Raw genomic sequence first — 288,358 nt, forward strand, 5'->3', positions numbered from 1 at the left:
TGGCGAGCTATAACACACTTCCTTCGAAAATTTTGGGTTTACTAAATTCAGTTCCCGTCGCCGTTGCATCACAGATCGTACCAGATGCGCGACGTGGATGCGCGTTCGTAGACATTAAACGTCACAATATATATAGATATAGACACTAATCGTCGCCGCAATCTGTATATCTAAGACAAGCCTTCAATACTTCAAAAGCTACTTGAGATTATTTTTAATGATCACTCTTCCACGCTCAGAATATATCCGTGCCATTGGGTAAACAACACATGATTATAATTTGGTAATTGAAATAAATTTGCTGGGATGTTTTTCCTGTTCTTTTTCAAAATAAAGAAATACACGAAGCGCGCTGCGTTTCCAGGCTGTTTATTTCTGAAATTCTGATTAATTAAATTTAATTCAGTTGTTATAAAGCGGATTTCCCACCGCGCTGAACATTTTCCAATGGCTTGTCTAGATTATTAAAAAAATAAAGTAACAGTCTTCTTTTTGTGGTTTCCAGGTTAATTACTATTCTTGAGAAAAGCTGCTCTTAACGTTGAATATTCCTGAGGGCTTGCTTTTGTTGGACTGATTGAATAGACGCGCTGGAAATTGCGAAAATGAATCAATTTTGTTAATTATTGAATTTGGTTAGTAAGTAATTTATTTTCAACATTTTGAGAAACTATGCACAGTAAAAATTAAGTAACTGTTTACATCCGTGCGTTATCCGTCCGTACTATCCCTGACTCATTGTCTGATACCGCATAGTAATTCAACCCAATTCAAGATATAGAGACAAAAACACATGCGATTAAAGATTGAACAAATTTATAATTATAACGTTAGAAATAGATTTTAAAAATCAGATGCGAAGAATTATTAAAAGTATTCAAAGAGTTCGCATTAGCCATACTTTTTAAACTCAAAATTCAATTTCAGATGTTGAACTATTTTTCAAATTTATTTTTCTAATCGCAGTAGTACTATCAAAAGATTTTTAAAAATCACGATAAGTTGAGAGTACCTACACAGCATAAGACAAACCTTACTTCAATATTGTTACGGTTGGCACAGTGCCGCCGTCAGTTCTACCAATTCTTTTCCCTTGACATATTGATCTTTTTAGCCTCGTTCGGTACGATACTATTTTCTTTTGTTGGTGCTCAAATAAAAAATTCCCGTGTTTTTATTAGCTTAAAGTACGCTCATAGTAGTAGTAGTAACTCATAGTAGTAACTAAACTCCGCAAAAAAATATTACATTATGATTTTTTTTTATAAATATAGGTAAAAAGGAAGAGTGCAAGGTACTACTTGGAGAATGAATGATATTATTCGTTGATGAAAATACTTCAACCTTAATAGATGACAAAATTAGGGAAAGGCTTTTCTTACACTTTTTGCAATTTTCCAGGCTGATGCAATACTTTTTTACGAAGTGTAGTTATGAAATGAAAATTGTTTTACCACCTGTTCGAATCAATGGAATAACCACAATGCAAATTTACTTGTACATTCTAATTTTACAGTTTTACTTCAAGTCCTTTCAATATTCTTACTACGGGTTTTGCATTGGAATATACTAGACGCAATTTTTTATTGAGGAAAACGGCAAAAAAAATTTAAACAGCCGAAATCATTTGTCAAAATTGTTGGAAATAAAATCATAGTTTTGATATTTGAATTGAAAAACAGGAAAAAAAACGAAAAATGTCCGAAAAAGAGTGATCATAATTAATTCAGGTTGGTTTAAACATTCTAAAAGTCAAAGATCTATCCGTACGTTCACGTGATAGGTATCCCCTGAATGTTTCCTCTTCCGAATTCTGGGAACTAATCTCAAAGGAGGAAAAAAAGGTAATAGGCGCCGAAGGGACGACTTATTGCAATGTCAGAAACGAGCCCTTTAGGGCTAGTACGACCATGGACAAGGGCGGCTAGACATAAAAACAGTATGAATGTCGTAACGCAAACAAAATCATCTTAAGAGAAGACACAAACAACGCCCATGCAGCAACAATTTCCATTACTGAAAAAAAAATTAACTTATGTCAGATCCATACATGAAGATTGGTAATATCACACTACGAGACCAGAAGGGCATAAACAAAGTGACTGGAATGAGGAAGAGTGGCGTTGCCCGATCACTTGAAAAGACACAAATCAAGCATGAGGAGATGCGAAGCCATTAGAAATGTCCTGTCAAAGAAGTCAAGCGTCCTAATTTTCTCAAAAATTCCTGTGTCCAATTTTTCAAAAATATAGTCTTTACAAACATTACACCAGAAGTGTTCATCAAAGTTTTGTCTGCTTAACTTGTTTAAACAATACACATAACTAATTTAGATATTGTCTATAACTTTTCACCCATTTAACCAAGTTTACAAGGTTACCTACGTTTTATCAGCAAAACTGAAATTAAACTGTAATAGGAATGAAAATAGTTCGTAAGTTGCGTTGTTGTACAAAATTTTTCACCTAAATGTAGGATTTTAGCAAGAACTAGCTATACAGAACTAGACTACAGTGAAGGAGAAAATGCTAGGTTTAGAAGGTGTGCACAATACAAGTAGATCAGCCAACTGTGTAAGTTACATTGACGGTTTCCACGAAGATGGTTCTATGAGTGAACTTTGCACAATTTTGCACATGGGATATGCAAATTTTCTGTCGCACTGTACAAATATGTATTTTTGCGTAAACACCCAATCATCAACCTCCTACAATTCCTTAATAAAACTATTATCAATACAAATAAATCTATGCCGTATTTTGCTTTACCATAAGCACTTCACATTGCAAATGTTCAAAGAATAATACTTATCACCAAACAATATTTTCACTAAATGTGTATCTCGCATATCGCAAAGAATTATAAACAACAAACAGTTCAAAGAGAGCATTGGTGGGGAATTCCATCTGCTAAGGTCATCCGGTTCGGGCTACCATAATGATAAAATCCTATAATGAGTTTATGTTAAACCCGTCGACGAGCAACAAATATCGCGACCATCAAGGGAACCTATAACATGTGAAGTGGTACTTTTTAGGTATCGGGTCATTGTGGTGATTTTAGATTTTAGATATTTATTTTTCCGATTTGAGAGACCAAAGCCCGCTGTAGGTGAGTAATCTCTTGTAAAAGGAAGAATGTCTATGTATTCATATGCTCGACAGTTCATCAAAACACACTACAAGACGTCACAATGCATATTTAATTACCTCCTTTATTTCAGATATGCATCACTCACGTAATTTATTTTCCATTCTCATTTTTATACACCTATCGACATTAATGGTATTGGCGAACAGTTCTGCCATATATTTCCCCTCGTCAGAATATGATTCTAATCCAGTTTTGGAATCCGCTTCGGTAGCTCAGGTTTGCGTGATAGATGATGATGATAAACCTACACTCACATTTCCAGAGAATTTCCCCAAATAATTTAGCGGTACTTCGAGGTACCACAATATATGAGAAATTCGTGGATGATCTTATTTCTCAAGCAGTGGCCAAATTAACAGTGGAAATCAATCGATTGCTAATTTCTCACGCCAAAGGTGATGAAAATGTCTTATTTTCACCAATAAGCATCACAGGTCCGTGAGTATAAAATTGTGGTTCTTGTTACTACATAAATGCTTTATTAGGTGTCCTCGCTTTGGTAATGTTAGGATCCAATGGAGAGACCTTCAAACAGATAACCCAATTATGGGGCCTCCATGTGGGGATTCCAGACATCGACAAGAAGTCGCAAATAGTTCACGAGCAGCTTGCTAGGATGTTTTATAAATTGAACCAAACCACAGGCTTTGAAGTCGGAGATGAAGTCAAAGTGGCTTCGGCTCTTTTTATTCAAGATGGATATCCTGTCAGTAGACATTAATCGATCAAATATGAGAGTAATGGAAAATCAATTTCTTGCAGATTCGACCCATTTATCGCTTTACAGCGGAAGATCTGTATCAAAGCAGTATAGTGAACGTGGATTTTGAGGCAAATCCTAAAGAAGCTCAAAATTTGATTAACAATTGGGTATCAGCTAAGACAAATCAGAAGATTAAACACATTTTGAACGATGCTCCTCCTAGTGAGACTCGGGTCATCATGGCCAGCGCTCTGTACTTCAAAGCTGAATGGGAGCAACACTTCTTTGAAGGGTTAACTAAAAGGTAGATTTCTTTATATTTGATTAATTGGCGTCCTGTGCCCTCCGATTCCCAGTCAGTCATGGTGATTTCTTTAATGGTACCGTCAATAATTTGTAAATTGGATGGTACCATATTAAAATAAAAATTGCATACATGTACTTCTCAGTGTGGTGCTTCTTTCGAAGTTGGTCTTTCTCTTCATTATGCTGACAAGCATGTCGCTCACGCTGTTTCAGTTCTCTTCCGACCTTAGCATTAAATCCGATGCGTTTTCGATTGTGATCTCTTCGTCGTATCTTTCCCCACGCTTCTTTCTATTGCAAAGTTCTCGCAATAGAAGGTAGTATGACGGGCATCGTCCTTTTACTCACAATACCAGTAGGCGTGAATTGCGTTCTTTTTTATTTTAAAATGTCATGCTCCGTCATCGCCTACGTGAGGAAGTAGTTCGTGTCCCCCATCACCCACTTTTCAATTTAGCTACTTTCTTGATGAAAGCCTTTATCCAGTTCTCTTTGCGGTAACTAGAATTAACCTTTTTTTAAGAGAATTAAAAAATTTGTCATACAGATATGTGAACTTCACTCAAATGCAATATCATAGTATCTTGTTGCTTTCCTCCAGGTTAACCGATCTCCTTCTCTCTTCCCCGATATCACTGTTAGGTACTTCTTCAGAAATTCTATTTCGATCTTTATTTCCGATTTCTTCCGGTTTCAACATTTGCTTTTAAGATATCTTTGACCGTTTTTGAGATTACTTTCCATTCTTTTTTGCCTCTTGTTAGTAATATTCCGACATTTCCTTTTCTGATGTTTCTCCCGCATTTGATATTTCGGCCTTGTCTTTTCTTCAGGAATTGATTGCTTTTAAACATGCAATGCTTCAAAGTGTCGATATTTCTACAGAACAGTTATCTTCAGTCTGCTTGCCGATTTTTTTCAGGTACGTGCCGACCACACGGTGTTCAGTCATCGCTTGGGTGAGATGATGGTCTATTTCACCTTGTTTTGCTTGCACCCTCCACTTACCATCTGAGACAAACCACTTCGTCTGTCTTGTATAATCTTACCATCGCAGTTGCCATTTGTGCAAAGTATTGTTTCATAATTGAGTTTTCCACTCTCTGTAGTCTTCGAAACTAGAATTAACCTGAACGAACCCAAAATGACCAGAACTTACAATTTACCTCAACGTAACTCGTATCCTTCGTTGTATCTTTACTGTTATATAAAATAAATACATATTACAGACGTCCCTTTTTTGTAAACGGGAAAAATTCCAAAGCCACAATCGAAGTGGATATGATGTCCAACGGTGGCGATTTCCCCTACTACAAAGACCATGAATTAGGCTGTGAAGTTTTAGGAATGCCCTACAAGGGCAACAGAAGTACCATGTACGTGGTGATGCCATTTGATTCTAGTATCGCCAACCTCAACCAATTTGAAGCTAAAATCACTGTCGCAGACCTAAATCGTTTGGTTAATAGGACTAAACTTACTGGCGCAGTAATTCTCTTTCCAAAGATGAAAATTGATTCGACCATAGATTTGAAGAGGACATTACAGTTATTGGGCGTCACGTATGGCAATTTTAAATAAGAATTTAAATTGGCAGTGATGGATGTTATTGTAGTTCCTTGTTTGATCCCAATCAGGCCAATCTGGCCCTCCTGTCGCAGGGATTTATTCCCCAACGGGCAAGCTATTCGACAGCAATTCCCATTAATGTAACAAGCAGATACAAAACTGATCAGCCAGCTGCAAACTTAACAGAACATATAGAAGTTTCTACTCTAGGGAGCCGAATTAGGGTTTCTGAGAATATTGATAATATTCGGCAGCAGATAAATGAACAATCTACTGACAATAGATATCAGAATCCTGGATTGTATGCCAGCCAGGTTATTCATAAGGTTGATTCGTAAAAATACTTCTATGTGCGGTACTGAAATGTTTTTCTTAATAGGTATTCATGGATATAACAGAAAAAGGCACAGAAGCAGCTGCCGCAACCTCAGTGAGTTTGACCAGAGTCGGAAGCCGAGTTACATTCCGAGTCGATGTGCCCTTTTTCTTCTTTATTCGACATGACGAGACTAATACGATCCTATTTTGGGGATCTGTAGTTAATCCGACTCCTTCCTATAATATAATTTAGTGTAATTTCCAAGTGTAAAATAAAAGACAAAGCGAATTACGTTTACATTACACACCTCTTGAACATGCCTCAGAATATATAGATAGGACAATTGGTTATTTTTACGGTGTGCGATTTTATACGATATAGTACAAATGAGAGGAAAAGATAAACGAGATGCGGAAATGTAAAATTTTCGAATGCATCTTATATTTACGAAACTAACTATAATTTAATCTATGAATCTTTTCGTTCATTACATATGTACATGTTTTGCAGATCTTCTCGATTTTAAGATATTTGCTTGTCCCATTTATTTAGAATCGCCCAGTATACCCTGGGATTATGCACAATGCATAAAACTTTTAAACTAATCGAAGTGGACTTTTGGAAAACTTTCGTCAAGTATTCCATTTAACTTTTTTCATTAGATCGTGCTGTTATTTACTTTTAACATGCCTTAAAATAGGTAGGATAGACGGTTATTCTTAAAGGGCGCGCTTTTATAGAATGTAGACAAAAATCTGTGAAGACAACTAAGATGCGAAAATGCAGTTTTCTAATGCATCTTGTATCTATGAAACTAACTATAGTTGAATTCATGGATCTTTGTGTTCACGTCATCAACACGCTGCCACAAATATCAATTCCCCAATTATCACCTCAATTATGAACAATACATTTTGAAGAAGTATTGGGTTTAACTTCCTCGAGAGAAGAAGAATAACGAGAATAAATAATGTAATTTATGAAAAAAAATGTAAATAAAGCCCCACGCTTTGCTTTTAAATTGATTATCTTTGTAGTCTACCAGAGGATAACAAAAAATGTCTGAACTTTGTAAAGTCGGTTCACTAGAAAGGGCCACCCATTATAAATAATCATGATTGCAGTGAATTTATAATATTATTACTAGCCTCTGAAAATACCTTTTTTCTGTTTTTCTTCTCAATGTTAACCATATCTAAATTCTTTAAACGCGTCGAAGAAAATTAAATTTTATTATGGCATGTTTCATATCCATTTTCAGGTATCTCCGACAGCTTGCTTATCTTCGTTTTTATCTCGAACTATTGAAATAATTTCAAGGACACTGTTGAGGTTCCTTTGATAAACGAAACCACGAAAACAACAATTTGGTTTACGAAAGTGGACTGTATTAATTTTCACTTATCTAAATAATGACAAAGTATTGGTCTAAGTATAAAGTGGGAGTTTGCTTAGCTGAGAAGATTACGAACTATGTTTACGGTCACATGTCTAGAGCGAGCACTGGTCAAAGAGAGCAAATTTACTACACTCATCCCTTAAGTACTTAACTTGAGGAGTTCCAACCAAGGGCGCACCGCTACCAGGAGCTGTTATTGGCTATGGTCGCGCCTGATGTCATAAATTGCCGCCATCGGGTGAATACCTATACAAGTCGCTTTCATTGAAATATTGCAGATCCGCCGAATTGCAGATCGCGGTAATGATCCAATTTAGAAAGCTTCCTTTGACGAGTAGTGCATTTCCCAGCCCTAAAGAGCCCTTCGATATTGTCTGATGGGTACGGTTGTCTGACACACAGATGGAATCCTCTAAATAAGTGTATAAATAATACATGGGCGTAACTTAAGGGATGAAAGTACAAAATAAATTAGCTAAGCAAATTACACCAAAAACAATAACCTATAGTCCTTAACAGACACAATGACAAAAAATGCCGAAGGAAATTACTCTTGTGGGCGTTCACACAATTGCTCTTTTTGAGTTTTTTTGTTGTTTTATTTGATTTTCATGAGCATTCATTATAATGTATTATATTAAACTCGAAACAACACCAATCAACAGGTAGATCAAAATTTAACCTAAAAAAAACATCTCATGCAATTGAATTCAGAATGAGAATGAAGCTCGGATTCCAATTTAAAAAATCTAGGACCGCATTAGAAAAAATTAAGATGATGATAGTTGCAGAACAATGAACAGAGAATTTTAAATCTGAAGGTAATACACTGGAGAAGGGAAAAAGACGCAATAATGAAAGGGCAATTATTTTGAAATGTCAGTAATTTTTTAAAAATCAGGAAAAAATGTTTGTTCGTGTGGAACTATTTTTACATTTATCCGACTTTGTGGCCGCTCATGAGATTAACATTAACGAGAACGACGAAAATATGCCGAAATAAGGTTTACGCATGTTGAAATAGTGGCTTTAAAATCCCCTAATTTTCATAACATTAAGGACAGCCCTGTTATCTGGGTAGACAATTTAAGAATTTTGAATTGAGGAATTAAAATCTACATTAGGTAGCTTTAAAATAAGATATCACTTGATCCGTTTCCATTTAAAATGAACGAGATTACTAGACAATGGGTATCCAAAACAAATGAGTATGTTTCATTTTCAAATGGCCATTTCCAAATTTTGAAATGCAATAATTGTGTCTACTTCTAGACACTCAGGCAATCAGATTTTTCAAATGTTGTAAGCATAACGTGTCCTTCGAAATGGACATGCCAATTTGGTGAACAATATTCGTAATGGATAATTTGGTGTTATTAAACACTGCGTAGGCGTATTGAAATGTTTTAATTCAATTATCAGTACCTCCATATACTCATAAACTACTACTACTAACATAAGGAATAACAAACATTCAGCCAATTTCATTAAGTCGATTAAAAAGGCCTACAATCAATATTACATTAATTAGGAGTAGTAAACACCGCACTCGGGACAATTCAGTTATCAAGCAGCTATACTGTGTCCATTCCCAGTGTGTAAAGTATGAAAAATTTGTTTGTAAAAGATTACGAAGGGGATCGCATAATATTCTTATGTCCCATAATAAAGTATCTACGATTCGTCGGAGTGGTACCCAACTATAATTTCGAACAGGAAAAAGTGGAACATCAATGGGCATTTTCCATTACATCATTAGCAATATTCATGGGAATTGCTTACGCCTCGTTCATAGTTTGGAAAATACAAATAAATGGAAACACTATGGCAGATGTAAAGGTAATAATACATATAGGAGAAATTTCATTCATCGGTTACAGTATAATTCAATCTTGGTGGAGCCAGAAGACATGGGAAGCGTTTTTCAAATCTCTACAGAAATTCGATAAAATCATGGATAAAAATCCCAGGAAATGTTGGTTCATCTTCAACAGACACTTCATATTAATAAGCTTATCTTTCCTATTGTTTGCCGAATACATTGTGGATTATTACATTAGCACCAATTACATATCACCAGAAGAGTACCTAATTTACCTTCCAGTTTTCATATACTTCTACCAAGTAACACTAAATGTTTTCTTAGCTGGTTCCATAGCTTTATATTTTAAACACTCATTGCATAATATCAGCCTACAGCTTGCAACAAGCCTTTACACAACTGAGTGCAAAAAGAGTATCATTCAATGCAAGAAAGCTTATTTGGAATTAGTCAGAGGTGGATATTTATTTAATGTTTTATTCGGAACGCGGATTCTCATCATGATATTAATATCCCTTCTGCAAAGTCTCATCACTTTCTATTCTTTGTACACAAATAAAAGCCTCCGGTTGCAGGACATGTACATGTACGGATCGACCTTCTATTTTATTGGTCTGGTTTTGGTAAGTTCATTGAAATTTCAATACTCAATACAATTTCAAATTCAATTTGTTCGAAGTCCATTACGTACGAGAAAAATATTGCATTTACGGTTCTAATTTCTAGCTCAGCCAATATATTTTGACGTACTGCTGCGATTTAGTTGAAAGGAAAACAGAAGATCTTCTGGAGACATGTTATACTCTTCAACAAGCTTTCAAATCATCATCATCGGAACACAAGGAGTTGGAACTTCTCGTCAATAAGATTATGCACAAGAATCTCAAATTTACAGCTGCACACTATTTCGATTTGAACAGAGGCACTATGTTCGACCTATTTTGGAATATTACTACCTACTTTATCGCTTTAGTACAGCTTGATAACGATCATTCAAAAGTAATATAAGATATTGAGAAATTAAAAAGCTATTTTTTCACCATCTGAAGTCACAACTTTTCCTAAGAAATACTTCTTCCATCAATTTTCTTATCAGTCTTTTGGTAAATGTACAGTTAGTATAAAATTCTTTGTGAGTGATAATAATCAAGATATCAAAAATATATCTGTTTCAGTATGTCAGTGAATCAGCACTATTCCCATTCAACCAAATTATTTAAACATCTACCATATTAAATATTAAATCGGGATAAATTAATTAGTTCTAACTCGGAATCTTATCTAAAAGTTGTCCGAATGGTTTCATTCCGGTCTAGGAGCCAGAAAACCCAGAACTAGCATGTTTATGCTTTGTATATATTCCATGACTCATGTACTGGATATTGCCTAAATGAATCCAGGACTTCAGGGCTCATTTTCAATAATTTAATGAAAAATTTACCCGATTTACTGAACAAGTAAATATGGGAACTAAATATACGTGTATCTTAGAGCATATTCTTAAAACATATATAGCATATACAGGGAATCCCACGTTTTATGATTAGGACTTTAGGAATAATTAGAAGAGAGTGTTTTAAGGTGAATTGCTCTTATTGGTTGTTAACGTTTTCAAAAATATAATCACTTCATTTTTCTACTTCTGTCCTTTCAAAGGATCTGAAAAAGTGTGTATTTTATATTGAATGAATTATATAAAAAATAAGCGACATTATAGAGTTTTCACTCGTACTGGATTTTCTAAATTATTTCTTAATATACATAACTAGACAGAAAAATAATGAAGTAGCATTATTCTTTGATATCGATTGAAGTTTTGCCATTGCAATTCAGGACGCCCCATAAAAATATATTCCACTGCAATATAACACATATACATATATATACATGTATATACCAATATAAAAAAATAGTATGAACTATTAATAATATATTCCAGAATGATTATCTTTATTAATACCTACTTAATTAGGCTGAGTTTTAAAGAAAATTTTGTTAATCAAATAAAGAGATTGATACTATTAACATGGAAATACTAAAAAAAATCATGAACAATAAAACATTGCATTATTACGATATAGACAATAACGCAAGTTGAAACTTTAGATATAGATTCAAACAGTTTTACGAATAATTATTACGAAATTCTAAAAAATATATATGATCTGATTAAACACTTAGAAATCTAGATACAAAAATTCACAGTCGCCTGTGGCAGGCACGTGCCACTAGAATACTACTATAAGAAGTTAGAATTTATGGACCTATCAAAAGACATTTCATCCGGGCTAATTCTGACATTTTCTACCGAACATCGCGGCTGTGTGCCATTGGTGCCGGTACTGCTCACATCTGGAGAATCAAATGGACTGGATTCATGACTATCTGTAACCAATTAAAGTGATTTATTTAATTATATAGCTTTAAATGATAAACTACACTACCAGCTGCATTTTGAATTCCTAAGATAGGCAAACCCAATATGAACCTAATATTGTCTGTCAAGTGATCAGCCTCTTTGATCTGATAAAATATGCCTTCTGCTTTGTTCAACATCACTGACATGTCTAGATTGCCGTTTAATTCGTTTATGTGCTGCAAAACATGTGTTTCTGTTAGATATATGATTTGGATATTTAGATATGACATTGGATAACAAAGATCTCAAACATTCGATATATGTACAGAAGCGGACAAAAGTGGAGCAACAAACATATTTTTGAAAATATTCAAGGTTTGTTACGACTTATTCATAAGTTAGTAATATCAACATTATGTTAGGATATCTAGAAATAACGCTTCAAAAAATTATAAGTTTATTCCTGAATTCAAGGCATTTAACAACAAAAACGAATAAATGTGGCGGACAACAGTAGAGCAACATATGAAATTTTCAATGATTATGAAAATTTTAACTAATTCTTAGTAGCATTGCCATTGTTTTTAATAACTTCAATGCATCTATTCCTCATAGACTTTATTAATTTATTGATAGTTTCTTCTGAAATGGAATTCCATGCAGTTGAAATGGCGGTGAATAATTCTGCAGAGTTTCTAAATTTTTGTGGATTCTCTGTCCTTATCTTACGGTCTACTATCTCCCATAAGTTCTCTATTAGATTAAGGTCGGGACTTTGGGTAGGCCACTGCATTACATTTACCCGTTGCTCTTTCAAATATTTTTTTATTATTTTCGCAGTATTCTTTGAGTCATTGTCATGTTGAAAAATCCATGACAATGACAAGTTTTCCTCTGCAAACGGAAGCATACGATCCGTTAATATCTCCAGATATTTAAACCGGTCCATAATGCCCTCTATTTTTATCAATGGTCCCATTCCAAACCCGGAAAATGATTCCCACACTAATATGTTATCCCCACCAAATTTAATTGTCTCTGTAGTGTACTTTGGCTTGTACCTTTCATTTGGAGGACGTCTGACATATCGAATTCCATCCGAGGAATACAAATTAAATTTACTCTCGTCGGAGAATAGCACACTTTTCCATTTTTCGAAACTCCAGGTAAGATGGTCATTTGCAAAACAGAGCCGGGCCATCCTGTTCTTAGAAATGAAGGGCTTTTTAGCGGGTCTGCGGGCATTCAAACTTTTTTCTTGTATCTTTGAATCGATCTTACAGAAACACCAAAGTCACTACATTCCTGTGCAATATCACCTGCTGTGTTATATGGATTCCCTTTCGAAATGTTCACAATTTTATTGTCTTGAATTCTTGTTGCCTTTCGAGGACGACCTGTTTTTGGAGAACTCACTACACTTTTGTTAATTTTGTAGGCACTCAATACTCTACACATTATAGAGCGATTAAGATTTAATTCTCTAGCAATATCACTCTGGGACATTCTAGATTCAAACTTGAAAACAATTGATTGTTTCAGTTGTACTGAGAGAGATTTACCACGAGGCATATTTGCTGGTTTTCACCAATAATACTAAACACAATAACTCAAAAGTGTTTGATAAAAAAAGACGTCAGAAAGAATTTTCATATATTGTTGCTCTACTTTTGTCCGTCACATTTATTCGTTTTTGTTGTTAAATGCTTTGAATTCAGGAATAAACTGATAATTTTTTTGCAGCGTTATTTCTAGATATCCTAATATAATTTTGATATTACTAATTTATGAATAAGTCGTAACAAACCTATATATATACATATATAGATAGAAATATTTTCAAGAATATGTTTGTTGCTCCACTTCTCCCGCTACTCCATATTGTGTACCCTTTATCTGAACTTCATAAGATTTTGTATCACTTGCTGTTTGTTATTATTTTAGTTGTTTTAATTGGGAACCATATCAAATACAACTCACTTTCAGAATTTCAGTAAATCCGTAACCGTTTTCAATCATAGCATGTCGTTCATGTTCCAAAATGGCAACGGCTACCAATAAATGAAAATTTTGACAAGGGTAACCCGTCCACAAAACTTCCCAGAACCTGAAATTATGCATTTTTTAAATTACACAAACAATTTTTTTCACGTAGACATTATACAACGTACCTAAGAACTTCATCATTACTAAGCTCGCGCTTAAACCAAACCAACAACCATCGAAAACAGAAAAACATATTGGCGCAGTCGTGACTTTCCAAGTAACTTGCCAAGCCCGGATCCACAAAACTCAGCAATGTGAACAAATTTCCGAGCTGCTCCTTCATTCCAGCTTGGTCTATATCAAAATTTGAAATCTGAAAGAAAATTATTACTTATATATAATATAATTAGTTCCTATTGCAGGTTCAAAATTGCTTACTTAAAAATCCTAATATGTAGAAAATAAAATAAAAATATAAAATTACCAATTTTTTCATAAATCCCACAAAACACCAGAACGATTCATATTCGGTTTCAAGTAACATTAGAATCGGTGATAAAAGATCGCTCATGCCTTGAACATATCCCAAATCAAAGTTGTACATTACATAAGTCATTAGAATATCATTTAAAGTTTGGAGGTTAAAATTGTTGTCTCCAGCGTAGAAATCTAAATTCCTGTCTGTCCTAAAAATACCAAAAACAGGAAAGTTTAAGAAATGAAAAGTCTGGCAGCCCAGTACCTATTGACATCCTTTTCAATGAGGCTTTTTCTTTGAGCAAAATCTGAAAAATTATCCTCCTGAGTTTTTGTAAAGGACTTCCACTGCAACTTCATGACATAATATTCATCACTTCTATTACCAACAAGCTTTTGTCTGTCAGTAGCAGTACTATTCCAGGGATAATAGTCGAGGAGGAATTTCCAGGCTTCTCTTCGAATTGATGGGCTTATGCCCTAAAATACAATACATCGCCGTTATAAATTCGTTCAAAAATTACTGACCCGTTAGTATTGTTGGTTAAATATACACAATCTATTAATACATGTGTTTTGAGGTTCTATTATTTCAACTTCTCAAAGCTGATTGAAACTGTCTTAAGATATATCAGCTAGCTGTGATTTACTAAATGAAAGAATATGAGCAACAAAAGACAAAAGTGACATACCCCCCTGAATATCATAACTTTTAATGACTCTACATCCTCCAACTGCCCCTCATAATTAAACTGAGCATTCCACTGTTCCTCTGTAACAGGTCTACAACGCGGAAAGTCTTTTCTCTTGGGCAACTGCGGGAGTTTCTGAACCACTTCATAATCGCCCCCCGATTGGGTAATTGATTCATCAATTTCTGATAATGACCGATTTAAATCATCTTGTGGTAGCAAGTCTGCATCTCCCAGATCCACACTTCGATATACATAATTGGTAACCTTTGAAAAGGCTTCCATACTGCCTTCATAAGGATGTTCTTTGATGTTTTTAAACATGGTCCACAAAGACGAATCATTTTTCAAATCTAAAGCGGCGAATGTTTTAGTAAGCTCTTGATATTCAGGACTATTAGCATCGTAGACAACAAAGAGATGTTTGTCTCTTCTAGAGGGACCTAACTTTAAAAATGACTTTAGTACTCCAACCAAGTATTCACAGTTTCCATGCTGAAAGAGAAAGCTACACATGACCTCTGACGCGCCATCAAAAAACGTTAGAAGACGGCTATTGTTGGCTATTCTAAAACTGAATTTAAACATACAAATGGATTAAAATTAGATGAAATACAAACTATAGAGTTTACATACCTTTTGATGTCATCAAAACCAATTTTCAAATTCTTTAGACGATTATAGTAGTCTGGAGGCAAGTTTCCGCTCAGTGTTCTTACTCGCTTTTGGACTGTGTTTACTACAGCCCATTCTTGATCTTGTACATCAGAATCTACAGTAACATCATTTGGTTTCCATTCCAAGAAACGTTTTTTCGTTGTGCTACCTAAAAATGAAGTATTGCACTTGTAATGTAATTTTTATATGACTAGTCTATTTTTGAGTGATTACAATACCTGTTTTGAAAATAGTAATGATAATTTTTCAATTGCTAAGGCTAACAAATCAGGAAGTAATTTACTTACCATTCAATTGAATGGTAAGCAAAATGTGGGGTTAGTTACATATTTTTAAGGTGTTTTACTAATACAGAACTATTAATGATTACACAAATCAAATATGTTATTTCATATGCCAAGTAATTCCTACATTACAATTTTGATTACTTTTACCTTCATTCTCAATGCTTTCCCAAACATAAAGTGTGCCGATAGTGTTGATAAATGACATGTAAGTGGATGGGGCTTGTTTTAATAGAATTCCATCTTGGCTTAAAACATCTTGATAATCTTCAAATTCGTCATCCATGACTATCTTTATTCTATTATTCCTAAATATAAATTACTAAATTGGCAATTTGTTGGTCCTTGATTTATGGTTTTGAGGTTGCTGGAGCCTCAAATATATGAAGCCGTAGAAAGATCATAAGCTGGGCATACATCTAGGGAAAGTACGAAAACTTACCGATAGATATATTACAAGTTTATTTAATTAAATGTAAATTGTAAAATAGATACAAATAATTGTTTATTTTATTGTTGTGTTATTTATAATATGTAAATAACCACATCACATGTAAAACTGCCAGGTTTGACATTGAATATGTCGGGGTTATGTGTGCGTGCGTTTACCGATCGAGGTGTCGGTAACAGTGTAGTGTGCACCTGGAGTGAACGGGTTCATTTTGCGTTATAATTTCCGGGGGACACGCAAGAAGGATCAGTATTCAACCCGACAGTAAAACTGACCCAGTAGATTAAATACGCGCTTTTCCTACTAAACCACTTTATTTTACATAGAGTTAAGGTTTGCACTAATTATCACAATTTGGTATCACTAATATTCAGGATGATATTGTGGTACTTTACCTCGAGAGAGTTCAGGGCAGAAAGAAAGCTTTGTAGGGGATTGTTTTCCCTTTTAAAGGCTAATAATCCTTTCTGTTCGTCCGGTATTGTCACCCATTAAGTGAGATTTTCCTGACAGTGTTACTTACCGGTGAATGTTCTCGAGATGGAAGGTCTCTCGAGTGGTGCACCACAGATGGTTTATTTATCAGTTAAACAATAGGCTTTTTTAGAAACGATGCCATCTAATCGAATTGATTGAACATTAGCAGTTCATAAGAATGAACAATTTTCTACACGTAAAATATGTAAAGTATTAAATATTTCATCCACTACTGCATTAAACACCATTATTAGGATTTTGAATGACGTAATATATAAATTATTTTCTAAAAACATTGAGTGACGGGTTAATAATGTGTCCTGGTTGTCTACGTGGGGTTTTCAGATCGGCTGTCTAGGAGTGGCTAGGGCGATCAAAACACACGACACAGGATCGTTCACTTATTTTATAACGAAAATAAATATATTGAAATAATAAAGATAACTGACTAAATCAATCAGAATAGTAAGCGTTCAGCAGCGACGTGTATAGCACGAAGGTCGGATCAAGAGTCTGAGGAAGAAGAGAGCTTCCACAGGGCTGTTGCTCCTTTTAAAGGCAACCAACCCTTTCTACACTTCCGGGTACTGTCACCTATCCAGTGTCGCTCGAGTGAGTGTCACTCGTCGGTGCATGTTCCCGGAATCCATAGCTGTAGAGTAAGTAATCCATTACAGTGCTGCTGTCTCCGCCACAAATGTGTCGGGTTTATAGGTGTTTGCGTTTACCGATGGGGATTCGGAGTAACGCGGCGTGTTGTTGGTGCTAACGGGGTGATCTATTCTTCCGTTACAAGTTGAACACGCTGAAGGGACCAGTACTCTAACCCGGCAAAGGTACTAGTCATAGATACAAAATACGCGCTGATACTGCTCGACTATCTTTATTTTTCGCTATTTCCGCCCCTGCTATTCGTCAACTGTCACTCCTGTGAGTGTCACTTGTCGGTGCAGGTTCTCGGTGTGAACTACTCTCGAGTGTATAATGCGCCACAAATGATACATGGTTCATTATTTACTTAATGTATAATAATATATTTCTCAACCTTGGTGGGATATATTATCTACAAATGTTATATATTTTTTAATATTGTGGCGGAAACTTAAAATATCTAATTTTGAAAGTTATAAATTACTATTTAGACGAGAGTTCTTAAGGTAATATAGCCGATTATTGTTTATCCACCTTTTTGCTCTTCGTTTTCAGCTCATCTCGAATTAAGTCAAGGCAGAAATCAGCAATGTTAACGAGAACGTTGGACTTTCAGTAAAATATTTTAGCAGCACTATCTACCGTGTTCTATCCATCAAAACATCTCGTATTCGTATCATATTATATTTTTCTAATTTTTTGTAAGACATTAGGAGAAATAAGATTAAACTCAAAATCATGTTTCCTCAACACAACGAATTTTTATTATTTAAAAATCATGAATATTATTTACTATAAATAAATAAATAAATGTGTTAAGTGCTGTTTGCTTAAATAATAAATTCCTTAAGTTCTTTGTTTCACATAATTTTTAATTCCCTGTTCAACTACATGCATAGTCACTCCATTTCTCACCAGAATTGAAACCACACCTACCTGGTTAAGATCGCGTATATTGCGGCTTTCATCGTCAAAGAACAGCATTTCATCATATTCTCTTTTTGAATGCTTTTTAATGCTAAGGTATTAAAGTGCTTTTATTCAACAAGTTAAAGGAATCTGGCAAATACTAACTTGTTAAAATGTGTGACTTTGCACCCTGGAAAAATTTCCTTATATTTAATATATTTATTCCATCCAAAAAGATCAAGAAGCTGATTTGCTGCTTTAATTTCTGACGTTCTCGAAGCTATGCCTATCTCGTAGCCCAGTTCTGTTAATTTTCTTAAAACTTCAGGAACTTCTAAATAGTACTTCACTGCAGCACCATAAGTGTCCACAACACTGCCATTCTGTCTAAAGTTAATTTTACCACATATTTAGATAAAGCCATAGATATTTTAAGGCAATGTATTCCATAGTTTTTTTTTCAAATGAGCCATAGCTAAAATTACCTGAGAGGTGCAGTCTTTATTAATGATGTGCATTATTAAAGCTAGTGCAAATTAAGTTTTTCAACAGACATTATTTATGGGTTTGTGACAAGAATATTTAATACAATTTATGTTTTCTTTCTTTTTATCAGGATCAAGGAGCAGATACCTTTATAACATGGTTTTAAGTTTCAATGGAGTTTTTATTAAACATTGTTATCACACACACTATCCGTAATATCTGCTATAACTACCTTCCTGGTCCTTTGAAAAAAAACAGGGAAATAGATTGTATTGAACATCCCATGACTCATTGAAAACAAATATCCTGTATTTGTATAATATGAAAAATATTGAAATTGAACTCACTTTTTAAATGGAGGTGAAACATGTGTATCTATCCAAAAGGGCCAAAGTGTGTAATCTAGATAAGAGAACTATTATTAGCTTATTAGTTTTGATCTGATTCTTTCTTGTAAAATTGTGATTTAATATGAAAGTAAAAGGTTCACTTTGAGTTTAAATAATCTTTTACTTGTGGAAATGTTATTCTTTCATATGCCATTGCTATAAGTAACTGGCATTAATCAGGTTTCTAAATAACAATATGAGTTAAAAATCTGAAAATAGTCAAATTCGTTGTTCATTTATCTACATGTAATATTTCATCATAGGCAGGCACATCAATCATACATTAAACCTACCTAAATCAAAAACAATAACTTTCAATTTGTCCACTTTCATCTTACTAGTTTCTGCTACTATGAAAAGAAATAAAAATAATGCAAAATATTTCATAAATTACGTTGTTATATCTAAGATTTTTTTAAAATTTATTTTTAATTTTTCCTTAACTTATCATTATGAAATTTTTTTAGGTTAAAGACAATTTAACCTTGACCTCTTTACCTTCATTTAACTCATTGACGTTTGTCTCAGTAGACGTTTTCATATGGAACAAAAAATAATGGAATGGCACTTATTGCTTGTGCTGTGCAAAAAATGATGAGTGTAGTGAAAACACCCCAAACCCTTGAAGTTGACGTCTGATCTCAAATTCTAACGAAGCAAAATACAAGTCTTCAATCAATGATCCAAAAGCGGAGGATACAGCATTATTTTTCACAGTTATATGAGACCTTTTTTGGCAAATTAGACACTAATTCATACTCATACAATCCAGAGTAGTGACATTTCTATTTGTCAAATAGATCACTAACATTCTTCAGCACCCTTATATAGGATGCTAAAAGGTGCATTCAAAAGCACAAGACAAGTCCATTCCAAACAACGAACGTGGGCAGGTTCGGGCAAGATTCCCATTCGAACGGTAATGCACCAAGAGAATGGAAAGCATCCCTAGCAGTGTTTCACTGTCATCTATCATTATTAATGTTTTTGTTGGTTATTTTTATGAATTTTTTGTTGGGTTTATGCTTTTATTATTAATTATTTATATTAACAACAAATTCAAAATTCAAATGGTAAAAACTTGAATTTTGATTAGTTACCTCCGCTACTTTTTACATCATTTAAAATTTTTCTTAATTTGAACTTCTATTTTGCATTGTAGTGTCATAGGTACACATTTTTTAAGAACAATTTAATTTATTATTAATTGGTTAAAATTATTATAAAACATATTAATTGTTGAGTAAGCACAATTTTATGTGTTAATTATACTGTGAATGTGTCATACTTCCTACCTATTCAACTACTATTTAAGTAGGTAAGTGGCAAATATGCTTAGTATGGTAGCGGCTAGAAGAGAAAGTCTTAAAAGCACAATATGACAATTGCTGTAATTAGCCTCACTAAGTACTCTCTAAGAAAAGAAAGTTCAGCAACAGAGGAAGAAAGGGGATTCTCACATACACTGAATACAAATCATTATTGCCACAATTGCAAGTACAATTCTTGAGAGTCCAAATAATTAATGGGTAAGTAAACCAATGTATGTATGCATGTATTGGTACTATTTATATAAATAATATTTTTATGACCAGTAAAATTTATAATATAAAAGTAAAAAGTTTAAATGCTATGAAAGTTATGATTTCGGCAATAGTGACAATTAAACTTAGTTTATAGTCACATGATATGCAGAGCATTTTTTCACCATGCAATACATGGATGTAACACAAAAACTGTTCATGTTCTCATATTAAAATTTGAATCAGATTGGTTTCTATTCTATTAAAATTAAAGGTATGAAACTGAGCAAAATTTTAATTTAACAGAGAAGGTGCTTGCGCTCTTTTTTCCTTTTAATACACATTCAAACATAGGTCGAAAAAATGATTAGTAATTTTCTTTGCACTTATTATATTACCTCTAATATTGTAAACATTTTTTATACCTTCAAAGCAGATTGTTTATTTCTTCTTATTGGGAATGCCAATAGGGGTTGTTGGTACAGTGGAGTTACATTCTGTATTAAAACTAACCTAGAACAACAGTTGTCCTTTATTAAGGACACAGATGAAAACACCTTCATCAATATCCTGTTTTTTTTGTATCATTCAAACTGATGTATTAAGAGGGCTGTTGGTGATTTCTCAGAGTATTAATAAGACTTTTGAGGATTAATATTATATCATATTTGCAATTTTAATGAAATCTCTTAATCTTAATAATTCCTAAATGACCTTAATAAGGAGAATAGCAGGTTACCTTCACAACTTTAAAATTAGGACTTTGGGGATTTTTGAATATCTCATAATTTTGAGCTAATCTGAATTAACCTTAAGAAGGTATGACACTAGAATATTCCTTTCACGGCCGTATATGTATAGCTACATACAGCATTTTAAGATAATGTCTAGTTTGTAGTGCACCTCATTATTGGTTCATCATCTAAGTCTGGCTATAGGTATTGAGATTCGTACATAAACATTGAAATTTGTCCACCCTGTAAGGATCTACTTAAACGCCTGTTTCGTACAACGCACAACAAACAGCAAGAGTTACTGCACTTGACTAACAAACAAGTGTTTTTACGGCGCTAAGCTCGTATACTAGAATTTAAGCTTAAAAAAAAACATGAATAAATACTATTTTCCATTCGTAAAAAATTATTCATTAATAATCCCCATTAATGTATGATCTTTCGTTCAAGCGCGCTGTAATAGGTTTGATGTGGTCTGGCTGCAGTTGTAATTGTTTGTGTCTCGCCAATCACATTACTTATGCTTGACCGGTACCTGTTAACCCTGTATGTTACAAGCGCCACAAGCAAGAATTTTGAAGAAAATTCAACTTATGAAGATTTTAATTTTTGATATATTGTGAGCTTTACAACCTCACTTTCAATCAGCTAACAGAAAAATGTAACTAACAAATATATTAATGAGTAATTAATTATTTCAACTTCATTAACGCATGAGCAACGTGAAAAAGAGATTTGGTTATTAACCGCCTTCATTAATAGACTTGTTCATTAAATAATTATTATCAAGTACTTATCCAGCTTTCTCTGTCATCAGTTATGCTATAATGATCATGATATGGTGATAATAATGATTAATTCCTTTTACGATTTCGACAACCAAACAAGTAAAAGACGTCACTCAAACTGTTTTGAAATTTGAAGATTGTTTTTAAGTCGTACGTTCAACTGATGAAAATCAGCAAAAGTGAGTTAGAATGATCTCATCGTTTTGTAACTAAATTTGAGTTTGATATTCGCGTAGTCAGGATTATCCCACAATCAATCATTTTCGTTATGTTATGTTGCTGATTTGAATCACTTTCTATTATTTCAATTAAATATAGTCATTGTAGGCTTATAAACAGTTATTCCTAACGCTACGTTAAAAGTAATTCTATTAAAGGGTGTATCAAAAAATTCCTGGTCCAAAGCACTGAGGAGGAGGAAATATAACTTGTATTGTGTATCGTAACTTAAGCCACTATTCATAAATGACATGTATCAAACTCAAAGTTAAATTTAATGCAGGACTTAACTATGACACACGTGCCATACACAAAATTTGTTTCAAAATCCTCTTGGCCAGGATTTTTTTAGACACCTGTTGTTTCTATATCCGTTGGGAAATTTTCATGTTAGTATTATCAGCTATTAGGGAATTAATTGAAATACATCATTCACTAAGACATATATTCTGGGAATTATAACGGTGACAGTGGAAATCCTATTTGTTTCACAATTAATGTGAATACGTTGTCAATACACCTTGATTTTATTTACTTATAAAGGATACAAGTCCAATAGGGTCTATGTTCATAAAAAAACAATATGGAGTATGTGTCTTTTGGATGTGTGCCCCTCTTAATTTATAAATTGACATTTAAGTGACATTTAATCGAAAGTAACATACTTGCGCGAACGTATTGAATAAATCATTGGTAGGGTGACCACGCGTATGTTGATAATTTTTCGATTGAGATGTTGGACAAATTTTCTTTTTTTTGTAAATTGAGAACTACAGTCTCTGATTGATTTTTCTAGAAAAATAGGCAAATCTGTCAAATATATAAAAAACAAAGAAAACTGGGATATTTCATATGATTCTTTATGGAAATTTTTAGTTCTTATGGGAAATTCGGAAATTTTAGGTAAAATAATAAAGTGACTTTCAGAAATTCATCCAATTACTTCCACCTTGGGGAAAGACATATCACGCAGGTAGATGTGGAGCATCGTGGAATTTTGGCAAATTTCTAATTTGGCGCGTTTGTAAGATACAGGGTAAAACGTGATGACACGACAATAATTGGGCTTTAAAAATAAAAAATCAAAGTTAAGTAAGTCGGCTTGTATGAAGGTAATACGAAGTAATAAGTTTTCTTTTCTCCGGACTCTATGCAACCGTAACGGAAGCGAATTTCTTCCAACCCTTCGTGATCCACTATAGACGAACGTAAAGACGTGTAAGGCAATGTAATGGAACTTCGCGAAACAAACTCGGAAACACTTTCGGCAGATATTCATTGCACTAGTTATGACACACACACGTCTAATTATTTACAAAACTAAAAATGATCTTTGCATTAAAGCGACAATTCAATAGAAAGGATTGGTTTTGAAAGAGTACGAGTTATGAGAGAGAGATAAATTTCGGGAGCGTCGAATTATAAAAGTCTTACAAGTTTCCTGGTATCTTAAGTACTAAATCTGGGGGTCAGTACCCATAGACGTATCCCGGTTTAAGACAATTAACAGGGCAATCAATAGTTGCTAACTTTCTAACTCCTTGAACCATAATATTTAAAGAGAACGGTAACAATGATAATTTACGGGGGTATGGCAGCTGTACAGTTTTTGGTTAAACGTGGATGATTTAGATTTTTGTCCTGACAAGGAGAAAGGGGTGAAAGTTTCTTCATACAAGGCATCCCGGACATATTACTGAAATAGTGGAGTACATAGACGTAGCCTAAGGGTACATTACAGCAGCCTTGGCTTACGCCCCTTAGATCAACCCCTTGATTAACTGTTAAATACGGCGAAAGTAACTTAAGCGACATACTTTTTGATACTCCCGGGCTGTTTTCTATTCACATCTTCGAGTAAAGCAACTCTTAGGCTCTCAAGCGTTCCCTGCTTTGAATAAAAAATCGAAACTTTGAATTTTTTTTTTCATTCACTTATGCATAGTACTTAAAGGCATCAGGTACTTACACCTGCGACATCCAGTCCTGGGTCAAGTGGTGACTTGGCCATTTTTAGGAAAGTATATTTTTAAAAAGCGGTAAAATTCAAATTTCGTGCGCCACTACTCCAGTCCCCCTTGCTCCACCCGTTATGAAGGTAGCAGATTGCATATAATATCCCCACAATTTCTCTGTTTAACTTTCTGCTCCACTGTTAACTCTAAAAGAGGTCCTGAACTGACTACGCTGTATTTGCATGTGATATTAATGTGGACAGTAGCACAGTTGAGTCCTATTTTAGGATATACATTTAAATAAATAAATGTTATCGTAAAGGATGCTGAAAGCTCACTTTTCACCTCGCTTTTCACAGGATATATTCTATTACATCACAGAAACAAAAACATACTTAAATAATCTGTACCAAAATTATTTAGGGGTCACAGTGTCAGTTTATTTCAGTTTGGTAACTTGATTGATCTAGTTCGGTAAGGATTCTCTCTCATATTTTTCGACAAAATAGTAAGTTTTATTGTGTATTTTTAGTAAATTACTATACCGCAAGTTCTTGTTTTGAATAATATCTGTCATATCATTTAACAAATAACTCCTTTAGCAAAACAATGAAACTGAAAATCTTACAATTATCATGTCAATAAGTGTGAGTAAATAGCAATTACTTATTGATGGAAAGAGAACGTTTTCAGTATCTAATCTGCGCACTTCCTGCTAATCATTAGTTCATGCAATTTAACTAGGTACCCCGTTATTGTGAACCCATAATGTAACCGTTTCCAAGAGGTCTAAAAATACAATGAAGCCTTTAAGTTTTCCTCATTTTATTGCTATTTCTAAAAATACCCACATGAAAAGTGATTTCGTCGTTTATTTGTTGTACAGTGTGGGTATTGAATACAAGTCTTCGGATGCTATGCCGATTTCGCCTAGTAATGTTGTGTTTTTGGATTAATATTTTGTAGGTAATTATCAGTCTTTCATGCCTTGCGCAATTTGGAGTAAAAAATGTTGTTATTCCATTTAAAAGATAAAACAAATCATGTGGTCTCTATATCGCTCATATTAATTATTACTATGAATAAGCATTGTTGAAACAAATCATAAAATTGACCTACCATATATTGATTATTTATTGTGTTTGTTATTTCGGTTGGCTTTATACATTACATTTACGACCTATTCTACAATAAAATGTGTGAGTGATAAAAAAAAGTCTGTGATTGCAACTAAAATTTCTATTTTGTTACACGTGTAGTTCGAATTCTCCGTTTTACTGTTACTTTTCGTAACGTCGTAAGATTTCGGTACAGTTTTCTCATAATAACTCATTGACTATCGTGTATAAAAAGCAAACATAGAATAATTTACTACACGAAATTGATGTTTGGACAAGGTTCACTTATTAAATTCTAAATCAGTATAAAATTATACACATCGTTATCTCTTTTAAATAATTACATTTTTACATGTAGGATGAGATAATTATTATTAAATGAACGGTCTTCCAAAAATTGCCTACTTGTGATCGGTTGTGTATTGGTGTTTCTGTTATCGGTTATCAGAGTGTAACGTTTGTGGATTGTGACCAACTGAGCTTTTAAGGTGTAGAGTACGGGGTTGAGGTTCGAAGGTAATAAGAATCTATTTTCTGTTGCTAACTGAATGGATAGGCTGTGGTGCAAGATGTATTTAATCAAGTCGAGAGCAAGGTGACCGTCACAATAATCGCAGTCTAGAAGAATTGCTGTTATTATCATCTAATGGTATGTTTCTGGAAGTTATATATTCAAACGTTTTCTTAATGCATATTACACAAGGTATGTCAGTTTTAATCTGTGTTCTGCTTTGGCATGGAAAAAAATCGCAATATAGGATGACTTTGTTAAAAAGCATTTCATAAACAACACTAGCAAAATTACAGGATATTAAGTTTCAGGATTTTTTTTCATAGCAGTCCTTCCAATTTTTAAAATATTTAGTTCATATATTTGAGGTACACGGGGTGAACCACTTCAAAAAAAGGCCGGCTGTGCCGCAGAAACAGATTATCGTACAGCATTGAAAATAAAAATTTTAATTAAAATAAACATTAGGAATTCAGTAAACATATTCACTTTTTAAAATAGTGATTAGAGCGAGTAACTAAAAGGAAAATATTTATAATTAAAAGTTTTTAAATTTCTCAATTTATCTATTGCAGCATCTAAATATCTTTAGTGAATTTTTCATATGATGATATTTTTTGTTGTTCCCTGCGGACCTATATTGACGCGGAATTTGAATTCATCGTTTAATTAGAAACTTTTTTATCTTTCAAGTTTTTTCTGAAATCGTTCTCAAGCCATTTGAGAAATTAACATGGAAATACGCCTAATTCTCTAGCACTCATTAACTTATATAGAACTTATACGAAAAAAGTGTCAAATAAATACACAAAACTTATCTATGTTTTAGTAAATATCTTCAAATCAGTTAGAGTTACGGAAAACATACGGGGTGTTTTTGAAAAGTCCTCATTTGGAGACCTCTGTTTCATTTATCAAATCAGATATTGAACAAGTAAAAACGACGGCCAACTAATTTTGTCACATAAAATTCAGTGACTTAATAACTTTTTTGCAACATGTGGTTTATCCACAAAAATTAAATATTATAATTTTTTAATCGCATTCCCTATACAGTATGTCCACAGATAGAGGGCCCAAGAGGACAAATGGACAAAAGATGTCGTTTTTCAACTAAAAATGATTCTTGATATAAGTCTGCTGCTTGAAAAAATACGATTTATGAAGATAGCTTTGAACTTTTTTATACAGGGTGCCCAAAAATTACGAACACATGAAATACTAGCAAGAGTAAACTACCTTTACTTCTCATTTTGGAACAAAATGGTAAATAAAAAACAGATTTCAAATCTTACCCAAAATTTGAATACACAATTTTAACTGAGTATTCCAAGTTTTATTTTTCTTTTAAAATTAAAACAATTTCTAATTTTACCTTTTTCACCTCATTTTACGTATTCACAACAAACATGACAACAAATGTCACAATATTAAATTTGAGAAATGCGTCGAATACGGGAGAGGCGTGTTTGAATAAGTAATATCTACTAACTTTTATTTTGAATTATTTCTAAACTATTTTGAAATAGCGGAATTTTGTATGTAAACTTTGGATAGGGTTTGAAATCTGTTTTTTATTTACCATTTTGCTCCAAAATGAGAAATAAAGCTAGTTTACTCTTGATAGTATTTCTTGGGTTCGTAGTTTTTGGACACCCTGTATAAAAAAGTTATTTTCGTACATCGTATTTTTTCGAGAAGCAGAGACTTATCAAGAATGACTTTTTGTCAAGAAACAACAATTTTTGACCATTTGTCCTCTTGGACCCTCTGTCTGTAGACATACTGTATGTTAGATGTTTTTCCGAAAAGAGAAACGAAAAAAATGTGATTTTGATATGTAATTGTCTTATTCTTGCTAAACTACACAAAAATCAACATTACAAATCGCATGGTTAATATTTTTTGCTTCCTGAAAATTTAGAAGATCAGGAAACAAAAAAATCTATATCGACTACTTAGAAAAGAACTGCGGATATCGAGGAATTACTGGCCTTCCACTAAAAGTGAAACCTTTTTAACCAGAAGGACACCGTGTAGTTCTGTTACTTTTTTTCAGTTCTTTTAGATTGTTACCTTGCAATGATGACGCCTTCTCTATCATTTTTAACTTTTATTTCAGAAAAATCGAATAAATTATTGCGTAAAAAGGATGTCTGTAAAAAACTCAGACACCGATGGAATTCACAACAAGAAAATGTTTGTTATTTGTGGATTTAGACGATTAATTCTTCATAGAAACTACTGTTTGCCTTGGAACTAAGATTCGAAATATCACATTTGCGATTATTATACCGAGAACATTAAACAAATTTATATACATATGTGTATAAATTAAGAACAAATAATTTAAAAAAATAAAATAAAAATAATATAAATAAAGAACAATTAAAAACCCAATTTTTGATGTTCCCTGTATAATAATCGCAAATATGCTATCAACGGGTAGTTTCAATACAAGCCACCGCTTTTATGAGGAATGACTTTTCCTTGTAAGTCATTAATAACAAGGTGTTTCCTCTAGTAAATTCTATCCCTGGACACACTGTAAATTTCTAATTTAATCTAAATACTTAATAAATTGAAAGAGGTGCAACGAAAAAGGGTAACAAATTCTAAAACTAATACTCTTTGTATCTGCTACTTAATATAGGTTTTTCAATTATTCTCCACTTACAAAGTTGCCGTATTTTATTATTTTCAATCACCTTTGAACAGGAGATAAAATTGAAAGCGCTTTACAGTTCATTTGCCCTGCATCAAAAAAGTTCAGATTGCGCCCGAGCCTGGTTTCATAATACTCTCGTAAATTAAACCGCAAAATTCACCTACTTTTATATATTTTGTGGCTGAAAGCATAAAATAGTAGATAAAAGTGTCGTCACGATAAGATACACAATATCTAATTTGGGATTTATGATGACTATAGCCTAATCTCTGTTCTGGTCTGCGAGTAGTAGAAGGTAGGAGGTAGCATCGAACCTTCAGAGGAATATACGCGCGACGTGTCCATGTGGATAAAGTCGTAGTTTAAATGATGTGTGTACACCTCTGTATCTTTCAAATTAAAGTTCAAGTTGGTGCCTAATTGAGAGTACAAAATTATTGTTTTAAGAAATTATCAAAGGAAGAGAAGGTAAGCGCATTTGACTTGTGTTTCAGATGAAAAATAATATTTAAACAGTTGTAATGTACCCTTAGGCTACGCCTATGTATTTTCACTATTTTAGTGATATGTCGGTGATGGCCATATGTTGGGAACCCATTATCTTCCAATAAGGGTTGCCCTTCATAAAAACTTTCACTCCTTTTCCTCGTCAAGACAAAAGTCTAAAATATCCACAATTTTGTCAAAATCTCACTATAGCTGCAACACTCCCGTAAATCATCGTTTCTCACCATTATCTTGACGTTACGGGTTAAGGATTTAGAAAGTTACCATCCGTGGATTATCTTGTTAATTGCCTAAAACCGGAGTACGCCTATGAGTACTGACCCCCAGATTTGGTACTTAAGATACCCCGAAGCTTGTAAAAGTACCATTATAATAATATAACTTGACGCTCTCGGAATTTTGTCGTCACTTCCCTCATTAACTCTTGGCTCTCTCTATTGAAATGTCAGTTTTATTCCGAGATCTTTAGTTTTGTAAACGATTAAGGGTTGTGTGTATCATAACGAACAGAATAAAAAATCTACCAGTGTTCCGAGTTTTGTTTCGCGAGTTCCATTACACAGCTAAGACACACTCCTATGTAAAAACTTTTAAAATAGTGCTAAAGATAAAACATTAGACTTCAGACCCAGAATTTCCAGAATTGTTTTTCCTCCATAACCAGGTTCCAGTTTGAAATCTAATCCCCGACATGCTTACATAGTATGTACTATCGGCCACAAAAGTGGTCGACCAGTTTCAAATCAAAATCGCTTGCGGTACTGTGGGTCGGATACCTTTTTTTGTCACACTTGACCTATATTACTTTTTGTTGGATCCCCCTTTTTGTGTATATACATCAATATTTTGCACAAAAACATGTATTGCTGGCCCAATTCATTGAGACAATTTTATTTTTTGGTATTTTCTCAGTTTATCATTAAGGCGCAATGGCTTCGAATCTGAGCAAAGACATTAAAAGTAATATAGTACTTTTATATGAACAAGGCCATATTTCCGAAATTAATCGTGAGTTGAATATTACGGTACGTAATCACATTTTTTTTTCAATTAAGGTAACTTTATCACTGGCTTAAATTTGGGGACGTTTTTTTTTATATTGTTACTTCTGACAAGAATTTCATCTTGAGTTGAGCGAAAGTCTGTGAGATGTCGGCTGTGTTATACAGAGTGTTTCAAATTCGATGTGCTATTATTGCTATCTCTTAAACGGGAAGAGTTACAGAGTCGGTTAAATTGGAAGAAATGTGCCAAATTTAATACTCTTCTAAGAACCGAAAACAATGTTGCCGAATGATTTTCTGAATTGTGAGTGTGAAAAAACTAAAATTAGGTCGAATTTAATTTTCTAAATGAATCGATAACTAAAGGTTTTTCATCAAAACGTTTGATACAAGAACTTCGTAGTTTTCTTATGTCTACAAACTAGTAAATTTCAAAATTTTAAATCTTCCTTAGCTTTTGAGATAATGAGACAACAACTTGAGTTTTCCAAATACGGACCTGTCCATGTTTTGGCGATTTTTAAAAGTTCTTAATAACCCCTTTACAACGATGTATCACAAGATAGATTTTTTTGTCTTAGTTTAAAAGAAGTAATTCTGCTTTTTTCTCTCAATAAGCTAGGCCGGTCTTGGAGTGCCAAGCAAAAAATGCAATTATTATGCCTCAAAAATTTATAATCGTATAGCTTGATTGATAATTAATTTGCCTGCATAACATTTTTGAGTCCCGGCGAACTGGCAAGTTTTGAAACAAGGGCGAATTCTATTGAGTACGTTTGGATGCTCGACAAAGTTACGCTTCCTTCTGTACTTTGTATCCTGTGGCAGAAATGCCTGTTATCAATTATGTTGATGACAACTGTAGGATACATCGCGTAAACATCGTGAGGGACTGGTATCACGAGCATCCAGATATAAATAATCTTCCCTGGTCTGCATATTCACCAGACCTAAACCCCATAGAAAATTTATGGAGCCTAATGGTTCAAAGGTGGCACAATAACAATCGAACGTGCTACCGAAGACTTGGTGGCATATTGCAACCAAATCTGGAATGCGGTTAGAGGTTCACTCTTCTGTCAAAACCCTGTGAATTTAATGGGCCGGAGGCTACAAAACGTCATCGACGCCAATGGGGGAGTAACCCGCTATTAGAATTGTTTATTTTTAATTTTGTTATTTATTTATATAAATTTTAATTTTATTTTCTCTCGATCGTACTGTATTTCCGAAAAAAATGTGTCTTGAAATTTTCCCTTTTAACGTACGCATTACAAAAAACGCCGTTTATGTCATCTTTTATCTAAAGAACTTTTGTGACATAGAAATCACTTGATTGTTAAGTGAGAGGTAGAAATCAGTCGGACTAGTTAATTTCTAATTCCCAGCAAAATATTATTGTTAATAAAAGTGTTGAAGTTTAGTAAGTTGTTCTACAATGTTTTGTAAATTGTTGGTCTTGTTTATAATTGAATTTAACATGTATTTTTTTAGTTTTCATCTTAAACAATTATATAGCCATATAAACTTTTGCAATTTACAAAATTCAATGTTAATATAGTGATGTTTTCATACAATTACTAATCGAATTGATTTATTTGAAATTAGCAGCGTGAAAATATCCTTGCAAACTTGATATTAGATGTAAAATTCTAAATTTATTCGCTCGATACAACGTTTTTATTGTGGATAATTTTTTGTGAACTGATAAGGCGCCTTCGCTCGGAATACGCGTCAAGCGATTTTGAACCTTAGCATGGTCGACCACTTTTGTAGCCGATAGTACATTTTTATCTGCTTTCAGTAGGCCATGATAAGATCGGAGTGAATTTTTGGATTATACAGTTGTTACTGACAATAAAATTCCAAATACATTAAGATTTAGGATTAATAAAGCAACGACACACCACTTCAATCATTACAAGTAGTCTTACCCTAAACACAGTGACAATACCCACCAAACATAACCTTGACTTTACATCTGTTTAAGTAACAAAACTCATGTGATCATGTTATATACTTTTTCCATATCACGGTATCTCATCCGATTGAACGATATTGAATCACTATTTTATTGGAAACTTTATCAAGATTATTACTACAAGTAGTATTAACCTTTCTAGAGATAATTTAGAGGTATGTTATGTAAAATCACTTGAAGTAGTCTTGTTTTAATAATAAACAATAACAAATCTTTGGACTAATGCAAGGGACAAACAGACAAACAGATTTCAATGGATTTTTATATTTTCAAAATTGAGAATTATCACCACATTCATCAGTTAAATGTGATAGTGTTTTCATCCTCTACTCAACGATTCAAATTTAAAAATAGACCATCTGCTGCGCTAAAATCGAAAGTTTTTGGCATAAGTTGTTTAGTAAATAGAGCTAAAAAAAATCTACAAATCTACATATTTAAGACTTGAAGAAGTCCATCTGGCCTATTAAACTTTAGAGGCATCTAACAAATTAGTTTTGAAAATTACCTACGTGTAAAGTTTTAGTTCAAAGGGAGTCGGTTGTGTATTAATAGTGATACAGCCATTCGTTTATTCTAAGGTGGTAAGTTTCCGTCTTCTCTTCCCTCTAAAATTCAGTCTGAGATGTGTTAGCTAAATGAGCCATGAAACCTTTAGCATTGAAAGGTACGGAATGTCTTTAACATACGTCTCGTTTTATCTAGTAGCATATTATTTTCACATTATTTTTTCTGCTACTATGTAAAAATAATAAATTTCATCACACACTATATTCCAATCCAAAGCATCGCTTTTATTTCTAAAGAGAAAATATCCCGTAACGCACTTTCGTTTCTGGAGGCGAAAGTGATGAAAATTTGATAGTGAGGCGTGAACGCAGCCCACGATTCATGGGAGTATTGTTGGTTATTTATTATTCAGAGTTTTGTAGATTCTATGTATATTTCTGCCTATAGTAAAATCATACCCCATCGATATTAACAATAATTAAATTGTTTAATGATTGAATTACTGTTTATAACGGGCATGATCGCAAAAAGTATTTTCTGTAATTTGAGAACATTACCAAACTCAGTTGCGCCTCGTTTTTCTAGTCTGTTTCTTGGGTGACAGAAACTGCCATTTTCAACATGCCCAGGAATACACCTGCGCGTTATGGTCAATAGGTATTTCGTAGATCATACCCGCTTTAAAGTAACATTGTTGATAACTCCTAAATCTTGAACGAATTACTATAAGGTGTTATATTGCAGTTATTATATACAGGGTATTTCAAATTCGACCCTCACCATTGGGATCTCGGAAACAATAGGAGATACGAAGAAGTTTAAATAGGGGCAAAGTTGCGTAATCTAGCGCTTGATCGAATACCATTTTCAAAATTTTAATTTTCCGAGTACTTCTGAAGATATCCGAGAAAAACTAAAAATTAGAGAATCCATTTTTATTTTTTTTAGTGTTATTTGATAAGGAAGATTAAATGCGTAAGCACATTTTCATTGCCACTTTTTCTCAGCTACACTATGACATATTCAGATTTGCCATCCAACGTTTCGTTTTTCGGCTACTATTATCAACTTTATTTTTTCTTATGAGCGCCATATTGGATTTTTCGACAGAAAAATAGTGCGTTTCATTCTGATTTCATTGATATAAAACTTCTTATAATTTACTTTTTTAAAAGCCGAAATATTTAAATAAAAAGAAATATTACATAGTTGGCCTTGACTCCATCAAAAGATTTTCTTTTGTTCGCGTTATATGACAGAACTCCTCAAACGAGATTAGAGCGTGCGCAGATTTCCAATAAAAATGAGCTTCAGAAATGAAGAGACACGATATATGTCAAGACTTTATTACAAATTTGATAGGAACAGTACGAAAACAGTTCAAATGTACTTTGAGTTATATCCGGAAAGACAACAACCGCATAAAACATTATTTAAAACTTTGGATGAACATTTCAAAAGCACCAAACTCACCAAACTGACCAAAAACCTAAAATGAAGTATGGAAACAGAATGGAAAAAGATTTTCAAAGGTATCAAACAGCTAAATGTTGATCCAAAGTTTTAAATAATGTTTTATGCGGTTGTTGTCTTTCCGGATATAACTCAAAGTACATTTGAGCTGTTTTCGTACTGTTCCTATCAAATTTGTAATAAAGTCTTAACATATCTCGTGTCTCTTCATTTCTGAAGCTCATTTTCATTGGAAATCTGCGCACGCTCTAATCTCGTTTGAGGAGTTCTGTCATATAACGCGAACAAAAGAAAATCTTTCGATGGAGTCAAGGCCAACTATGTAATATTTCTTTTTATTTAAATATTTCGACTTTTAAAAAAGCAAATTATAAGAAGTTTTATATCAATGAAATCAGAATGAAACGCACTATTTTTCTGTCGAAAAATCCAATATGGCGCCCATAAGAAAAAATAAAGTTGATAATGGTAGCCGAAAGACGAAACGTCGGATGGCAAATCTGAATATGTCATCGTGTAGCTGAGAAAAAGTGGCAATGAAAATATGCTTACGGATTTAATCTTCCTTATCAAATAACACTAAAACAAAATAAAAATAGATTTTCCAATTTTTAGTTTTTCTCGGATACCTTCGGAAGTACTCGGAAAATTAAAATTTTGAAAATGGTATTCGATCAAGCGCTAGATTATGCAACTTTGCCCCCATTAAAATTTTTTCGTATCTCCTCTAGTTTCCGAGATCCCAATGGTGAGGGTCGAATTTGAAATACCCTGTATATTTTAACCATTTAGTTCACCTACTTGTTTATTGACCTGTCATTTTATAGCTCTTACCGGAATCGACTTATAATACTACCATGAACCTTTGATGCTAAAAAAATATTCCACACAAATAATTGTGCTGATCATCACAAATATGACCTTTTGTAGTTACGTTACTCATTAGCGCAATTAGTAATGTTTACTTTAATCTAATTCCATAATTCGTTTTCTCGGCAGTCTCACCCTAAAATAATCTTTTTTTTTCCATGAATTGTCAACAATAATAGTTCATATACGTGTTATGTCAACGTTCATATCTTGTTAGACGCTGAATAAGATATTCGGCGTATCGATTGTATGCTTTATATTATTTTTCCCGATAACGAATCGGCTCTCCAAAAGGGTCAGAACTGATTCGGTATTCTTTGCGACCAGACACCTTGTATTTTTATGTCATTAAAATCTCGTTACCGAACCGTTAGTTTCAATTTTAAAAATTATCGAAAAATAAACTTACACTCAACATAACTCACGTATGCGTGTGCTTATCTCATTTGAAACTCACACCAAATGTGTAAAATGCAATTTTCACACGTTAACCAAGGAATGACAATATTGTCTCTTTCTAGATTTTTTCATCGTATATGTGAGCTTTCATAAAGAAAGCCATATGGGGTTACTTATCAACTTATTTAATGTAAATGCAAAAAACATGTTGTCCCATAATATTGTAACTTATCGTTGGACATGTGCGGAATGTCATAGGCACCTACTGGCGCCCCATTGTAAATTAGAAATGGACTAAACTTGTACTAGTCAAAATAGATCATTCGTGGTAAAGATAAAGGTCTGTTTATCATCTCGCCTAAAAACATATGGAGGTGCGAATAAGATGATTAAGGGATGTAAGCGTGGGAAGAATGTGGAAGGTATGGTGATAGGCTTTTTGGAAGAAAAGCAGATGCACCCGGGGTGACTCTCACGCATCAAAAAGGGATTCATTCGATTCCTGATTCTAGAGAAATAAAGAAGTACCGCCTAAACTTGTGTTTTTGTTTCTCTACGAGTTAGGGAATTTCTGACATATATTTAAACAATATTCAATTTAAATTCTGTGAAATTTTGCCACGTATCAAATTCTATGCTCACATTTAAAAAGAACTAGAGAATAAGGGTAAATGCACTCTCGCTGTCACAGATAACGTTACCTATACTAGTGAAAGAGCTGTAGTATAAGAACTCTAAAATGGAGATTTCCATTATAAGTACACGGTGTTAACTTTTCGCATTCATGTAATATTTACCTAATAGATCTACTTTCTATTACAGCAAAATGGAAGAAATGCAAAAACAAGATAAACCAAAACACGAAGACCGACCTAGGATAGTAATATCACAACCCAAACCTAAGAGGCGGCGAATGCGAGTCAGCGATCCAGACTTCACACCTCCAGACGGGGGGTGGGGGTGGTTAATTGTATTCGCTTGTGGCTTTAGTAATGTAGGTACCAATCCACCAATTTTTTACTATCAAAATCAATATTAATGAACTAAATTTCTAGCTCAGCACATTTCCAATGTTCCAACAATTCGGCTTGGTATTTAGGTCAAGATTTAAAGAACTCCAAATTTCAACAGCCCAAACCACTTCAGTTATAAACATGAATTCCGCATTTAATGCTGGAATGGGTATGTAAAAAAATAGTTAGGTAAAATTGCATGTGAATGAAAGAAGTATTTTAGGGCTGTTAAATGGGCCCCTTTTCAGAAAATTCACTTATAGGCAAATCGCGATGTTCGGATCGCTCTTGGTTGCGTCTTCTTTGTTTTTGTGCCAATTTTGCGATAGTTTTTGGCAGTATATGATCCTGTATTCAGCATTCTATGGTAAATTTCAATCCGCTTACTAGTGGTATGTTTGTTAATTTATTAATTTAAGGTTCTGGGATTGGAATAACGCAGTCTTCAAATGCTCTAGCTTTGAACACCTATTTCAAGGAAAAACGACGGATAGCTACGGGTTTTTCCTGGACTACTACTGGTTTGGGACCTATAGTTTGGCCTTATATTATAGTAGCCTTGAATTCCATATATGGAGTTGAGGGAACTTTGTTGATTTTTTCCGGATTTGCCCTACACGCTTTTGTATGTTCTCTCTTATTGCAACCTGTCCAATGGCACACTAAATTTAGGGTGAGTTGTTGATTATATTTATAAAATTTGCATTTCTACAGGGTGTTTCAAAACTGCACGACACTATTTCGGGTACGTATTATCTAGTACAAAATAAAGTAAAAAGTTCATATGAACATGGGTCCTATCTTGATCTAGGGCGGAGTTACAGGGTGTCAAAGTGTAAGAAAATATTAAGTTTTTTTAAAAATTGTGCTTGATCTACTGCAGATAGAGCTTTTAAATTTTACATGCGTACTAGGTAATGAGTGCTGCTTAACACAAAACTAAATTGCCTTCAACTACTATACAGGGTATTGCATAAAATCCTTTAAAAAAACATGCTAATACGCCACTGATGTATTCTAATCTTTTTCTTTAATTCTCCAATTTATTACCAAAATTTTATCTCTTAAGTTTTGGTCGAATTCTGTTAAGTTTCCTCACAAATTAATTATTTATTGAATTCAGTCACATTTTCAAACGTCGTCCTGAGGCTATACCAAATGCCCAAGATGCATGGATTCGTCGTGTTCAATGCCGTATTCAAAAAAACGGATGCCAGTTTGAACAGTTCCTTTAAATTCTGCCTCGTTTTAAATGTATTCTTTAAAATTACAATTTTGTGTATCAGTTTTTAATAAAAAAATCAAAATATTATGTATAGGCTTCTTGACGTCTGAAAAAGTGACTGAATTCAATAAATAATTAATTAATGAGGAAACTGAACAGAATTCGACCAAAACTCAAAAGATATCAAATTTAGGTAATAAATTGAAGAATTAAAGAAAAACATTAGAATACATCAGTGGCGTACTAGCAAGTTTTTCTAAAGGATTTTATGGAGCAAGATCTCAGAAAATGCAATCCCCTGAATAGTGGTTGAAGGCAATTTAGTCTAGTGTTAAGCAGCACCCATTACCTAGTACGTATATAAAATTTAAAAGCTCTATCTACAGTAGGTTAAGCACAATAAAAACAAACTGAATATTTTCTTACACTTTGACACCCTGTAACTCCGCCACAGATCAAGATAGGACCCATGTTCATATGAACTTTTTACTTTATTTTACACTAAAGAATATGTACCTGAAATAATGCCATGCAATTATGAAACACCCTGTATAATACTTGTCTCGTACCAGGAATAAAAGAGTTTGCGAGCTAATTTGGTTATTCAGCTTTGTGCTTTTAGGATATGAACCCCGAATCAGCAGCGTTGCTAGAGAATGGCCAGACCCAGAGTAGGGCTAAGAGAAACTGGGATAAACTTAGAAGGAGCACTAGTCTGATTTCTAGTCAGTATTTACATAATGAAGATGATCCAGTTAATACAGGTTAGTGCGATTTCAGAGAGATTTAAAACCAAATCTTGCTTAAATTATCCTGTATAATCCTGCCTAATCTTGTGCTTTGTATTATTCTAGACTTACCTCAATATTATCTAAATATCTTGTGGTTGCTATTCAAAACTACTTTATACATGTAACTAAATAAAGCAGAAAACAGAAAATCTGCCGGATAATAATTATATTTTTTTCTTAGGTTATGAAATTTGCGATCCTGGTACTCCTATGATGACGAAATCTAATGATGGCTGGTATTCCAGGTCCAATATGGGTTCCAGGCAATCATTGACCTCGAATAAAAGTAAGAGTTCTAAACCAGGATCCAAGCCGATTTCATCCAAGCCTTCGGCCAGCAATTTAACGGAGTTTGGTAAGTTTATTTATTCATTACATATACTAGAGGGTGTCCCAAAATGTGTGTAACAAATTTTAACTGTTCTGTGTCAAGAAATATGCTAAAAAGTTGCTACAAAAAAGTCAGTAACCACCAATCAATAGCGTTCTCAATTAGCTGTAACGTTTTGCTTAGCATTCTATTTAAAATGTGGACAAATGATTCTTCAAACCAATAAAGTTCACCAAATAGTGACTTTTGTGGATATAAGAGCGGCGATTTTCTTCATTCCAAGTTCGATAATTTTGTTTATTCACATAGTCATTCGGCCAAAAATTAGCCTCATCCGTAACTATGGCAAGTTAGGTTAAATCATCATATTTCCACCTTAAGCATTTATAGTAGAACAGACCATTTAAGCACACTCTGTACTTACCTTCAAAAACCACCACGCCACTAAAGTTTTCACTACTATGCGTTTCTCTAAGACAGTGTTTTTTTGTATCAATTTCCACATTTTTCTTTTAGGTCGTGACAGAGCAAATTCGCAAGGAAAAAGGAAAATATCCCAAATTAATAAACCCACAATAGCCGAAGAAGTGGAACCTCACGATGAAAATCTAGAACCTACGCCCCCAAAAGAAAATAAAGTTCTTCACGAGGCTGTGAAAATATTGACTGAATTAGAAGAAACCAAAAAACGTGAACGGGAGATATCACATGAACCGCTAGCGATTAGACACAATAACGTAGAACCCAAAAAGCTTAGCATATGGAAAAAGATATCGATATTCTTCGATTTCGAATTATTCAAAGACCCGATTTATTTGAACTTGATGTTGGGTATCACCGTAGCCAACTTTGCCGAACTTAACTTTTCAATTCTGACTCCAATGGTGCTGCAGGAGTTCCAGTTCAGTGAATATCAAACGGCAACGTTTATGTCTCTGCTGGGGGGCACAGACTTAGTTGTGAGGTTCTTCATACCGTTTATAGCAGACAAGCTTGGCTGGGATAATAAAACCTTCTTTTTGATTGGTGTACTGATGATGGCTTCTGGTCGAGTAAGTAAGTATAGTATTGAGTAGTTTTGACAAAAATTTAATTTACTACGTTATTTTGTTAACGTTGTTTGACTAATAACTTCATGAGATTGGTTTTCCTAGGAAACCCATACCGTAATATGGTGACCGCTCTAAAACGCGTTTTGTGTTTTTCAGCTTTTTATAGTTAGTTTTATTTATTTTGTATACAGGGTGTTCCAGAATGATGGTCAAATCTTTTAACATGGTATTCTACCAGCCATTTTAGAGGGGGATTTTCGTATAAAATTTTTCAATTTGGGTCCTTCCTGTCCAGATATTCGAGTTTCAAAATGGCGGAAAATAATCGATTTCTCTTTTTTCTTAAAAATGGTAACACTTAGAAATTTCAATTTTGGTACACATTATCAGCTAGTTGAACTCTATTTTTTGGTAGTGTTTGTTCTGTGATTCACTTTTTTATAGGGCTGAAATCAGCAACTCCTAATTTTATTTCTTTCAGAATTTTTTTCTGCAATAGCCGATTTCGATAAAACTTTTTTTTAATACTATACATAATTTTAAAACTTTTTTTACTCTTATCATTTTTGCATATAACCAACAGTTGGCGTAAAAAAAATAAAAATCGTTTTTCTTACCCTATTAGGCATCTTCTCTACTTATGCCAAGAATGTGCCGGTAACTATTTTGAACGTTTAATGTAAATTTTATTATTATCTAGGGAATTAGATACAGTGATTTCAATTTGTTCATATTGCTAATAATCGATTAAATTATTTATTTCTCAATTTTTGCTCTTAATTCCTGGTTAGTTAAATATCGGTTTCATCTCTTAGACCTAAACTTAAGAAAAATAAGAGAGGCGCAATTTGGACGATTTTGTTGACAACACCAACACTCTACATAACAATCGCCTGCTGCATTTATCAGTAACTAGTGACGAAAAGATGCCTAATACGGTAAGAAAAATGATTTTTATTTTTTTTTTACACCAACTATTGGTTATATGCAAAAATGATAAGAGTAAAAAAAGTTTTAAAATTATGTATAGTATTTAAAAAAAAAGTTTTATCGAAATCGGTTATTGCAGAAAAAAATCTGAAAGAAATAAAATTAGGAGTTGCAGATTCCAGCCCTATAGAAATGTGAATCACAGACCAAAACACTACCAAAAAATAGAGTTCAACTAGCTGATAATGTGTACCAAAATTGAAATTTCTAAGTGTTACCATTTTTAAGAAAAAAGAGAAATCGATTATTTTCCGCCATTTTGAAACTCGAATATCTCTACAAGAACCCAAATTGAAAAATTTCATACGAAGATCCCCCCCTAAAATGGCTGATAGAATACCATGTTAAAAGATTTGACCATCATTCCGGAAGACTCTGTATACGTTTTATAAGTTAATGCATGTCCAGTTTCTTTAGGTAGTAAAGATTTGCCATTAAACTAAATAATATGGAATTTTTCTTTTTCAGTCTTAGTGCACACTCAAACTTACATATGGGGCCTTGTAGTGGCAGTAATAATAGGAGCAGGAAAAGGACTGCGAACAATTTTTATAGCTTTGGTAATTCCATCCTACGTGCCTTTAGAGCGTCTGCCTGCGGCATCAGGATTGCAATTGGCTACCAGTGGACTTCTTTTTGTTATATTGGGACCTGTAGTCGGTATGTACATTTTCTTCTAATGTTAAAACATAAATTACGCTCATAATAGTTAAAATTCAATAGTGGTCTTGCATTGAATCTTGAGTAAATTTGGCGAGAAAATTTTTTGATATTGAATAACGCATGAACGACGTATATTAAAAAAAGAAAAAATTGAAATCTGAATTATCACATAAACAGTATAAAAAAACATTATCACTGAAAATTATACAAGACCCGTATTGTGCTTAGAGCATCTATTATCCTTGTAACTGTCTAACAGTTGTTATTTCCTATTCAGAACCTTTCAATTTAAACTAAATTTTCTTCTTTCACAGGTTGGATTCGAGACGCTGTCGACAATTATATGATCACACTGCACATACTTAATATTTGTACGTACGCGACTGCAGTTGCGTGGCTTATTGAAGGTTTTGTTACAAGAAAAAGAAAATCCCTGCAGACAAAAACGACCAAATCGTTTAAAATTGCCAAATGAAAAAGCCTCGTGAAGTGCTTAAGTATACACAATTAGATAAGTTTTAAGTAACTTAAAAGTGATATAGTTTTTATACAATGTTTTTGTTTTATTGTTCATCAAACATGGGATATTTTTTTGTATTTTGAGTTTTAATTACCCTGGACCACGTGCTGAATATGGTAATGAATTGGCATTCTAAATGGAAACACTGAAGCCTGAAAGCGATACAAAAATTTTACCTTTTCATTAGTAAGTAGCTAGATTCTATCCGGCTCTGCTTTAAATCGAATTATCGCTATATAAATGTACAGAGTTTCAGAGAATATTCCAATTAGGCTTAAGTCACTTTTAAGTTGTATGAATGAGTTATAAGAATTTTTCAAATTCATTTTTTATTGTGCGAACATAATTTTTTAAAACATAAATTTTTAACCAATCTTGAAGTATTACTAATTGTTAATTCATGCAACAAAATTATTTCAAAACGCATTTTTAAATACGAGTTTTTATACTACCGGGTAAACATTTTTATAATTGCTCCAATATTTGAATAAATCTCTGTCGTTTTAAAGATAAGAAGGGGAATCGGAGTAGAATTTTGTAACTGCACGAAAATTATACCAAAAACAATATTTACTTTATTTAATATAACTCCATTTTAAAAGCGACAATATGTAAAATAGACGTAACTCTACAAAATACAAATAAAAGACGTCTTACTTCGAATATAAATATGACTTGTCACCTTAGCTCGCTAAGCAAAGCCTTAAATATAAATTGTAGCAACAAAAAATAAAAAATTTAAAGAAGAACGTAACACAAAAATACACATTTCATAATACAATAATTGGATTACTTTTTATTCGGTTAGTTACGAACGAGACCAACTAAGATGCCACCCTCATACTCATATATCTTGCCAATTCATATTATTTTCGTGTATGTGTCTCTTTCCAATAAATTAATAGCACATAAGTTGGCCTTATCTGTAGGGATATATTTATGGATTACTTTCCATCCGCTTCTAGAACAAGACGATTTGGATGGTTCGTTATACAATACTAGGCACCTGCCTAACACGTAATACGAAGTAATTTTGCAATGAGTTTATTAATGAATAACACTGGCATAAAAACTAGCATATAAGAATTATTCCTTATAACCCCGCTCCAGACTTTTTTTGCTTTTCATTTCTTTACCTAAAACGTAAGAAAACGCGCCACACCCTCAACCCTATGCCATTCCACTGACTTCCAGGTGCGCGTCTTTACAGTATTATGCTCCTTCCAAATCTCACCATACAACCGTTGCTATACAATAAACTTCCTAAATATATAGTGCATTCTAAGAGAAAAATATAAATTTTTTAACTCTAGACAACGCTAATACGAAAACAGGAGCTAAGAATAGTCTGACTGTTGGGGGTCCAATCAGGTAAAGCGTAGGATTAGTGATGAAAGAAGTAGCTCAATTAAAAAACCTGAAATTCAACTTTTCTATTTACTTGATATTGCTGAGGTGTGACGAAGACTCACCTTAATCTTCGATTAACTTATTTTATGTTTTTTTCAGTGTGAAAAAGCTGCGTCGTTTCTGGTCCTCCTTCTGCGCGGAGGCTGGAAGCGTTTGGGAACGAGATGGCCCCGACGCTGTTGTATCTGCGTGCGCGTTGATGTGCGAGATCCACGTGTTCATTTCAGCGTCGTTTTGGGCTTGGAAAAGAAATTCTCCGCCATTTTCCAATCTAGAAAATTATAGATATATATAAATTAAGGCCGACACCACTTAATACATTACTTTATATAATTTCTAATTGGACACATTTAAATATATTTGTCCTCGACTATGGAGGGGTCTCAATGGTGACCCTCTATGAAATAATCGAATATAGTAAAAGAATTGAATTAATTCACGGCCAAACCGTCGGTACAAAAAAGATTTTATGCAATCTTCGTACAAAATTAAAAGCCATGCACGTCACGTATATGTGCAATAAGCAAAACTCTACTTGTCATAAAAAACAAAAAAAATGTCGGGTAATGTAATTACTTGAACTACTGACTATGAAAGCGAGAACCTGGAAATAAAACTTACTTCAACCTCCAAACATGCTTTTTCTTCTTATAGTCTGAGGCAACCGATGCGGTGGCCCCATGGAGTTGCAAGGCAGTTTCTCCTTTGAACCTTTGCTCAGGGGTAGTCTTAGCTGTCTTAGAGTCTTTGTAAAACGCTAATTGGCTTCCTCTAAGTACCAGATAAACCTGGGCAAATATTTTTTTTGTTATGAAAAAAGAGCAATAAAGAATTTCAATTCAGAAAGTACCTTGTCCCAGGATCTGTTAGTTGCCTTATTGGTGGTGCTCTCCCATTCGTGCTTCCTTACCAAACTGCCTTCAAAACCATCCTCATCTGGACTAGAACCTTCTACATAAATTATATTCATTAGCAACTAATCTGTTTATAAATCATATCAATTATTACTAATTTCGAACGTTTGTTTACACGGCTAGGACAATCACTGACAAAGACGCACAGATTAACAAGTATTACCCATCTAAGACAAGAACAAATGACCTTTTCTGTGGAAGTAATAAAACGAATTACCCAAACTACCTTGTCGAAAGGCCAAAACCCCCTCGTCATCACTGTGGGCACCCGAGTGAGTCTTGGGACTGCTTTTCTTCCATCTAAAACTGCGGAAGGGCGATTTGCTGCGAGACCTGTCTTTCCGTTTAGCTTTTTCGTCTGATCGGGACACTTAATCCAAACAAGCAAACAAACGGGTAAAGCCATAATACGAGACACAAAAGCAAATGAAATTTTAAAACAGAAGGAGCAATTGGCAAAAATAATTTAGATATAAAAAATTCTTTCTGTACGTTGATCACAAATTACGAATTCCGGTATTTACAAAGTATGTATTGAGTGCAGCAATTTGGCCACTAATGACTATCTGCGTCTATCTAACACTCTTATTACCCGTCGTAATAATAAAACACACATAGCATAAAAATGTCGACCATATTGCTGCAGAGTGCATTCGGGCAGGTGTCACAATACGCCAAAAATTAATTTTTTGCTATCAAATTTCAGTTTGCATAATTTACATATAAAACGAAGTTCTTTGGCGTTAACTTATCTACGAGAAAACAATTTGTTGACAGCAGTCATCAATTTAGAGATTTAAAGAATCTAAGTAAGTAATACTCTCAGGCTATAGTCCCTTTGCAAAATGCAAAATTTTAGTTAACAATAGATTTGTGCGAAAAAAATCAAAAATTTTCTGCCATATTTGAAGAACCCTATATCTTCAAAGAATTTTTCAGGATTTTCTGAAATATACGGTTTTTTAAATATAAACGTTCAGGAGGGTATCTAGAAGAGCTAATTAATTAAAGCAATTCTCTATGCTTCACTTAGAATTTTTAAATAAATCTTAATTTCTTGATTCTTTACTGAATATCGTAAAAAGTACGTAAGAAATTTTCATAGCAGTCATGAATGATTTTTGCCACTTACTCCCACCAATACATTTAATGGCTCAAATACTAAAAATTACATTGAAGCAATGGAAGATGTCAACATTATTAACTTAAAAAACTACCCAGAAATCCCCTTACAAGGATTCAAATTGGAATTACTTACGTGTGTGTGCCCTAGGACTGGGCTTAGGAGGTGAGGGCGTGCTCGCTATTGTTTGAGGGCGTGGCTGCACTCCATGCACTACAGAATAACATGCTCATGCGTTAGTTAAATACTGTCATGCACTAGGACGTAGAAAACTATTGTCAATTTAATAAAATAGGCATGTCAAAATGAAAATTATTTGGTTTGTTTATTCCATTGCTAATAATCTTATTGTGATAATGGTATGATAATGACTCTCGGATTATTCTATAAAAACTATAATGATGTTACTTATTCCACCATTTGTATTTAATTACAAATCACTGAATCACAGAAAATTTGACTTTCACATTTTTTACATATATTCAGGGGTCAGAACCTCAAACCTGGAGCGATTTCGTTTATTATTTATTTTCTGGTATTGAAATACACCTCAGATTTAAGAATTTTTCTTTGAGAGAAACGTTCTAATTTTTAGAGGAGAGGATCTAGACCCTAGACAAGTTCACAAAAAAGGAAAATCAATAGACGAACAATGAGCATTCTATAATCTACTGCCTGGCCTTCGCTAAGAATATTATAATTTTTTTGGAAAATTATAGTATAGTAGAAGTGTCGAAATACATAAGTCGCGTTTTTTCTTACATTTCACGAGCTGTATATCACGTATCTTTTCCCAACTATCCAATCCTGGGAACTAATACCTGCTCTTATTTTAATATTTCAATACAAATTATATACGAACTTTGATGTGTGAGTAAACAAAAGTGCGAAATAAAATGTCCAAAAAATGTTTATATTTTGAGGAAATTGATTTCAAAACTTCTGTGTATTTTCCTTTCAACCAGTAATTTTCACTTTTCGTTAAATACAAAATACATATCACCTCATTTGCATTTAAAATATATCTGCAAATAACATGAAGACGCACCTTATACCTATTACTACACGATTTAAAACTCAAATAATTATATCAACAAACGTATACATACAGTAACTTATTATTTACAGATTCTTGAAGCATTGCGAAGCAAAAGCGTAAAAACTGCATTCTACTTACCATTAAATGTGAATATTTAGTGATAAAACAATTATTAGAGTAGACGTATGCGTATCTATTTTTAGCAATCTTGAGGAATAAGAACAATTTATTAAATATTTTACTTATACAGGGTGAGTCAAAAAATGGGCCAACGTTAAACTGGAGATATCACATACCAAAATATTGTGATTAAGCTCAACAGGGTTTATACCAATGTCGCTGGTTTAAGAGATAGTACATCATGTTCAAAGTTTAAAATTTATTTTGAAATTTTTCAATAATTAAGAAAGTTTTGATAGTATAAATCTGAAAATTGGTAGTTTTATGTTTTTTGGTATGATAATTCCGAATTTTAAGTTTATTTTGATTTTACTTTTGGAGGGCGCTAGTTTCAGTGTTGTTTAAGTCATTTCAAACATACTTTTTTTTGTTGAGCCACAATTAAAACAAGACGACAATTTAAAAGAACGCTCGATTTTACAGAGAAAAGGTGCTCTTGTTTAGGTTGTCTAAATCTATCTGTTTTTAAGTTATTTGCATTTAATGGATTTTGCTATGAATTTTTTTCAGACGCCGATATTCCTGTTTTTTTCTAATTAGGCTTGTGTCAATATTTGTCAAATTTATGTCATTAAATTATGTGGTTTTTGTGCATGCGTGTTGATTGTTAATAGTGCAAAAGATTCTAGCTAATAATCAGAAAATGCCACTACATAATCATTTTGCTAACAATGAAATACGTGATATGATTTGTATTTATGCTCAGACAAATTTTAATGTACATGAGGCGATCCGAAAATATCTACAACTATACTCAAATAGAAGGCAAACTAATCATAAACTCTTTATAAATCTTTACAACCGTTTAGACGAAACTGAATTTTTTCGCCCACAAAGCAACCATGATATTTCGAAAACTATCACAGTGGATGAAGAAGGGGAAATTTTAATTCGTATTTCGGAAAATCCAGATTTGAGTACTCGTCTGTTAAATACTATAATGGCCCTAAGCCAATTATCCATTTGCAGAATTTTGAAGAAAGAAACGCTCCGTTCATATCATCATACTCCTGTTCAGCAGTTATTGTCCCAAGATTTACCAGCTCGCCTACAATTTGCTCAGTTTTTACACAATATGCAAACTGAAAACCCAGATTTCCTTAGTATGATTTTATTTACCGATGAGGCGACATTTACTAGACGGGGAGTTTTTAATTGAAGGAACTATTATTTGTGGGATTCTGAGAATCCATATGCTATAAAAGAAAGGGATTTTTAGCATGAGTTTAAAGTGAATGTTTGGTGTGATGTAATTTCTCATTTTTTTATTGAAATTGAATTGCCACACAATCTAACTGGACCTCGGTATCTAAACTTTCTTCAACATCTTTTAGATGAGCTCTTAGAAGATGTATTACTTGTATTAAGAGAAAACATGTGGTTTATGCACGACGGAGCGTCACTACATTTTGCCTTGCCAGTACGCCAATATTTATATGAACATTTTCCTCATCGGTGGATTGGCCGTGGAAGTGAATTTGTTTGACCACTGAGAAATCCAGACTTAAACCCTCTAGACTTCTCAATGTGGTTAAATTTGAAAGATTTGGTTTATCAGAAAGAAGTTAATTCTCTTTAGGAGTTACGGCAGAAAATACAAGAAGCCACGAATAAATTTAAAAATAATAGGGAAATTTTGTTTAACATTCAGAGAAATTTAAGAAAGTGCCTTTTAAAATATAATGAGGCAGGTGGTGAACACTTCCAACATTTGATTTGAAGTTTATCGTTATCATTATTACCAATAATTGTTATTGTTATTTATTGTTACTTTGATTACTTCTCCATACCTTTCCTTTTTTTAAGAATAAAAAAATCATAGCAAAATACATCGAACCTTTTAGATGCAAATGATTTAAAAACCGATAGATTTAGACAACCTAAACAAGAGTATCTTTTCTCTGTATAATTGAGCGTTCTTTTAAATTGTCGTCTTGTTTTAAATGTGACTCAACAGAAAAAAGTATGTTTGAAATTATTTAAACAATACTGCAAACTAGCGTCCTCTAGGAGCAAAGTCAAAATAAACTTAAAATTCGTAATTATCATACCAAAAAACATAAAATTACCAATTTTCAAATTTATGCTATCAAAACTTTCTTAATTATTGAAAAATTTCAAAATAAATTTTAACTTTGAACACGCTGTATCTCTTAAACCAGCGACATTGGTATAAGTCATGTTGAGCTCAATCACAATATTTTGTTGTGTAATATCCCTAGTTTAGCGTTGGCTCATTCTTTCTGACTCACCATGTATATGTACTAGATTATTTATTGAGATCCTTGAACACACCTTATTAGCAATGTGTTAAATTTCAGGTCAAAGTAAGGAAAAAAAAATTAAATTATAATTAAACGTGAAAACGAGAAAGTTAAAGCAAACTTAAAAATTGAAAATTAAAGTTATTGAGTAACTTCAAATTGAAAAAACAACAAAGGATGCTTTTGGGTAAAATTGAGCAGAATATGAATGACTATACAGGATATATTAGGAATAAGTGCATTCATTTAAATTAGTAAGAGATCTCGTTAAAGGCAACATTTTTTTAATGGATAATTTTTCTTGAAAACCACTTTTATATTTTCACGTTTTCCTTCTTAAAATTCATGATCCGCCAATGATTCTTGTTGCTGAATTTGAACTATTTTCCAACAAAAAGGGTCAGAGATTGAACTGCTGATTCGTGCACTTTCATCAACAAGTCAACTTTATTTTGTATTGCGGCCGGTTATTGTATACGTTCGGTGTTTCGACAAGTAAAGCAATTTAAATCTGTTAAAAATGTTTCATTTTTCAAATAATGAATACACTAATATGGTTTTCGTGAAAACTTCGGTGAAAACGCTGCCGTAATTCGCAAGATTTCTTTACAAAACTTCTTAAGTTGTAAAACTTTTAATGAACGCACTTTTGTGGACGTGATTTAACATATTTGGGAAATTCGATAAGTAAATCTTGTATTACGATTTAAAATATAAATTACCAATTACCGTAACACATTTCAGACGTTAAGACTTTAGTGTAAGTACAAAAACCTGCCGACCTTTTTTTGCAGTTATTTTTGGTATGTGTTTATCGTTCAGTCGAATAGGTCAGTGTCTGGTAGTGAATTTTCTTCAAAACTATTTAAAACTTTATCTTGATAGTGAGGAGTGATCGAAAGAAAAGTATTAAAAAAAATTGTTGGCCTTGACAAGTTCTACCAGCAGTTAAAATTATTGTACTTATTTTTGATAAGCCCTGTATACAGAGGACATTAATAGAGTACTAGTTATAATAAGTCCTAAGTTAATTGTTAAGATTAGAAAGATAAGAAAATGGGATTAATGTGTAAAAATAAAATCAGAAATCAGGAATAACAGAGCGTTGCGGCTCCGACTAGAAATACTACACCCAAGACTTGCAAATTTGGCAATATTATTAATCTGTGCCGTCTATGTGCAGGTTGAAGATCTATAACATAGTGCTAGAATAATGTTATTTGTTACTAGTATAAAGTATTGAAGCTGATAGATAATATGTAATAGATAATAAAAGGGTTTGGAGTTACATAAAGTAGTCCAGCTATACATTGTAAAGAATTACCTTCACCAGACGAAACAGCCTTTATAGAAGATCTCTGCACACCAGAAGCTGCTTGCGAGATAGTTAAAAACATCGTATTTACTTATTTTTTCTCACGTTAAATATTTTCATAAAAACAAATAGGTAGTAAAAATTGCTCTCACCCGGCCTTTCTTCGAAAGCAGCTGCACCTGCGTCTGGTCGATCTGTAGAGGCAGATTCTGGTTCCTTAGGTCTAGAAGCAGCTTCTAACGCAGCTCTTCGTTCAGCTTCTTCTCTTTCTCTACGAGCACTTTCCTCGGCTTCGGCAGCCTCACGACGTTTCATTTCGCGAATTTCAAACTACAAATCGGAGAAAGTTTTAGGACGTTCTTATGTATTTAAATGAAACTTATATAAACTGCCATCTAAGGCAAACAAATAATTTTTTTTTTAGTAACTCTGAATAGTTTTTTTTTAACTCGAAAACAAAACGAGATACAATAAACTATCAAGGGCTAAATAATTGAATTTTGATTAAAATTGCCAAAATCTACTGGAGGTTACTATTTTTGTATACAAATCCGACCCTGCGGGCACGCCTTTGAAATTTCTAATGAACTCTGATACTTGTAAAACACACATTATCATATTGTTATTACCCAGCTAAAACTTTCAATCAAATCAGCCGAAGCATTTTTTTCTTAATAGTGGAAAAACATTTTTTTTTCTTCAAAAATTCGACATCCTGCATTTCGTAAATGAAGTGATTTCGAATATATGTACAATACGTTTATAGGTACATTTTTTCTTATTTTGACTCGAGGAAAATTCTCTTAAATTTGCACTTATGTTCAGTAAATATCCTGTATACGAGGGTTAGGTGTAGCAGAACGAAGCCTAAGTCATGATTCAATAACTTGGCCTTTTCATTACTAAGACAGCAGTAATGGTATGTACCACTTAAAGGAAATATCCTGTATATCGCCAAAGCTAAGAAAGAAAGTTGAATGCGTCAAAGGTCAAGGTAATAGCGGGCTATTATCATTAACAGCAAGCTAATTTCTATAGAATATTAGTATTAGTCAGATTCTTTGTTTCTATGGAAACTAGCTTAATGTTAAAGTTAGCAATACTTTCATAATTTGGAACTAAATAATTCGTAACCAGAGAATAATCCTAATGAAAATTTTGTTCACCTAGTTCTTGACCTAGAATTTAAAACTTTGTACCAAATAAATCTAATTCTTCATGCAATCGTGCAAACAATCACAGGCAATGTTAATTACCTATTTATATTAATAATAATATAAGTTAGTGGAAACATGCCAATAAACCAATGTTAATCGGCTTGTACTTACCACTGAGGTATTAATATCGCCAAATTGTTTACCCCAAATCTCGTCAAAAACCATCTTATTACGATCACCTTCTTTTTCAGTTAGTAAAAGAAAATGAGAATGCATTTTAAGATAATCACTATTTTGATATAAATCATTATCCTGATTAGTGCCATGCAAAAAACTCTTTTGAAGATAATTCGCATTATTAAATTGATCTGGAAAGAATTTTTTGCAACCATCTAAAGTAAATCTCCTTCGACAATATTTTTTGGCACTGTAAAACTTATCCGAGCTTGAAATGATATTTCTTATGATATTTCGGTTAAGCTCTTTCGAATAATGACGGTTTTTGACGGGTTTGGGATTAGCAAAATTGGGGATATTGATGGCAAAGTCACAATGCGATAAAGAGAGAGTAGAAGTGAGCGAAATGGAATACCCAACGCCTGATTCTAGCTAAAAACAAACAACATGCATATCTAAATGGTTACTAAAACATTAATCGTAGGCACACAATTAACATATTAAACTCCGTTGATGAATCCATGAACATGTATTTCTGGAGGTTAAAAATGATCTCTACTAACGAAAAAATCGGCTGAGTAAGGCAACACGTTAGAACTTTCAATAATTTAAAGACATTGATCAGTTTGAAATTCACAACATTTACGGCTTTTATTTATTGGGATTTGATGAGTTCTCTACTGAGTACAAACTAAAAGTCCTTAGATTTTGTTATTGATTTACTACTTTATAGCAAGATTACTTTCTTTTACCAACGTCATTAGAAGTACGATTTTTCCTTGTTAGCCAGAGGTACAAAAATCCCCCGTATGAGGTAAGAAATCTAGATGTCAGAAATTTATTAATACTCAGTGTGGCACAATCACAAGAAATCGCTGTGATCCACGATTGATGAAAACATATCATTCATAATTTTCGCGATTTAGCTACCATTGGTAGCATCGATGTTCAGCGAAGTACTATCAAATTGGAAAACACTGTACCCTACTCAGATTTAAGAGCTCATGCCATGGTTTCAACCAAAACTCAAAAATAAAACTACAACCAACGTATACTAACACACACAAGGCATGAATAAAACAAATTCAAACACTTGCCGTGGTCAATCTCTCTAATGCACTAAATCTCTCCTCTTGAGCGGCTGCAGACTTCTCAAATGCTTCGTGTTTTTTGATCAAATTTTCTACGTCGTCAATGGTATGTCCTAATTCCGTACTCATCAAGTATGGCTCTTGGGCAATCAGCCATGCTTCAGCAACAGCTGCATCTCGGGCGAACTGGTATACTTCCAGGATTAGTTGCAGGTTTTCCCATCTAAATGAACATACTTATTTCAAGTGAATAAGATTTACAGTGTTTTTTTAAAATCAATTTGAAATTCATATTACTTTTTTTAATTAAAATTTAGAGTTTAGAATCAAGTTTTGTTCTTTTCTATCAAAGTTCCAGTGTGCACTTTTTATTAACTGTAGATATACAGGGTTTTTCCTAAACATAATGCACAATTTTAGGGGAAGCAACTATATTAACATTCCTTTCCTTGAAACTTCCTTCAAAGATATGTCCGCAAACAAAAAAATTTTCACGTGTTAGAAAGAGTACACTGCAACTTTAAAATAGTACAACGCAAAACGTGTTGCTAAATGAGGGTCTAAGTTATAAATGTTTTAAATTGAGTCAAAATAAAATGAACGCATTGTACAAACCTTTCATCCCACCGTTGCACTACTCCTTGCCTGTGATTATTCAAAGTAACCAGTTTGTCGGTGATTTCACCACTTGCATAATGGTTCCGGCTCAGCAGTTCCTTACCCAGGTTTATGCATGAAGTGAAGTTATCTTCTCTGGCATCAATCTCTGCTTTAAGGCTTTGATGGTTACTCATCAGCAATTCCACACCGCCAACATCACGAGGTTTCTCGCTAGTATTCATCTGTCGAACAACATCGTCCATCCATTGCATCAAAGTCCTGACCAGATTAAAGAATTTAAATAGATCTCCGGTGTCGGCTAATTTGCCCCTGCGTTGATCGCAAGCTAGCTGCAAATTGGCCCAAGCAGATACAACTTCCTGTTCTCTATTGGTGATCTCCTTGGCTCGATCACCGGCGTAACTAGCTTGCAACTTGGTAGATTCTTCTTGGATCTGCTGTACTTGACTTTGTAATGTCAACAAGTCTTGCAGGAAGTTTTGATGTTTGCGTTGTAATGCTGAAACTGAGCCGGCGTCGCGTCCCAATTCATCCGACATCGCCACCTGTTTCTCTATAATTCGGCTCAGAACGTCCTTACAGTCATGGAAGAACTTATGCAGTTCACGAGATGCTGCAAGCATTTGCGTGCGTGTATCTATTAATTCTAACAGATCCGTCCATGCTTCATTTAGGCCATCCTTCCATTCTGCTATTGTGGCTGAATCACTATGTCCAGCTGCGATGAGTGAATCCGCAATATCGTTAACAGCGGCAACTCTCTCACTACCAATCGTCTCCGTGTCATGAGCGAATTCCTTGAAACGTTCCCAAAGCAGAGTTACGTGGTCATAGTCTTGACCAAGTTCATGGGAAGAGGCCACGACCTCCCTATCCGCGATCCACTGTTCAAGATCACCGACGTCTCTGTTAAGAAGGAAGAGTTGCAAAGCTTCGTCCAATTTGGCGCGTCTTTCTTGGGCTAAATCTTTAAGACCTGCATACAATTTGTCAAGTTGGGATTGTTTTACGGTGACTTGCTCGGCTAATGGATGACCTTCCGCAGTTAATGCTTTTACAGTTTCGCCCAAACCTCTTATTGTATCAGCATAAGCCTCAACGGCGGCTTCGAGACTTTCGTGTTTCTTCATGAAATTTCTGGCGCTACTTTCATCCTTGCCCCGATCTTCCACCATCATGTACAATTCTTGTTCGCTCATCCAGCTCTCTGCTTCGTTAGCATCGAACAAATATTGCTGAGCCCTCTCATTTCTTTGAAGGTATTCCCTGCGTCTATCAATAGCATCTTTAAGCTCTTGCCATGCCTTATGCAGCTCGTTGATGAGTCTACTGAATTCAGTCGAGTCTTCATGGCCTTCGTCAATGAGTTTTTGACCGTTGTTGCACACAGTGTTAATGCGTGGCTCGTGATTATCTACTTCAGTTTGCAGGGACTGGTTTTTTTTTTGTAAGGTATTGACTTGGAAAAGATTATTACCGTACTCGGTGGAAGTGGCAAGAGGCATTTTTTCTGAGATCCAAAGTAGCTCGTCTTCAATGTCCCTTCTGAACTGCAAAGCTTCCTTCTTCTTCTCCAATATTATTTGCCTTTCAATAAGTGGTTGTTTAAGGAGTTGGAATCTTTCTTCCACCTTAGTCTTTTTGACTTTAATTTCGTTGATGTCTTTATCGGGAGCTGCCGTCTCTAAATGTTTGGTTTGTTTCTCTAATTCATCTACTTGTCTGGCTTTAACAGCCATTTGAGTTTCAATCATTTGCTGCTTCTGCATCAAAATATTGACAGAAGCCAAATCTGAGCCAGTGTCATCGCTTTCGATTTGTTTCTCGAGTTCGTTCATCCATGAGTCGATATCGTCGCAAGTTTGGTGAATGAGTACCTCGCGGTTAGCGTCAAACAGTCGTTCACCCTTTTCTTTGGTGGTTTGTTCCAAAACATCGAACTGATCCGTGAGTTCCTCAATCTTAGGTTTAATAATGTTAGCATACTCCGGTTTCTCTTTAGCCAGTTCTTCCCCTGCATGCTCCAAGTTATGCAATCGCTCCTTGTTTGCACCAATTTCAGCTTCAAAGGCTTGATGTCTAGTCCATTTAGAATGCACGGTCTTCGCAGACCGGTAAGTCTCGTCTTGGGCAGTAATGTGTTTCTCCTGGATCCACTCTCCTAATTCGTCGCAGTCTCTCAAGAACTGATGAAGTTCCAATTGATCTCGCAATCTCTCAAACAGAGCATGTGCCTTCTCCTTGTTGGCAAGACGACGCTCATCCAAATTATCAGCGCGTTTGCCAATCTTATCAGTGGCGAAATGCCCTTCGTCACAAAGCCTTCGCGAGAATTCCACAACAGTATTGATTTTATCGTCGTTGGCTTCCATAGTTGCCAAGAATGCCTCGTGGCGTTTGAGAAGGTTTTCAGCTTGCTCGAGGGTGGTTGGAGTTTCGTCTTTGCTGAGAGTGTGTTCTTGTTGGTTAAGAATGACTTCAGCTTGGCGGGCATCGCGTTCAAGCAACTGCAAGCTCAAAGACTGCGAAAGAAGATGCTGTCTGTTGTCCCACATTTGGTGAATTTCATCCCAGCCATCTTTCAATGCTTTTAGACGCTCCCTCAAGAACATGTACTGAGGATCGTCCTGTGTACTTGGGTCTGCGGTAATTTTCTCACCATAATCCATCATCTTGGTATAATCATCAGTGTAATTATCAATTTCTTCTCTAATAGCTTGATGTTGGGACAAAAGCTTTTCAGCTTCAGGTAATGAATTGGGAGTATCTTCTGAAGCAATATCAGTTTGAGTTTTTGTAAGCCAAGATTGGAAGTGATCCAAGTCCCTGAGGAACCTATGGAGATCACCAGCTTCTTCCAATTTAGCGTCCCTCTCTTTGAGCATCTGTGTTAACCTTTCCCAGATAACCTGAATTTGTACAATGCGCTCTCTAATGACAGCAGCTTCTTCAGGATGTTCATCCTCAATCTTTTCAGCCTCCTTCTGAAGGGAATTGAGTTTGGCCTGAATTGCAGCCAAATCTCTCTCCATTCCGGAGAGGCGTCGTTGCAACGTCATAATTCCAGTAAGATCCATTTCCAAACTATCAGTTTCCTGGAGAATTCTGACCTTATCTTCAATCCAGGTAGTTGTTTCACGGCATTCAATGTGGAAGGTTTGCACACCATGAGCGGAGCTAAGTTCGTCACGTTTAGCATCGGCCTTTTCGCGAAGTTCCGCCCATTTCTGATTAAGTTGATTTTGCCTGGCAGTGATTTGTTCCGAGTTAGGATGCTCTACGTGCAGCAGCTGCCTTGCCAGTTGATTGACCAAAGCAACTCTCGAAGCATTAGCGTTCATCTCTTTCTCAAATCCGTCATAACGGTGCTTCATGATCTCAACGTCCTCAATATCGCGAGCTGGAATCATAGTTTGCAACATACGATCTTTCTCGCTAATCCATTGTTCTACGCCATCGCTCTCCGAGAGTAATCTATACAGAGACAAAGCGTCAAGTAAGCGCTGTTTTCTAAGTTTAGCAAGCTCCAACAGCTCCTTGTAGCGGCTGTCGATAGAGGCCAGTCTTTGCGATACTTCGGGGGAGTTGGCCACATCAGGACCCAAGGCTTCGGCTTGTTGATGCAGACTGTCAATAATACTGACGTAATTCTTGAGCTCATCAGTGACGTCTTTATGTTTCTTAAGCAATGATTGGGCATTACCCTCGTCGCGACCTACGTCTTCACTGGAGACCAATCTTAATGTATCAAGCATCCAAATATCAACGTCATCAGCATCAGCAAACAATTGGTGATAGTCAACAGCCTCTTCAAGACGTTTTCTACGGTAAGCAGCTAAGTCAAGCAAATGCTTCCAGGCCTCTCTGATTTCAGTGAGCCTATCTTGTATTTCCTTAGCCCCAAAGTGGCCAGATTGAATCAGTTCTTCTCCTACACTAAGGGCCGCCTCTAGCTGAGGTTCGTGAGCGGAGAGTTCGTTTTCCAAAATTCTGTGTTTGCTAAGGAGTAGATTAACGGTAGTGAGATCATGTCCGATGTCTGAGGTAGAAACAATTTGCTCTTTCTCCTTAATCCAATTGTCCTCATCGGCCATATCCCAATAGAATTGCCACAGTTTTCTACTTTCTTCTAATCTAGCTCGCCGCTCTACTGCTAGCCTTACGAGTTGAGCGTAGGCCTCTTGCAGTTGCTGAACTCGCTCCAAAACGAGTTGAGGATCGCACGGTTTGTATCCCTCATCTCCTTCAACGTCAACGAATTTTTGGCTCTGACTAGCAACAGCTTTTACCCTTTCGCCGAGAATATTGATGTCGGCTTCCAGCAAATTATGTTTCTGAAGTAGGTCCTCTACTCCCATAAGATGTTTGCCCAAATCGTCAATCAACAATCGAGCTTTCAATTCCTCCATAGCATCTAAAATATGCAACATCTCTTGGAAGTTCTGTTGTAGCTGCAAAGAGAGGTCTAGTCTATTTCTACGAGCTCTAAGCAATTCCAAAAGATAATTCCATAGGCGTAGGACATTTTCTTTCCTTGCGTTGATTCTTTCCATGTCGTGGTAATTTTCGGCTTCCAATTCTGCTGCTACGGATACCACAGCTTGTACACGTTCTTCATAAGCAAAGATATCTGTCTCAATTGCCTCATGTTTCTTTGCAGCTGCTTCCACTGCTGCCAAATCTCTTCCGAAGTTATCTTGAGATACCAGACGTTGATTTTCGCTCAACCAGGTTTCTCTCATACTCGCCTTCCTATTAAATCTAGCGGCCAACTGCTCCAACTTCTCTTGTCTAATTAACTCTTCCCTTAAAGCTAATTCTCGTTCGTGTTCAGCTTTCTCTAACCTCTCCCAAGCTTTATTTATGTCCGAAATCATTTTTCCTTCTCTAGGAGTGTAAGGACGTTGATTGTTTGCCCTCATCTTCGATTGAAGAGTAAAGAGAAGGATTTCTAGATTACCTTTCTCAACAAATTTCGGGGGTTTTTCCACAGTTCTGTAATTACTGAACTGTCCAAGTTGCTGTTGTACACCTACTAAACTATTAGCAAACTCGCGTTCCCCAAGAGCTGAAATTGTGGCTTCGATCCAAGCTAGAAGGTCGCTAGTAAGGCTCTCGTACTCTTTGATCATCCTATCATTATCCATAGCAATACCCACTACCTTGCCAATACGTTTACCTTGCACAGTTTCCTGCTTCATTTTGCTGAAGTAGTGATAATAGGTGACAACATAGGTGATTATGGATTTTTCATCGGGTTGTTCAACGAAAACGTCTTCTGCGTCAAGCAATTTCGTAAGTCCAAGTTTGTCCTCGGCAACATTAAAGGAATTATTCAAGTTGTAAATCGGGTTAGACTTTGACAATTTTTCAAACTGAATCAAATCTGGCCGGTGTTTGTGGATTAGGGCATTAAAAGCCAGTCCATCTCTCCAAGAAGTAGTAAAGTTCCTCACATTTACATTATTGTAACCAGCAGTTTTCATTTGGCACCAAAGCAGCAAAGCATCTTTAGCCGATTTGGTTTCTTGGTTGTCCGTTTCTTCGATCGTAATATCCTGAATCTGGAAGCGCAGGATTATAGTCCATATGAGACCTAATGACAGTCTCGGGTTTCCATCCACGATATCATGTGAACCCATATTTTCTAGGTGAACCCTTTGCTCTTTGAGGAACTGCAGTGCTTTATCGACATTTTCAAGGCAGTGAATTCTCATTTTTCCTTTGGTGGGGCGCGGCAAACGCTCTCCGGATAAGACTTCTAACAATTTAATAAGATTTTTACCGTCCCTGAGGTCAGTGTAAAGGTCATGAACGCGTGAATTTACGCGTACTAAATGCGAATTTACCCATTTTTGGAAAGTTTTCTTTTGAACACTCTCCCTCTCATCTGAAAAAAACAAGAACGTCGGTTAAATTAAAAAAGATTCTTGAAGTCTGGGAAAAAAAACTGACATTAGTGCTAAGGTCTCACGAGAATCACATTTCGATATCTGTCAGAATTTTACATCACTAGTGTTAATAAAGCATTTTCTCATACAAGCGAGAATATAGGTTAATCGAGTTCACTAGGACCGACTTCACCTAAAGCTAGTTTTAGTTTATTCAGGTTTTTTTACAAGATATTGAACAATTTCTTATTATAACAAATATAGAATTTTGTGGAATTCTTTTGTCCATGTTTTTCTGGGACACCCAGTATGTAGGCTCCAATGAATACATTTCGAGTAAGTCATATGGGCCTATCTATCAGAGACACTTTAACAAGACCTAATTAAAATTCAGAGCACATGGCTATGCAGTGACGGCATTATTAATGTAATTCAACAAGTAATAATAAGTAGGCTGTCTTAATACGGAATATCCAAGTACAGGAAGTATATAAATGTGTCTCGTTGAGCGTAATGGGTATAATTATATCCTTAGCAATACATTGGCATTTAATTATTTATTTGTGGCAATTCGGCAGAAAGCGCTAGGAGCCTAGATAATGGTAGATTTTACATTAAATATCAGTTTTATTGAAAATAAATAAAGGCGATATTATGCTTTTGCTACATACTTATGTATTATAATATTATGTATTGATCTCGGCATTCACTTTAAACAACTAAGTAGAGATATCTATTTACCTCGAAGGTCGGAAACAAACTTATCAAAATATTGACAGTTGGTCTCGAAATGATTCAAGAAGATGCTGTCCATCTATTCCACTTTTACTCACTAAAGTTATATTTAAATGTCTAGAACACAATGAAAAAGTATTGTATGCTTTTCGTTTCAGGACTAACCAACAGGAAATGGTCTGGTTTTTGATAAATATTGCTTTACAACTGATAATGTTTTAATGTAGAGAGGGCAGAGCAAACAAATGTGCATGTTTGGTGAACTTTGCCAAGTAATTAATGTTTAATAAAGGTTGGGTAAAGGAATTTAAGGGTTCCTTGAAGATCAAGAAACTGATTAGTTTTGTAGTGAATAGTGCTTGCCTAAAATCTTATATAGGAAATATAATTAAAAATCAGGAAATTTTAAGAATTTGGTAGTTACAACAATAGGAAATAGTTATTTTTTAATTAAGTTTATAAAATACTACTTTGGGTAACAAGATCGGCAACAAAATGCGATTCAAACAAGAAAAACTATATCACAGACGAGCTGCCAACAGTATTTTTTTACAACTGAGGGTATAGAGTGTAATCATTTACTCGTTTGATCAAAATGTAGAAATTATATTTGTTTTAGTTTCAGTAGGTTACCTGTCGCCTTTACTACTATAATCAATAGTCGTCAATTAATTGACGGTCAAACTACGCCAGTTATTCCAGTCCAACAATTATTTGTTAATATTATCGCGTTATATTCTGAATAAGAAAATTTTTATCTTTTTCTGTGTTGATTTTTTTTGCTCGGTTATTTAATTTAAGTGTTACGAAGTCGGTTATATTGGGACAAGTTACGTAATAAAATGTAAAATTTGGCTACACTCCACTAATTCCAAAAATATCGGAAAGAAAATCTAATTCTTGTTATTTTTTACCTTATTGTGGAACCTCATGAGTGTGGAATTAATCGGCGTAACGCTTCCAATAGTGTTGCAGTTGCAGCATTTTTGGAACCAATGATTTTCAGTGACAATAACAATTACAGTCATTTTAATGCTCATGACAATCCATTATAAACCTAATTTTTACCCTGAATTTAGTCAGACATGGAACAGCTAATTTTTTCATTAGCAATTAGGTTAGAATTTGATTTTTTTTTATTGGTTCTGATAACGCAGTTAATTCATTGCCGTAAAAGAGGAACTGCTCAGAGAATTGAAACTAACATGAGATACAATACAAGATTTTTCTTCAAATAAGTTCAGACAAAAACACTGAACACACAAACAACGAATTTCAGAAACGTCAGCAAGGGCTGACAAAAAAATCAATTAAAATGCCACATTTTACTACTCAAGCAAAACTTATGACTTTGTCTTATAGCTTCGATCCCCTTCATTGGCAATAAAAGTTATTTATGTAGTAATATAAGTAATGTAAGATTTTGGATGAGTTGGATAGAATTTAATTATATACGTTACGTCTTACAAGCAACATTTTATGTCGGATTTGATGTTAATTTGCTACTAATTTAATTTTTAACTTAATATTAAAACACCTCCGAAATACTTTAATCGCCTAAAAGAAATGTATGTCCTTTAATGAAGACCAGTGTTAATTCCACAGAAAACACATGTTACCTGTTTTATTCTAATACGGCGATAAACTTACCTTCTATACTGTAATAGTACTATAATGGATCACTTTATGGCCACAAAACAATATCATAAAGAGTCCTTTATAATCAAATAACATAAATAAAGGGTGAACATTAAAAAAAAAACCTCATATATGAATAATTTCATTTATTATATATTATTAATATTAGATGTTTTACGGTAATAGTAAATGATTTAATCGACGGGGTGGCAAGATTTTTTTTTATCATCTCTGTCCGTCGACAGACCATTCAACAGTTATAGGCCTGGAAGATCAAAAACACTATCGAAAAAATTGCATCTTGGTTTTATAATTTGTTTAAATCACATTGAAAACCTACATTAAATAAATGCCTGAAAATCCATTATTTTATCAATAGGAAATTTTGCAAAATATCTCTGATTTTAATCGAATTTTCAATCAAAGAGCAAACCTTTCTCCCTGCGTAAAAATATCTTTCTCTTAACACCGCTTTTTGAGTTAATATAAACAATCTCCCCTAAAACATCAAATATTATCCACACAGTTCTAAAGCTAAATATTTAACCGATTTAAAACACACTTCAAGACAAAATGTTAAACCGTTTTTTAGGGGGCAAATGGATTTGAATTAGCTGACAGCAAATCGACACACTAAGTATACAAATAAAAAAAAACACCATTCAACTAAACAAACACTTTACCTGCAAGGGCTTTTATCCTGGACCGTTCGAACAGCCTGGAAGACGAGTTGCCTCCATCATATTCATAGTCCTCTTCAATCTGCTGCTGTATGGTGGGATCCCACCTCACTATGCTTATGTCTGTAGTCATGTTCGATCAATTTTACCAGCAAGGCTGGTCACCTGCAATTCCATTACAACACAATTAAATACACAAGGGCTGTACCTACTTGTACATAATGTAGAAATAACATAATTATTAGCAGATAGGTCAAAATCAGCTGCAAAAGGACTGAGGAAGACGCGCGACATCGAGGGGATTCCGTAACTGTAACTGTGTTACCCGTCCAGTGGTCTGTGTCACGATAATATTGACCCTTTAGGAAAATGTATGTCTTCGCTATGGGATAAGAACAGAATACCAGTTCATTTATTAAATAATCTATTGTTTTGTTATCTAATATTTCAATAATTATTTTACTAGATAAGATAGAGAATTTGCACAAAAGTCATACTTTGTTAGCAATAATTGTTGATCCAAATAAAGCAATTCGGAGTGCCTTTTTCGGTGTTTTCATAAGGCTCCTGGGGTAACGATGGAATCGATCGCGAGGAGCAGTCTCCTAGACGCCAGCAGTACGTGCCAGGCCTGAGGATTGCCAAATGATTGCGGACCTTTTTATACCGGGGGAGAAAAACTTTATTATGGGACATACTTGCTCATCAATAACTCATCGCCAAAATCGTATTCAGGTCATTATTTAAAGAGAATAAACAAAACAAACAATTTGCTACACCGGTGAAAGTGCTTGACTTTATGCATCACCTGGCAGGAGAAAAACGCCTTTGTACCGACAAATAGGAAGCAAAATAAATAGTGTAAATGCAGCCTCTGTAAAAGACTGCACCAAATGGTGAACAATCAATGAAAAGACCTTAAAAATTTCAGGACAAATTCATTAGAGATCCAACTCAAATGAGGAGACTTAGACTTAAAACTGTCAAAGCGTCGAAATTACGTTACTGTTTCAATATTTAAGCATCCCTAAACTAATTTCCTGAAGGAAATTGAACTGATACCTAAAAACTAGGACAGCAAATGAGGGTGCAGGAGAAAAAAATAAGCTCTCTAGAGGAAATCATTTAAACAAAACAACCACGCACTTAAAATAATCCAGAAGGAATTCGCACTTTAACGACAAGCCTATAGGCTGGCTCTCTGTTTAATGTCATTAAAAAGTATAAATAGCACTTGTAGGTTTAAATTTAACGCATGTCCGTAGAACGCAGGATGAGCTTAATAAAAAAAATTATATTGCCAACCAGAGAACGGCGATTTCTATGTATTTATTGTACAACTTCGTAACTGTGTTAGGAAAAAAGTAGATCACAGCACCACTCCCAGTTTAATCAAGTTTTATGAATTAATGGACACTCGAATGACCTCATCTTTTATTACTCATCAGAATGAATTAGATAGGTATTTACAGACTTTAGCTTATTCAAATAATTGTAATTAATTGCATCAAATTATATGGAGCATTATAAAATATCACATTATGTGAAGCATTATACAATCAGTATCCATTCAGTTACCTACTTCATTGTTGGTTTAAACACGTCGGGGCTATACGAGATAAAAGAACCTGAAATAATCTCTATACATGAAAAGCCTTAAGTCTACATTGAAGACCAATATTTGAGGAAAGATAAATAACCCTTGTTAGGTGTTAAAAATATACTTTGCATACACTATTACAAAATACAAACATCTATTATGAGAAGATCAATTATTAGTGTCTAAGTATGTAACAGGCTACTGCTCCATTCACAATGCTCAATTAACATGATCTTCCTCCAGCCCACTCAAATTTCTCTCCAATGTTAATTAACTGTATGACTTGACCTTTAGACAGGTTTTACAACTTTAAATTGCTTTGGAAACCCTGGAGTAAAATGAATTTAAATAACTTTCAGTTTTATATTGAAGTACAAAGTACGCTCTCAAGTATCTATATATATATATATATATAATACGTCTCAACTTAGCAAGATAAGGATGAAAGTTTTGCGATTGGATGGATTCACAGAACCACTTTATTGCATAATGTTATGGTTACGGTGCTTTAATGACTTGTAAGTTGCGGTTATCTGGAGGGTTATCTAAATAGATTCAATCTTATCTGAAATTCTAACAGAAAAGAGATTGTTGAAGCAATTGTCACCTCCCCATATTTTATTTATTCAGGCAATTTGTGACTATAGTTATAATCAAACCTTTTGTTTACCGTAAAGAATTTAGGTTTGGAGTTAGGAGGTACCCAAATACTGAATGAAAATGGAAATAAATATTATTTTAATTTGCACATACTAAACCATGTAAAAGAATGTCTGAAATACAAAAATTTGGTAACTCATTGAAAAGAATATCCTAAATCTCTAGCAAGAACCTGATGTTTCGCTTAATTTTAAGTAACGATATTATTCGTCCCATATGTCGGTATTCATTCTAGTATTCTCCAGGGATATTTGTCTTATTATTTACTTTCTGACAGGTCTTACATGGCGAAATTAAATAAAAAATAATAAGTTTAAATACAAAATAATAAAACAAGAGAATTACTGTACTTGTCAACATTGTGTTTATTCTCAGATTTTTTCGTGGACACGTCTCTTATTTTAAGCACTCAGTTTTAGCATTTACCCAGAAGTAGGTACAATGGATACGAAATAAGAAGTACATTATTAATAATAAATTCTGAAAAATAAAAAAATGTAATTTAATCCAAATTTTACCCAAACAGTGTAATAAGCCTCTTGTTACTTGTCAGATTTAAATCAAACTAGTCCAAAAGATAGATGTCAATACGAGGCTAAATTGTAATAATGCTAAGTTATAATAAAAAAAACGCCAATTCGTAGTAGGTATTTTCTGATCAAAACATATTGCTAAATTTGTTACAATCATTCACAATTGTGAAAACACCAAATTCCTAGAATGGTTTGAATGAAAAATAATAAAAAATTATATTATAAAGGGTGATTTTCAAAAAAACACCTCAAGTAATCTTTGAGATGTCAGAGGTATATATTGGACAATTTCATGTGTTATTGGTTTGTCAATCAGATTGATGGTAAACAGCAATGGGTTGATCAATGCCTTGCTTTTAAAATTAACTGACCCTGGAGGTACTAAAAACTTAATTTAATATTTAATAACAACTTAATTAGGAAGTTAGATAAACTTATTTTCTTACACCAAATTTGCCTTACAGGACGGTTTTAAAATTTTTATCTAAAAATAGAAAAAAATTAAAATAGATATAACTATTTGGCGAATAGTGCCTTACAGTTATGGTATTCTGACAATTCTGTGTATTTTCTTTATTGCCCTCAAGATCACAAAGTAATACATCAAGGTCATAAAGTCAAGTTACTCATATCAAAGGTGGTCTTCCAGGTCTTTGAATAATCCTTCTTAAATAGTCCAATGTAAAATAATAGGAAGCAATAAAAGTGGGTGTGGAGAAATCGATATTCCCCTTCATGTTTCTGTTAATAGTCCTAAATATTCCCTCAAAAATTATGAATTAAGATTACTTCTCAGAAGAAACCTAGTTGAGTGATATCTACTCAATAGTAATAGCTTTAGATAATTCAATATTTTCATTTTTTCCAATTTTTCCTTTCATTAATTAATTTGTGGTTAAAAAAAAATGACATGTATACACACTAGGGTAGAAAATATTTTTTGACTGTCTGGGGCAATAGTTAACCTCTGTGCTATGTATCTTGAGTCACTATCTTTTGCTTTGGACAGACAAGAAGACCTTTCCAGCTAGATGTATAATCTACTATTCCCAGTGATTTTAACGTCCATGTACATACATATCAAAAAGGAACAAAAGTAAGTAATACCTACAGATTCCAGGGTTGCTTAGGACCTGTGATAAAAATAAAAGTTACCCATGTGAAAGTATGAAAAATTGCATGCATATGCAAATACTGCCAAATTTCCAATATTAATAACTCTACAAGACTACAAGTCCTTTCCAACCTATTTATTATTAGATGATGCAAAAGATGTCAGGGTAATGTCAGGGTTAATGGAGCTTTTACTGGGAAACTTGGTGGGAGGTACAAGGTATCTATAGTCATTATTATACTTGGAGGTATCAGTAAGTACTTTTGTCACTCTACTGTTACCTATGCCAAAACATCGTTTGAAACCTACATCTAAATGTTGAATATTATGTTATGTTTGATATGATGCTAACTTTGTTTGCCAATGAATTTCACAATGTTTTTTCACATTCCTTCAATATTATTCAGCCCCTCAATAAGCCTAGTAAACAAATGATACAGGGAGGAGTTCACAGATATAACCATAGAATCCAAAGTCCTCGGTCTCCTCAGTTTTATAAGTTGTAATTAGGTATGTTTCAAAGTGTCACATGGCAAAAAAATTAAATATCCACTTAGCAAGGATAAACAGAACTAAATATTCTGCCTAAATTACTGAACCTGCTATTATTTACACCAATTACACTTTACTACATAAATGCATTATGAAGGACAACCAGTAGTGTATACATATAAAAAGAAATGATTCATTGCATAACATCATTAAGTAAATTACCCAATTTTTAAGTTGAACCCATAATGATAATAGTTAACAAATAATATGTGAATTAATTCTGTTCCCAGAAGAATGCCCTCCAAACGTGGAAAATTTAAAAATAGACATTGCGAATACTGGTTTCCTTGAAAATCGATTTTTAATAATTCTAGGCTCATGTGCGTTAATATTATTTAATTTTTGGTATTTTGGTGGGCGTTTTATGAGGAAAACAAAAATATAAATAATGAAGGAATTCGAAAGGAGAAACGATTTGTTATGGTCTTCGTTTGAGCCCATTGGACATGGTTGGTGCTCCAATTTCAACAAAGTTCACTGACATAGGGTCGAAAAAACTGTCACTTGTTTAAAAAACACTTGACGTTGGATGTCTATTGTTTTAACAGTTCCATCGTCTTCCTAACTAAATTGACTACCAAACTGCGAATAATTAATGGAATTCTGACAATTTCCAGAGTCCTGACGCAAATTAGCGATTTAAAACAAGGATTTTAGTCCAAATAAACTGTATTTTGTAATCAAACGGCTACACCTAAAAGCAGCCATTATTGCCTAGAGGAGGCGGTGTATTCGGCATTCGATTTGGGAGAAACTAATACTTACTTTGACGAATTATGGTCACACACACTTATCACTGACTTTTTAGCCTAATAATAACGAAAAATCTTTATTATTTTCACTTAAAATTGTTCGATTTTCATCAACCAACACTGCAAACGCCCTGCATGACAGCTAACATCGAGTACCACTGAACTGAAACGCGCATGCGGTACAGCGCCATCTTTTGGAGAACGGAATGTAACAAATAATTGACTATTCAACTTAATAGAGGAGCAAGTTCTCCTCGTCCATCAAACAAACCTTGGATGTTTAAAGTTATAGATGCCAAGTGTATAGATACTTGTATATGTATAATATACAGGATGTTAAGTTAGAAAACAATGTTTACAAATTGTATTTGGAAAAATTTTAATATTTTTTATTTTTTAATTTTTTTTCATAAAATAAACATTTGTTGCAATAAAAGTTTTTTAAAGCTTCTATGCAAATGTGATATATAAAAGTTACGTTCATTTCTGCGGCAACGTTTTATACAGAGTAGACTTATACGGAGGACGACATATAGATCATATAAAGATAAATATAAAGATTGTCCAGTTTTTTGCAGTAAGACTTCAGCTACGTTCCCTGTGAACAAAAATAATATCTTACTATTCCACCTGTATTAGAAAAACGCTTCGGTACCAAAATACAAGATGTAGAATTTTCCAATTTTTATTTTATTTTTTTCAAGGTTTTTTATCACGTAGAATTTTTTTATCAGACACCACTGACCATTTATTTTTCAAAATTTGAAATCAATGTTAAATTAGAAAATTTTTTGCCTCTGGCAGTGTTTCCGTATCTGGCACCGTTTTGCAGTTATTTACAGAAGCAGCAAGAGATATAAAATAAATTTTAAAAAAAAATTTCAACCTATAGGTCTCCAGAATAAGAATATTGCATGGAATTTTGAGTACATGTACGTCCTTGGTTACGCACCTCATCCCGTTGAATATATTCGGAATTAAAGGTCGCTTAACGAAATGGCCTATTCATCTCTCAGAGTCAATTCTCCAACTACACTCACTTTCACATGAAATGCACCACCCAGTAATAATAATAATTAAGTCTTGTAATTTTGGCAAAATAATGCTTCATAATAGAGTATCAAATGATCAGACTTTCAGTTAAAAAATACAACATTTGATAATGAAAAAATTAATAATGAGTGACATCGCCTCGTACGGCAATGCACTTCGCGGTGTACTTTGCAACAAATGATCAATATCTTCCTGGGGTATTTCATTCCATGATACCTCAAGATGATGTCGTAGGTCATCCACATTGTTTGGAGGCCTCGGTAAATTTCGAAGACGGCGACTCATCATATCCCAAAGATGTTCGATGGGCGATAGTTCCGGTGACCGTGCAGGCCAACGCAGTACTTCCAATTGTGCTTCTTCCAGGTATCTTCAAGTAATGTTCGCACTATGTGTTCTTGCATTATCCTGTTGGAAAATGCCATTTGGTAAAGGTTGCATGAAAGGTACTAATACTGGCCTCAGAACATTGTCAATGTAGCGACGTGTGTTTAAGGTGCCTGGAACGAACACAACAGAAGATCTTCGGCCAACACATATCGCACCCCAGACCATAACACTAGGTGTTAAAGCTGTGTGGCGCCTTTCAGAAAATTGCAAATTTCTTCTTTCACCTCGGTATCGTCTTACTCTTCTACGACCATCATTGATCCATAAACAAAATCGCGACTCGTCACTGAAGACGATATTGTTCCACTCTTGATTCCAATCAATTCATTCTTGACACCAGGCCAATCTGGAAGCTTGGTGTTGGGCAGTTAGTGGCAGTCGTAGATTTGGGCGGTATGAATGCAGGCCAAAAGACGAAATTCTTCTGTAAACTGTTGCCATCGACACCCGACGATTTAGAGCTCCCATCCAATCTACTGCAACAGACATTGTTGTTTGAAATCGATCACCAATGGCTATCCGTCTAAGAAGTCGATCTTCACATGCGTTGCTGCTACGAGGAGGATGTCCAGCTGGACGATGTCGCTGAACCCTTTCTTCAGACCACGAAGACCATATTCTCGCAATCGTGGTGTGGTTCCGATTCATTCTTCGGGCAATCTCACGAAAAGAAAGTCCACCCTCCTTCATGCCGATAATTCGCCCTCTATCAAAATCCGAAACTTGGGAAAAATTTCGACGCTGTCTCACTGGGGGCATTTTGAGATGTCTTGTTCACAGTTCAACAACAACATAAACTGATATTTCCATGTAAATATTATTTTATTTATTTCCAGTTGAATAAAAAATCTAATAGGTCGATGACAAAAAAACCACCAGCATTCTTTCTTTTTTACTGAAAGTCTGATCATTTGATATTCTATTATGAAGCATTATTTTGCCAAAATTACAAGACTTAATTATTATTATTACTGGGTGGTGCATTTCATGTGAAAGTGAGTGTATATCCCGGGAACACTTACATATTTGAAATGGTTAAACTTGAACATAGTACTTACTATACATATAACTCATAAATAAGTAACATTTACCGATATTGGACCATGCGAAGGCGATATTTTCCAGATGTTGCGCATCTGCACTCTCATAACAAACACATTTAACTAGCACTAAATTCAAATGCTTCTAAGTATCTAATTGCATTCGAACAACATGAACCTTTATCTTCACGTTGTTTCCGCGTTGTTCTGTTTCCTTTTATTCACGACTTCTTCGTATCAAGAGAAACTGAACTTAGACGCACTTAACAACTATAGTGAGTTTCTGAATTTCGGCGGAAGGAAACTGCATAAAGTGAAAAGTGGTAATCTGGAAAACGCGATATTCAAGTCCAAGTTGGATGTACTGGGGGAAGTTTTCAAGAAAAATGTTCAATTCTTTAAGGCTTCGGACAAACTGGACATAGTGTTTTTGGTTGACGCCAGCTCTAGTGTCGGGGATCAAAATTTTAAAAGCGAACTCAAGTTTATTAAAAAATTGTTAAGCGATATTACTGTCGACTACAATCATACTAGAGTTGCTGTTGTTACTTTTAGTTCTCCTAGTGATACGGTAAGTGCCCCTCTATAACAAATATATGGAATGATTCCTTGTCCGACGAGTCCGCAGGCGACGATTCTGGTTTCAAAGATAGCGCGATTTCCGAAAGGACTTGAAGGGCAATATGCTAAAATTCCAATGCCTCTTAGAAGAAAATAATACCTATAACATATCTGGCTCTCTTTAAATAGTAGCAAATATTTGTAGTATAGAAATAACCATTTTATGTAAAGTTGGGCGAGTTTTCAATGCAACTTTTACATTATTACCAATGTGGCTAAATCCGTTCATTTTTACCCCAGAATACTGTAATAAGGAATATTAGAGCTACCCTGCCAAATAATTTTTCTTGTAATATTGAATAGTGGCATAGAAATAATGAAATATTTGATAAAATTATAATGCACTAGGCCAAGAACATTGATGATATAAGCGAACCTTCTGAGGACCACAACAAATGCGTATTGCTAAACGACCAACTGATGAATATTGAATACAAGGGTGGTGAAACTTACACGGTTGGTGCTTTTCAGAAAGCTAAGGTATGCAATTTCCTTGAGGACGTAGTCCCCATATTCTCCTAATCGATATGTAGGAAATATTTGAGGCTTCGCATCGAAATGATTCCAAGAAAGTAATATTTTTGGTAACAGATGGTTATTCAAGTGGAGATAATCCTGTGCCACTTTCTGAAGAATTGAAAAATAATCAAGTGACAATCTTCACTATAGGAATAAGAAATGGGAATTACAAGGAGTTGTATGAATTATCCTCTACTCCTGGAGAATTCTATAGCTACCTTCTGGATAGTTTCGAGGAGTTTGAAAGCTTAGCTAGGAGAGCCCTTCATGTGGGTAAGTACCCAAGTAACCTATCGACTGATTATTCCGTTTTTCGTTCAAATAGACTTATCTGGAGGAGATTATTTGCCTCTCGGTTTTAACACCCCATGCGACAAATTATGTAAGGAAGGTGACTGTTGTGATAATAATGCCCTATGCACTTGTGGAACCACTACAGGACACTATTCTTGCACGTGCCAACCAGGATTTTATGGATCTGGAATGAGGAACAACTGCTTACGTAAATCTTTCTTCAGGATAGTGGCATGAATTATTAAGTACACGTAATTTGCCCAAAAACAGCCTGCATTCCTGGAACGTATTCAGATGGCCCTAATCTTTGCTTGCCTTGCCCTGATGTCCACCATACCACGATACCTCCAGCAGATGGCATTGAAAGTTGTGTGTGTAAAAAGGGATTTCAGAGCGATGAGCAGGGAGGTTGTCAAGGTAAGTGAACAAGAGTAAAATTGACTAATAAGCTGAGTAATAAAAAATCACACTTGTCATTTTTTGAGCATATTTGTAAGTTAATTTTTGAAAAATGTGATAACTGATTTAGAATTGTAATTTTATCACTATTTTTGCCTTCTTACAGTTTTAACGGATGTGGCACTTGGAACACTCACAGAAAAGTTACTGAAATGAAGTTCTTGTTTGCTGCAGAAATTGTTTCTACATGTATGTTGTTTTCATCTTCTCTTGAGATGCTGCTATTTGCTTTGTTACATTCATTTCCCTTTTGTGTATGGCCGTTCTTTTCTATGATTGAACCACCTCCAAATGGCTGGTACGACTGATATTGCAATAGGCCGTTCCTTCGGCACACCCGTGTGCAGGCACTCTCTTGTTTTACCCATTGCGCATCCATCCTTCGATCTCTCGCACCTGTTACATTTTCCTCTCTCCTTCGGAGTTGGTTCCGTGAAAGAGGTATTCAGGTGTCACCATGTGGAGGTGCGGATAGATCTTTGACTCAAAATAGCTGAAATATCTCAACACTCTTGTTAAGAAAGTATATCTTCGTTGAAACTCAACATTTTTGCAGAGCATTTCTCACCGTCCTGTATACGCTTCAAGCATGATCCGTTACCAAAAAATTCTGTGAACCAAAACCTCTGAACACAAGAGCAATATATCTCAAAATGTTTTAATCATTGTTTAGATCGGTTTAGATTAACGTTTTAATATGACGAAAAATTACTTATAGCGATTTTTTATTTGAGCAATTTGCTTAAAACTAAAAGTTTTTCAGTTTTAAAGTGCCCTAAAATCAAAGCCCCTGCCTTCGGCTACATCGTGAAGAAAAAAGAGTGCAGTAATGTCCTGAACAGTGCTTGTGGAGTGAGGTGCGAAGTCGGATACACACTGGTGGGGAGCAGCATCAGAATTTGTCAAGATAATGCGACTTGGAGTGGTTCAGACCCCACATGCGAAGGTGTAACATCAGCTTCATCATCGATTTAAGATTAGTTCAGGTTAATTAGATTTTTTTGGGTTTTAGTGAAGATATGCAATCGTTTGCCAACGCCCAAATTTGGTTCAGCCAAATGCGAACATCCAGATTTAGAGATGGTTTATGATAGATCTGAAAAAAATCTGCCAGTGGATACAGTTTGCAATTTTGAGTGCGGCAAAGGCACTTTCCGAATTGGGTCACCGCAAAGAACATGCCTTCCTATAGCTCAATGGGACGGACTCAGATCTATTTGTAAACGTATGCTATGAACACACTTTTTTACGCTTTTTCATAATTATTTGTACGGGATATTTAATCATTTTTGAAAATACTACGTAAAATTTTCTCTATTATTTGAATAGAAGATTTAGCACATTTGCTTAAAATTGTTCTATATGTTGTATAAACACTCGTCCACAGAAAAGCAACAAGAAGTAATAAGGAAACATATTCTTGAATAAAATTCTAAAGAAAGTTGATACTTTGTGGATAGTTAATTCTCCGTTTCTACAACATACAGTGGTGGACAAAAGTATTGGCACAGCATACATTTTTTGAAATAGAGCCTTATATCTCATAAATAAAAAGGATACGTATCATATGGATAATACTATATTATAGTTTCAACCTTTAACTTTATTTCTGATATAAACTAAAATTTAAAACGCTAATGTGGAAAATATTTTATTAAAAACATAAAAATAATTCGTAATTTTAAGTGAACAAAAGTATTGGCACAACGAAATAAAAGAATGGTACTAATATAGAATTAATATTTCGTTGGTAGACCTTTTCTTTCTATAACCTCCTGAAGCCGTCTTTGCATAGAATAGACTAATTTTCGACTATATTCTTCACTTATAGAATTCCATTCTCGAAGAAGATCTTTAAGTTGGTTCTTATTCGAAAAATGATACTTTCTGATGCGTTTTCCTAAATCGTTCCATAAATTCTCGATCGGATTCATGTCTGGTGATTGGGGAGGTGTTGCTAATTGGTGGGGAACCCTGTTAACTATCCATTGTTTATATAAGCCGTGTGCTTTGGATCGTTATCCTGTTGGAAGTAGTAATCATTAATCATATTCAGTTTTTCAGCACTCTGTTTTAAGTTGTTCTTTAAAATGTTTAAATAAACCATTTTATCCATTACTTCGTCGATGAACACAAAAAATATCAAGAGTGCCAATACTTTTGTCCTTGTAAAATTACGTGTTACTCTTGTATTTGTAATAAAACATTTTCCACATTAGCTTTTTAAATTTTAGTTTGTATCAGAAATAAAGTTAAAGATTTAAGGTATAATGTAGCATTATTTGTATGATACATAACCTTTTTATTTATGAGATATAAGGCTATATTTTAAAAAATGTATACTGTGCCAATACTTCTGTCCACCACTGTATGTGACAGTTGGACAAAGTGGACAATGGCTGTTGTTTTTGTGTTTACTAATCTTCCTTCAATTGCATGATCTAAAATGAGCCTCGAGTTTTAGCTCAATATTTTTGTTTTTAGCTGTAAAATGTAATAAGTTACCTCAAGTTAAATACGGAAGAGTGGAACCATCGTCCTGTACCTCTGGCAAACAGGAATATGGGAAAATCTGTGAAGTGGTTTGTAATGAAGGCTTTGAGGCTTACGGTTCTGTGAACAAAACTTGTGGGGAGCATGGGTTGTGGGGCGAAAATGAAGTAGAAGAAACTTTATGTACAGGTAATTTGCTGGATTTGAATAGCTTGGAATTTGTATACTAAAAATCTGTCAAAAAATCTATCTAAAGGATGTCATAAAATGAAGCCTTAAAAATAAAAAAATCCATATTCGTATTTAAAATTAAGAGGTTGATGATAGGTACAAAAAGCCGAAACCTTGAATTGTTCTAATAGAAGAGAAAGAGGACAGCAGTGAAGTGAAATTCATTTTCAAATATCTCTCCTAAAAAGTCATCAAAGTCATTTTTACTTTTTTGGAACCACAAATATTTGACAAATTTGCCTCCATTTCTTACATTTCACATCTTTTACCTGTTTCGAGATATTATTGAAATAGCTGGATTATCGACCACCAGGTACATGTTTATTACATTTTTAGATACAACACCTCCTAATTTAATATGCCCCAAAAACATCACAATCTCAGCTTTACCAGGAACAAACTATGGACAGGTTTCCTGGATGGAACCTAATATCACAGGTATGCAAAGATGTTACTGAACTATCCTGACAAACTCGTTTACTTAACTCGTACCTTTTAAACTTTTTTGCAATTCTTATGTATTTCGTTATGCGTTACGTGCACCTAGCGTTACTTTTAGTGATACTGATTCTCATTTTTATCGACGTAGGGAACATTTTCCTTTTATCAAATATCTGAACCAACCAGAACCGAATGAAAACCAATCTATTCCCATTGAAAACGATGGCATCACAGACTTATCATAGTTTTCAGTTTTTCAGCACAACCTCCAACAGTTGGTTTAAATTTGTGAGTCTACTATTCGATGTTAAAGCATATACAAATGTATTTATTTTGACTTTTCCGGTATTTATTTCATAAAATTGTTGTGTGGCTAATACAAAACAACTAAAAAATAATACATCAAAACAAATCAGAACCAGAAGCGAGACAAGTGGAATTCCTTTCAACTTTATTATGCTGTTATGAATTTGGACCGTTGTTGACGTTCTTGTAAAATTTCTGCGAATTGCAACTAGAGCCATATGTGAAAGGATCATTAAGACAAGATTATGACATCATGATTTACATTTCGTCATAACGTTGAACTTAAGTGTCAATAAAAAAATACTTGACTATTACCAAAATTAATCTTAAAATAAACCTTTTGAAAGCGTCTCTGTATTTTTATCAAATCATATCGCTTAAGATATCATTCAGCTGTATCTTTTCAGAATTTTCTGGTACCCTAGATATCTCTTCTTAAATGAACCATTTACAGATAATTCCGGTTTAGGAGTTTCGGTCTGGATCAAGCCTGCTATAGGAAACCTCACAAATTACAAATTTAGTCTCGGTGTAACTCCGATAACTTACTTTGCTCAAGATATGTTCAACAATGCAATAAAATGCAAATTTTTCGTTGAAGTTCTTGGTGAGTTTTTGTATTTATCCATTAATCTTTTTTGTTCGTCTGAAATATTGGATTATGTGCTTGCAGATGAAGAACCTCCGACAATCGAAGGCTGTATTAGTCCATCGCCGTTCTTAGTGGTAGCAAATTCTCAAGAAAACATTACTTGGGATGAGCCAGATTTTCTGGACAATTCACGTAATGTTACTGTGACTAAAAGTCATGAGTTTGGAGTTTTTAAGCTGGGCACCACGCTCGTCACTTATACAGCAAGAGATCCCTCAGGAAATGTCAATATGTGCAAGTTGAATGTTACAGTTGAAGGTAAGTGGTTGCAATTATACAGGGTGAGTTTTTTAAGTGTGTCACGTAAATATCTCTGAAGTTATGAGTTTTAGAAAAAAAGTTTCAAATAAAAAAGGGATTATATGAAAGGGGAAAGCTTTTGGCATCATCACTGTTTCGATTCAAGGTCATCTTCAGGCTCTAATCAAGGTCAACTTTGTTTTTTCAAATGGAAACTCCACATTTTTTTGACAGATTCTGATTTGTTGTTCAAAATAAACATGTTTTTACTTGAAACATTTTTTTATTCATTTGATAGTTTTGGCACAAATTGACATTTTTAAAGAATTTTGTTCTAACGAAAATGCTTGTATCGATACATTCAAGAGAGGAAAATTTAAAAGAAAAACATAATTTTTAAACAATTCAATCAAATAAGTGTTCAAAATGATGTCCTTCTACTTCAATGCATTTAGCGATCCTCATTTTGAATGACTGTTGGATATTCCAATATGTTTCTGGTCGAATAAAGAAAGAATAAAAAAACGTAATAAATAGATCTTTTATCAATTTGTAAACAAGTAGAACCCACAGTCCTACTCGCTTACAGTTTTAATTCAGTTTTAGAATAATAAATATTGTAAAATGGCAGTGCGATTTTCAAAAGACGAAAAAATTGAAATTATTTTTGCTTATGGCGAATCAGGTAGAAGTTCTACTGCAACGGTGCAGCGTCATGCCGAGCGTTTCCCACAAAACGTACTTCCGTCACGGACTTTTGTCAATAAAATTGTTAGTTTATTTCGAGCAACAGGAAGTGTCGAATCACAAAAAAGAGCACGCTCAAAGACTGTCGTTGGAAATGAAGACAATAAAATTGATATTTTAGCTGCCATTGCACTTGATCCTCATGTATGTACTCGCCAGCTGGTTGAAGAGTCTGGTATTTCACAAAGTAGTGTTTGTAAAATGTTTAAAAATCATAAGTTTCATCCTTACCACTTCTCTCTTCATCAAGAACTACATGGTGACGATTTTCAAAACCGAGTTACCTTTTGTACTTGGGCTCAAAGAAAAATCAGACAAAATGATGATTTTTTCTCGAATGTGTTGTTTTCGGACGAGTCTGGATTCACAAACCATGGGCAAGTTAACAGACACAACATGCATTACTGGGCTGTTGAAAATCCCTATTGGTTGCGAGAGGTGGAAAATCAGCGTCCATGGACTGTAAATGTTTGGTGTGGCATTGTAGGAGAACATTTAATTGGCCCTTTTTTTATCGATGGAAATCTTAATGCTGCAAAGTATCTCGATTTTTTAGCACATGACTTGCCAATACTTCTAGAAGAAGTAAATCTAAATCGACGAATGACCATGTGGTATCAACATGATGGGTGCCCAGCTCATTATGCAACAGTTGTTTGGGAAAAATTAGATGAAATGTTTCCTCAAAAGTGGATTGGCCGTGGTGGTTATGTTAACTAGCCACCACGTTCACCAGACTTAACATCTCCAGATTTCTTTCTTTGAGGGTACTTAAAAGAAATTGTCTACGCTGAAGTGCCAACAACTGCTGAAAACATGAAAGAAAGAATAAGAGAAGCTTACCGTAACATTCCACCAGAAACATATTGGAATATCCAACAGTCATTCAAAATGAGGATCGCTAAATGCATTGAAGTAGAAGGACATCATTTTGAACACTTATTTGATTGAATTGTTTAAAAATTATGTTTTTCTTTTAAATTTTCCTCTCTTGAATGTATCGATACAAGCATTTTCGTTAGAACAAAATTCTTTAAAAATGTCAATTTGTGCCAAAACTATCAAATGAATAAAAAAATGTTTCAAGTAAAAACATGTTTATTTTGAACATCAAATCAGAATCTGTCAAAAAATGTGGGGTTTCCATTTGAAAAAATAAAGTTGACCTTGATTAGAGCCTGAAGATGACCTTGAATCGAAACAGTGATGATGCCAAAAGTTTTTCCCTTTTATATAATCCCTTTTTTATTTGAAACTTTTTTTTCTAAAACTCCAAACTTCGGAGATATTTACATGACACACTTAAAAAACTCACCCTGTATATATGTTTTGTCCAGTGGACAGGACAAATAATCAGTAGCAACGACAAATTAATTTACATTAGTATCAACCTAATGTGATTTTTGCTCACCTTTTCAAGATTTTCCTGACCCCAACCTCTCATAGTTCACGCCGAATAAATTTAGTTTTAGGTACACTTTGAGAAAATCAAAAATTATATTTTAAACCAAATCTAAGTCAACTTAAATTGACTAATAGGTTGAAGGAAGAATTTTAAAAATAAGTAATTCTTTAAGTAGACCTGGAGTTAGAGCTGATTAGTCCTACTGTTTTCTTGAAGGTAACATTCAGTTGCTTCAGATTATTGGCAATTCCAGCTTTTAATCCGAACTTAAGTTACCAACAAATTGATATTAATAGATATTTAGTAAAATTTTGAGAATAATGTCTTTCGTAAAAAAGGCTCAAGCTAGTTTGAATTAAACGGTATTGCGAAGGCTAAGAAACTTCATATCGAAAAAATTGAAACTTTTTATTCCCCCTTAAGGCAATTTCCAGTTGCTCCAATTTTTTGGCAATTCCAGACGTTAATCTAAACTCACGGTAACTCAAACTGACATTAATAAATTGATAATAACTTTAAGTATGGTTAGAAAATTTTGAGAAGAATATCGTTTCCTACCACTTTAAAAACATTCTAAGTTAGTTTAGAAAACCTGCCGAAAATAGCAACAATCCCACAAATATTATTTTAATCAGGCTATCTTAAATCGACTGACTACTTAGTAAACGACACATCGAGAATAAAATTTAATACGACTTCTCATCAACGTAATTGATAACTTCGATATAATTTTGATTAGATAACACATCAAATACGGAATTTTAATCCAAATTTTCATTAACCTATTAAAACTCTACTGGATCTAAATAAGAAGTAATTTTAAGAACTAAGTAAAACATTTTGAAAATACTTATCTCCCTCTAAGATAAAATTAAATTAGAGAGCACCTCTAATATTTAATCCGAATTCGTGTTAAAGCTATCTGATTATCAAAAACTTTAAAAAGAACCACCGTCCCTGCAAATTGACTTTAGTACATTTAAATTGAAAAGTTGGTAATATCTCTGATAAAGGAATCTACAAGCTTCAGATTCAAAAATAAGCCTAAAATCTGATTTTAAACCGAAACATCAGTAAACTGGTCTAATTTTAATGCACATTAAATTGAGAGTTCAGGTTGTTTTACCCCTTAACGTCACTTCAGGTGAGTTCAGAATGTTAACAATATGCAAATAGTATGAAACGTTTGTATTTTAATCTGAATTGCATTCAATTCCACTGGATTTAATGGATTTTAATTAAAATTTCCAAAGTATAAAAGCCTCTATATGAATTGTTTCTAAAGAGTCTAAAACTAGGTTTTAATCCGAACTCTCGTTAATTGAATCTGATTTTAATAAAACGTCGGAATTATTACTCTATTAAGGTCAGTTTGAACTTAGAAAGCAGCGCGCAAAAACTTACCCAAAATGATTTTATTCTTCTACATCAAAACAATTTAATCTTAACTTATCTTAACAACTAAACTTCATATTTCTTAAGGGTTAAATTATTAATTTGCGGATAACTTAATCAGGAGGATGATATCCACGGAGCTCAAAACAATTCCTGGTAACTTCTTCGGCAGGTTAATAAATTGGCCCTAAAGCATTCTAATTCAATTCAATTCAAATCTAATTTAAAAACAGAATCTCAGTGTCCAGACTTCGCAGTACCTCCAAATGGACAAGCGGAATGCCATGACCAATCAAACGGAGTAAAATGTGTTATAACATGTGAGGAAGGGTATGCAATACCTCTACAAACTTCTGCGATCACGACTATGGAAAACAGTACTAGTTTCTTGTGTAATCATGTAGATGCCATATGGTACAACCAGGAGGGACTTATACTGCCTGAGTGCTCTGGTGAGTATTTAGACTTGAAGAAGTAGTAAAATAAACACTTTCTGCAGTTAGCGTTGAATAGATCCATATTAATGATCTTTTTTCATTATCAGTTACAGTACTTGCTGAAAAATCCCAGGATGGCAATGTAGATGTTCCACTGGATACTGAAGGGGCATGTAATGACACTACTAAAATTGCTAAGGTAGACATGCGTTTTGAAACTGAACTACTTGAATTGAATCAGTTTTTCAGATACAAACCACTATTAAAGATTCAATAGTGAACAGCATCTGTATAGATAGTCTTTGTGAAGTGGACATAAAATCTGAATGTGAAGTTGAGAAGTCCGAAGAAGACACTAATAAGTTATTGACCAGAAAGCGCAGGTTTGCTATAGAGTCAACGGAGGTAATACCTCATAAAAATATGCGCAAAGCTCGAAGAAGGAAGAATAAGCTTAATGTGAAATTTCACATCCGAGGCAAAAATTTAAACGAACCTGGTGCGGGAGTGAAATTTCACGACACCACGTTAAAATTGCAAGATTTCAAATTTGCTTGTCCTAACGGGTTCATACGCAGAAAGAACAGATGTAGTATGTGATTTCTTCCCACATTAAATGATATGATTCCCACGAAATTTTTTGTAGTGCAATGCCCTAGGGGAGCATTTCACAACTCAACTACAAACATATGCCAAAGCTGCGATTTTGGATTTTACAATGAGAAGGTGGGACAAAGTTTTTGTGTTGCTTGTTCTCCAAATCATTCCACCAGGAAAATGCATGTGAAAAGTTCCAGCGAATGTAAAGGTAAATTCTTAATTTTTTCCAAACATCGTGATGAGATTTGCCATTTCAGCAATGTGTCCTCCTGGGACTCACGCTAGAAAAAAGAAAACTAAAGCATCAAAAGGCTCCAACGTGTTAATCATAGAGCGGACCAGTCTAAGTCCTCACTGCAAGTCTTGTCCTGCAGGGACGTATCAGCCAAATTTCGGTCAAATCAGGTCCGTAAACAATTGATTTTCATTCAAACTTTATGCATTGATTGAATTTTGGAGATGATGTAGGTTCAGCAGTTTGCTCAGGAATAGCAAATTTGATTGAAGATTCGCTATATCTGACATTTTTTCTATTAAAAACAGATGTATACCTTGTCCCAATGGTTTCACAACCGCCAAAGCTCGTTCGACCAATAGTACCGAATGCATATCCATGGCGGCGGATATATGCAAAAATCATCCAAACACATGCAACAATGGAAAATGCCTCGTGGTGAACCAATATCAGTATTCCTGCGAATGTACCCCAGGATTCTTCGGTGAGATTTGATTGTAGATTTTTCATCAACTGCTTTGAAGAATCAAAAAACATCTCATAGGGACGTTTTGCGACAAGAAATTGAGTCCATGTGATTCCCAACCATGTCAAAACTCAGGAAGTTGTCTGATAACGGGGGATGGGTTCAATTGTAGTTGTCTTGAAGATTTTACTGGAAAATACTGCGAAAGTGTTATAGAAAAGACGGCAGTGTGTGCCATGGAATGCTACAATGGAGGCTCTTGCTTGGACGTTGGTGATAATGAACTTGTTTGCGTTTGTCCTACAGGTACGATTTTGAATTTATTGAAAACTAAAAGTAAGGCTGAACAGTGCTGTAACTATTCGAAACTATATTAGTTCGCCAGTACTGACCTTAAAGGGGGTAGGGGGGTGGTGATTAAAAAGTTCACGCAGGGCGCCAAACTTGCTGCCAGCCCTGATTTCAGTCACATTTATTCAGTGCTCGGAATAACGACAGAGATCAAATTTTACTGTTATTTGATTTTTTATAAATTTGTTCCCTCGAGCCATTCCTCTAACTCACTGATTCAACTAATGTACGGGACTGATCCTGAACAAACGTATATTAGTTAAGGTGCTAGTAACTTGAATATTCGTTGGAAAAATTAATAACTTTGAATTTTGAACAAAATAGGAGTTTATTCTCTGTCAAAAGTACAAGTGGTTCTGCCCTTCAATACATTAAGCAGAATATTTTATGTGTAGTTTTGCGACTAAAGAAAATGCGATCCTCACAGATGTTGCTATCAACTTTTGGCCTAAACAATATTTTGGCCATTCACATCGAACTGCTAAGGTTGTATCTGCTTCATTCATTCTTGGGATGATACGTATTGTGTGTGTGTGTGTGGGTACATATTGTAACATATTTGCCTCAGTTAATGTGTCACAATGGCTTCATTCAGTAGAATCAACAATTAGACAATTGTAGTGGCTTTTTTTTGGTGAATGAAACGATGGCCCTCCAATACATTTAAATGAGAGTTGCAATTTTTGCTCCCAATTCAAAATAGTTGTTCAAAAGTTATGCAACTGCTACCTCTGTTGTATATAATTGATCTTTCAGGATTTTATGGAGATCACTGCGAAACAAAACGAAAAATCTGCGATAACGTCCTATGCGAAAACAACAGTACTTGCATCGAAGATGAAAATTCCTTCAAATGCGTCTGTACCAAAGGGTTTATAGGCCGTAGATGCAATATCCTTCCTTGCGACTTCAAACCATGCGAAGAACTGAAAATTTGTATTAATGTAGCAGTGGAGAATGCTACAAGAAATAATTTCAGGTTTGTAAAAAGAACTATCATTTAGTAGGTACCAATTAAGGTATTTCCATAGATGCGTATGCCCTGAAGGTTATACTGGTTCAAAATGTTTGCAGAAAATTGACTATTGTAGTACCATTTCATGTGAAAATGGGGCACAATGTGTGAGTGATGAAACTGGTTATCGATGCAGCTGCAGCAAACTGTTTTACGGCCCTCATTGTGAATTTAGAAGAAAGACCAACTACATGCTGAATTTTTCGAGGTACGACGTTAATGATTTCATCAGGTTGAGGGGATTTGAGGGCAATCTTACTGAGGTATGGAGCTCATAGATCTATAATTTAATACACATATCTGCGCACTATTATTGTATAGATAACAGCTTGTTTATGGCTACAAACTATGGACAACTTCAATTATGGGACTCTATTATCCTATGCTACCCAATATACGGACAACGCTTTCACTTTGACTGACTATACAGGGTAAACCGTTTGACGACATTTGAAGTGATTAAGCTAAACATTTTCTGAATATTTTCAACAGTATAGTCCTATATGTGAATAAAAAATATGTTGTGACCGATGTTCTGTTGAACGATGGATATTGGCACCACATCTGTGCCTCGTGGAGTAGTTCTAATGGCACTTACCACATCTATGTAGACGGAGAAGTGATGAAAAATGGGTCCGATTTAGCGCCGTTTTCCACAATTGGGGGTAGGTCATTTATATTTGGGTATACAGGGTGTTTCAAATTGCAATGGACTTTAACAATATATTTTACCTTGAAAAATAATCACAGTTGGTCATTTAAACTTTATTCCAAAACTACGTCATTAAAAAATATAGGGTGTTGAAACTTAACTCAAAAACTGAAAATGTATTAGTTTTTTCAAAAGGACTGAAGGTAAATTCAAGAAAAAAACAGTATCAAGTGCAAATAAAAAACATGAGGCGCGGAGGGCTTTAAATTCAAGTGAGCCTCTCATCTATCCGAGTTAAACCACCATTAGTGGAATAAAAAAATTTTTCTTAATTAATTCAATCCGAGATACTTTATATAGTATTGAATAAATTATTTATCCACCAAAGGACGCGGCTATTTAATCGTGGGACAAGAGCAAGACGTCCTAGGTGGTCGTTTTAGTCAATCCGAGTCATTTGTTGGAAATATGGCTTACGTCGATGTGTGGTCCAAGATTCTAACTCATTACGAAATTATGGAACATCAGAATGATTGCACTGATAGCATGTTGGGCGACTTGTATGCCTGGCCAGAAATGCAGGAACACACCAACGGAAATTTGCAGATCGTGCGTTCAAATTTCAATGAAATCATGATTGGAAGTCTGAAAGAAAAGTTTTAGATGTTGACGAGTTCATTTTGCCAAAGATGCGAAGATCCTAAACCGTTGTATAATGGTTTTATAGACATAGTGGATAACAAGGCATTCTATTCCTGCTATGTGGGCTTTCAGCTGAGTAGCCAGCAGTTTTCAAATGGGCGTAGGTGCACCAAAACGTCCAAATGGGAGGGATTTTATGAACCTTTTTGCAAAAGTAAGTTGTATTGCGTTATTTCGATATATTTCCTTAATCATCGCAAGAACATCGATCATTAGACAGTATTCGAAATCTCCGTTATCTTTCCATCCCCGTTCCCACCTTTGTGAATTGATATAGAGGACGTTGATTGATGTCCGTCTAATACCGCTGAGAATTCTAAAGCAATATTAGCTAAAGTAATATTAGTTTTCTGCTATGAGGATATTAGTTTGAGTTCTTTAGAAGTACTTGAGGGATGTTTTACGACTATGAACATCAGAACAAATCTACTCAAAATTCCTTTCCTTTCATATATTACACTGAAAACCCTCCAATTTCTGCTTTCAGAAGTAACTTGCAGCTACCCAGGTGCGGTCAGAAATGCATTTTCCATAGGCAATCGCTACTTTTACAATGACAAAGTCACTTACCAATGTTATGATGGCTTTAACATGATGGGCAATCCTACCATAGTCTGTAGGGAAGACGGACAATGGTTCCCAGCAAAGCCCCGGTGTATTGGTAATAATAATATTTATGCAAACAAGATTTTTCTATTGGTGGGATCATTAGCTCATTTCTCAACTTTCTTAAAAATAATCTTCTTGATAAAATTACTAAAGCCATGATATAGTAGTTGTAAGACAAGATTATAAGCGCAAAGTAAGTGTATGTTTCCAGGTCCACAATGTACTTTACCAGTTATAGAAAATGGAAGAATTGAAGTTATACTTCAAGCCAATGAGGAAACAGGGCATTCCAAGAAAGTTGATATGGAGACACAGATTCGGGTCATCTGCGATTTAAATGCAAGTCCAGTTGGTGAGGTGATTGCCACATGTCTTGAAGATGGTACATTATATTCTTCAAACAACCGTAATTTTTTAATGTAATTAATCTGTCTTTCTTTGATTGAAGGTACATGGGATAACACAAAAATCTCTTGCCAACCAACCAAAGTAAAACTGGCTCTCACAACAAATTGCCCCATTAACCAAGTACCTCCTCCCCCCACAAACGGGTATATTGATGAATCGAGTCTTGAAGCTGCTGGAAATGGCAGTAGCGACTTTGTAGAGTATAAATGTAAATTAGGCTACAGACTTAAAGGAGTCAACATTTCTAGTTGTATTATGGATGGCTATTGGACTGATCATAACGTAACTTGTGAAAGTTAGTTCAGGTTATTAATAAGAAGCTATTGGAGTTTTATGGGATAATTTCAGTTATTGAATGTCCCCTTCCTCCGCAATTCGAAAACAAGACTCTGAAATACAAAGAATTGCATGATGACAGAAATACATATGGTACTATGTTAAACTACGAGTGTCTGGATGGTTATACGTTATATGGAGACGGGGTAATTCGGTGTACCAGTGCTGGAACTTGGAGTAAAATGTTGGCAATATGCTCTAGTAAGTCTTAAAAAATCATATTTGAATACAATAATTAACACATTTCTCTATTACAGGAATATCCTGTGGTCATCCGCGTATCCCACCAGATTCTAAACTCAGCGAAAACTCATTTTTATATGGGGATACAGTGACTATAACCTGTACTAATCAAAAATCATTCAACTTAACATGCTTGAAAGATGGTTCATGGAATCTAAAAGACTACGGTTGTTGATCACATGTTTATTAATATACCATATCACGTCATTTTCTGTAAAACTCAATTAATCTATCAGCCTCCCTATATCCAGTTTCCATTGCTCCATTCACGGTTGAGAATAAGTATCCATGGGTCGCCTCACCAGCGAACAACACTGTTGGTTTGCCATTGACAATAAGCGGTTTCGATAGGTCTTCCGCTGAAGCTCCAGATTTCTCCATTTTAGAGCTAACATATGCGTAGGAGCCTCTAAAGTGTGGATTACTTCCCCATTTTGATCTAGAAAGTTTATGCCTATTTAGTAATAAATAAATGATACATGAATCATAGATCTTATGTGTATTTTTTCATATTTTCTGTAGCCTAAAACAAGACGAAATTATTTTCAAAAATTTCTTTGAATACTTTTTCACTTGAAAAGCCACTATGGCGAGAATTACTTACGCAGTACTTAAATTCATGGAAATACTCTGATTATCTATTATAATCACATAGTTTTTAGTCATTATATCCACAGGTTTTGGATACCCGAAAATAAATCTGAAGCAGTTTTTAACACTGTCATTCTTTACGTGCATTTACTTGAAAAGTATTTTGATTGTTACGTTCTCAGAACGAAATTTCTGATTGTTGAAATAATTAGAAGTGTAGGAAATCAACGCCTTAACTCTCTATACATGAAAACGCTTAATTCTTCCTATAGATGATCTAGAAAAGTAGTACTGCTTTCTGTATCTAAATGCCCGCAGATCCCTCCACAAGTCGTTAAAATGCTAATTTCAGTTAACTATGTACAGTTAACGCGTAGATATTCTCGTACACGCTCAATATCACCCAAATTTTATTAAGTAAGTACCTCAATATTTCATCAGGTTCTGGAATTTCGAAACGTTTGCCAGCGAATTTCCTCAGCATGAACATTGCTCCTTTTGTAATGAATTCATCTGATAAATACTCCACCAACTTTGCTGTCGGTCCATTGATCCATGCAAGCAATATATTCGGATGACTATCGATTGCTATGAAACTGAACAGATTTTCCAACCAAAATCTAAAATAAAAGTAGGCATCAAATTAACCCTTTGAAACTGTAGAAATGATTCTAAGGAAATTTTGCATGGTTCTTATATATGGAATAATCAAAAAGGGAATTTCATAAAATTTAAAATTTACAGTGTGTTGTATTTAAAAAAAAATTAATTTTGGTGCTCTACAATTAAATGTTTTCTCAGGAAAGCAAATTTCTGGTAAAATCTAAAACGTGTGATTATAAGAAAATCCTTTACTTTAAGAATAGGAATAAATGTATACAAAATTATTGGAAACAATGGGAAAATTCTGTAAACTTCAAAATATACGGGGTGTTCTATTGCCGTGTGAGGTTTCGTGCTCTATAGTCATATACTTTCTAATGAACCTTAAGATTATAGGAAACCCCCTGGATTTAGGAATAGGGAGAACCATAGTCAAAATTATCAGCAGGTATAAGGAGATTCATAAACATCAATATATTAAACAAGGTGTTGAATCTGAAGAATTAGAGTCTCGCACTTTAGATCCCCACATCTTCTCAGGAAATCAAATTATTAGTAAAATAAGATTTAAGGAGACTTTTAGGATAGGAGCTCTAATCTATCATAGATTATCAGTAGCTTCAGGGAAGCTACTAAACCCGAGAATATACAGAGTACAGTATTTGATGAATTCTAGTTTCGCGTTCTATAATGGCACGTTTTAAACTGAACGTTTTACAATGGTAGTAAAATTTACTAGAAATTATAAGGGAATATTTAAAAATGAAAATATTCAGGGCGCAGTATTCGAAAAATTCGATTTATATAGTTCAATATTTCATGTAAACATTCAAATCATAGAAACATTCTTTTGTTTAGGTATAAAAAAACTGTAGCCAAAGCTGTTTTATAATCTATACTGGGGTCCATGATCATACCTTCCATTCACTATGGGGCCATGAGGAAACTCCTTTACCAGTTTTTCTCCCTCCTCAATAGACCAAAGGAAACTGATATCCTTCATATCATCTGCCCACCATTTGTGCGGGAATTTTAGTAGTAACTTATCAACGGTACCCAAGGGAATAGATCTAATCGAATTTATCTATGAAGAGAAGCAAAAATTAATACAAAACTCTCAGCATTAAATTATTTACCTTATAATCGGGCAAAACAGGGTCAAATGCTGTACTGTAAATCTCTTTGAGAACACCCACTGAAACTGTAACAATTACATGATCTCCTGAATATGACGATCCGTCTGAGCATTTTATGTTGACTTGAGCATTTTTATTTCCTGTCCAAATAATTTTCGTGACCTCTTTATTCATGATCACCAATTTTTCTAAATCTATTTGTTTTTGAGAGTTAGGATTTTTTCTCTAAAATAATTATCATTGGAATGAGCATTATCACATACTTCCAAGAAAAGTATTACTGTCATAACATCAATAATAGTTTTGTACCCTTGATTCTTCCAGCCAAACATTTGATGGCCTTCGCAAGGCTGAAAGACATAATGGCTTGTAGTGGATAGTTGGTTCCAGTTTTCTGCAGGGTTCAACAGCACTATAAACTTCTTGAACCATTGTTCTACTAAATGCGCAAGGTGCCATGAATTTTTATCTTCCTTATCGAATTCTCTTGCTATTCTAAGTTGATACCTAGATGTAAATATTAATGCATAAAATTGGAACTCCATGGAGTACTACTGACTCTGAAGCGAAGTAGCTAGCGAAACTTCCACCGTGCCTCTTAGCACATTCTTTGTCATCCTTAACCTTCATTGCTAAAGCGAAAAGTCGATCAGTTAAAGATTTATCCGGGCTGGTACCATCAGATAGAAAGAAAGACATTCCTTGGTCATCAGGTAGTTTTGAAGGTGTGATTAAGTCTAAGTCTTTAACCATGTCGTAGATAATGTTACCTTTTTCTCCATGCACCTACGATGAGCACATCTTAGAATAATGTTGAACCAGAAAAGTTCTTACCCATTGTCCTCCAATGTCAACTACAGTTTCTGCGAATTCAACAGATAATATCCGTCCTCCAATACGAGATTCTGCCTCCAAAATTGTGATATCATGGAATCCGTGGTTGAAGAGTTTGGTAGCTGCTGCTATACCAGAAGCTCCAGCACCAATAATGACAATTTTTGGATCTTTTGCCATTGTTATTTTTATATTATTGGACTTCAATAAGAATATGCACTGGCTGGTGATAATATTTAGCAGAGACTGAGTATGAATTTAGAATTTGGTATTAAACAACAATGGTGATTAAATGTGTCACTATCAAAAATGTTATTTGTTAACTGATAACTTTGTTTTCACATTCAGGCAGATTCCTACTGTTTTTAAGCGTTTCTTACTGCTTATCACATATTATTGCTCTGAGTTTTCAACTTACTCCATGACTGGACTAGAAGGATTTAAGTCACATATTGCATCGACTAATTAGTTACTCTGGGCAGACAAGGCAAGTTTCTTCAAAAAAGGCGTTCTCTTATTGTTGGTTTGCAGAGAAGCTCCTGATAACATTCTATCCTACAGCGATCTTCAACAAACCTTTCTTCCATGGTGAGAGCCCTGATAAATAAGAAAGAATTTCTCAAGCGAATATTTATTAATCGCGAGAGAATTCGGAGGAACGAGAGACCTCGAGGGCCTTGAGAACTGTATAGCTGGCCACTGAACCCGGTTGAATAGGGGGATTATAAAGGGTAATGTGATGAACATGGCTGCAGAGGTATCAACGATAAAATACAAAAGTGGGCTAGTTACGTAATACTAACTTTTGGCAATTTTCTGCATACTGATGTAAAAGGAAGGAAGAACAACCGATGTGAGATATATTATGAGTGAGATTATAATAGTAGTTAGCATGGTGCCAGTTGTAGCGTTGTGGCATTTTTGATAAAAGCCCAATAAGCCCTACAATTATCTACAAGACCAAAATGTTTCATTGGTAGTGATCTGGACCTGGACTACCTTATAGCGACAGTTTACAGGGGGATAGTGTTAGAGCTTGTGTAGAGGGCTAAATAGTCAATAATCGTTTTAATCTATTAGTTCTATTAATTGTGTTATATATAATAAATTGTGTAAGCCTAGAATTAAATCTGTGATCATCATGTAAGGAACCTCTGTGCTACGTCTATGAACATCACCCATTTTTTTGCCGTTTTACTCATAGGACCAGATGTTGGTATGCATTTTGTTTAAACTAAAAAACAGTTGTGTAATAAACCTTCTCGCCGCCCTTTTGTGCGAACTAGAATTTATACATGTCCACGAAGTTGGTGACAACCGCCCTCTAATAAAACTCCAATTATGTTATTAAAGTTACTTAGACTATGAGGATAGATCTGGGAGAAGTGCCGACAATGACTTCCTAGTTTAGTACTCCTATGTACGCTTACCATTAACTTTAGTATTTAAGCTTTTGTGAAAAGAAAAATCGCTCTCTTTTTGTGCGTCTCCGTCGACTCTTAACTTCGTACTTTGTACGTTACTGGTACGTGAATATTTCACTCACAGTTCCTACATACATTTAATTAGTATACTAGTTAATTTAGTACGGAAAGTTGTTAATCGTTATTTTTCCTTTGCTAAATGGTTCCAAACTACTGTTGAACAATAAACCTTAGTTATAGTTAAAAAGATCTTTGGTTTCTTCTATATGCAATAACACGGTATCTCTGAGACCGTGAACTCAGGGTGTTCCTTCGCAATCATCCAATCCATTGCTAGCTAGACACAACAAGAATTAGGCCATGTTCTGTTTAATCTTGATACCACGAATCCAAGATTAAACAATTTGCCTATCAACATCTGGTTATACGGGTAAAACGGCTAAAAAATGGGTAATGTTCATAAGCGTAGCACAGGAGTTCTTTACATGCTAATCACAGATTTATTTCTATGCTTATGTAGAACACAATTAATCGAACTAACAGATTAAAACGATTATCAGCTATTTAGCCCTCTACACAACTCCTAACAATTAATATAGTCAACAACGTATTATAGTAAAGCCAATTAATACAAAAAGTAACGACAAGGGAGCTAAATATTTTGAACCACAAATTGGCGCAACATTTAACATGGGGAAATAATGGGAATTTTTAATTGTTTAGACTCATAATGCCATCGCAAATCTGGTAATTAAAAAATGAGTTAATGAAATATAGGGGTACAAATAAGTTTCCTCCGTTTGATATCAAAAATTAGGAATTTATCGTGAAAGAACGGTGCATTATATTTTATTTAAAGTATTGTCCATCGCTAGCCACTACTTTTTCCCATCTTTCTGGCGGCATTCGAATACCACGTCGGAAGAACTCTTCATCTTTTGAGGCTATCCATGAATCCGACCCAATCTTTGGCTTGTTCATATGATGCAAAGCGCTGCTCAAACAGAGCATGTGCCATCGACTGGAATAAGTGATAGTCGGATGCGACAAAGTCTGGTGAATATGGCGGGTGGAGTAGGATTTGAGGTATTTGATTTGATATTTAATAGTATGATATTAGTATAGTATAGTATTAGTATAGTTTAGGACTTTCCAATTAAGTATTTCCAAATAGGTTTTGACGGGCACCGCGACATGCGGACGAGCATTATCATGTAGGAGAATAATTTTGTCGTGTCTGGAATAGTAATTGGCGCGTTTTTTTTTGAGTGCTCAGCTCAATCAATCAATTGTGTTCGGTAGAGGGTTCCAGTAATAGTTGTGTTTGGTTTCAGCAACTCATAATATATGACACCAATCTGATCCCACCAAATACACAACATGAGTTTTTTTCCATGAATATTTGGTTTAGTTGTCGATGTTGAAACGTGGCCAGGTGGTCCTCATGATTGTATCTTCTTTGGGTTATCGTGATGGATCCATTTTTCATCGCCAGTGGCTATTCGATGCAAAAAAACCCTTTTTTTATGTCTGGCAATAGTATTTCACTCATGCAAAATCGGCGTTCAACGTCTCTTGGCTTCAATTCATAAGGAATCCAATTTCCAACACTTTTAAACGATGCGAAATTGCTTGTTGAGTCACTTCTAATATAAGTGCAATTTCTTTTTGCGTTTGGGATGAATTTTCCTTCAATAATACTTCCAATTCCGCATTTTCGTACACTTTAGGTCTTCCACTACGTTCTTTGTCTTCCACGTGAAATTCACCGTTTTTAAATGTGTGAAACCACTCGCGACAACTTCTCTCACTTAAAGCAGCCTCGCCATATATTTCTACAAGCAATCGATGCGCTTCAGCTGCAGATTTCTTCAAATTAAAGAAGTACCTAAAAGTTCCCACAATTGACGCTTATTCGGCGCAAAACTTGACATCATTGAACGAAACAAATTATGTGATGCTGATAAGGAGTCACTAATATTTCAAGGTTAGTTCAGGTTAGTTAGTTGTTACTAGATGACCAAACTTACGATAGCACGTTTTACATCTGACAATTTCAAGATTATCTTCTGGTGGGGCCATGTTTTGTCAAACGGCGGAAACTTATTTGTACACCTTATAGTTTAAGCTAAATATTCTAATTACTTTTGAATTTCGCACTAATTTGTGGTTCACAATGAAAGCAATGTGGCGGTTGGACATATTTTACAAATAACCTGTTGATATAACATCATCAATTTTCCAAATACATTTGATATCATTCCATAGTTCATAGAGTTCGACAATTTAGCACTATGTAAATGCATTGTTTAAAATATGGATCCGAAATGGCATTCACAGTGAGACTCATGGAATTTGCCGTAACTGGATAAAATCTGGAGAAGACAGAGGCAAGTCAAAATTTACTTTAGGCACGGATAAACTGACGAGATAGAGTATGTATCTGATGAAAAACCATGGAAATAACTACGGCATCATTCATGCTATTATTTAGTTATTTATTTATTTGGAATATCTAGAAAAATACTTATGCTTTTATTTATACATATAGATAGGTGTAAAAACCTAAACCGTTACTAGTGAAATCAGAATTAGCTTTGAGTTATATTTTCTATGTTTTAGCATCTGGTAATTTTTATGCAGCTTAATATGTAGTCAAAGCTGTTTCGTCTCCATATTTGTTCCAAATAGTTTGATAATACTCCCAATCGTCTTGTTTTGGATTAACTTGCATTACTATAGACTCGTTTAGCGAAAGATAGACAACATCTGATGCATCTGGATCAATTGGACTCCATATCGTGTAGTTTAGTGCGGTGTCATTTACTGGAGTAGGGTTACTGGAATACCACATTGAGTTCCTCATCACAAAATAATATAATTTCTTAAAATTTACCCGTATTTTATAAAATTTGACCATAAGAGAACTATCGTTTCTGATACCTTAACATCTGTAGTTGAGTAGTTATTGGTTGATCTGAAATAATAAGCAGTATCTTCTGCATGGCCAGTGCCTAGAATGTTGCCAAATGTTGCATTACAAAAATCGTTTTATGATTAAAAACCAACCTTCATAAGTTCTGTCACCAGAGGAAGAAACGTTTCCTTGATAACCGAATTCGTAGTAATACACAGGAACGTATTTGGCCATATTAACTGCAGCTTTCCTTATGGGCCTGTTGAACTGGTCTGCAGAAACAAACTGTAAAATTAAGATTTTTTGTTACCTAACACCTTACACCACCAATAATTTCTTTACGTTAATTAATTGTTGTCTATTTGTTGCAATAGCAGTATATTGGAAGTATTTGTACTTAATGTTTGCCCCTGCCAAAATCCTCTTCGTACTCTTCTGAGTAAGACTCCAAGGGGCTAGGAATGCTTGTTCAATGTCGTAAGTCACCAAATATAGATCGAGATAAACTAGAAAGTGTGATGATAAACTAACTTAATGTGTATTATAAGAAATTGTTACATGGAACGCTTCCAGCTGCGACTGCTTCCTGACTGTTGAATCCCATTAAAACTGGAACCGAGTTGAAATTTCCATATGTTAAAGCCTCATCGCTAGGGTTTACATAAACAGCTCCAGCTATATTGGGTTCTAACGTTGGAGCAAAAGGTAGTCCCCTCAGACCGTTGGTAAAATACAACTGTAATAAATTTGCTTTGAGAATTGCTCCCTACAATCTAAAAGAGTACTTACTGCCCATCCATTTACCCAGGATGTTTTTACAAGGGTCTTTAAAGAAACACTTCGAAGTCCGTTGACCAATTCGGTAGTATTAGTAGTGGATATGCCCAGCTCAGTGGCAATTGAATTAGTTATTTGTATAGCTCTGGTATTTAAACTCCATAAATTTAAGGTAGAGCCACTACACATTATAGCCCTATGAAATAGGCCTGAAATTGGTGTTTTATTGTGCGCCATATAGAGACGATGCTGTGCATATACCCTTAGCAAGAGTTGTCTGTATCAATAAATGAACTGACACCGATCCAGCACTTTCCCCGAAAATAGTAACATTATCAGGATTTCCACCAAAATAGGCAATATTATGTTGTACCCATTTCAATGCCAGAAGCTGGTCCTTAATACCCCAGTTTCCAGAGGATGCTTCATCACCGGTGCTGAGAAATCCCAACACCCCTGTAAAGATTTTCATTGAATAATATTAATAAAGCAAAAAAGACAAACTTTTTTGACTACATTTTCTTTGATGTCTCTAAACGACTTAACCAATTTCAGTGATAAAAAAGATTCTGAGAGTTCAATTTGTCGAGTTTTATGTGGGATTTGAATTTTGTAAATTATTTATGTTTTATGTTTTTTATTTTTCAAATAGTAGGTATGGCTAATGGTGTTCAAATTCTTGTTCGAACTGAACTACCATTTTCTACATAAAGTGAAAAAGACTAGAGTAACCTATTTTCATATTTTGAACCGTCTTGTCAAATAACCTTCAAAATAGCGATTTTTTAATGATAATTTTTTGTCCCTTTTTTGAAAGCTATTTTGTTGAGAATCTCCAAAATAGGTTAATCCATTCCGAAGATATTAAATTTTAGATCAGCCCAAAAAGTTTGTTCCACTTGTTTCCAACGACAGCTTTTTTGTAGCTGAGATTGAAGTTGAATTTAATTTTACCTAAACGGTAGTTGAAGGATACGTATACGATGTCTTGCTCCAAAAAAAAATCCGGGCTATAGGAGGAATAATTGCCACTTCCAGTTATAAATGCTCCCCCATAAATCCACACCAGCACTGGAAGACCAGTTGCATTGTACTAAAAAATCAATTCTAATATTACAGAATTTTTTTGTTTTTATTTTATGGCAATTTACGCAAAAGCTAGCAATTAGATTTCTACTTAATTTAGAGTGTTAATTCTTTTTTTTTTTAATGGCCAATAAAATAGAATAGGATGTAAAGTGACATGTAGTAGTATTAGGTTCCATTACCAAATGACTTAATTAAAGAACTTTATGGAGTGGATACTATAATTTCAACCAGTAATACCAGAACTATAATACAAATACTATAATTTCAACCAGAAAATTTCCTTTCAGGAATATCACTAGAATTTAACAGACCCAGTTGCAGAAATTTCGAAAGCATGTAGTGAAATGAAGTTTTACTCCAAAGCTACAATTCGGACAGTACTTATACTGTCCGATTTGTACTGCATAAATTTTTATGTATCTAAAGCATATTGCAGAAAAACTTTTGAAGTTGCCTTTCAGCTTAGGAAATGTTCCTTCATAATTCTAATTACCCGGTACGTACATTAGGAGTATACACATTAATATACAGACAGTCTTCGTCTCCAGAAATATCGCCAATGCCCAGAAAATCGTCACTAGAAAATTGAACACACTCACTTCTCTCCTTTGTTGCATCTAAAGTTCCATTCCAGGGAGAGTTTGGTAGAGGACTCTAAAGGGAATATATAGATTTATCTTGGTGTTTTGATAGCGAATGGTGACTTACAGCAAACCGTAGATCTCCGACTGGGGGTTGACCGAAAGGAATTCCTTTGAAATTGTAGTATGTTACATTTTGCCTAGAAGTAATATTAACTTGACCTAGAATTTTTCCGTCTGGAATTGTTATCTCCACGGTCTAGATGATAAGGAAATATATAAGTATACAGGGTGTCCCGGTTTGATTCGGACAAATTGATATGGAAGATAGAACTCATTATTTTAAGCAAAAATGTTCATATGATCATGGGTCCAATCTCGATCGGTAGCGAAGTTACAAGGTGTTAAAATTTAACAAAAAAAATAGGTTTTTATTTTATTGTGCTGGATTTATCATAGATTGACCCTTCAAATTTTATATGCATATTAGGTAATAGATGCTGCTTAAAACGAGAGTAAATTTCCTCCAATTACTATACAGGGTATTGTATTTTCCAAGGTCTTGGTGCATAAAATCCTTTAAAAAATTTGCTCGTACGCCACTAATGAATTTTTATATATTAACTTCTCCCATCTATTACCTAAATTTTGACTCTCTTAGTTTTTGGTCGAATTCTGTTCCATTTTCTCATAAAATAATGAATTTATAAATTCAGTCAAATCTATAGACATCAAGAAGCTCATATTATTTTGACATTTCATATTAATTTAACTGTCAAAATAATGTTTTTTCACATTCCCTTTGAAAACATTTGATTCCTTTTAACTTTATTCTTTAAAATTTAATTTTTTAATTTAACATGTTTGTAATTGTTTTTTCATAAAAAAAAGAATAATACAAATAATTTAAATTTTAAAGTATAAATTTAAAAAGAATCATATATTTTCAAAGGTAATGTGGTGAAGAAACATTATTTTGATAGTTAAACTAATATGAAATGTCAAAATAGTATGAGTTTCTTGACGTCTGTAGATTTGACTGAATTTATAAATTAATTATTTTATGAGGAAACGGAATAGAATTCGATCAAAAACTAAGAGAGTCAAAATTTAGGCAATAGATGGGAAAAGTTAAAAAATATATAAAAATTCGTCAGTGACGTATGAGCAAATTTTTTTAAAGGATTTTATGCACTAAGACTTCGGAAAATGCAACATCCTGTATAGTATTAGGTGTACAACTTTGCTTCCGCCGTTTTTGAATAGATGTATGTAGCGGTAAGTAATGATCGAAATAAATAACCCCATGTGGGCATGCAGGAGCCTTGGGCACCTGTTAACATAACCTCATAAAAATATTAGTCTATTTGTGTCTTCATCATAAAGTTATTCGCAATTGAAAATGTCAGTGTACGAGCCAAATTCTCGTCATTTGCGGGAGGTTTTACTTTTCTGCTTCAATATGAAGAAATCTGCTGCTGAGGCTCATCGAATGCTCTCAGATACTTATGGGGAAGCCACTATTAGTGAAAGGACATGTCGTGAGTGGTTTCAGCGCTTCAAGAACGGTGATTTTCACGTCGAAGACCAACATAGCGGTGGAAGAAAGAAGGTTTTCCAAGATGCGAACTTGGAAGCATTACTTGACGAAGACTCGTGTCAAAGTCAACAAGAATTGGCACAATCATTGGGAGTGACTCAACAAACAATCTCAAAACGCCTCAAAGACATGGGAATGATTCAGAAGCAAGGATATTGGGTGCCGTACGAGTTGAAACCAAGAGATATTGACAGGCGTCTGTTCGCTTGTGAACAGTTGCTTGCAAGGCAAAGACGGAAGGGATTTCTGCATCGTATTGTGACTGGGGACGAGAAATGGGTTCATTACGATAATCCCAAACGCAAAAAGACTTGGGGATATCCCGGCCATGCTTCCACGTCGACGGCCAAACCGTCTATTCATGGTTCCAAAATCATGCTCTGTATTTGGTGGGATCAACTCGGCGTAATATATTATGAGCTGTTACAACCAACTGAAACAATCACAGGTGCTCTTTATCGAACCCAATTAATGCGTTTGAGCCGAGCATTGAAAAAGAAACGGCTGCAATACAACGAGAGACATGATAAAGTGATTTTGCAGCACGATAATGCTCGACCCCATGTTGCGCAAGTGGTCAAGAAATACTTGGAAACATTGAAATGGGAAGTCCTACCCCACCCGCCATATTCTCCTGACCTAGCTCCTTCTGATTATCACTTGTTTCGATCCATGGCACATGGGCTAGCTGACCAACACTTCCGGTCTTATGAAGAAGTAAGAAATTGGATAGAATCGTGGATCGCTTCAAAAGATGTCCAATTTTTTCAACACGGGATTCGTATGCTGCCCGAAAGATGGGAGAAAGTAGTGGCCAGCGATGGACAATACTTTGGATCCTAAAGGTATAATTAGTTTTTTACAATAAAATCGCGAAATTCGGAAAAAAAACGGCGGAAGCAAAGTTGTACACCTAATAATTGGAAGAAATTTACTCTCGTTTTAAGCAGCACTTATTACTTAATATGTACATAAAATTTGAAGGGTCTATCTGTACTAGGTCCAGCACAATAAAATAAAAACCGATTTTTTTCTTAAATTTTAACTTCCTGTAACTCCGCTACCGATCGAGATCGGATCCATGTTCATATGAACTTTTTTATTTAAAATAATGAGGTTTATCTCCCATATCAATTTGTCCGAAACAAACCGGGACACCCTGTATATACAGGCTGTCCTAGATAAGGATAAACAGCATGGGGATATCGGAAATGGTAATAGATATAAAATTACTTAAATTGGAAAATAGTTGCGCAATTTAAAGTTTATAATCTGTTTTTGTACTAGCTAAATTACGAATGGTTACGAAGATGTCCGGGAAAAAGCGAATTTGCCTGTTTTTGTTTTTTGCAAATAACTCTTATATAGTTATAGTTAGAGAAATGAAAGTTTTACATCATTAAAACATTTTTTTGAGAAATTCTTAACAGTGTTGCCAGTTTTCTTGTTAAGTCCATATTTTTAGAGATAAATTGTTAAAATTTTTATTTGCATATGAGTGCAATATCGAATATTAACATTTTTAAAATCACCATAAAATTCTCTTTTCAGTCATATATTACATTTGGTATTTCTCTCAGAAACTCTATAAGTTAAAGCCATTAAAAATTTTTTTGATAAGTCACATATGATTTTGACTTATAGCGATAGTACACATTAAATAAATAAATGCTATGGAAACGTCAAAAATATTGAAAGTTGTGAAACCTTAAATTTGTTTGGTGTGGATACAATTACGGCTCAAAATTTCTTCTCCAGTGAAGAGAAATTTGATATGTTATCATGCTACATATTATGTCACAGAAACTATATAGACGCTGAACATATGCATGCATTTAAATCAGATCCTAGAAGGATAGCAATCCGGAAAATTTATATTTAGAAGATTGATGTCTAATTTAAAGGAATGTGGTTGATTTAAGCATTTATTTATTAAGTACCATTGTTATAAGTCAAAATCATAACAAATGTATCAAAAAACGTTTTAATGTTTATAGCTCATAGAGTTTTTGATAAAAATATCAAATTTAATATATGGCTGAAAAGAGAATTTTATGACAATTTTAAAAATGTAAATATTTGATATTGCGTCTATGGGAAAATAAAAAAATTTAACAATTTATCTCTAAAAGTAAGGACTTACCAAAAAAACTGGCAACATTGCTAATAAGTTCTCAATAAAATGTCTTAATCATGTATAACTTTCAATCCTCTAACTATAATCGTATAAGAATTATTTGCAAAAAACAAAGACCGCCAAATTCGTTTTTTTTTTCAGATATCTTCGTAACCATTCAGAATTTAACTGGTACAAAAACAAATTATTAATTTGCTTTAAATTCTTCAAGTTTTTCTTAATTTAAGATATTTTGTGACTATTATCGTTTCAGAGATCCCCTTGCTATTCATCCTTATCTGGGACAGACTGTACAGGATGTCTCAAATCAAGGCGCCACTTTGGGGATCTTGGAAACCGTTAAAGATACGAAGAAGTTTCAATTATGGCAAAGTCGTTTATTTTTATACTGAATAAACTGACATTTAAAAATTCGAAAAATTCCGACTGGCTCCCAAGATATACGAAAAAACCGAAGCTCTAATATTTCGTTTTTTGATCTTTCGATGTTGATCCCATAAATATGGGAAAGCGAATGAAAGATTATTAGGGCTTTTATTTCTGATGGAGAAGATGGCATAATCGGACTTTCTTTTTTACGTTTCGTCATTTGCCGACTATCATTAGTTCTTTGGTTTTAATATGAATCTGAATACTTTATTGCAGTTTTCAAATTAAAAAAATGTTAATCCAAAAACAACAAAAGATGATCAATTTTATTTATGTTAATAATAATATTAATTTAATTAAAAATTTAAAACTTATTTTAATTAATAATAATTGAAATAATGAAAGAAAATTATAAAAGGTATTCGAATTGAAAGCCATTCGCCTCGATACATTTTGCACTCAGTTTATGTAATCTTGATATCGCGCGTTGAATAGATCGATAGCGAAGCACTGTTATTTCTCTCATTAAATTCAGTCATAATTCATTAATATTATTTAGAATTTCACGGTATAAACTGTTTTGAAGATATCTCCACAAAAAGTAATTTAGGAAATTCAATTCAGGACTTCTAACAGGCCACTTCAGAAGTCTCAGGTTTCCGATTCTTTGATTTGAAAATATTTTATTCAAATAATGTGTTACTTCTCGCCCATTGTATGGAGAAGCACCGTCATGTTGTCACTATAACTGTGGTAGAATAATCAACGGTTCGTCTTCAAATGGATCCAAAATATGACGTAATATTAGTTCTAAGTTTCTTTTGGATATCAAAGTGCCATTATATATTATAGGGCCAAGAATTCTATTGCGCCACATACCGGCCCAGATAATGACACTCACCCTTCTGGTCTGACTTCTACATTTTGTTTCGGATTTTCAATCGATCAATGATGCTCACATTATGCGTGTTTCGTTTGTCGAGAATGAGTATTCATCGGTCAAATTATATTTGACAAAAAGCTGTTATCTTAAGTAATTTTATTTTGAAGCCAGTGACAAAAATCCAATCTTCTAATGTTGTGTTACCCAGTCTAAGTGCATGGCTTGTGTGGATTTTATATGGTTTCTATTTATTAGAAAGCTAAATTCGCCATATTCTTATTACAGAAATTTGCAATTCCCTTTTGAAATGCTACAGAGACTTTTGCGGGGCATTATTCACTTTTGAAAAAAGTTTTAATCGACAAATGGATATAATGTTTACCACATTGAAAATGTATCACATTTAAAACAAGTTCTTCATGTGGATTTTTTCGACGACTATAATTATTTATGGATTTACTAAAACTTCCAAATTCCATCAAATTTTTATTTTGTTTATAAAAAAAACTTTGATGGGGTCGCTCTCGATTGGGACACTGATTCAAATATTGTTGACTTGCAATTCTAGAATTTCTATTAAAAGAGTAATAAGTTTGTAACATATCATGCTTTTCTCAAATTGAAAATTTCGAAAATATCATTTTTCATTGGTTAAAGTGAAAAAATTAGTGAAAATAGAATTCTTTTGACAAATTAGTCATTATAATTTAGCGTGTTTTGTTTCACGGCCACCTAAGCCCTAATAATCCATTATTTGCTTTGCAATATTTATGGGAATAACTTCAGAAGGAAGTAAAATTGAAATATTAGAGCCTCGGTTTTTTTCGTATATCTTTGGAATCAGTCGGAATTTTTCGGATTTTTAAACAGTATTTTATTCAGCGTAAAAATACGCAACTTTGCCATAGTTTAAACGTCTTCATATATCTAACGATTTCCGAGATCCCCATAGTGGCTCCTTGATTTAAGACAACCTGTACACTAAGTGACTTAAAAACCCGAACACCAAGTAAAAATGTTCCCATTTGAATAATATTCCGTACAAATGTCAGAGGGGACAAAGTAAGTAAATAATTAAAGTATCAAGTAAATTGGATAATTTTAATTCATTAATTGCGGTTTTTATAATTAATAATTTTCGCAACGATTTCTTACACATTCATTAATGCGCACAGGCATACTCCTAATGAAGTGGATAATATCCTCCTGGAGTATTTCATTTCAGGCAACTTCTATTTCGTGTCAAAATGCTGTGAAGGTTTGAGGAGGCGGCTGTAAAGTTTGCAATATCCTGCTGATAATGTCCCACGTGTGTTTAGTTGGAGATTAATTTGAAAATCTTGAAGGCCAAGGCAGCAGTTCAATTTGGACTTGTTAAAAGTACTCGAACGGTACCCTTGCCTTGTGTACTCGGGCATTACCCTATTAAAAGATAGGATTTTAGAGGGTTCTTAAATATGGAACCAAATAAGGTTCCACTGTTCCGATGTGCGATCATATTACCTCTAATAAAGACTAGGGGTGAAGTTCTAGGCAATGGCACTCCACACTATAACACCAACAATATTATAAACGTGCCTCTCGACAAAAAAATGTGGATCTCGTCGTTCTGCACTACCTTTTAACTCTTGTTCGATGGCCATGCTTGCCCAAATAGGACCTGGATTTGTCGCTGAAGATTATTGCGATCCACTTCCCACTCCAGGCTAATCGTTTTCTATTGCACCCAAGTCGATTTTGTTTGTGCTCCGGAGTTAAAGGTAAGATAAATTGTGATCGGGATAAAAATAGACCAAAACTTCTGATTTGCCGGTATACATTTCGCATTCCAATAATTCTGTCGTGTTCTGCAAACCACTGATTTGCAATTTCTCTAGTGATAGAGAATCTATCCCGTATAGCCAACAATTTTAGAGGACGATCTTAAAGTGGTGTCCTGCAAACTCGTCCGGTACCCTTGGCTCTTTGTGTCCGACGTTCCTCAATTCATGCCTGACAACATCTGATCATAGTATCTACATTCCTGTTACTGTAGCCACCTTGTCTTGAAATGAAAGTCTGGCTTCCCGTAAGCCAACAATCTTTTCCTTATCAAACTCACTCAAATGTCGATAATTTACATTTCTTCGTATTCTTGGCATTGTAAACACTATCTAAAGTTTATAGAAGGTACTGTCTTCGAACAATAAATGTACTGTGGCATCAAAATTTAGGTTTTCTATCCTTCATAAAAATATTTGGAAAAAAAAATACCCAAAATATACAGGCCCATAAGACTAAAAATGTAATCACATCTTTTTTGTGATATCACAAATGTTTGTACAAAATATTATCGAAATCGAAACATTTTTACTAGGTGTATGGGTTTTTATATCACATAGTATATTTTCATATTTAGGATTTTGAGAAAATTGGAAACAATAGAAAAACGTGTCATTTTTTCCTTGTTCTATTTAAAACTTAAGCAATTTTCTAATTTTATCGAAAACCTATACTAGAGGAATTATCAAATATGCAGTACCTCTGTTAAGCATTCACCCACTGCCTGGAACATCACCAGAATAAAAATTGTTGAACAACGTAATGTGAACTTTTTCTCCATTTTGCAGTCTTTTACGTACTGTAACCAAATCTACTGCGACACTAAAATATATATAACTTTATCTCTGTATTAATATTATCTCTTATTTGTAATAATCTCTGGAAAACTTTAAGTTTCTTTTGTCCTTTTGTCTTTTAGGGCTTACCATTTATTAGTGTTGTTTTATTTGCTTTGAGGAAGACTTATGGCAATAATAAAGAGTGATCTTAAAAAAATATCTCGAATAGGCATTAAAGTGTCAAAGACTTGTCCTAGATAAATTCATCTGTAATCTGTTGTTAGTCAGATGTTTGATATTAATTAGCACATTATTTAATTGATAGCTTCTGTATACGGTCCTCCGCCTACCGTGAGATTTTTTTATATAATCGCCCGGTATATTTTGATACAAACTTCATAAGTCAAATGATTTCCACACGAGCCCAAGTTTGAAATATTGAAAAAAATATTTTAAGAGAGTATTTTTGAGGTCAAAATAAGACTATTTCTTCCTATAAACCCGTGTCCTAAATTGCACCCTTTTGGAGCTTGAGCCATCGAAAGTTGGCCGAAAAAAATTTATTATGTCAAATTGTGACTATACTTACCAATTAAATCTCATGAAAATTTGCAAGTTTTTTTATACGCTCTATTCATTTTTTGTTTCAAAAATTATGTAAACCTAATTTCAGAAAGGTTGAAGGAGGGTCTACACTTTGCATGTTGCACATTTTATGTTTCAACTGGGAAACTCAAAATTGAACTATCATCATATAAGAAAAATTCTAAAATTTTGATGTCTTGTGATTTTTTAATATAATTAACCGTTTGTAAAAAACTCTTATTGAACGAAAGGATAGTGTTATCAAAATGATAAACTGAAACATTTGGTAGGCTGTGACTGCTGTGACTTCCTCTTATTTATTCTTCTTTTTTAACATTTTTTCTTTAGTTTTTTAGTATTTGTAATTATTGTTGACACTTTGATTTTATTGCAACTTTTCACCCTGTTTTCGTTCCTCCAAAACGTTAATTCGTTAGCGCAGTTTATATTTTTCTTTTTTAACATTAAAATGAAAAATGAACCACATTCATTCGAGCATCTCATTGACATACATTATAGTTATGGTCTGGCTAATGGTAGTGCACTTGAAGCTCGAACATTGTATGCACTAAGATTTCCTAACTACCGCCTCCACAATTGTCGAAGTTTGACAAATTCTTATCAGCACCTGCAGGAATATGGCAGATTTTAAACTTTAAGGGATAGTGGTGGAAAACTTCGAGACACTCGCAACTTAATGACAAAGAAACAGATTAATTTAAAAAAAAAAACAGAAAACATTATTAATGAATATCCTATTTTAAGCACTAAGCAAATAGCACGAAATTTGAATGTTTATCTATCAACTGTCTGGCGTTTTTGTAGAGTTAAGTTTTCATTCCAAGAAAACTTCTTTTAAAAAAAAAATTATTTATTTAAAAAATAATAATAATAATTACAATTGTTGGCAAAACTTTGTACTCGATGTACTAGCAACTAGACTAACTGATGATTATGACAATAATAATAATCCTATGCTGAATACCTGACATTATATAATAAAAAGATGCTGAAGGTGCTGAATTCTGGAGCGTGTTATGGTTTTTGTTTATACACGTGGTACATGTGTTATGGGTTCCTATGGGAAATGACCATATAATTGTAGGAACACAGTTTACATCCGTATTATATCCAACACGTTCAAGGTTTGTTTTCTCAAGATTTTCCACAGCGCTTGCAATTCGCGAGGTGAGTATATCGGAAGTGCACGAGGGATCCTAATTTTTTTATCTCAGATTCTTTTCAATGACGAAGCTCATTTTACCCGTGATAGCATTGGGAATTGTTATAATACATATTTATAATTTATAATAATACATATTTGGCCACTGGAAAATCCGCATGTGACAAGACAATCCCATCATTAGGAACAGTTCAGTCTAAAAGTATGGACAGGAATTGTTGGAGATGAACTAATTGATCCTTTCTTTCCACAAATTTTAAATAGTGACACATACCTTCCACTTTTTATAACGATTTGTCCGGTTTATTGGGCAATGTGTCTTTAAACAATCGAAAAAAATGCGGTTTATGCATAATGGCACCCCTTTCCTCCCATTGAATAACAGTGCGCCATCATTTAAATTTATTGTTTCCAAATCGCTGAGATTGGTAGAGCAAATCCATTAAATTAGCCCTCACGTTGCCCGGATTGCATTCTACTGGACTTTTTTGTGGGGATATCTAAGAAACTCAGTTTACAATGCAGGGTCAGTTGGTACAAGTTCTCCGTCAATGCCTCATTGATGCCTTCCAATTTGTAAGAAACACTCCTGGAATTTTAGAATCTGTACGACAATCTATGCGAAGAAGAATAGATGGTTGTACCGCAGCAAGGGAGGGGGCATTTCCCACACTTGCTATAAACAATTAAGGTAATCTCTTTAAAAAAAGTGAAAAACAAATTCAAAAAAGAAAATCAGTAAAAATATCGGAAGTTGCAGCAGTCACATCCCACCAAATTTGTTAGTACGTCATTTTAATAACACTACCCTTTAGCTCGCCAAAGATTTTCTTGCAAACGATTAGTTGTGCCAAAAAGTCGCAAAGTATCAAAATTTTACGTTTTTTCATAGCCTACTAGGTAATGATAGTTATATTTAGAGTTTTTCGATAAAAACATCTGGCTATGCAAAATGTAAACTCCCTTCCAACCCTTCTGAAATTAGTGTTACATAATTTTTGAACCAAAAAATGAATAGAACGCATAAAAAAACAAGGGTCTGTAAATTTTCATGGAATTTGATCAGTAATTGTGGTCAAAATTTAACATAATCAATTTTTTTCGCCCAACTTTTGAGTTTGAACTTTGAGCTCCGAAGGAGTGCATTTTAGGACACAGGTTTATAAGAAGAAATAGTTTTATTTTGATCTGAAAAATACTCTTTTAAAATGATTATACTCAATTTTGAGTCACCTTCTATAGTTATCTTTCAACTGAATTGGAAATATATAAGTTATAACATATAAACATGGAGATACTTCAGGGAGCGATAGTACTCAGCTAAATAATATGGAGAATGCTGATAGATTCATAGTCAAGGACGCGATTATTCAGGATTGCAAAGCTTCACATTTTTTCCTATATTTTACGATTTTTTCATGTAGGGCTAGAATTAAAAATCTTAAAAAACTGCAGCACAAATGCGATTTTTAAGATTTTGGAAAAATTCTAAGATGTATTTTTTTGCACTCAACTCAACCCAAAAAAATAGTTGTAAGTAGTGACACAAATAGGCATAAAATAACCGGGTTACTAGATTGGGGCAAAAGCCCGTAATTTTGTGGAATTTTCATCCAGCAAAAATTTGTGGAAGTCGATTGAGTCATTGCTTTTCGTTTCTGTGGGCATTAAAGTGGGAAATATGGTGGAAAACATCAAAGAGAAAAATACAGAAAACAATATTGAAAGAAGCTTTTTTTGATTGCAAAATAAGAAAAATATAATAGGTATAAATTTTCCGAAATTGGATTACATTCTCGGTCATTTTTCAGCAAAAAGAAATGTATACGTATAAAATAGTAACAATGTCGATATTAGTTGTTCAATATTTATATAAAATCCCATGTGTAGCAGATTGTGTTATCTCATAAAGTATATATGTTAAAAGAAGTTGACCAAATACTTTTTGCGCATTTAAACCGTGGTAGAACGCCTTTTAGGTCGCTAATTATATGAATATTAAAAAGATAATGAATCTAAATATGAGCTCTTGAACACTTCCTTAAGTTGGGATACGAAAATGATACTAAAGCAAAATAAGACTAGTATCTACAATTGTGTTGTAAGAAAAACTGAGTTCAAGCAGAAATAGAAAGATAAATTTGGGTAATCCGCTAACAAGTGGTTTATTGACATCATTAGGCATGTATGCTTACTTACAAACTCGGCTGTCGGGAAAGGTATAAATAAAGCAAACAAATTTGAAAAACCATACTGTAAAAAGAGATAAAGAAAAACGATTGTGATATATATCCTTTAACAGAACTCACGTTCCAATCGCGTTTTCGGATTTTTGAAAAAAACCGAATAACCCCGTGAGTATCTACGAAATCAGGATGTATTATGGTAGTGATCTGAATTGCTTTATAAAGACACATTGCACTCTACAGGGTGGTAGTCCACTCAACATCGTGCTGCAGTAAAGTCACCCAATTGACAAAGCAATGATAATTGGAAGGTTCTTAGACTACATTGATGTTACTGATATTTTAAATTTTTGAGAAAAATCAATCACTTCAGAGTTTAAATTAATGTTTATTTGGAAGGAAGTGTTGCAGATGTAAGTGGGGCAAGGGAGGTAGTTTAAAAGACAAATCTTGTGTAATGTTCTTTCTATATCATGACTATAAGGTAAGTCGTAGAGGGCATTATATTACATGACAAAGGGAATAGTGCCCTTCTTTTAAGAACAGCAGAGATTCTTCCCCCCCCCCCCCCCCCTTCAGAACTAACCTATAAGGGGGTGTACAGGAGAGTATTGGAAAACACAACAAGAAGTATGGTCAATCCGATTTTTTTGATGAGCGGTTTATTTGCGATAGAAATAAATTATAAGAAAATAAAAAAATAAACTTTCACAACTTTACCGAAGTTAGATAATATAGAAAACCACTTGAACCATACAATTTGGGGCCATATTAGTTCCTAAAGTCCTTTACCTACTTTCAAGCACTTGGCATCAAAATTCCCTGTCCATTCACCATTTTGTCCACAACGAATCCAATATTTCTTTCCTACTCTCTTAAATCCTTTCAAACACATTAAAGAACATTTCGCACCCAAATTATTGTTTTTTCTTCTACTTTTCCCTATATCTGTTAGTCCGTGTTTTTTAGAGCATCTGAAAAAGCCATTTTGTGGAGGATCCAAGAGTTTACACGAAAGTTCTTGCGTTGGCTCATCATTTTGAAAATTTTGTACTGTGGTTGTGCATTTGTATGAGCCAAATGTGTTAGTGCACCTATTGGGACAGTAAATTTTAGCTTGTTCACTTTGACACTCATCTATATCTGAAAATTAAGGTTATAGTAATAAAAGCAAAGTGCAATAGTGATTGTGGTACCCTCGCACGTTTTGAAATCATCTGTGAGTTCCAGTCCCTCAGGACATGAGCAAAATGATCTTCCAAAGGTGTTGATGCAAATATGAGAGCATCCACCATTTTCTGCAGTAAGAGGGGTGATTTGCATTATAACCTCAGATCAATTGAAAAAAACTTCTAGAATGTTTTGGGCACCATAGTTGGTACCGAAAATACACTGAGCAAAAGAGATTCGAAGCTCTATAGAGTTTTTTGTTTGGTCATCATCAGAGGCTCTCAACGAAAACCTGACCCCCATAATCTTTGAAAATAATTACTTTTCGAAGTATTCACAAAATAACATAATTCAGTTTGTTTTGTGCGAGAACCAATTTGGTATCCACTCACTTTCACATGAAATGCACCACCCAGTAATAATAATAATTAAGTCTTGTAATTTTGGCAAAATAATGCTTCATAATAGAGTATCAAATGATCAAATTTTCAGTTAAAAGATACAACATTTGATAATGAAAAAATTAATAATAAGTGACATCGCCTCGTACGGCAATGCAAGCACATACTCTTCGCGGTATGCTTTGCAACAAATGATCAATATCTTCCTGGGGTATTTCATTCCATGCTACCTCAAGATGATGTCGTAGGTCATCCACATTGTTTGGAGGCCTCGGTAAATTTCGAAGACAACGACTCATCATATTCCAAAGATGTTCGATGGGCGATAGGTTCGGTCACCGTGCAGGCCAAGGCAGTATTTCCAATTGTGCTTCTTCCAGGTATCGTCGAGTAATGTTCGCACTATGTGGTCTTGCATTATCCTGTTGGAAAATGCCATTTGGTAAAGTTTGCATGAAAGGTACTAATACTGGCCTCAGAACATTGTCAATGTAGCGACGTGTGTTTAAGGTGCCTGGAACGAATACAAGAGAAAATCTTCGGCCAACACATATCGCACCCCAGACCATAACACTAGGTGTTAAAGCTGTGTGGCGCCTTTCAGAAAATTGCAAATTTCTTCTTTCACCTCGGTATCGTCTGACTCTTCTTCGACCATCATTGATCCATAAACAAAATCGCGACTCGTCACTGAAGACGATATTGTTCCACTCATGATTCCAATCAATTCGTTCTTGACACCAGGCCAATCTGGAAGCTTGGTGTTGGGCGGTTAGTGGCAGTCGTAGATTTGGGCGGTATGAATGCAGGCCAAAAGACGAAATTCTTCTGTAAACTGTTGCCATCGACACCCGACGATTTAGAGCCCCCATCCAATCTACTGCAACAGACATTGTTGTTTGAAATCGATCACTAATGGCCATCCGTCTAGGAAGTCGATCTTCACGTGCGTTGCTGCTACGGGGAGGACGTCCAGCTGGACAATGTCGCTGAACCCTTTCTTCAGACCACGAAGACCATATTCTCGCAATCGTGGTGTGGTTCCGATTCATTCTTCGGGCAATCTCACGAAAAGAAAGTCCACCACCCTCCTTCATGCCGATAATTCGCCCTCTATCAAAATCCGAAACGTGGGAAAAATTTCGACGATGTCTCACTGGGGGCATTTTGAGATGTCTTGTTCACAGTTCAACAACAAAATAAACTGATATTTCCATGTAAATATTATTTTATTTATTTACAATTGAATAAAAAATCTAATAGGTCGATGACAAAAAAACCACTAGCATTCTTTCTTTTTTACTGAAAGTCTGATCATTTGATACTCTATTATGAAGCATTATTTTGCCAAAATTACAAGACTTAATTATTATTATTACTGGGTGGTGCATTTCATGTGAAAGTGAGTGTATAATGGATCTCCCCAACTTTATCCTCGTATGTTCCACAACAATCCCCTTAACACTTTAAATGGCGAGAGGAATCATCACACTGGAAGGTTTAAGTGCCAGAAAAAGATCTTGTCAAAGAAAACTTCGTTTATATTAGAAAGTTCATGGACGACATTTACTTTACCGATATTTTAAGTCTTTGAGAAGAATAAATTATTAACATCCCTGAATATTTTGGAGGATGACGCATTATTTTTGTTTTAAAAGTTGCTCGTCTCAAAAACAAATTTGAGATCTTCCGAGGCAGTTTTCGACAAAATTTCTTCCTGGCAGTTATTCCTGTTTTCAACTCTACATACCTTTAGCACATTCATCAACATCTAAACAACTATGCAGATCATCCCCCAATATAGTCCCTTTCAGCCGAGAACAACTGCAATTGTACCCGCCATAATTGTTGTTACAAACATCTTGACAAGGCCCATGTCCATTTCTCAGAAGACATTCGTTGATATCTTCGCATCTCTTCCAATCTCTGCTGAGTCTAAATCCTGCAGGACAGTGGCAGTAGTAGGATCCCACTGTGTTTGTGCAGTTCATCTGACATCCTCCATTATTAGTCTGGCATTCATCAATATCTTGGATATTTAAGAATGCCATTAGCTGGTAATTTGATAAGAATATTGTGTATACCTGTGCAATCCTTGCGATCTTTAGCCAGAGTGAACCCCTTAAAGCATCCGCATTTCTTTGGGCCTTTGTGGTTACAAATATGAGAGCATCCCCCATTGTTGGAACTACAACGTGTTGTCTTTGAAGACATCAAAATTGTGGTGGACTGAATGGTAGTAGTTTCTGTGGGAATAATTGGCAATACCAGGTTTTTAGACTCCATAACTATCCATGGATTTTTATGCTTCTGTGACCCTTTTTTATGTTTTCTTATTGAGTTATTTTTGCGTTTGCTTAATCCCACTGTTTTATTCCTTCGTTTTTCCTTTATATTAGTATCATTTTGATATTCCATTATGAAGGGTTTGGAAGTGATTATTGGTGATGGACGGGTTGCCGTCATTTTATGATGTTTCCTACGACGCCGTAGAATACGCTTTGGTACAGTCGTTCTACCTTCTGTAGAGCTTTGAGAAATAGTTGAGAAATAGAGTGGGGTAGCCAGGCTGGAACCAGCGAGGGTTGATTGGTTGTTTTCGGTAATAGAAAGTTCTTTGTCGGAAGATTGCCGCGTAAGATTAGTATCAGAGGCATCTGAAACGACAATCAACATTAACAATTATTATGTATGTCGGAGATTTATTAGTTTTTAAGATGTGTAAAAGTAACATTAGGATAGACAATAAGATGAAGAGCAGGCTGACAGGGCCATCTGAAGACAAAGCACTGTCGAACGAGGTCACTATTGCCACGGCGCGCTTAAGTGGCCATGTGTGCTAATTATTTGGGTGACACTAAACTATTGGTTCCTTTGTATAGGGACTAGCAGGTATTTTTCCCATGGTTCTGAAGGACTCACCAGAACTGGGAAAGTTAAGACAAGAGGGACAAAGAACGGGCAGTTAATAGATTGATGGGAAGAAGAGCGGTCGTGGAATAGTGAACTGGTTTGTCTGTCTCTTCTATCTTTCTTTTTCTGTTAATAAAAAAAAAGCAATATACAAAATACAAAAAAATGGAGAATACTTCTCAAGTTACTCCGACATGTATTATAATATATGGATCAACAGATCAAAGTCCCTGTAAATTTACCAAGGAGATAATATCCATCGAAATGTTTAAAGAAGGACAGAGTATCGGTCAGTTACGTGGCTTCCATGGAAGTTATCTTGTAAGTAAAGTTATCAGTGCAGAGATCTTACGGTCAAATCCACCAAAACAAGAACCGGGGAAGGACCTACTCAAAAAATATACAGGGTGACACACCGAAAAGTTTCCACTCAGATTTTTCTTCTTGTAAATGAATAAATGAAAATATGATTGGACATGTAAACTTTAATTTTCAGAGGAACCTATTTTTTACATATTTGCACCCCCTCTGCTCTAATCCCTACAAAGAGCTGTCATTCTTAAAATATTAAAAGGAATGGGGGTGCAAGTGATATCTTATTTTAAAGGGAATTAAATTTCCTTTATTATGGGACCTTCCCCATTGGAGTTAATTGAGTAGTTCGTGAGAAATAAAGAAATGAAATGTAAAAGTAATAACATTTCTTACCACTTGTGTTAGAGAAGTAAATGTTGGAAATTCTAATCTACATGCAATTATAAAGGCACTGTTTGAAATATTCGCGAACATTTTAGAGTATTTCGAGAGTTACATGCGCACTATTCGCTGCTGCAAGTTTTCTAAAGAATTGAATTTGGTTGAATAAACTTTAGATTTCAAATGCTCCCACAAGAAAAAGTCCAAAGGAGACAAATCAGGAGATCTTACGGGCCATTCAATATGAGCTCTTCTCCCAATCCATCTACCTTTGCGAGAGACAAACTGATATTAGTACATTTTTCGAAAAATCAAGTGGAATTTCAAAATACTATTATTAATACTCTTTTTTTTGTATTTTATTTATTAGTCAAATAATACGAGGAATGTCCCATAATAAAGAGAATTTAATTCCCTTTAAAATAAGATATCATTTGCTTCCCTCTTTCCATTTAATATTTTAAGAGTGACAGCCATCTTTTCGTAAAAGTTGGAGCAGAAGGGATACAAATATGGAAACAAATGTGTCCCCCTAAAAACTAAGATTTACAAATGCAAACATATTTGCATATGTTTGCATGCAAGAAAAAATCGGAGTGAAAACTTTTTGGTGCACCACCCTGTATACATCTATAGATGATATATGCACAGGTTTCGGTCGGAGACCGAGATGTTAGAAGCCCATCCTGAGCCACCCATGTTTAGAGGTCCGAACCTTATCTAATGTAGCAGCTCTGTCTTTAAGAATTAAAATCTTTCCCCCCTTGAAAATAAGAAAACTACCGATGGTCAAGGGAACTACCAGCATTCCAAAAAAAAAGCAAACCAGGCTTCTTCAAGGTCATAAAGCTCTAGTGAAACCATTAAAGGTCTGTAGTTTTACATGGAAATCACATCCCATCATAGGCAATAGCCCCAGCAGTAAATCTAACAAATTCCAAAATATCGCTTTCGGATTTCTCCGGTTTACGTCTTTAAGTAGCATATTCTTCCTGATATTCCTACGAAAGTATTGCTCATTAAACTTTGGGTTCGTTCACACATATCTTAATCGGCATTAATTACATGAGATGATGCATGTGAAAGAAGTTGTAATGATTGCGTTAGAGAACTGCAATGTGCGGAGCATAAATTCAGATTTATAGCAACATATACAATTTCTAAAAATAGAAATTGGTCCTCAGATGGGATTGCAATACAATTTCAATAGAAATTCTATTAAAGTGGCATGGTAGATAGGTACCTAAATAAAATGAAAAAACTTTGGATTTCTAAAGAGGCAACTATTTGATATAGATAATATAAAATATAGAAAATTAACGAAGAGATGCATGGCTGAGATAACACATACAGAGTGATTCCTTAGTTCACTATCCAACTGTGACAGATAAAAAGTGAGGCAATTTAAGGGTCCGAGAAACGCGTTTCGACTCGATTTTTGTGATATAATATAAAGAAAGAGAATTTCGGAGAATTATTGTTAAAGGGTGAAAGAGAATAAAAGGGCGAGTCAAACATAATTAGTGCCATAATGAGGAAAAAGATCAATATCGATAATTACAAGAAAATACTGAGGCCACACAATGCGTAATTGAAATAAACTTTCTCTCATCAGAAGTAATGCTTTGTGACAATTCCTGGTGGGTAGATGAGAGGTGTTTTAGGGAAGTAAGTGTCTGTGGTGGTTTTTATCCACGATGTATTTGGTCACAACGATGGCGGAAGACGAAAAGCGAGGGGAAAGGGGAGAGGGGAGTCAAAACCCACCTTATCCGATAGTCAAAAGACCAAATCGGGGTGGTGGAAGAGGATGCCTTAGAGAGCTTTTGCCTCACGAGGAAAAGAAAACAAAAGTTAGTTCAGAAGTCAGAGAACTTAAATTTTCTATTACGACATCACGTATCCGTTGCTTTTACTTGTTATCATAATAAGAAATGCAAATCAGCATATCAGGTTCGTTAAGTGTTAGAAGGTACTGACATAAAAGTTAATGTAGAGCATCACACTGAAATTTATAGGGTTGTTATTATGACTTCTTAACAGGCAAAAGCTATCGATGACTGATATTGTTAATGATACATTATTAAATTAGTTTCATATTAAGAAAACTTTGAAAACCTATAATTCCTTAAATAATTAAAATCGGACATGTACAGGGAATTTTTCGTAAATCTAACACAGTCTGATGGTGAGTTCACCCTAATATAAAAAAATCACCCTAAATTTTCAGGTATCATATGTATATAAGTACCTCTAACAGATTTGCTATAATACTCACCACTGAAATTCGTTACAATAAATAAAATCCAGAATGGAACTCTACTGAAAACGAGATTATTCATTTTAAATTTGCGTTATGAGCCCCTGCACTATCCAGATGTCGAACTTAACTACTGAGGTTGTCGGAGAAGAACTTAATAAAAACCTATAGAACATTCGAAGCCTGCCGAAATGATTGGGGCATCCAATAACATCTTATCATTATTTTAATAATCAATAGTCAATGGGCCTAAATTGGGAATATTTTGTGTAGGCGTTGTTTTTATGTCGTGAATAATCGCTCGGATAGTATGTGAAGGTGTGACAAATTTATTTATTTTCCCGTTTTGAGCGTGTGTTTATGTAAATATTAAAATTTTATGATTTTAGCGCTTTTGAATTAGTGATTTACAAATTATTTGGTTTTAGATATAGCCAGGTTTTCATGTTGTTATAAAAAATGTCTCCTATATAGCCAATAGGTCATGTGGCAATAGTCTTGTAATATCAAAGCTTCGATATTAAATGACAAATAATTTTTAAAAATGATGGCGAATTAATATAATAATTATAAATAATAATATAATAATAAAATAATAAAAATAAATATAATTACCCAGGAAGATGGACGTTATGGTTCCATAAGATGGCCTTCGCGCAATCCAAAATCTGTCCGATTGACTCTGGCAGTCGAGATCCGATTGGGGGACTTTAGCCGTCAAGGTTCGGCTGAGAAACCAAATCGTATCTTGACTGAGTCCCTGTTCATTTTGCCTGACTTTGTTTTTTTTTATCCGTAATTTACTGCACACAAATCAAATTGACATGTATCACTGTCAAGCTGCAACCACAGTGAAGTCTCTACTATTATCACTAACTATCACTTTCCGCACATGTTAGGTAAATGATTATTGTAGCTGAGAATAAGGTCATATAGCTCTTTAGTTTCCAAACTTATCTATTATAATACATAAAATTGATTAATTTCATAAGGAAATTCAGTCTATTTTGAATTGGATCAAATGACTTTCATTTCTGCTTGTCTTCTTCGCTTTAGAGTCAATATAGTTTCATAAACATACAGGGTGGGCCAATGAAAACGAAACAAGGCCGATTTCTTATATTTGTCACTAAAAAAAAAAAAAAATCGCTAAGACCCGTCGATTTTTATTTCGAGGGAGAAATCTTTTGTGCCCATTGGCAACCTTGTCACTTTCAACCCCATGGCGGAGAAAGGTGCAACCCTTAAACCTTAAATGGGATTAGGAGTCAAGTGATGCCTCATTTTAAAGATCATCGAATTCTCTTTTTAACGCTATCAAGATTTTTGAATTTGATACAGTAGTTTTCGAAAAATCATGTTATAAATGTTGAAGAAGCCAACATTGAACAAATAATAGTATTTTTTCAATTCGTAACTTACATTAAAAAAAAAAATGGGAAAAACCATTCTTTCTGAGCGCAGATTTAAGTTTCTGATAGTAGTAACTTTACAAAAGGAGAATAATTTAAAACATTTATCTACAATTTTACTGACTTGCTAATTTAACAAATGTTCAAAATGTTGCCCTCCTGCTTCGGTACAAAAATAGAGGTTTTGTTCAAAACAATCTCGGACGTTTTGAAGCATTTCAGGTGTAATCTTCTGACATTCATCAATGATTCGTTGACGTAAATAATTTAGAGACTCTGGTTGAGTTTTATAAATCTTACTCTTTAAATCACTCCATAGGAAAAAATCTAACGGACTTAAATCTGATGATCTTGCGGACCACTCCACCGGTCCTCTTCGGCCAATTCATCTACCAGGAAAAGTTTCATTTAAGTACTGACGAACAGCAAAAGAATAGTGAGGAGGTGCTCCATCTTGTTGAAATGCCAACTCATTGTAACGGTCATTATGTTCAATAATTTGTGTCAATGCGGGATCGATAGTATCTCCTAACAATTGCAAGTACATCTCTCCTGTTAGATTTCCTGGTAGAAAAAAAGGCCAACGACACAATCGCCATAAATTCTAACTGAGATGTTTATTTTCTGCAGATGTTGAATATGAACTTCACGAAATAAATGTGGGTTTTCATCAGACCAATACCAACAGTTATGACGATTAACAGTACCGTTCAGGAAAAACGAACACTCATTTGAGAAGCAAATGTTGAATAAAAAATTCGGGTTATTTGTTATCCGTTCACTAATTGTTTCGCAAAATTCTAAACGCCTATCAAAATCATCTTCACTTAATTCTTGCGCAAGATGAATTTTATACGGGTGAAATTTATAGGCTTTCAAAATTCTTTGGATGCTCGTACGGAAGATGCTAGAAACTGCTTGTAATTGCCTGATACTTAACGTAGGGTCAATATTAACTTGGCCCAAAACAGCAACTTCCATTGCTTCGTTTTCCACTATTTTATTTGCAGCGACTCGTTTCTGATTTGTTACCGATCCTGTTTCCTTAAATTTGGCTACTAGTTCAATTACGAACTTCTGGTTAACATGCTTATCTCGATGTAGGTCATTAAATAACTGCACTGTAATATTAACGCACCTACCATTTTCATAATAAAATTCAATTATCGACACTCGTTCTGTAGTTGAATAAACCATTTTGAACAAAAAAAAATTACTTTTAAGTCGAAATAGTCAAAGACCAATTCGTATGAGGTACTAAATGCAAATAAATTGAACATAAATAATTCATCATATCCCCTTTCAAAGGGAGGTAAAAAATTACTTTGTTTATTTTTGTTAGAAGTATGGGATTCTATAGCAGAAATAACTACTAAAATTTCACTAATAAAATTTTAAACAAGACACTTATAAATGATAATGATTTTAAGACTTTAACGTGTAAAATAAATCTTTCTTTAAAAAATATCAAAGTAGATTGTAGATGCATTTTATTAAGTAATAAAAAAAAACTAACATTAAATGCTTCTTTGCATCAAGTTGGTTCAAGAGTGATTTAAAAAAACACATAAAGCACTTCTTACATAAAAGTCGTGCCAGCTACAAAAATGACAAAAGCGTTACATTCGTTCATTGATCGATTTCTTATTAACATGATTTCTCGAAAACTACTGCATCAAATTCAAAAAAGTTGATAGCGTTGAAAAGAGCATTCGATAATCTTTAAAATGAGGCATCACTTGACTCCTAATCCCATTTAAGGTTTAAGGGTTGCACCTTCCCCCATCAAAGGGTTGAAAGTGGCAAGGTTGCCAATGGACGCAAAAGATTTCCCCCTCGAAATAAAAATCGACGGGTCTCAGCGATTTTTTTTTTGAGTGGTAAATATAATAAATTTGCCTTGTTTCGTTTTCATTAGCCCATCCTGTATAAGGTACCTCAATTTTAACGGAATAAAGGATTTCTTCAAAATTCCTAATGAACGTGAATTGCTTAGTGAAGATTTTATTTACAAAAATCGAAAATTCCATAAAGAAATTAGGCTTTATTTTAATCTTGTTTATCGACTTTTCGGTATGAGAAGCTCTTCGAAATCCAGCCCTTTTGATACGGAATATACAGGGCGTTTCAAAAGTACGGGCAGCTACTTCAGGGATGTATTCTATACATTAATATAAGATAAAAGTTCAAATATTTTTTTTCTAAATCATTTCCTAAGAAAATTATGACGATTTAAAGATGGTGCCGGTAAAGTGGTTTTTTGACCGTAATTGGTGAATGGGAAGTCACAAAGTGTTGAAATTTGGTAGGTAGCCATAAAATTGGGTTTTAAAAACGAATATATAAAATAAAATAAAAATAAAAGAAAAGGAAAAAGTATTATTTTAATAACATAATTAACAAAATTGATGAAAAATTAGAAAGGTAAAAAACCACAGAACATGTTTAAAATGGTTTCTTCTTGCCTCAATACACTTTTCTGAGCGTTTATTAAGAAATCTTCTCATTCGTTTGTAAATACCCGGTATGTTACGAATCTGATTAAATCCATTTTCAATTCGTACGTGAAGGTTGTTAATATCGTAAATAGTGTTGAGTAGACAATTTGTTTTATATGACTCCATAGTTAAAAATCCAAAGGATTAAGATCCGGTGATCTAGCTGGCCAAGATACCGGACTTCTTCGACCTATCTATCGATGTTCATAATTTTCATTATATGCAACAGTTATGGAAAAATGTGCAGGTACACCGTCGTGCATTATCTACATTAGCTCTCTTGTCATTAAAGGAATATTTTCAAGTAAAATAAGTAATTCTCTTTCTAAAAAATTTGAGTACACTGCACCTGTTAGTCTTGAAGGTAAAAAAAAGTCCAATAATAAACTTTCCAATTATTCCTGCCCATATGTTGAGGGAAAAATTTTACTGATATCTCTACTGAACAATGGCATGAGAATTTTGAACTTGCTACTGATGCATGTTATGGAAGTTAATGATTTCGTTTGTCGTAAAACCTGCTTCATTAGTAAAAAGTATTTCGGAAAGAAAATTTAGAAAGCTACGATTTTTTGCAATAGCCAAGTGCAAAATGCTCTTCTTGAGCCATAATCACCAGTAAGCAGATCTTGAACTCTTTGATAATGATAGGAGTATAAATAATTAAAATTCAAAATTTGCCAAATAGTTGTGTGGTTTACTCCCCCCTCTAAAGTAAATTGTCTAGTGCTAAGACGTGGATCTTCTTAAATCCATTAAAGAACACTCTCTTCTAAATCAACAGTTCTTGTCGTAGGTCTACCAACTCCATCTTCTGTTGAACGAAACATCCTGTTTCACATAACCGGGCATGGATTTTCTGAAATAATTTTTCTCCCCAGCAATCTCTATTAAGAAAACGTTCAGCATACAGCCGTCTTGCTTCGGCGCGATTACTATTTGCAACACCGTACATTAAATGCATGTCTGCCAATTCTTGATTTGAGCGGACAATTTTCTTATCAAGTAGCTATAAAAGTTGTTTAAAACTATCTAATTCACTATTATGCAGTAATAGATCGTTCACTGACAAGCATCATTAACTTAATAAATAATAATGGTTAATGTATGTTAGCGCACCTGCACACTTTTTCAGAGAAAAATAAACAACAACAACAACAATACCAAAACAATAACAACATACCAGATACAACATATTTTATCAACACCATCTTTAAATCGTCATAACTTTCTTAGAAAATGATTTAGCCAAAAAAAAAAATTTGAACTTTTATCTTATATTAATGTATAGAATATGCCCCTGAAGTAGCAGCCCGTACTTTTAAAACACCCTGCATACAGGAAGGTGAAAATTTCGATACTCTGTATTGGTATCTTGGAAACTGCAAAAGGTACGAGTTTGGTTAAATTAGAGAAAATGTGTCAAACTTGGGGCTTAGTCAATATTCCGAAACAGTGTTGCTAATTTCTTCTTATTTTCCGAGATATTGGTAAAAATATTAAAAATTCCAAAATTTAATTTTCAAAATAAATCGAAAACTAAAGATTAAAAAAAAAAAAGTTTCATATAAAAATTTTACAGTTTTCTGGTCTCTTGATGTGTGTGACTTTCTAAATTTTATAGTTTTATATTTTAATTTATATTTTATATTTTATATATGTATATTTTTTTATTTTTATAGTAGGCATAGTTTTCAAAATAATAGGCCTAACTTTTTTTTTTTTAATGCGGATCTGGATAATTTTTTGCATATTTTGAAAGTGGACATTAAGGGCTTTTCTATGATATATCACATGATAACATTTTCTAGCGTTTTGTTTATTTGTAATAAAATTCTGTTCACATTTATAAAAAAAACTCTGAGGATGGTCTCTTTTAAACAAAACGCTAGAAAATGTTATCATGTGATATATCGTTGAAAAACCCCTAATGAGCATTTCCAAAATATGCAAAAATTTATCCAGGTCCGCATTTAAAAAAATAAAGATAGGGCCATTATTTTGAAAACTAGGCTAACTATAAAATTTAGAAAGTCACACATATCAAGAGACCAGAAAATTGTAAAATTTTTATATGAAACATTTTTTTGAAAAATCTTTAGTTTTCGATTTATTTTGAAAATTAAATTTCGGCATTTTTCAAATTTTTACCAATATCTCAGAAAATAAGAATAAATTAGCAACACTGTTTCCGAATATTCACTAAGCTCCAAGTTTGACACATTTACTCTAAGTTAACCAAACTCGTACCTTTTGCGGTTTCCAAGATACCAATACTGAGCATCGAAATTTTCATCACCCTGTATAATATTGTCTAAGGAATATCAGTTCCTATTGGATCTCATTTAATGACATTCAACTCCTTTCCCTTTAAATTTAGAATGGATTGAGTAATGTTGATTCTTAAAGAACATAGATCCCCTTCGAAATCATCTTTAAAGGTGCATTATTGACAAATTTCATAAAGAATTTGAATTTTTCCGCACGTAAAATATCATTTTCTGTGCCTTTTGCTTGCTGACTTGGCCTTTAGCATACATAGCACATATGCCAAACATTTAATACAATCTTCATTTAAAGGTACCACTTACAGAATTTGATGTATAAGAATATAATCATCTCGATTGGTTTCTAATGTGGCAATAATATTCGTATACTGGGTGTAACATTTAAATTGAGATATTGCAATATCTCAAATAATAAGTGCTCTATGAAAAAAATGTCTATTATGAAAGTTTAATTATTCCACCAGGAAAATACATTGATAGTAAAATTAGTGTCCCTCTGCCCCTCCTTGTGTGGGATAAGGAGTAATTTTAATTTTTTAAACAGCATCCCTTACTTTTTATTGCAGATTCGAATTCTACGGCAAAAAACACGTAGAATTTGTCTAGAACATTTTTTTCGATTCACGACAGATGGCGTTATAATCAACGAAATTTAATTTTCCTTTCGCTTATGGTTTACCGAAACGTTTGATGAAATCTGTTTAAAAAAAATCTTATTCTCACACGTTGTTGGGGGTAAATAAAAATAACACATTTTTATTTTTTTATATTTTTTATTTAAACGTATAAAAAAAAGAAATAACTTGAAGAAACAAATCATTTTAACTCACTTAGATTTATTTCGGTATTATATATAGGGTGTAATTTAAATGATGTCATTAATTTTAAGGAGTGATTCCTTGTCGTATTTTACGTAAAAATGTTCATATAAAAATGTGTCCTAACTTGCATCATTTTCGAAATACATGGTGTCAAAGGTTAATTAAAAAATCGATTTTTTATTAATTATTCAAAAAGCTAGCGCCGATTTTGGTGAAACTTGTCATGTTTGTTACCATTAATAAGAGGCTACGTTTGATGTTATTACATTTAAATAACAATTCCAGTGGCGTCGCAAACGATTGCCTGATTGATATTTATGGTGTGATCATTATATGCTACCGTTTTTTCTGAATTTGATATAAATAAAAACTTACTTGAGTTTAAAATATCATCAAAAATATTACTTCGATATTTTTATTTTTCCCAAAAATTAAACGAGTTACAAAAAAAGACAAAGGACAAGAAAGTTTTATTTTTAATTGTTTAATCTGATACAAATATCAAATTCAGAAAAAACGGTGTATAATAATCACACCATAAATATCAATCAGACAATCATTTGCGACGCCACTGGAATTGTTATTTAAAATGTAATAACATCAAACGTAGCCTCTTATTAATGGTAACAAACATGACAAGTTTCACCAAAATCGGCGCTAGCTTTTTGAATAATTAATAAAAAATCGATTTTTTAATTAACCTTTGACACCTTGTGTCTCGAAAATGATGCAAGTTAAGACACATGTTTATATGAACATTTTTTCATAAAGTATGACAAGGAATTACTCCTTAAAACTAATGATATCACTTAAGTTGCACCCTATATAATACCGAGATAAATCTAAGTGAGTAAAATTAGTTGTTTCTTTAAGCTATTTCCTTTTTATACGTTTAAATAAAAAATTTAAACAAATAAAAATGTGTTCTTTTTATTTATCACCAACAACGCGTGAGAATAAAATTTTTTTAAAGTAGATTTCATCAAATATTTCAGTAAATCATAAGCGAAAGGAAAATTAAATTTCGTTGATTACAACGCCATCTGTCGTGAATCGAAAAAAATGTTCTAGACAAATTTTACGTGTCTTTTTCCGTAGAATTCGAATCTGCAATAAAAAGTAGGGGATGCTGTTTAAGAAATTAAAGTTACTTCTTATCCCCCACAAGGAGGGGCAAAGGGACACTAATTTTAGTATCAATGTATTTTCGCCGCGGAATAATTAAACTTTCATAATACACATTTTTTTCATAGAGCACTTATTATTCGAGATATTGCAGTGTTTCAAGTTAAATGTTACACCCGGTATTCATACATTTTGATTCGTGGTATTTGGTAATTAGAACAGTGAATGGCTGCGATTTGCATTATTTTCAATAATTTTTAATACAATACGCTTTAAACTTAATTATACACTTAATTGTGTTAAGTCATGGATAATTGCGTTTTCTGTTAGGCGACAGTGAAACCGAAGCTGTAGTTAAGCCTAGGTACATTCAGTTAAACGCACCAAATCGAAGAAAATGGATCAGCCCCTGTCGAAAAAACGGGAAATCAATTGGATGAAGGTTCTCTTCCAGTTGCAACTTAATTCCTCTGGCATATTCACTATTGGATATCTAATTAGATATGGATGTATGTACCGAACGTTCTTCTTCGGTAAGTACTTTTTGTTAAAATAAAAATAATCAAAGCTATAACAAAAAATGTATGATATTTAGCCATTCTCTTAATCGCGCTTGGAGTGATAGGCCAGTTTGCAGGGGCTCACAGATTATGGGCCCATCGTTCCTATAAAGCATCCTCAGGATTAAAAATATTTCTCATGATTTGTCAAACATTAGTGGGACATGTGAGTATAACATTCATTCCATTAGTGAATTTTCTTTGAAATTTGAGAATATTCAGTTTCATATATGCTAATTTAGTTATCAATGATTCTATACCTTTAGCAAAAACATTTTAAAAAAAATTATCTGGTATCCTCCTCTTCCTCCTTCACCCTAAAAAAACAATAGCGGTAGTATTTCAAAAGTATGTTATGGCGTCATTCAATTTATCATTCTCCATATAATCATTAAAACTGACCACAGAATAAAGATCTTTATATACGTAACACCCCATATTACTTTATTTAATACCTACACAGAGTGTTTTAGTTAGCTTGGAACTAATTAACATCAAGCACATTCCGATGATTTTTTTTCGTTTTTAGGACGCTCTGTATAATTCTCACGTTTCATCTGTTGTGAAACGTCACATGTTATTCCAGTGTTCTGTTGGGCATACATGTTATTATTCCCAAGTGATCTACGTTCTTAATTATTTTGCATTGTTATTTCGTTGCATATTAACGGATTTCCCATTTATCTGATAAATAATTCAGGGGACGTTTTAAAAGTCAGATTTACACTTATTTCCAATTTGGATTTAGACTTATACGTGGATAAAATACTTACAAGCTCAACGCGTAGAATTAAGGATTTTGTTTATTACAGGGTTGCTTAGTTTCAACGCAAGAGAAACTAAGTAGATAGTAAACATTTTTTCAATTCTTAGATTATAGAAACTCAGCCATTAGATGGGCTTTAGAGATGAATGTAAACCCAACTCAAGTAGTTCTGAATTGGCTGCTTTCAAGATTTTAAAAGTGGTAATTTTTTGTAAAGTTATATCTTGAAAACTGGTAAAGATAAAAATATTTTCTGCACCTATTTCAATGCCGGTATACAAGGTGTTTCATTTCAAGTGAGACAAGCAATTATTTCAAAAACTCATTTTCAAATCAAAAAATGTTTGGAATAAACATTGTTGTCAAGGGGAAAACCTAACGCGCATAATAAAATTTTTATTCAAGGTCATTTGGAGAGCATTTCAAAGGCAGCTAAATTTTTTAAAATGGAACATTCAATTTTATTTAGATTTTTGAAGAACTTAAAAAAATAAGAAATTTTTGCTAAGAAAGTTTTTTTCTAAAACCTCTTTTTACGGTGATATTAACAAAAATTAAAGTAAATCATTTAAAATGAAAAATGCTTTAAATTGTAAAAAATAATTAATAATTTATTAAAAATAAAACATAACAAAATCTTCTTACAAGCCAAATTAATCATCAATCCATCAAATGTTCAAAATGTTGACCTTCCACATCGAAACATTTTTGAAGTCTCATAGTAGACGATCTCGTAATGTTTCCAAGCATTCGTTCGTAACATTTCTTCTGTGATTAATTCACAAGCTGTTCTGGTGCGGTTTTTCACATTGTCCGAAGTCGTTGGAACTTGAACGTACGCTTTTTTTAAAAATAGTCCCAAAGAAAAAAGTCTAATGGTGTTAAGTTGGGTGATCTGAGTGGCCAGTTCACCAGACTATTACGTCCGATCCATTTTTCCGGGAAGTTCTCGTGCAAGAATCTTCTTGCCACACGAGAAAAATGAACTGGATATCCATCATGCTGATATTATAACGCAACTCGTTGCTCAAGACTAAGTTCTTTCAACAAAACCGGTAGATCATTTAAAAGAAAGGTCCGATATTTATCCCCATTTAAATTGTCTTCAATAAAATATAGTCCTATTATTTTATTACCGACAATACCGCACCAGGCATTAACGGACCAAGGTCTTTGACGTTTCACATCTCGTATCCCGTGAGGATTTTCAAGGGAGCAATAGTGCATATTATATCAATTTACTTGACCATGATTGATGAACGAGGGTTCAACCGAAAAAAGCATATTGAAGAAAAAATTCTCAATTAATTTTAATTTTTCCTTTACCCAATTACAAAATTGCCACATGATTATTTTCATTGGTAACCATTCTCGCCCGGTTTTTTTATTCTCCTCCACATGACTATTTTCAAGAAATTTATTAATTATCCAATAAAAAGTTGTACGGCTAGATAATCTTTGATCAGGGAACCTTTGCACGTAAAGTTTACGAGCTTCATGAACGTTTTGATGGCTTTCACGGTAACCTAACACCATTTGAATTTTCTCTTCTTTAGAAAAGCGTACCATTTTAATTTTGGTTCGAAATTTTTCACAAAAATCTAACGATGAAATTACTTGAAGTATCAACTTTATTTGAAAACTTCAAAGAAGTATCAGATATTTGTGTTTATAAATATGAATACGGGTTAAAAAATAAATTGTGTTTATTTATTTTGTGTTTCAAGATATGAATGGAAATATATACTTTGTTTCATTTACAATAAAAATTCAAAAATGTCTCGATGTGGAAGGTCAACATTTTGAACATTTGATGGGTTGACAATTCATTTGATTTATAAGATCTTGTATTTTATTTTCAATAAATTATTAATTATTTTTTACAATTTAAAGCATATTTAATTTTAAATGACTTACTTTAATGTTTATTAATATTATCGTACAAAAAAGTTTTACAAAAAATCTTTCTTAGCAAAAGTTTCTTATTTTTCTAATGTCTTCAAAAATCTAAAAAAAATTGGATGTTCCAATTTAAAAAATGTAGCTGCCCTGGAAATGCTCTCCAAATAACCTTGAATAAAAATGTTGTTATGTGCATTAGATCTCCCCCTTGACAACAAACAGTGTTTATTCGAAACATTGTTTGATTTGAAAATTAGTTTTTGAGATAATTGCTTGTCTTACTTTAAATGAAACACCCTGTATATTTGAACACATTTGAAACCGTAAATAATTTATTTATTTTTAACGTTTTTGTTTAAGATGGATGTGCTATATGTTTTTGTGAACAAGTTTACTCCAAATTTTGTATTATACTTGTATTTAGCATCAAATGTCGCATTTGTATTATTAGAATTAACATCATCTTTATTATTTGGTTCAAAGTAAAAATTGAGAAAATGTCGAATTTTTTAATTCAGTTTTTATCGTTTTTAATGCGGCAACCACCGTCATAGGGATAGTCTTAATTTAATAATGTGGAATTTATTGATAAAGTGGCTACTAAATAAAACTATTGCCTAGAAACGTTCGAATATATAAAATAATTAGTATTACTAACAATAAGGCTTATAGGTAGCTACATCTACAAAATACTTTAAAGTAGATCTGAAAATCCTAAAAAATTGCCATGTAACTTTGATCATTTGAATTTCATAGCGTAATACTAAAATTGTATTTTTTGTAATTTGGAATCGAACAAAATTCGAAAAAGTGTTCAAAGTGACGTTTTTCATCTATCATTTCCGTTGGAAATTTTCTAACCCTCAACCTGCGTCCGCCCCGAAATACTTTCTTTTTTTAATGTAACCTACCACAAATTTAGTATTTCACTCTCAGCATCAAACAAGATCACTAATTGCTTTTTTCTAGGGCACCATTTACGACTGGGTTGTTTGGCACCGACTGCACCATAAACACTTCAAAACCGACTTGGACCCATATAACAATAAGAACGGGTTTTTCTACTCTCATTTCGTTAGCTTAATGAAGGACTTGAGTCCCGCCCAAATCGAAGCCATTAAAGAATTAGATGTCTCAGATCTAGAAAACGATAAATTGGTAATGTTCCAGAAAAAGTAAGTGATCTTTTCTGTTACTTTTCTGTTTACTTATTATTATTATTTAAAGGTGGAGCATTTTTCTATATGTCCTGCTGGTACTTCTTCTACCAATAAATGCTCCATGTGAATACTGGGGAGAATACATTGTAACGTCGTTTATGGTAATTGGTTGGTTAAGATATGTGTTGACTCTTCACTTCACTTCGTTGATTCATAGTGCTATAACCATATGGGACTTAAAACCTGGAGAAAAGTAAGATATTTACATATATACGGGGTAATTCAGAATACAGTGGATGCTGAAAAAGTGCGTTGCAGGATTTTCTTCGGGTGTTGTCTAGGACTTCGGCCATTATCTTGATGTATAGTCTTTACTATCTGCTAAAGGTTTTTAATATATTTTAGTATATTTCTCTAATTCTAAAAGAAATGGAAATGAACAAGAACCTGCTATATAATTGCATAATTACTTACCATTTCTAAAAATATCTTGATAAAATACAATTTTTTTTCAACAAACTAGGTATAAATACACAATTATTTTAAACCTAAACTGAACTAATGTGAACTAATCTTTTTTGGTGCCTGAGGAAATGAAAATCTTTAAAAAATACCCGGCTGTTGATGTACCCGCTGCATATGGCCCAATGTTAACAGCAAGTAATGTGGAATTTGATTTGATGTATCTTCTCCTTTCCGCTAAACCATCCTCTCTCTTCTACCCGATTCCGGAACTGCCTTGTCAGTATTATTCCGAGGCACCACAAAGTACACACTACTTTTATTCCCTTTCTTCTTCCTTTCTTCCATGGCTTTCCTTCCCATAATGTCCTTCATTATATGTAGTTTTGAACTCCGTCCATTTCCTGTCATTCTCCGTCAGTTTTTTCTCTATTGTTTCACGCTCTAGTATCAATCCATTCACGATTGCTTTATCTTGCTTCACTTTCCATTCGGGACGCACCAACAAAGTATGCTCTGGACTGCTTCAACTCTCTCCTGGCAGAACCAGCAGAGACTTTCGCTTTCAACGTTTACTCGATTCAAATATTTATCAAAAGCTCCATGTCCTGTAAATATCTGTGTCAGTCTATAATTGTACAGTATCCATTCTACTTTATATCATTCATTTAAGCTTGGCACTAAAACTTTTGTTCATCTCTCGCATTCCTCCCATATTTTTTCCCATTCTTTGAACATTCTCTCCCTGGCATCTATCTAACTCTTCTTCCCATTTTCCCATATCAACCTCCTCTTCTCTATTCTTAGCCTAACTAGTGAGATCTTAGCTAGAACCAGCATCAAGTCCATAGCTATCATTCTATGCCCATCTTATCACCAGTGTGCGGTTTCTTCGTTCTACCGGTGCATCATACTTTCTCACCATAATGACCACAAACCATAAACCATTATTTCCCACCATAATAGTACCGCAGACAACATAACTGAGTAAGCCGCCAGTACCAAGGTTTTCCTCTTACAACATCCAGGCATGATCCCAGATAGCGCCTTAACCACTTTACCCACTTTCTTTGCGATTTTCCGTATAAATTCGACAAAACTGATACCGTCCCCAAACCATACTCCAAGGTATTTTAGCTTTTTTTGTGTAACAAGTTTGTGCACGATGCTTCTGAATGAATCCTTATTGCTTTATATCTATCAAATGATGCTCTTTAATTTCTGTGAGTAGCAGGTTAATCTGAGTTAGTTTAGGTTGGCAGCTGCAGATAGCAGGTGGTTCTGAACAACGCAAAATAAAATGTGATGTTTTAATTTTAATATTTCGCCCGTTGTAAGGTGTTCTTAAAGAGACAATTTTTTGAAAAACTCTCGTAACTGTGTTTCTAGATTTTGAGATACAGCATACCTATACCTATTTTTTATTTACATCCAGTATAATAAACATACTTTTTCGGTTTTCACTAGATACCCAGCGGACACTAATTTGGTCTTCCTTATCACAAAAACCTACTGGATCTCCTATCACTACTTAGCCCCATGGGACTGCCAAACCAGCGAATTTGGAAAATATGGAACCGATTGTATTACCAAATTCATAAAAGTGTGCGAGGCTCTGGGTTATGCCTCAGATTTGAAGACTTTAGATAACAGTAGTGTCCGAGCTGCCCTTGCCAAATCTATTTCTGAGAATATTAATATTGATAAGTGTCTTGCTGAATATGAAGATATCGATAAAGTGAAGACTGTTAGTCAAGTGGTACCTAAACTATGTTGTTAGTGGTTTGTTTTATTATTATTAGCACATGGTAATGATGATAGCTACATGGTTGTACAAATGATCGCTATTTAAAAACATTGCTGATTTTCTTAGAATAGTTCGATGTTTTTTTACCTTAGGCCCATTATTCCTATAATACAGAAAGTTCATAATTCGAACTGAATGAGTGGAGTGTCGAAAATAACAAGAAAATGGGGGTAAAATTTGTTTTCAACAATATTCTTCCGCAAGATTAAAAAAGCTATAATTTCCAAAATATCAAAGGAAAACCTGAAGAAAGAAATACTTTAGAAGACGTGTGGTAAAATATCGACGAATGCGGGGGTTTTTGTTTATAGAGCTCGAAAAATATAAGGGAGCATGTGGCGAATAGAGATAACACACAATCGTTTTAAATACAGGGGGCAGCTGGTAGAGGTAATAAATGAATTCTTGAAGATACAAAAAATCTTTGCGACCTTTTTTTGAGACCACTTTTTTTGTTGCTTTTATATCTATGCTATGTGAAAATGTCATGATCTATTTGTCTACATTCTGAGTTTATTTTCCATTCTGATTTATGAGCAGGACGAGTTAGCTGTAACTTTTTGAGTTGTTCTAGTTTTTAAGTTCTACAACCCTCAAGTTATCTATAAGAATCTATTATTTATTTTATCTAATCTATTAACAACACGTAATACTCGATGTTGGAAATACCATACTATCTTCTAGTCAAATTTTAAGTTAAAGTTCGTATATTATTATAATAATGACACATCATTACCGAAATAGTCGATACGCCTATTGACAGCTTAACTACAAGGAAAACCTTCAGCTTTTAATTTTAGTTAGCAATTTGTACCAAAGAAAAATGCATAAATACATAATATCCCTCAGGGATACGTACTATGTACTTAATTTTAATTAAAACTTCTCAGAGACTAGACAATTTAGTCCTAAAGTCTGATTCCACTAATGGTCAGAACCATTAAAACAACATTGGTTATGTTTTACAGCATTTAGATAAATTATTTATTATCTAAGTTCCAATTCTACTTCTAATAGTTGAGGTGTGAGGCCGGATGTCATATAGTGGTTGGTAAAATTTGTTAATTGTGCACTTAACCCATCAAAGACAAAGTTTTTGATTAATCAAAATAACTCCATTTTTAGGTATCAAATAGTATCATTATGAATAAACTATAACTAAATAAGTGAATAAATACTTTAAATTGAATATTTTATTAGTAATTGTCTGTTGTCGTATAGCAACGCCAGTATTTAGTAGCAGCGTCGAAAGTTGGAACCGGAATGTAAGAAAATAGAACACATTTTTTAATGCATCTGTGTATAACGATATAGTGTAATATACATATTCTGCAGGATGTTTTTGAATAGATGGTAAAAATTTTAGTAGGTGACTCCTGAGTCAAATTGAAGATGAAAAGTTCATGTAAAGACATATTCAAAAATGCTTTGTCTTCAATCTACAGGTTGTTAAAAACATTTTTTTAATTTTTTTTTTAAATTACTTGCTTATTTTCTATCGAAACTTGCTGAAAATTTATATACAGGGTGTCTCTAAAAGGTCTTTACAACGCTCTACCATAGGTAGCTGAGATCAAAATAAAACGATTTAACCATATTTGCCTTAGTCCAAAAGTTAATAATAACCGAGCTACAGGGTGGCAAAGTTGAAATGTAAAATTCAATTTTTAGCCATAATTATTAAATGGCAAGAGGAAAACTCATGAAATTTTCTACAAGGGGGTTTTTCGGGATGAGGAATTCATATCTACAAACAAAATTTCGATAAATCGCAGAGGGCCCCACGTATACGCATTAGGTACTTGTTTAGGTCCTTCAAACTTTTTTGTTTTTAACGGTAAACTAGTTTTGGAAGAAAAAACGTATTTGCGCGGTATTTTTGCTTAAAAAAGGTATACCTTAATCAAGTCGCTAACTGCAATCATTTTCGAGAGAAACGCTTGTAAAGTAAATGGAAAGAAACGTAATTTTCTAAAGTTTTATTTTTTAATATTAAAAATAACATTAAAAAATTACTTAAGTAACTATTCAAAATGCCCACCATTTACACGCACACAGAAATTAATGCGACGAATAAAATTAAATTGTATTCTTTGCATTACTTCGTCATTACCCGGAAGATCATTTACTGCATTTTGAATTCGTTGCCAAAGTTCTTCTTGAGTAGTAACAGGTGTTCGGTACACCACGGACTTAAGGTGTCCCCACAAAAGGAAATCCAATGGATTTAAGTCCGGGGAAAGTGGTGACCAATTTACGGGAGCGTCATTACCTCTGCCAATCCATTTATTTGGGTACTGCTGATTTAAATAATTCCTGACAATTAATGTGAAATGAAGTAGAGCACCATCATGCATAAACCATATTCTTTCTCTTTGTTGCAGAGGAACATCTTCCAACAAACCTGGTAAGGTATTTTGTAAATGTTGTGAATAAATTTCTTCTGTCAATTGCTGAGGAAGAATAACTGGGTCAATAATAAAATTATCAAGTATTCCAGCCCAAACGTTAATTCTAAATTCCTCTTGAAAATGCACAGTTTTGATTGCGTGTGGGTTTTCGTCCGCATACACATGTTCGTTGTGGCAGTTGGTAATTCTCTCCCTTGTGAAACCAGCTTCGTCAGAAAACAAAACATTTCTTCCAAAATTAACATCAGTTTCCCTTTGAAATATCACAAACTGGTAGAAACGTAAGCGAGATTCCGAATCTTGTGGTAGACGATCTTGTACTGGTGTTTTGTGGTATAGGTATAGCAATTGTTCTGTAAGCACTCGATGAACGATATCTTTCGAAAGTGCTAGTTCTGTCCCGATTTGCCTAGTACTTAGTTCTGGGTCTTCTTCCACACGCTCTAAGATTTGTTCTTCAACTTCAGGAACTCTTACAAAAACGCGGTCGTGCATAATCTGCTGTTTCAGGTGCAAAGCGGCCAGTCTCCCTAAGGCGTCTTTCTACAGCAGCAAAAGTTGGATGACTTGGTACTCTACGGTGAGGAAATCTTTCAGCGTAAATTCGAACACATTCTCGACCATTTCCTTGACAGAATCCAAATACCAATATCATATCCGTGTATTCTGCATTGTTATAGTGCACCGCCATAATGTAAATAATACCATAATCAAAATTTACTTTTACCACTTAACTTAAAAGCATAAAATGAAAACTCTTATAAAAATGTTCTCTCACTTTCGGGAAGATCAATTTGATTGCAACAACAATAATAATTGTTTGATAATAATAATTTAATTTTCTTGGCAACTAACAATAGTTGGTACCTGAGACTGGAAAAGGTTGCGTTCCTTTCCATTTACTTTACAAGCGTTTCTCTCGAAAATGATTGCAGTTAGCGACTTGATTAAGGTATACCTTTTTTAAGCAAAAATACGTTTTTTCCTCCAAAACTGGTTTACCGTTAAAAACAAAAAAGTTTGAAGGACCTAAACAAGTACCTAATGCGTATACGTGGGGCCCTCTGCGATTTATCGAAATTTTGTTTATAGATATGAATTTCTCATCCCGAAAAACCCCCTTGTAGAAAATTTCACGAGTTTTCCTCTTCCCATTTAATAATTATGGCTAAAAATTGAATTTTACATTTCAACTTTGCCACCCTGTAGCTCGGTTATTATCAACTTTTGGACTAAAGCAAATGTGGTTAAATCGTTTTATTTTGATCTCAACTACCTATGGTAGAGCGTTGTAAAGACCTTTTAGAGACACCCCGTATATCATAAGCCGAATGTTTTCTACAAACGAAAACTTTCGAACTTTGATCTCATATACGGGGTGATACGGGTTGATGGGTCTAAAGCTCTCATTTATCACATTTTTTTTTACATTAGTAGGTGGGGGTCATTTTCAGCAGCTGCTATAAAATTAAAATATTATCATATTAAATAAAGTTAAGCTCTCGTTTAAGCTTGGTTTATTAACATTGATATTAATAATTGCATCTGCAGGAAGCAGTTGCTTATCCAGAATATTACCTCAACCATCAGTTTAAGCGAATTTTTTCAAGAAACTGAAAAGTGAAAAAATTTAATGCGGATTTCAAAAATTTGTCTAAAAGAATTAAAATATTAACAGAAAAAAAAAAGATAAATGAGAGCTCAAAACCTATCAATCCGTATTACCCCGTATATGAAATTAAAGTTCCAAAATTTTCGTTTGTAAAAAACACTTGGCTTATGATATGTATAAATTTTCAGCAAGTTTCGATCGAAAATAAACACGTAATTAAAAAAAAAGAAAGTGTTTTTAACGCCCTGTAGATGGAATGTGAAGCATTTTTGGCCATGTCTTTATATGAAGTTTTCGTTTTAAATTTGGTTCAGAATTCACCCATTAAAATTTTTATCACCTATCGACACAACCTGTATAAAAACATAATACAGGATGTCTGTAAAAGGTTTTTACAACACTCTACCATATATTCTTCAGATTAAAATAAGACGATTTAGTTATATTTACTCTAGTCCAAAAGTTGATAATAACAAAGGTAGAGGACGTCAAAATTGAAAATTACCAATATTTTTTTATCATATTTTCCATATTGTAGAACATAAAAACTTGAAAGTTAGTGTAGGGGAGTTTTTCAAGATGCCGAAATCATATTTGCTGACAAATTGCATTTATCAGATATAGGGCGCTACTTATGGCCCATAGCATGTTTTTAATTGGTTGAAACTTTTTTATCTCCTGGTATAAATGATTTTCGAATGCAGTATTGTATTTGATCATTGCTTCTAAGTAAAAAAGGTATACCCTACTGATGTTGCTAGAAGCAGCCGTTTGCGATATAAATGTATTTGAGTAATTTAGATGTAAGACTTTAGATTAAACAACGCATTTACTATAAAAAAGGTACTCTTGATAACACTTTTAATAATTCGTAGTAGTTTTACAAGAAAACTTAATTACAATAACATGAATGCAAAGAAATCATATCAATATCATAAAAACTGTTCAATGTGTCCACTAGTTGCACGTATACAAAGATTTATACGTCGAAGAAAAAAATTAACACAAAGAAGTTTAGCAAGTATTCTTTAGATAAAAATATGACTTTTAGAAATGTATTTGTCAGGTATTTAAAGTAAACGACTTGCTTTTACACGAAGAAGTTTTATTGATGGTGTCCATTTCTTACATCTAAATAAAAATATTGTCAATAATTTTAATTTATTTGAAAATTAAATTTTCGAGACTTATCATGGCCGCACAATATACCAATGAAAAATCTACCGATATGGTATTAGTGTTTGGGTATTGCCAAGGAAGAAGTCGCAAGTGTGTTAGAGTGTACACCGATAGGTTTCCGAATCGTCGTATATCAAGCCATCCAACTTTTGCTGCTGTGGAGAAATGTTTTTGGGAGGCTGGCCTATTTGCTGCTTCAACCATTGATTAAGGAAGGCATCATTTTGTAAGGGTTGTTGAAGTCAAAGAAGAAATTTTGGGACGCGTCGAAGAAGATCCAGAAATATCCACCAGACGACTAGATAAGAAAATAGGATTATCCAAAGATGTCGTTCATGGAGTACTTAAAAAAGAGTTGCTATATCCTTACCATAAGACATCAGTTCAAGATTTCTGACAACATGTTCCTAATATGCACCTGTTTTTTTGTCGACTTTTTAATAGGCAAAAAGAAGGAGATTTCAATTTTGCCAATAATATTTTGTTTACTGATGAGACATGTTTTATAAGAAAAGAGGTAACCAATTTTCATAATGAACACGTTTATATAGGTAAAATCTATATGCAATCAAGGTAATACATTTTCAACATGAATTCAAAATCAATGCGTGGGCTGGAATAATTAGTAATGAAATAATAAGTAAAAAAATTAGTAAATATTGTTGGTCCTGTCATTCTTCCACAAAGATTAAAAGGGGAAATTTATTTGCAACATCTACAAAATTATTTGCCTTTGTTAGAAGATTTACCTTTACAATTTCGAAGAGATATGTGGTTTATGCACGATGGAGCTCCACCATATTTTGCACTAAATATTATAATTCATTTAAATCAGCAGTACCCAAGTAAATGGATAGGTAGAGGTAATGACGCCCCTGTAAAATGTCCACCACGTTTTCCGGACTTAAATCCTATGGATTATATTTTATGGGGACATCTTAAGTCCAGGGTTTACATGACAACTGTCGATAACGAAGAACAACTGTGACAACGTATTCAAGATGCAATAAATATTATTAGAAACGATGAAGAAGTTATGCAAAGAGTACATTTTAATTTTCTTCCACGCATAAATCTTTATATACGTGCAATATATATAATTTATATGCAAATATATACAACTATGGTGGACACTTTGAACAGTTTTTATGATATTTTTATTTCTTTGTATTCATGTTATTGTAATTAAGTTTTCTTGGAAAACTACTGCGAATTATTAAAAGTCTTATCAAGAGTACCTTTTTTATAGTAAATAAGTTGTTTAATCTAAAGTCTTACACCTAAATTACTCAAATACATTTATCTCGTAAACGGCTGCTCAGTAGGGTATACCTTTTTTACTTAGAAACGATGACCAAATACAATACTGCATTCGAAGATCATTTATACCAGGAGACAAAAAAGTTTCAATCAATTAAATACATGTTGTGGGCCATAAGTAGCGCCCTATATCTGATAAATGCAATTTGTCAGCAAATATGATTTCGACATCTTGAAAAACTCTCCTACACTAACTTTCACTTTTTGATGTTGCATAGTATGGAAAATATGATAAAAGAAATTATTTTTAATTTTCAATTTTGATGCCCTCTATCTCTGTTATGATCAACTTTTGGACTAGAGTAAATATGGTTAAATCGTCTTGTTTTGATCTGAAGAATCTGTGGTAGAGCATTGTAAAGACCTTTTACAAACACCCTTTATATTTCTGTGAAAAACTAAATTACAGTTTTTGCAGTCCAACATCATATTTTACACATTGTGTACGCATTAAAAGCTATAATTTTCAACGGCACACCGTTTTTTTTGTTCTGCGAAACAGGCACTAATAAGTGATCTTGGCCATCGAATCTGTTATCATCAGACACTCTGCAAAATGATCTGCTGGAAGCAGAACTTGCTGGCCTATCTCCTTGTTTTGATGCAGTTTTATACTTTGTCACCTTTACAACTCCTCTTCTAAACTAAATTTGGGTGACCTTATTTCCAAACTTTTTACTCAGAATCTAAGCATTTTACATGGTTGCGTCTAACAGCCAGGTAAATAAAACTCAATTCAATTTTTTTGAATGAAGTCCTATGAGGAAACGATTGATATTTTCGTTCATCAAATCAGTTTCGCCCATGAAGTTGTTATAATTGGTGTTTAGGCGAAGTTGGGACACTTGAATGAATTTTTTGGTTCTTGAATATCGCTTAACTATGGACTGTCGATTCACACCGCTATTAGTTGACGGTATTGTTACAACGGTATTATCTAATCAGTAAAGAAGAATTATTCCATTCGTTCTATCCAGAATAGAAGTCGCTTCAGATCGTTTACTCTTCATCATGGCTTTCGAGATGATCGGAAAGTTTTTGGAAGTCCAATTATCTCCTATGGTTCCTGTCACATCGTAACTTCTCTCTTTGAAATAGATAAGTAAATGAAAGCTAATGAACAAATTGTCATAAAACAGAGAATAATTCAATTATTTTTTTATCATTTGATAGTTCGTCCATCATGGTTACAAAAGGAGCAGCACATGCCCCAAAGATTGAGGTGTACTTTTCGTTAAATTTCAGATCTTTCCCTTGATACATATTAAAATTTATCAAATGTCTACTTTTTCCGTTTAAACACCAGACTTTAAGGAGAAAACGAATCGGCTTTCCCTTAAAAAATTGCTTTCGTGAGTACTTGCCAAAGTATTTCATTATCGATTCATCGTAATTGAGATTTTCCTCAGGCACATAGAATTGAGTAAACTTTCTTTGCAGCTTTTCAATTAGTGATCGCAATTTGTAATATACTATATCAATTGCAGCTATCTTTGTATTTTCAGCCAAGTGAAAGAATTTCCAAATTATCAAAAACCGATCGCGTCGCATTGCATCTGACACCGTTTAGCAATGCATGTCTTTTCTTGAGTCCCATTAAAACTTTTTTCCAGGTAGGTAATGGCATCTTATTAGTATAAGAATAACTAAAAAAACAAATCTCATAGGTTATTATTTACGGATCTGACGAATTTTTAAAAAATGCCTATTTTGTGGTTTCTAACTGAATGTATAAAATAAGCCTGGGGAAACCCTTGTTTCTTTATAGAATTAATTTTCTTTTAATAATGAATTTAAATGTTAATATTATTTGAATACTCATCAAAATGTGTGGAAATGAGAAAATATTTTTAAAATGGCATTTTACAAGTAAAAAGGTGCTTCTTCGCGGTCGTTATAATAATTTTATAACCTTGGGACGGACGTTTAGCTGCTATATACAAAACTAGACTAGACACTAATAGTACTTATTAATGAAGGAATACATTAGGTAAGTATTGTCTAATTAATGCATTTTTACAGTGTACCATATCGGTCATTATACCTGTATTGCAAACATGTATTGGAGTATTTGAATATTTATTATTTTCATACATTATATTCTGATAAGCGAATTACATAGTACAGGGTGATCTGTTTTATTTTGCACCCCTCTCCCCCTTACATCCTTTTCTTTTACTTTTAGAATAAAATGTAAAAAACAAAAGTTGTACGGATTCATCTAAAGGATTAAAGTAATCTATTTGGGTAGCTACATGTTGACTCATAAAAAAGTGGAAGGCCAAGCTTTTGTTTTTTTATACCCTGAGAAAGCCGTGAAATTATGTAAAATAATATAAAGGGTATTCCATTAGAAAACAAAAGTTTGATTTGCCACGTTTTTATGTGAAACTCTGTAGCTATTTAAATAGATTGCTTTAATCTTTTAGATAAGTCCATACAACTTTTGTATTTTGCATTTTATTCGAAAAGTAGAAGGAAAGAATTTAAGAAGAGGTGCAAAATAAAACGGATCACCCTGTAGGTCACTGATAGACACTATGTAATTCACTTATCAGAATCTCTCATAAATGTTCAATCTCAGCTTCACACTCATTATCTTCATCAGGCATACCTCGGTACATGGTAAGTATTGTACATACAGATATATGCCTAGAAGGTGTAGCCTAGAAACAATAAAAGGGAAAGACAACGTGTTTTTTTAATTTCTATCAAGAAAATGCTAAAATTACTTTAAAAAAGGTCTTAATTTTAATTAAATTAATAAATAAAAAATTACTCACATAAAACGATCAAATTCTTTTCACTAGTCTCTTAAAGCAATGCTTCACAAAATAATTATAAATAAACCATGCTAAGTGCTATTAAAATTTAATGCCTTAATTCTTCGTTACAGCTCATTGATCATTAAAAAAAATATAATTTCTAATTTTCATTCGAAGAATGCTTATAACGTGTACATGTTTATACAGGGTGTCCCAGATAAGGATGAACAGCATGGGGATCTCGGAAACGGTAATAGATACAAAATGGTTTAAATTGGGAAAAAGTTAGGCAATTTAAAGCAAATTAATAATCTGTTTTTATATCGACGAAATTCCGAATGGTTACGAAGATATCCGGAAAAAAACGAATTTGGCGGTTTTCGTTTTTTGCAAATAACTCTTATACGGTTATAGTTAGAGGAATAAAAGTTTTACATTATTAAAGCACTTTTTTGAGAACTGTTTAGCAGTGTTGCCAGTTTTCTTGTTACATCCTTACTTTCGGAGAAAAATGAGTAAACTTTTGATTTTCATATGGGCGTGATATCAATTGTTTATATTTTCAAAATCGTCATAAAATTCCCTTTTCAGCCATGCATTACATTTAATATTTTTCTCAGAAACTCTATGAGTTATAGCCATTAAAGCATTTTTTGATAAGTAGGCCATGATTTTGACTTATAGTAATGGTGCACATTAAATAAATGAATGCTGTGGAAACGTCAACATTATTTAAAAGTTGTAAAACCTTAAATGTTGTTATTAAATACATAATTTGAAACAATTATTTTTTTAATTTTAGGGTGATACCAGTAATATATTTATACTTTTAAATAATGTTGACGTTTCTACAGCATTCATTTATTTAATGTGCACCATTACTATAAGTCAAAATCATGGCCTACTTATCAAAAAATGCTTTAATGGCTATAACTCATAGAGTTTCTGAGAAAAATATTAAATGTAATGCATGGCTGAAAAGGGAATTTTATGACGATTTTGAAAATATAAATAATTGATATCACGCCCATATGAAAATCAAAAGTTTACTCATTTTTCTCCGAAAGTAAGGATGTAACAAGAAAACTGGCAACACTGCTAAACAGTTCTCAAAAAAGTGCTTTAATAATGTAAAACTTTTATTCCTCTAACTATAACCGTATAAGAGTTATTTGCAAAAAACGAAAACCGCCAAATTCGTTTTTTTCCGGATATCTTCGTAACCATTCGGAATTTCGTCGATATAAAAACAGATTATTAATTTGCTTTAAATTGCCCAACTTTTTCCCAATTTAAACCATTTTGTATCTATTACCGTTTCCAAGATCCCCATGCTGTTCATCCTTATCTGGGACACCCTGTATAACGTCAATCGCGTCAATCGGGTTTTGTTTTGTTAATCATTGGAGAAGGAAATATATATGTCAATATGTGTATGAATGTAATGTAGGAATATAGTAAATATTCAAATACACCGATATATTTTAACAATATGTGTATAGTGAGAGATATACGTTCTAACAATGAATTAATTCAGCAATAGTTAACTAATGAATAATGCTTCATTGTCAAGTACTATTAGCGTTTGCTCTACTTTCGTAAGTAATTGCAGAATTTTCTTCTCCAGGTCATAAAGTCAGTACAAAGTTCATGAAAAGCACCTTTTTGCCCTTAAAATACATTTCAAAATATATTTTACTTTGTAGCATTTTATAAAAATTGAAAATCAGAAATTACTGTCCATTGATCCAGGATAGGAGGAGGTAAATACCCTTTAACTTCCCAATTCCTTTCCTTTCCCAATAACTTCCAAACTAAATTTTAAAAAAACTATTTATTTTGAGTAATTTCTTAGTAAATTTAGATAAGATCTTCGATTTGGAGATGTTATTAAATTAGTATTCTGATGTGTATGACATTTTTCCAAGATTATGAATTAGTTTCATAAAAAAAAACTAGTCTTATTGCAGAACAACAGTCGATATAATTAAAAAAACACTCAAAAATTGTGTTATTATCAAAATTATATTAAATTCGTTTGGTTTCTTTTCATATATCATATTTATTTTATTCACTATGATTAATGGGTTAGCATACTTTTTTGTAGTATCCTGTATATGTGGTTTGAGGAAATGTGAAATACTCACAAACCTGTAAAAGTAAATTAATGCCACGTCTTATATGTAGCTTCCACTAACGCTTGAAAAAATTGCTAAAAATGTATACAAGGTGATTTTTAAAAAATTGTACACCCTAAAAATCTCAAAAACTATTGTAATATGAAAAATTTTGAAAACCAAGGAAATTTTTATTTTTTGGGAGCCATCTTTTGACCCATAAATAAATAAGTTGCTATTCACCCTCTCACCCCCACGCTTCCGTCTTAAAACAATTAAATTGGAATATTCTCCCTATGATGTCAACGAATAGCAATTTTATCTGCATTTCTGTTTTTTGAACGTGTTTTTTTTTAATCGCCGTTTGAAGCTGCTAACTTATCATTAAGTGAAGGAACTATACAGAATTATATAATTAAATTTTGCTTTATTTTTTAAGTTGGCTTGGGTCTGAGTCGAAATGAAATAGTACCGAATTCAATTTAAAAAATAAAGCAAAATTCAATGTGTTGTGCGTTTTTCTTTATGAATCTATTAGATTTTTTAAACTAAATTATGTTGCAGAGTACTATCGTCCCCTAAAATACGAAGATAGTCCCAGAAGTACCCGATCTGACATATCGATGGCATTTTTTTTTAATTTGCATATTTTACAAAGACTTAATCTTAAAAAGCTTATGCTTAAAGTTTGAGAGTGCTACGTTGATCTGTATTTGTTTTGAAACCGTTTTTAATGAATACTTTTAAATGTTTTATGAACATAGAAACAATTGATCATCGACATGTGATTCGATACTTTTATTTTGATGGTCTTAGTCCATTCAATATCGAAGTGAGATTATATTATACTCTGTGGAAATCTGGTCCTTCGTTAACAAATATAGAATATTGATTGGTAGAGAATGAGTCGGTCGTATGAGCTACCAAGGCGAACTCGGCAGTAATCTACCCAATACGGTGACCATTCCAGAAAATGTGGTGAACATCCATAAAACTGTACTGGAAGAGTATCGGTTAAAATTGTACGAGTTATCAGACATGATAGGCATTTCAAAAAGTACTATATATCGCATTTTAACCGAACTATTGGATATGAGAAAGTTGTAGTGAAGATGGATACCGCAATTATCTACAATTTTGGTTCGCATCAATAAAGCTGAGTTTTTGCGTCGATCCGTTACCATAGATGAAACATGGATCCATCATTTCACATCTGAGATGAAAGAACAGTAAAAACAATGAATTCAAATGGGAGAATCAGCTCCAAAGAATGTGAAAACCGTTCTATCTGCAGGAAAATGGTATCAGTTTTTTGGAATGCACGTGGGATAAATTTTATTGACTATTTCCCTTAAGGAAATACAATAAATAGAGAATATTATACACATTTATTACAGCGTTTGAGCGAAGAAATTAGGAAAAAGCGATTGCATTTGGCGAAAAAAAAAGTCTTGTTTTATCAAGACAATGCATCAGTCCACACTTTTGTCATTGTAATGGTCAAAATTAATTAACTTGCTTTTGAACTTTTTCCTCATCCGCCTTATGCGCTAGATTTAACCCCCTCAGATTATTTTCTATTTTCAAACTTGAAAAAATGGTTTGGTGGAAAGAGATTTGGCAATTATGAAGAGGTGAAGTTTGAGATTGATGCCTACTTTGAAACATTCCAAGCTTCCAACTATAAAAAAGCTATAGAAGCCATAGAATATCGTTGGGATCTCTAAGGAAACTTGTAGAAAGATATTGAAGAAAATAATGTAATATTTAAAAAAATGTTTTCTTTAAGTGTTTGGTCGGATACTTTTGAGACTATCCTCGTATCTCCTCGATGATATGTTACATCCTGTATATGTATGTAGATAGAAGCACTATATTGAAACATCGTTCTTCTGCTTTAAATGATCCTGTTGTACGTATTTAGGAAATGTGTTAGCAGAAATCATGAAGGCGCAAGTGGGAAGAAACCTTTTTTGAGCGCGAAATAGAGGTTTGTAAGGCAGTTTAAAGCAAAATTAGTCACTATTTCTACATGAAGTTTTCTAACTAGCTCCCTCAATAAGTGGACACCTTTGCGTGTTTTCAACTAGAACGGCACTTAGTACGTCCAATTGACCGAGACTGACTAAGGAAATAACTTAATAGCAGCATTCACGTATCCTAATACGAAATTACCAACCCGGTCATTATTTCCAGCACAATGGTGATATTAATTTGAACAACAATCGGCTGGGGGTTTTATGAAAACATGAACAAATCAGCGATATCTCTCACGCATCCTAAGCGGTCAGTTTCACATTGCATGCATGGTATAGGCATGGAAATCTTACGTAACTGTCAATCAGCATGAAATTTGCATGCGTCAACCTCGAGCTCATAAATTGCCTATGTGAATTTATAAGACCATACAGTTGAGAGCTCAGTTTTAGTTTGAGTGTGTATTTGAAATTAAACTTCCGACCTTTCATTGGAATACCGCGTGATCGGAAGACCAGGTAATTAGTTCATATTATATCATGAATATATTTTTGTTTAATTGCTACTGCTTTAATCTCGATTTTCTGTTTAAGCGCTTAATTATTATATTAAGAAAATATTTCAGTTCAGATTTGTTCAGATTAGGTCAGAAGCACTTACGCGATTTGGGTTTAGTAGCCAAGCCACATTTCTTCAATGCCCTCTCTAAAATTTCATGTGAATCAGTCAATGGTACCCATGACTCAAAGCACCTCAACTAATCGAGCAGTTGTTCATATAGCTCCCCTTACTTCAACTCTTGGTTAGCTTTAACTTCATTTTGAAAAACACCTCATTCGCCAGTTAGCTGGTCATTGATAATTGTCGCTCCCTAACTGGATATTAAGGAATCGGTCTTAAGAGTTAAATTATTTATAGACTGGTAACTTTAACTTGTTATGTTAAACTTAACACCGCATTGATAATTTAACCCTAAGTCTGAAGAATGTCAAAATGACGTGTATTGATTCACACCGCGTATGGCTGGGCTCTTTGGATGCGATCATTTTAACATTATTCCTGGGAGCATTTTCCTCCCAAAATTTAAACAGTTATTTCCTAGCATACAATCAAACTCTGTGTTTTTGGTAGTAGTATAACATTTCGAAATAATTAATTAAATTCTAATCTCTTTAATCCTTAACTAAACTTTTTATAAAATTAAAATACTTTATGATTATCCTCATAATAATTTTGAACGGAGAGAAGTGATGGGGCTTGTTTGAGCACAGCTGATGAGGGTGTCTCAGTCTGAGGCACCTCATCTTGAATCAATTTTTTTTTAATAACTGGTTTGGATATTAGATCTTGAAAGGCCAGATTCCTGCAGTCAACTCATGACATATAGAGAGCCATTCGCAGCACCATCATCAAAAATTATTAAACACGATATATGTATCAATCGATTAAATTAAACCAAAACGAAGATGATATACACTATAACCATATGATTCTGATTCTGATATTATCAAGAATATACATTTTAGTTATTAAAACATTTAGTAACAAGAATTCTCATATTACCATTCAGCATCACTGTATTAAAATATGTATAATTTCAAATAAAATGTATTGGATAAGTATTCGATTAAATGCTTACACGCGATCCAAAACAAGGGACTAAATATAAAATACATTAGGCAACAAGTAGGAAAAAAAATTAAAAAGTGAAATTAATAAAAAAAATTTAAGTAACAATCATTATAAGTAAAGAAGGAAAATAAATAGTGATAAAAAAAAAGAAATAGAAAGAAAAATACTGTCCTGATTTGCGCCACATCAGTGGTTTTCTAAAGTATGTGCATGTTAGTGCTTCAAAATATTCAAATTAAGTACATTCTGGATACTCTTATTGATATCTAATTACATAATTAAACTATAATCATAATAAACTGAAAGAACGAAATCTTAAACAATTAACAAATCGTACGATTTTGCGGAAATGGAACAAAAACAATTTCGCGATATCTTACGTCTCTAAATCGATGAGTTTTAAGCAAATACATGGAATCAGCATAAAGTTATACGTAACAATATCACCATGATATTTGCATGCATTGACCTCGAGTTAAAAAAAATTGACTGTGCTAATTTGTTTTAATATGTCTGAATAGGTATAAATTCGGTTTTGAAAAAGTTATTGAAACAGGCCTTTAATAGAATACTGAGGCATCTGAGTGATACATTTAGAATCCATTTTATTTTTTTCAAGTCTTTTAATAACTCATTTTGTGTGTTTACGGCCTTCCTATTCCTGATTTAAAGTATCAAAATTAATGATATCATAACTAATCGTTATTGTATTTCCTATATCTGTTTGAAAATAGGCTGAAGGCATTAAATCTGGTGGTCACGCAGGTCTATAGGTAAGCCGCAATGTTCCAATTCATCGTTACGTTAAACAACCGTCTAAAAAATTATATTACATCCAGCGACTTGGAAGAACTGGAGGGAAGAAACGATTTCTGCCATTAAATTAAAAATGGTTCTATTTTTTGGATAGAAGGTCGCCATGGATTAGTATCCTATTTGCTAAAATAAACAACTGAACTGAAAAATAACCATACGTCCAGTTTTTCTAGATTGTTGCTTACAACAGGAATTCCATCAGGCGACTTGTTTTATTGATAGTAAAAGCTACTGATATCATATTCACTCATTTATTCGTCATTTTTAGGGTCAAGGATTATTTCTGTCTATTGAAAAATAACTATTCACAACTATTTATTATTTTTGTGTTTGAAGTCTGGAGATTCATTAGTCACTTTAAAGTATTTGTCACTCCCTAGAGGCAATGAGAACATACTTAGGGATAAATATTTAAAAATTTTGGCGATAAGAGAATTAGAGTAGAAAGAATGTGTAGTAACTTATACGGAGAATAAAGAATAATGAACGTCATGGAAGGTCATAAGGTACTCATAGAGGCATAAGGAGGAGTTTCTATTAGATACAGCAGCTAGGAGAAATAGTAAAATCTAGTGAATTTTCACCTCATTAATCACACAGATGTTTCTTGTCAAACAGAATTTCTTAACTAAACACGCAGGTTGCTCGAGATTTTAATAAATATATAACACACATTAATGAATTGAACATTAATAAAATGAACTTCGTAATAAAGTTAAATAGGAGGAAGGTAAAAAAACATCATGCAAAATATCAAAAATATTATTTTAAACAATTTTGTGAAGTCCTTTCAGCGCCATACTGTATATTTGTAATAATCTTGAATATTTAGAGCTTCAAAAAAGAACTTAGTGTAGGGTTCAATTTCTATTTTATTTTCTTGGTTACTTTCTAATACCTTTATATGGTCAATGAATCCCCATCGTTGTAAAAAGGAATTCCTGAAGAATTTGTACGTGAACCATAAATTAAGTTATTAATTCATTCAATTAATAATTTCCTTTTGACTTTATTGAGTGTAAATATTCTCTTCATTCTATTCTATGAAAGAAAAACATTGTGAGTAGCACTTAGTTAAACTAAAAATTCAATATCACTTAAGTCTAACAAATGGTCATAATATCCTCGTAAAAACCCACGCATTACATAAATCTATATAATTTAATTAATTATGGAAATCGGAAATCGGTCAATTAATATTATTTTACTAACAACGCTTTTTTTTCCGATCACTACGAAATAATTACAGAACACCAACCAATCGTTTAATAATGAATTGTTATTATTATCGATTACTCAGAGAAATGGTGTGAGCGTGACGGAAACGTAATATCTCGAACAAAGGTTAAAGTATCTTTTTCTCAGCGCATTCTGTCTCTATTCGAATCGCGTGGCTCCCTAAATATCGGATGATACGGTTACTTAGAGGTCATATAAGATTCGCTTAATGGAATATTATAATTGATTATAATGTTTACTGTTTGTGTGATGACAAAGAAGAATGGATAGCTAAGTGCTAAATTATATCAATCCAAAATAGATGATTACTAATTTGTTAGGTCAACACGTACTCCAGAAAGATGTTGATCTTTGAATTTAAATACTTAAGTGCTTGTTACCATTAGGTCAGTGCGGAAATAAATGTAAAATTTTATGAGTCCCATTTTTACGTTTCGAAAAAAATCATATTCAGACCTGCTTTGTTCAATGTAATCGGCATTTCTTTCTTAATTAATCCTCTAACGAGAATAATGATTATTGTAAAAAATTGGAGTTTAATTGAAAAATATATGTAGGCACCTATGCCAAGCAGTGCTTTAGCGTAATATTAAATATTTTTCATTTTTATTAAATTTCAGTACAGACAGAGACAGTTAACAGAGAATTAAACAATTCCATTATTACAAATACTAGGTGGTCAAACAAAACGGACGAATTTTAAAATCCTGTCAAAATTTTTATTTTGATCGTATAAGATTGAACATAAACTCAATGTGTAGAGAAACTCAGGAAATTTTATTGTTAAAAGGACAAAATCAAAAACATATTACGTTTTAAAAATAATCTTATTTAAATGACAATCCTTGATTGCAATGCATTCTTTCAGGCGGTCATTAAAATTTCTCATTACTGTTTGCCCCACATCGTCTGGAATTGTCGTGATTTTATTTCTGATGGTTTCTTTTAATTCTTAGATACTTCTTGGTTTGATGACATACACTTTACACTTCAAGTAGCTCCAAAGGAAGAAATCACAGGGGATCAAATCGGGGAAAGTAAAGACCAAGGAATATCACCATTTCGGGAAATCACGTGTCGAGAGAAAGTCGCTCTTAGGAAATCCATAGAAATCCTTGCCGTGTGAGCCTCATCTGACAACAATACTACTGCATCTTCATTGCCTAAAATTTCTAACATGTTCCTTGGCGTCCACGTTCTCCCGATTTGAACCCCTGTCATTTCTTTCTTTGGAGTTACTTGAAGTGTAAAGTGTATGTCAACAAAGAAAGAATCATCAAAGAATTAAAAGGATCCATCAGAAATGAAATCACAGCGATTCCAGACGATATGATGCAAAGAATAATGAGAAGTTTCAACGACCACCTAGAAGAATGCATTGCATTCAAGGGTTGCCATTTCAATGAAATTATTTTTAAAACATAATATGTTTTCGATTTTGTCTTTTTGGCAATAAAATTTTCTGAGTTTTTCTATACATTGAGTTTATGTTCAATCTTGTACGATCAAAATTAAAATTTTGACAGGATTTTAAAATCCGTTGGTTTTGATTTCACCACTTTGTACATATTAGGAATCCATTCTCTCCTATGTGTGAGCCTTTGTTTTCTACGAAGCGACTTGTTATGAAACAGAACTTTAAGTTGCATTTTATTCTGAAATGAGTCGACTCATTGAATGGAGAGTTAACACCAAGAATCCTTAACTGAGATGTTTCCATCTTAAACCTCAATGAATACTAGTTGAGGGTTCTTTCCTTAATGTCCTGGAAATATTCTTTAGAAAAAAACAACAAAATTTGGCTAGGGTAACAGGCCTCAAAACAAGGGGCAGGTCGTTTAACCATACTGGACACTGAAATATCCAAAAAACTGACGACATCACTGATAGAGAAGATTGATGTGATGTTCCTGCACCGCTGGATATGTGTCCATAGCAAGTACACTCCAAACTGGTCCTGGAGTGAAACAACAAAAATAATTTCTTTTGCAAGCAATTGATCAAATTACTCTTTGAAATGTTTTTAAAAAAAATAGCAATTTTATTATTGAGAGCTATGATTAAGAGGATATTGTTGCACTGCTGGCTACGTGCCCGTAGCAGGTGCACTTCAAACTGGTTCTGAAGTGAAACAGCAAAATTTGCCTCCTTTGTCTGATCAAACTAGCTTGTAAAACTTGCAAAAAAGTAGGGATTTTACCACTGAAAACTCGATTGAGTGAGTATTCTTGCACCGTTGGACACCTGCCCATAACATGCAACAAGCTGAGAAATACTAGCCAACCACCCACATAGGACCAAATTTTGAGCGAACGATATTTCTCCGTTTTGAATTGAAGAAGGTGAAGATGAATATTACCGAAAACCCTGATCGCAGGTGAAGAAGCATAAAACGAAAACCAGAGGGAGAAAACAAGTTTTAAAACGTGGGATGGATATTCTTCTTTTGCAGAGATTGGAAAAATGTTTCTTCGACTTACATTTATTAACTCCCCCAAAGTCTTGTATTGTGATCTTTCGCTTTCCCCGAATTCCTCTGAATTCTCATCTTGCTGTAACAACTATTAATATATTACAGCATATGGTCTTTCTATCACGTACGCAAGTTTAAAGTATTAAAGTGCACGCATGCTAGAAGCATGATATTCTTTCACAATCGTATCAGCATGAAATTTGCATGTGTCCACTCCGAGTTTAGTAAATAATTTATGGCTACAAATTAAGTCCTAACTCTAGAGAGAGCTCAGTTTGAATTGACAGTGAGTGCCTGATACTTAATAAACTTTGAATACTATAGATGAGAAATTAGTCGAAGAATCTACAGGTAATTAATTGCTCATGGAGAATACACTATAAAATTCTATTTTACTAGTTTTTATTTATTATATTATTTACATTAATTTACATGAAAATAATGCACATTCAAGACAGCATTGACAATATGTTTTTTTAAAATACTTTTATGAACATTTGAAAGGACTTGGGATTGCAGTCAGACATCAGTTAGCCGTTATAATGTAGATGAAAGTTTATGAGTGTTAAACAGTAACATGCATTAGCCTTGGCCTTCAAGTTACTTATATGAGTATCGATTCATTCTAGTTGTGCTTCTCTAACCTTCATTTGCCAACAGTTCTTGTTTTTTAAATGGAATTGCAACTGCATCAGGTGAGCAATGATTTCTTTATCCAATAAGAATATTGTGGCAGGATTAATACGCACAAAAAAAGTCCTTTTAAACCAAAATTTCAATACGTCTAAAATTGTGAACAAATTTCGATTGGTTTTCCAAATTTTTTTTGCCTCAAATTTTGTAAGCTGTCCATTTAGGATTGAGGAATCGAATATTTTTGTTTCAATCGACAGGATATATTTTTTTTCATAGGACACATTTTCTTGAGGTACACCATTAATCATTTCGAATTCATTTCCCTGTTCAATTTATACACTATTCATCGATTTCATTGCTATATACCACTACCGATTATAACTTATTATTTTTTTAAATATAGAGCAAAGTGTTCAGTTTTTACTACGGCTATGCATTTAAAACATTTTATTCTTGGAAAATACCGCTACGAAAATAAAAATTTTCAGACATAGCTGATAATGATCAGGAGCATACTGAAGGGGTCATAAACAAGCACGTGAAATCTCACAAGAGTTTTGCAATGTTTTCATACTTCCCTTAAAAATTCCTCCGCATGTTTTGAGATAAATAAATGAGTTTTCTACTCGTATTTTATTCCATGGAAATCCTGGAAGGAAGGTTAAAAATATCTGGATACTAGTTATCATGGGCGCGCTGAAGGATATTCCTCAATACGACCTTTTAAATAATTTAAAAAATCCTCTTAATCTTCAGAGACAAAGTATGCCAATGCGTTTTGGACAATTCATTTTCTGGAAAGACTGCAACGAGAATAAAAATGTTCAAAGGCATCTGATAGTCGTCAGGGGCGTGTAGAAGATATCAGAAGCGCGTAAAATCTGGCGAGAGTATTGTTTTAGATGCATAATTTCGAAATTCTATAATGTTGATGTAAAATTCTGTTTTGTTGCAACAATAACAATTATGCAAAAAAAAGATAAAAATTATGCAAACAAAAGTGGAAAATACTTTATAATATGCAAAAGTCAATACATTTTCGAACGATTTCGTCAAATCATTTTCGATTCCTTTTTTTTAATTCAAGGGTCAAGACCCGAAGTAATGGCTTTTTTAGAGCTAAACGTCGTATCATTATTGTTGTGATTCGGTAAACTATTAAAAATTATATTTAAGAAAATCGTAACGATTGTCCTCAATTTTCTCTCTTGTTCTAATATACATGTATTGTTAAAAAAAAAAAGTTGTTTTGAAATTTTATAATTGAACTTAAAACAGAATGTTAAATTCTATTGTTTTGAGCATAAACAACAGTTACTTAACCTTTTTTACTCCACTGCCCAATGGGTATCATGAATTTTATTGAGAAATACTGTACAATATTAAAAGTTGCGCAATTTTCAATTCAAATTAGTTTCTCATTATAGAATAAAGTTATTCCTTGCATTGTCGGATGTTGTATATTAATAACTAAACGGGCTACATAATACTTATTATTTTATGCCTGTACACGATGAGCAGTAATTAAATAGATATCAGCAACCTACGAACATTGAAATAGTCGTTGGTTGTATCATTTTCAGACAACAGTGTGACATAAAAAGATATTGTTTTTTTATATATAAATGTTAAAGTTTTTGAGGGATCATAAGATTAGTGTGTATGTGGACGCAGCTTAGATTGGTATATGTTTCGAGTAAGGTAAGTGAAAACAGAGTAGATATTCCGTTAACGAAATCCAATAATTTTACCATTGAAAAACAGTGTTGGTCATGTTAGCACAAATCAGGAACTATCGCCATTAATAATTAAGGTTGGTGACCACTGTTCATTTTCTCGACAGATTTTTTTGTAAGAAATTTTTCCATTTTGCATACTTTGGTTACACTGCTTTTATCGATTTCCATCACAGTGCCAACCGATTTTCGAATCGACAAATTTGAAATTTTTAAAAATTTTTCTCTTCGTGCTTAACGCGACCTGCACTGATTAGTCATAACAGATATATTTGAGCCATAATTTATGAAGAAAAAAATTTCTTTCCTTTAGTTTTTCCTGAATATTTTCAAAAGTATTGGGATTTTTTTTAACCTTAAACCGACTTCTAACCGAACACTATGCGTGTGTGTGGTTTGGCTCGAAGGGACCAAAATATATGAGTTTCTGTTCCCATCTTTAAACCTCTTAAACTTAAACAAAAATATTGAGAAAATATCGCTCTGCGGCTAATGGTACTATTGACACGCTCACTGGATCTCATATGCCCATCTACACAGGTCCTAACATATTAAATAGCTTCCGGCTTTATTTCCGGAATTTAACCGGCCTGATCTCTCCAAATAATTAAGATATCCGTGCAAGAACTCGGAGAATCGGTATTCTGTGGACCTCATGATGACCTAAATAAGCTTATGGTAAAATGTAAAGTTGGCAAACAAACTTCTTTCTTTTATATAAAGAGCGTGCTTTCGTTCTATAAAAAAAGACCTAATTAGAATTTACTTTTCTCATAACATACTTTATTCCAGACGATTCCAGACTAAGCTACAATGGCTCCTAATGCTTACTCAGCCCCCACTGGCGTTCTCCATGAAAATGACGAGGAAATTAAATCGGAAATCTTGCTACCAGAATTCAAGGAAACGGTTCCTAGGAAACTAGAATTAGTATGGAGAAACATCATAATATTTGCCTATTTGCACGTTGTAGCCTTTTATGGCTACTACCTTATGTTTACGTCTGCGAAGATACTAACAACCATTTTCTGTAAGAAAATTTTTATGGAACCATCAATTGAATTAACTCCAATTTATTCGTTGTGTTTTAGCAATATTTATGTATCAACTTGGGGGATTTGGGATTACGGCTGGCGCTCACAGATTGTGGTCTCACCGCGCATACAAGGCTAAATGGCCTCTTAGACTCTTCTTAACCGTTTGCAACACCCTGGCCTTTGAGGTAACTACCACAATGATCTCCCACCATCTTTTATAGAAAATAAATCATTGTTATACCACAGAACTCAGTAATAGAATGGTCCAGAGATCACCGAGTGCATCACAAATTCTCTGAAACAGACGCTGATCCCCACAATGCCAAACGCGGTTTCTTTTTCTCCCACATGGGATGGCTGCTGTGCAGAAAGCACCCTGATGTTATATCCCAAGGAAAGAAAATCGACATTTCCGACCTGTATGCCGACCCTATCATCCGATTCCAACACAAATATTACATGGTATTGATGCCTATAGTCTGTTTTATCCTGCCAATGCTCGTCCCTGCCCTATTATGGAATGAAACGTGGGTCAACTCTTTCTGTCTCAACATTGGCAGATACATCTTCACCCTTCACGCTTCGTGGTTGGTTAATTCTGCTGCTCATATGTGGGGTGATAAACCTTATGATAAGTAAGGCAATATTTAATTATTTTCAATACAATTTTTATCAAACATTATCTATTTCAGATTCATAAATCCTGCGGAAAACCTAGCCGTGTCAGTCCTGGCTCTAGGGGAAGGGTGGCATAACTACCACCATACCTTCCCATGGGATTACAAAGCAGCAGAATTAGGACAATACTCTGTGAATTTATCTACATTGTTAATCGACTCTTTTGCCAAAATTGGATGGGCATACGATCTAAAATCTGTCTCTGAAGAAATGGTGAAGAAGCGAATTGTCAGAACCGGAGATGGCTCTCATGGAGTCTGGGGTTGGGGTGACCAAGACCAGCCCAACGATGATTATAAAGATGCCATTATCACCTACCGCAAAGAGAAACATGAAGATTAGGTCTTTGAAGCTTTTTTATATGTAATTTACACAATATATATAAAGTTGTAATTAGGTTGTTATAGGGAAACAAAAGGCTGTTTTGATGCAAAGATTTATCGTTAAGTAATTGTGCTATTTGCTATTTTGCATAGTCATATGGAAATATTTAAAGTTAATATATTATATTTTTACATCGTAATGTTCTTTACCAGAATAATTACAAAAAAGATGAATTGTATCTCGTATACTTTTATTACATTTCAAATCAATGTATCAGGCAAATCTGTCATGTAATTTTCAATTACCCCCTAATAGTTTAATCTCTTCTCTACTTTTGTCATGAGTAGATTCTTTCATACAGTACCCGCCTTATGGAGGGACGAGAATGGGCGACGGCCCACGGCATCAGACTTGTTAAATCTAGTTATGCCTCCATTATTGATTAAAGTCTAGAGATAATTATTTCAATCTTGTCAAAAGGCTACGTGAATTCCTGTGATGTTAGGTCTTGGAAAGATTTTGGGATTGTTAAAAGCAATGAGTTTGTTACATCTCACTGACTGCTAAATATCGTTAGATTCCTTCAGTTGCACAATACTTAGTTTACCTACTCACGCCTAGATAGCGCAGCAACAAACTTTTCGATATATATATTTTTTAAACGGTTAAGTTGTCTTAATAATGTAAATATGGCATTACGTCAAAACATTCTTGATGAAATGGTAGAATCAAGATGGGTTCCGTTCCTAAAAATCAAATTCCATGTGACGAGACCGTGTAATTGAAGGAAATAGTTATTACTATGGCTCACATACCACCGCTTTTCTTTGTCGAAGAGTATAAGCCGTAGGACACTTAGTGCTAACCAAAGATGTACCTACCATAAGAACCTTACCCTGCAGACAATAATATCCGCGGTGGTAAAATATGTATGTACAACAACGCAGTAAATCCTGATTCAATTTCTAAATTAAACATCGTTAATATCGATGACACCTACCAGTACACCTTCGGAAGTTGGCTTCGGAATGCAAAAATTATATGTAGAACTTCGTAAATTGGCTATCGAAAAACCAGTGGCGTAAGTTATAATTTCGTGTAAAAAGTTAATTAAAAATTGTGATGCTCTGATTTCAACGATATGCAGCTCCGCAGAATACGAGTGATACAGTATTCATATTTCGAGTTCAAAACTCAAATCGGACTATCTCGATTTTTTTGGATCAAAAATGTTCATGATATATAGTCCATAGTATGTTTCGAACCAGAAAATCGAAGTTGTCCTATTCGAGTTTTGACCTCATTTCATCAATGTTGTATTGTAAGTGTAGTGTGGAACCAAATATGTTTGAAATCGGAGCCATCCAATTTAATTTTTCATGTGTGTGTGAAATTATTATTTACGCCACTGTCGACGACTAAATTTTCGTAGAAATCGTGAAAATTCTGTTCCGGATTGAAAAATATTAATTTTTTCTTTACTTTTGAGCCTGGAAATCTGGATTAGCAAAATCTTCTTTTTTGCAGTTCATTACCTTACCGCCTTGCAATTAATAAAAAAAACAAATATGTATATTTAGTTATTGGTTACTATTAAAAATACACAAAAGGTTCATTCTCTACTATACCAAATAGGTTAAAAGTGAAGTTTCTGAGCCATAAAAATTTCGTAGAAGGTCGAAACAGTTATGATATGGATCTATTGGAAACGTGTTTTTTGAACTGTCGTAGTTCTAGAAATGCTTAAAAAACACTTTTCCGAGAAGCAACCTTGTGATGTTGTTTTTATCAGTTTAATTATTTTTTTATATTATTCACTTCATGTTATGCCGCCACTACACGCGCACCATATTTCTGCTCTTCCATGCAACCGCAGGAAACCCGAAACAGCAGGAAGCGCAACTTCAGTTTCCGCGCGCTTCTCAATCGAATTGTTTGGGAGCTGAGGGGTTTTCGGCGGGAAACACGTGTTCCTGAAGCCTTTCGCAATAACCAAAGCTGATTATTGGTATCAATATTTTTTTATAAAGTGACTGAAGAAATTATTGTCGGAAACATATTCATTGCACGTCGAGGTAAGCGAAAAATAATCTTATTTGATGTTGGAGAGTGCTTTTTCTAGGTAAATATTTGGGCGTGCTATCGAATATCTTTCAAGGTGAAGGAGGTATTCACTTTCTCCTTGATGGAAAAATAGCCCTTCAGGAGGTTGGGTCTATATTTGTTTTGTTATTTTAGTACTGAGGAGCAAAGTTTTCCCCACAATTTATAACGTATGCGTTTACACAGGAAATGAAAACTAGGACTCTCATGATTGAATTTCTTAGTCTAAATGCTTTCTAATATTGAAAACAATAAGAACTCTAGCAGTTACTATATTTTTAGTATTGCTGTATGATGCAAATCTACTTCGTTAAATATTTAAATATTAATTTTTTTTTTTTGGTAAACTCGATCAAATTTACACATTCTGTTAACTTTTTATCACAAACATTTGTTGTTACTCTTATCGTTTCAATTAGCTAATGAATTCGAAATAGGTAATTTGTAACAAATCTCTTCCCTAAAGTTACTCAAAGAGTGAATTCAGAGGATTTTTATGCTCGATTTCTTAAGTTTTCTAGTTAGCTCAGGTTGCATCTGCCATCCACATGATGATGTGAAATAATAATCCATTACAATACCAAAAAAAAAGTGAAATGCAAAATTATCAAAAAACACTAAACAAGAATTCCAATTGAAAAAGTAAAAAACCTGCAGATTGGGCTGGAATGGATTACAAAGATAAGGTACCCTAGCAACGAACGCACACACTATGTGAATAACTAAGAGACTATAAATTCAACATAACGGAAAGACAATCATCACAATCACATCACAACTAACAATTTTGAACCTTCTTTGCTTTACAACACAAATAGGACAATGCCGTTTCCGTTTTGTTTCAATCACTCTATTGGAATATTTCCAAATATCGTTTTTTTTATTGTATTCTATAATATAAACGGTTTATCTACATACTATGTATAGACATAAATGTGTCTGTCACAAGGATAGAAAATCAAAAGGTCGATAGCCCTGGAAACGATTTAGCTGGAAATAAAAATTCTTATACAAATATAAAGTTTTCATGATGGTTACAAGATTTCTGAGTCAACCCATCATTGACTCGCCCGTAACTTCTGAGACCCTGCCTGTGCGTCTGAGTAATATACTTCATTTGAAAGAAAGTTTTGTTGCTACATTTTCAGCGATTTTCAACGTCATAAATTTCTAATTTTGCGATCTTCAAATTTTTAAGTTTTAATGTTACAACATCTGAGCAAGTTGAATTTACTGAGCTCGTAACTTTTGAGGTACTAACTGTACAGCCACCTAGTGTCTCTACCTGGGAAAGCTTTTTTTTATGTATTCTCAGAAATGTTCAACAACGCAAATTCTGATTGCAGTCTCAAAATTTTTAGAATGAAAGTATTAATTCATCTGCATCAATTAACTTTAGCAGGCCTGTAGATTTCTAAGCACTGCCTGTACATCTCACTGATTTTTTTTATCTGGGAATGCGTACTTTATCCTACGAAATAGGCGATCCTACCTATTAAGTATCATTATTGTTCTCTAGTTTAATTTATATTTTTTTAACATTGAGGAATCGAGGCTATCAGAACGCATTTAATAGGTGCATGAAAATACAAACATGGTATGTTACTCTTGGAAAAAATAGAATATTTATATAAATTGACAGACTTAGAGGAGCACCAGTTTGTTGCCATACTATTTTATTGACGTCCAGTAGCGAAAAATATTTGCTATTGGTTAATTATGAATTATGTTTTTTGGAAATATAGCAGGCGTGTACATTTGATTTTAATGGAAAATTTAATCTTCTCCGGTAAATCGTAGAGCCTCCAGTTTTACAAGTTTTTTATAAAAAAACCTTTTAATTTCTGTTATTTCCAACCAGAAATAATACGGATATTGATGATCCCGAACCGATAAAATAAACAATGTGGATGATTACGCATATAAAAGTACGTTCCAAATGTCTTAATGTAGCATCGAGTTTGATACTGCTGTAGATATAGGATGGTGTTTATATCTTACAATGAAATTACAAGTCAGAAAAAAAATTATAAATGTGCGTTTATTAATACAAAACCTGTATAAGAAAAACTCATTTTTTGAATAATTTTCAAGCCCTCTACAGTGAAAACAAAGCCATACGTACATACAGTTGTGGACAAAATATGGAATGGAAAAAAAATGGAAAAAAAAATGGAATATTTTAAATCTATCATAGTTTTGTATCAAAATAGTTGATTATTAAAAAATAAACATATTATACAAAAGCCCAAAATAATATTGTTAAATATATATTTAACAATTTTATAAACAAAAGCAAATAAGTTAATTTCTACAAATGTAAAAAAATAAAAACAATTAATTATGCTGGACAAAAGAATGAAATACTTCGTAAAATTCATTATAATTAATACAAAACTTTAAATAAACTAATATTTAGTGGCATGTTCTTTCGAATCGATAACAGCCTGACATCGATATTGCAAAGAATCGATTAAATTTTCACAAATGGAAATGGGCAACTTCACCCATTTTTCTTGCAGGGCTTTCCATAATTCATCCCGATTGGACAAATTCCTGTTTCGAACTTTTCGTTTTAAGTGGTTTTAGAGATGCTCAATCGGATTGAGATCCGGCGACTGGGACGGCCACTCTAATATAGAGATGTTATTATCATTTAGCCAATATTTTACTAATTGGGATGAATGTTTGGGGTCGTTGTCCCGTTGGAAACGCCAAAGTAAAGACATATTTTCATCAGCAAATGACGGTATATTATTCTCAAGAATGGCTTTGCATTGAAACCGATCTATAATTTCTTCAATTTTAACCAATGGTCCAACGTCGTATCGAGAAAAACATCCCCATTCCTTTATGCTACCACCACCATGTTTCACTGTTGGTTTTTAATACTTGGGATCACACCTAGCCCCCCCCCCCCCAAATCGACGAATATAACTTTTCCCATCAGAATTAAAGATTAAGTTTTATCACTGAAAAGCATAGTATTCCACTTTGAAGGTGACCAAAACAAATGTTCCTGAGCAAATTTAGTTCTTGCTCTTCTGTTTTTCGTACAAATTAAAGGTTTTTTTACTGAGATCCTTCCTACTAACTCCATTTCGCACAATCGACAACGTACAGTGTGATCGCTTATATTGATGTCACCATTGTCAGTGATTTCTTGCTTTATAATCCTGGAGGACTTGCCAGGATCTGCAGATGATATTTTTTTAATCCGCCGATCGGTAGTGGCATTCGTTTTGTTTTGGGCGTCCAGGTTTTAAACCATCTTTTACATTCCCATAAGTGTAAAATTTTCTTAAAATTTTGGAGACGGCCCCTTGGCTGATTTTTAACGTTTTTGCAATGTCTTTTTAGTTGTAATCATCACCTGACAATTGGACTATTGAATTTTGAAAATCTTCCGAAAAATACTTTTTTTAAAAATATTTCGTATAAAATGCACTACACAATCGGACTAAACAACTGATAATGCCGCCATAAACAACAAAACTACATAGCATTTCATACTTTTGTCCAACAAAAAAATTGTTTTTAACAACAACTTTTTTAAAAATAACATTCCTGAGCCAAAAATTATATGATCAATTTAGGATCATACCTTTACCTTATCAACAAACTTTCAAGACGAAAACAAAAATGATCACCAAGAAAATGTTGTTTCAAAAAATATTCCATACTTATGTCCACAACTGTATATAGATAAATCGAGTTACATAAATTGGTATGAATTCACCTGAGAAATTTGCAGTATTCGCTTCTACATGTTTTTCTGTAATTACTGTGAACTGACAGTAAGCGAGTACTGACTGACGGAGATTAATTTTTTTAGCAAGTGATTGAAGTGGTTCGGAGGAATTTTAGTTTTAGTTACTAAATCATTAGCAAATAACCATGAAATCGGACATCAAACATTGTACATATATTTAGTGGATCAGAAAAATATTCAGACACTTATGTATAAGCATAGCGCATACATATGTATGTATGTGTTTATACCGTAATAAGAAACAATAGATAATGGATATTTTTTTAATAATCTTTGTAATAATATATTATTAACAATAACGTAAAAATATTAATTAATTATTTCAATAGTTCAGAATATTTAACAAAAATATAACAAACTATATATTTTGGACATCACAAAAATATTCGGATATTCAGTCTTAAAGCTATTTATCACAACAAAAAAGTAACTAATACTTAGTATGACCTCCTTTCTGATGTATCACACATTGCAAACGTCTAGGCATGGATGATATGAGATTTTTTATAAAATGTATGTCAATTTTTTTACACTCTTCAAGTAAAATTAGTTTTAATTCATTTTTGTCTGAAATATCATGTTTTATTTTTGTGTCTAAATAATGCCATACGTTTTCAGTGGGATTAAAATCTGGGGATAGAGCAGGAGTTTTAATTACTTTTGGACAATTGTACAACATCCATTCTTACACAATTTTAGCAGTGTGCTTTGGATCATTGTCCTGATAAAACTGAAAAGTCCTCCTTATGCCCACGTCACTTGCGCTTTTTAATAAATTAGTTTTTAAAATGTTTAAGTACATTGCTTTATCCATGATATCTTCAATGAAGACCAATTCACCAACTCCCTAAGGGGAAATGCAGCTCCATACCATCATTGAACCGCCGCGAAAACTTATGCGCTACAGTAGGGCATACGTTTTCTGATTTTGACTCTTTATTTGGTTTTCGCCACACTATTTGACGTAATTCCAAAAGCCATCTTCCTTTAAAAAAAATTCAGAAATAAACGTGAATCTGAAGTTCTTATTTTTATTGTTGAGCCTGTTAAGACTCGCGACGTATTGTTATATCATGGATTATGGCTGGGTTATTTATTAGTTTAAATGTTCAAAGTGAGTTTAAGAAACTGATGTTGCGCCCATGGACAACCCCAGCCATTGGGTAATATTGTTGGAATTCCCAGCGCTTAACACCCATCTTCGGCTGAGGGAAGTTATTTTATGATTGGGATTTCCAGCACTATTCTTTGTCGGACTAACATTGCGAATTAAAATTAAAGGTACCGCCAAACGAATACAATGGCTGGGCTCCAATAAAAGTCCAGCGACCATGCCTCTAAGTGCTACGCTTTAACGCGACAAGGTAGCCTAGAAGCCGCTAATGGGACCCTATCGGGGGTACGTCTATGGGCGTTACACCTCCTTATCAATACTTAAGGAGGGTGCGAAACTGAAGAAGCTCTCTTTTCTCGCTACTTCATCACGGACTCGTACGCGTTAAACTCTCGTCAACATTCTTTAAATAACGCATTTCTCGATATTGTATAGTTGTTAATGTTACCAATAAACCTTTGTTAAGTTAAGGTTTAGTTTCTTTTATACGCGAAAACAGTGTCTCTGAGACTGCGAACTCAGGGTGGTCCTTCATAATCGATCAATCCAGTCCACGATCTACGTAGTTCACGGTTATCGTATCGAATGGGGTGAGTCGACCCAATCACGTACACGCGCCAAATTTGGACCAAACAGAGCCAGTGCATTTTTCTAGCTACCTTTCCATTATACCAATTTCTGCGTATGCAGCATCGAATTGTTTCAGCAGATACTTTTTTACCTGTTTGTTGTTCTAGGTTTACTTGCAGTAGGGTCGTTAATTTTGGGATTTTTCTTGATTTGATTGATAATAAACTTTTCTTTTCGTTCGTTTAAGGCATGTGGATGTCCGGTTTGTTTTAGAGGAGAAATGTGATCCTCATTTTTATAATGTTGGATAATGTCACTAACTGTATTTTTCGCCAAATTTCGTTTTTTAACAATTTTGTGATAAGAAAGCTTCTTTTCATAGTTGAATATCACTAATTGTCTTAAATCAAAACTAATATTGCTTTTATTTTTAATTTGACTTATTTCCTCTAAATAAGTATCGAAATACATGGGCGTAACTTAAGGGGTGAAAGTACGAATAAATTAACTAAGCAAACAACACCAAAAACAATAACCTAAAGTTCTTAACAGATTGTAAGGCGAAAAGTTTATATAAATATAGGTTCGATAATGCTTCATTTTCGAGATAAAGTCAAGCTTTTCTTAAAAAAATCGTTTTTCGTAAAAACCTTAATAATTCTTTAGCCGATTTTGTTGAAATTTGGTAGCGTTATTTATGGTTATTATTGTTATTTATGTACCACTGACTTTTTAAAAACTTTAATGTTTTTTCTACATTAAGCACAGTCATGGCCATCCACGCAACCGAATTTAAATCCATTAGATTTTTTCCTTTGGGAGTATGTAAAGTTCTTCATTTATAGAATTCTTGTCAACACTAAAGAAGAATTAATCCAACTGATACGGGATTCATGCAATCAGATAAAATATACTATACAGGGTGTCCCATAACTATAGGGCCACAGAGCGGGTGGAGATAGTACATGTAAAAATGAGGCATTTGGTATTAACTTGTCTGTATCAAATATTAATAGTTAAGAAAATGTAAGGTATTTTCGACCGGGTATTTTTAACATAATAAGACAGTATTTTAATAAGGCTCAATAAAAATGTATTGAAGTTAATGGAGGTCACTTCCAATACCTTTGTTATTTTTAGTTAAAATGAAAATTGAAATAAAAGTGTAAGTTTTTTTTGCATAATTTATTTACTAAAATAAATTTTTTTATGTAAAAATATTTAAGCTTTCATAATTTTCAATAAAAAATTGCAAAAAAACTCTAGAAAAAATTATGGTAACATTTATGCGACATGTTGTGTATAGGTGGCGCCACCTTAATCCTATATCAAAATCAATAATTACATCTTGTATAAAATATAAAAATATCCAAATCCACAAAATTTCAATAATGAATCTTAAATGGTTCTCAAATAATTATGATTTTCGAAAAAAAAATGTTTCTTTGCGCACTTTATATTTTCTTAACTAGCAATAGTTGATGCCAAATGTCTGTATTGTACTATCTTCACCTGTTCTGTGTCCCTATAGTTATGGGACATCCTGTATTCGACGGGCATATTTCAACATGTTCGAAAATTGATATTAAGACGAGCTAATGCTTACATTAAAGTTGAAGGAAGGCACTTTCAGCAACTATTGTAAGTTTCGTGTTACTTATTGTTAAATGTTCTTTTCTACAAAAAAAAGTTGCGCATTATTTGTTTAAGCGTAATTTTAATAAAGCGTTTTTTTGTTTGATTTCTCTTAAATTTCCGACATTACCCTTGTACACGGTACTAGCAAAAGAAAACAAACAATTTCTAGCTTAACAGGTTCCCGTGCACTACGTTAAAAACTGTAACTGAGTTTTAACGTCGTATTAGTTTGCGCCTTCTTATTATTTAGAAGTTTTTTTTAATATGTAAACAATTAAAAAAAAAATGGCACCCTGTATCTTGAAAACGAAGCATTACCGGACCTATGTTTGCATAAACTTTTCGTCTTAGAATCACTTAAAGAATCACCACTTGAAGTTTGGCCTACGTACTTAAATGACACCCTGTATAAATAACTATAATCCAAACCTTGAAAGATGAGTTTGTTGCATAACTCAGAGCTAAATTAATTCTTCTTATGAAAGTCCATGCCAGGTCCATAAACGTGAGTTTCTATGGCATCTTGACGTAGTGTATCAAAAATACCACGTTTCCAATATCGCGACCAGACACACAATGAATATAAGATTGATGTTCGCCTATAAAAATTTACTGTGTTATTTATTACTTTAATTGACTGTAAAATCCCTAGCTGGATAACGAATCAACAACCACTTTCATATCTCATATTTCATTCCCATTACCATTCCGTGTGGTTTATTTGCTCAAGAGGAAACGAGATAAAAATTTTTAATTACTAGATTGTATAATGATAAGCGACCTCTTAATAACATGTAGGTTTATAGATGATGAATGAAGTTCTTACCACTTCCTTTTTGAATGTTCATTAGGCATGTATCTCTTGTTCATGTACGTTACTTCTGTAAGTCCGAAAACGTCTTTGTTAACGGATCTTGTCATAGATATTTTGTAGAATTAAAAAAAAATGTCGGCTACCTATATCACAAATTATTAAGAATTAATTTGATTGATGTGATTTAACAATTAAAAAATGCATTAAAACATTTGGCTTAGCCACCATTTCACATTGCTGGAAGCGCAAATAAATGCAGTTTCTGTTCCATCCTGTGTTTCAGCTAACTCTTTATTTCAGTGAACTCTTCACATTGTATGAATTCACGTAAAAATTAGCTGCAATATAGGGTGAGTCCTGCTTGGATTTTAGGTTTCTAAGGGTCGATTTCACGACTCAAAATATTAAAAATTTCCCATAAATTTTTATCGAAAAAATTTCCTGTTAGACTTACGGCCCTTTAAAACTCACTTACGTTGTATCACTTTAAACCGGCTCATCATCAAGAACAATCATTTGCGACACATTTTGTGCTGTTCCAGCATGAGCTATTATTTAACCATAATAATGGGTAGAAATTCTAACCTGAGGCGAGCAATCCAGGAACATATTATGATAAATAAGGCTCAATCATTATTGATTTTTCGACCATGAAAGGACTTTTTTTAGTGTTATGAGTCGAAGAATCGATCCTTGATAACATTGGACCTAATTATGACTTATCTAGTATAAGAAAAAATCTCATAAAGTTCGCCATAAAATAAAAAATATAAACGTCAAAAATCGATAAAACATTACCTGCATCGACTATTCCGCTTCTGAGAGCCTGGTTCTATTTGAACGTCTGTTTGTTTGATGTCTTTGACCTAAAGTTTTGAAACAGCTCTTCTCTACATCTTAGGTGCGGCAACCATCTCTCAAACATTACCTGTTACTCGGTTTCATAATAATGATTAACCATCCTGAAGACGTCTCTGGCTTATTTCATAGTTACTAAAATGATTCAATCTGGCTTTTGTAAAATTACGTTGTAAGCAACATGTATATTATAAAAAGCCCTTGGGGGGTGTGCACAACGCAAGACCTTAGACAAACATTATCTCAAAGGGGGCGCAGATATATTAAATTCCGTTTCAGTCCCGCCTTTGCTCCTTTACTCCGATAAATTCTCTATAGTCACTCGAAGATTGGTGAATAGAGGCATTAGGCACTTCGTGTCTTGCATATGATACATTAGTAATATATTTTATGGTTGGAAACTCACATATAATTTTCACTGCCAAGCACAGCATACATCACCATCTTAGTAAGTTGAAACAGTGAATTCTCATCCTAGACATTTTTAATCTTATCGTACACTTTTTTTTATCTTCCAGAGGGAATTGTTATCTTCCTAAAAGGTAAAATATTTACTTGTGCAAGATGTGGGCTGAAATAAGATAAACTGGTTTAATAATACATTGGCCCCTTGATTCGGTAGGATTATATCCACCTGGAGAAATGTTAATTTATAGACAGTAAGTTAATAAATAAACAACGCTACAATTACATCTCTTAAATGTTTAAAATCAATGATCTGTGAAGTTGCCACCCTTTGGCATCCTTTTGCCACTCACGCTTCTATGTTTTGCCAATACCAAAGATCAGTACTAATCCAACATGAGTTCACCCTTCCGATTTTATTATCCAATTAAGCAATTAAAAGAGCACATGATTCATATTACTACTTCATTATAGTGGTTTACTAATTCAATTTCCATTCTGACCAATATTTATCGAAATTCCCGATACACATTTCATTATGCACATACATCTCTGCCACAAGAGTCTATTAAATTAGGTTGGTAAAATTGTGTGTTTAAATTTTGATCCAATATACCTAATGACCATTAACCAAAATAAATTGAATAATTTTAACGTTGGAAATGTTTTTAGGACCTTATAAGGCACCTATAATTCACGAAAAATGTATATTGAATTTGTTCTTATAAAAATGAGGTGGTACTAGACAAATGACTGCGTGGTACATACAGGATGGCGCATCGAAAACGAAACAGAGACATTTTCAGACCTTTTATGTTATTGACTTGCTTTATGTTATTTTTACCTCAGTTGTTGCCAATTTCACATTATTCATTCATATCAGACGATACATCTTTTGATCAAATTTTTCGAAAATTGCTGAATCAAAAGTAGTGAAATTGGGAATAATTATAATAGAATCGAAAGACCTTTCGAACAAGATACTACTCGACCCTATTTTCCATTTAAGATTTTAGGGATTTAATTCACCCTGGCTAGGGGATTGATGTAAAAGGAGCGAGTATACGTTCATAATGTGTCCGTCTCGAATATAAAGTTTATGTGTCCGAGCATTTTTCGAAAATAAATTTTCAAATATCTGAAAATGCCTCTGTTTCGTTTTCGATGCGCCACCCTGTATAACTAAGTACTTACTCAATTTAATATGAATTAAATTTTTTTATTTCGCACAACTTCTTTTTAAAAAGTTTATTTTATTTCACTAAAGAATTAATGCACAAAGACCAACTTTGCGACATATCCGTTTATAAAAAGTTATGAAGAAGAATGACACATTTCACTCGTTAAGGGCGATCCCTTACGGTTAGGTCTTAATGGAATTCGCTTGTCCATGATGCCAGACGTACCTGCATAAGATAATATATAAAGATTAAAATGAGATGACATGCAGATGACCACATAATGTTGCAGATGGTTACATAACTCATGTTGATAGGGAGTTCATTTGTAAAATGTATCCTTATAAACCACAATTCTATGGAGCTTGGCAAGTCACTGGCTTTCATGTACTTTAAAAGGTAAAAATGTGTTCAAAAAAATTCACCATGAGGATTTTATGAAAAGGTCAGTAATGAAAGCAGAAAATTGATTTCCGACTATATACCTTTCTAAATCTTGTTTTCTTGGTTTTTTAAACCTTCAAAACCGGAAATTTTTCTTAATACTAAACATCGTACGTTTATGTTCACAGAATGCAAAAAATAGCGGAATGCAATCCGGGTTAAAATTATTGACATAAATATATTGTTATACTGCCATGGCTCAATCCACACTCCACCACCAATACACTGTGTGTTCCTTAGAAATGGTTTATTTTTTTAAATTGTTTATTTTTCGATCAAATATATTAAAATGTTAATTTCCGATTATGTATTTTTCATATGATGCATTAAATTAACTACCGATGTTTTTAACATTTTCCACTGAAGTAGAAATTATACCAATTTTAAATGGAATACCCTGTATATTGTTCTTTTTTCTAGCAAGGCTCTACTTAATTATTTCACTAATATATTTTTAGAATTGTGCCATGCTGGTATCATACCGGTAGATTTAAAGAATAAACTTTATTAACAGATTAACTCGTTAACTACTTAATTCCTTGTTAACTGGTTATATGTATGCCAAAATTTTTTTGTAGATGGATTCTACCGGGTGAACTGTAGTAATTTTATTCTTGAGCTATAAAAAGTGCTAATTGAAATCATAAAAAACATTTATATAATAAATGTGCAAAACATTCTAATAATTATATGGATTACAAGTATTGTTGCGAATTCTAGATTCGTCTGATTGCAGACTACCTGATTTCAACAAAAACACTATTTATTAACTCAATAAATAAACATAGCTACTATGGTCCAACTAATAGTCCACTAATAAATCACTATTTCACTATTAAACATTTTAATATCGCTTATTACGATCCTTCTGCTTTTATGGCTACACTAGTCGTAAACTTACTCACCCTTAATAACGGTCTCCTTCTATAACTAAAGATATTGTGATCAGAAGATTCCGTTATTTTCTTACTAACATGAAAACATAAATATAAACATAAAAAAGTAGCAACAAGTCAGTCGGCAGAATGCATACAATAAACCCCGTTTTTTAACGATATACCCGCGGTACTACATACTACTCACCATGGTATAAATATAACACATTCTATTTTCCTTAAACCGTCTTCAACCAAACATTCTACGTTCCTGTTTTATATAAATACTTGTTCTTCAATCCAATCAGGCTTATATATTGTTTAGAAGTAAACAGTTCTTTGTCTGGCAAGTAATCAAGCATTTAAATGAAAACTCGAACCATTTCCTCCCCCGGGCAATGTGCTGTTCTTTCTGCAAACGATATTTTTAATTTGCATTATATAAATTTCCAGCCATCGAACAATAAAAAAATAATTCTAAAACCACCGAAAGCGAAAAAGGAATAATTGCGAAACTTTTTTGGCACGTGCGGTAAAGAAGCTTTGTGTGCGGTAAAGAAGCTTATCGCACGCAAAAAATTAAGGGCTCTTTCAGACGTAGTTCATCTTTTTTACACCCTTTATCTCATAAACGCATCATTTTCGAACGTAAATTTATAGAACCTTTATGCCTTTTGATCTTAGGAATCACCGATATTTTTATTTACCTGTATATACACCACCTGCATATATACAGATAAGACTTTAAATTTAACGGGATTTCGAAACTTGTAATGATGTAATATTACAGCAATAACAACAATATTCAAGTAATTACTATAACCGACGATAGTTTTTTTGAACAACTACCACTAAAGTTGTCTATCTATAGTCAATACTGATGTGTATTGTATTTGTTCCAATGCAACATTGTTAAGGAACTTGAAGGTGTGTTTCAATCTTGCATGGTGTGGTAAAATTCAATAAACTTATTATTATTCAGAGAATTATCTGACAAAGATTTACGGCTGTTTAATAATTATTTTTATGGCTTGTAAAAACAATCTCGAATTAAGGAACTAGAACGAGAAGTTTGGTTTTCGCCATCATTACATGAATTATATAATTTGTAATATAGGAGAATATTTTTCTGATACTAAATAACATGATTATTGTATTCTGTTTAATTATCATAGAGACAATTAATTAATTTCCATATGCATAACACCCGCCGGAGTATCTACCAGGCCTTAAATATAAAGTTTCAATCGTAGGCATCGAATTTGAAGTTACCTCTACAAGTCCAATAGTCAAGGAAAAAGGAAAAATCAAGGAAGGAGGAAAAATCAAGAAAAATTTATTTAATTGTAATCTGTTGATACAGTAGGATTTGGCATTTAAAGGTGTACAACAATGGCCTCTTATAACGAAATTATTTACAGAAGATTTTTACTAAATTTGCACAGAGGGCACATGTTTAGCAGTGAACAAAATATAATATTGCACTTGCATATAATGAAAGCTCTTATCCCTTCAGGAGAATTGCCCTATTCGCTTCGCTAACGACTCAAACTTCTCCATCAGAAACGACAATCTTCGTTATATGCTCGTTCAATAATATCATATTTTGAGCTAATAGATATCCCTCTTTACAGAAGCAATTGAATAATTCATTCTTTCAATTTTTTCTTGACTTTCAAGACTGATATATCTCGCGAAAAAAATCAATTTAAGCCATAAGTCGTATTGTAATGAAACCACAGAACAAGAGCTAAGCTTGGAGTTGACAGAGCTACTCTGGAAACAATGTTTTTAGATAACTTTGCGGGCTTATCCAGCTCCGCATGGATAACTGTGGGATGTTCTCTGAAATTTAACATGCGCCGGACGATAATGGTTTCAAATCTCTCATCGTTTTTTGCCTCATTAAATCTTGCAGAACACACAGCTCTTTTTGTGGGTTTAGGATTTGTTCTTCGATATTTTTTTCTTTAAGGACTTTCATTTAAGTAAGCAGTGAAATCGTGATGAACTCCGTTAGAAAAGTAGCACTTCTATGTCCTTAACATGCATTTCATTCGAAAATAATACCGAGGAAAGTAATTCACTGTCTCATTTCCCTGTGGTGTGGCGCACCTCTTTTAATTATTAGTTATTCTCCTGGGGTTTTCAGACAAATTCTAATAAAGGTTTTTCTCGTTTACTGGAGATACAAGACCGTAAAAATTTAATAACTTTCCACGTTGTCAGGCAAAATGTTATAACAATTTATTAGCGCTGATGTTTATTGTTATTTATTATATTTGCATTAACTTGCGAGACCCTTTACAATTAAAAAAGTTTCTTTTCTTCTCTGAAATTTGTTCAGCAAAACACGTAGGTAAGGCTTAAAAATGCACACACTCCTCTAATACTCTTTGAATACAAACAGGTATTCTTAATGCCATTAAAGCTAACAGGATCTATAATTATTTTGGTTCTATGGTGAAGAACAAAAACTGATATCTCCCTTTTATATACGACAGGCTAGATTGATATCAGTGACAGTTTACCATAATCCAATTTACTATCAATTATAACCAATTGGGGCACAAGAGACTTCTGGAATATAACGCTCACGCACAAGTTGGAAACCCTTATGACTCAAAGGATATTTCCAGGATGGAGCATTTCTAATATGTTTAAGTAACCAATTCACTGATGAGAAATCGCACTTAATATTGTTATGGTCAGAAGAGATCGATTAGTGATCATAGCTGTTATGACTGTAAATGCTTTCGTATACTCATGTTGAGAAACCTTTAGAAAAACTTCAGAATTTTTCTAGCATGGATAAAAACAATTTTACAGATTTAGTCATTTTTCATGCAGTCTTCTTTTTTACTTTTCAAGATTGTGAAAGTCAAAGATTAACTTTTTTTTTAATTGTACCTACTCTGGTAGTTTTTGAGATATTTAAAATTTAAACTTAGATGGTAAACATTAAAAAGTATATGAAATAAAAAATTAAATTCGACTTTCGAATCAGATTGAATATGTCCCCAATTTTATTAACCAAATATCCCACTATTAACCACTCAGTAAATAGCGTAGTTTCAATATTTAGATAATAAAATCGGTAATTGGGCTTATGTTAAAAATCATTTGTGTTTATAAAACGAAATGAGTTAATGGTAAATTTTAATTTGCTGTAATAATAAATATGTCTCTGCCAGATGGCATAATGTGTGGCATTTGTTCGCAACAAAGTAGAAACATTATGTCATGTATCTTATAGTTAAGAACCGTTGATCCCTAACTAAATAGGATTTTTTTATTGAACTTGAGAAAAAAAAACAATTTTCCGACTTCCTCTGAAGAGAGCTGGTAAACTGTTTTCTATCACGACTGAGTAAAAATAAGGGCATGGAAAACAGTAGGAAATGCGCTTTTATCAAGAATCTATGGAAATATGGTATGTCGACATGCAAGATCACACTTTGCGAATGTTTTCCAATGAAAATACGTGTATGCTTATGCCACAGTTGATAAATATTTCTTGTTTTTTTTTGCTGTATATGAACGTGTATTTTAGATTATGTCAAAGTTCATTATTTCACGCGAATATTTCACATTTTAATAAGTAAGTTTATTATATCAACTCATGCACTTAAAAGGGTTTATTACAGTTAAACATGACAACACCAGTTAAACTTCCAAATAACCACTTATTTAGAAACAGTGTGTTGTATTTTATAACGAACCTAAGTGATTTTATGAGAAATTCGGTGCAAAAACATATATTAAACAATGTCAATTTAGTGTCATTAAACGTTACAACGTAAATATAGCGAGATGTAAATGCGACTAAAAGCATATCTGAAAAGTGTATGCAAATGTTTCCCAACCATTTGCTCTATTTAAAAAAGCCCATTTCAGGCAATTTACAATCCTTCGAGGCTTTTAGGGCATATTAGTCATGTTTTAAAATTTTTAAAACCTTTTTAAATGTTCAGTGAAGTCCCTACCTGATCGAGCTTCCATTTTACTATTAGTAAAAGTATTTGTTATAAAAAATCAAAAATATATAGAATTACACGAAATTAAAGAGACCCCACAAAAATATTAGAAAGACAAACTTTGGATCACACTTGTGACTCTATGTTAACTAAACTTGCTGTTTCTATAATTACTTAATTTTTACGCAGAAATAAAAAATCATTTTGAGCTGGTTACTGTCTTTCTGAGTACCGCACATTTCGATGTAGAACTTAATAAATCTATAATATAACTCGTTCTTATCGAAAAAGATATTTGGTTAATAAATTTATACTCATTTTGTAATTGTAGGTGTGTGGATGTTTTTTCCAAGATATTTGCAGTAAACAGCAACACTTAACCTATATATCTGATATATTATCAAAAACAAAAAAAAGCTGAATTCAAAAATGTGAAAATTCACGTTGGCATCCATAATATGAAACAAAGTTGGTGACGGTTGTCGAAAATCAAAACGTGAGATTTCAAATATATGTATATGCTAATTATTTTGAATTACCTTGCAAAGTAAATTGAGGAAAATCAAAACGTTTTTCCAAAGTTTAATTTTTTTCGAAATCCTCCATAAGTCGAATAGTCCGTAAGTAAATTTTTTTAATTTCGAAACGGCATGTTCTTGAGTTCTAAATTGCGCAACTTTACCCCATTTTAACCAACCTCATATCTTTTATTCTAACCGAAATCCCTTTGGTTGATTTCCAGCAATGGACACCCTATATATATACATATGTATATTTTTTCAATTTCTTTTATTAAAATGTATTTCTGTATGTATGGAAAACGAAAACTGTGGGCATAAGTAAATCTCCTGTAGATAGCAAAATTCAATTTTCTCTAGAATTATGTTATTCGTGTAGTCGTTTTTTATGGTTTGAAGGCGCAATCACTTGCTACTTATTGTATATCCTCTTGAAGATTGCTAGTCGAGACATAATGGCCCTTCATTAGCGATATCCTTTTAAAAAAGCAGCAGTATTTAATAATTGCAGCCAGCTCAGCAATTAAACAATTGCGATAAAGAGTTGATTGGGTTTCCCGCTGAAGGTAAGACACAATCAAAGAAAATTAGGTCAGAAAGCTCTATAAATAAATTCCCAACCCTCATCAGTCTAATACTAGGTAAATATCCGATTATTACCAGAATGAAGATTATTACAGATATTAAAGAGTCTTGCTTGAGTGAGGCAAATTTCAGCCATAAATATACAAAATTATGTGAAATGACACTACAGTGTCGATTTGATGTGATTTAATTAAATCTAAGAGATTCTGCGAATTATGGGGGTTAATGTTTACATGCAGATAGCTCTTTAAATGTAATTTTTTCCTTGGCTGTGCATTTTATGAGTAGTTTATTTCCGTATACATATAAATGTTGCCACAAAAGTAGGAATACCACATTTTTAAGAACAACATTTTCATATGTGTTTACTGCGGTATTTTGACTGCCATACTCATAGCAACCAGCTCTCCGGAGTAATCATTTAGTAATTGTTTACTTAGTCCTGATATAACCACCATTTTTCAATCACTTTCTCTCTCAATTAGCAAACTGACAAATTTCCCATCATCTTGTTATGTGTATTTTTATTCGACGTTAATAATTACCAAACTCCTTCGGGATATGCCATGAGATAGAATCTCCTATAGCTGTTTAGGTAACTTAATATTAAAAAGCTTGTATAAACTAAACTTTATTTGAGGTTGCCCTCCCTAAAGTGTCCGCAAAATAACTTTCATCCATTTGTTTTCCAGGTTGGGAGAATCTTCAGTAGGCAGGGGTAGTAGGGATGTCCATTATGAAGAAGTGTTAATGAACTTATTTGTATAAAAGGAGCAACATGTATGGGAACATGAAGTAGAGAAAGTGAATGAAAGTCAATGAAAGTTTATAAAAAGTAAAGTTGTAAGCAACTTCATATAAGTTCTTCCATTCTCCAGGAATGAAAAACAGATATATTATGACACTTGTGGAAATAAACCTCATCCAAGTTTTAGCCCCGTTGGCAGGTCAGCAAACATATTTCAAAAGTTCATTTCCTCAGAAATATCAAAGTTATTTCACATTGAAGGTTTTACCGACTTCTTTTGTTCTTACCATACAAAGTAGCAACTGCACATGACTGAAGGCATTTAAAATCCTAAATAACCAAAAATAAATTTTTAGAAAGTTGCTTTATTCGTTAGCATTATTAGCATATCGAAAACCTTAAGAGATAAGAAGTCGGTTATATTGGAACAAACTTACAAATTTTTATACCCAACAAAATTCTTTTAAAAAATTAGGAAATTGCCACTGTTTCCGCAGAAGACCCTATATACTCTGAAATTGTTTTTATTTTGTCCGGAGCTCATTTGGAGATTCCTAAAAAGTTCTTCGTTATCACCGTGACGGGGTTTGAAATGGAATCTTATTTAAATTATCTCCCGATTTTTCCATCCTGTGTGTCTGCCATCCTGTAATCTGTAGCTTACTAAGATCCATTAAGATTGAACAATGTCTTCCTTCCTGTCCCAGCTCAAGGCTGATAATGAAATTGGGGATTATGACTTTTAATATTTATATCCCTTAGTCCTAAGTTAATAGGGTTTCAATGTAGAAGTTGCCGGAAGGTGATAAATCCTCAATCTAATTTTGTTGGACAAAGTTTTCGCGAAGTGTTGGAACCAGTGAGAAATGGAAAAATAATATAGAGGTTTGGCGGTATATATTTGGTTTCATTTGTAATTTTTTCAATCGAGTTATTGGAGTAATTTGACATAATTTAAGCAAAATACTTTACGATTTACCGTCTTAAGAAACGGTCCAACACTTCTGAAATGATCAAAAAAATATTTAAAATGCAATGTTTTAATTGAACAAATTCTGTCTGTAGGTAAAAAATGACAAAAAGCATAGAAAAAAATTCTCAAGTTAAATGAGGATCAATCTCCTTAAATCTGGGTCTCAATTTTAACATAAATTTCCACTTCCATTAATTATTATATTACTGGACAGCTAAAGAGCGTAAGAAGTTAAAAAAAGTTGTTGATTTATTTATTAATAAGAAATTGCACAATGATAAAAATGGTAGCTCTCAGTCGAGTTCAGATTAGCATTCATTCTGTATAAAAACAATTTTTAGTTGAAATCAGACTATTATAGATAAGTAAATGCAGTAAAATATGGACTTTTATAGGGGTCGGGGTATTTGAGGTCTTATGATTTTATTTTTAGAGAAACTGATTAAGCTTAAAATACCGTAACAAAAGTTGCATAATAAGGAAAATATATTTTTTCAAATAATTTCGCCATTAATACTTTTTTTCAGTTTCCCGCTTCGTACAACCAAAAATTATTTATCACGTAGACTGCTACCATTATTAGTTATCATTAAATGATAATTTTCTTCAAAATTCACTATTAAAAAATATTAAGTGACATATTTTTTGAAAAACCATATATTTATTATTATGTTTTAGGTTGAATTCATTTCATTTCAGATGATTAGTCCCTTTAAAAATAAAATCACAAAACTTCAAACACCCTGTATGAGACGTAAAGAACAGCCAAGCATAGACGCACATGTTAACATTTTAAACATTCAAATGGAAACATCAGGCAAGAAGTACATCAAATTAATGGTATTTGTCAAACCTACGCGAATAAAGAAAAAAGGAACCACTTTGATAAATTAGGAATGAGTTTCACTTTAATAATAGGCTCAATTTAAATAGGTTTTTAAATTATGCAGCATCTTTATTCAATAATTCAAGAGTAGGTGACCAACTTGACATTAACTATATTTTTTCTTTTTAATTAATAACTTAAATGGGTGATCAAGTGATAACTTATATCTGCGCTACGCCGTATAATTCTAAAGCAGGCAAGTTTTTTGCTCATCTACGACTCAGGCGCAAACTCTCTACTCATGAAGTAACATGTATTTTATTATGCTTGTAACATAATGTCGGTATAACTGGATCTAAGCTTTAAACTCAGAAAATCATTAATAGCGTTTCTATTCTGTTCACTCCATAAGGCGAGATTTTCTGCTCTACTTTCAATTGCGTCCTCAAGATGACAGGGCGGCTACTTCTGCGAAAATAATATCTTTGCCCTCACAATCTTACCTGTTGACTCATGAGACTTAAGTCTGTTGGATGATAAATGCTTTCGCAAAACATATAGGCTATCGGGGATCTCATAATAATATAACCCGATTGCCGCGTGCCTCGTTGCCTTAAACACGGTCCAATCAAATTGTCGGTCCAAAGCACATAAAAATCTAAATCCAAAACGACATTTCGTCGAACGAATTGAATAAACTCGATTTCGGAGTCTACATGCACATTCAAATGATGATGTGCAAATTTCAATCGAAATTCGACAAGCTTTTCCCCCACGGAACACTATTAAGTGATTCATCTGGTTCTCAGTGCTTGAGTTCAATATGTGTAGTATTGGATTGGAAACTATCATGGATTCGCAATGCCCGGAGAAGCACCATGGAAAGAAATAGTTTGGCGAACAAGGTTTGATTCATTACGAACGTAAATATAGGCAGCTGTGTTAGAGTTTAAAGGAGTTGTTATTAAGGGGATATCTGTTCTGGATTTAAACCGTCTCTAATTCATAATAGAGAATTAATGTTCCTACTGATAATTAATCTTTCTCCATAGAATACACAACAGATTATGCTGATTCAAGCTTTTATTGCCATGTGCTTAATTGTCTGGATCTAGGTCTAAGATAAGTTGGAAAGTTAGTGTGAATTTGCAGTTGTCTGGAGAACAGACGCATTTCAAATAAGAACCTGCGGAAATTCTAATATGACTGCGCCATGAAGCCCATATTGATTAATCTTATTCCTGAGTAGCCAGTTTTATTAAAATCTAAACATTGATTGCAGGAATATTTTCATGAATCCATCCATTTGTTCCTTCTCCTAGTTTCAACAATCCTCGCTTTTTCCCCATTCCATACAAAAAGACTTCGAATCATTACTAGCGATGAATGAATTTATTGTGCCGAATTAAAAAATGTGAAAATTTAAGGTAACCCAAGAATCAAAATTCATGATGGTTGCCGAAATTCGAAAAGTCTGATTTTAAATGCGACATAGCTACGTTATAGAAGAGGAAAAGTTGGAGTGCAAAGTGTCAATAACCGTGAATTTCCTCGATAAATAAATTGAGGAAAAATAAAGTCTTTTTCTAAAATTTCAGAAAATTCATCTCATCAGAATTTTTCAAATTTCAAAGCTCTGGAACCCTTATTTTCTTCTTCGTGTTTTGGTTGTTTGATGTCTTTCCCAAAGTAGTTAATTCTCGATGGAGAGCCCCAGTTACTTTACGACTTTGAACCTGCTAGAGATGAGGGTTTTTTTAAGCAGAATTGCGTAACTGTAGATTTTGATTTTTCTGGTTGTGGTTGACCTACCTGTGCTAAATCCTGTGATAGGGAGAGGCGAATTAATCTTTTCTTCAAGTATTACTTGAATTGGGTTATATATCAAAGGAGCATCTAAATTCCCAACCTGGCCATGATTTGGGTGTATTGTGACCAAGCACTGAAGTGCATGGTTCGTGCACGAGATGTTTTAAACTGATTTCACTATCTGAAATATTCTTATTCAGTTGGATGGTTTATGTTTCTAAAAATATGCATAATGCATACAGTTGCTGGGGTCGCAGGAAGTCTCGCAAAATCATTCTGTGGTCTTGAGGCTAGGCTGAGTGGATACAAAGTCAATGACTGGCTAGGGCAAAAAGCATCATTACTACTGGTCCCAGAATGAACTGTTAAGATAATTACCCCAAATGAGCTTCTGGTACTAAAATCTAGGAGTTTTAACTGCAACATTAGATTGATACACCACATAAGAATTCAGTTACAGATTTGATAGAGTGTTGAGAGGAGTTTGCTTAAACTCATACAACCACTTGCTGGTCAGCAAACTGATTACTTACATTCACCTGCAAATTCAACATCGAGAACTCCAAACTCTTGTGGTTACCGAGATCTTCACGATTGAGTTCTAGAAACTGTCGTGTTTTCAGATCTGTTCGTTAATGTAGCGTCCATTTATGTATATGTATTTATCGCACATATTTATCTTGATGATAGTAATTATCACCATAAATATCGTATAATTTACGAGTGTACTCGTAATTTTGTTACATGTAAACTTAACTGTAAAAGGAAAATAAACAATACGACCCTAAATAAAACTTTCAAGGAATCCGTGGCATATTTTAAATCTAAATTGGTGCTCTAACTGGAAGTTTGGGAAAGTTTAATAAAATACCCTTCTGTGGAGCTCACGTCTACAAATCCAGAAAGACAAACAAGACTGAAACTTTTTTTTATAAAACATGTCTTGACCCATTTCCAAAAGCGTATTTGAATGTTAGGTGAAATTGTTAAATAAATTAGTTTAATAAAGCAAGCACCTAGTATGAAGGAATATGTTCCCATATTCATTTTGTTAAGTTTTTAGCCAGCGACATCAACAAATAAAGTAAGCATAAGGGGACTATGTGAACAATACTTACAACTCGAAGAAAAAGAAATTACACAATAATGTAATTACTTGAAAGGCAAATCGTCCCCCTCGTGAAAAAAAAATCCGGGGGTAAAATATAATTCGGTTAAGCAATAGGGCGTAACATTATTATTGATAACCACATGTGGTTATTACTTTAGCTGTGAAACTTTAAATTTGGAGGAAAAACACAAATAATGTAATCATCCCTACTTTTCCACAGTACTTTTCCAAATTAAAAAAAAAAATCTGGTCATATTCCTTAAGAAATGTTTTATTTTTATAACATATTATTTCTATCTATGTTCTCTAACATCATCTATACAGGGTATTTCAAATTCGACCCTCACCATTGGGATCTCGGAAACTAGAGAAGATACGAAGAAGTTTAAATGGGAGCAAAGTTGCGTAATCAAGCGCTTGATCGAATACCATTTTCAAAATTTTAATTTTCCGAGTACTTCCGAAGATATCCGAGAAAAACTAAAAATTGGAGAATCAATTTTCATTTTTTTTTAGTGTTATTTGACAAGGAAGATTAAATCCGTAAGTACATTTTCATTGCCACTTTTTCTCAGTTCACGTTGACATATTCAGATTTGCCATCCGACGTTTCGTCTTTCGGCTACCATTATCAACTTTATTTTTTCTTATGGGCCATATTGAATTTTTCGATAGAAAAATAATGTGTTTCATTCTGATTTCATTAATATAGAACTCCGTATAATTTACTTTTTTAAAAGCCGAAATATTTAAATAAAAAGAAATATTACATAGTTGGCCTTAACTCCTTCGAAAGATTTTCTTTTGTTCGCGTTATATGACAGAACTCCTCAAACGAGATTAGAGCGTGCGCAGATTTCCAATGAAAATGAGCTTCAGAAATGAAGAGACACGAGATATGTTAAGACTTTATTACAAATTTGATAGGAACAGTACGAAAACAGCTCAAATATACTTTGAGTTATATCCGGAAAGACAACAGCCACATAAAACATTATTTAAAACTTTGGATCAACATTTAGCTGAGTTTCGTACCTTTGAAAATCTTTTTACATTCTGCTTCCATACTTCATTTTAGGTTTTTGGTCAGTTTGGTGAGTTTGGTGTTTTCGTGCTGTATACATAGGGGCCAAAAATAAATGTATCTAACATTTTATAGCAATCAGCTAAAAATTCTAAGAAGACGCCACCAAAAGGGCAAAAACAAATAATTAAAATAACGTTTTTACCTAAATTATTATGAAATTAAACGTTTATGTTATTTAATAAATTGTATATTTCAGAGGTCTAAATGAACTATTGTTTTCTATGTATTATATTATTCGTAAATATCCCCATTTGGCTTTGCCATCAATTTATCGAGTTTACAATCTGTTGCACGTTAATTGATTCAAAAATAATAGTAACATTTATATTGAAGTGTTAAAACATTGTTACGGTATTTGTCGCAACGTTTATTGTTCTTTGGCATGACGTTTAGTAATTTAGGAAAATAAATATTTAATTAACTAAATGAAACTTTCTGTTTTTGTAACCTAATTTCGAATATTGAGTACTTAGAGTTGTTAATAAGAAAGGCAGGTAGCTAGTCGTTTAAAAATATTTGAGTTCCAAGGTGCAGTGCAAATTGCACTGTAACGTTTTTTAATATGGGAAAGTAATTTTATGTAACAATCGATAATCATTAGGGTGAGTCAAAACTCTTCGATTTCAATCGTACTTAGTACCATGAATTTTAAATAATTTTGACTGTTAGTTCTCAGTTTTGGTTTTTTCTAATACATTGTATATTTTCTCAGTTCGCTGTAGCATAGTAACGCATGGGCACAATCGTTAAGTGAAATCACATACATATACAAGGTGTTTCATAACTTATCGGACAAACTTTAATCTCGCAATTCATCAATATACTGAACTTTGGTTTAGTAGACTTTGTTTTCTCAATATCACCATAAAAAGAAATCTAAAGAATTTGAATCAGGAGACCGCGGCGGCCAAGCTACTGATCTACCTCAGCGGATCCAAGGTGTCTCGTATACTCCAGTCAAAAAATTCGAACATCTAAATGAAAATGTGGAGGTGTCCCATCATGCATAAACTCTCTAAACATTCTCACATTCCTGAAAATGAATTTAATTTATTACTAATAATTTTTCTCATTGAATAAATAAAGATTCGTGTCAAATAACCACATTCACAATAGTATACGTGATAACTATACATTTTCAGAGGTTATTCAGCTCTTTCTGGAGGCAAAATATTGATCGTTAGGAACAGTGTGCTAATATAGAGCTAATCTAATAATTAATATCCTAAGCCATTTACTATATTTTCCTGCTCCCAGTCAGATTTAATAGCTATGTCCTGACAATTATTCACTATTCCAGTGTCAAAGATTAAACGATTAATGATTAATTCGCTTTAATAGGTAGATGGATGGGAAAATGGCGTGACTCTACGAGTCAAGTTCGATAAGCCAAAGCTAATGGTTCTGAGGATATAGCCGGAAAAACAACTTAATTTGAGACATTAGGACAATACGTTGTGTTTGGAGGCTTTAGTCGCTTTTAAGTATTGTCACAGACTATTCACAACAATAATCAGTATGATAGTCACAATAGTAACCATGAGGACCTTCTAACGTCTATGAGTTTTCAGGTAGAGTTTTGCTACATAGATGTTTTCACTTGTAGAAACACTATCTGGTATGGCAAAATAAGTTGTTTGCTAGCGTTGTGAAGATTGACTAAGTATATGTACAGTGGTGGCCAAAAGTAAGGAAACTTTATTTATTTTAAAATTCTATAATTTTATACCATCACAATAAAGTAATACGTACCTCATGAAAAAGTTAAAACAAACAACACCAAATAAAACGAAAATGTAAATAAAAAACAATTTGCATTAACTTTATTACACTTTAATGATAAACTGCTGGTCAAAAATCCGGAAGCTAAAATAATTACACTCTTTTTTTAATAACTTTTGTTAAACAGTCAGTACTTTGTTGTATAACCTTTTGCCTTAATGACAGCTGCACATCGTCGTGGGATAGAATCCACTAGAAAAGTATAATATTTCATAGAAATCTTTTTGGATCCTTTATTCAATAAATTGAATAGTTCATTAATGCTGGTATTCTTGTTTTGATAAACTGGTCAGCCTAAATGCTGCCAGAGATTCTCTATGGAATTTAGATCTGGTAACTGAAACGACCAATCCATTAAAGGGATATGATTTTCATGTAATCAATTTTTAACTAAATGCGATTTGTACTTAAAGTAATTATCTTGCTGAAACACTCATCGTAACGACATTTCTTCTTCAGCATAAGGTAACATATTATTTTTCAACACGTCCCGATAGACAAAACCATACATAATAACTTCAATTTGAGTTAACGGCCCAGTATCAGATCTAGAAAAGCAGTCTCACACCATTATGCTGCACCCTATGTGTTTTAAAACAGGTAATTGATAATTATAATCACATCTCTTACCTTCTGGTGTTTTAACATTTTTTTTGACATCACTTTCAAATAGCTGGAACTTATTTTTATCACTAAAAAGGACAGTATTCCATTTGGTCGGTGACCAGGATTCATATGCAAATTGAAGTCGCGTTTTTTAATTCTTTTTTGAAATTAAGGGTTTTTTTACGCAACTCTTCCATATAGTTTCAAAGAATTTAGACGTCGTTTGACAGTTCGTAACGATACTAAATATATACAGGATGTCCGGTTTTCGTTGGACAGCGGTTGTATCTCGGTAAGTAGAACAAGTAGCAACTTCGGACAAAAAAATTTATTACTAATGTGACTATGAGAAATCTCTGGAAAATATTTTCAACTTCGTGAAATCGCCGTAAGGGGGCGTAGTAGGGACGGTAGTTCCTTAAAATCGACAAATCTATACTAAGTCACTAATTAAGTAGCACATTTTAATTTTCTATCAATAAGATTACAGCATTCTGAATTTTTTTTGTTTGACACATAATTTCATAACCCACACAATAAAAGTGGGGGAAGCCGATGAATCATTCTAAGTTCAAACTATCATATCTCTGTTTCTAATTATCCGATTTCAGTGATTCTGTACTTCATTGTGAGGGAATTATAAGCCGATTTAATATCCACATTGACCAAAAATCCATAGTCCAAGACAAAATCGCTAGAGGGCATTCTTTCAGGTAATGGCGATTTTCTTCATTTTTCTTTAATAAATCAAATGGAACTGTACTATTTTCATAAGCCCATCTTATAGAGCTTTAAAAAACCTACATTTTTCCCGAAAGGCGCATTTCAATATTATTTTTCGTTTTTGACTTATTGATAAATAACTGAAAATTTTAACTTACAACGAGTTTTCCAATAAACGGTAAGTAGGCTTTGGAGTGAAACCAAATGTTTTTGTTATTTTGACAAATAAATGTCATATTAACTACTTTACTACAGTTAATATTATTGTCGAGTTATTGATTACTGATAATATTCCTAATATTTCTAAGTATTTTGTAATGGCGTTTTCGAATGAAGAAGCTTACGATATGCTGGCTGTGTATTTTCAGTGTTACGAAAATGTGGCAATTGCAGCAAGAGAATACAGTGTTAAGTATCCACTGAGAAAACATCATTCAAGAAAAGTTTTTAAACGATTGTCTAACCGCCTTAAATTAACTGGAAATGTTCATCCTACTCGACCTGTTACGCAAAAACGCAGAACCCGAAATCAGCAAAATATTGTTAATATTTTATCCTAAATTAATTATGATCCTAAACGGAGTACCAGAGAAGTAGCACGAGAGTTAAGTGTTCCAAAAACAATAATCCATGAAGTGCTAAAAGAGCATAAATTGCATCCGTATCACATTGTTTTGCATCAACTTTTGAGTGACTAGGATTTTGACAATCGGCTAAACTTTTGCATTTTTTTTTGATACAGGGTGTTAAAGTCTTCGTAAAAAAATCGAAATTTATTAATAGCTTTCAAATCCTTACAGGTATTACAATGAAACTTTGCTCGCACTTTGTGTACTCAATAGTTCACATTTTGCTGTAAAAACGTTAACATTAGATTCACCAGTGGCGTGCAGTCGAGCACCAATTGGAATATGTTTCAATAAGAAATTGGTACACCAATGATTTTTCTCAAATTAAAAATTATTTTTAGAATCCTCGTTTAATTTAAAAGAGAAAAGTTTATTTGACTTTTTTTCTTTCGACGTGTTGTTTTTCAGTAAAAAAGTAAAAACCGTTTACGTGCACGCCATTTAATTTTTTTTCAACACTTCTAAAATATGAACACATTTACGGGTTGGAAAATTAAAAATTATTTATTGCTAATAGAATTAAAAGTAACAAATAGACATAAACTATTATAACAAGTGCTCAAAATGAAGACCACCTTCCTGAATACACATTTCACATCTTCTTCACAATGAATTAATAGAGGTTGACATTATTTGATTGTTGTTCTTCAACTCTGTACATGCCGTCTCTATTTTTAAAATTAACTGAGGTTTATCGTTAATTTCTTCTGCATAGACGTGTTCTCAAAAATTCAAGGTTTAGCTCCAAATTATTTAAAATCGATTAACAAAGTAGCAATCGTTTTTCGGCGTCACCAGGAATTAAATTTTGTACAGTTTGAAAAAGATATAAAAGTTGGCCATGATTTTAATTATCAATGCACAAAACTATCAAGCCATGTCATCTGTCAAACTGTTGCTATGCAAATCAGTGAGTCTATTGTTCTTAGAAACTTTCTAACATTTTGAAGCTTTAAAATATTGAAAATTAGAACTAATTATGCCGCGATTGTTCTCTAACGAAGAGTATGCAGATATACATTTCATCTATGGGTATTGCAATGGTAATGCTCTTGCGACTGCCCGTGAATATCGTAGACGATATCGAGATAGACGTCAACCAAATCATGATGTTTTTACTAAAACACATGTGCGCTTTCGGCAATTTGAATTGAAGAATGCTTTGGAAAGAAATGAAGATAGAAGAATAGAAATTAATCGACGAGAAATTTTAAGAGCTTTAGATCGTAATTTAAGTACTAGAAAAGCGGCTCTATAACTTCAAGTTAGTTCATCAAAAGTCTGGAGGATTTTAAAGAAGGACCGCCGAAAAGCATACCATTTTCAACCTGTACAAAATTTAATTCCTGGTGATTCCAAAAGACGATTGCTATTTTGTCAATGGATTATAAATAGTTTGGAGTTAAACCCTGAATTTTTTAGAAATATCCTATGGACGAATGAAGCTACTTTTACTAGAAGGGGTGTAATTAATTTTCATAATTGCCATACTTGGGCACACGAAAACCCTCATTTAATCCATCGTCGAACTTTCCAACATGAATTTAAAGTTAACATTTGGTTAGGTGTAATTGGTGGTCATCTTTGCGGACCTGTGTTTCTTCCGGAGAGGATAAACGCTCAAGTTTTTACGACTTTCTTAATAACAATTTATATGAACAATTGGAACATATTCCGTTGTTTACAAGGTTAAACAGTTGGATTCAACTAGATGGTGCTCCTTGTCATTTTGGACATAGATTCAGAGAATGGCTGAATCTTAATTATCCAGGTCGTTGGATAGGGCTCTTAGGCAATTATGAGAATTACGGTTATGCTCCTGGAAAAAGTCCAGTTTCTTGGCCAGCCAGGTCTCAAGACTTAAATCCTTTGGATTATTTCGTCTGGGGTTATTTGAAAGAACACGTCTATGAAGAAGAAATTAACGATAAACCTCAGTTAATTTTAAAAATAGAGACGGCATGTACAGAGTTGAAGAACAACAATCAAATAATGTCAACCTCTATTAATTCATTGTGAAGAAGATGTGAAATGTGTATTCAGGAAGGTGGTCTTCATTTTGAGCACTTGTTATAATAGTTTATGTCTATTTGTTACTTTTAATTCTATTAGCAATAAATAATTTTTAATTTTCCAACCCGTAAATGTGTTCATATTTTACAAGTGGTGAAAAAAAATTAAATGGCGTGCACGTAAACGGTTTTTACTTTTTTACTGAAAAACAACACGTCGAAAGAAAAAAAGTCAAATAAACTTTTCTCTTTTAAATTAAACGAGGATTCTAAAAATAATTTTTAATTTGAGAAAAATCATTGGTGTACCAATTTCTTATTGAAAAATATTCCAATTGGTGTCCGACTGCACGCCACTGGTGAATCTAATGTTAATGTTTTTACAGCAAAATGTGAACTATTGAGCACACAAAGTGCGAGCAAAGTTTCATTGTAATACCTGTAGGGATTTGAAAGCTATTAATAAATTTCGATTTTTTTACGAAGACTTTAACACCCTGTATCTCAGTAATGAGAAGTTTGTGAATATAGTTTTAACAAGTAAATCGTCATATTTTAATCACTTCTATATGATTCTCAATTGTTTCTGTTAAACTTTGAAATACCCTGCATACATATATGTATATGTCGGAATAGCGTTTGATGCGTTTTCCATTTTATAGGAAAGGTATCTCTTTAATAGTCAAAGAATGAAAAGACAGACTAGCGAATTCACTACCCCACGACCGCTCTTCTGCTGGTCAATCTATCAACTGCCTGTTCTTTGTCCCTGTTGTCTTAACTTTCCCAGTTCTGGTGAGTCCTTCAGAACCATGGGAAAAGTACCTGCTAGTCCCTATTACAAAGGAACCAATAGTTTAGTGTCACCCAAATAATTAGCACACATGGCCACTTAAGAGCGTCGTGGTATTAGTGACCTCGCTCGACAATGCTTCTTCTTAAGAAGGCTGTCAGCCTGCCCTACATCTTATTGTCTCTTCTAATATTACACTTACAGAACTAAAAAACTAATAAATCTCCGACATATACAAGAATACGAACATTCATGAGGTATTAATCTAGCGAATATCTCGAAAACGGTCAAGTTTTGAGACTTCTAATAAGTATACCTTTTTTGTTTAGAATTTTAAACAGATAATTTTTTTAATTAATGGGGCTACTGGAGCTGCGTAGACAACAATTAGAGCCGTTTTAACTAGCCAAGACGTTTTCAAGTGGCGCCCCCTATTACCGATAATGAAACCGACAGTCCTAACCAGTTTCCCAAGTCCGAAAACCCCCGTATACCAAATTTTAGTGCCATAAATAAAAAAATGTTGAAGATACGAAAAAAAATCAAAAATAAGATTTAAACTTTAACACCCTGTATCTTTGTTAATATTAACTTTCGGAATAAAACAATTGCGCTGGATCTTAATATTTTGATGTCAGGAATCTGCCGTTCCTCTTTGTCCCATTACTTTTGGGACACCCTGTATAGAGGGTGTCTCTAAAAGATCTTTACAACGCTCTACCATAGGTAGCTGAGATCAAAATAAAACGATTTAACCACATTTGTCTTAGTCCAAAAGTTGATAATAACCTAGCTACAGGGTGGCAAAGTTGAAATGTAAAATTCTATTTTTAGCCATAATTATTAAATGACAAGAGGAAAACTCATGAAATTTTCTACAAGGGGTTTTTTCGGGATGAGGAATTCATATCTATAAACAAAATTTCGGTAAATCGCAGAGGGCCCCACGTATACGCATTAGGTACTTGTTTAGGTCCTTCAAACTTTTTTGTTTTTAACAGTAAACCGGTTTTGGATGAAAAAACGTATTAGCGCGGTATTTTTGCTTAAAAAAGGTATACCCTAATTAAGTCGCTAACTGCAATCATTTTCGAGAGAAACGCTTATAAAGTAAATGGAAAGGAATGTAATTATCTAAATTTTTATTTTTTAATATTAAAAATAACATTAAAAAATTACTTAAGTAACTGTTCAAAATACCCACCATTTACATACCCACAAAAATTAATGCGACGAATAAAATTAACCCCTGTTGGTCTGTTGTTGTGTGCCACCCTGTAGCTCGGTTATTATCAACTTTTAGACTAAGGCAAATGTGGTTAAATCATTTTATTTTGATCTCAGCTACCTGTGGTAGAGCGTTGTAAAGACCTTTTAAAGACACCCTGTATATACTTGTATAATTAATATTCTAATCGTATTTGATGATCTTCTGGATGTAAAAGAAATATTTTATTCTTTTGTTCTGTCATTTAGAAAGCGGCCATAACGAAGGCGACCATAACGTATTCCACGGTCAACGTATTTTTTTCTGAATTTGAACGTTTTTAATGAATTAACGATTTATTTCTAAATGAACATACGTTGTGTTTAGTATCAAAAAATTCAGAAAAAAAACTCTTTCAGAAAATCGCAATGAGTCACTATATTGCCATTTGAAAAACAGAAGATAAATGGGAAAAACTGTTTCTTGGTATTTAAATTGCTCATAAAAGCAAAAGTACTCAATAAAATGACAAATTAATATTTTTTCCCATAATTCTAACCTAAAATTATACCTAATATGTATACCTCAATGGCGTAGCTCGACACGAAAAAACGCCAAAAACATTTTTTTTTTAAATTACATATTTTTAAATTATAAATGACCTCTAGATTCTAAAAAAGTCGAAATTTATAGGGCATTACTTTTAAAAATCGAAAGTTGAGGTCAGTTCCGGTTAAACCGGAAGTGTTAGATAAATGTCATTAATGTCTATCAATCGGCTCTAGTGTCATATAGCTTCCTTCCAAATTTCAACTTTCTAAGTTTAAAAACAAAAAAGTTATAAAGGCGAGCCACCTTCTTGGCTCACCCAGTATATTGATATTGTCCGTCGACATTTATAAAATTTACTTAAGATCATTTTTTGGAATTTTCAAGATTTTTTTACCTGACAGGCGGTATGAATCAAGAAACGAATACAGTAAACACTCGATACTGTGAACATCGGATAACGTAAACCTCCGGATAACGTGAACAATTGATTTCCGTTACCGGGGGAACTACTTCTGGAGATTCCCTAGCAGTCGTGCTCAATACGGGGTTGCCCGACCCCGGGTCGTGCCCGGTATTTCCTCAGTTTTACTTTTCCCTATTGTTTCATTTTTTGCATTGCAACATTTGCCTGTTGTTTTTGAACGGTTGTCGAAAGGTTTAGTGAATACGTGTTGTTATATGTAATATCGCTGAAAAAACCAAAGTGTTTAACTCTCCATGAAAAATCTCTTGTAATTTAGGAGCTAAGTAAAGGTGCAAGTGTTTCAAATTTATCCAGAAAATACAATATAACTAAATCTACGATTTGCAAAATAAACCAAAGAAAAGAAACCATTTTAAGAGTAATAACAGATACATACAGTAAGTGACATTAATCTTTGAACACTTACGTTTGTAGCGGAAATACACCGAGATAGAAGAGAAAAAGAAGATTTATTATATTAGGTGTACAACTTTGCTTCCGCCGTTTTTTTTCCGAATTTCGCGATTTTATTGTAAAAAACTAATTATACCTTTAGGATCCAAAGTATTGTCCATCGCTGGCCACTACTTTCTCCCATCTTTCGGGCAGCATACGAATCCCGTGTTGAAAAAATTGGACATCTTTTGAAGCGATCCACGATTCTATCCAATTTCTTACTTCTTCATAAGACCGGAAGTGTTGGTCAGCTAGCCCATGTGCCATGGATCGAAACAAGTGATAATCAGAAGGAGCTAGGTCAGGAGAATATGGCGGGTGGGGTAGGACTTCCCATTTCAATGTTTCCAAGTATTTCTTGACCACTTGCGCAACATGGGGTCGAGCATTATCGTGCTGCAAAATCACTTTATCATGTCTCTCGTTGTATTGCAGCCGTTTCTTTTTCAATGCTCGGCTCAAACGCATTAATTGGGTTCGATAAAGAGCACCTGTGATTGTTTCAGTTGGTTGTAACAGCTCATAATATATTACGCCGAGTTGATCCCACCAAATACAGAGCATGATTTTGGAACCATGAATAGACGGTTTGGCCGTCGACGTGGAAGCATGGCCGGGATATCCCCAAGTCTTTTTGCGTTTGGGATTATCGTAATGAACCCATTTCTCGTCCCCAGTCACAATACGATGCAGAAATCCCTTCCGTCTTTGCCTTGCAAGCAACTGTTCACAAGCGAACAGACGCCTGTCAATATCTCTTGGTTTCAACTCGTACGGCACCCAATATCCTTGCTTCTGAATCATTCCCATGTCTTTGAGGCGTTTTGAGATTGTTTGTTGAGTCACTCCCAATGATTGTGCCAATTCTTGTTGACTTTGACACGAGTCTTCGTCAAGTAATGCTTCCAAGTTCGCATCTTGGAAAACCTTCTTTCTTCCACCGCTATGTTGGTCTTCGACGTGAAAATCACCGTTCTTGAAGCGCTGAAACCACTCACGACATGTCCTTTCACTAATAGTGGCTTCCCCATAAGTATCTGAGAGCATTCGATGAGCCTCAGCAGCAGATTTCTTCATATTGAAGCAGAAAAGTAAAACCTCCCGCAAATGACGAGAATTTGGCTCGTACACTGACATTTTCAATTGCGAATAACTTTATGATGAAGACACAAATAGACTAATATTTTTATGAGGTTATGTTAACAGGTGCCCAAGGCTCCTGCATGCCCACATGGGGTTATTTATTTCGATCATTACTTACCGCTACATACATCTATTCAAAAACGGCGGAAGCAAAGTTGTACACCTTAGATATATTATTTTTTAATTAAAACTAGGAATCTTATCAACATAAATATAACACAAAAACCAGGAATAAATAACTTAAAAACAGTCTTGTTTAGCAAAAACTCAAAACATACAAACATAACATGTTACATTAATCTTTGAACACTTCCGAAATTATGGCAAATATCCTTTTGGTTACTTAATAATTCATAATTTAGTATTTGGTGTGACCACCTTTGGCGTCTATAACTGCTCTTAATCTTCGTGGCATAGATGAAACCAATTGTTCTAAGTAACTAAGCGATATTTTTTCCCATTCCTTTTTTAAATGCTCTTGCAGTTCTTTCAAGTTTGAAACCGGCTTCTCACGAACCTTTTTGTCCAAATAATCCCACAAGTGCTCAATGGGATTAAGGTCTGGGGACTGGGGCGGTGTCTCGATAACTTTTGGGCAGTTGTATAAGAGCCATTCTCGCGTACGGTAAGCTTTATGCTTGGGATCATTATCCTGGTAGAATCGAAATCTGTCCAGGATCCCCAATTTTTCTGCACTGGGTCATAGATTCTTTTTCAAAATACAATCAATGTACATTGCAGCATCCATATTCCCTGTAATAAAGTGTAATGCTCCTATGTCAGTTGCGGCAAAACATCCCCAAACCTTAATGTTACCACCATCATGTTTTACTGATGCAGTCAAGTTTTTGCTGTCTAGAGCTGTATTGGGTTTGCGCCATACTTTTACTTTCCCATCACTTCCAAACAGGTTAAACTTCGACTCATCAGTAAAAATCACATCACGCCAGAAAGTTTCCGACTCAAACTAATGTTTTATTGCAAAGTTTAGCTGCTTTTCTTTATTCACTGCACTAATGTAGGGTTTCCTTCGAGCAGTACGCGAAAAGTACCCCATCTCTTTCATCGCTCTACGAATAGTTGCGGTTGAAATTGTCACTCCTTTTCTTTGTGATAACTTTGTAATTAATTTGGATGCACTTATTTTCGGATTTTTTTCTATTTCTCTCTTCATCCAACGTTTATCGACTTCAGTCAATTTTTTCGGTTGACCTTTCTGAGGAATTGATTTGATGCGATTTTCCGTTTTGAACCGACGTATGATTGCATAAACGGTTGTTCGTCTAATATTTAATAATTTTGATATTTGACCACCTGATAAACTTTTATTGTATTTAGAAATGACAAGTTTACGTACTGCAAGGGAGGTATGTTGGCCTTTACGCGATATCACTGAACTTGTATGTACCTTTCTGAACTTCGATAAAAATTTTAATGATTCCCGACTAAATCTTTCTAGTTGTATCAGCAGAAACAAGTTATGACACGTAGTATTGCACGGCTCACGTGTGAGCCCTAGCCTTGTGAGCGTGTTCGCAGATTAATGTAACGTATCATTTTGCTGCAATTTTATATAATCTTCAATAAATTCGAATCTAAAAAATTTATTTTGCTCACATTTTGAGGATTTAGACTTATATATTATCTTTCTAATTTAATAATTAAAATCATACAATGTATCAAATAATTATCAAGATATAGGCCTTTGAAAAACATACTTTGTGATGTTCAAAGATTAATGTCACTCACTGTAGGTTGGATCAAGTAAAAGAAAAACACTTAAAGGGTCTGGATTACCACAAATGGAAAAACAGCTATACAAATGATTTCTAAATCAACGAAATAAAAATTTTGTTGTAAGCGGAGAAATGATAAAGCAAAAAGCCAAATCCATACATTCTGAAATAAAGGAAACTGATAAGAAATTTACGACTAGTGAGGGATGGCTACAGAGGTTTAAAAAAAGATTTGGAATTCAGTTTTTAAAAATTTCCGGGGAAAAACTTTCTTCCCAACCGGAACTCATTGACCCTTTCAAAAAGCAGTTAAAAAATAAAATGCAGAAACTTGGAATTACATTAGATCAACGTTATAATGCTGACGAAACGGGCTTATACTGGAAACTTCTACCGGACAAAACATTTGTTTCATATGCAGAAAAAACAGCGCCAGGACGAAAGACTGAAAAACAACGAATAACAACGAATAACAACAGTTTGCACAAATGCTACTGGAAGACATAAAGTAAAACCATTAGTTATCGGTAAGGCTGCCAATCCAAGGTCATTTAAAAACTTTACTTGCTCTCTTGATTATGAACACTCCAAGACAGCGTGGATGACTACATACATTTTTAAAAAATGGTTCCATCATTCCTTTGTACCTCAGGTAAATTTTGTTGTGTATTTTTCTTGAAATCGTAGCATAAATTGACGTATTCCTTTATAGGTTACACGTTTTTTGTCAAATAAAGAGCTCCCGATAAAAGCCTTACTTCTGCTAGACAACGCGCCATCTCATTTAAACGAAGAAGAATTAAAGAGCGAAGATGAACAGATAGTAACAATGTTTCTTCCACCTAACGTTACGCCGCTTATCCAACCTACGGATCAAAATGTTATTAGGCTTACAAAATTATATTATAGGAATAGACTTCTTGCCGATGTTATAGCAAGTAATTCAAACATAACTGATACATTGAAAAACTTGACTATTAAGGAAGCTGTTGTCAACTTAACGGCTGCATGGAATCGACTCAATTCACAAATTATTGCAAAATATTGGAGAAATATTTTAGAGAACACTGAAATGTCCGAGGATGACGATGATGAATTACCTTTTTCTGTTTTAAAACGTCGATGGAACGATGATAGGGCAGGCTTAATCTCCAAATCCTGTAATCTTCTAAATACACTAGCACCACAAGTAAGGGATTTATCTTTACAATTTAAATCTGTTATTGCATATGTAATTTATGTATATTTGTAGGCCACATTCAAGGAAACTGATGTATTGGAATGGAATGATGCTGACAAAGAATGTGAAAACGACCAAGAAGAATGTGAAGTTCATGTAGTTGAGAATTTTTAAGAAATGTCAAGTAAAGTGTCACTGGACAGCGCTATAACTGCATTAAATACTGCAATCCAGTGGGCAGAATATAGTGGTGTGGACTTCACAGACCTCATAGTTTTAAAAAGACTAAGAGAAACAACCCTTGTGCAAAAAATTACAAATCCTAAGAAGCAAACTAAAATTTCAGACTTTTTTGTCACCCAATAATCTGTTTTCCACTCTATTTAGATTAACCCCCCATTATATAAATAAATCGCTAATGTGAACGTGCATTGTTTTATTTTGTTCACGGTATCGAGTGTCTACTGTATTAACAAAAACTGAAAATGCACGGAGTCACTTAATTGAAAATATATTAAAACCTGTTGGAGATACGAGTTTTTGCACAATACCTTTGTGATGTAAAAAAGTATAAAGTATCAGAATTCGTAAAAACATTGAAATTATCAGTTCTGATTAAAAAAAAACAGATATTTTAAATGAATTTATCTTACCCAAAAACCTCCCTAAGAGCAATTTCCAGTCTGTAAATAAAAAATTCTGAAATTTATTCCCAATTTGCAAACTTAAAAAGATTACTTTGACACCCTATAGAAAGGGAACAGGCAACTTTTGTAATAGGCAAGTTTGTCGTTGTTTCCAAGACACCCTGTATAAAAAATAGTAGTTACTCCGATATATTTAATGGGATACCATTTTTAAGGCTCTGGTAAAACCTCTGTTACAATACGATCTGAACTCACAACAAGGCGGAATTTTAGAGACTATTTATATTTCGAAAAGATCCGCGAATTTTTCTCGTGCAGAAAAAGTGGGTCAAAACTAACCTTTCTACACCTAGATATTAAATCTGTCTGAAGCGCGTTTGTTTAAATAGAACATCCTGTATATTAACTAATGCACAGAAAGACAGTTATATTTCTTTTAGAACGACGTATCCCATTCCCATACCTAAACTTTAATTTTTCGTAAATAAATGCAGATTCGTGTATGATCTTATCGTATAGGAATATTTTTGAGTTTTTGCCAAAGATAGCCGTGAAATTCCTTGTTATCTGAAAACAATTGCGCGTTATACAGCTTCGAAGAAGTGTGACGTATCATGCTGCGTCTCTGGGCGACTCTAAAAATTATGGTCGAGCTACAATTTCCGATTTAAGAGTGAAATGTACAGGAGCTTGAATTCAGGTCAGTGGCGCAGTAACAAATTAAGTTTTATGACGACGTAGTAAAACAAATGCGATATTCAACATTATTATGCAGCAATCTGCTTTTTTTCTTTTATTCTATCTGGGAGTAAGGCGCCACACACAAACAGGGGTGAAATTGCATTTTATTCTCGGTTAAAACTAACTGAGAATAACATTCGCTCTTTAGTAAAAAAAGATTCTGGGGACCCGATTTTAAATCAAATTTATTCCATAACTTAGCCGCGCACTGTATAAAAAACTGCATAAGCCACAATAAAACCTAAAAAATTTAGCGTCTATTGTTGATGTTTGGTCCTTCGAATGAATAATGACCAAAAATAACAAGCCATATATGCGTTTTCCTGATGGTTGCTGATCGCAAAATAACATGTGATATCGGATATCGCGTCCAAATTGCCGTATATCCGCAATTTTAGTTTCGTTTGTTGTTTGTGTTTTCCATTCCCAATTTCGCTCCAGACTTCTAAACGGCATAAAATATCAGTACACACGATTGCAATTAGGATTACCATGTTGGCGTATGTAATTAATTGCCACTTTTTCGGTTTTTACCGTGTGGCCAGAAAATATCAAAGCCATCTAGTATATTCAGAATTAAGCTAGGTGGAAGAGAATATTGATTAAAGAAATTTTAATGTTGCTTAAGATCTATAAATAGATGTTTGAGGAAAAAGATTCATCATGGTAAAGACATTTGACGTTATAACAAACTCAACGTGACCTCACAATAAATTTGAATATACAGGAAATCGCCATAAAAATGCAACAGGAAGCAGGTTTATTATTATTCAATCTTCTGAGAAGAGATAGAGGAGATTTGCTACTGTAGGCGCTGAGTCATCCACTGTCACTGTCCATTATTTATACAGAGTATTTCAAATTCGACCCTCACCATTGGGATCTCGAAAACTAGAGGAGACACAAAGAAGTTTAAATGGGAGCAAAGTTGCGCAATCTAGCGCTTGATCGAATACCATTTTCAAAATTTTAATTTTCCGAGTACTTCCGAAGATATCGGAGAAAAACTAAAAATTGGAGAATCCATTTTTATTTTTTTAGCGTTATTTGACAAGGAAGGTTAAATCCATAAGCAGATTTTTATTATCACTTTTTCTTAGGTACACGATGACATATTCAGATTTGCCATCCGACGTTTCGTCTTTCGGCTACCATTATCAACTTTATTTTTTCTTATGGCCACCATACTAGATTTTGCGACAGAAAACTAAATAATTATTAAATGATACAAGTGCTCATATTGACGACCTTCATCCTGCATACATAAACGAACACGACTATTTAAATTAATGACAGCCCTAACATTTAATAATAATTTAGTGTTGTTTCTGCCAGTAGATTATTTCTAGTATCTTCTTCCATTCTGCTTCCATACTTTATCAAAAGCACCAAACTCAACTAAACGTACATCCAAAATTTTAAATAATGTTCTATACGGCTGTTGTCTTTCCGGATGTAACTCAAAATACATTTGAGCTGTTTTCGTACTGTTCCTATCAAATTTGTATTAAAGTCTTAACATATCTTGTTTCTTTTCATTTCTGAAACTCATTTTCATTGGAAATCTGCACACGCTCTAATCTCGTTTGAGGAGTTCTGCCATATAACGCGAACAAAAGAAAGTCTTTCGATGGAGTCAAGGCCAACTATGTAATATTTCTTTTTATTTAAATATTTCGGCTTTTAAAAAAGTAAATTGTAAAAAGTTCTATATCAATGAAGTCAAAATGAAACGCACTATTTGTCTGTCGAAAAATCCAATATAGCGTCCGTAAGAAAAAATAAAGTTGATAATGGTAGCCGAAAGACGAAACGTCGGATGAGAAATCTGAATATGTCATCGTGTAGCTGAGAAAAAGTGGCAATGAAAATGTGCTTATGGATTTAACCTTTCTTGTCAAATAACGCTAAAAAAAATAAAAATGGATTCTCCAATTTTTAGTTTTTCTCCGATATCTTCGGAAGTACTCGGAAAATTAAAATTTTGAAAATGGTATTCGATCAAGCGCTAGATTGCGCAACTTTGCTCCCATTTAAACTTCTTTGTGTCTCCTCTCGTTTTCGAGATTCCAATGGTGAGGTTCAAATTTGAAATACCCTGTATATGTTACTGTCAAAATCCGATTTCAGTCAAAACTCGATCTATCTAGGAAAAACTAGTATTAACTATCAGCCTCGGACAATTCTAGAATTTCCTAAGAAGGTTAGTTAAAACCAGTTTTAACTTAAGAAATGTTAATTATTACTAGTTTTTACGGAACATGCTTTGTTAAAACTAGTTTCCACTAAAAATGTTACTGTCAAAAACCGATTTAGTAAAAACCCGATATAACTAGGAAAAGCTAGTATTACCTATTAGTCTTAGAGAATTCTAGATTCTCCTAGCCAAAACTATAGTTTCCTAAGAAGGTTAGTTCAGGTTGGTTCAGGTTATTGCCAGAATTTCTCTAACAAAAAACATTCCTAACCGGAAGATAATGAACGCAAGAATTGAGTTGTTTTCAAGCATATTACCAAGAATGGCGATCTACAGAGGCGTTCCATAAGGGCATATTACATGATATGTTTAATAGTTACACAAAAATTCATGAGACACTTTTGTGCATATTTCGAAAATTTCAAATAATCTACTAGTTAAAATTAGTTTTAACTAGATAACCCCGTTATAACGTGAATATTCACTTTTAACTAAGATTTTCAGTTAAATTTAGTTTTGACTAGGAAATTCTAGAATTATCCGAGGCTGGTGGTTAATACTAGTTTTTCTTAATTAGATCGGGTTTTGACTGAAATCGTGTTTTGATGGTAACATATATGTCGGAGATTTATTAGTTTTTTAGTTCTGTAAGTGTAATATTAGAAGAGACAATAAGATGTAGGGCAGGCTGACAGCCTTCTTAAGAAGAAGCATTGTCGAGCGAGGTCACTAATACCACGACGCTCTTAAGTGGCCATGTGTGCTAATTATTTGGGTGACACTAAATTATTGGTTCCTTTGTAATAGGGACTAGCAGGTACTTTTCCCACGGTTCTGAAGGACTCACCAGAACTGGGAAAGTTAAAACAACAGGGACAAAGAATAGGCAGTTAATAGATTGACGGGCAGAAGAGCGGTCGTGGGGTAGTGAATTTGCTAGTCTGTCTTTTCATTCTTTGACTTTTAAAGAGATACCTTTCCTATAAAATGGAAAACGCATCAAACGCTATTCCGACATATACATATAAGATGGAATAACATATAATAATGAAAAATTTACACCCTATGCATACAATTGCTACCCATCGGTATATCACAGACTTAACTTTACCTTTTTAAAGATAGCTCCCATGGAAACTATGGAACTAGTCAATAATGTGTCTTCATTTCCAGGTTTCCTAAAAATTATCTTCTTGGTAAAGCTGGCCGGATTTAGACTTATTTGCCCCTTACCGAAAAGATAATAAACATGAAACCGTGAAAATAAAAACTGGATATTGGTTAATTTCGTGGATTCCATTGCAAACTTGCATGAAATAACGGATAAGGGCAGTCGAATCCCAAGTGTAAATTTCAGAAAATGCAATAAAATAACCTGCAGAACATAAAGTTTTGAATTCTAAATTGAGGCACATCAAAAGGAATTGCCGCCCTAGACCACGAATAAACGCCACAACAAAACAATACAGGAAAGTTTCAAATCTTTTGAGGTGATGTTTACTGCTTTAATCGATAGATAAGCACTTTCGTTTTAGGGGACTTTCAAAATCTAAAAAATCAGTATTAAAATTAACTCGTACTTCGAGAAATTAAAAAAAAAGAACTACCAAAATAGGCTTCGATGAAGACAAATGACAGCTAACAATTTTGATATTGGCCATGTTGGTTTTTCTGAGAAAAGAATGGCGCCTGGTTACTACTTAGAACCAAAAAAATGTTTTTTTGAGCCCGAAAATACCCCTTAAATTGTTCACGAATTTTATAAATGTAGCATCGGGTTTGATACTATTGTAGATATAGGATGGTGTTTATATCTTATAATGAAATCACAGAAAGGAAAGGACTATAAGTATACGTTTATTAATGTAAAGTGGACAAAAGAGAATATAAAGTAACTTATGAGTTTAGCGAGCGCGGTCGCGACTTCTGAGTTACCAACGACAACCGAACCCAGAAGAAAAGAGAGCTTGTACATGCCCTGCAAAATCTTAAATACTAAAACCCAAGGTGATAGACCATGGGCGTACCCTAGCTAGGGTGCTATCTGCAGCACCCGCCGCATCAAACCGTTACGTCTTAGCTGGGAATTGGAACTGCCACCATAGGGCCAACGGAACCTATCAAGGGCAATTTAAATGCCGACAAAGTATATTACAGGCAGTTCCAATGCCGACCCGGTTTATTGCGGGGATTTCCAACACCGATAAGGCATGGTATGGGAAATTCTCATGCCTCAACTAATGCCCACCAGAGTCGTACCCCAGGGGTATGACAATCTTAAAGTTAATTCCTACTATCTAACATGTATCCAACTTAAAAGTAACACCTATCTACAAGAGACGCGATCCTACATAAATAATTTAACAAAGTTTGAGATTAAAACTTGTGACAGGTTCCGTATCGTATTTGATGACAAATGACAGCTACTATTTTTGGCGTTCGCTATGATGCGTTTAGTAACAAAAGAACATCGGCAGGTTGTCATTTAAAATAAAACTCAATAAGAATTTTAAACAGCTTAAAAATTGCTAGCAAATTTCAAAAAAATTATCTAAAGTGTCCATAAAACTTCGGAGGGCAGATTGCTGAGCTATTTTGGAGTATTTCGAGGTAATTTTGAGATGTTTCGTGATATTTTCGAGGTATAACAGGAAAAATTAATCAATAATTTATCAAATTTGTTTAAAAATAAGTGGAAATTGGGAACTTTCCATCTCTTTGGAAATTTTCTGGATTCCCGCCTATTTTCGGAGAAGATCCTATATAAGACAGGTCAAGACACGTCGGTCATTAAAAGTGACTAGTCTAGACGTGATATGAAAAATCTCCAAATGCAAAGAATGTCATTATCAAACAAGCTTAACTCCTCTGATAGTTTTATTAACCCTTTTTACAAGCTTCGTCCTATTAAATTAGCTCGAAGACGGCCGTTAAGCTATGTTCACTATTCCTTACGATTCGTTCAATTTAACAGCCGGAAAATTGAAAACCATTTATATTCCCTACAGTTTTAAAGCGATTTGCGAGAATTCAATCGGCAAGTTCGCAAATAAACAGCTTGAAGGTAATCAACGTCGCATCCCTGGAATAAAAGTAAATTTCTACTGGCACCAATAATTTCATAAAATAATATACATTCTTGAAACTTCAACATTTTTAGAGTCTTGTTATATTGTTCTTGTTAACAAGAAGATTGTTGCATATTAAAAGTCTATGAAATTTTATCAAACAAAGCCCAACCGTTAGAGCGATATCACACGCTTAATTAATTGGACAGCAGTATCGTGGTGTAAGTACCTAAAATGAATGATGAAACAAACAAACACTAACAAACTTAAGGGCGCTCAAGAAGATTCCTTTAGGAGAGGCAGACAAAAGGGAAGCGCTGTTTCATATAGCAGATATTCAGAAAACCTTTTAGAGCTGAATTGAAATTCGAGCTTTGCGTTAAGTCGTGCATGCAAAGTTAGAGATTAAAAGTTGGTGTATTTGCCGGCTCAAGAAACTCGAAAAGTTTGGTTTGGCGTGGTTTATGGAAATAAATGGGGGTTATTTTAGGTGGTATTGGTGATCATAATAATTTCGATTTGAATCGCTTTAAATACGTCTGAGCGCCGAAACTCGACGTTTTTAAACGCCCGATAAAAAGATTACAAGAGCATTTGTAGGAATCACGTGCTGAAGTCGAGAAAACTGAAACCATTTTTGGATAGAGTGAGTGTACCAACTAAACCACTTTTGTGAGTGTTGCGTAAGTACCGCTGCTCAATTAGTGCTTATTTTAAGCCAAATATCATTGAAAAAAAATTAGGATCATGCATGACCTTGATTCATCTAGAGTTTAATATTTAATATTAATCCTATAAATATTTCGTCAGAGGTCCGTAATCTCATCACATATTGTAATAGGCAATAATATCTCCCATAGTTTCATATACAGGGTTGTCATTTATTGTATTAAATTTTCCTCTTTAAACACGGTATCACTCATGGTATCTTTAAGAAGTACGAAAAAACATTTTTTTAGTGGCGAGAAAATAAAATGACTTTACCTTTCGCATTACTTCACCGTATACGTGCTGTAACAGCTATTTATGTGTAAGAAAGGTTACGTCCGAAGCCGAAGTTTGAGCTACGCCCTTGATTTTTATACGGCTAAGCGCGTAATCCTGCTTCCGGACCGTGCTACGTACAACATTTGACGCACAAATAATCCTTTTTTACATGCAAGTAGAGCAATATTATACTTGCTTTTCCATAAACGTCGATCAGATACCTGCATAATACCAAAACTGATTAAATAACATAAACCAATTATATGGCAATCCAGTACGTATTTAACCTTCTAAACTCCGACAACTAGAAAACATCAATTGTGCACTAAAAAAGGTGGGACTTACTCAAATCCGCACAGAAAGTTAACCTAAACTTGACAATTTTAATCCTGCCTAATTTACCTCGGGCAAAACTCGGAGCAAATGGGGCGTAAATTTGTCTGCACCTTAATCTGGATAATTTGACCCACGATCCGAAAATAAACTGAACACATTTGCAATAAACTGCAAATACGTAACCACACAGCCTTTCGGACCCTTTTTGCACAAATAGTATGTAATCACTTAGATAGAAACCTTCCATTCGCGTAATTAAGCTTTATATAATATATAACATTTTACGATATTTTACATTTCCAAAAGAAAGCAAATAAACCAAGCAAATAGGGAGGTGTGTCATTTTAATTAACTGCAAACAAAAAAGTACACAATTTTTAAAAGCCGTGAGCCATAAGGCATTAGCCCTGATAGAGGTATGTATTCTAATTACTTATGTAATAAGTATGTAATATAAGGTTTTATGGAGCGAATCTAAACCAAGTGATGAGCGATTCGATAAATAGATGACCCGAAGTTTATATTCGATTTTACGTTAGTTTGGTAATAATTTAACTCTTAATTTCAAATTAAAATACCCTAATTATCCGTTCAAAGAAATTAGTCTGTCAGTACATATTAAGTCCTTGTCAACTTTATCGTTCTAGGGCAATAATGAAGCATTTTATGGCCGCAAAACAATGTGATAAAAAAACTCTTTAATCCTTATAACCAAATTGGAGATAAAATTATTTGGATGGGAGTTCAGAAACTTCATTCTCCGTTACTGATAATTCAATATTCTGCTCTAATCTATCTACAAATTCCTTCATGAACTCATATTTGAAGGAAAAACAGATGTGACACGTGTGTTACAAATTGCAGATAGGTGCGACGCAGACCTCTCGGACCCTTTTCATGCAAATGTTTCGCATTCACTTAGCTGCCTATTTGACTTTCGTATGATTTAACTTTAAATGGACTCTGTCTTTGTTATTATCCCTAAAAAAGAAAAATGGAACTTTTGTATATGTCAGTTCTGCATAAATAAATATAAGGTGGAAATTTTAATTATGGATTAAATATGTGTATAAAGTGTGTCTCAAAAGTCGATATCCCTTTTAGCATTATAATTGACGTATTAGTACAGCTAGTGGTGTGTTCAAAACTGCTGATATATTAATAACAGGTATTTGAGCAATCTATTCATGTGAATTTGTTCCTTAAAAATCACTGCTGTTACGATCAAAAGAAGCAAATGATAAAGAGAAGCTTAAAGTTTAATTCCGAGAATAAAAGGGAACTAAAAGATGGGATTTGTCTAGACTAGATTTTAATTGATCGAAATGGCACAAACAAAAGAAATCTCACGGGGCTGCATTAATTAACACTTTTAATTGGATCCGGTTGGTGGTTTAATTTGTTCTGATAATGATGAAATTACTTTAGCTATCTATGACCGGGCAAATTAAATTTAAAAGGAGTTTAATCAGAAAGTAGATTATTTCTTCTAAACTTAGGCACAGAGCAGGGGTTAAACTATACCAATAAAATGAAATATTCTATAACGAGTACAAAACAGAACTTTGGCGCACGAGTGAAAACTTTCTTTGAAGTGCGAGTGCGCCAAATAGTATTTCATGAGTTAAATTTTCTCTAACACTACGGTATAAAAACAAGCCACTTTGTGGTAATTTTATCCCCTTGTACCAGTGATAGCACTTGGTTAAGTAAGTATATGATTAAAAAATAAGACAAGCCGCTCCATTGGACAGCACTGTGTGCAGCTGGTGAGACTACTATTATGGAACAATTGATTTTATAATTAATTTTAGGTTTGGAATAGATAATTTCCTACGTAATGTTAAAAAAAATACAGCATAAATTTTGATTTAAGATATTTAATTTTTTTATATTATACGTCAGTATCGTTGGTGCTTGTAGCTTTTAACGTAGAATTAAGAGCAAAATACAAAAAACATGTTGGTAGAAATTTCTCCGTCTCCATAAATACCATTTTGTTTATTTCGTTTTATATGAAAATACCAGTAAATTTCAAAATTAATTCCACTATGAATTAAGCTCGAGTAGAGAATAATGGCCTGTGCAAAAAATACGTGTCCACTGACCTTTTCATTAAAAGTGGAAAAGACACATTCACAGACGAACGGAGCCCAAGCCCACAAGTATGACTATTTGCTTGCTGTACTTACTGTAAGTGAGAACAGAACGTATTTCGTCAAATATCGACGGTCGAATCTATTTCTACCCTTAATAGCCATGGAACAAATGAAAAAGACCCTCTTTGAGTGACTCCTGAGTGGGAAAGTTAATGCAAAATAATGTGTGGGAAAATTTTTTTTTTATATCATATTTCATTTTTTTAAATTTTATATATGTAGATTTTTTATATATTAGGTGTACAACTTTGCTTCCGCCGTTTTTGAATAGATGTATGTAGCGGTAAGTAATGATCGAAATAAATAACCCCATGTGGGCATGCAGGAGCCTTGGGCACCTGTTAACATAATCTCATAAAAATATTAGTCTATTTGTGTCTTCATCATAAAGTTATTCGCGATTGAAAATGTCAGTGTACGAGCCAAATTCTCGTCATTTGCGGGAGGTTTTACTTTTCTGCTTCAATATGAAGAAATCTGCTGCTGAGGCTCATCGAATGCTCTCAGATACTTATGGGGAAGCCACTATTAGTGAAAGGACATGTCGTGAGTGGTTTCAGCGCTTCAAGAACGGTGATTTTCACGTCGAAGACCAACATAGCGGTGGAAGAAAGAAGGTTTTCCAAGATGCGAACTTGGAAGCATTACTTGACGAAGACTCGTGTCAAAGTCAACAAGAATTGGCACAATCATTGGGAGTGACTCAACAAACAATCTCAAAACGCCTCAAAGACATGGGAATGATTCAGAAGCAAGGATATTGGGTGCCGTACGAGTTGAAACCAAGAGATATTGACAGGCGTCTGTTCGCTTGTGAACAGTTGCTTGCAAGGCAAAGACGGAAGGGATTTCTGCATCGTATTGTGACTGGGGACGAGAAATGGGTTCATTACGATAATCCCAAACGCAAAAAGACTTGGGGATATCCCGGCCATGCTTCCACGTCGACGGCCAAACCGTCTATTCATGGTTCCAAAATCATGCTCTGTATTTGGTGGGATCAACTCGGCGTAATATATTATGAGCTGTTACAACCAACTGAAACAATCACAGGTGCTCTTTATCGAACCCAATTAATGCGTTTGAGCCGAGCATTGAAAAAGAAACGGCTGCAATACAACGAGAGACATGATAAAGTGATTTTGCAGCACGATAATGCTCGACCCCATGTTGCGCAAGTGGTCAAGAAATACTTGGAAACATTGAAATGGGAAGTCCTACCCCACCCGCCATATTCTCCTGACCTAGCTCCTTCTGATTATCACTTGTTTCGATCCATGGCACATGGGCTAGCTGACCAACACTTCCGGTCTTATGAAGAAGTAAGAAATTGGATAGAATCGTGGATCGCTTCAAAAGATGTCCAATTTTTTCAACACGGGATTCGTATGCTGCCCGAAAGATGGGAGAAAGTAGTGGCCAGCGATGGACAATACTTTGGATCCTAAAGGTATAATTAGTTTTTTACAATAAAATCGCGAAATTCGGAAAAAAAACGGCGGAAGCAAAGTTGTACACCTAATAGTTGTCTAGGGTTTTTATTTTGAATAATAGGGTTTATTGAATAAGAAACGGATTCAAATGTAGGATAACAGTTCTGGTGAGCCACTCGAAAAGAAAAAGAGGACCCTCTAGATTCGGGGCGCTCTTAAATACTCAACTAAAGGTAATCAAAACAGTGTCGTACCCTCGCTAGAAAGCAATTACTGACTTACGACACCACCTGAGTCGTTACCATGGTACTGATAACGCTTTGTCGGTACATTTCCAGAAATGCCGACAAAGCGCGGCCGCGCGTCTCATCCACGCCGACAAAGGGCGGCTATCCTTTCCCACAAGTACCGACAAAGGGTGGTTAGACGTTAATCATAAAATAGCCGAATTGCATGAAGATAATGATTGCGAAACCCTCTTAATTGACAAAAATACTTCTAACCAGGTTGCGACATACATAGGCGTCCTATAGGGGCAACATCAGCCCCTTCACAATTCTTTCATCTTAAATTAAGACCTAACCTAATTACAAGTATTAAAGTACTATCACTATTTACAACTCAACGACTTCCGATTGTGCCTCGACTTAAGAATCCTACATATATATATATTTATTATAGTATAAATATTATGTTTGCAAAAATTGTTTTGTTCTTGTTTCTCCCAACTCTCCCTTTGGTGTGAACGCACAGCAAACTTCCAGGATCAACACTCGCAGAACCTAACTTTTCTGTTGAAGTCCGTCAGTATTTAAATAGTCAATTTGGACAACAGTAGATCGGCAAAGGTGGTCCAGGTCCACAGACCCTAGGTTAACCGATTTAAAACCTTTAGATTTCTTTCTGTAGGAACATATAAAATCTCTGATTTATGAAATGTAAGTGGAAATAGAGCAAAACCTGATTGTACAAATTACTGCGATATTTGTAGTCATTTAAAACGATTATTAAATTTTTAATCAAGTCAGAAGAAATCATATACATCATTATTAAACAGGTACATTCAAGTTTAAGGGCAACTTTTTGAATACGAATTGAACACTTTTAAATACTTGTATTATACAAACAAATTAAAATGGATCGTACTAAAACTCGATAAAACATATTTTTGAAAATAACTTTCTTAACGCACGATAAAGTCGTAGCGCTTTAGAGAAACATTTCCGTACATGGGTTCTTATACTTAAATGCCTTCCATCATTGCTCAATAATCCCTATAAGTTTGATCCTATAGTTCTAAATCATCCTGTATACATCATCGTATTACCAATTCCAATATTTAAGCCACATCTGTTAGCTACAGTAGCGGGATTTTATAATATAATTTAAAATTACAATTTTCTGACCCGCTCCTTCTGGTGTTGGTGCTGCAACATCCGAGCTGAAAATAATAATCTTGACAAGCTAGTAATGGGGTAATTCCATGAGACATGGGGATATCGATCATTAATAATTCGAAGTAGAACGTTTCGATATGGATTATGTTAATGTGATGGTTTTATGGTTGACAGCTGAATGAAGGAGTATGTCGCTGGAAATTGAAGAAGTGTGTTGAAAAATTAAGAAAATGTAAACATCGCATTTAGTAAATGCTGTTCAATAGTGAAAAAATTGGTGGTGAAATGTATTAAACGTTTGTTCTGTGTGTTTTTGTCTTTTTTAATCACCTTTCACTCTTGAACAATGCATCTGAGCTTCTGGTGTCTTACCTTCTCATTTCTGAGCAATACCTAAGCACGAAATCTCTACAAGTACTGCATCCAGTAATACAAGTTATTCATTTTTTCTTGGTAAATTGATACCTCCATTGCTATTAAGTTTAAAAGAAATTTTAAAACATCTTCGAACTCACCTCATCAAACTAGACACATAAATATTCGATAATTGTTAAAGTTGGAAATATGTTCATTTAGGATGCATAAATTTTAAGGACGTGAACTTAACAATGTTAAATTTTATTGCTGTAAAAAGAAGGCAAATTGATTTGTACAATTGTACAAGGGGGATGATAAGTGTACAGGAAAATTCCATTTCACGCCTAGATAGAAAACATGAGATTGTGTTATAAGCTTGACTTTTGAGGAATAGAACTCATCAAAAGCAGTATTTCGATATACAGTCGCGGACAAAACATCGGCTCCAAGTTCATAAACTTTCTTTATGGAAACATTGCAAGCTTATTATTGGCCATTTAAACAAGTAAAATACACCATTTTGTAGATAATTTAAAGTTCTATAAAATGCATAAGTTTGTTTTAGCATAAATTTTATTTTTAACGTAACAATCTTATTTAAACAAGACAAGGTAAAAATTCGACAAGACAAAACATCGGCCCCAAAATTATTCTTTAATATTTCGTGGCAAATCCACGAGCTTTTATTACTGCTTGGCATCTGCGCGGCATTGATTCAATTAGACGGTGAATCAATTCATTAAATAATGTACCCCAGATATTATTTACGGCATTAAACAGATCATCTCGATTGCCAAATTTTTGCCCGCGCAATTCCTTTTTAACCGCTTCCCAGAGGTGCTCAATAGGGTTTAGGTCCGGGGATTGCGCTGGCCAGTGAAGGCACGAAATACCGTTATTGCCGATCCACGTTTTCACATTTTTAGCTGTGTGTTTGGGGACGTTGTCGTGCATAAATAGCTATCAATTTGGCATATTATACGTGGCATAAGGCAACATTACCCCTTTCAAAATTTCACGATACTGAATTTGATTCATCGTGTCGATTATTCGATGCAAAGGACCAACACCGTACCATGAAAAACAACTCCACACCATAATATTGCCATCGCCAAATTTCACTGTGGGTGTGGTGTACTTTGGGTTATACCTTTCATTTTTTGGTCAACGAACGTTACCTTTGCTATCGTTGTTGCAAAGGTTAAATTTGGATTCATCAGACCAAAGGATTTTTTTCCAGTCCTCCACCGTCCACTCAATATGCTCATGCGCAAATTTAAGCCTTGCCGCAATATTCTTTTTTGATATCCATGGCTTTTTCGCTGGTTGTCGTCCATAAAGACCGTTTTCACACAAACGACGTTGAATTGTGCGGGAAAAAATATACGCTACTCCAACTTCACTTCGAATAGCAGGTGCCGAAAGTCGCGGATTGTTCTTGGACGTGCGCACAATTTTTCTATCGGTTCTAAAATAAAAATCTTTTAGTTTCTTTCACCGAAACCCAATTACAGTAATCCTGATATAAGAAATAACAACAATAAGCGCTCACCTATCATCGGTTTTTCGAGGTCTTCCTCCTTTGCTTACTTCCTTCGAGTGTTTTGCAGGGGCGAAAAATTCGTGAAACGTTGCTACGGTGCATTTTAACATGATTTCCGATAGCTTCCATCGTCAATCCCTCCTCATCTCGCAGACGCACAATTAAACTCTGTACACGATCGTCAACTTGCGGGGGAGCCATAATTTGCTTTACACACTTTAGATAAAAGTCAAATGATTAATTTTGGTTATGTGAAAATACACATACCAACAAAATAACCTAAACATAACCTAAAAAACATTAAAAAATATTGACACAAACAAAATGAAACATTTGACTTGGGTTTAGGGCCGATGTTTTGTCTGGTCGAATTTTTACCTTGTTTTGTTTAAATAAGATTGTTACGTTATAAATAAAAGTTATGCAAAAGCAAAATGGTGTATTTCATTTGTTTGAATGGTCAGTAGTAAGCTTGCAATGTTTCCATAAAGAAAGTTTATGAATTTGGGGCCGATGTTTTGTCCGCAACATACTCAACGGTATATCACCCTTTCGCAGCTATACGTTTTTTTTTCGAAAATGTGCTTTTTAGGAGTCACTGTAAATAAGTTCTTTTATAAAATTTTGTTTTCTATTAAAACATCGTTAAAGCATTTTCCGACACAGATTCCAACGATTGAAATTTGATTATACAAATAGCAATATTTTTATAGTTATTGAAAGGAATTATAACTTTTAAAATAGGACACCCTGTATATTATTAGCTTATCTGGCACCTTTCCTTCAGCTTATTCCAATGATATAAGTTACATCGATCTATCTGTGAGAGTTTCTACAAAATGTATTAGAAAATATATTTTTACCATAAGAAGCAAGGTATAATTATAGAAGAGGCATATATATACATATATATATAGGACTTATTTTATAATTACAATTATCTTACAACCATTACACATCTAAAGTATGTGTTCGAAATGTCCTCCGTTCTGTTGAAGACACAAATTAAGACGACTATGGAAGGTCTTGTAATCTTCTGCAATTCATAAAAAAATCGAAGGTGGCTTTGAACAAATTCGAAAAAAAATTTCGAACACATACTTTAGATGTGTAATGGTTGTAAGATATTTGTAATTATAAAATAAGTCCTATAAATAATTCGTTTATCATAGCAACTGTAGTTTTTTAATCAATTTAATTACTATTGAAATGGTTTTCCGCGAACAATTCTCGAAGTGTTAAGAATTGCGACAGACATGTAATTCGAAAAATGTTTGTTTTTGAATTCTGCATCGAACTAAATTAAAATATACGGGGGTCCCAATTTAAAATAAGAAAAATAAAACACTTTGAAGTTTGAAAAATGTGACGCTAAATTTTGGAGACCCTGTACAATATCGATCATCGAAACTTTTTTAATAAAACTATTAAACCATGCTTAATAAGCATCTTGAGTAGTTTCTTTACATAGACATTATATCTATTTTTTATTATTTTTTCAAGCTAGAGGCGCAAATGTAATTTTTTTCAGTTTTAAATTTTTTTCGCCGGTATTATTTAACCGATCTCAACAAAATTTTAGGAATATGTAGACAATCATAGAAAGCATTTAAATGTGAAAAAAAATAGGGTGTTTCATTAAAAAAAAAAAAGTTCGGTATCGTCACACTTTTTTGGGACACCCTGTATAATTAGAAATATTTTCCTGAAGTACATCCTAAGACACAGGTAAAGTATACAAAATATCGAACTCCTACTGTCAATGATAACCGAGCTATAGGAGGCGGGAGGTGAAGTGCGCCATCCTGTATATAAAAACTACATTGAAAATTTAATAGAAAATCAAAATTTCAGCTTTATAAACGTTCTAAACAATGCACGTTGTCAAAAACACCTTTTAGGTTCAAAATGGTAATAGATATCAAAATGCGGTTTCCGCTATTAAACACTTCTCAAAAATCGAGTTTGGGACGTATAAAATTTCAATAAGTTTGGCGTAGAAATGGAACCACTCAAACGCACAAAAACGCAAAAATAAACACTTTTGAATAAACATTAATTACTAGACAAGTCAGAAATATCTCTCTTCTGCAGGTTAATTAAGCCGACATCTTTTTATCAAGAATAACAATACAATTTTAGGTCATGCTTTTACCGCGTCTTCTCCTTTTAACGCGCAAGAACATTAAAGGCTTTTATGCATCATCCCGATAGAATTTTTTTTTTACAAATGTAGCTATATTATAATTATTATTTAATTATTGTTAATTAAGAGACGCATTTAGTTGTAAATAGGTGTCACGAATTTGTTAAAGTGCCAGAAATGAAATACCCATAATATTTTTTCCCTAATAACAATGCGGCTATTTTAAAAACTGTTTTATGTACACTGTAGCGGACATGAAACTTAATGCATACGTAATAAAATGTATTAGTGTAGCACGCTAAATATGTATAAATATGTTATTATGTGGTTAGAAGCTGAATAGGAGCCTACAGATAACCATTATGATTCTGCAGTTTTGACTGTACTGCTACTGCGTATTATTGCATATTTTTTTGTATTTCAGCCTCCGGTGAATTATTTTGTAAATTATCGATAAGTACTTACAAAAATAAAACACTTTGCATAAAAATATTATTTCAAAAATAGAAAATAAACGGAAATAACAAAATAATAGTAGAAACAAAATAGTAAACATTATTGGACTACAATGCCATCAGGAAGCATGAGTGTCGAACCATAATGAATATGTACCTAGATACTTGATAATTCTGAAATCGTGCAGCACATTCGATTACTTATTCTAGGCTCTAAAGTAGGAGTTTTCTGTAACGACAAATATCTTCAAAAGACGATAGGCATGGTTTTCTGACGACCTGGTAATGTGGGATTCACAAAAGCGCCTACCCACTAGAAACCTCGAGATGAAAGGATCTTCCGACTCCGGAATTGTCCCTGAGAGATATATCGCCAGAGTCAGAAAGGACTGCGAGTAGCTACTATCTACTCCACTCGTCTTCTGCTAGTTGATTCCGTGCTCTCCTCATCTATTGTGTTTTCAGAACATCTATTGCCTCTTCGGATTATTTTGTTCCTATTGTATTTCTTTTTGCTCTTCTTATAAACGAGAGGGCCTTCATGGTGGCTTTGCGTTTCCCCATGCTCTATTTCTGTCTTTTAAATTGCGGGACAACGCTACCCTTCTTTCTTCCAATCACTTTGTCTATGTCTTTCTGGTTCGGTATTCTGTTGATTCTGATATGTACAGGGCGTTCCATTTAAAGCTGTGATTGAAGATTACTCAAAAACGGTACGTTGTATGAAAAAAGGTTTAAAATAAAAGTTGTCTGGTAAAGAGGGGGACATGTTATGAAGATAGTAACTTTTAGCCAAAACGTTATTTTAAGACCATTTCAAGGTCAACTTTTTTTTCCAAATGGCAATCCCGTATTTTTTTTTACAGATTCTTGTAGACCTTCAAAAATTGAATATCTTTTATTTGAACAATTTTTTTATTAGATATTTTACTGCAGAGTTATCTTTGATTTTTATCCGACTTTTGGGATAGTCAAAATTATTGCATTTTTTTTCTAGAAAAGCTTTTCAATGCACATTCTGTTTAAAACTCATAACATCCTTCTATCTGATAAAAAAAATGTTTTTATGAAAAAAAATTCTACAAAAAAAATTAATTTAAAATCCTGATTTGAGAAACTTATGAAAGCAAAAGTTCAAAAGAATGTTTTTCCTGCTCCAAACACTTTTTAACTCCTATTCGAAAAGAATTGTTTACTCTGCTCAATATCTTTCTGTTTATCAATTGACATGCCTTTTCTATTCTCCTTTTCATGTCGTCTACAGCTGTTGGTACTTCTTCATGAACTTTGCTCTTTAAAAACTCCAGAGGAAAAAATCTAGTGAGGTCAGATCAGGCGACCTAGAAGTCCAGTTCGCTAGACCGCCTCGTCCAATCTATCGATCTGGATACATTTCATCTAGAATCTCACGAAACATTTTGGAAAAATGGACTAGACAGCCGTCATGCTAATATCACATCATCCAAGTGTACAACAATTCCGGAAGATTATTACGCAAGAAATTGCATTTTTCCATTCAAGTTTCCATCAATGAAGAAATAATACCGCACCATACATTCACTGACCATTGTCTTTGATGTTCAACTTCTCTAAGCCAGTGTGGGTTTATAGCACTACAAAAATGCAGATTATGCCGAATGGTTTGTAAATGTGAATTAATTCGAAAACAAAATGTTGTAGAAGGAATTGGCATTTTGATTTAGTTTCTGCCTTGCGTAATTACAAAAATTGACTCGGTTTTCAAAATCTGTTCCATGGAGTTTCTGATGTAATGAAATGTGGTAAGGATGGTATTTATTCACCTTCAAAATTCTTTGGACACTTGTCTTTGATATTCCTGAGTCAGAAGCAATTTTACGGCAACTTTCATGGGGATTGAAGGCAACAGCTACAAGAACTGATATTTAATTGCCTTCATGTGTTGCACTTCGGGAGCGATTGTGTTTTTTTGTTTCCAACATTTTCGTTTCTTTGAAATTTTTAATGGCACTGTTGGAAGTCGTCTAACAGGGAACTCTTTCATCCAGAAATGTTTCAGCATAAAGTTTTGCTGCTCGACTAACATTTCTTCCAGCCTCTCCATAAATAAAAACCATTTCTAATTTTTCATCCAAAGTGTAGCGATACATTTCAATTATTGAATTTTGAAATGAAAACAATAATTTCACACAAAACAATTATATTGATTGTTGGAAAAGGAATATCGATTTTCTGTAGATGTTGTTATAAGATAGACTCTAACATGAGGAAATTTAAGAAAATATTTTTTTTATTAGATAGAAGGATTGTTATGAGTTTTAAACAGAATATGCATTGAAAAGCTTTTCTAGAAAAAAATGCAATAATTTCGACTATCCCAAAAATCGGATAAAAATCTAGGATAACTCTGTAGTAAAACATCTAATAAAAAAATTGTTAAAATAAAAGATATTCAATTTTTGAAGGTTTACAAGGATCTGTAAAAAATACGAGATTGTCATTTAAAAAAAAAAGTTGCCCTTGAAATGGCCTTAAAATGACGTTTTGGCTAAAAGTCACTGTCTTCATAACATGTCCCCTTCTTTACCAGGCAGCTTTTATTTGAAACTTTTTTTCATACAACGTACTGTTTTTGAGAAATTTTTAATTACAGCTTTAAATGGGAAACCCTGTATATCCGATAGAAATGTTTTTTGTTTCTTCGAGAATGGAAATTACTCCTACATGTTTGTATTTTCTCCTGAGATGCTTCCCTTTATGTTGTGACATCCCTACATGTATGACTGCCCTTGGGTGTTTGGTCCTTTTTTCATTTCGTCTTAGCCTCATATGACTTTTCCTGTAGTGTTTGCCCCGGGTTTTTAATGATGCAATAGATCTTTTGGTACACCCGCTTCCAGGCACTCCCCAGTTTTAGGCATTGAACATCTGCAGTCATTCTTCTGTATTTTGCATTTGTCATTTTTCCCTCACTCCTCTGGAATTGATTTCGGAAAGGAAGTATCCAGGAGTCACCACGTGCAGATGCGGATAGGTCTTTGACATCTTCCTTCTCAAAGTAGGATCAAATGTTAATACTTATAAGTAAAAGTCGGGTCAAAAATGAGTGTTGTTTCTTTATTATTATACAGGGTGTGAATCAATAAATTTAAACAAAAAATTATTTTTTTCTTAAATTTAATAAAAAATCTGAAGACCCTAAGAAAGGAAGTATTGCAATTTGAATTACATAAACATATTCGCCTTACCTTCGCGTAATTGTATATAGCGAAGTAGTCTTATAATGAAAAACAATTGTTTATTTAAACAAATTATAATAGAAACACATTTATCCTTCTCAGTGTTGGCTCCTATCTTAAATACGAGTGCGGTTAACCCACATTATTTTATCACTTGAGGAGAAATTACCGTGTGTTACACATGGAGGCACAATTTGGGTAAGCGTTCAATATAACTAAAAACATTTCTTCCTTGATTAATCCCAAACGTTTTACATTTAGTACGAACGTGTTAAAATTTGACATAAATCTAACTTGTTTTGTTTAATTTGATTTGTTTTATGAGCCTGTAAAATACTATTTGATTATTCTACCCACGTAGACAAACAACGTTTAATTTTAAACCTATCTTTGTCGGCCTAATGAAAAGTTCATTTGGAATCGTAGAGCGTTAAATGATTCAATAACTTTGTCCATTGAAGGATTGGATTTTATTTGCTAATTATCCTTCTATCTTTGTTTCAGATCGTAAAATTGGACCATACAGCAGCGGAAATCATTAAGTGTAACTAATAGAAATGATAGTAGTGGAAAATTTAAGTGAATTAGTTTTTTTCTTTGAATCTTCCGATGTCCAAATAACATCAAGTGATTGATGAGTGGTGTTAATTAGTGCATATGTCTCAATCAACTCTATAGAAATTATAATCGATTCTCACCCGGGAGTGAAAGGCAATTTTACAAGATGTCAACAGAAGAAGAAGATCCTCAGAAAGCTCTGCTCGAGAGAAGGCGAATGGAGTGTTATCAGAATGCTACGGATAATTCTGCTGTGGACGAGGGTAAGTCACGTTTAGTTAAAAAAAAAAAAACTTGTCCGTATGATAGTGAAGTTTGAAGCATTTCAGTATTCACCCGAAAATATCTATCAGCATGGTGAATAATAATAATATGCGTAATTGTAACAATCTATGTACGTAATTGTAACAATGTACTTACGAAATTGTAACAATGTACTTACGAAATTGTAACAATGTGCGTACGTGTGAATCAAACGTTGCCAAAAGCAACATCATGCGCTCCTGAGCTGCATAGATGATATCTATTTATGTAGGTTAGTTCCAGTTAGGAAATCCATAGTTTTGGGTATCGAAAGAAAGTTCTTTAGTAATATGTCGCGTGTAACGCAATATAACATATCCTAATGAGATTCCTACACGATTTTTTCTCAACCAAAATACCAAACAAATTATTGATTATTACATTATTAACTGATTATGAAATAAACATATCTTTCTTCTAACCAATTGCAAAATGACACCAGGCATCTGTTGCGAGTACAATAATTAGAAAAACAAATATTGATTTTTTAACTTAAATTTGCTATAGTGGTATGCAGTGTACGCAACTTAAATGTTAAGCATGAGCTACCGCAAAGCGTAGCTAATATTCTTTATCCAACACCGGGATATTAACTTAATGAAATAAATTCACAACCAACTTTTCACACTCAAAAGAAAAAACAATTCTGCTAACCTTGCGCATATAGTGAAAACTCCAAAACTGGTAGAAATGAAGTCTAAGCAGCAGACAATCACTATGCAGGTAACTGAGCATGCGTTTAATTTGATTAATCGACGACAGCACATCAGCCATTTTTGAAACAGCACATGGTGTGCAGTAGAGATGACTTTTGATGAGACTTTCATAACCAAATGAAATGCTTCACTTTGGATCTATTAGGAGAGATTGACCTTATCGGTATATTAACTAAGAGGCATGTACTTGAATGTAAAGTTTGGTAATATCTTTTATGTTATACAGGGGCAATCCAACGGAAATCCATAAACTCCTGAAGCGAGAACAAACATTGAATCTAGTTTAGTAATCAAAACTGTTTACGTCGGGCTTTAAGGATTTTGTAAATGTAGACAATGGAAGGTCTATGTTGTTCCATATAATTCGCTTTATCACTTAGAACAATAAGGAAATGTTTCTGAAAAGTCCACCGAACTAAAGTTATTAGACATCGTTTTGTAAGTATCGCAAAGATTTACTTGCCTGCCGAAAGTCACAATTATTTTGATTTTACGTAATAAAGAGTCTTTAAGCCGCTAAAATATTTCTCACATTACCCAAGCACGAAAAATCTATTAACATTAGCGTATATTTTCCAAAGTTCCCTTACAATGGATGCATTGGGCCTTAAATGATGTAACACGTTACCGTTAAATTTAAAAATCTATTCCAAAATAAACAATTGAATAAATTTTAATTGCCTCCACCTATTTATTATCTTGATATATATAATTTTCTGGCCGTAACTTTTGTGTACCACAGTTTTTTTCAAATCCTCGATAACGATAACGTTAAATAAGTACCTAAGGTATCAGTGCGTAATAAGGATAACGGATCCCATTAACGCTAATTAGGTTATCGTCAATCTGGGGAGGAAGTGCAGGGGGAGATGTGAAGGTGGGTATTGAAGGAATAGGAAAGGGAGTGGGAAGAATACAAAGGATGGGTGAAGACCTTCGTACCCAGGATCGGTACGATCGTGGTACGAATGTGAATGGACAAAGAGCGAATACATACCGTCTCAGATGTTTACGAGACACAGCGTGTTCAGGAAATTCCTGAGACGGATCGGAGCGGAGAGGAGTGCGGAGTGCTGGTTTTGTGAAGAAAAGAAGGACACCCCAGAGTGTGCCTAGATGTCCGGCATGGGAAAACTATTGTGTGGGGGCGGAGGAGGGGAGACTTGACCTGAGCCAAAGCACGATAGAGAAGAAATTGGTGGAGAGTAGGGAGAAGTGGGGGTTGTTTGAGAAACTGATTGAAAAAGTTCTGAGAGCGAAGATTGCCAGAGAGAACGAAAAGAAGAAAAATGGGGTGCGGAACCGTGACCGCACCTAGACCGGGCGAGAAGGAGTACCCGATATAATGCCGAGAGGCGGTTCCGGGGCGGAAGAGGTGGTTTTAGTGGGTAGGTGGGTGCATCAGTTGCAGTCAAATCCCACACTTCCCGGCTGACGACCAGGCCGGCTGTCTTTAGAAGATTTTTTCCTCCTCGCAAACAAAAAAAAAAAAGGTTATCGTCAATCACAACTGTGAAAATAAGGTTAACGAGTGTTGAACTAAGTACCCTAACACTCTCTAATAATTTAGAAAAATATAACATAATAACTTAAGTTTTAAAACAACATAAATAATACCCTAGAAATGATATACATTTCTGTTAAAGTTAGAGTACAAACCACGCAAAATGGTTTGAGTGCACATTTTAATATTTTGAGTGGAACACAAAGAATCCATTAAAGTATTAAATGGAAATCAAACTAAAAAGTTCGAAAGGATTACTTTTGCTTGGGATGTTAAGCTGATTCCTGTTGGAAAGTTTCTTCGAAAATCATATTGAACGTTGTGTAAATGGCGAATCAGTAAAGCTTAGAAATTTTCTTTGCAATTGACTACTAGTCTTCGATTGCGATTTTGTTTACCGCCACTTGGTAGATAGTTTATCGTGAAATAACATACAGTTTGTGAAAGTACTGATAGTAGATAAAAAAACTTCTTTTTTAGTTGAAAAATTAGAAATCCTCCATGATAAAAAATCAGTATCACAATGGTGTGATGGATGGGGCCCAATATTCGATGCGCCGCTAAGAATTACAGGTAGTCTTATCGGCAATTGATTAAAAAAAAAAACAATTTTTCATTTTTAATTAAAAATATAGTAATTCTTGAAAGAAAAATTCCTGCATTACTAAAGTAATAAATGCGACATTTATAGGGTGTCGAATTACAAACGCTCTCTCTTTTAACTTGCTTTATTTATAGTTTTCGAAAAAAATGTTTTATACTAAAGATACAAGAGTTTTCCTAGAGATTTAAACTTTAAACACACGGTTTTCAAATTATAAAGAGTGTGTCAAAAAACATGGCAGATCAAATTTTGTTTTTAAATGGATATATTCCAAGAATTGGGTAGTCTGTTGTAGAAGCTGTTATGAACGAAAAAAAGTTAAAAGTCGTAATGTTTATTTCCAATGCGCAAATTTTAGAGTAAGAAAAATGAACAGACGAAGATTAGGCAGTTATACTGTTAATTGCCGCTTCGCTTTAATTAGGTAAAGCTCGAGGATGATATACTGCAAACATATTTCAATTTTTTTCACTAAAGGGATTTGAAATATTTTTGCGCTGCCTAATTTCACACCTCGCTTCTTGATTGCACCTATTTGCAGAACTTGCGCTTTTTTTCTGAGCGTTTGTAATTAATAACTTCGTTAATTGACGCCGTAATAAATCCAAAAAATCATATCTCCGTTTAGTTCGTGCTTATACATATATGTCGGGGTAACTTTAGAAGTATTCTCCATTTCTTTGTATTTGGTATATCGTTTTTTTTTATTAACAGAGAAAAGAAAGATAGAAGAGACAGACAAACCAGTTCACTATTCCACGACCGCTCTTCTTTCCATCAATCTACTAACTGCCAGTTCTTTGTCCCCGTTGTCTTAACTTTCCCAGTTCTGGTGAGTCCTTCAGAACCGTGGGAAAAGTGCCTGCTAGTCCCTATTACAAAGGAACCAATAGTTTTGTGTCACCCAAATAATTAGCACACATGGTCACTTAAGCGCGCCGTGGCAATAGTGACCTCGTTCGACAGTGCTTTGTCTTCAGATGGCCCTGTCAGCCTGCTCTTCATCTTATTGTCTATCCTAATGCTACTTTTACAAATTTTAAAGACTAATAAATCTCCGACATATATTTAATACCGAAGCTTTCAAAATTACCAATATTTTGGGAACTTTCGGATCCTGAAGATTCCTAGGGGATTGCCAGGGAATCCACACAATCCTCGATTTTCCTTATTAATATTCCAAGTATAATCCACTTTTTCGCCATTTCATTAGCGATCACTGATTGCCTTTCAGTCATTCAAATTTTTTGCTTAATCATATTTATTAATTTTTAAATATTCCAAGATTATCGAAGTACCACCATTGCATTACTAGTCTACAAGCCAGGAATCGAGCGGACTCACCTTTGAACTGACACGATCATATTAACTTATTGACGAATACACATTGAACTCATTAGCGCCTCATTGATTAGCATACTTAATTGAATAGTTAGCTGCGTTTCTTAGAAGTTGTAGTAATTCTCATTTATGGCGCTTTGCTCTTTTATTTAAAATATTTTCAATTAATGTTTCGCTAATTAACTTTCTGAATAAGTACGTATTATTAGAATTTTATTTCAATTGAGTCATTCCAGATTTCAGAAACTATTCTCGGGTTGTTGAATGCCCTTTTCATTCCAACCTAAATAAGCCATTATAACTTTAATTATTAATTAAAGTAATTATAGCAATTATCGTTTTAATTAGGAATTAAAATTATAATAGCAAATGCTAAATATATTCAAATAGGTTAGTTTTTTTACAGTCTTCATCATATAGCAAAATAACTTTTATTTTTCATATATGAAGCTCATTAGAAAACGCTAATTTCTATAAGTGCATCAAATAGTGTGGCCTTGTTTCAGTCATTCTGCATATAATTCCACTCGTAACATAAAACTATGCATTACATAATTGATTATAAATAGCTATTTCAAATTTTCCATTTGATTTGAAAAAAAAACTGGGGGAGTCCCGTGGGATTTAAACCCTGTTCCTCATTTTCTTAATTTTTGACTTTTGCTCTTCTCATCAAAACTTAGTTGTTAAAGGCTAATATTTAAGTTCTGGCTAGATTACTGAACTTGATTAATTTAAACAATTTTTAACTTCCCTCTAAACTTAGGTAAAGCTTGAGATACCTCGCTTACCTCGTTATCGTAATTAATTATTATTAATTACTCATTAGCTTGTTAGCAACGCTTGGGATAGCTCGCGTGCTGGGTTAATTTTCCTTTCTCCCTTTTCGTGCACAGCCGCTTACCCTCCTCAAACTCAACTTGAGACTGAATTAAATTAATTTTAATTTACTTAATAGATTAATGGATATTTCGCACTGGGATTATGGTATTGTACTCGCATATATTGAGGATAATTCGCTCGCTAGAACTTCTCCACCGGGGATGATAGTTTTCATTATATGCTCATCCAATAAAATGTTATTATTGAAAATACTTTTTTGATAAAATTATTAAAGGAAAAATTGTTTGCTATCGGAGAACTTAAACAGTAATGGAAACTAATATCAATATACTCTGCAGAGAAATAAATTGGAAATTTCATTGGTGTCTAATTTCTAGGCTTAACCCTGGAACAACTGACAGCCAATTTTAAGGTCTCCAATTCTCATTTATTCCAGGAAAATAAAAGTTCTAGCCGAGCAATGACCGACATTAATAAGCTGTTCTGCACGAAATGTCGCCAAAGCGTAGCATTTTTACGATCGTTAACTCAAGCTTAGGGGAAAGTTTGATATTATATATCTTTGTCACTTGACGAGCAGCCATATTAATGATGTACTGTTACGATGATAAACCTGCTTATGTCTGAGTAGGCATATGACATGAAAAAAAGTGCTTTCTGCTTTGCTGAGTTAAAGGCCCATATAGTTAATAAATTTCAGTCAGATGACTCGACCGAAATAAGTGGTAAAATCAACAACATGCAACGACATAAACAAGTGCGCTTGCGTCCTAACCTGTTGCCAAATTTCCTTTTTTCTTTTAATTGGAATAAGTTTAAATGTCACAGTTAAATATTAAATTATTTACGTGGTTTTGGTATCGTTTTCATTGTTTCACAATAACTAAAGAACTTAGTAGATAGTCTGTTGCAACTAATTCAATATGGTTCAACGGGTGTTTCAATAAAGAATTGCCGCAGTGGCGTATAATTAATACTGTAATACCTATGCTTACACTACGATATTCCCTTGGGCAGCTTAGTTATTGGTAAGACGTTTTTTGTCTAATTAACTAGTACAAATATACTTCACATCAATAATTTAATTAGATTTCATGTTTACACTTAGAGATGACATGTTTTAAAATTTACTGTCTTATGATGGTTGGTACCTAGCATGTTATGATTTTTTTAACACACAACTGAACAATATTACTATTTTATAGCCCTCGTTCAATATGTGTTATATTATGAATATTTTCGCAGATTAAATAAATGTGACATGAGAAGCAGTCTCCATGTGTTTGAAAACCATGAGAAATATCCAGAAGATGGAAAAATGTATTCCACATGAACTGAATGAAGGACAGCAGGAAAACCAACCACAAAAAAGTCATTTCTCCATTGAATTCTGGCTACCGATGAAAATTGGATATATTTTGAGAATTCTAAGCGTAGAAGATCACGAGTAACTTTAAGTGTATCATAGACATCGACTGTAGGGCCAAATCGCTGTGGCAAAAGAATGCTCTGTGTTGTTTGGTAGGATAAAAATGGTGTGATCTATTATGAACTGCTAAAACCTGACCAAACCTTTAACACTAAACGCTTTCGACAATAAATGATCGATTTGAATCAAGTTTTACATGGAAAACGACCAGAATATCAAAAAGGGCAACACTATGTGATTTTCCTTCATAATAATGCACACAGCAAAACTAGTCAAGGAAACAATTGAGGCGATTTGTTGGGAAATACACTGCTCAAAAGAATCTAAGAAACAAGCATTATTTTAGCTATAATCTTTATATAATATGGACATATAATAATGACATTAATTCAGAATAAATTCACATAAAATTTCTTGAATACCTTGTGTTAGCACCTCGAATATTAATAACAGCACAGCAACGTCTTGCATACTCAAAATCACCCTATTTGTAGCGTATTGTGATAAAAATCGCCACTGCTCCTCGAAAATGTTCTGAAGAGCCAAATTTCTTTATGAACACGCTCTATGAGCCGATTGAGTTGCCTTTGCAGCATGTCCCATACGTGCTCTACGGAATTCAAATCGGGTGATTGTCGTGGACAATTCATAAGAGTTACATTGTTGTCCCTGAACAAACACGTCGTGGCCTAGCTAACATGTGGAGGAGCATTGCCTTGCATATAAAAAAGTTCTGGGCCAGCAGCATAAGCAACAAATTTGAGCACATAGTCTTGGTACTGCACTTGGTTCAGCGTTTGCGTCAAACAAATGAGCTGGCTTCAATCATGCAATATGATACCACCCAATACCATTATGAAATCTTTTAAATAATTATAGACTTCCTAAAAATGCCTATTTCATTCAAACCGCCCTGTATCACGCCAAACACGTTGTGTCGGGTATCAAGTCGAATTCCAAACCGAGGCTCATGTGTGAATGATACATAGGCATATTCTTCAATATGAATATATGTCCAACAATTGTCATTTTTCCCTAGATTATTTTGAGCAGTGCATTTTCGCATGCGGTTTACTCACTAGACTTGGCTCCGTCCGATTACTACTTATTTGCATCGATGAGACACACACTTGCTGAGCAGAGCTTCACTTTTACGAAAATATACAAAAATGGTTCAATGACTGGTTTGCCTCAAAAGAGCAACAATTTTTTTAGCGCCGGATCCACAAATCGTCAGACAGGTGGAAAAATGTAACTAAAATGATGGACTACACTTCAAATAAAATATTTTTATCATTTTCATACAATAAACGTGTATTTTCTGTACAAAAATTCCGGTTTCATATTTGCATATCTTTTGCTTCGCTACGAAACAATGTTAAAATTCAATTAGTGGTACATACCTTCGTTGAATCATTGAAAGTGTTCTAGTTTTACGAAGCATTGTGCAGGTATTAGTATCACATACGAGTATCTGAATTTTTAGTAGCCGCAAAAATTTATTATTTTAGCGACATAATTTACTATTATATGGGCGCATTTACGCTTTTGTAACGATGCTCCTGTGGAACGAGGTTTCCATTTAGAAATGTTGCGGTAGCACCATTACGTTAGTTATGCGAAACTTTTTAATTTCTATCCATTGCGAGCAGCATCATATAAACATATATGGTTTTAGGACCTATGCCGAATGCATAACAATTAGGTGTTAAGTGTTGCAGTGCAGAATTTTTAAGTTCAACTTTATATCAATATTTGCTCCATTACAGAATAGTGGGAATGCCATTAATAAGAATGTCATCATCAGTCTATTTAAAACCGCTTATACTAAATATAATAACGAGTCGTGAGGGAAATCCAAAAATGGGTAAAAAAACAGTAATTTTAGTCGTCAAATAATCCTCCATATACTATCTGCTCGAAGATATATTTGTAGCATTATGATTATAGCCGTAAAAGAACATTTCTAGAAAATATTAGTAGCTATTTCTTATGGAATACCAATTAATGAATTGGGACTATCAACAACGCCTTAATCAATTTTCCAAACTTTACCTGGGTTTTCTAATTTAAAGTGCAACAAAAAGGACTTGATGGGCCAGTTAACTAAACAGTTACCTATGCTTTTCGTAATAATAAGAGGTCTCGAGGGTAGAGACAATTCGAAAGTTTTAGATGGAAACTTTAAAACTAGACGAATTGATGATGCCAAAGTTGGATCATCAATTTTCCTAAACTGAGTTGCGATTGTATTTAAGGTTACGGAAAATTTTTTTATACATAACGATGAATGTATGGCTGGCAAGAAAAGATTGTGCAAGATTTCAAAATTTTCTCTTTTCGTTTACTTACTAACGAAGCTTCTTGTAAAAGTAACTCTAAGCTCAAAAATAATTTGATTCCACACTATACACTGCCATAACTCATATTACATGACAAACCAAATATCCGACAAGGTGTTTTATTATTATTGCTTAGCAAGTTAATTGTTTTAAATACGACCTTGGAATTTTTATCTCATATTTAAAATGTGCTGTTTATATGATGTAATGATGCAATGAAGCCATTTATTTGAACTTTTGTCAAATATCAATGGACTGGGACTGGACGTCTAAACTTCAAAGAGAGTGAAATTTTCGACATGTGTTCATATTTTTTAAATATGTGCGAAAGAAAAAATTACAAAATAAAAATAAAAAAATTATAAATAAATCGACGTTGTAAGAAAAAAATGTTTGAAAAATACCTATTAACAAACATATAAGGTGTTGAAGTTTTACTTTTTTTTGTTTTTCATTTACAGTTCTTCCAATTTTATAGATATTTAAGATGGGACTAAAAGGGTTAAGGGGTTAAGACTTTATGATGCACATTTCCCATAAGAGTTCACATAACCTGTCCCCTAACTGCATCAATCGTCAATTCAATACTTTACAGGATGTTTTTTTTCAGGGGTTAGGCCCCCTTTTACCGATCCGAATTTTATTATGATAGCCCCTTACATTCAGTAACCAAAATTTTGAATTTAGGCCAAGAAATGTAGGCTCACGCTAACTATGTATTTAGTAAAAATGAAAAAGAGTGACTCAAAGGAGAGTTTCTAATAAATTTATCTGAGCTTAAATAAGTGGACTTATCAGAAGAAAGATTAGTATGTCCTTTAAACTTCAACAAAGCACTGTAAGACCTTTCAAAATTATCAAAGAAAATCGATGAGTTTTTATTTGTTTACAAATATTAGTATTCTCACACGTATTCCAGCATTCATATTCAACTTTTCTATCGAACATTTTTCACCTATTTGAAGTTACAGTTTAGAATCACCCTACGTCTGCCAGCGGATATATAATAGATATGCAATCTTAAATTACGCAGCAAAACGCGAAATTCTTGTTATTTATTGTTCAATGAACGCTTGTTGAAGAGGAAACATCAGTTCAGGCACCTGCAAACTCTATTACTACCTGTTAACGCTAACCAAACTTTGGAAACTTCGAAATAAGTTTCTGGTGAGTTTATGCATATTGTCAGATGTTTCAACTGCCTTATTTGCTCGTTTGTATTCGGGTTAGCTGAGATTTGCGGTCCAGGTTTATCTTCTACAGCTGTCGATTTATATGCTCAAAGGGTGTTGCATAAATCAATACCACACAGTCATTAGGAAATTTGAAAATTCTGACTTCCACAGTTTTGCAAATTTATTCAAAAATATATGTTCCTTTCAGGTCGGTTTTGTCCAACGTATTTCGATGGATGGTCTTGTTGGCCGCAATCACCAGCTGGACAAATTGTCAACCAGTCCTGTCCTGGTTTTATCGCCGGATTTGAAAAATCAAGTAAGTTCATATACTTAAAACTATATACTAAATACCTTAAATTGATGCGATTCGAAGCTCGTATTGCTGGAACGTGTACAGACTTGTCGCTCTCGTGAAATAAAAATTTCTCGTGAAACAACAAAGTATAATTTTCAATGTACATATAGGGTGATAGCTTTCTGTCTTTAAATTTCAAATAAATCAATAGATTTTGTAGAAATTGTAGAGTCAGACGGACTATCGGCGATCACAACTAAAACTGACAAACATTATTTCGTTTTGTTGCTACTACACCCATTTTCATTATTATTCAATTAGTTTTCAATATTATTAGTTTTCCTACTCTGTCTTAAAGAGTTATGCTTGCATTTGCTGTTTATTTGGTCAGTTTTCCGTATTATTTGTTTTAAGCATTTTTACGATTAAAACATATTGTTAGACTCCTCAAACAGAACGCTCCAGATTGAAATATTACTACAAAATTTTAACAACTTCCGGAGAATAAGGACGAATTAAGAATTTTAAAAACGACAATATTATTCTAAAATCCTCACGCCAAGGGGAAGTTTATTAAAGATTTCGTCGTAATAAAAGCTCGAGGGCTTTTGATCGGTCAGCACGATGCTATACCCGGGTAGTTCAGGATTTAATAAAGTGAGACTTATTATTGAACATGAAAAATTTAATATTGGAGTTATATGAGCCCCAGCGAACACTTTGTTTCTGTTATAAATAGGAAACTAAGCCATTAGGAAATATTGCCTTTAATGTCGAATACGCTGCTTAGGCATTTAATGGACATTATTTTATCCATTTTACGCTTTACAGATTTCTTATTTTTCTTCAACTATAATAAACCATATTCCACTATTAAGTCTTTATATTCACTTCAATGTATCAGAAATTCATGTTTGTAAAAGTTTTTCATTTTCCACAGACACACCTCTTCATTAAATGCCTCTTTTCTGCTTGATTGACCATAAACTCGTCGGTGTATTGTCATCCTCGTCTAATAATGGGATATCGTTCAAAAAATCCTTGCAGTGGGCGATAAACTGCAAACGTAGGGTGTTGATTAATCTATTTACTATTATTATCAAACATGTAACACTGACAATAGGTATTATCTGAAATGATCTAAGACATGCCTAATATATTTCAACACTTACTTAAGGTTTTTTTAATGATCACTCTTCCTTAACTTTCGCCATGCCTGATGTATTGCAGCTATTAACTTGACAAGACCGATAAATAACGTCCGGAGTTAAAACTTGAAAATCGAAGGGTAGCAAAGGTATGTAATCAACTCCAGTACGTTAATTACGTATCGGCCGTGTACCTTTCGAGATTCTTCGTTATACCATAGCTATGATTTAAAAAAGAGGCATTATGGCATTAACTCAAACAGATGTTGTAAAACAAATAAATATTTATTAAGATTAAATCAGCGGTATATTTTTTGAGCTGAACAACCTTAATGGCTTTAATGGGTAACGCCCGGTAAGGATTCTTAACGGCTGCACTCTGTTAACAACCTTTTACCATATTATGTTTGAAATATATTATACAGTGTAGAAGTTTTGGATGGAACAGTCCATTTAACTAAGATGCCGAACATATGCGGCTAAAATCCTCGGACACGTCGATTTTTATTTTTTCTTGCGGTTTTTTTGATGGTTAATTAATGTATACAGGGTAGTCCAAAAATCAGGTACAACAATCAACATTGTTTTTTCAAATAAAAACATGTATTTTTTATTTCATTTTTTAATTCTATGCAAAATTCTAAGTGTATATCATGTACCACGTCCTATGCTCAAACGCAATAGGTCTTGAGAAATTTACAATTTAACATATCAAACACTAAAACTTTTGATTTCTTTTAAAATTTCTTTGGTCCTGAAAAGGATCGATTTAATACAAAATAAAAAAATAAACAACAATTAAATTAAACGTTCAAATTGGATCCCACCTACTTCTTGATAGTAAGCAAGACGATAAATGAACTCCTGTTTGACATTTTGAAGCGTTGCTAGGGTAATTGTTCTTATTTCATTACGGATTCTTTCTTTTAAGGCTTCGATAACTTCTGGTTTGTTAAAATAGTTCCTACTCTTGAAATACTCCCATAGAAAGTAATCTAAAGGCGTGAGGGCAGGTGATCATGTTGGCCATTCAATTACCCCTCTTCTCCACAATCCAGCGTTCAGGAAAAATGTCATTTAAATAAGCCCTAACATCAACGTGGTAATGAGGGGGTGCTCCATCATGTTGAAACCATAAAGTATCATTAGGAATATTAGGATGAATCTCATTTGGATATAGCTCAACAAGAGCAGCAACAAGATCTATGAGCAATTCTAAATATTTTTCACCCATTAATGTTCCGTCAATGAAATAGGGCCCTAAAATTCTGTTCCCAACTATTCCGGCTCAAACATTTATCTTTTTTGGAAATTGAATATAGGCCTTCATCATCCAATGAGGATCCTGGGGCACTCAATAGCGACAGTAGAGCATAGACCTGTTGCATTTAGATATAAGATATGGTACGTGAAACACACTTAGAATTTTGCGTAGAATTCAAAAATGAAATAAAAAATAAGTATTTCCATTGGAACAAACAATATTGGTGGTCGTATCTGATTTTTGGAGTACCTTGTATACATGAATTTGACATTAAAAAAACCGCAAGAAAAAATAAAAATCGACGTGTCCCAGGATTTTGGCCGCATATAATATTCGACATCTTAGATATATGTTCTGTTCCATCCAAAACTTCCATACTGTATGTAAATATCCGTATTCCGAAACAAAATATTATTATGGGTCAACATTTTTTCATAATTGGAAAGTTTATTCTCATAGAACATCAAATTATTCCTAAAGTTTTTGCATAATTTTTTCTCCCGGGGCTGCGACAGAAAGTTAACAATTTGATTATGGATCTAATTGTTTTAAAGCAGCTTTCTTGTTCAGATATTAAGGAAGTTTTTGGATCATCTGCAAGAAATAATATTTCAGAAAAATATATTTCCTGGGAGGCCGAACTTTTTAAAAAGGCTTTGTTTTAATTTGAATATTTTATTTTTGGGTCACTAAGCTCTTAATTTGGGCCGGTTTTGCATAAAATTTTCTAAGCAAACCATTGTTCATTATAATCATAGTTCCAGTTCAAAATCAATGAGACAATGTGCCTTTGAACAGCTCGCAATACCGTTATTTGTAGAAATATCTTCGCATTTCTCACTCCCCCTATCTGAGTTGGGCCAGGATGTGCATATGCTAAAACTAATCTGGAATAGAGGCCTTCATTCAGAGTTTTCCGAAACTGATCTTTCTATCCATTCTAATTAATGTCCATTCTCTCACTCGACAGGATTGTTCAAGTTATATATATAATTTTTAAAAATCTCTATTAGGGGTACAAACCAATGAATTATTGCTCAATAATAGAAATATCTGTATGTGGGTAATGTCCAGTTGTTAGGTCCAAATTTGGCGCGTGTACGTGGTTGGGTCGATTCACCCCTTTCGATACGATAACCGTGAACTACGTAGATCGTGGACTGGATTGATCGATTATGAAGGACCACCCTGAGTTCGCAGTCTCAGAGACACTGTTTTCGCGTATAAAAGAAACTAAACCTTCTTAACCTAACAAAGGTTTATTGGTAACATTAACAACTATACAATATCGAGAAATGCGTTATTTAAAGAATGTTGACGAGAGTTTAACGCGTACGAGTCCGTGATGAAGTGGCGAGAAAAGAGAGCTTCTTCAGTTTCGCACCCTCCTTAAGTATTGATACGGAGATGTAACGCCCATAGACGTACCCCCGATAGGGCCCCATTAGCGGCTTCTAGGCTACCTTGTTACGTTAAAGCGTAGCACTTAGAGGCACGATCGCTGGGCTTTTATTGGAGCCCAGCCATTGTATTCGTTTGGCGGTACCTTTAATTTAAATTCGCAATGTTAGTCCGACAAAGAATAGTGCTGGAAATCCCAATCATAAAATAACTTCCCTCAGCCGAAGATGGGTGTTAAGCGCTGGGAATTCCAACAGTATTACCCAATGGCTGGGGTTGTCCATGGGCGTAACATCAGTTTGTTAAACTAACTTTTAATCCGTGATAAAACAATACGTCGCAAGTCCTAATACCAGTTTTGCATCGTAAACTACTTATACATCTACGAATTCAGTTTGAAGATGACTTCTCTAAGCCTTGAATATATTCTTGATATTCTGTAAATCTTTCTCAAATGCTTTCCCAATGATGATGTGTCGGAAGCATTCTAGTGTTTCTTTTTCTCCATCGAAGAGGTCTATGAGTCGGTTAACCGGTCTGAAATATATAATATAATAGAAGTCTCGAGAAAATTGTCTAACAAAAACCAAGAGATGTTTACATCCGATATTTGTATTGTTTGTGGGTATTTGTGGTTTATAGTTCATCTCCTCCGTCAGTTTACTTACGATCCTCTCCGGTTTTGAAGGCTGTTTTATTATACTTTCCTTTTTTCTATTCCCCTATTATACCACCCTACGTTCTTAGTATTATGTTCTTTCCTATTCAAATAACTTCCACCACAAAACATGATCAACTTCATATAACACATGGCTGCAATCAATGTAGTTCAACTGCGTCAAAAGCGTTTTTTTCCATTAAAACCTCACACAAATTTGGTGATGACAGTGAAACTATAATCTTATATTTTGTGGTCAGTTATTAAATGACCAAACAATGTCGAAGTTTGACATTCTATTATCGAGATCGAAAGTAAAACCTTAGGTATGAATATTAATTTCCTCCTGTATAAGCCATAATGTGGTTATAGGTGTGTATATGCTTTCCATAGACGTTCCAGCTTTGCATTACAATACATTGAGACTATTTGCATAAATTAGGGATAAAGTGCACTGAGCGGAGGTCACAAATCTCATCTCAGTATTTCTAATAGTTCGCTGACATGTAATTTCCGCGAAAATTCCAGAACCGCTTTAAAACTCCTACAACCTGTAAGGTCTTAAATCAAATTAAAGCAATTAGAAAGCAATGTCGTCCGAAGTAATTACCTTTCGGATTCTGGAACGAACAAACTTTTAATGGCTCTCAAGGGCTCCTGGAAGAGTGGACGAAAAGATTACTTTTCATCCATGGTGTGGATGATGGAAAAATATTCTTTTCCAACAGAAAAATGTCGGATTTCGTTTTGTCTGTTTTTGGAAAATATTTGAATTTGATATCAGAAGTTCTTTTCAAAAATATAGTATTTAGCATGCTCACCATTAGTATTCATATGGAACATCTCCCGGCCATAATCGGAGGAACTTGTCAGTAGCGATACGTTTGGGATTGGATGTTTTTGAAATGCTGATTTTTTTTTAAATAAATAACTGACTTGAAACGGAAATTAGATTTTTGTTTACTTAGTTAAAGATGCTGCGGTGCAACGATAGATAAATAGGCTAAAATCTTTAAAATGCTTTGGGAAATAACTAAACGAGGCTGCCTTTAGACAGTATCGAAATATTTAACGCAATTAAATGAAAGGATGTACAGGGAAAAGCATGAATAATACAACAATCCGGATCTCTTTTTTAAAAGATCCGATTTCTAAGGCAAACTGAGTAATTTTGCAGTTCTCTCCAGGGCGCTTATTAAATTGCATAGTATAATACCATCCAATGAAAAGTTTAATCTGGAAAGTCGGCGAATATGAGTTTTTGCTGGTTTCACAAAAGTTGCTGCGCATTGAAGTTGTTGCATCATGCTTCCGTTGCGGTGAGTTACAATAGAAAATGTATAAACTTAAAAATACTGCGGAAAACTCCATAAACTGATTAGTTAGTATATTTTCACAATGAAATACTATACATTTGTTATATCCTATATTTCATTGTTCTGAAAAATTAAACATTAACAAATGTTAAAAAATAAACTTAAATTATTGTAAAAATGAAAATCTTAAAATTTAAAATTTCACCATAAATCTAATAAATAATACACAAAAAAATTAATGATCAGCGTAAGTCCCTCACTGTTTAATATGGCTCTGCATCATCTGCTCATACTCATAATGAGCACATCGATATTATTCTAATGAATTGCTGCTCTTTATAGGCATAAAATAAGCTATTCAGGTGTATTAAAAGCCAAATTGTCGTGCAGAACACGTCTCTGAATCATATTCTAAATGTGCTCAATGGGGTTTAAGTCCGGAGACTGCGTTGGCCAGGATAAAACATCAATAGATTCTTCAGTCAGGAAGTTTTGAACTTCGCTTGAGGTATGCGATCATTATCTTGCATAAGTATGAACTTGGTCCTGCATAAAGAAATATTATAGGCTGAAAAATCGTATCACTATAATTAACAGCATTTTAAAAGCGCACGCTAAATAAGATCAGTTCTATCGCCAATGCTAACCTCGTCCCAAACCATAACTATTTCTCCACGATACCTACCACCTACCATGCAAGATTCACGCCGTATTCTAGTTCGTCTTAAATCTGAACGAATACCAAACGGAGATTCACCGAAAAACAAAACCGTCCTCTATTGTTTATTTGTCCAATTCGAACGTTCCTCTCAGAACACAACTCTTGCTTTCCAATTTCCACGTGATCAAGGAGGAACTCGGAGTGGGCATCTAGCATGAAGATTGGATATATGCAAACTCCTTCTAACCGTCTGAATACTATTTTGTGCTATATGTGCAAGCGGTAATTTAGTTGTAAACTGGGATGTTGTTTAAAGTCTGTTTCTTCTGACTTGAGAAATTATGAAATGATCTTGAATTGGAGTTGTTAGTCTTGCCAGGCCCAAATGCTTTTCACATACATTATTTGTTTCACGAAACCGATTACAAAGTTTGCTAGTCACACTTTGAGAGGTTTGCAAATTAATAACATATTGTTGGGTTACGCCTCCTTCAAACGGAGCATATTTTCCACAAATTACTAAATGTAGAAAAAATCGTTGAAGGTGTTCTAATTGCATTTTTTCTTGCGCTCCGGATACGAATATTTCTGATTATATTTTATTTTTCCTAACCCTTTGAGAAAAAAAAACTTTAAAAACTTTCAATGTCTATGAAGTAAATGCTTACGTAATCAGTTTAAAAAAATGCAGACTTTTATGTAAAGAGTGAAAATCCTCAACATGTGCAACATGAAATGCGTTTAGTTTGAAAGCCATTCTCATAAAACATTAATATTTTCGTTTTGTTTCAGATACAGTATATTACAAATGTGAAGACAATGGCACATGGTACTTTCACGAAGAGTACAATAAGACGTGGGTAAACTACACGACGTGCGTGAACACTGCTGATTTATCGGTAATCATACACATTCTAGTATAATATTTCTTAAAACCCAGATTGGCTTGTTTGCAGGAGATTTATGGATCATATATAAATAGCATTTTCTTTTCCAGTTCAGAACGATAATCGTCAGCATCCATTCTGTCGGATACGGCATATCCCTTGTGGCTTTACTAGTTTCTTTAGCGTTGCTGTTTTATTTTAAGTAAGTACCATTTGTCTTTCCTGAGAACTCTATGAGGAAAGAGGAGCTCTGAATTATTTTATGTCCATACTTTAATAGTACTTCAAGATGAGTGAAAGCTAGTCGCCTTAATGTATGAGATTCACATTTTTCAAATAAAATAAATGAAGATTTTTGTACAAAATTTTCAAAAAGACGCATTTTTCGAAAGTCAGTTATCTTACTGGGTATTAACATATTGATTATAATTTTTTGTGACAATATTTTATTTTAATTAGCCCGAAAAAAAGTAAAAAAAGTAAAGATTAAAACAATGTATTAAAACGAATTAAAATCAGCTCAATCAGCATGCTAAAATGCTGCTTTAGCATTAAGCAGTATTTACTGTATGTTTCATGTTGCATGTTTTATGCATCTCTAATATATGACCTGCTTTGCGATACGACTTTTGAATTGCAAGTCTTATGGACATTTTTGTTCTCTTTTTGTGCATGCAATTCATATTGTTGCTCGTTAACCATGTCATAATAAATACACGCCATTTACTGAATGCAAACCCCCTTACAGTTCATTCACACAAATGGCCCATGCTAACAATAATAAGGGTATAAAAACGGTCATATATATGTGACAAAGCAATAAAATTATGGTCGAAAAAATGTGGACTTTGCTTCCCTAAAAATAACGATGGTAATTTATAAAAGGTGATTTAAAATTTATGTTTCAGCTACAGTTTTTGCTTGAAAAAACAAGCTCAGATATTTACAAATTTTATGGAAAGCCCCTGACAAAGCAGCTCCACTTCATTTAGACGGCCGTCATGGCTTTAAGGAAATTTCAAGAGAATTAATAAAATGAGAAACGTTGTAATTTAAAATTTGAAAATTATGTGTCCGAAAAAAAATCTGCAGGAAAGTCATGTATTGTAAAGGAAGCTGGCTTATCAGGGTTTCATTTCATCAACAGCATTCATTTTAAAGTTATTTCTTATAAATTGGGTACAACACATTTACTACGTTTTACTTCATACAAAATGCGATATTTAAGAAGGCTTCCGACGATTATTGGATTTTTGGTGTTGATATAAGGACACGGGATAAATCCTTCATTAAGATAATTGATGAGCAGTAGCTCGAAGATAAACTGAATTAAATAGTGTAAAAAAAGTAAAGAAAAACTCTACTAAGGTTTTAAAGTTCCACTCAACAAACATAAAATAAAAAATAGTTTTAATAATATCGTAACGTGTATGGACATTAATCCGGAAAATACGTTGTCGTGATAGTTTATTACACAGATTTTAGTGGCTATAATGGATTTTGAAACAGCAAACTCGGGATCAACTTTCGAAGTAATTTACTTCAGTGTTAAATAATGCACCTCAATCAAATTTTAAAAAATGAAGAACTCGGTTAACAAAGTACACGTCAACGCAACAATCCGACCAAGAGAGAGTTTACAAGTTTTACAAAGTTTTTAAGTAGTGAACCTGAGGGTTTACATACATAGGCGTACTACAACTAAGAGGCAATGATCGGCTAATTTATTATCAATAGAGTGTAACATATCATCATGGAGATACTTCAAGAAGCGATAGTACTCTACAAAATAATTAAACGATCGCTAATATACTTATGATATGCTATGCTATGGTATGCTAATATATCTAATATACCTAAAACGCAACATTTTCGTAAAACAGGGTGACAAAATTTCACATTTTTTAAAGGGTATTTTCAACAGTTTTTATAATTTTGTTTTCGTTTAGATTTATCTTTATTTTAAGAAATTTTATTAAATGTTACGAATTGTTTCAGATAGTTGATAACTGAGCCGGATGATTTCTTTTCTTTCGTCCTTTACATTTTTAATTTGTATCGATAGGTATTTTCGCAAATTCTACGAAAACGGTGACAGGTACGAAAATATTGAAAGAGGTTCAAAAATTAAAAGATTGAAGAAAGAATATTAATTTGATATCAGAAATCATACAAGTTGTTCAAAAAAAGATACAAACCATAAAATAGCATATGATCCAAAAACTGAACACCTTGTATATGATGGCGACGATTTTGATATTTTGTTGTAGAGGGTCTTAAAGAAAATAGATGTACAAAATTTCAAAAATTTCATTCAAGTCATAAGTGAGACAAATGCAAAATATGAGAGAAAATGTGAAATTTTATCAGCCTGCATATCGAAAATGTCGTGTTTTTGAGTATGAGTCTGTTACCATATTTTAATTATTTTGTAGAGTAGTATCTCCACCTCAAATATCTTCGTGATGCCATGTTACATGCTGTATATCCTAAGCGTAACATTTATAGATGACTAACAAGATTGATCTTTTATTTGGGTTTTGTAATTATACTGATTTAACCCAAAGTAGACGTACTAGAACTTTAGTTCTTCCAAAGAAAAAAGATGAAAGTTTTACTATAAAGGGCAACCCTTTTCGAGGATAATTAATACTAAAATCTAGGTTGGTATGATACCAAAACAATTGTGATGCATATAGGCGTAGTATAAGGGTACATTATAGTCTTTTAAAAAAGTGTTGTGTTTTTATAACTTGTCCCATAATTAATGGTACACAATTACTGTTACATGCTTTAATTTGGTTGCAATCCAGTGATCTCTGTTTCGGCAATGTTTATTGGTAGGGGTTGATATTCCCACGATAGCGTAAGATGTTCAAGACAGTATATCACGTCCAGTTTCGTACCGTCATATAGTTTCTTTGAAGATACCGATTGTTATCCTATTCACGCTATTGTTACGAAGGTGAATTGAGGACAGATGTGTGTCTAATTACAAGAGTTCCCCCTTTTTGATTTACGACCAAAATTTCCAGTGCCGAGTCCAATAAACCTCCCTCCCGATCCTTTCATCGACAGGGTCGAAGGGATGAGACAAGTCGTTTTTTCGCTCTCTTCTCCAAGAACTTTCGGACGGTACACATCGCGATCGGACACTCACAACATCTTATTTACACTCACTAATGCTATAAGTACTTACATTATAGTGATTCGAACATATCATATGTTAGATCTAATGTTATAATAAGTAATAATTAATAAATAGTGTTAACCAACATTGTGAATTGATTGAACAATTAATATCATCTCGTTTACAACCATACGGGAAAAATAATTACTGTTGATGGCCCCCTCTTGTAGGGCCTAAGTGAGGTGCTTTCCAAGTGGCCACCAATGTACTATGTACTAGACTGGATAATCACGTGGGGACCACTCTCAGTTTGCAATCTCAGAGACACTGTTTCATTTACAAATAACCCACAACACTCCTAACTATAGCTAAAGTTTATTGGTTAAACTACTGTACGTGCTAATAGTGTGCCCAAAAAAGGGTGTTTATGTATATATGACGGCAGATATACATATAAGCAAAAACGTGCATTAGCGATAAGATACCAGGGACAATACTGACAACGCAGAAGGAGAGTTGGAACTAACCTGAAAATTGTTTTTTTTTCATTGAACATCCTGCATTTTAGTAATCGACATGAAGCTGGAATTTTTTTAACAGTGATGTACATAGGCATGTCGACGCCATCATAAATTTAGCGAATACCCCTAAATAGACAGGCAGACAGACTCTTTGCATTGGTAGGACCCTATGTAATTGATCGGGGTTCTGGTTTTCTCGCTATTCTGTCGACCAAAAACATTCATTATCATTCTGTATGGTATGACTTCCAGGAACCCCGGGAATAAGGGACACACTTGTTTTTAACATGCAAGGAAGGCAAAACGGGGCCAAGGGACCAAAAAATGAAAATTCAGGAAGGAAGGGCAGTAATTATCGAGAGTTGAGATTGAGAGGTCTGGCGCCGGATTGTCATGTATCTAATCCTTTGATTCGATTAACATACGGTCTACCTTTGGTCTAAAGAGGTCATTGGCATAAGACATTTATCACCATATACGGTAGTCAGTAAATATTCGTGTAAATATAAATTAGTGTAATCTTAATAACATTCGTTCTTAGTAATAAGTTAGTGGTATTAAGTGACTTTTTCTAGTGTTTAATTTGCGACTCATGGCTTCTGGAAGCAACTCTCCTTCGGGTCATCCGACAGGCATAACATATGGGTACATTACAAGACACAAGGGCAAATTTGCACCAATGTAACATCAAAGAGTACTTTAATCCAAACTGCCTAAACCAACTATTGATACTCCACACGCACCCTTCAGAATCGCAATACTGAATAATATTGCACAATTTGTTGAAAACCTACCTGCCAACAACCTAAATCGTCATTGATATGTATCATCAAATTACATTATTATTTGCTATGCGACAAATAGTTCATTAGAGTAGGGGACTAACATAATGTTTGTTTTATATAGGATTAGCCTCGATTTCCGATAGCCAGAGCCAGCTTCAATAAATTACGTTTACTGAAATTTGATATTGCTAAATTACGTTTGCGAGATCATGAGACACATTTCAGACGCAAATTCCCTGGCAATAACATTATGGAAAGGATTTGGTAAAAATTGATTTATATGATATTATTTTCTATGTTTTACTTTTATTATTTGGTCCTTTTGGGTTCGCTGATGAGCTTAAATTCCCTTATTGAATAGGGTGGTTTAAATTTGAGTCAAATTTAATGATTTGATGATAAGAACACTTCCATTGAATCTAAAGGAATAAATTGCGTCTCTGCTGTTTCATGACCTTGTAAGAAGTGAGCAATTAGGGATAATATCGTATTTTTGAAATGAGTGTATTATGGGTATTATTTGTATACCTACTAAATTTTATTTGAACTGTGTTAAAAATGTCCTCACTATTATCTATGCCTCATAATATAAAAAAATCAGGAACAACCAGAAAAAATAAATTTTTTATACCATCGAAAAAAAAGAAATATGTATAATTAGCAAAAAAACAAATTATTTATCGTTTCACGGTTTTGATTAAATCTAAGATTGAACTAAATAAATATTATATTCAAAATATTATTTCCATTTACTTGCGGCTTGGGTATATTTTATAGCTATAAACAAACAGAAAGAATAATTATTGTTAATAGAATGTTTTTTAAGGCTTTGATGACAATATACCGTAACAGTTACGGAAAAGTTTTCTAAATGGAGGAATCGCTCATTGGAGTATTCTTTTTTTGTGCCTCTTTAGGCACAAAAAACTCTTTTTTCCGCAAAAAAACACCCAGCCGTTCGAGTATCTGCTGCATAAGGCCTGATGGTAACACACAGTTAACTTTTCTAATTCCATTTCCTCCTCTTTTCCTTCATGGCTTTCCTTTCCATAATGTCCTTCACTATAGTTTTGAACTCCATCCATTTCCTCTCAATCTCCGTCAGTTCTCTCCCTATTGTCACACTCTCCAGTCTCAATCCATTCACTTTTGTTCTCTCTTGCTCCATATTCCATTCGGTATACATCAACGGGGTATGCTCTGGAATATTTTTAATTCCCTCCTGGCAGAACCAACATTCCGCACAGATATTTATCAAAAATTCCACGTGATTATAGTATACTTATGTACGTAATATTGTGTAATAAGTATCTTATTTAGATCGTTATGTCGAAATTTGCGATCATACTACAAAGTTTTCGAGCACGCCATGGAAAAAAGATTCAACGACCATTATAGTATAAGGGGCGATAGCGGATCTTTGTCGTAACATTAGATTAAGAAATATTTTATTTATATAACAAATTCTTCTGTATTTTGTCCATTTTATATTAATGTTTTATATGTATGTTTAACTTGAAATTAAGTAAACAAAATACTATTTCTTCAGCCAGAAAATTTCCAGTAACGGCCCAACAAACGCAATCTCGGAAATTGCTTAAATAATTCCTCTGACCTGCAATTGCTTACGCTGCAGTAATACAGCAAGAGCATTTCTAGCATAAGTACTATAATTTTCTATTTATTACCTGGGTACCTGGGGTCCTCATGTTGGATCTTGACGCCTAGGATCTCCTTATTGGGCCTACACGACCAAGGTCCTCCAATCGAACACGAACCCCATCGAAAAGTGCCAGTGGCATTTTATTATTTTTTTGGGGAGGATTGTAAAGACGATATAAACCACAACCACGGTGTATACTGTTCTATTAATTAAAACCGCATTGTAATGAAAACAAGAAGGAAAATTTGATATTTTTCAAACAAACCCTGCAAGCACAATCAATATCATACAGTTATTTTACATTGTTGCAAGTTGCATGACATTAATAAATGGTTCATTCAAAAGCATGCCAAGCAAATATTAAGGAAACATGTAGGAGAAAAGATTTAGTATGAAACTCTTTTCTGTATATATTCCAGAAGATGTGCGTAAAGCAGTATAAGTGACAGTCAGAAATCAGACAGCTCCCATCTAAGAAAAACGAAAGAAACATTTTATTACTTACAAATAAAACATTTTCCTGTCGGCCGTAATACACATACACAAGAATAGAAACGAATATGATGGAATCAGAATTATACCGTTCAGTCATATAATAGTAATTATATTATTATACAAGCTTCTCGTGATAGCTATTATTCCATGAAGCAAGCGTTTACGTCCCGAGCAGCAGACGAGGGTCGCAAGCCTCTCGAGGGAATAATAGCCATAAATAGCCATTATAATAATATACTTTATCCACGGTCACTGTCCATTATGTCCAAAAAGTATAGCGTCATAAATTATTGAAATATCAAACTGTAATATAAATAGCTAACGGGAATAAAGACTTTATATTCCCCAGATCTCCCATTGTTCTCTCCGATGCTATAGGACCCCTTTTTAACTTCAGTCAACAAGTTGAATATCGGTTCATTATTAAATGCTTATGGCCAAGAGATTGTTTAAAAGTGCTTGGTGTTTAAAGTAGTTTCTATGCCGAATGCATAAATTGGGAGAAGACATGTTTATAAGAAAGAATATATGCTCTTATAAATATTCTAGTAATCGCTACGATAAATTTTATTAAATGGTTATGGGAACTAAATACGAACTAGTTACAACTGTGTAGCTTTCAGTGATGATATAAAGTCATTTCCTTACCTTATTTTCCATTATAAATGCGTGAGCTAAATAGCCTTAATGTCTCCTGGTTCTACAGTTTATACATATGTATAAACAAATAATCACCAACTGTTGCGGCAAATTTTTATCGGTATTTTCACCTCCTAATTAAAAAATTGACCTTATTTTCTTCATATGAGTGAAAAAAATCCACTTTACGTTCAGACGGAATTGCAATTAAAGATTTCTTGCCATATTCAGATTTGACGTTGGCGGGTTTAGTACACAAGGAGTCCGGGGTACTACGCAAGATTTCTGAGGTCCACCACAAGAATCCAGGAGTTCATCACAAAAATTCGGAAGTCCATCAGAATACAGTTTATACTAGAAACGTTATTGCGTATGAAAATCATCATAGCCAAAAAAAATTGCTCTTGGGCTAATTTGTTAGGAACGTACTGCTAGTTATTTTGATAGGTATATCAAATAATTGATTAGTATTCATAGATAATTGGGACCATATTTATATGTCACTGTCCAGCGTTGTGCCAATTTATAAACCATCGATCTGAAAATGGAGAAAAATGATACGTACCGTGTCCGATAGCATTCAACAAATGCTTAATAGTCCGGCAGATAACGACAGATTTTTGATTATGATTTTACTCACTATTCTTTTCATGAGGCTTAATAGTGTGGAAATTCTAGTAGAAAAAGGAGCTTTTTATGATGGAAAAAGCGTGTTCTTTATACAGGAAAAAAAGAAATTGAAATCATCGTGAATGAAATATGCGTTTTGCGAAATGTTTTGGTATAATTTTACTCAAGCTGCTACGTATTGCATCCTGAATTTGAAGGTAAGAAATTAATTATAATGCAAACACTTATCAGTATTCCCCAAAAATTAGTTATGGTCTGAAAATTCCTTTGTTCCATATAAAAAATGCGCTCTCATTTTCTTGACGCAAAAATCCCATCCAAAAATTCTTCATCTACTGGACTATAATTTGTATTCTAAAACCCCAATAAGTCATATTAAATCCAATTTAAAATTCATCGATTTGCCAATGCAACCTGATTTAATATGAAATCTGATATGGGTTTTCCTCTAGGCTGGCAAATAACGCGTCATAAATCATTAGTTCCATCTAACCCGACCGTTCTTGTGCATACCATTAACATTAATAATACAAAAAAGTCCTAACCTAAGATAAACTGCAACGTCCATGAATTTAGATAGAGGTATTACATTCGGGGTTTCAGTGCCAGCCTTGCAGATGTATTCGCATGTACAAGAAGGAACTTGTTCTCTGTAGAGCGTCTATAAATAATATGGAAACAAATTATGTCCGCGTAATGGCAAACTTCCATCATGAAATGAGAAATTCAGCTGTGTTTGCTCGAGGGACTTGGTGGATCTTTGCTCTTTAAATGCTCCATAAGAATTTAAAGTCATATTTCCATGCCGGATCTAGACTCCAAATTGTCATAAATCATGAACTATAATGCAAGTCACATTGAAACAATTTAATATTTTTTTGCCCAATTGTGCATTCTCTTGCGGATCAGAGAGCATAAAGTTATGAATAACAAACTTTGGTCCAGAGTGGCCTTTCAGGGAGAGATTTATTATTAAGACCATCCGCTCCATCTAAAATAGCCAGTCAGTTTTTTTAAGTGAATTAAATCTAATCCAAACGGATTACAAGTTTTGGTGATTACATTTTTTGATGTAAACCTCTCAGGAAGTTATTTGATGCGTAATGCATTTTTGCGAGATATACAGGGTATCTCAATTCCATCATAAGGATCTCGATAACCGTAAGAGGAATTTTGATATTTGCACCAATCTACAATATTAAACATGTGATACATCGTCGTAATCAGAAAAAAAAGATGAAGTCAGAAATGTGAAAATCCAAGATGGTGTCCATAAAAAAAATGATGATGATTGTTGAGAATCGAAATGTCAGTTTTCAAATATGACATCGCCACATTGTGGAAGGGGAAAAATGCAATGATGAACTGTCAATCATTTCGAATTATCTTATTAATACCCTGCCTCGTATTCGTTCGAAAAAATATAAACATTTTTCCTGAACTTCAATTTTTTTCAAATACCACCGAAAACCATCGAATTTTTAAAAATTTAAAAATAACATATTCTTGAATTCCAAGTTGCTCAACTTTACCCCAGTTTGACCGACCTCCCATTTTTTAAGGTTACTGGGATTCCCATCGCTCACCTCCAGAAACAAACGCCCTGTATACCTCTTGATGCGTTCCTTTATTATAATTCAGTTATTTCCTTTTGAATTAAAGCATAATTTAGGCTTCCAATACTAACAGTTGCCTAATCACTTCTACCTTAATTGCTCCATCTCATCAGATGTAGGAGGAAATGCAGCTTATCGTATTTCGACGTACCTACTTGATAGGCCTTAGAAACCAGTTCACACAATCTGAATTTGTGGAGCGAAATAGGTTGGCTTTAACCCTTTCAATCTTGATGCGCACTCTATTGTAAGTTATAAAAATTTCTACATGCAATGTCTATATGCACATATAAACAAATATGAGAAAAAAAATCAAATTTCAAGAACCACAGGAGTCAGAACTGTTTCTCATACATTTGATATTAAAAGGGACGTAAAAGTAGGGTTGTAGCATAAAAAATTTTTTTTTCTGGTGTAAAAAAAATCAGGGATGAAAAGGTTAAAAAAGAAATGTGGCTGGGCAAGGGTCTCGGTTCCGTTCGCTATCTGATCTTCGCAACATCAGCAAAAATTCCAATTCTCTTCTTACGTTTGACAAACTGTACCCCTGAGATTTTTTATAAAAATGTATATAAATTTGTGTAATACTTTTCAAATCAATGAAAAATTTATTGATTAAAAATTAGATCTTAAAGCTTGAAACTTATACACATTTTATACCTCGCTGAAGAGTGAATTTTCGAGAAAATGTTCTCTTAAGGAATTTCTGGTCTGTTAAGTATGTCTACAGCAAAACAACAAAAATACGAGCTTGTTTTCCTTGTCTTGAGTTTCAAACACCTTCCAATAAAGCGCGATTAAAATTCTTCCTTACATAAATGTTAAGATCCCGAAGGTATTCCTCGGGCAATTTAGAACATAATAGGAAATTGATGGGGCTTAATTAGCTATTTAAAACATGAAAAATAAGGGAGTCATTATCAGCTTGAATAAGAAGAAAAGAGATAAATCCGTTTGCAAAAATTTCGGTTTAGAAATGGAACACGCTGAAATTAAAAAAAAAATTTTAAGTGATTCGGAGGTTTTTGTTCAATGTACTTTACACATCAATTTTTGGTTCCACGGCGCTCTAGAGACTTCTTGTTTGAACTCGAGTTAATGCCTCAATCTGTATTCAAAATTTGCAAGAATTGTCTTTCATACAACCACTAATGTTTTAAATATCATATCTGATTTTTGGTACACCCTATATAATTTATTTATTTTTTAGATAATGAGCAGTCGAAAATAAAGAGGCTGGTTCCTGAGTATTATTTTCAAAAATCATTGCCTGCATTATAAATCAATTTGTTTCATACTTTTATGGCTCACTATAGTTTGAAGCCTCGTCAGTGAAATGGTTCAAAAGGTTCAAAAATATCGGGTAAGAACTTAAAGAATATTATAATAGGACAGGACATAAAAAATTGAGAATTATAATATTTAGTTATTTCGTTTCTTCTTTAAGATGGTACAGACGGAAAAACAATTTCAAATTGTGCTACTCGCTACCAGGGGAAATTAAATCCGGTCCAAATTTCGTTTTAAAAGCAAAACCTCAAAATCCATTATCATACTGAAAGCTAATTCCATATTCATAGAAAATTATGAGGAAATGCACCTTCATTTAATAAAACTAACAAGCAAATGACCGTGCCTCGTTGGCGGTACGCCTCGCGTAAACGTGAAAATAGTTTTACTCCAAATACATATTAATGCCCTTGTTTATGTAAATTCTAATCTCCGTTAACTTGCTAACTTGAAATTGTTATTCGTTTCAGCCTTGAATTTTTAGAGTATACTTCAATATATTCAGGTCCATTCAGGTTATTTTTTTCAAGTCAGTTCAGGAATTATGTAATTTTAGTATTGAAAAGAATAATAAGTAAATAATAAAAAATAAAAACAATTTCAATAATAATAATAATAATGAAAAAGGAACGTATTATCATATACAAACATCATAATAAATATTTCTCCTATCGGAAATGTTGCTGAATAACTCTTTAAATTCAGCATCTTTCAGGATATCCGAATAACGAATATATATTTAAGCAGTGTGCGAAATAGGCATTTTGGACACAAATTTTTACTTGTTACTCACTACCATGGATGACAAAAAAATTATAATACTTGCATAAAGTACTCTTATACAGGGTATCATGTTGAAGATGTGGAGAACGGTTTGTTATCGTGAGCGATGGGTCGTAAAATCGGACCATCCTGTGTTAAAGGGACACTTTTCTAGAGATCATATGTTTTTGTAGACAATAGTTATTTGCACATCTAGTACCATGAAAATGGTTATCGAAAATTGAAACTGGGGAAGATTATCCGCATAGAGTGAAATGGGGTGGATTGGAGAGCGAAAGAGTCCCTATGGACCTAATGTTAGAGCTTCAATTTACTACTGCTACTCTCAAAGATGATTTTCGAAAGAGAAGAGACTAAAATTTTTGAGAACTTTTACATTTTTTCATATCTGAGAAATTATTCAAAATATGGCAATTAAACTCTCTTCGTTTCAGAGGTAGCAATAACGGGTTGACTTAAAAATCCCTTTTCTTTCTTTCTTCCAGTAAATAGTATCTTAAGGTACCATTATACCAAGCATGTTTCCTTTTTCCGCTTTGGAATTTATATCACCTATACATATGTATGAAAATCCATATGGATTCTGTCCTCTTAAAAACGATGGCACGCAAATTAAAAAATTATATGCAAGAAATCTAAACTCGGATTTGTATTAAATCACACTATAGTGTGCAATGAGCTGCTGCACTTGGTAGTTTCCAGCTGAAATACATATTTATATTCAATTTCAGAGAACTGTGCCACAGAAGGCGAAAGGTTGTAATCCCAACTCCCAAACGACGTTAAACTAAATTTTGCAAATACAGTTTTCAGATATAAACTGAGAAGAAAACTAGCAAACGACCGTTTCTAGGTGGTTTTATTGAAACCGTAATCAACAGACCAAAAAACCTTGAATATCAAATTTTGCTGAAAGCATACAGAATTACCCTAACGTCTCTTTTAGTAGTTCATATTGAATACCTATTATAAAGAGTTTAATAGATTTATTGAGAATATTCAGAGATTAAAACATGCTTTCTGAAATGATCGAAATGTAAGATTTTTAGTATGTTTTTATTAAGCGAAATTAATTATATTAAGTTAAAACCTGACTCAAACATGGAGTTTCATATTTAAGTGTAGTACCTAGAGGTGGTTTTTAATTGGATGCGCAAAAATCAATTAAAAACGTTTTGAATGAAGGAAAGTGCATAGAGGAAATTGCAGAGTAATGAAGTAGTAAAGCAATAAAAAGACATAAATAAACTACCGAAATATTTTTATTTCGTTCTGTTAACGCTGAAACTTCTGTAATTCAAGATTATCTGATTTTGTTCCCTGTATTCAATGGCCCCACATACAACATAATTCTCAGGAGCCAAAAAAGGACCCACTCCAGATATTAGGTTGTTATAAATTAATTGTGGTAATTCTTTTATGGATCGTTGCCGACAATCGTATTTTTGAAGATAGAGCTTGTATAACTGTCGCGCTCATTTAAATCATAAATTTGTTCCAGGTGGGACTCTTCGCACATGTTTCTAATGGTCCTGAACCGACTTATTCTCTGTTGGAACAGACCTAATGAGTTGGTGTTTATATAATGTATAAAGTTGCGATCAGCAACAGCTATTTTCAGAAGAAAGAACAGTTCAATACATAGAGCGATCTGTGACTAAGTGTATAGGGTGGCGCCTTTTCGATGGTAATCAATACATGCTAATAAATAGATTAAATATCACTGAACACTATTTGGTCCGATTTTCAAATGAAATTTTATGGTGTGATTGCTCCACGTCTAAACTGATTCACTTTCCATATACAGGGCGGTTTTGAAGTTTGAACATGGCATCGTATCTCAGCAATTATTATAAGATAAAATAAAAGTTTCCATGACCTTATTTTTAGTATTTTCAGTGGAAATTCAGCAACGAGCTCGAAATTTTAGTATCGACAGCTATTTCCCAGTTCTGATATAAAATTATGCTTTTTAAGCAGGTCTTCCTGTGTATTATTGGATTCGTGCGCCATCAAGCCTAGAGACAATCAAAACTACCCAATATTGAAATCATTTAACTTTTTTCATCCAATGGTGTATAACTGCGTCACGACATATGTTAAATTATCTATTGGTCAACATTCACTTAATACCATTTAAATTGAAGGGGAGTCTATGTGTCATCCCCCATGGCCTATAAATTGTCGATATATCTGACGACAAATCAGACCAGAAATCTCTAAACCATAAATTTTATATCCGGGTTCTGTTTGTTTCAGATCCCTGAGATGCACACGGATATTGATCCATATGAGTCTTTTCGCCTCTTTTGCCATCAATAACTTTTTATGGCTCTTGTGGTACTACGTTGTCTTTGATGAGACAGAGATACTTGTTGAAAATAAGGTAGGTATCGCCTCATTTTTAGATACATTCTAAATCTTATTAACTGCAAGAATAACGATTTGATGAGATCGAATAATCAATCCGAAGTCCTGCTTGTACGGACACCTATCCATATTAATAAAGCACATATATCCAGAAACAACGGTCAAATGAGAAAACATTTGTACAATTATTAATTCACGAGTTAAAGTGGTCAACAAGGCCGAGATTTTATTAAAAACGAATGTTCAGATTCTCTGAGGTAACTGTAGAATGCTAATTTATTTATGATTGAATCCGCTTCAGTTTGAAATCCTGGATGTTTTCCGGAATGATTTCTCTCGTGTATTTCTGTCGATTTTAATTAATATATAGGTGAGAATATAGTAGATACTCATTTAGTTTTTATCTAGAAGCTAAATATTAATTGAAATTTCCAATAAGTGCACTGATTCCTCGTTTATCTGATGTCGATGTGATTTTTCCATAAAGGAGTGTGTAATTTGATGCGCTAACATTGTAAGCGGGAATGATACGACCTTAATAGGTGTAATGTTTGCATTTATCTCGCACCTCAGTTAGATGTTATAATTATTGATTAGATGGGGAATCAGGAAATTTAAGACATGTTTAAGGACAAGCCCTAACTGCAGATCTAAGTAAGTGTCTTATAACAGATTTTTTCAGAGTAGCCGACACAATGCCGACGTGGTAAAAAAGTATTATGATTACTTGGGTCTGGAAGTGCTTCGGCAAAATGTTTCGAAGGCCAATTATAGACATCCTCACAATATTGGAGCAGCTAATGCCAGCTATTTTCTCCAAATGAGTTCATGTAGTCGATAATGGTCGTCAACTTCCTTGTATGGATAATATGTTGAATTCTTCTTTTATCTCTACCCAGACCATTGTACTGATTACCCATAACGTTGATGAGAAGAAAAGAGAGCTTTTGAGTGTGTTAGTGTTGTGTACACTTTATTAATGCAACTACATTAATTTGAATACAAAATTAATGATTTTCATGCAGCCACTGGCAAACCAAACAGATAATGCGAATTTAAAAATCGCCTGCAACATTGCGAATTTCACGATTCAAACCACTAATAGTACAGGTCGTCCATCACCACGGGCATAGTTGGGATTCCATGGGTTTATAAAATTCTATTTTCTCCACCGAACAGCAACCAACCCACCTATCTGCATATTAAACATTCACCGCAATATTTCACAGAGACTCTTGAATTAAATTGAATAAAATCAAATCGAGACTGCAATCTCGTTTCACATAATTTTGTATAGTTAGGGCTGAAATTTGTCTCGCTCAAGCAAACCCCTTTAATAAGGTCATTTTGGTAATAATCGGATATTTACCTACTATTAGACTGATGAGGGTTAGGAGTTTATTTATAGAGCTTTCTGACCTAATTTTCTTTGATTGTGTCTCACCTTCAGCAGGAAATCCAATCAACCCTTTATCGCAATTGTTTAATTGCTGAGCTGGCTGCAATTATTAGATATTCCTGCTTGTTCGAAAGGAGATCGCTAATGAAGAAGATCTTACAATAAGGGCCATTATGTTGTGACTGGTAATCTTCAAGTTGAGATAAGTAGCAAATAATTGCATTTTCTCGTTTAGACTGCCAAAAAACATGAACACAAATAGTGTAACTCTCAAACAAATTGAATTTTGCTTTTAAGGAGAAATTTGCGTATAATTTAATAAAAAATATCGAGAAGAAATGTATATACAATAGAGTTCTTTTTAAAACGAACGACTCGAAGTATCTCTTGATTGAGAGTAAAACTTAAAACAATAATAAAAAAACGTTTATTTAGATGTCTAAAGGAAAGATTAATTTGACATTAGAGATAATTGTATCAACCACCCTTCACCCCCAGCTGCCTTCACTTTGATATTTCAAACGGCACCCCCCATCGAGTGACACATCATTGCAAGCGAAATTCAATTTGTTATGTAACTGTACCAAGAAAACTAAAATCGGCTAATGGAGTCTAAATGGGGTAAGTTTGCGTTTTGCTTGCTGTCTCACCCCAGACACAAGGGGGGCACAGTTGGTTGGCAGTGCCGAGATGAACTGTATCTCTTTTGTGTATATCTTATTTTTGTTCGAAGGACCACAGCTTATTTGGCGCTGAACCAATGCAGAACAAACACACTTGATAACAAAACACTTATATTTATTTAACTAAATGTCCAACACTACTGCACAAGTGACAAAAGTCATATCAAAGTGTAAAGTTAGGGTAAACTAGAAAACCACAAGCGACCACCGGTTATCAAGAACTTTTGACGATCGGGAGTTTTTTGGAACAGGGCAAATGTTATGTTTTAACTGAGAGCAGTATTGAGATCCTACTAAGGCTGTAGGAGTATAAAAAGAGAGTTAGAGAGGTGTTGAAGATGCGTTGTGTGTTGTGTGAGAGACTATATGAGACTGTTTGAGACCGACTCAAAAACTTAATTTTCCCACCGAATATGAACCTCATCTTATCCATATATATTTTTACCACCTCATAGTCATACCAATTAGTGTGAATTATTAGTGCAGGGGAATAAGGATTGCTTATCAATACGGTGCCATGAAGGTGTGAGAAGAATTATGAGCGTGGGAAGAGTGTGGAATGTGTATGCATTTGGATAATGTATACACTGCCCTTAAGGGTGATTAAAAAGGGTTTATGTTGGCAAAGAAAGAAATTTATCATTAGGTGAAGATGTTGGGTATTTTTCCAACAGAGTCTAGAGTTAGAAGGAAAAATATATACTAGTGCAGGCGTAAAATATCTGTATAACGAAAAACGATATAAAATATTGCAAAAATGCATGTTTTAGATACTTTTACGAACAGTTGAATTCTGTTATTTCAATTGTAGTTTTTTTTTATAGTTAGTTAAACATTGCAATCATCATTTTAAAATGGGATTTATCATAGGTGAAAGACAAGAAATAATTTGCCTTTATGAAGTTGAAAAGAGATGCGCTCGTAGAATCGCAATAGTACTCAATGAGAAACATCAAAATAAAAACATGAGATGTAAGTACGTGATGGAGTTGGTGCATAATTTCAAGAAACTGGATCTTTTTGAATAAAAAAACTGCAGAAATTAAAATTGTGAACTAAGTTGAAATGCTAGGTCACTTCACTGTAGATCCAACTTTGTCTCTTAGGAAAGTCGCTAAGCTAACAAGTATTTCAATTGGTTCCGTGCACAAAGCATTAGGAAGAAATAAGTTTTTTCCTTACAAAATGCAAATGTTGTACTGATTAAGCAAGGATGATTATGATAGAAAATATACTTGCTTTAGTGACGAATCAACTTCCTTTTTGAATGGACATGTTAATAAACATAACTGTAGATATTAGGATAATGAAAATCCACATCTATTTCAAGAAAGTCACATTCATTTTCCACAAAAAAACAACAAAATTGGATAAGAATTTATGGAAACAAAATTATTGAGCTATTCTTTCTAGGAGAAAATTTAATTGGTGAATTGTATATAAACCTTTTCCAAATTACAATAAAACTTCTCATCTTCCAAACTCTGGAAAATCAAAATGATGAGAATGATACTTTAGAACTTGATAAACACAATATGCTTGTCACTCACATGCTCCTCCTCACTAAGCTATACCAGTTCGAAATCGACTTAGTAAATGATTTCCGGAAAAATGAATTGGCAGAAGAGATGCATTAGAATGGCCAGCACGATCTTCAGATCTCAGTCCACTAGACTTTTTCCTATGGGGTTATTGAAAAAGTAAAGTGTTTAGAATTCCACTAGAAGTATTTGAGAATTAAAAGATAAATTTTCTTCGAATGTAAAAGTATTATTGGACAAACTTTGCTCAATGTTTGCGAAAAATTTGAAAACAGACTTTATCATTGCCTCGCTAATAACGGCTCACATTTTGAGCACTTAATAAAATGAATTATTTGATCTCATTAAGCTATTTGAATTAGTACACATTTTTCCTTCTAACTCCCGACTTAATTAACCGATTTCAGATTTCTTGGTATAGTTACATAGCAAATTCAATTCCATTTACAATGATGGGTCACTCGGTGATGAGTGATATTTGAAATATTGAAGTAAGGGTAGCTGGGGGTAAGGAGATGACTGATGTAATTTTCTCTAATATAAAATTAAACTACCCCTTAGGTATTTAAATAGACTTTTTTTTTATTATTTTAAATTTTTCTCCTCATCAAGAAATATTTTGGGTGGTTTGTTTTGAAATGAATATTATTCCAGTCCGTTTTTAGCAGTCAATCATGGGGATCTTGGTAATCATAAAAGATTCTAGGTCGGTTAAATTGGAGTAAAATTCTGCAATTAGGAGTTTAAGAACATACAATTTTAAAATTTGAAAAATTCAGTTGACTTTCGGAAGTCTTGGAATTTAGGAACAATTTTTTAATTTTATGCTCAGCTTACGTGGAGATCAAATTCAAGACGATTGTCAGTTTATCATTGCAACTCATCATTTTCCTCTTTTTTAATTTAGTTAACACAGTTTCACGAGTTCGGAGCAAAATTGCTTGAAACGGGTATGTGAGTGAGCAACTTAATACCATTGACACAAATATTATATTGAAACAAACAGGGGTACGCAAAATAGTGACAAATTAGTCGCCCATGAAGCAGTTGTTTAGAAAGTGCACTTTAGAAATAACTGGTGTAGGTACCTGAATCATAAGGATAATTCAGGTTAGTTGAAGGTTAACTTAACCACCATTGGTGATCATGTTATAATATTTGTGACGAAAACCAGAAAAATAAAGTGTTTTCTATACTCTCTACTGGTTCAGTGTAAGTGCATCTTTTAATTAAAAAGATATATGTTCTCTTTCAATTTTTCTAAAAAATGATTCGAATTTTTAATTATATTCTTATTTTGTTATTTCCAAGGCATTTTTTGCAAAAACAAGATTTTGGATATTTTAACCAAACTACAACATTGAACTTTCAGAATAAAAAGCTGAATTAAAAAATGTGAAAGTCCAAAGTGTTGCTCATAGGAAAAAACAAAGTGAATGATGGAATTCGGAACGTCGGATTTCGAATATTCACATCACTACGTTCTAGAACAGGAAAAGTTACTTTGATGGACTGCCAAGCGTTTTAAATTACCTCTCTAAGTAAGTTGAGGAAAAAAATGAAAAACTAAAAATAAGTTATCCACAAAAAGTACTCCTTGAAGTTCATAATGATTGTTACAAAACATCTTAAAATTAAGAATGCAGTTTCTCTGCGGTCTTTGCCTTATTCCAGTTAGGAGTGGGTAATTTGTTTTAAAGTTAATTAACGCTTCAAAGCTGCTAAATGACAGACACATCACAAAGGGCCCCTGCTTAATAGTGGGTACCTACCTACCTTCAGGAAATTGAAATGACAGCTACATTTCTTGTTAATTAACAAATTACACACATATGCGATAGTCGTTGACTGGTGTCGCAATTTAGTTTGCCCAGTAGTAATTAAACTAGTTTTGTTATAAGGATGTGTGCTGATATATCCCGATATAGCTGTTGAAAATGTGTTGCTAATCGGCCAATTGACCAAAATTTTTACTTCACATGAACATCGAAAGGAAATATTCCAAGATTTTGCAAAAGATGAGATAGCTATGGTCATAAATATTGTGACCTCACGAGTGGTCGAATTTTTTAAGAACAAATTCTCATCTGTATTCTCACTTCGTTGCATGAGATTGTGGATATTTAAAGGCTCTCATCTGTTTAACTTTAATTCGTTAGTGAACCTTAGCTTCGACTATAGTAAATAGTAATCCTGGTTTTCCTATTGCCATGCAGAAATAATTTCTGTTCAAGTTAGCATTGAGCGCAATTGAGCCCTTTATTACCCCCCAGCCTTATCGGACTAATTACTAGTATAGCTCTAGATGATATCTAAATGTGTTCGATGCACATTCACAAAACAGAAATTTATTGTACGACGATGCTGACCACCGAAGTAATGTGCCAAAAGTGGAAAAGTGCTCATCTTTATTAGGAATAATATTTAATTATTCATGAGGCAAGTGTCAAGAATAAAATATGAAAAAGGCTTGAGTTGCTGTTAGCCCGTGAGGTGGTGTGCTTGGGCTATAAATCTCGCGCAATTAAGGCCAAAACTGTTGAACTAAGGACCGAAACAATTTGAGAGAACTGTGAAATGTTCATACAGGGTGGAACAGCCAAATTGAATAAATTCAATATCTGCATATATCGATATATGTGAAAAAAATATCGAAACATGTCAATTTTGGATTCTGAAGTCACATTCTGTAACGTAAAAATGTTATTCCTAAATTTAACCCCTTTTGCGTGACATTTGCAACCCGCAAATTTTTAAATTAGAAATATGGGTGCGTGATACCTCAATTAAAAAGTCTTTTTATTCTCTATTCAAAACTGGTATGGTTTTAGACTTTATTACTAATAATAATAGAAAAAAAATAAATTCATGTAATTGACGACATTCTCTACAATAAACTTAAAATTTATTAATTAATACTATTTTTTATTGATAATGTAATAAATTAATAAAGCAAATCAATCCCAACCTTCTATGACATGTTCAAAATGCATGTCTCGAAAAATTTTGGCAGTATCCTATCCGTAAATAAAAATGTCTTCTTACATTAATCAATATCTCAGACGTTAATAATCTAATCGCAAACGTTATTCTTCTTTTTAAGTCAGCTAGATTGCGTCGTTTAATTTTCTACACCATCCTATTCACATATCCCTAAAAGAGAAACTCTAATGGAGTAAGATCAGGTGATCCTGCTGGCCGTTTTAGCAATCTTCGTTTCCCTATCCACCGATTTGGAGAAGTTGAGTAACATTGAGATTGATTTCTTTTGTTATTTTATTACATTATCAATAAATAAGTGTATATAATAATATGTGTGATGTGTATATATGTAATAATGTATGTATGATGTAATAATATGTGTAATGTGTATATAATAATGTGTAATAATAATAGGTAATAAATTTTCAGTTTGTCGTAGAGAATTTCGTCAATAACATGAATTTATTTATTTTTTTATTATTCTTCCAAATAAAATTTAAAACCATGGCAGTTTTGAATAGAAAATGAAAAATTCTTTCAGACGAGGTATCACAAATCCATACTTCAAATTTAAAAATTTAGGGCATGCAATTGTCACACAAAGGAAGTTAAACTTAGGGATGAAATTTTTACGTTATAGTATGTAATTTCCCAATCTAAAATTGACGTGTTTTGGTATTTTTGTCACGTATGTCCAAATATGCAGATATTAAATTTATTCCATTTGGCCGTACCACCCTATATATTGATGGCAAACATTTGATGTGTTATTCCCAGGCTGGTTCCAAAATCAGAAAAATCATATCCATAATTGATCAAAATGGGAAAAACTCAAGTTTACTGGGTTATCTTAAAAGTGTTCTCAATTTCTTTTCGATTTTTACGTCCTGCGAAACTGCTTTCTTGCAGCTTTCAAGGGAATTTGCTCAAACTGCATTATTCTTGGGGAAAACCATTTTTTACGTGAAAATTGCAATAAAAGTTGTACTATGAAGTAATGTGCGTCCGTGAAAAAGTGTCGTGTGCCATGTCTCTATAATTTATGTCCCTGAGAAAGTGGCGTTTGCCATATCTCCATGTATAATGTGTGTCCGAGATGTATGATATGATATCTGACACACATTACTGAGCAATTAATAATAATAATTTTGTGCAAAATTCAAAAACCATCTTAATCTAAATATGAACCATTCCGTTGATTATATAACGAGTTACTGGCGTCCAAAAGTTCTCTATAATTAGATCCAGTAAAATCCTCTCAAATTATTCGATAGCGTTCATAAACTTTCCAAAATTCCATGGAAGCGTTTAGAATAATAAACTGATCATTAGACTTCTCGGTATGCTGTTTGGTTGCCTCAATTTAACAGGCCATAAGGTCTATTGATGTGCATTATTGGGATTTAGTCCTTACTGATCTGGTTTGCAAATTACGGGGGAGTTCGAATTCCACATCAGAAATAAAATCGACAAGAGTGAACTTATGCAAATACTGTGGCTCATCTATTCAGTTGAAACTAACGTCGATTCCAAATTTTTACCAACAAATTCAATTTATGGAATCTTTAGTGTCTCATCAACTTTGAATTTGTTGATGGTAGCCTATACGCTCTGCCGGAGCAAACACACATCCAATTATGAAAATTGCGAATTATGCATTAAATTAAAGTTGTAAAGGATGGTGCCGAGTGAAAAACTACCAGGGCTTTAAAATTAATGAATTTGTAATTTAACCATCAGTTTAATTTAAAAGTTTGCCTGGCAATTAGTCCTGGCTAGTGAATAATGAATAATTCAGTGGTAGTTTTAAGCATTTTGCTGTACAAATAATATTAACCGAATTCATAAAGCAGTAGTACAGAAATAATTTTTTTTTAGTGACTCGAACATGATTGTGAATATACGGGCAGGAATGTGCCTGTTTAGCATAAAAAATACTAAGAAGGGCAAAGAGGCTTCCTCCATTGATTCCATGGGGTTCCAATCTAATTAAAAATCCAATCAATAAAAGGAGAATTCCCATTTTTTTTAAGTGAATAACAATGTGGCGGAAAGTGTAAAACTGATAAAACTATGAATACTTAGCCAACCTGTTGCATTAAAGTAACTAATACGTAGATCTATTATAATCACTCCATCTTTTGACGCAATAGCACTTGATACTTTATTTCTACCACTGTTTCAGAAGGCCCTACTTCCAACATTTTGCGCAAAATCAAATTTCGTTGATTTATTATTGTTTTACCGAAACCCCATAAATTTATAGAAAAGACGCTACCTTATACATTTGTCCCATCTATGATCTATAACACTCTACAAAAACAGGATCTTTGATATTTCCACCGAACTGCAAGACTGAACCTTAATATGTGATACATCTTCGTAATAAAAAGGAAAGGTGAATTTAAAAATGTAAACATTCAAAATGGCGCAAATAAAAAACGCAGAGCTGATGATGGTTGTCAGAATTCGAAACATCGGATTTCAAATATGACATCATTACGTTTTAGAAGAGGAAAAGTTACAATAATCAAGGGTCAGTCAGGTCATTGAAATTGCCTCGTTAAGTAACATAGGGAAAAAAATAAAAACGTTTTTTCCAAAATTTTAGTTTTTTTAATATCTTCGAATGTCTTAGGAATTTTTCGTATTTGAAAATTGCATATTACTGATCTCAAAATTGCGTGACTTTTCTCTAATTTAACTGACTTTGTATTGTTTATAGTTCTCGAAGTGCCTATGGTTGAGCTCCAAAAATATAAATTCTATATACTATGTATACCAAAAATGGCCCTTTTAGGTAGCCATAGATTGGAAAAATGCCATTTAAAAAGTAACTGCACTTATAGAAAAATAATTCTCTACAGGCTTTTAAGGAGAAAAACAGTTGTTATTTAGGGTATATTTTTTAAACGTTTACGTTCAAGTTTTAATTATGCTTAAACTGCATATTCCATAAAAGTGTAATAAAACACACTAACGCCAACCTACCTGGAAAATTAAATTTTTACACTATTACTCTTTTATGATTATATAACTCTTATACGATTTATATTTGAAATAAAATGTTCTCATTGTACAGAAACAGATCAAATAAAATAGCTGTGTTACAATTTTCCAATAATACAGAGGAAGTTTAAAATTTAGTTTTGTTCTATCTTAAATGGATACACACCTTTCATAAGTTACCAAATTAAGGCTGAGATCAATAGGTCCTTTTTTCTTAATTTTGCGAATAATGCCTCATGGAAGTGCCGAAGGTATCCGTGCAACCCAATTTTGGTTTGAAAACTGCGTATTCATGTGGCTCCCAAGTAGTGTGACATATCACACTGCATCTCTGGGCCACGCTAAAAATTATGGTCGACCTGCAATTTCCGATTAGAGTGGGAAAAGTACAGTGGCTCGAATCCAGGTCAGTGGCTTAGACAACAAATTAAGTTTTATCACGATGTCGTAAAACAAATACGTTACCTAACACTGTTATACAACAACCGTTTTTTTCCTTTATCCTGTTTGGCAATAAGACTTGGCACAACACTAGGGAATTGGAATTGTACACTGTTCTCAGTTAAAACTAACTGAGAATAAAACTCTCTCTTTCCTAAGACCTGAGCTTTACTAGGAACTAATTACCAAAACCTTTGTGGAGGTGTTCGTTATTATATCTTATTCCAACCCTAAAATAGTTTCTGCAGACACTGAACGATAAAAACCTGAAGTATCGTTGGAAAGAAATAACTCTGGATATCTACTGATTGGAACCATATTTCCACAGACGATATTTCCATCATCCAAAGTTCGCTACTGTTTGCTGCATGTTTCAACGAACGAAACCGCTTTGACGAAGAGATAATGGCAAAAGATCCCAAAAGAATCGAAATTCAATTTCGTCCTAAATTATTTGTTGGTGCAATAACTTTATGAGCTGGGAGGGCAAAACCTACTCTATGCACCATGAATCTTTCGGCACAGAATGCGACGAAGTTTTATTAAAAATTCTGCTGTGTTATGTTTGCATTCACGATTTGTCAGCGATACAACACAGCACTCACTACATCTCTGCACCTAAATCTGGATTCTGCAATATAAAATTTCTTCGAAAGGAGAATCCTTTCAGCATTTTAGTTTATGACAGCAATATAAATGGGGGTTTTGTTGAAGTTTTATATTCAATTCGACTGGTAGGTTTAATAGTTCCTACTTAAGGAACTGCTTTATTGCAGCAAAGTGATCTTCTTAACAACACTTAGTTGTGAGGATAAATCGACCTCTGAAGTGCAGATACTAACAACTTCTAGAAAACGCAATATCACCATAGAGATATTTCAGAAGGCGATAGTACTCTGAAAAATAATAAAAATATGTCAATAGACTCATGTTAAAAACACACCACTTTCGACATATAGTCTGGTAAATTTTCACAATTTTCTCATATTTAAGCGTTTTTTTCACGTATGCCTCGAGATAAATTTTTTAAATTTCATACACCTATTTTCTTTAAGACTGTCTATAACAAACTGTCAAAATCGTCGGTAGCCATACCAACGTTACGGTATTATGTTTTTTGGGTCACGTACTATTTTACGTTTTGTATCTTTTCTTTGGAACGCCCTGTATAAATTTTGATGCCACCTTTAAATTCCTTCTTCAATTCTTTAGCTTTTTGGCGTCTTGCTGTATTTTCGTATATTTCACCGTGTCCGTAGAATTTGCAAACATATCTATCAATATAAATTAAGAATGTAAAGGAAGTATGGGGAAAATCATCCGGTTCGGTTATCAAGTATCTAAAACAATTTGTAACATTTAATGAAATTTCTCAAAATAAAAATAAATCTAAACGAAAACAAAATTATTAAAACTGTTGAAAACCTGAACTAACCTGAATTAACCTATACAGGGTATTTCAAATTCGACCCTCACCATTGGGATCTCGGAAACTAGAGGAGATACGAAAAAGTTTAAATAGGGGCAAAGTTGCGCAATCTAGTGCATGATCGAATACCGTTTTCAAAATTTTAATTTTCCGAGCACTTCCGAAGATATCCGACAAAAACTAAAAATTGGAGAATACATTTTTATTTTTTTTTAGCGTTATTTGACAAGAAAGGTTAAATCCGTAAGCACATTTTCATTGTCACTTTTTCTCAGCTACACAATGACATATTCAAATTTGCGATCCGACGTTTCGTCTTTCGGCTACCATCATCAACTTTATTTTTTCTTATGGGCCCCATATTGGATTTTTCGACAAAAAAATAGTGCGTTTCATTCTGAATTCATTGATATAGAACTTCTTATAATTTACTTTTTTAAAAGCCGAAATATTTAAATAAAAAGAAATATTACATAGTTGGCCTTGACTCCATCGAAAGACTTTCTTTTGTTCGCGTTATATGACAGAACTTCTCAAACGAATTTAGAGCGTGTGCAGATTTCCAATGAAAATGAGTTTCCGAAGTGAAGAAAAACGAGATATGTTAAGACTTTATTACAAATTTGATAGGAACAGTACGAAAACAGCTCAAATGTATTTTGAGTTATATCCGGAAAGACAACAGCCGCATAGAACATTATTTAAAACTTTGGACGAACATTTAGCTGAGTTTGGTGCTTTTGAAAAATCTAGGATGAAGTATGGAAGCAGAATGAAAGAAGATACTAGAAATAACCTACTGGCAGAGACAAAACTAAATTATTATTAAATGATACAACAAGTGCTCAAATTGACGACTTTTTTGTGGGGCACTTTGAAAAATAGAATATATGAGAATCGAGATTATAACACAATAGAAGAACTTAGAGAAAACATCATTACACAATGTAGAGTAATCAGAAGGAGAAATATTATTAGGGCTGTCACTAATTTAAATAGACGTGTTCGTTTATGTATGCAGGAGGAAGGTCGTCAATCTGAACACTTGTTGTATCATTTAATAATAATTTAGTTTTGTCTCTGCCAGTAGGTTATTTCTGGTATCTTCTTTCATTCTGCTTCCATACTTCATTCTAGATTTTTCAAAAGCACCAAACTCAGCTAAATGTTCGTCCAAAGTTTTAAATAATGTTCTATGCGGCTGTTGTCTTTCCGGATATAACTCAAAATACATTTGAGCTGTTTTCGTACTGTTCCTATCAAATTTGTAATAAAGTCTTAACATATCTCGTTTTTCTTCACTTCGGAAACTCATTTTTATTGGAAATCTGCACACGCTCTAAATTCGTTTGAGAAGTTCTGTCATATAACGCGAACAAAAGAAAGTCTTTCGATGGAGTCAAGGCCAACTATGTAATATTTCTTTTTATTTAAATATTTCTGCTTTTAAAAAAGTAAATTATAAGAAGTTCTATATCAATGAATTCAGAATGAAACGCACTATTTTTTTGTCGAAAAATCCAATATGGGGCCCATAAGAAAAAATAAAGTTGATGATGGTAGCCGAAAGACGAAACGTCGGATCGCAAATTTGAATATGTCATTGTGTAGCTGAGAAAAAGTGACAATGAAAATGTGCTTACGGATTTAACATTTCTTGTCAAATAACGCTAAAAAAAAATAAAAATGGATTCTCCAATTTTTAGTTTTTCTCGGATATCTTCGGAAGTACTCGGAAAATTAAAATTTTGAAAACGGTATTCGATCATGCACTAGATTGCGCAACTTTGCCCCCATTTAAACTTTTTCGTATCTCCTCTAGTTTCCGAGATCCCAATGGTGAGGGTCGAATTTGAAATACCCTGTATATCGAAAATGGTACGGTTTTGACTACGGCTTTATTAACCATTTTTTATTTGTTGCTGAGTACTGTCGTCTTCTGAAATATCTCTACCATTATATGTTACATCGTATATATCTTTTACTTTTCACGCAGAACAGAAACAGAATGCTTTCTAACAGCATTTTAGTCTACTTTATCATATAACCTTTAGGTGTCTAGAATTTCAATTGAGAGCTCTCTCTCCAATTCCGTCTTAACACCATTCGTTTTCTTTCCTTCCATTATTTGTTCCTTGTTGTATCCGATATATCCATGTGAGAACTGTTAAGGCACCAAACTTCTGTAGCAAATGCTATTCGTAAATCTTCTTAGAACAGGGATTTTCATATTTTAATTTATATTACAGCACTTTAAGACTTCAATAAGCCTGAATATTAAATTCCTTGCAATCAATTATGCTTTTAAACACATAAATCTCTATTCTGCTTTCGGCAAAGTAAGTTGAAAAATCAACAAGAAAGCCTACCAGGCAATTGGACTCAAATTGAAAGCAGATTGGAGAACTAAAAAAAGTCGGTTTCGATTGGAATAGATCTCCAATGGACTCGTTAAAATTAAAGCCTTTAAAACATGTTGGGATAATGATTGTATTCAAGCTCCTTACCTGAACTATGCATGTCTGTGCATCTTCCGGTTGAAATGAAACTCTCGAAAGCAGATGCAAGAGGTAGAAATTTATTATTAAAAAATGTATTTCCTCATGTGTTTCGACTTGTTTTATAGGACCGTGAAAGGTTACTGGCTATCCACATCCTGCCCCTCCTTTTATTATAAATTTAAGCCTTAGGGAAATATATTCACGTCCTATAAATTTCTTCCCTACGAAATAGATAATGCAAGAAGTTTTCCTGCTTGCATATGGTTTTCATATAGTTTCCCAAGTTTTAAACTAGATTTTTCCAAAAGATCCCGGGTCAGAATGCAATCCGAGCTAAAGGCGAAATAAAGCCATTATTTTGATGATTTAAATAAATATTAAATTTCTCATATTTTCGCAAGATTTTCATATGATTCAATCATATTATGAAATAGAATAATCCAATGCATTGTCTTGCTAAGAGAAGAATGTTTTGTGAAATACAACAGATTCTCCTACTAAGTGGAAGGAGACGAAGATTGAATGTTATAATTTACTGCCTAATAAGTGAGGCTGATGGAAGAATATTGAAAAATTTGCTGTTCGAGGCAATAAAAAATGTTTTGCAAACATAAAAATTTAAAAGGTGATTTGCTTTCGACGACCCCGACAAATGCTAAGCAAAAAATGACAGAAAGTCAGAATAATGTAGTTCACAGCCCTGGTGTATAATATAATTCGAGGGTGTATCAAATATTAAAGGGGTGTGATTTTTTTTTTGTTACTAAGGGGTGCATGACTATGAAGGAGTTGATATGCAGATGACCTGTACCGTTAGAAAAAGAGGAAAATCGACCGCAAGTCGCTTCAGCCCCTTTTAATATGAAAAGAATTGAGTGAGATAACAGTGAATGTCTCCGTAAAGCAACGGATTTTAATCAAGTTTTTGGTCAAGGAAGAGGTGAACCCCACTAAAATTTTGTTGCGATTACAGGCACAGTTCGGCGACAATACTCTGTCAAAAACCCATGTGTTTGCATGGCGCAAAGAATTATTCGGGAGTGCGTGAAAAGGTCGATAATCAAAGACACGTGCCGCCCAAGGACAAATATGACCGAAGTCAACATGGGGAGGTTCGAAATCTCATGGAGGGAAATACACGTTAAGGGCCTGAACATCAATTATAGGAGTGTCCACCACTTATTTTGAAATGTTCGCTAAATAGCTGCCCCGCTGTTATGAAAAAGGTGTATACGAGAATCACACAGAAAAATTGGATGCACTAGGCTGGGAAACGCTGAAACGTCCGTCATATAGTCCCGCCTTGTCCCCTTGCGTTTTATATCTTTTTGAACCTCTCAAAGAAGCACTTGGAGGCCAACATTTCGACGACAACGACGTGGTGGAAGCATCTGTGCTTCAACGATTACAACAACATCCAGTTTCTACGATAATGGAATAAAAAAGCTCCCAATCCGATGAGAAAAATGCAGTTCTAGGGAGGTATGTAAAAAATAATGTCTTTCTAAGCTTAATGAAATAAAGTTAGAACATTTTACGAAACGAATCCCGTTTATATTTGAACAAACTCGCAGTAATTGATCAAATTATATGTAGATACCAGCATGCCGAGCTCTATCGTAATCATAGTGTTTTTGTCTAGTTATAACCCCGAGTTTTAGTTATTCGGTTTTCTTTACGATGTTGTGTTTGTACTAGGTCAGGAAGGTAAAAAAGGTGATGTGAAATGCAAACTACCTGGAAATTCACACTCCCCTTCAACGAACTGAAAGAAAATACTAAGCTTTCCTGTAAACAACCTTTTTTTTATCCAAATAGACGGATCAATCAGGCGTCCCTTGACAATTTTGCCTCTCCATCACATGAGCATAGATTAGAGCAGCGGGAGCATTTCCCCAGGAGCATGCTTTTGAAAGCTTTAAATTCAATCAATTTTCTGTCCTTTATTACATTTTTATATTGACAAATGCTCTCGCCCTTAGAAACGTTAGACTGTAACCCAACCATATCAATTTACAACCGAAGGAGTGTTCCTGGCACTTATCTAGAAAAAAAACATATTTTTGGTAACGTCGTCAAGGTATTACAACCAGTTTGGGTATCTTCCAATACCATCTTTAACCCGATAATCGTTTATTTATTGTCAAATATTAAGGTTTTCCATCAAAGAATCATTCGATATTTCCATTAAAGATATGTAGACTCACTGGCTCATTTTGTCTGGCGAGAAGACTCCGACAACACAGGAAATATTTTTAAAAGTTAAATTTAACAGATGTATTTCCAAAAAAATAGGCGATTTGAGTCATAAAAGAAAAGAAAGTATATAATGATAAAATAAAACCCTTATGAAAACCCATAAACTTTTATTATGCATCTCTTCAACCTTTCTGGAATACCATTTAAAAATTACAGTTTTTTAGAGGTAGTTCAGATTAAAATCAACCTCTAGTGCCTCAGAAATTCCTTCAAAATTCCCTACTAAAAACCCTCAAAATTTTAAAATCTTATCCTACTTTACACTAAAATGTTAATTAAAAGACTCAGCTCAGACAGCACTTTTGATTTTTCCGACAATTTTTTTCGTGTGTTGAATATCTAAGATCTGTTTTCATGTGAAAAACACATTTTCTTTCGATCAATTTTGCTCACTTCATGGAATATGTCATTTCCTATACAATGGCGAAATTATGATTACAATAGCATTTTTTGCTTTTTAACTATGCCTAAAGGGTGAGAAAACTTTTCGGCCATTTGTCCAGCCGAATATCATTCATATTTGATCATGTTGACATTGTTCCCTTGAGCAAAAACTGTCTAGTCTTATTTCATTTATAGCGGTTCAATAGTTGCTTAATTAATAAAAAATTCAAGAAAAGCCTGACCTATTCAAATAATTCGATTATGAATTTTTAAAATGTCTGGAATGGAAATAAGCTCCGTACAAATGCTTCTCTTGTTTGAATGCTAGACTCTCTAATTATTACATGGAAGAGGGATTCACCCAGGGTCGACTTTTTATGAAAATCGAGCTCGGATAGTTCGTTTTTAAGACATTTTTTGTACAGTATTATTCTAGAGCAGCTACCCCTTCATTTACATATGATAAATGATGAGGAAACGTGACACATGATATGCGGTTTTCTTTTCATTTGCTCTCCTAACTTATAAACAAACTTCAAGTTCGAACATAACATCGACAATTTACTGCCACTTTCATATATTTAGAAAGAGTGATTGGAACTATTTTTCCTTGGCCACGCAAAATCGGAAAATGTAGTAAAGGAATGCTTTCAAGGGATTCGTCAATCACAATACGGTTTGGTAAGAGGTACACAATTTGTGGCTTATTGTTATCTGGAGATGTGACCTGCATGCCCACATAAAATGTATTTTTCTAAAAGGACTGTACTTATACTGTACTTGGTGTGCAATTAAGCGTAATTAAGTACAATAAAGACCCTACTCTAGGGGTTTGATTACAATGTATTTCTCATGACGATAAGATAAAAACTGATAAAATCTCAAACATCATCCAACGGTTAAGGTGGCATATTACTACTTTTATACAAAATGTCCCAGGGTTTGTGATGGCGGGAACTTAGGAATGACTAGAAAACACATTTTACAGAGGGTTATTTGCATAAATACAGGGTGTAACATATCATCATGGTGATATTTCAGAAAGCGATAGTACTCTGCAAAATAATTTTAAAAAATGCTAATAAACCCATGTGCAAAAACATAATACCATTTTCGATATACAGGGTGGCATAGTTTCAACAGTTTTTATCATTTTGCTTTCGTTTAGATTTATTTTTATTTTCAGAAATTTGATTAAATATTACAAATTGCTTCAAATAGTTCATAAGTGAACCGGATGGTTATTTTTTCTTTACATTCTTAATTTGCATCGATAAATATTTTTGTGTATTTTACAAAAACGGTAAAAGATATGAAAATACTGCAAAAGACTGAAAAGCTTTGAATGAAATTGAAAAAGAAATTTGAATTTGGTATAAGAATTAATACAAGGTGTTCTAAAAAAAGATACAAAACATAAAATAGTACATAACCCACATTAACATAGCATCCAGTGTATGGTTACAGACGATTATGACATTTTATTGTAGAAGGTTTTAAAGAAAATAGGTGTACGAAATTTCAAAAATTTAACTCAAAGCATATATGAGAAAAACGCAAAATACGAGAAAAAATGTGAAACTTGGCTACCCTGTTTATCCAAAATGGTGCGTTTTTAACTATGGGTTTATTAGCATTTTTTTGTTATTTTGAAGAGAACTATCGCCTCCTGAATTATCTCCATGATGATATGTTACACCCTATGTAGCTATTTCCACAAAAGAGGAAAGTGCTACTTCTATATTCGCAAATAATTAGAGGTCCCACACGAAATGCAGTACATTAACATTCTATGGAATAAAATTAACTTTCCTCCAGAGGTATGCATCTGTTTTTATGTTACTTATGAAAATAGTTCAAAGGCACCGACACTGTATTTCTTATGGTTTTCAAGATTCAAATGGTAAGCCTCGAATTTAAACCACCCTGTACTCTGTCTACCTTGTGCTTTGGAACACCCAGTATTTATATGGAATAACGCTTCGAATGAGAAGGAAAATGTTGATGAAATCTCATGTATGTCCTCAGACATCTCAAAAAAACAGACAATACTGAATGCCTTTATACTATGGCGAATACACTGGAGGATCGATTCTGTATTCTAGAGAGTCGAATATTGGAGGACTTCAAAATATCATCTCTCAACAGCAACGACATGAACAAATGTAACACACTCGTGTCATTTTGACGTCATTCCCGGGCAGTATTCTCCATAATACAGAATCGATCCCCTGAGGGAAATAATTCCAATGCCACCTCTGCTTATACGCAGTATTAATTTAAGATTCTTTGCAAGCAAATGCCTGCGTATTCAATGAAATGAGAATCCCTGTATCTATATTAACGCTTAACCCCTAATACTATGTATTTTTCTTTCAGCTATGGTGTATACTCCTGCACACTGTCCTCTACACCTTTCTCGTGTCGAACTACACCTGGATGCTTTGTGAAGGCATTTACTTGCACACAGTGTTAGTTTGGACATTCATGTCTCAACGTAATATTCTGCTCTGGATGAACATCGTTGGCTGGGGAATACCACTGCTGACTACTTTGATATATGTTCCCGTTAGAGCCTGTTTCGGTGACTCGGACGAGTTAACAATGTATGTAATATTTGTTAGTGTTAACAGCTAATTTCAACTTAGTGTCATTAGGTTAAATCACAGGAATTACTTAAATAACAGACTAAAGTGAGAGGGTGATTTGTACGCGTCGGATCTGGAATTAGCTTCCATTTTTTACGTTTCTCGAATTATTTGTAGAGAATCCTTTTCCAGGTTGTTTTTCCTCCTATTAGATTGAATAAGTAAATTAAGCAAGATCTCGTTCTCTTATATTCAAATTTGCCCTTATGAGGAATTATCCACATACCTACATGCTTCGAGTGATTAATGCAGTACGTTTTCCAAAGTTTAACATGAAAAAGTTCCGCTAAAGGAAAATCTAAGTGACGATGAGTGGTATTATTGTTTGAGGAACTCTGGAAAATTATCTGAGAACCTCTGAAATGCTCATCGCACGAAGCTGCAAGAAATTTAGCCATTTTCAGATGAAAGACAGTTGCCACCCACAGGTTACTTGTTACAAATGTAAGGTTTAAATTTGTAAAATGGAAAAGCTTTTTAAAAAGCGAGTCAATAATGACTCAGTTACGTCTCCTCTCATCCATCACTATCACGTTCGAAGGTTATCGCTGTATAAAGATTGGAGAATGAACCCAATATAATCCTTTAATATAGCTCAGCGAGTAACTCTGCAGATCCCAACTGTCTTCTCCAAATGATTAATGATGAAAGTATCGTGTAATATGCCAAATGCTAATTATTTTCTTAACTACATAGGCAAGTATATTGCCATCTATCGATTAAATCTTCGCCTTCTTTAACGCAAAATATGAACTTTAAAATACGTGCTCCTTTCCCATAAAGTTCTTGTGCTTTCCTTCAAGAACTTATTCGCGTCATAAGAGTGTCCAAAAATTATTTAATTATTTTGTTAATTATCGGAGAAGACATTGCTCTAATTATCGATTAAGCTGGTCTCCTCTTTGACTCTTTCAGAAAATAACTTTTAAGGAATTTCTCTGGAAAGTCCATAGAGAATACGTGCCTCTATGCTATAAAGCAAAAAGTTTTTTTACCTATTTTAGCCCAGTTTTGCTAGTGCTCGCCATTAAAGCGCCCTGATAAATTATTGATTGCCATAAATATTTCAATTGGATTTCTCGGACGTACAATTTAACTTCTTTTTAAGTGGAGGACGTCCGTTGGTATTAATTAAATTTTATCTTTGAATAGTATCCTTTCCCAGATTTGTTGGCATAAGAAAGATATAAGAGTCGATTAGATGGAGAAAGTTATGGATCATTTTATGGAGAAATTAAACAATATTTTAATGGATTTTTAACCAATAGGTGTAGTAATTAAGGGTATTAATAATCGCGCCGGTTTAGAGTTGAAATATCAATCATTAGTATACGAGTTAATTATAAAATTTTTCCGCTGACCTCAGGTGTTGATCTTGGTTACTGCAGAAAAGCTAATTCTGAATTTAACGTAGATAATCTATAATTCCAATTTAGACGAAAAATTTAACTGACGCATGAGCACAAATAAAATCACAGGCTGTAAACTCGTGCGCCCGCACCTACCAACTAAAAACCCTTTTCCCTATATTTTCCAGAAGCTACCGCAAACTGCCTTCCTGTGCTTGTGACAGTAGCTTCCTTCCTTAAATAATCCGTTCAACTGTTCATCCTATTCCTTTTTCAGTAGCATTTTCGTAATGTATGTGTGATATAGTGAACATTATTGATCCCATTCTACCACGTCTCTGACCAACATTACCGTTGCGAAATTAACCCCCAATGAATTCATCAGCTCCTGTCTGAGTGTTTACCACTCTTTCCACTCAAAGTGTATTCTGGGGTCTCCTTTTCTCCACAATAAACACAATTCACTGTCCTCTTATCTATCCTGCTCAGATAACTGCTAAAGCATCCATATCCGCTTAGGTCATGTATAAGTCCACTGTTTTATGGTTACACTCCACCCATTCTGTAACGTTCAGTGTCAGTTTCGTAGTTAGCGCACTCCATTTTTATTGTATCCTTGTCAGGTACTTCCCCGAAATTTCCGCTTTTCTTGCATTGTAAATCCCATCGATAACTCCATTTCCACTCACTCCTCCAGTAAGTTTGTGGGCACAACACTCACTATCACTTATATGACCATCAAACATGCCCTATGGTACCCACTTACAACTCTTAGGAGTAAGTTCCTTTGCAGTCCTTCCAATGCCTCACTCTATGTCTTCAGACTAATGCCGAATGTGAGAGAACCGTGATAGTTAAAAAGGTGACTACTATACAGTGTGATTCAGTCCAGATTGCTGTCTACTGCGTCATCGCGAGGATAAATAGTGGTGGTGAAGAAACAGGCCATAAACTAATCTGGACACAGCCCCCCACTCGTGGGAATATTGATCGAAAAAAGCGAATTTTCTATTTCAAAAATTTAAGACCAATGATTAATTGATTTTATTCAAGCGCTTCAATATTTGTAACTCACACCACAAGTTGAGGAATTTAGTAATTTATATGATGAAAATATGCCACATAAGAAAATTCAGAAGCGAAAGATGGTCAGTTAGTTGCTAGAAGCCTTAAACTCTTGAGTAATTACAACTTTTTAACCGGGTTTTTAATGATCGTCCATCATAATATACAGAGTGAATCAGAGTTAAACCGTAATACGTAAATCATGCATAGAGAATTTTATTTTAAACAAGAAAGTTCTAATAAAAATGTGTCTACAAATGCTTGCCAAAAACGCTACAGCCCTTCAAAGATAGCCGCCGGAAATTGATTTTTGCTTTGTTTCTAAAACCATTTAAGATAAATGCACGAATTTGTGTGCAAAAATTAAACTGAATGAAGTGGTTGTTTCAAAGTTAAAATTACCTGTTTGACGACGCATTTTCTTCTCTTTTTTTGTTAATAAAGTTGTTATGGTCGAAAGTTTTTTTATTACTATTGTGTTTCCTCAAAATAGCTTATAATTGAGATTGTGCCTGATTATCTTTCACAGAAAGAAATTTTTTTCTTTCGCAAAGCATAAAAGAATGAACAGGACATTTTGAAAATTAAAAAAAGAATATTACCAAACTCCACAGAACACCCGAATATACGCCAATGATTGATAATTTAGAAACATTTTAACTTTGAAACAACCACTTCATTCAGTTTAATTTTTTCATACAAATTCATATATTTATCTTAAATGATTTTATGAACTCTAAGCAAAAATCAATTTCCGGCGACCATCTTTGAAGCACTATGGCGCTGTCAGCAAGCATTTGCGGATACATTTTTATTAAAACTTTCTTGCTTAAAATCTAATTCCCTACGAATGATTTACATATGGCGGTTTAAGTCTGACTCACCCTGTATAATTATTTCAGCTACTTTTATTGTAGAGCCATTCAATGGTGGTAATCAGAAGCGTGCTATAGAGCTTAGGTACCCTGGAAACATGTCCTAAGTTCGGCTTTGATGGAAAAAATATTACTGCTATCCTCATCCCACTGCTGTCAAACATTTTATGCCTATAAACCATTTTCACGATTGCTCCCATCCATTTTGGCTGTGCCACTAACGAAAGCATTGTCCACTAGTGGTGTGACTACCATTGCCAAATCCATCAAATAAAACGATTATTCATTCCCTGCTATTTATGATTTATTGCACGGACCTGGTTTACTAACGTTCCGAAAATTCCAATAAAACTTCTCGCATTGTTGTAATTGTTATCGATATTTTCAGATAAAAGTTTGCCACCATCAGATAAAATGGCTGTAAATGGGAACGTTTTGAAAGGGCTGGGATCTAAACTAGAAGGAAAAGTTTTATGTCTCAATGTGTTGAAAGGGTTAACGCAAATTGCCAGCAATTTCGCGCTTTATGAATAGGTCAATAGTAGTTGTTTCTTAGAATACACTCCATTACTAATAAAGGCGATATGCTCAAGTTCCTGTAAATACGTCTCCCTGCGGAGCAGGTCTAATAAAATTTCCATATGGTGGCCGCTAGGGCATTTAGTAGACCTTATTTTAACGCAATGAGAAAGTCCAAAAAATCAACAAAAAGAAGATTGTTCTATTTAAAGTAAACAACTTGACATCGACTTCTGGTGTAACCGGAAGTGTTGGAATTTTGAAAATATTTTATTCGTCTCGTCCCCATCAGCATTCATGTAGTTCACAATTTTTATATTTTTCTTATTTATGGTTTTTTCATAATCAATAGTTGTCTACAGGCGCTGAAAATTTTAGAATTTCATTCTACACTAAAAACGATTCAGATTTGAACTGACATTGGCATTGAAAAACAATTAAATGGCAATAAATTTAATTATCCCATTTTTATACGCCGTTGGATGTGAAGTTGCCACTAAACCGCATCTAGACTAACGCCGAAGATAAACCAATTGAATCTTTTTAAAATTGAAATTCGGTTATTCATCTGCGTGATATCCGGGAAATTGGCCCGAAGTAGAGACGGATATAGATGTTTCGTAACGAACAAAAAAAGAGAAATAGACTCGTCGGGATAATGCCTATGACTTCGAGGTCTCGCAGATGAATAACCGAACTTAGCCCGCAGTTCAACGCCAAATCCAACTTCGATAACATAACTGAGCTGTCAAACTGGGTTAATCTGATGTCCAATTTATAAATCCGATTTTATGAACTTCATTTATAGACACTCACAGAAATCTTGTTGCGATAAAACTTCTGTCAGCAAATTTTATCGTGACAAATGCACTCGTCCTTAGAAATGTTCGATTTTCAGCCAATCATATCAACTTACTACCGAATAAGTGGTCCTGTCGTCGATAAAAACCCGACTTTTATCGCGATAAAAGTCCAGATTTTTATCAGCGTCGTCAAGAATAATATGGTCAGTTAAATTCTTTCCGATATCAATTTTAACGTGATAATAGCTTATTTGTTGTCAACTATTATACCTTACCATCACTCTGTTTCTAATTATTTTTTACAGAAAATATAAGAAATAAGATTATCCAAAGACTAGAAACATATAGACCAAAACACCTTGTAATATTCTCATATGTGATACAACAAGTGCATTAAAAATTATCGATAAATCTTAGGGCAGTCTGCGTGAATGCAATCTGGATCAGGAAACACGAGTGCACACAGTACACTCCCACTTTTTTCATTCAATCCATTCATTCGATTTCATTCAAATTATTAATAAATTTTGAGGTAATATGCATGAATGTGAGTTGGGATGAAGGGCATGAAAATGCCTGAATGCAATTTGGAATTTAAAAAGCACGAGCAGACTATGCGCACTCGTGATTGTTTGCGAGTCAGACACCAGCTATTTACGCCAATATTTTTCCAATCATTTCGATGATCTTATATAGTATTTTCTATAAAAACAACCAATAGTGTCGTGACAAAGACGTTTCTCTAACGTAATAGCGTTCACGTGTTGCTCCAATTGTCTCTGTTTTTGGTAATTCCATCTTCCTACGTCTTTCTTGCGGCAATACCTATTAGGTCTGTTGACAAGGGTCATTGTTTAGGTATTTAAAATAGCCCTGGAAGCTACCCGGATAGTTCATGTTTAATAGGGTAAGACTTAAACTTGCGACACGTTTTACCCTGAAAGCAACTTAGAGTTTTTTTAAATTCCGCATCACTTATGCAAATTTAAGGATTCTCGAGTAATCGATCAACTTACTGAATATCATGGTATCAGCTAACAAATGGGCTATATATGCACATGAAACAAAAGAACCAACAAAAGTGCATATGAAACAAATCGATGTAAAGTCAGGAAAAATTATATTGTAAACGAAATCATCATTATGTAGATTTTTACTGAAAGTCTTCAATATAATTACATGAAAGAAAAGTCTGAACTTCTCCATATCCGAGACAACACTCGTCTACATGTTAGCCACGCTATTACGCGTTGGTTCTTGAACAATAATGTCACTTTTATGAATTGGCCACTACAATCACCCGACTTGAATCCTATAAAGCACGTATGGGATATGCTGGAAAGGAACTCGATCCGTTCATGGCACGTGTTTATGGCAATTCGGTTCTTCAGAACACCCTCAGAAAGCAGTGACAACTTTTACCACAAGACGTTATAAATAGGGTGATTTTCAGTATGCCAAGACGTTGCAGTAGTATCATTAATGCTCGTGGAGTTAACACGAAGTGTTGAAAAATTTTTCTGTGAATTTGTTATGAATTGACGCCATTATATAGGGCCTTTCTTAATAGATGGTAAAAAATTAAATTGATGAATCGTAAGTATTAAGGACTTTAGGTTATTGTTTTTGGTGTAGTTTACTTTATTTATTTATTCGTACTTTCATCCCTTAAGTTACACTCATGTATATCGATACTTATTTAGAGGATTTCATTTGGGTGCCAGACAACCGTAACCATCAGGTTATATCGAAGGGCTCTTTATGGCTGGGAAATATGCTACTTATCAAAAGAAGCTTTCTAAATTGGACCATTGCCGCGATCTGCAATTCGGCAGGTCTGCAATACTCCAATAGAAGCGACTTGTATAGGTATTCACCCGATGGCTGCGATTTATGACATCAAGCGCGACCTGGTAGTAGTGCACCCCTGGTTGGAGCTCCTCAGGTTAAGTACTTAAGGGATGAGCGTAGTAGTTTTGCCCTTTTGACCAGTGCTCGCTCTAGGCATGTGTTCGTAATTTGCCCAACTAAGCAAACTCCTGCTTCATACTTAGACCAACATTTTGTCATTATTCAAATAAGTGAAAATTAATACAATCCACTTTCATAAAGCAAATTGTTGTTTTAGTGGTTTCGTTCGTTTATCGAAAGAACCTTAACAATGAGCTTATTTTAAGATAAAAATATCATACAAAAGCATATTTTAAATTGCTTCTATTTTAATTTACAGTCTCACTTTTTTTCGATTTTCATCAATTTCTCTATTATTTATAAAGATGATTAACTCAAAATTGGTAATAACAATCATTTCAATATTATGAACAAACTGAAATAACAATTTTTTAAAATACTTTACAAGGCGTTACTTTTTTCGTGGCCGTTCTCAATATTTCACATCAAAACTTTTTTTATAATATTTTTAGATTTTATTTATTAACTTCATTTGATTTCTTATGTCTTTGGTTAACTTTTTGCTTCTTCAGCTTTTTATTAGGAACAATAGTTAAAGAAATATTTGCAAAAATATCTAACTATGTTCGCCCTAGTTGACCTAAGGATATGATAAAACGGCAAGATAGTGAATGCTGTAATTAGGCATAGTAAGCTGTGGAACATGGAAAATATGGAAGAACTGTCAAATTAATATTTCAGTTAAAATAAATGCAAACTCTATAGCTTAGTATGCCTAATTGCAGCATTCATTAACTTGCCGTTTTATTATATCCTTAGGTTGATCCGAGCGAACAAAGTTAGATATTTTTGCAAATATCTTTTAAACTACTGTTTCTAATAAGAAGAGGAAAAAGTTAACAAAAGATTTAAGGGATTAAATGAAATTTTTAAAGAACATTTTTAGATTTTATTTATTGTCATAAAAAAATTCTGATATAAAATATTGGAAGCTACAAGGAAAAAAGTAACGTCCTGTAGAGTATTTGAAATAATTGTTATTTCGTTTTTTTTTAATGTTAAAATGATTATTACTACCAATTTTGAGTTAATTATCTCTACAAATAACAGAGAAATTAATGAAAATGGACAAAAAAAATGAAACTTCAACAACCTATAAATCAAAATAAGAAGCAATTTAGGACGTCTTTATAAGAAGTTTTTATCTTAAAATAAACTCATGATTCACCCATTTAATTTTTTACCATACATTAAGAAACACCTTGTAACAATTATAGCCAAAAGTATGCTTGCTCCTTAGATTCTTTTGAGCAGTGTATTTATATTTATAGTTAGCACAGACGTTCATAGACAACATAACTGAAACATAAAGAAATTTCACTTGAACGTGAGGAATTTGAAGAGTAGGAGGAAGGACGAGAAGAGATGTATGGGAGTGTATAAGAGCAAAAACTAGCTAGATATTACAGATTCATATTTTGACTGTGTGTGGGTCCATAAATACAAAAATTCCTACTGTTGCTCGAATCGCTAACATGAACTAATCTGAAGCATCTCTGGTTTCAAGTTTGGATCCTACTTGTTTCGACTCGTTTTCGTACTTATATCAACTAGCTGATTTGTTGGTTTTCCTGTATCTTTAAAACGTTGTTTTTTTCGATACATCTAGAATTGGCATATTTGCTAAAAAAGGCTGATATTAAACACTTTCTTGAATATTATCCGTAGCATCAGCAATATTTTCCCTATTGTGATCTTCAATAGAGTCTTCAGGATTGTCACTGCATCATTAGAGATTTACTCACGTCACGAACTTTATGTTTTTTTTTGTAAAAACATTATCTCCTTTGAACCTTCTTGTCGACCTTTTGTAATCGGAATACATATCACCAAAAATTTCCACCCTGTAGAATTGGTACCTGTTTGAAATTGTGAAATATTTAGATCTGGAGGAGTGCTAGATTCCGCAAAAGATTACTAATAAATAAAAGCTACATAGGTATAAACTGGAGGCAATTTAAGAGTTTCAAACTGTAAATCAAGCGAGGTAATTCGAGTAGTGATATGTTTCAAACATATTGTGAAAAGAAAACTTCCACAAAGATCCAATGAACCACCGTTATGATCAAACACAACAACTGCAAAACTTTCAAGCATCTCATGGGATTTAAAGAATATTTTTGAAACAACAAAAGCTAAAGTAGTAATCTGGTTTACTCAAAAATTGGAAGGCATAAATCGAAATTATCAGGAATGATGGAGAAACATGTTTGCAATTCATATAAATTAGAGGTAATTTCAATTCGTACTCCGTTGTAATCTCACAATAACTCAGAAAACAACTACCTCGAATGTGGTTAATATAATGCAAAATTATGACAACAGCGATGTAACTCGACCTTTAAAACGTAAACGTATTTAGTGAACGTGCCTAGTGGAATTAAATTACTACGTTTTACGAACAATTTGTGTTCATTAGTTGCTGCATAGACTCATCTTTAATGATTCCAGGAATTTCTGGTTCCTTCCAGGATGTACGCTAAATTCGCCTCAGGCCTGTATGAAGGTTAGAGCAATTGTCTTCTGAAGTAAATGGCTAATAATAGCTTGGCAACTCATAAGATGGAGATAATTGGAAAGTTGGGCGGTATGCCGGTGATATGATTACAAAAGGTTTGGAATTTCATGTCTCTACATCGTTACTGTTAATAAATCTTTTACAATAGTATTAAGTCAAATCCAGAGGTGTTAGGTCTGGGCTACGTGAAGGCTCCCTTATGGGACTATAGCGTCCAATCTATTTTCCTGCATAAAACTACATAGTCCCCTGCCTGCCACTGTAAATTAGACATAAAAGTGGACAAACGAAAGAAAAATTCGCCTTGTTCCATTCAAATCTCAAGCTATAAAATCTTATTTTTCTGGAAAAAAGGCGAAATAATAGACACAATCCCAATTACTACAAATGTGTGTTACTCGTTTGTAATACTAATCTGAACACATAGGGCAAGTTTTAAGGGATATTGTTTGAAGCTCTTTCACCAACATTGGCCGTGAAAAACTTGTAGCGAGACACTCTGTCGTGTTAGTTTAGAGTCCCATTAGCAATTCTTTACTTAGGTGTAATATATTTTAATTAAAGTAGTATTACAACTTAAACACTACCAATTACATTGGACCCATGAAACCTTAAACCCAGAGAGTTACACGGATAATCCTAGCTCGGGAAACATTTTTCGCGCTTTAAAATGCAATGTTATCACAGCAAGCTTTTGTAATTGTGATCCGGGATTACAAAAGTTCGCTAAAGCTTCGCCTTATCACGGGTGTATGTGCTTCTATCTGAACTTTCATTAACCAGAATCTCATGTGTCAACATTTACATTTCAAATTACTCTCCCTAGAGAAATCATTACATCTGACTGAGTTTTGTGTATCTCTTATCATTACCAGTTGTACTTGATTTTCTTTTCGAACACTTTTAACCAAAATATCTAATTTATCTTAAGTACTTCTTTACTCATCTAAAAACCTGCGGAGAATGGATCACTTTTTCTTTCTTTACGCCAGATAATTGATTAACGATAGTTGCAGTAGATTGCTTTGGGACGGGCCACAATATAACCATGACGAATCAACTTTGTGACAATTCATTCAGTTGCAAGATATGTCCAACCCATTTTCATTTTATACGAGAAATTCGGTCTTATAAAAGTTCTTTATTCCTTTATTCCAGGCTTCGCTGAACATTTTAGTTTTAGAGAAAAATGAGAAATAAATCATATGTTGATTGAAACATATATTTTTACAAGGAAAACTAAATTGTTTAGCGAAACTACAAACAGCGGATGCTAACAATTAGAGAAAAAAATTATTGCAGGTGTTGGATAAAAGAATTCAAATACGATATCATCCAGCAGGTGCCGGTAGCTGCCACCATAGGTCTTAATCTCATATTTCTAATTAACATTGTTAGAGTGGTGGTACTGAAGCTACGGAGAGGGCCAGCTAATGATGGACAAGGCGCTGGAGGCACTTCCAGGTCCACTTTACAAGCTTTAAGGTAAGTTCACGTTGTGCAAAATATTTCATTTCGATACCGAATAGATATTTGTCATAGAAAGTTCACTTGGCCGCTGCACCTTGATCTCGTCAGGTCAAGACAATGCCGATAAGACAGGAAATCATTCACAATTCCATTGAATAGCCAATCGGGAGGGTATCGTGTTTCATCGTGACAATGTGCGACCTCATATGTCTTTAATAACTCGACAGAAGTTGTTGAAGCTCGGTTCAGATGTTCTACTCCATCCACCGTATTCAGCAAACCTCGCTCCCTGTGATTTCCACATATTTCGATCTTTACAAAATTACTTTAATTTAAAAAACTCAACCCTTTAATCGGGATAAATTTCTCGCAGATGAACTTAAGAGATTCTGAAAGAGCGAAATTTTCAAGTTCACCTGAAAGATGAAGAAAACTTGTAGAACAATCATCTGCGATTTAACGTCTTTTCAAAATCAGTGCGAACTTTCCGGACAACCAATACTATTAACCATTTACGTGCTATCGCGATTGTGAGATTTCGACTGACCAACTTAAAAGCATTAATAGGAGTTCGAACTAAGCAAGTTTATTGCCAAACCCAATTTCTGTCGATATATTCAATACAACGATACTTCTGATGAACCAGGAGTGAGGAGAGGAACAATAATCATCGTCCTGCAATGTCAATGACCACAATAGTTAAAACAGGTTGCAATCGTTATTGAAGACCCTTTATCTTCTAATATAACAATGGGACTTGAACTATGAATGGATTTGACTAGCAAACCGATCTAGGTCAAGAGTTTTACAATTGCCACTCTATTTTGAAAGATGATGACCTGATGTGTCCATAGCGTTACTGAGAGCTATCAATAATTCATTAGGACCGAAAACGGATCCATGTGTTTACATGAAAACAAGATCCAGATCATGAAATTGAGATTCATCATTCGATTTATTGAGGGGATTATACTCGGCTGTATCAAATAGACTGTCACAGCACCGAAAGGCAATCTAATGTATATTGCATGTAATACTTCTAAGATTCTAGGATATTTAAAAGGATAAGCAGACGTTTAAGGGTTGTCTAGTCGTGAGTTGTACCTCATTATTTTATTGTAATGCATCAATTTACTTTGTCTCTTAGGAAAAGTCTTCTCTAATTGTTTTCCTTTACAGTTCGTTCTCAAATCTATTAAATCAATATGCCTCGAACAGGCAGCTGGAAGGGCCAAGGAAATCGTCACGGTTCGATTTCGTGTAATGCTTTTCCCTCGGGATATTCTCTAATTTGATTCACTTTCTACTTGGTGTTCATATATGGGATTCCAGGTCCTGAAAAAATGAATGGATTTGATTTAGACTAACCCTGGAAATAATAAGCCTTATTTTATTATTTCTCCAGACCATTGAGCTGATTTGTCGAAGGCCCACGATAGAAATAATACTCCAGGAAGATGACGAATATTTTTAACAGATACAAATTTATGTTACAGAGCTACTCTATTGCTAGTTCCGTTACTTGGGCTAAACTTCCTGCTTACTCCAATGCGGCCCCAAGCAGGGTATCCTTGGGAATACGTCTACGACATCGTAGCTGCCATTACTACCTCTCTTCAAGTAAGTACGATTAGAGTCAATTCTTATTCATGTAACTTGGCGCAAATTTCCATTTAGAGTTTTTACTGCACAGAGTGTTTCTTTAAGTACCAGGTACCGTAAAAGGTCCTGTTGTTTTTTTGTTATGGGGAAAGAATAAAGCAAACAAGAATTTTCAATATTACTTATTAATCAAAATAATCACCTTCATTTTCCAAAAACGTTTTCCCAACATGACTAAAGGTCTCCAATTACTTTTTTTTATAAAAATCGGCTAGTTTAGATGACAAAAAACGTTTCCAAGTTATTGCGGTCCAGGAACGTTTTTTCCCTCATACTGTTATCTAGCGTTCCGAACAGGTGACAGTCAAAAGGGGACAAATTACGAGAATATGGCGGCTGATGTATAGTTTCCCAGCTAATCGCTGACAATTTTTCCTGTGTCATTTTTGCCGTATGGGAACGGGCGTTATCGTAAAGAAGCAACGGGCCTTTTCGATTGACAACAGAACGCTGAAATACACTCAATTTTTCGTGGATTCTGTCAAGTATAAATGTATACCTATGTATATGCAATAATTGATTCGCCTTGATTAAGGAGCTCAAAATGAACAATAATTTTAACAGTCCAAAAAAACAATTAGCAAAACTTTCTTTGGAACATTTATGGAAGTTCATTTTTAGAGAGCCATTGGTAGGACCGTCTTGTATTATCATACGAAACCTATTTTTCATCACATGTGATAATCCGATCAAAACATTGTTCATTATTTAGTCTAGACAAAAGAGGAGACGTGATGGACAAACGATTCAACCCATTTTTGGTTGATCAGTTTGTGAGAAACCTATTTGACCAATTTTTTTGTCTTATCAATTTGATGAAGGTCGTTTCTGTGGGTAATTTTTAAACATCTAGCTATGGAACTATTTTTGCACAAGTTGGCGTAGACCAGCCTCAATGATTTCACTCGGGATGCCATCATCAACAACTGTTGTTCCACTTCGAGGTTCGTCCATGAGGGATTCATCCCCATTACGAAATTCTGAAGACCAAAATTGCACCTTTCGATCGAGGACATCCTTCTCAAACACTCCACAGCGTAATTTACGTGCTACTTTTGTGGCTTTTAGGATTAGTTTATACTCGTAAAGCAGAACCGAATGAATTTGCATCTTTAAGGCATTCATCGTAATATTTTTTTTTAACTCAAAATATCAACTAGTTTAAGTTTGAACAGCCTTGTGTGCTAACAAAACAAACATCTATTATTCCTAAATGAGTCTGGATTTATTTATCATAATGGCATAGAAATTGGAAGTGTGTAAACATGAGACACAGGACTTTTTGTGATAAATAAAAAGAGGCACATTTACACAAACACAGAGCGTAAAATCTTTCTACCGCAGTTCCAAGTGCTTTGAGTTATGTAATTGAAATTTGTAAAGAATTTTATTCATAAAGGCATGAGATTTCCTTAATTAGTCTTATCGTAATGTTACGGTAGTGGATGATTAGCATGGAGAATATACATAATTTTAGCGGTGTTTAGGCCACCTCATCTTTCAGTTTTCAAATGTTCAAAAACTCCTGTGGCTCAAAAGATCGACGCATATCAAAGACTTCTGCGAACGCTTAAAAATTCAGTTCATGATCAGTAAAATTGGGCATCCAAATATCCGCTTTTTATTAATGATCTACCTACCTTTTATGGTCCAAGCGCTGCAAATGTTAATTTCTAAGTCTGATCAAATTAATCTAGAAGCAACATATTTTTAGAAGGATAATTCAATTAGATTATCATCATATTCTCAATTCTATTCTAATTTATATTCCGAACCAATTTCAACATTTGTAATTTCAGTCCAGAATTTTTGATGCAAAGAGCGTGGCAACCTGTCCAGATACATCTGGACAGGATGAATCTGGAAGGACAGTTTGTGAACACCCATTAACAGTTTCGGAGATAAAACAATAGTGAACTATCAGCGTGACAAGCGAAATGTTCCAATATTGAATTTCCATATTTCATTCTGTCCGAAAGTTAAAGTGGTCACAATCAGGTATGAGGTCTGTTCAATTTATTGATAAAGTAATTAAATGTTTTCTAATTTTAGTTTTTTATGATCGTTCGACGTAGTTCCCGGTACGACAATCCGTATATTGCCTCACGATTGCACAGATTCGGCTGGAAGTTTTAGATGATTATTTCATGGATAGGTTTTAAGAATTTTTGAGGGGTTCAATGCCCTCTTCAGAATTATAAATACCAAAGGTTTGACTTAGACTCGAAATTTATTGTATTATACAGGGTGGCCCATAAATACAAAAGAGCTGTGTAATACTATAACCCAATCAGAAGTAATTTTTATGAAACCCTATGTTGCGTGAGAAGCAAAATTTCTCGCTTGATTATGGTCCCCACTCATAAAATAAATACACCTACAGTATTTTTCAAGAATCAGTGCAGTTACGTCATAGTTAAAAAATGGCTGCTTTTGTCACAATGTTGCCAGGTCACTTAAAATTTCTTCATATTGCCTTTAAATAAGCACATTACACTTCTGCATCTTATAGTAATTTTAAAAAAACGTTTTCATAATATTATTTAATAGCCGAATATGAAAAATATACACAAAAGTTTGCGAGACAAACAAGAAAGCACACAAAACTCACTAACTTCTGCACTTCGGGGTCAACAACAGGATACATTTTACATGACAATTAACAACTTTGCAAATTGTTACCAACCTTACGCCTCTAAATATAACTACAATCAATTAAAATTAATCGATTTACAGAGAACTTTTTATAAAATTAAATTAATGCGGTAACGTTTTTGAGCATTTATGACGTAACTGCACTGATTCGTGCAAAATACTATAGATGTTCTAATTAGTGGGTAGACAAAATCATAATCAGGGAATAAATACCTACATTAACAAATAATCATGGACTAAATAGGACTGTTAAAATTGCAAAAAGCCTGTATTATCCTACTTCCGCTTCTTCCAAGCCGCCCAGGAATAAAAAGAAATTAATGGACAATTTAATTTCTTTCTGACTGTGCAATTTCCTATTTTATTATACAACGCTCCAGATTTTATTGAATTTAAGACAATTTGTGTTCATAGCAAAAAAAAAATAAAAGAAAAGTTGTTGTTCTTAAAAGTTGCCCTTAAAACTTTCGCCCGTGTAAACTTAACCGTTAATGGTGAATTAATCCAGCCCGAATAGAGCTGGTCTGCCGCATTTGAGCAGTAAGGCAGGTTAAAATTTTTTGAAGAAAATTGAACATAATTTAGCTGTACGTTCATTATAATTTCAAATAAGTCAAATAGAAATTTGGTTCTCTGGAAGTCTGTATCTTTTTTTCTTCAAGAGCTTTCCTCTTCTTATTTTAGCTTTAGACCCGACATATAATATTTTCCATTGTTACCTCTTTGCCGTCTTTTTCCGTTGTAATGTTCTCGCAATAGAACTTGATATGACAGGCATCGTCTTTTTCCTCACAATACCATCAGGTGTGATTTGAGTTCTTTTTCATTTTGCGGAGATGCGGACTTGCATCTTTTCGAACTGGCTATTTCCTCGATGAAGACCTTTGTCCAGCCCTCCTTTTGGTAACTAGAACTAACCCTTTTCTCTAAAAGAATTTGCCATACAGACATGTAGGCTTGGCTCAGAGACGATCTTCCATGCCTACCTAATATTAGGTGGACTTCTTCCAGGATCACCGATTGACTAAACTTCTGCCCTTTTCTTCAGTATCGCCGTGAGGTATTTTTTTAGGGACTCCGTTTCGGTCCGGTTTCTTCTATTTCGACTTTTGCCTTCACGATGTCTTTAACCGTTTTTAAGATTACTTTCCAGATTTCTTGTTGAGTGTTAGCAAGTTTCCGATATTTTCTCTTCTGATGTTTCGTCTGCATTTGCGATTTGCTTATTATCTTTCAGTACGGAATTAGTCACATTTGAATATGCAACACTCCAGGGTATTAGTTTCTTCACAGAGCCAACAGCCATCCTTGGTCTGCTTGCCGATCCTTATTCAGATACGTACCAAATACACCGTGTTCCATTATCACTTGGGTGAGACAGTGACCTATTTCACCGTGATTTGCTTGCAACCACAGCTTACCGTCCGAAATAAATCACCTGGCCCACCTTGTGTACTCTTGCCATCACAGTTGCTAAGTATCATTTCACAGTTGAGTTTTCTTCTCTTTATAGTCTCCGACTCTGGCTTGCTGATGAAGAAGGTATAATCTTTCTTCCTCGAATAAATCGGTGACTAGCAGAGCCACGATTGCCCTTACTATTCACATTTTCCCTCATATTGGGCATTTTTCTCACATATGCCTTGAGTTGAATTTTTGAAATTTCATACAACTATTTCCTTTAAAACCCTTGTGGTGCACGTAATTTAGTTCAGGTGCTAATTGTTAGTACCTGTTTTACGTTATTAATAATTAGTTCATTTATAGGTGTATTATAATCTGGTTGTTGTCATAGATAGGTCTGGCAAACCACCATTTATTATTATTTTTTAGAGTATTTTGTGAATAGTTACTTTTTGTCAAATTAGTTTATTTAAGTAGTTGTCAAGATTAAAATAAAAGAGTTCCTTACAACATTCGCGATCATCAACATCTTTTAACCACACAAGGACACCCTCTATCACAAAATATCGAAATTGTCGGTAATTATACGCAGGGTATTGTTTTTTTGAATCAAGCACAATTGTATCCGTTGTATCTTTTTATGGATTTTTTTGTGTAAATTCTGGTACCAAATTTAAATTATTTCTTAAATTTTTAGGCTCTTGCAGTATTTTTGTATTTTTCACCGTTCTCATAAAATTTGCAAAAATATCTATCTATGCAAATTAAAAATGTAAAAGAATTAAGAAAAAAAATGCTCATTCGATTCACTTATCAAGTATCTAAAACAATTCGTAACATTTAACCAAATTTCACAAAATAAGAATAAATCTAAACTAAGACAAAATTATAAAAACTGTTGAAGATGTGCCAACTAGTATATCGAAAATGGAGCGTTTTTGATCATGGATCTATTAGCTTTTTCCAATATTTTTCATAATATTATCGCCCTCCTAAAATATCTCCATGACGATTTTTTACACCCTGTATGTATAACCCATGGGAATCCCATATTTAAAAAAACCTAAACTCTCAAAGTGTTGTCAAAAACGCCTGATTTTCTGCATAGAACAGGTGGTAAATAAAGTTTTCCACGTTACAGTCTTTTTAATACGGGCAAAACTCTGGGAAAACTGTAAACTATCTGACTGGAAACTCCTAAATCGCATGGCTTTATATTAACTTTAATGCAACATGTTCCACACCACAACTGAAGTTTCGCTCCAAAGATTTCTAATTAGATGTCGGTGTTTTAAAAGGTCTTAGCGACTCGAGTTCTTCCTAAATAATGTATGCCAAGGTTTTTAAGTTAAATTTAGCAAACACTCCCATTCCAAAAGATAATTTAATTGTACCAGCCGGATAAGCTTTTTAAATGGATCAACGTCAAATTTTATGTTGTGCTTGCGACCTGGAATTGTACCTGATGATATTCCATATGAATGGAAGTTATTATTATTCCTTAACTGTTGACAGATATGAAACCTGTACTGGAGAGTTATTGCTTTAATTTTAGTTGAAATTGTTATCCCAAGAAAATTCCACATCAAAGACCACAGCATCACTCCAAACTAAGTGCAAAGCCATGTAAGACGTGCAGAGGGAATTTGATTCTCGTTTTATATAGTAATAAGTCTATATCGAAGCCATCCCAGATGAGATATATTTACGTTACATACTGCTGCAAATCCAAATAAATCAATTCCAGATATATCCAGACAGACTCAAAGAAAGCTGGAAGGAACGTGAAGAACGCGATTGGATTGCAAAGTTTTTCCGCGGAATCCCATTCCGCGAACTGTAAAGAAGTGCCACTTTAGCGCGCTAAGATAGAAAATCAGATGTTTCAAGTAGTTTCACTGACCCCGACTTTTATGGCGATTTTGTAAGACTGAACCTTCACACAAAAACAGAAAAATCACATTAATTTGAGAAATGAAATGGCTTGTAGTAAAGTAGCACAATAACACTATTTTACCACACGTATAAATAATTACGACGCGTTATCTCTTACGATACGTGTCCAGTAATAAACTTCTTATCGCACGGATTCTGATAAAATAAATGAATTGCGCTACATCTTACTGGCGAAGAGTTTGAAACTTTCCTCAAAATTACCACAAGATCTCGATGGCAAAAGTTGAGATAATTAAACAGATATTCCGAAGATTTCGTTTGAAAGAGCTTTTAAATAATAAAAAGGTGTTAAGGCACTGGTAAACTTAAATTACGTTCAAGCTGTATCTTAGATGTAATGTCTGGAAATCATTTAGAAGATAATCATAAATAATGGCTAAAGCTGATAATAAAGCCTCGAAGAATATGAGTTATTGCTAAGTCGATATTTTTTAGTGACACTTCAGTTCAAAACCTGCAAGTGCCTGAGTCTCGATCTCCAGCTTTGACCAAGATGATTGTTATGTAGCCCATGAGGGTTTGACCGTATTTGACCCCTTTTAACCTTAAAACCAGATTTTATTGAAATTTCCACAAGACCTAATATACACATGCATTGTCTTGTAAATCTTCAGTTAAAGCTTCGGGTTGAGTTCCTATAGGATCTAAGATTTCTTCAGTTACTTATCAACTAACTATTCTTGCCAGGATCTTCGCTGTATTAAGCTTTCAAATGCGGCTGAGTTTACAATTATACAAAATCCTTAAAACTATCCTAACAAATCAGCTTACTACGATTCTACACTCTAAGAAGCTCTTCAGAATTGCTCCAATGGAACCTTGATACTTCCTAGACTTATATTTGACCTTTACTATTCAGATCTTATTTGGCTGTATGAGTTTAACTAAGGTTCATAACTTGTCGTTCGACAGTAAAGAAAACTTAAATTTTATTGTTTTCCTTGCTGATCTTTTTTAAGTAGCTAATAGCAATTTTTCATAATTAAAAGTTCGTTTTCATCACGATTTCATCATACATAAAGCATATTTTTTCATATTTACGAAAACCGAAAAAATGGAATATTCAGCTTTTCCCGGATATTTCTAGAAGTATTCTGGATATTTTGACTTTTCTGAAACATTCTGAGCGTTCAAAAATGGAAATTTGACCCTATTTTAGTAAATTCGTGACTCTTGCCGTTTTCGAGATGCCAATATTTTTATGCGAATTGGGGCCTCCTGTACGATAAAACACAAGTTGTCAACTGTAACTACAAGATTCGTCAATAATTCATACAACAGAAAAACGTGACTTGCTATGATTTGTAGAATGAAAACATCAACGAAAATTTGCCTTTAATTTCCCAGGGTTGTTGCAAATAAAATTATTGTACTTTACTACAAATATGTATTCTACTGCAAGAAGCAAATACTCTTTAATGAATACCCTACAGTACTATTAAGTTTCCTATTTTTCCGAACATTAATTGTTATTTCCTCTTGTTTTAGGGCCTTTGTGTGGCGATATTGTTCTGCTTCTGCAATGGCGAGGTAAGTGCCTTTATTATTTGGCACAGAAAGCCGATTTCACCCTTAACTCTTTCTACTTTGATAAATAGTCAAGTCAAATTGGAATAATAAAACCATTCTGTAGTCGAACAGAAATGTTAAACAAAATTACTTTAGAACTCTAATTCATAATTCTGTTTCCATGTGAAAGGCCTGAAAAGTAAATTTTCTAAATTAGGCCCCTAAACAATATTTTACCAACTCGTTTATTAAAGTGGTATCATCACGTGCAACGCGTAGCAAATCATTGACATTAAAACTTTACTGCATCAACACGTATTGGCTCGACCTCAAAGTGGGATTGCAATGGTTGTTCGTTGCCCTAATTACATCCTTGAGGTAATACATCTTCAGAAGTGTAAACTTTATGATCAAACTTTATGGCTTATTTCAAATTCCCTCTCAAATTAATGTTGCCATGAAACGGCTTTCTGATAGTAACGTGCTTGGATTAGATGTATTTTAGTGTTTGTTGGATGGATTGGATAGTAAAGGAGATTATGAAAGACCAATTAGCGTAATTAGTAATACTAAACCTTTTAGAAAAGACATTTCCTTAAGGTAATTTCAGTTAATTTAATGTGTATTTCTTTGATGATCAGCTTCACAGAGCTTTTGTTTTCTTTAAAAACATTTATCGGCGAAAAACGTGTTTTTAGAAGAATTTATTCCCCGGCATTACTAACAAAAATATGCTCAAACATCAACAAAAATCAATATTACTCGTAACTCATTAAAATGAATTCAGAAAAGTCATGAATTTAATACAAAAATACGCAAAAGTGTTTACGTTGTACTGACTTTTACTTGGCTATACGAATGAATGATTACGTCAGAGGGAGTAAAAATGTTTTACTCTCTTGGAAAGAGAAAATTGCTTCTTTACACTTCGAAGTGCAAAAATCATTTTATATAATATGTATATGCAGGGCGTTTCATTATAATATGTCAAAAATTCAGGGGATGAATCTGTAGAGGATTTTAAGAAAAAAAAACTTATATGAACATCTGTCTTTGTTTCCTATCTGAAATACAAGTTGATGAAAAAATGTTTTAGTGTTTTCCTAATAAGTTCGTTCCGGCATTAAATATTTATGTACATGAAAATCAGGAAGCGTAAAATTATATATCTATAATACAGGGTGGCTCCTTAGTATGTGGACGGCAAATAACTTAAAAACTATTAGAGATAGAGAAAAATTTTTCCACAAAAATTGTACACTTTTTAGACATGCATAATTGGAAAATATTAGTAAGTATACAGGGCTTTCCAAAAACGTTTGACATACCAAATATATAATTTTTTTAATGAAACATTCTATACAGGGTTATTCACGCTATACGACGCGGAATATTGTGGCTAAAGTACGAGGCTTTCAAAAAGTTTCACTTTTGGGCTATATGGGGATCTATTATGGCTACTTTTTAAAATTATTTTCATATTATGCAGAGTGTCCCAAAAGCCCTAAAAGTATCAAAGTTGTGTTTTTTTTAATGGAACCCTCTGTATATTATTGCATGTTTAGATTTTCTGATCAAAATTAGTATTTGTTTTAATAAGGTTTACTATACCTAAAACTTAAGGATTTTTAAATAATTTGAATTTTATCAAAATTTGACCTAATTTTCATGTTTTAAACACTTAAGAAGTATTTAAGTTATGCAAGTGCAATTTACAGTGTAGTGTAACAATAGATCATATTTTATATTCCAATCATGATAAACTTGCCATTTTATACAGGATGTGCAAAAATTAAAACTAATCAAATAAGAACTTTAAGTGGCTATAACTTGATTAATTTAAATACAACGATATATTTTTTAACTTACCAGGATATGTAATTTTTAATTACCTATCGAATGGTATTAGGGTGTTCATAGCTAAGTTCTCGCGTTTTTACAGAATACGCTAAATAATTGTTCTTTGCGCCATTTGTTCTTTAGTTCAAAGTTCCATTGTATAATATCTAGTTTCCTACGATATTTTAAAATGTCAGATACTTTATTATCATTACGAGGTTCGGCAATTTTTAAATACCAACTTTAAAAAAAGGTGGATTGGAAGAAATGGATTTCAAAATTGGCCCCCCAGATCCCCGGGTTTAACTCCACTAGATTTCTTTTTGTATGGCTACATAAAAGGAATTGTCTACAATATGCCTCCGACAACTTCACAAGATATGAAAACACGTATAAGAGGCGCGTTTGAAACTGTTACTCCACAAATACTTTCCAGAATTAGTAGTGGTTTTAAAAAAAGAATTTGTAAATGCCTAAAAATGGACGGTAGACATTTCGAACATCTATTATAAATATTTTGTTTCTGTTTTATGTTATAGTTGATATGTGATTTAGAACTTTGAATTAAATAACACCAAATGGCGCTAAGAATAATTATTTAGCGTATTTTGTAAAAACGCGAAGACTTAGCTATGAATACCCTAATACCATTCGATAGGTAATTGAAAATTACATATCCTGGTAAGTTAAAAAATATAGCGTTGTATTTAAATTAATCAAGTTATAGCCACTTAAAGTTCTTATTTGATTAGTTTTAATTTTTGCACATCCTGTATAAAATGGCAAGTTCATCATGATTGGGATATAAAATATGATCTATTGTTACACTACATTGTAAATTACACTTGCATAACTTAAATAGTTCTTAAGTGTTTAAAACATGAAAATTAGGTCAAATTTTAATAAAATTCAAATTATTTAAAAAATCTTAAGTTTTAGGTATAGTAAACCTTATTAAAACAGACACTTATTTTGATTGGAGAATCCAAAAATTCAATAATATACAGAGGGTTCCATTTAAAAAAACACAACTTTGATACTTTTAGGGCTTTTGGGACACCCTGTATAATATGAAAATAATTTTAAAAAGTAGCCATAATAGATCCCCATATAGCCCAAAGGGAAACTTTTTGAAAGCCTCGTATTTTAGTCACAATATTCCGCACCGTATAGCGTGAATAACCCTGTATATTTTTATATATTTTTAATTTCGGCTTTTTTCTCCTGATTCTAAAAATAGAAGGTTGTCCTACTTTATACCGGACGGTTTAGTAGCGATGGCCATTTTTTAACAGAAATAAAGATTAATTTATTATAGCTAATTACAATTTAAACAATAAAAAAAGCAAGAGTTCTTATTATATATAACAAAATAATACATGTGCTCTATTTTTCAAAATTACTTTCAAATTTTTGAGACACCTTTATTTTTTACACAGGGTGAACAAGAATGTCTATTTTCAAATTTCTCAATTTTTTCAGATATTTGAAATTAGCTGCCTTTCGTGATTCTAAAAATGTATGCATTAGATAATTTATACCGAAGGATTTAAAAGTTATGCCATTATTTTATGGAAATTGTGATTAATTAAATACTAATACATGTTAAATTGTTCTCAAAGTTTTAAACAGAACTTCTTGTGTGCGTGTAAAATATCAGTGAAACAAGTCTGAAGGAGACGAGAATGCAACTTTATATACAGTATGTCCACAGATAGAGGGCCCAAGAGGGCAAATGAACCAAAAATGTAGTTTTTCGACAAAAAGTCATTCTTGATAAAAGTTTCTGCTGCTTGAAAAAATACGATTTACGAAAATAACTTTGAACTTTTTTATACAGGGTGCCCAAAAACTATGAACACATAAAATACTATCAAGAATATACTACGTTTATTTCTCATTTTAGAACAAAATGGTAAATAAAAAAACAGATTTCAAATCCTATCCAAAGTTTGCATTTTCATGCAATTTTCATGTGTTTGTAGTTTTTGGGCACTCTGTATAAAAAAGTTCAAAGTTATCTTTGTAAATCGTATTTTTTCGAGAAGCAGAGACTTTTATCAAGAATGACTGTTTGTCGAAAAACGACATTTTTTATACATTTGTCCTCATGGGCCCTCTATCTGTGGATATACTGTATATATATATATATATATATATATATATTATATTTTTAGAATCAAGAGAAAAAGCCAAATTTAAAAATATAAAAATATATAGGATGTTTCATTTAAAAAATTATATGTTTGGTATGTCACACGTTTTTAAACGTTCCTGTATACTTACTAATATTTTCTTAGATTTTCTTTAACACTTT

The 288,358-nt window shown here is 33.7% G+C and overlaps 14 protein-coding genes across 32 annotated transcripts in view; 8 read left to right on the plus strand and 6 right to left on the minus strand.

The window, feature by feature from the left end:
* The first annotated feature begins 2,894 nt into the window (after nucleotides 1–2,894).
* Spn28Dc (Serpin 28Dc) lies at nucleotides 2,895–6,336 on the plus strand. Its single transcript, XM_066405715.1, has 8 exons — nucleotides 2,895–3,111; nucleotides 3,224–3,360; nucleotides 3,416–3,587; nucleotides 3,639–3,859; nucleotides 3,916–4,160; nucleotides 5,392–5,724; nucleotides 5,778–6,057; nucleotides 6,111–6,336. The coding sequence occupies exons 2-8, from the start codon at nucleotides 3,226–3,228 to the stop codon at nucleotides 6,300–6,302; spliced, it is 1,578 nt and encodes a 525-aa protein (XP_066261812.1). The 5' UTR covers nucleotides 2,895–3,111; nucleotides 3,224–3,225; the 3' UTR covers nucleotides 6,303–6,336.
* A 2,556-nt stretch (nucleotides 6,337–8,892) lies between these two features.
* Nucleotides 8,893–10,284, plus strand: LOC136418092 (uncharacterized). Its single transcript, XM_066404036.1, has 2 exons — nucleotides 8,893–9,894; nucleotides 9,998–10,284. The coding sequence occupies exons 1-2, from the start codon at nucleotides 9,055–9,057 to the stop codon at nucleotides 10,277–10,279; spliced, it is 1,122 nt and encodes a 373-aa protein (XP_066260133.1). The 5' UTR covers nucleotides 8,893–9,054; the 3' UTR covers nucleotides 10,280–10,284.
* Nucleotides 10,285–11,007: 723 nt separating this feature from the next.
* Tbc1d15-17 (TBC1 domain family member 15/17) lies at nucleotides 11,008–16,324 on the minus strand. Of its 2 annotated transcripts, XM_066405713.1 has the most exons (10): nucleotides 16,190–16,324; nucleotides 15,898–16,055; nucleotides 15,422–15,611; nucleotides 14,786–15,359; nucleotides 14,359–14,573; nucleotides 14,101–14,302; nucleotides 13,802–13,989; nucleotides 13,611–13,737; nucleotides 11,716–11,866; nucleotides 11,008–11,656 (listed from the first exon to the last, which is right to left on the minus strand). In XM_066405713.1, the coding sequence occupies exons 2-10, from the start codon at nucleotides 16,031–16,033 to the stop codon at nucleotides 11,511–11,513; spliced, it is 1,929 nt and encodes a 642-aa protein (XP_066261810.1). In that variant the 5' UTR covers nucleotides 16,034–16,055; nucleotides 16,190–16,324; the 3' UTR covers nucleotides 11,008–11,510. The 2 variants fall into 2 exon arrangements, with proteins under 2 accessions (XP_066261810.1, XP_066261811.1); XM_066405714.1 differs by lacking the exon at nucleotides 16,190–16,324 and having other exon boundaries at nucleotides 15,898–16,106.
* A 1,738-nt stretch (nucleotides 16,325–18,062) lies between these two features.
* Nucleotides 18,063–19,561, minus strand: LOC136419427 (magnesium-dependent phosphatase 1-like). The gene is made up of 4 exons (XM_066405718.1): nucleotides 19,404–19,561; nucleotides 19,069–19,123; nucleotides 18,401–18,622; nucleotides 18,063–18,344 (listed from the first exon to the last, which is right to left on the minus strand). Exons 1-4 carry the CDS (start codon nucleotides 19,495–19,497, stop codon nucleotides 18,173–18,175), a joined length of 543 nt encoding a protein of 180 aa, XP_066261815.1. The 5' UTR covers nucleotides 19,498–19,561; the 3' UTR covers nucleotides 18,063–18,172.
* Nucleotides 19,562–20,514: 953 nt separating this feature from the next.
* LOC136418902 (monocarboxylate transporter 9-like) lies at nucleotides 20,515–42,029 on the plus strand. Of its 8 annotated transcripts, none has more exons than XM_066405126.1 (10): nucleotides 20,515–20,639; nucleotides 36,193–36,364; nucleotides 36,426–36,552; nucleotides 36,607–36,750; nucleotides 36,803–37,056; nucleotides 38,231–38,372; nucleotides 38,581–38,754; nucleotides 39,247–39,786; nucleotides 41,241–41,432; nucleotides 41,750–42,029. In XM_066405126.1, exons 2-10 carry the CDS (start codon nucleotides 36,197–36,199, stop codon nucleotides 41,908–41,910), a joined length of 1,902 nt encoding a protein of 633 aa, XP_066261223.1. In that variant the 5' UTR covers nucleotides 20,515–20,639; nucleotides 36,193–36,196; the 3' UTR covers nucleotides 41,911–42,029. The 8 variants fall into 8 exon arrangements, with proteins under 8 accessions (XP_066261223.1, XP_066261230.1, XP_066261219.1 ...); XM_066405133.1 differs by lacking the exon at nucleotides 20,515–20,639 and adding an exon at nucleotides 24,819–24,837; XM_066405122.1 differs by lacking the exon at nucleotides 20,515–20,639 and adding an exon at nucleotides 25,162–25,295.
* A 478-nt stretch (nucleotides 42,030–42,507) lies between these two features.
* beta-Spec (spectrin beta chain) lies at nucleotides 42,508–67,553 on the minus strand. Of its 7 annotated transcripts, none has more exons than XM_066405094.1 (11): nucleotides 67,415–67,553; nucleotides 62,194–62,355; nucleotides 53,241–59,136; nucleotides 52,632–52,848; nucleotides 50,353–50,530; nucleotides 45,538–45,615; nucleotides 44,506–44,649; nucleotides 44,216–44,316; nucleotides 43,987–44,153; nucleotides 43,428–43,636; nucleotides 42,508–43,372 (listed from the first exon to the last, which is right to left on the minus strand). In XM_066405094.1, exons 2-10 carry the CDS (start codon nucleotides 62,321–62,323, stop codon nucleotides 43,450–43,452), a joined length of 7,098 nt encoding a protein of 2,365 aa, XP_066261191.1. In that variant the 5' UTR covers nucleotides 62,324–62,355; nucleotides 67,415–67,553; the 3' UTR covers nucleotides 42,508–43,372; nucleotides 43,428–43,449. The 7 variants fall into 7 exon arrangements, with proteins under 7 accessions (XP_066261191.1, XP_066261183.1, XP_066261188.1 ...); XM_066405086.1 differs by having other exon boundaries at nucleotides 44,497–44,649; XM_066405091.1 differs by lacking the exon at nucleotides 67,415–67,553 and adding an exon at nucleotides 62,403–62,495 and having other exon boundaries at nucleotides 44,497–44,649.
* A 2,494-nt stretch (nucleotides 67,554–70,047) lies between these two features.
* On the plus strand, nucleotides 70,048–85,916 carry LOC136418893 (sushi, von Willebrand factor type A, EGF and pentraxin domain-containing protein 1-like). The gene is made up of 29 exons (XM_066405113.1): nucleotides 70,048–70,455; nucleotides 70,854–70,985; nucleotides 71,039–71,297; nucleotides 71,350–71,526; nucleotides 71,589–71,735; nucleotides 72,541–72,723; nucleotides 72,790–73,002; nucleotides 74,262–74,459; nucleotides 74,838–74,939; nucleotides 75,703–75,855; nucleotides 75,922–76,158; nucleotides 79,921–80,139; nucleotides 80,232–80,323; nucleotides 80,374–80,716; nucleotides 80,771–80,932; nucleotides 80,982–81,129; nucleotides 81,268–81,443; nucleotides 81,504–81,731; nucleotides 82,533–82,755; nucleotides 82,808–83,054; nucleotides 83,113–83,222; nucleotides 83,284–83,456; nucleotides 83,832–84,052; nucleotides 84,107–84,299; nucleotides 84,633–84,806; nucleotides 84,966–85,136; nucleotides 85,203–85,457; nucleotides 85,511–85,699; nucleotides 85,756–85,916. Exons 1-29 carry the CDS (start codon nucleotides 70,057–70,059, stop codon nucleotides 85,914–85,916), a joined length of 5,685 nt encoding a protein of 1,894 aa, XP_066261210.1. The 5' UTR covers nucleotides 70,048–70,056.
* On the minus strand, nucleotides 85,910–89,208 carry LOC136418938 (spermine oxidase-like). Its single transcript, XM_066405146.1, has 7 exons — nucleotides 88,906–89,208; nucleotides 88,631–88,857; nucleotides 88,353–88,578; nucleotides 88,072–88,296; nucleotides 87,853–88,019; nucleotides 86,758–86,952; nucleotides 85,910–86,180 (listed from the first exon to the last, which is right to left on the minus strand). Exons 1-7 carry the CDS (start codon nucleotides 89,083–89,085, stop codon nucleotides 85,946–85,948), a joined length of 1,455 nt encoding a protein of 484 aa, XP_066261243.1. The 5' UTR covers nucleotides 89,086–89,208; the 3' UTR covers nucleotides 85,910–85,945.
* A 3,727-nt stretch (nucleotides 89,209–92,935) lies between these two features.
* On the minus strand, nucleotides 92,936–103,309 carry LOC136418935 (juvenile hormone esterase-like). Its single transcript, XM_066405141.1, has 11 exons — nucleotides 103,204–103,309; nucleotides 95,821–95,952; nucleotides 95,617–95,766; nucleotides 94,978–95,116; nucleotides 94,285–94,479; nucleotides 94,036–94,232; nucleotides 93,805–93,982; nucleotides 93,589–93,752; nucleotides 93,399–93,531; nucleotides 93,226–93,343; nucleotides 92,936–93,169 (listed from the first exon to the last, which is right to left on the minus strand). The coding sequence occupies exons 1-11, from the start codon at nucleotides 103,282–103,284 to the stop codon at nucleotides 92,974–92,976; spliced, it is 1,683 nt and encodes a 560-aa protein (XP_066261238.1). The 5' UTR covers nucleotides 103,285–103,309; the 3' UTR covers nucleotides 92,936–92,973.
* Nucleotides 103,310–107,933: 4,624 nt separating this feature from the next.
* On the minus strand, nucleotides 107,934–111,483 carry LOC136418244 (matrilin-2-like). Its single transcript, XM_066404254.1, has 4 exons — nucleotides 110,892–111,483; nucleotides 110,558–110,836; nucleotides 108,433–108,534; nucleotides 107,934–108,379 (listed from the first exon to the last, which is right to left on the minus strand). The coding sequence occupies exons 1-4, from the start codon at nucleotides 111,481–111,483 to the stop codon at nucleotides 108,015–108,017; spliced, it is 1,338 nt and encodes a 445-aa protein (XP_066260351.1). The 3' UTR covers nucleotides 107,934–108,014.
* Nucleotides 111,484–123,148: 11,665 nt separating this feature from the next.
* LOC136419254 (acyl-CoA Delta-9 desaturase) lies at nucleotides 123,149–129,547 on the plus strand. Its single transcript, XM_066405465.1, has 5 exons — nucleotides 123,149–123,353; nucleotides 123,416–123,546; nucleotides 127,018–127,223; nucleotides 127,276–127,461; nucleotides 129,138–129,547. Exons 1-5 carry the CDS (start codon nucleotides 123,218–123,220, stop codon nucleotides 129,448–129,450), a joined length of 972 nt encoding a protein of 323 aa, XP_066261562.1. The 5' UTR covers nucleotides 123,149–123,217; the 3' UTR covers nucleotides 129,451–129,547.
* Nucleotides 129,548–143,233: 13,686 nt separating this feature from the next.
* Nucleotides 143,234–153,628, plus strand: LOC136415778 (acyl-CoA Delta-9 desaturase-like). 2 transcript variants are annotated; one of them, XM_066400585.1, is made up of 5 exons: nucleotides 143,234–143,376; nucleotides 152,183–152,420; nucleotides 152,482–152,612; nucleotides 152,674–153,062; nucleotides 153,120–153,628. In XM_066400585.1, the coding sequence occupies exons 2-5, from the start codon at nucleotides 152,204–152,206 to the stop codon at nucleotides 153,445–153,447; spliced, it is 1,065 nt and encodes a 354-aa protein (XP_066256682.1). In that variant the 5' UTR covers nucleotides 143,234–143,376; nucleotides 152,183–152,203; the 3' UTR covers nucleotides 153,448–153,628. The 2 variants fall into 2 exon arrangements, with proteins under 2 accessions (XP_066256682.1, XP_066256674.1); XM_066400577.1 differs by lacking the exon at nucleotides 143,234–143,376 and adding an exon at nucleotides 149,224–149,369.
* A 37,440-nt stretch (nucleotides 153,629–191,068) lies between these two features.
* Nucleotides 191,069–192,188, plus strand: LOC136418317 (jerky protein homolog-like). Its single transcript, XM_066404346.1, has 4 exons — nucleotides 191,069–191,414; nucleotides 191,458–191,588; nucleotides 191,649–191,874; nucleotides 191,998–192,188. Exons 1-4 carry the CDS (start codon nucleotides 191,069–191,071, stop codon nucleotides 192,186–192,188), a joined length of 894 nt encoding a protein of 297 aa, XP_066260443.1.
* Nucleotides 192,189–212,807: 20,619 nt separating this feature from the next.
* Nucleotides 212,808–288,358, plus strand: part of Dh31-R (Diuretic hormone 31 Receptor) — an 89,647-nt gene continuing 14,096 nt past the window's right edge. For all 4 annotated transcript variants that reach the window (XM_066405157.1, XM_066405160.1, XM_066405164.1 and 1 more), the window contains exons 1-10: nucleotides 212,808–212,998; nucleotides 213,305–213,621; nucleotides 223,824–223,934; nucleotides 231,154–231,260; nucleotides 231,359–231,450; nucleotides 245,060–245,186; nucleotides 264,178–264,404; nucleotides 274,849–275,031; nucleotides 276,513–276,636; nucleotides 284,182–284,223. In XM_066405157.1, coding sequence (XP_066261254.1) covers nucleotides 213,525–213,621; nucleotides 223,824–223,934; nucleotides 231,154–231,260; nucleotides 231,359–231,450; nucleotides 245,060–245,186; nucleotides 264,178–264,404; nucleotides 274,849–275,031; nucleotides 276,513–276,636; nucleotides 284,182–284,223 — 1,110 coding nt within the window. In that variant the 5' untranslated portion in view covers nucleotides 212,808–212,998; nucleotides 213,305–213,524. The remainder of the gene's footprint in view (nucleotides 212,999–213,304; nucleotides 213,622–223,823; nucleotides 223,935–231,153; nucleotides 231,261–231,358; nucleotides 231,451–245,059; nucleotides 245,187–264,177; nucleotides 264,405–274,848; nucleotides 275,032–276,512; nucleotides 276,637–284,181; nucleotides 284,224–288,358) is intronic.

The sequence above is a fragment of the Euwallacea similis genome, chromosome 2 (genome assembly GCF_039881205.1).
Source record: "Euwallacea similis isolate ESF13 chromosome 2, ESF131.1, whole genome shotgun sequence".
Taxonomy (NCBI): domain Eukaryota; kingdom Metazoa; phylum Arthropoda; class Insecta; order Coleoptera; family Curculionidae; genus Euwallacea; species Euwallacea similis.

Coding starts and splice junctions, on each gene's coding strand:
- Spn28Dc (XM_066405715.1), top strand. CDS start 3,226: ATGCATCACTCACGTAATTTATTTTCCATTCTCATTTTTATACACCTA. Junction 4,161..5,391: donor TTTGAAGGGTTAACTAAAAG/GTAGATTTCTTT, acceptor TACATATTACAG/ACGTCCCTTTTTTGTAAACG. Junction 6,058..6,110: donor CCAGCCAGGTTATTCATAAG/GTTGATTCGTAA, acceptor TTTTCTTAATAG/GTATTCATGGATATAACAGA.
- LOC136418092 (XM_066404036.1), top strand. CDS start 9,055: ATGAAAAATTTGTTTGTAAAAGATTACGAAGGGGATCGCATAATATTC. Junction 9,895..9,997: donor ATTTTATTGGTCTGGTTTTG/GTAAGTTCATTG, acceptor TCTAATTTCTAG/CTCAGCCAATATATTTTGAC.
- Tbc1d15-17 (XM_066405713.1), bottom strand. CDS start 16,033: ATGGATGACGAATTTGAAGATTATCAAGATGTTTTAAGCCAAGATGGA. Junction 13,738..13,801: donor AGTAATGATGAAGTTCTTAG/GTACGTTGTATA, acceptor GCATAATTTCAG/GTTCTGGGAAGTTTTGTGGA. Junction 11,657..11,715: donor AGGAATTCAAAATGCAGCTG/GTAGTGTAGTTT, acceptor AATTGGTTACAG/ATAGTCATGAATCCAGTCCA.
- LOC136419427 (XM_066405718.1), bottom strand. CDS start 19,497: ATGAAATATTTTGCATTATTTTTATTTCTTTTCATAGTAGCAGAAACT. Junction 19,124..19,403: donor AGTTATTGTTTTTGATTTAG/GTAGGTTTAATG, acceptor TCTCTTATCTAG/ATTACACACTTTGGCCCTTT. Junction 18,345..18,400: donor AAAGTCACACATTTTAACAA/GTTAGTATTTGC, acceptor TTAATACCTTAG/CATTAAAAAGCATTCAAAAA.
- LOC136418902 (XM_066405117.1), top strand. CDS start 32,757: ATGAGCCATGAAACCTTTAGCATTGAAAG. Junction 32,786..36,192: donor GAAACCTTTAGCATTGAAAG/GTACGGAATGTC, acceptor TTTCTATTACAG/CAAAATGGAAGAAATGCAAA. Junction 41,433..41,749: donor TATATTGGGACCTGTAGTCG/GTATGTACATTT, acceptor CTTCTTTCACAG/GTTGGATTCGAGACGCTGTC.
- beta-Spec (XM_066405086.1), bottom strand. CDS start 62,323: ATGACTACAGACATAAGCATAGTGAGGTGGGATCCCACCATACAGCAG. Junction 45,616..50,352: donor TGCTTTCGAAGAAAGGCCGG/GTGAGAGCAATT, acceptor GTTATTCTGTAG/TGCATGGAGTGCAGCCACGC. Junction 44,650..45,537: donor CAGTCCTAGGGCACACACAC/GTAAGTAATTCC, acceptor GTTTGGATTAAG/TGTCCCGATCAGACGAAAAA.
- LOC136418893 (XM_066405113.1), top strand. CDS start 70,057: ATGAACCTTTATCTTCACGTTGTTTCCGCGTTGTTCTGTTTCCTTTTA. Junction 80,324..80,373: donor ACACTACTAAAATTGCTAAG/GTAGACATGCGT, acceptor TCAGTTTTTCAG/ATACAAACCACTATTAAAGA. Junction 84,300..84,632: donor TTATGAACCTTTTTGCAAAA/GTAAGTTGTATT, acceptor TTCTGCTTTCAG/AAGTAACTTGCAGCTACCCA.
- LOC136418938 (XM_066405146.1), bottom strand. CDS start 89,085: ATGGCAAAAGATCCAAAAATTGTCATTATTGGTGCTGGAGCTTCTGGT. Junction 88,579..88,630: donor GCTAGCTACTTCGCTTCAGA/GTCAGTAGTACT, acceptor ATTTACATCTAG/GTATCAACTTAGAATAGCAA. Junction 88,297..88,352: donor CTATTATTGATGTTATGACA/GTAATACTTTTC, acceptor TAATTATTTTAG/AGAAAAAATCCTAACTCTCA.
- LOC136418935 (XM_066405141.1), bottom strand. CDS start 103,284: ATGGAGAAAAAGTTCACATTACGTTGTTCAACAATTTTTATTCTGGTG. Junction 93,532..93,588: donor ATAGACAACAATTAATTAAC/GTAAAGAAATTA, acceptor TTAATTTTACAG/TTTGTTTCTGCAGACCAGTT. Junction 93,170..93,225: donor TCAAATTTTATAAAATACGG/GTAAATTTTAAG, acceptor GTGGTATTCCAG/TAACCCTACTCCAGTAAATG.
- LOC136418244 (XM_066404254.1), bottom strand. CDS start 111,483: ATGTTGATTGTCGTTTCAGATGCCTCTGATACTAATCTTACGCGGCAA. Junction 108,535..110,557: donor TGTTGATGAATGTGCTAAAG/GTATGTAGAGTT, acceptor CTCTTACTGCAG/AAAATGGTGGATGCTCTCAT. Junction 108,380..108,432: donor TGATTTCAAAACGTGCGAGG/GTACCACAATCA, acceptor CTTAATTTTCAG/ATATAGATGAGTGTCAAAGT.
- LOC136419254 (XM_066405465.1), top strand. CDS start 123,218: ATGGATCAGCCCCTGTCGAAAAAACGGGAAATCAATTGGATGAAGGTT. Junction 127,224..127,275: donor TTGGTAATGTTCCAGAAAAA/GTAAGTGATCTT, acceptor TATTATTTAAAG/GTGGAGCATTTTTCTATATG. Junction 127,462..129,137: donor GACTTAAAACCTGGAGAAAA/GTAAGATATTTA, acceptor GGTTTTCACTAG/ATACCCAGCGGACACTAATT.
- LOC136415778 (XM_066400585.1), top strand. CDS start 152,204: ATGGCTCCTAATGCTTACTCAGCCCCCACTGGCGTTCTCCATGAAAAT. Junction 152,613..152,673: donor GCAACACCCTGGCCTTTGAG/GTAACTACCACA, acceptor GTTATACCACAG/AACTCAGTAATAGAATGGTC. Junction 153,063..153,119: donor GGTGATAAACCTTATGATAA/GTAAGGCAATAT, acceptor TATCTATTTCAG/ATTCATAAATCCTGCGGAAA.
- LOC136418317 (XM_066404346.1), top strand. CDS start 191,069: ATGATAAAGCAAAAAGCCAAATCCATACATTCTGAAATAAAGGAAACT. Junction 191,415..191,457: donor AATAACAACGAATAACAACA/GTTTGCACAAAT, acceptor TAAAACCATTAG/TTATCGGTAAGGCTGCCAAT. Junction 191,875..191,997: donor TCTTGCCGATGTTATAGCAA/GTAATTCAAACA, acceptor GAAATATTTTAG/AGAACACTGAAATGTCCGAG.